At 38.9% G+C, this 235,643-nt stretch overlaps 8 protein-coding genes across 9 annotated transcripts; 5 read left to right on the top strand and 3 right to left on the bottom strand.

Moving 5' to 3' along the window:
- The first annotated feature begins 2,294 nt into the window (after window positions 1-2,294).
- Window positions 2,295-6,554, top strand: sfrp2l (secreted frizzled-related protein 2 like). Its single transcript, XM_015605433.3, has 4 exons — window positions 2,295-2,456; window positions 3,677-4,372; window positions 5,315-5,395; window positions 5,955-6,554. The coding sequence occupies exons 2-4, from the start codon at window positions 3,829-3,831 to the stop codon at window positions 6,266-6,268; spliced, it is 939 nt and encodes a 312-aa protein (XP_015460919.3). The 5' UTR covers window positions 2,295-2,456; window positions 3,677-3,828; the 3' UTR covers window positions 6,269-6,554.
- A 603-nt stretch (window positions 6,555-7,157) lies between these two features.
- On the top strand, window positions 7,158-12,666 carry tomt (transmembrane O-methyltransferase). Its single transcript, XM_007247683.4, has 4 exons — window positions 7,158-7,344; window positions 10,254-10,517; window positions 10,991-11,187; window positions 12,167-12,666. Exons 2-4 carry the CDS (start codon window positions 10,256-10,258, stop codon window positions 12,485-12,487), a joined length of 780 nt encoding a protein of 259 aa, XP_007247745.3. The 5' UTR covers window positions 7,158-7,344; window positions 10,254-10,255; the 3' UTR covers window positions 12,488-12,666.
- Window positions 12,667-15,310: 2,644 nt separating this feature from the next.
- On the bottom strand, window positions 15,311-19,574 carry anapc15 (anaphase promoting complex subunit 15). Of its 2 annotated transcripts, none has more exons than XM_022685423.2 (5): window positions 19,286-19,574; window positions 17,833-17,954; window positions 17,681-17,740; window positions 17,033-17,177; window positions 15,311-16,173 (listed from the first exon to the last, which is right to left on the bottom strand). In XM_022685423.2, the coding sequence occupies exons 2-5, from the start codon at window positions 17,950-17,952 to the stop codon at window positions 16,169-16,171; spliced, it is 330 nt and encodes a 109-aa protein (XP_022541144.1). In that variant the 5' UTR covers window positions 17,953-17,954; window positions 19,286-19,574; the 3' UTR covers window positions 15,311-16,168. The 2 variants fall into 2 exon arrangements, with proteins under 2 accessions (XP_022541144.1, XP_007247705.1); XM_007247643.4 differs by having other exon boundaries at window positions 17,040-17,177; window positions 19,286-19,568.
- A 1,049-nt stretch (window positions 19,575-20,623) lies between these two features.
- folr (folate receptor) lies at window positions 20,624-26,545 on the top strand. Its single transcript, XM_007247642.4, has 5 exons — window positions 20,624-20,903; window positions 23,236-23,362; window positions 24,713-24,901; window positions 25,495-25,630; window positions 26,157-26,545. The coding sequence occupies exons 1-5, from the start codon at window positions 20,875-20,877 to the stop codon at window positions 26,426-26,428; spliced, it is 753 nt and encodes a 250-aa protein (XP_007247704.3). The 5' UTR covers window positions 20,624-20,874; the 3' UTR covers window positions 26,429-26,545.
- A 1,465-nt stretch (window positions 26,546-28,010) lies between these two features.
- Window positions 28,011-83,345, top strand: inppl1a (inositol polyphosphate phosphatase-like 1a). Its single transcript, XM_049467456.1, has 27 exons — window positions 28,011-29,216; window positions 50,958-51,021; window positions 53,069-53,210; window positions 54,012-54,096; window positions 56,226-56,372; window positions 56,961-57,051; window positions 58,367-58,456; window positions 58,694-58,786; window positions 60,388-60,538; window positions 61,088-61,194; window positions 61,682-61,784; window positions 62,402-62,598; window positions 62,903-63,020; window positions 66,606-66,702; window positions 67,355-67,493; window positions 68,214-68,313; window positions 70,595-70,683; window positions 72,048-72,129; window positions 72,993-73,082; window positions 73,591-73,704; window positions 74,602-74,778; window positions 75,457-75,612; window positions 76,147-76,228; window positions 76,475-76,588; window positions 77,089-77,905; window positions 78,821-78,957; window positions 79,183-83,345. Exons 1-27 carry the CDS (start codon window positions 29,008-29,010, stop codon window positions 79,283-79,285), a joined length of 3,894 nt encoding a protein of 1,297 aa, XP_049323413.1. The 5' UTR covers window positions 28,011-29,007; the 3' UTR covers window positions 79,286-83,345.
- Window positions 83,346-85,937: 2,592 nt separating this feature from the next.
- On the bottom strand, window positions 85,938-91,467 carry phox2a (paired like homeobox 2A). Its single transcript, XM_007247645.4, has 3 exons — window positions 90,931-91,467; window positions 89,707-89,894; window positions 85,938-88,641 (listed from the first exon to the last, which is right to left on the bottom strand). Exons 1-3 carry the CDS (start codon window positions 91,142-91,144, stop codon window positions 88,177-88,179), a joined length of 867 nt encoding a protein of 288 aa, XP_007247707.1. The 5' UTR covers window positions 91,145-91,467; the 3' UTR covers window positions 85,938-88,176.
- Window positions 91,468-104,442: 12,975 nt separating this feature from the next.
- clpb (caseinolytic mitochondrial matrix peptidase chaperone subunit B) lies at window positions 104,443-170,126 on the bottom strand. Its single transcript, XM_007247646.4, has 17 exons — window positions 170,003-170,126; window positions 168,169-168,561; window positions 167,377-167,428; window positions 162,895-162,981; window positions 151,558-151,661; window positions 147,619-147,747; window positions 136,957-137,054; window positions 131,150-131,264; window positions 118,796-118,873; window positions 116,515-116,570; window positions 116,373-116,417; window positions 115,540-115,701; window positions 115,193-115,349; window positions 114,789-114,862; window positions 113,614-113,733; window positions 109,936-110,040; window positions 104,443-108,188 (listed from the first exon to the last, which is right to left on the bottom strand). Exons 2-17 carry the CDS (start codon window positions 168,551-168,553, stop codon window positions 107,967-107,969), a joined length of 1,989 nt encoding a protein of 662 aa, XP_007247708.3. The 5' UTR covers window positions 168,554-168,561; window positions 170,003-170,126; the 3' UTR covers window positions 104,443-107,966.
- A 7,494-nt stretch (window positions 170,127-177,620) lies between these two features.
- Window positions 177,621-231,420, top strand: stard10 (StAR-related lipid transfer (START) domain containing 10). Its single transcript, XM_007247647.4, has 6 exons — window positions 177,621-178,261; window positions 220,410-220,557; window positions 220,789-220,892; window positions 221,580-221,697; window positions 223,334-223,386; window positions 229,018-231,420. Exons 1-6 carry the CDS (start codon window positions 178,103-178,105, stop codon window positions 229,243-229,245), a joined length of 810 nt encoding a protein of 269 aa, XP_007247709.1. The 5' UTR covers window positions 177,621-178,102; the 3' UTR covers window positions 229,246-231,420.
- The last annotated feature ends 4,223 nt before the right edge of the window (window positions 231,421-235,643 follow it).

The raw sequence follows: 235,643 nt of genomic DNA, 5'->3' as shown, positions 1-235,643 counted from the left end.
TTAGACTGCAGTTCTTCTGTCTCTATAGGTTGTAACCAGTTTAGGCATTCAGCAGGCTTTAGAAGTTGGATCATGTATGTCGGGATCTATAAAGAAGACTGATATGAAGGGAGAGGTGTTGACAGGCTAGTGTGCTAAATACAGCTCTCAAAACACTCTCAAAACACACACACACACACACACACACACACACACACACACACACACACACACACAGGGTAGGGGCTTTTCACTGAAGCTAAGTGGTGATAACTGATATTGTGATAAAGATGTATGTCATATAAAGTATGAGTGTCCTTACCCTCAAAGATCACAGAAGAAGAATCCATTTCTAAGGGCAGTAATGTCAACATAAAAGCAAGCAGTGTATCACATGAACAGTGGTTTAGGGACAGGCTGTCCAATCAGAGAGCATGGCTTTACCTATACAGCAGATGTGGATCTAGGAATTTTCTGAGTAAGGGACTATCAGGGGAAATCTTCACCAATTATAGTTGATCCCAATTAATTATGAGACAAAAAGAAAAATGAACCAGTATCTTCCACTGGGTGTTAGAACAGCACTGAGAGTCACTCATGAGGCTCTACTGTACACCTTGCGCAAGGCACGTTGCACATTAAGAGGCAAGAAATTCAAGTAATTAACTCTTGATGATTTCAGCACAGCTGTTAACTGAAAGCTGGACATTCCAGGTGACTCTGCCTCATAAAGCTGAGTGAGAAAATCCAGCCATGATGTGCAAAACTGTCATTTAGGCAATAGGAGCTACTTTCAAAAATCTGAAATATCAATCATATTCTGGTTTCTTTAACACTTTTATGTTTACTAAATAATTTTATGTTTTTCTTCATAGTTTGGATGACTTTAGTATTAATCTACAGTGCAGATCATTTTAAAATAATTTAAAAAATAACCCCACTGAATTTAAAGGATATACATACATTGTATATGTACAGTATTGTACAGAAGTTTGTGCACCCCAGCATTAATGATTTTCATTATTGTGCATATAGTGTATATATTTCAATGCCCCAAAAAGTCTGGTGTTGGGCCTGATTCTGGACATTTGAAGAAGTTGTGAAAAAATTAATCTAAAAGGAATTCTAATGTATGCTTTATAGAGCTTGTTTCATTCTTAATAACTTTAGCAACTCAATCCCAAAACATAATTTTTGGCATTTATAAGTTATACTGGATTGTTTTTACTAATTTACTACTAATCAGCTTTCTGTCTTGAAAATGTGCTTGACAATAAAAGTGAAAAAATCATCAAGTCTGACCCTGGAGATTACAGATCAAACTAGTATTTTTTTTAGTTTTTAGTATCAAATGAAGGTATTTGTGTTTTCCAAATAGCTTAAAATCAGCCTGTCCTGCTGCCCAAAAAAAAAGCAAAACATTATGAGTAACCCTCTAAAAAACATTCTTTATTACAGTAATGGTTCTGTAGATGGTTCCTAATAGCACCATAAAGGGTTCCATTATTGTTATTACTGTTTTTTTTAATACAGCTTGTAGAATCCAGATGGCTTTTCTCCTTTATATGATAGTTGAAATCTTCAAAGAGATAAAAGACAAAGACACGCTGATTGATGCCATTGAAAAGAAATAATAGGGGATTTATAGCCCACAACAAAATCACCCAGGAAAGCATGTATAGGATCTAAAGGCCTAATTCACAGGATAATGCAATGTTGAGTGTCTGTATTGATGCATGTGGTAAACTGTAAAAATGAAAGTGCTGATAAAACTCAGATTTCAAGGCATCTTACTACACTAGATTTTTGAGGCCATACATTTTTGTAAAAAAAGTTTTGTACAACTCGATATTAGTTTTGCCAACTAGAAATCTTTAGTTCAGATAATTGATTTTTAATCTGTATAAAAACTAAGTCTCTTAAAAACCAAATTAAAAATTTACTCTATGTTTTAGGTTGGCTTAATTTAAGTTCTAGGAAATGTGTATTGTAAGTTCTGCGGACTATCCTTTAGGATCATCTAAGAAAAAAGTTGTGTAAATCACACTTTAGACTATATTAATCAAATTCATTTAATCTTATTTTAAAGTCATCCCTAAAAACAAGTTATTTTAAAGATTGGATAAGAGCCCTAATTAAAATGTTAACTTACTTGTTGTCTCTTGTGACAAATTTCAGTGATTTATTATAAACTAAATAACATTACCCAGCATTACCCAGTTAGAATGTGAGCCCTGAGGACGCTCCAGACCTTTAAACGCCCCTGTGATCACCCCTCCCCCATTTCCCACTACTTCCACACATTCCACAGTTTGTATACTTATACCCTCAGAGCGATGCCTCCTTAACAGCATGAGGAGGAACTGCTGAAGATCCCAGACCCAAATGGAGATACTCCCTCAAAGGAAGAACCTCAGTGTTCTCTTCTAGGCTGCTCTGGATTAATGTAGTTACAAATATTACACATTTACACAAATGTAAGTACTAACTTTCTCACTATCAAAAACCGTCTACGAAAAGTTTTCCTTCTGTATTAAGAAGTTTAGGCATTCTAAGGGGTTTCTTGGTTTATCATGGGTTTACAGCATATACAACCAATCAAAGGTGTGAAAAGTATTGACATTCATTACTAAAGTAAAAATGTAAAAATACTGGTTTCAAAAGTACTTTAAGTATACAAATAATGTAAGGGGAAAGTAAGGTGTCAAGAACAAAAGCTTAGGCCATGCCACTGGGTCCTGTAGTGCACTATATGTCCATTGAAAATGAATTCAATTATATTTTATTACAGTGCAAATCCATTGGTCCAGCCATCTGTTTGTGACCTCAGGCTCAGGCATACTTGGGTTCTGCAGCAGGACAATGATCCAAAGCACACAAACAAGTCCACCTCTGCATGGCTTAAAAAAAAAAAAAAACTAAATTAAGGTTTTGGAGTGGCCCAGTTAAAGTCTGATTGAGATGCTGTGGATGATCTTAAACAGGATGTTTATGCTGGAAAAGCCTCCAATGTGTCTGAATTAAAACAATTCTGTAAATAAGAGTGAAGCGAAAGTTCATCCACAGAGATATAAAAGACTCTTTGCCAGTTATCAGTAAAGGTTGATTGCCGTTGTTGTTGCTAAGGGTGGCACAACCAACTATTAGGTTTAGGGGTAAACACTTTTTCACACAGGGCTAAATTGGTTTACATAGTTTTTATTTTCTTTTTTTCTTTTCTTTTAATAAATAAAACTATTATTTAAAATATGTTTTTTATATTTGCTCAGGTTATATTTGTCTGATATTAAAGTTTGTTCGATTATCTGAAAAATATCATTATGACAAAAAAAGCAAAAACAAATAAATCTGTAGGGGGGGATACTTTTTCACAGCACTGTATATTAAAGAAGCTTAGTTGGACGTTTGGCTCGAGTTCTCTTTAGTCTCTGCACGGATCATCTTCATACTAGGCAACATACGAATGTGGGTGATGTGTAGGTGTGATGGATCATATAAACCAATAGGGTGTAAGAATGGTAAATTGCAAATACTTTTGTAAAGGCTTTTTTTAGGCTTCTAGACTACTAGAAGGCTACTTTAGGCTATTAATCTGTTGTTTACACTTTTTTATTTACTTAATAAGTAGCTTATTGGTATTTCTTGGTTTCTTCCACTCTTCAGTAATTGTGTTTTCTCTTGCTCTTTTTCCTCAAAGAACTTGAGCTCCCCCGAGTTCCCCACTTTGGCTGCCATTTGATTCCAAGTTCCTAGTGGTAAACTCATAAACTTTACGAGCTGACCAAGATCCAAGATCAGCAGAAGTTTCCACAGAGTACTCCACAACACAATGTGCCCCGGCTGGCCAGGATGGCTAATCCTTCACTTGCTCTCTTCACACTGGTGCTAACTTTTAGAGTCCTGGTTTCAAACGCAGAAGATGATGTCAGGATTGATGATGTTGCAGCGGATGTTGTTTCTGACTTTGTAACATCGGCCGAATTTGGCACCACACGCACGGTATGCAAACCTCTGCCGAGCACCATGGGCTTGTGCCACGGCATCGGGTACGAGTCCATGAGGCTGCCCAACCTCCTGGGTCACGACACCGTCAAGGAGGCGCAGCAGCAGGCAGGAGCATGGGTACCACTGCTGACCAAGCGCTGCCACAGCGACACCAGGAAGTTCCTATGTTCCCTCTTCGCACCCGCATGCTTGGTGGAGCTCACGGTGGCGGTGCCACCATGCCGAAGCCTCTGCGTGGCTGTGCGGGACGGCTGCCTGCCCGTGATGAGCGCCTTTGGGTTCCCGTGGCCAGAAGCCTTTAACTGCAGCCGCTTTCCTCACAAAGAGGAGCTGTGCATCCCTGGAGCTGAGGATGCTGGACATGTGGTCACTTCAGAAACGGACAAAGGTCAGAGACTAATGCATTTTATTATTTATTAAAAAATAAATAAAGACAAATACTGAATGGGAATATGTCCACACTTTTGACTGGTACTGTTCATATAAAAAAAATACATTTCTGGAACGAGGTGTGCCAAAAAAAACATCTGTAAACAAATGGTAAGCCTGTGGCACCCTTGCTGCCCATTTTGTTTCTACAAAACTGAAATTAACTACTAGATTATAAAGGTTTCAAATACATTAATCACCTGTCAGAATAAAAACATTTACTTTCTCAACATGTAGGTAAACTGTACATTTACATTATTTCACTCTTAAACTTAAAAGTAGGATAAGTAGGATTATATTTGTATATACTCTACTGTGATGCTCGGTAGAAAATAACAGACAGAAAATGGTGTCCGTAAGCTGATGTATCGGAACCGAGTCGCTGCGCTTTCCTCCGCGCTGTACTTCTACTCGACAATGCAACATCAACAGCAGTTTGAAAAGAGGGAGTGGATAATTTCATGTGTCGGAGGAGGAAATATATATAAAAGGAATATTCCACAGCCAACTGTCAGTGATATTATTATAACACAGTGGAAGAGACTGGGAGCCACAGCGACTCTGTGCTCTGTCAGTGTAAAATAACAGAGACGGGTCAGCGGATCTTTCTAAAGAGTTCACCAACTTTCTGCAGAGTCACTACAGAATCACTACACACCTCCAAACATCATGTAGCTTCAGATTAGATCAAGAACAGTAGAGTGTAGAGAGACTCATGGAATAAAGAGAGAGTTACATTACCAAGCACATTTATACTTTATAGTGTTTTTAATTAATTGTATGTTTTTATCATGTTATTATGTAACAATATTGTTGTAAGATACAACAATACAATACAACAAAACTCTTCGACACCTTTACAGTTTTTTGGGGTAATCAAGTGTTCCTCTCCTGTTCTCAGGTACTGTACTGTGTGATGCATGCAGCCTGGCTTCAGAAGCAGAAAGTGAGATCCAGAAGAACTTCTGCAGTAGTCAGTTTGGTAAGTGTTTTCTGTATCTGCAAAGAAGTATAAAGGTATACATACTAGGGTTTAAAATAATTTTGTAGAAGTAAAATATACTGGTTTAAAACTACTTAAAGTATAAAAAAAAAGTAATGTGAGGGGGAAAAAAAATGCCATTACGGACAAAAGCTTAGGCCACGCCACAGAATCCTATAGTGCACTTCCCCCCTCCCCAAAATAAATAAATAATAAAAAAAAAACATAATGACTAAAATGTTATATTAAAATGTTAATTTTGATTTGGGATGCACTAGGCTCTGTGTTTCAGGTGTATATATGCCCACTGAAAATGAATGTACTTTAGTACAATGTAAATATATTAAAGTAGATTAGTTATGATGTTAGTTATTATGAAGGAAACATAATTAGTAAAAAGTCTCAGTAATTAATGTTGAGTTAATAGTGAACTACAATAATGCAGTGTTAATGATGTACTATTCATTTGTTCCTGCTTTCTTAACCAATAGAACATTATTATAAAGTGCTACCAATCTTACATTATTGTCATGCATGTCTTTTGCTCCTCCCTCTTCAGCATTCAAGCTTCAGATTGGCTCCTCTTCTCTGGAGGGGTCGGACCTGCGCGTGGTGCCTCAGGGGCGGAGTCGTGTCCTGAGGTGGGAGGGCAGTGAGCAGGAGCAACAGGCTGCGATGGAGCAGAGCGCCCTCTGGCTGCCAGAAGCTGCAAACTGTTCCTGTCAGGCCCTGGAAGGGAAACCTGTGGGGTCCATGCTGGCTCTGGGGAACATGTATAAGGGGCGTATGGTTCTGGCCAGGCTGGTGAAGTGGTCTCGCGGTGAGAAAGAGCTGAAAAAGTTTATTAGAAAATTGACCAGACAATCATGCTAATGATTAAACTGTATAACTGTATAATGCTACAGCTAAAACCACCTTTATTGACTAAGTGGAAGATTTTTATTGTCCAGGCTGTTATAAGCTGTGGGTTCAGATTAAAGTTGCTAAATGCTACGTTTATTAGAAGGGGTGTCCACAAACATGTGGACATATGGTGTAAATCATACATTGATTATTTTTAATTCATTTTTTTTAAAGATATGTTCACATTTTATTTTTTTTATTTTTTTTACCTGCTACAGACATGTATTTGTTTTATTCAATAAAATGCTTTTGTATATCTGGGCATTCTTTTATTTATTTATTTATTTTTTCGAGAAGATGGTTTATAATGTGAGAGAGAGAAAAAGAGGAAAAAGTGTGATGATTAGATGCTAGAGAGATTTAAATAATTTTTTTTTAAAGAGTAAACAGATCCAGTCAAACTTTTGAACACATCTTACTATTACATTTATTTATTACCTTGTAGATTAATATTAAAATATTAGTATAACATATATAGTATAGTATAGAAATATTGGAGAGACAGAAAGAAGGAGCAACAGACAATAGGAATATAGCAAGTGAGAGATAGAGACAATGAAAAAGAGAGACAGACAGATGGAATGAGAGAGAGAGAGAGAAAGGAGTAAATGTAACTCAATCCTGCGCTCACTCCACACCTGTTACTGTGTGCACCACACACCACACAGAGCTGCTGCTGCTGGAGGAACTGCAGTGAGGGACTGCAGCTGGGCGGGGGAGGCGGGTTGGGGGTGTCAGCAGGGGGTTTGGGGGAGTAAAGGTGAGGTAAAGGTAAAGGTGAGGGTGTGTTGAGTCTGTTCCCGGCAGTGTGTACTCTCAGACAGCATGCAGTGTAAGAAGAGCACACCTTGCCAATCAATAATTTAAAGTGTGAAGCTGATTGGCTACCAATTGACCAGTCATCCTCCCCACCTGTCATACACACACACACACACACAAACTCGCACACAAACTGAGGAACCAAGGAACCTTCGCTGCTGCTCCTGCTGGTCTTTTTCACGATCAGCCTCTTGATCTTTAAAGCTTCCCTTCTACAGCATTCACAGGTACAGTTTTTTTTAGATCGATTCTTCAGGTTGGATGTGTTGAGATGTAAGTGTAGCCTATTTCACTGATCTCAGTGCAGTTTAAAGCAACAGCATCTTATATATATATATAAAAAAAACTTCTATGGCATGATGTTGCCATCAGGCAACAAACCACCTTTTGGTTATTACATAATCCCTTTAATTTTCATAATGTTCCGTTTTTTTTTTTTTTTTTAAATATAATGTAACAAGATATGTCTCCATCCAATGAAATTTGGGGATAGAAGTTGATTTGAAAATTTACTTTGAAGAAGATGGTAGTAATCCTTTTAGGAGTTAAAGCCACGTGGAATTCAATACCACCAGTTACTAAATTGATAGACTTTTAATTTTATTTTTTTACATGTTTACGTTTAAATGACTATCAATGAAAATGAAAACTGGACTATTAAAATGTGCATGGGGGTTGCGCTCTCATTTCGAGGGGATGTATCAGCTACACCAGAAGCACAGTGTTACAGATACAGGCCACTAACGTCAGGTATCATTTACAACAACCATCAGAAATAGAAAAATAATATAATGTAAGATGCTGTATGATTGTTGGAGTCTATGATTGGTTTGAGTATTTCTATAACTGCTGCTCTCGGATCAATGTTGTAAAGAATTGTCATACTGGTTAGAGCTGACAGAAAGGCTACAGTAACACATACAACCACATAATAACTAGAAAATGTGAACGGATGTTTGCATAAATTCATAGAGCTGGTCTGCTGTGTGTGAACAGTCCAGGCTGATGGAAGTGGATTAATGACACTTTGGGATCACTGATACTAATCAAGCATTATATGAGTACCACAGTATACTCAGGTACTGTTGCTGACCCTGTTTATCCGTTAATGGCCAAAAAACAAGTTATATTTACCTACTTTGTAAGCCTGATTCTTGTGTAAAGCCATAAATAATATGGCTATTGGTCAAGCCATTTTACATATATAGCCTAATGATAAATCTCCCATGCCTGGGTTTACATTTTTTGGAACTCTGCAAATTACAGTCAGTATATTCATTTCTTGATAAAGAGGAGCTGGCTGTTCTTAGAACAGTTCTTATAAAGTTCACTATTCTAGTTCACTGATCTAAGTACATGTTAAATGCACCTCAGTGGGAATTACAGTCTTTATATTGTGTAATAATACAGAATACAGTAATTCTGTACACCTGGTGAGGGCTCAGAGGGCCTGACTGACCTGGCTGCACTGCATGTCCCCACTGGTCTTAGGTAACGCTGTCTCTGGTTACTCTGGTTCTTACAACACCACTCTGGAGAGAGACATGGACTAAAGTCAAGCATGGTGATGAAACAAATAGTACTGGTACACTTTAACCATATACTTTTGGTACATTTGTTAAACTGAAATCTAGATTATTTATTCAGTAAAATGTATATTTACACGTTGTTGATCTAAAACTGTCATCATTTGGGGAGCTACAAGTGCTATAAGTGTCCTTTAGGACATCTCCAAGTGTATTTTTGGATATCCCCAAATCTCCTTTTGGGATTTACAAACTGTCCCTTTGGGCATCTCCAGGTGTCCCTTTGGGTATCTCCATGTGTCCTTTGGGTATTTCCAAGTGTCCTTTTTGGGTATCCCCAAGTGTCAGTTTGGGCATTCCATGTGTCAGTTTTGGCATCTCCACATGTCCTTTTGGGTATCTCCAAGTGTCCTTTTGGGCATCCCCAAGTGTCCTTTTGGGCATCTCCAAGTGTCCTTTCAGGCATCTCCAAGTGTCCTTTCGGGTATCTCCAAGTATTCTTTTGGGCATCTCCAAGTATCCTTTTGGCTATCCTCAAGTGTCCTTTTTGGGCATCTCCAACTGTCCCTTTGGGTATCTCCAAGTGTCCCTTTGGGTGTCTCCAAGTGTCACTTTGGGCATCTCCAAGTGTCCCTTTGGGCGTCTCCAAGTGTCAATTTGGGCATCTCCAAGTGTCACTTTGGGCATCTCCAAGTGTCACTTTGGGCATCTCCAACTGTCTTTTTGGGTATCTTTAAGTATGCTTTTGGGCATCTTCAAGTGTTACTTTGGGCATTTCCAAATGTCCTTTTGGGTGTCTCCAAATGTCCTTTTGGGTGTCTCCAAATGTCCTTTTGGGAATCTCCAAGTGTCCTTTTGGGCATCTCCAAGTGTCCTTTTGGGCATCTACAAGTGTCCTTCTGGATATCTCCAAGTGTCCTTTTGGTCATCTCTAAGTTTCCTTTTGGGTATCTCCAAGTGTCCTTTTGGGCATCTCCAAATGTCTTTTTGGGAGTCTCCAATTATCCATTTGGGCATCTACAAGTGTCCCTTTGGGTATCTCTTTATGTCTCCAAGTGTCTTTTGGGCATCTCCAAGTGTCCTTTTGGGCATCTCCAAGTGTCCTTTTGGGCATCTCAAAGTGTCCTTTTGGGCATCTCCAAGTGCCCTTTTGAGCATCTCCAAGTTTCTTTTGGGCATCTCCAAGTGTCCTTTTGGGCATCTCCAAGTGTCCTTTGGGCATCTTTAAGTATGCTTTTGGGCATCTCCAAGTGTCACTTTGGGCATCTTTAAGTATCCTTTTGGGCATCTCCAAATCTCACTTTGGGTATCTTTTAGTATGCTTTTGGGCATCTCCAAGTGTCACTTTGGGCATCTTCAAATGTCCTTTTGGGCGTCTCCAAGTGTCACTTTGGGCATCTCCAAATGTCCTTTTGGGCGTCTCCAAGTGTCACTTTGGGCATCTCCAATTGTCCTTTTGGGCGTCTCCAAGTATCCTTTTGGGAATCTCCAAGCGTCACTTTGGGCACCTCTAAATGTACTTTTGGGCATCTCCAAGTTTCAGATTGAGCAGAACACTGTTAAATGTGTAAATTGTAAGTTTATTAACTCTCAGGTCTTATGGTCCACAGATATGGTCTCTCCAGCCATTGCTCTGGCCTTCCTACCACTGTTGCTGACGCTGATCATCCGGTACCGGTACTACTTTGTGCTGCTGTACCGGGCTGTGTTGGTCCGCTGGGTGCAGGATTTGGTAACTGGGATCAGCAGGGAGGAGCGGGTATACCAGTACATTCTGACACATGCCACTCCAGGTGATCCAGAAAGCGTCCTGGACAGCTTTGATGACTGGTGCAACAAAGTGGAGTTCATCAGCCATATAGGACCTAAGAAAGGTAAGAACACATAATAACCCTCCAAGGCCTTCAGATCAGTGTCTCCTTATTTACAGAGATTAGGAAGTACTATCTTACTTATATTCCATATACATAACTATTACTACTGAATTTCCCAGCAACAGAGGATGTTGTAATAGCATTTAACAACAGAGAGTGCATGGTCAACTCTACTCGTTCAGACTCCAGCTGCTGATTATAAAGCAGCATGACTGAGGAATTGAACCAGTGACCCAGTTGCATTGGTTATCAGTGATGCTGCATCAGCGGCAGTTGGACAAGAGGCGGAGTCTGGATTCACTTGTATTGGCTCCTCCTAGTTTTGGGGGCATTAATATTTTTGAAGGAATCCTAAAGAGTGGAAGTGTTTCCAGATTAGAAACAGAATAGGATCCAATAATATAAATAAATAATATATTGAAATATTAACAGCGCAGAATGCAAATTCCACCTGGTCTCACTTGTGTTCTCAGGTATGATCCTGGACAGGCTGCTGAAGGAGCACTGTCCACTGACGGTGCTGGAGCTGGGGACTCACTGTGGCTACACCGCAGTGCGCATCGCCCGCTCACTCCCTATTGGAGCACGACTCTTCTCTGTGGAGATGGACGAGGGGAATGCCCGGGTCGCCGAGAAGATCATCCGCCTCTCAGGGTTCGACGATGACGCGGTGAGGGACATGCCAGAATGTTCAAATATGTCCAGATGTATAGAATAGAATATAGCTAAAATACCATACCAACCACTAATGCACATCGTAGAAACACCGTAACGTAACACCTAAAATACCATAGCAACCACTAATGCACATCGTAGCAACACCATAACATCTAAAATACCATAGCAACCACTACTGCACAATGTAGCAACTCCATAACACCTGAAATACCACAGTAGCCACCATTTAGTACACCCAGCAACACCCAAACCACCTAAAATACCATAACAAACACTAATGCACATTGTAGCAACACCATAACATTTAAAATACCATAGCTACCACTACTGCATATTTTAGCAACACCATAACCCCTAAAATACCATATTAACCACAAAAGCACATCCTAGAAACACCATAACACCCAAAACACATAGCAACCATGAATGCACATTATAGCAACACCATAACACATAAAATACCATAGCAACCACTAATGCACATCGTAACAACACCGTATCACCTGAAATACCCTAGCACCATTTTTAACCACCTAGCAACATCTAAACGACCTAACCACCTAAAACACCATAGCAGCCATATTTACCACTTACCAACAATGTGCCACCTAAACAACCTCACCACTTAAAGTGTGACCCATGAAATCTACATTTACATTTAATAAACTTTATGTACCACATCTTCATCTCAATTTTACCAATGCATTTTTGTGTTTCACATACTGTATTTAAGTTAGGTTGTTTGAAGATTTCTATTGTTTGATGATCAGTTATGCTAGCAGCCCTGTGCTAATCAGCTAGCATGCTTATGTAAATTCTGTTGTGTAAAACATGACATTTTTTTTTCTCAAAAATTTAATCAGAACCTGCAAAAAATAATGAATAAAAGTTTCGATCAGTTTTGAAGAAATGCATCTATAGTCACAGCGATTATACACCGATAGTATCATCGTTCTTGTTGTTCTCTGCAGGTGGAGCTGATCGTGCGGCCGTCGGATGAGGTGATCCCCAGGCTGCGGGAGGATTACGGCGTGGAGCGGCTGGACTTCGTCTTCATGGACCACTGGAAGCGCTGCTACCTGCCTGACCTGCAGATGCTGGAGGGCAGTGGTCTGCTGGGCGAGGGCTCCGTCATCCTCGCCGACAACGTCATCTTCCCCGGAGCTCCTAACTTCCTGCGTCACGCTCGCCGCTCCGGCCTGTACGAGCACCGCGTGCACCGCGCCACCCTCGAGTACATCCGGGGCATCCGGGATGGCATGGCCGAGCTCATATACAGAGGAGCAAAGTGACGGACCAGAACCACACAAAAATTCAACTAGACTTCATCAGTTTCATTTTAAATTCTTGTTATTTTTTATTCATTCTTGTGACTGTTGTACCTTTTGTTTGTTCTCGGCCAAAAGTAAATAAATGAACAGAACAGGAAGAGGACATAGTTAAACTAATCAATCGAAGTATAACTGTGTCCATAAAGTGCTGTAAAATATAATAAAATATATTGAACACTATTTGCGATGGTATGGACATTGGTTCATAAATATGTGGTAATTAATTAAATTAAGAATAGAATTAGCATTACACAAAATGATCAAACTGACTTTCTATCACATATTACAGGTACACAATGGCTGCGTCCAGAAACCCCAAAAGTGTCTCCTTTTTCCTACCGATCCTCCTCCTCTCCTCTGTGACCCGGAAACTGATTTCGTGACGCCATCTTGCCGCCTGTCCGAATACCGTAGGAGACGAAAGAAGCCGCTTAAAATCCACCTGTAGTAGGCTTCCAACGGAGGTTACATCAGTGTATCCTACTCCGGAAGACTTTTAAGGATTTTTAATGACATCACTGCATCCACGCCCACAGAGCACGCGAAAATGGGGAAGGCAACGCCCAAATATACGTCATAAACATATTAATTAACTAGGTTCCTTATCTAATTAAACAGCCAGTAAAGCAGTAATATAATTTATAGTTTAGATAAACCGTATGCTCAGTAAAACTATATTTATGACCCTATGTGTATCATGTTATACATATAAAAACATATATTATTTATAATATATATATATATATATATATATATATATAATTTTAATGAATTCATTTATTTACTTATTTATTTTAACTTAGGGACTGATGAGGAACTGAATCCCTCATAAGGCTGAGGTCAGACAGGGCTGCCAGAGTCACTGGTCAGAGATGCGGCCAAAAATGCGGCTGGGAGTAAACAGGATTTTATTGGAATATCTGAATTTTTAGCTGTGTGTGATAGTAATGTTCTGAAACGTGCTGAAAGTGAGCGTTGTGATTGGCTCAGTTCAACGGTAGTCAACATCCTATCTAAAAGGGATCAGCTGTCCCATTTCCCCAATTACAGCTCCTTCCCTCCATTCCTTCTCCTCCTCTCCTCGATTCCTCCACCTTCTTCCGGGGTAGGAGAGGAGGAGTAGGAAAGGAGGAGTAGGAGAGGAGGAGTAGCAAAAGTTTCTGGACGCAGCCATACTCAAACGGGAAAAGGTTTGTGATCATTTCCAAGCTTTCCCCTGAGAAAACACTTCATGATCAATTTACATGCTGCTATCCCATGACTTTTGGCATGTCAGTGTGTAGGTAGTGTAAATCCTGGCGGGTTCAGCGCTTTGTGATTAATGCGAGGTTTGACTATAAACGTTATATTTCTTTTTACAAAAAGCTGTAAATCAGTATTCTTAATGTTTGGATTCTGATAAATGATAAATGTCCTGTTATTAGAGATGTCACCTACCTGATACCAGGTATCTGTATCAGGCTGAGATCAGTGGAAAAGGATGGCTCGGATATTGAGGGGAAAAAGAGAATGAACCCAATCCTGTAACAAATCTAGGTTGAAACTGCACACACACACATATACACACACACATCGTCTAGTTTTAAAAGCTGACTTGAAATCCTTTAAAATCTCTAAAATATTCTGATTTAACCCAGATTTAAATCATTTTACAAACAGTTTCAATCTAAAGTGTGGACACACTTTTTCATGCAATATTTGCTTTATTGATTGTATTTTCTACATTGTAGATTAATATAAATACATCAAAACGATTAAGGGACACATATGGAATTCTGTAGTAAACAGTAAAAAAGTGTTAGTTCTCCACATTAATCCCCTGATCTAAACCTGATGAACTGAGATGGTGATTTGAGGTGATTTAATTGGGATGAGCTGGAGCTTCACAGTGTGAAGGAAAAGCAGCAACTATTGTTCAGCACCTCCAGGAACTCCTTCCTTTAAGATGCTGAGAAAACTATTCCAGGTGACTCTCCCTCATGAAGACACTGAGATTAAAATACCAAGAGTGTGCAGATCTGTCCTCAAGGATAAATGTGCTACTTAGAATCTAAAGTATAAAACACAATTCTGCTTCATTTTGTTGACTTTAATTTTTTACTTCTCTTGGAACGATTGCACCTCCTGATGGGCACTGGAGGTAAATACACAAACCTGTCACGTGACTGTAAACCAATCCAACCTTTGTGCACCGTGGGGCAATGGTCTGCAGTTATGGTCCTAGAGGACCTGACACATTTCATTGTTTATCCTGCTTTGTGTTGTGTTGAGGGCTGGAAACCACTCAAATGTGCAGAGCAGAGCCAGGAACCACTGGATTCTCTAGACTGCAATGATACTACTCCAGTGGTTTATAGTGAAACTGCTAAGAAGCCTTTGGCCAAATAGGTTTTTCATTTTTTCAGCATTAGCAGCAGTTTAGTGTTCTAGTGCAGCTATTCTCAACTGGTGGACCGGAACCCAAAAGTGGGTCGCAGACAGCTTGTAAAAAATGAATACATAAAAAAATGATTAATGCTCATTTGACGTTGTACTTGTCTTTTATATTGGGGGAAAAAAGATTTTAAAGATAGTGTCTTTAAAAAAATGCTCTGAGATTCTATAAATATTAGTGCAAAAAAACATTTATATCACTGTCTATCATGCAGTACTTTTGGTAATCTCACCTTTGATAAGTGGTGTTCATGCGGCATTTCAAGCCTGTCAATTTTTAAGCATTTTTAAGAAATCTGCAAATTGCAAAAGTTTAGGAACCCTTGTTCGAAAGAACTTTAAAAACAAACGTTTTGACGCAGGTTTTTATTTATTTACAAACACTCTGACTCTTTATACAAGTAAAAATACACTACTGTACAAGAAATGAATCCATGAATCCTGTAATACTCAGGTTAGCTTCCGCAGCTTTTAATACTTTATGTCCATTAAACACACACACACACACACACACACACACACACACACACACACACACACACACACACACACACACACACACACACACACACACACACACACACACACACACACACACACACACACACACACTTTTCAGTAGTCTCTATTGCCTAGCATGTGACACACAATCAAAGAAACAATGCCTTCAAAAGACGGGACTCTGGAGTGAGAGTGTTGAAAGTTTTAAAGCGAGTTTAGGAGGCTGCCTGTCCTTGAGAGAAGTTACAACCTGATAGTTACAAGGCAATAGACTACACATGAGAGCTTTGGTGTGTGATTGTGTGTGTGTGAGAGCGAGAGACACGTCCCTGAACAATGCAAAGCATTCTCTGCGGATTCTCATAAAAAGGCAAGTTATGGCTAGAAGAGGCACCTGGAGCTGTTCAAGTCCTGCAGGACTCGAGGTTTGGCCTACGCCAGTCCCACACACTACAGACTAAAGACCACTCCAAATGCATAAACACACATCATACATCGTTCAGAGGCTTTAAATACAAAAAATCAATCAATCAGACCAAAAAAAAAAAAAGATTCTCCAACACAGTGCACATGCAGACTCCAGGCCGAGCAGATGAACTTCTCTTTCTCCCACAGAGCCGTGAAGATCTCTAACGAGCAATCAGGAGGTAGAAGTTTATTTGTATTCAGATCATCCACTGGTCCTGATCCTGATCTGCTCCCTCCATATCAACCTGGACAAGAAACAGCATTCAAATCAGTCTATGCTTAATCACTCACTAGTTAAGAACATGTAAAAACGTTGCTGATGTAATGTGAATACACATTTTTTGCATTTTCATAATTTGCAAGAATAAATAATATTCTTAAAAACATTTTTTTCCTGCATAATTTTATGATGACAATTATGATGACCTCTCACTGATCTCAGACTGCAAGAGTTTAGAAGGACAGCCTCCTGACCTCCAAAATAGATCATCTGAAATAGCTAAATTACAGACTTCACCTTTACTTTTACAAGAATTTTTGTTACATAAGGAAAATAACTAGCGGTGTCAAGCGTTTAAAAAAATTAATCTGATTTATCACAACAATATTTTGTGATTACTGCAATTAATCGCACTTATTCTTCTTAAGACGCAAATTTTTATAGTGGATATTTAAATGCAAATAAAAAATGAATGTAAGAAATATAACAAGAAATTAAATATATTTATATTATTGGTGTCAATTAAAATACTAGTAGATAGTATATTTGAGGGGAGATAAACCCAACGTGGTAAAAAAAAATGCATGTCAAGTTAGGTAGAGGAAACTTTTTTTTACTTCATTGCGAACATCTCATCTTGATTGTAAGGATTTCTGAATTAGAATTTAATTTGCTGAGTATAAAAGAGCATTTTCACACCTGTAGTTGGTTTCTATGGTTCGGATCAGTTGATGAGTTTGTTTACTTGGAGCGTTTTCTCCCTCTGTTTGGTTTGGTTTCACACAGTGTGGGCATTTGCACATCTGTGTTAGCTAAATGAGTGCTGAATTAGGCAGACCCTAACCCAGTCTGCCATGTGGGCCATAATAACTGTAAGCACTGACCTCTTACCTCATTTATCTCGCCGTCATCTGGAAATTCATTATAAATGTTCATGTCATCCATATCCTGCATATCTTCATCTTCCTCCGAGTCCTCCTCACTGTCCTCCTCGTCTTCATCATCCTCCTCTTCTTCCTCGTCAAACGTCTACAAAAGAAGTCAAAAGAGAATGGACTGAAATTAACTGAAATGCACTTTCTGTGTTAAATATGTAACCCCTTAGTGATACCATAGTTGCCTGAATTGAACCTGCCTATGAATAATAGGTGTGCCATATTGTAAAGTATTTAATAATATGATCATTATGATAAAAAATCCATACTGTGATAATAGCAATATTCAGTTTTAATGCAGTGTTTTTTTGTATCTGTTTTGCTAATTTATTTTTTTATGTTTATAGTGTACATGCACTAAATATTTCCTGATTTACTGTGGTATTTTTTTTATTTTACTACTGAATGTTTAAAAGATATAGTAGCATGTATAGTATAGTTCATGTCTTTGATATTAATCTGCAATGTACAAAATGCAATAAATAAAGAAATAAAGTAAAACATTAAATAAGAAGATGTGTCCAAACATTAGTCTGGTACTGTGTATACCCTACCCCTTCCCTAATATTAATATGTCCTTAACTATAGTCAGTTTACCTCAAAGATGGGTCTCCCAATGGGCAGCAGGTTAGTGTCCTTCTCAGCAATGCTCTGCAACTGGAGAACAGAATAAAAATCAACATGACTGCTAAAAGTGCCTCACTGAATTCAGAGCTTTAATTAAAATGATTAGGGAACAAATAGCTTGCCCAGGTCTGGTGCTGCTGCTCTTGCTGGTGAAGTTCCGTTTCATCCACACACGGACGATCCAAATTAAACCACAGAGACTCCGTCATTCGAGGAAACAGCGAGGGGAAAAGCGTGGACATGACTGAACACAGGAGATTTGGGAAGAAATATGATGAAATTGGGAGCTGTAGTTCACAGCCTAATAAACAATCCACCACCACTCTCTATACACCATCCATGAACTGTGCTACTGTCTAATGCACTTACTAAAAAGTCCTCAGAAGAGAACATTTTGGACCAAACTAACAGCAGATGTGTTTTAGAAACAAGTCCTGAAGCTAAAACAGAATTAGTACATTTGGAGAACAATGTGTGCAGAATTCCATGAAAAGAACACTGTGCCAACTGTTAACCAAGGGGGTGGGTTGATTATACTTTGGGTTTGCATTGCAGCCAGTGCCATAATTCAGTGATAGAATGAACTCTTTTTACTCTTGTTTCACTACACCAAAAGTTCATTTCACATCGAAGTTTACCTAAAAACATTAACTGTTTTCTGTCTTTAAAAATCTATATTTTTAATATGTAAATTGGGATTATATAAATAAACCCTGTGATTTTAGCTGACTCCCCCTCAGCTCAAATTTGAAAAACGCTAAAAAATGGTAGGCATAGTTTAGGTGATGTATGGGTTTAGGGGTGAGGCAGGAGGAAGAGCTGATTGAACAGAGCTATATGCCTCTGATAGTGATGAGGAGCAGAAGGTTGGACGTCACCAGGGGCCCTATATTATTGATTGACACATTATCCTCGACTAAAACACAGTTGAATCTATGAGGGTGCTGCAGAAGCGGAAATTACCATAATAAAAGTGTTTTTTAAGGGAGCACTAAACCCTAAACCATATTTTTTAAATTATAAACTGTGTTCCTTTTACATAAACATTTCCTAAACTTTTAAAAACCATTTTATTGTGGCCATTTTTGCCTTTGCAGCAGCCTCTCAGGTTCAACTGTGCTATAGGTGAGGATGATGATTCTTTGTACTTAGCTATGCAGATACTCACAATCAATAATACCACCCGCCTGGTAAATGAAAAAGATAAAAAAGAAAATATGGTTTAGAGTTTAGTGCTATTTAAAGAGCCACAACAATATCAGAAAACTGTGTGTTTTCTGATGATTATTTTAGGAAGGTGTCGATTAAATATATATTAAACTTAAACTACAACACATTAACCTTAAATACTCAGATAAAATACTTATGATATAGCTTATAAGATCAGATAAGAAAACAGAGGCTTTAACTGACATTAGAGCCTCCCAGCATTAACATTAGCTAGTTTAGCTAAAGCTAAAAGTAAACAGAGGGTAAATAAGCGGCTGTATTTAATGTCAGAGCTCCTCCACCCCTGGCCTGAGTCGTTTTAACGCGTTATTACGGTGTTTAAACCTGGTCATTAAGAGTATTTACCTGCAAGACGAGCTTCTCCTCACAGCTGAAAAACACAAAACCCCACAAAGCTGAGCTCCACACCGCGCTCTCGCTAAACTCTCCCCCCGTAAAACGAGTTCCGAGCCACGGGTTCCTCCTCCCGTGGCTCCGCGGCGGGGTTCTGCTGATCTGGGATCAGTTTAAAATATATTTATCTAATCTTCTCCACCGGGGCTTCAGTAAACGGGTCTGATCAGGGATCTGTGTATAGTAACTCCAGCGTTAGCTATATTTACTCACAATCCAGCGTCCTTTTCTAACCCCACCCGTATTCAGACAGGTGTCACTTCGCCCCGCCCTCATGCGCAGCGGTGGCTTTGATTTGTTCGTCCAAGCTAGAAGTTTGTCAGGATTGGCCAGCTGTTTTTAAAGAACCGGGAACAGCCAATCACGGCGCAGAAGGGCGGGCCTTGTCGTAATACATATAAGATTCATATTATTAATACAATTTATTATATTATGATTTAACACATGAATCATGAAGTATATATTTAAAAGTGTCAATCAAACAATTTAACCGAATAACTAATAAACAGTTGGTCTTCCTTCCTGAGGTGGCCCTGATGAGTGCCAGTTTCATCATAATGTTTTGGATGGTCTTTGCGATTGCACTTTCAAAGATAGACAGACCTTCATTTCTTAAAGTATTTTCCTTTTTTTAACCATTATATGGATTAGAACATTACTTAAATAGGGCTAGTCACTGTATATTCTACCTCTTCACAAACACATTAGCTGCGTAAGGAACTGCTCCCTATTACAGAAATAGTGCACAATATAGTGTGTTTTCTTCATATGTGTAATGAAAACCCACTGAATTTAAGTAATGTTCAAACTTGTGACTGGTGCTGTGCATTAGTCTAAATTTTGACATGGTATTATTTATGTGTAATAAACCCTCAGGGGTCACAAAAATTCATAAATGCATAATAATCAAGCAGCAGTTTAATACAGTATAATACTGGAATTTAAAGAAAGTGTAGAGTTCACTTTTTTGGTGCTGCTTTACGATATCATTCTGCAAGTTTGATAAACTTTTATTTTACTAGCTTCTTCACACTTTGTGCTCAAATGAAATGTAATTAAAAACAACACAAGCTGATAAACCTGTGGAAGACTATTCAGGTGACCAATAAACCTTTAAGAAAGAAAAAATAAAGTAATAAAAAGAGGAAGTGTGCATGCGCCACAACGGCAAAGGCTCCACCTTTTAAGGTGGAACTGAAATTTCCACATAGAGCCATATAAAAATTGTGTTTTTAGGTGATTCATACCACGTGCTCTTCTCGAGTGTTCTCAGAAAGCTGATTAAAGCAAAATTACGTAGCTAACTTCTCTGATAACACGGGTCAGGTTGACACTCATAAAACAAACCTTATTATGAGGATCATAAACTACTAGACTGGGTGGGTGATTAGAGGAAAGCTTTCTGAGACTCCTCCTCATGCTTCTATCTCTTTCTCTCTAGCGTAGCTTTCTTCAAGCAGCAGACTGGAAAACACCAGGCCATTAAAAAAATCTTAATTAGTGTTTTGTTTAATTAATTAAAGCATAAATTCACAGCACACATGGATCACCAGTCACCATTACCAACAAGGTAAGAGCTTTGGTAGTTTGACAGTAATAACCTGATGTTTTTAAGCTCATTTTGCAACAAAACAAAATAGAAAACAGGAATTAATAACACTGTGTACAAATTTGACATATATGGTTTGTTCCCATGTGTTAAGTGTGTTTTTATAAATATTTGCACCTTACTGAATAGACAAAAACTATTATTTCCTGTGGTCAGCACAGTAATATTTAAATTGTATTGGTACAAATATTTAGGGCTGAGAGTAACTTGACTTTGATAAGCTTCTGAAACTGTGAGAACTTACATATTATATAATTTTAAAAGCTTTTAAACTCAAATGAAAGGCATTTAATTTATTAATTTAAACTCAGAGCTCTGTCTGTAACACCAGCATCAGTTCATCAACCAAAAAACTGAAGCATATAGAGATGTTTTCTTTGCCTTACATAATACATAATTATACCTGCCAAAATTTAAAAGAATGTGTAAAAAATGTAAATATGTACAATGTTAAAAAAATATATATATAATATATAAAAGAATGTACAGTGTAAAAAATGTATATACAAAACAAGTGTAAAAAATGTACAAATATAAAAAGCAAGAAAATGGACACATCTTCTTATATAGTATTTTATATATTCTTTATATAATTTATTTTTTACATTGTAGATTAGTTTTGTTTGGCATCTGATGATTGGGTTTGAGGATGGAGGCCCTGTGGTGAGCGCTTCAGTCTTGCCTTTGCTGTAAAGCAATGCACTATCCTCACTGCATGCTCTATTACACCAGCAAGGGGGGATTTCAATAATATAGTAATTAATTATGGGATGCAAACCAGTTATAAATACATTTTACTGCTCAGTTTTAATTTGATGTTTTTTTTTTATTTTGGAGAAAATACTGTCCAAACTGATGCTGCTATAAGAATATAAGAACATGTTTACAGGTATGCTCAGTGTTTGGAACTGTTAACATCATGAAATAACCTGGTTACATTTTAGCCTGGGTTAGACTGTGCCCCCGGCTTTGGAAACAGTGATAATGAAAACTGAATGAACCTTTTACCTGCTTAAATTGTTCTTCTATTTAATTAAAAACCTACATTGTGTGGATATGGCTCTATATAGCACCGCATAGGGCTCAGTTACAATTTTCGATGCTATCTAGATCCAGTTATGATCACTGATAAATTGGCAACATAATATAAAGTACTATACATGTAATTATTTCCATTTAAAATGCCTTATTGTCCTGGGCTAGGCTTCTCAAGAATTTTTTTTTTCGGATTGACTGACCTTTTTTTTTCTTTTCATAAAGCAAGTTGTTCTTGCCATAAGCACAGAGCTATTCACTATATACCAACTTTACCTCTTCACAACTCTACCTCTTCACAACAACTGTTGCTCTTAAACACATTAGAAGGAGCAAGAAATTTAAGTCATTAACGCTTGACGAGGCATACCTGTTAAAGAGACACTAAATTCTAAACCATTTTTTCTCCATTAATAGCCAAAATGTGTTCTTTGAAGTAAAGAAACATACCAGTACTGCTTAAAAATTTTAGAAACCTTTCCTAACCTTTATAAACACTTTTATTATGGTCATTTCTACCTCTGCAGCGCTCTCTCAGGTTCAACTGTGCTATAAGAGATGATGATATGTCTTTGTACTTTGATACGCCGACACATCACAATATGCAGATCAGACAATTAATAATACCACCCCCCTGGTGACGTCCAACCATCTGGGTCTCACCGATATCAGAGGCACACAGATGCTGCTGCAGCTCTGCCCAATCTGCTTTCCCTCCTGCCCCGCCCCTAAACCCATACATCATCCAGAACCCCTCTGAAATCAGCTTTTGCCATTTTTTAGGCATTTCAGAAGATTATTAAAATGACTGAGAAAATCCAGCCAAGATGTGCAAATCTGTCATCTAAGCAAGAGGAGCTACTTTTTGAAGAATCTGACATAATTTTAATGACTTTATTGTTTATCTACAATACAGAAAATGTTAAACTAAGAAAAAAAACATTTAAAAATGTAAGGTGTGTCCAAAGTTTGACTGGTTTGATTCGTAATTATCATGTAATAAATGATAATGTGGATAAGATAATCTTGGTATCGGACTGGAACTGTAAGTTCTTGGGCTTCCTCCAGGAAATATTTTGAAATCATCTACCAAGACCTAACACACACACACACACTCACACACTGTATATTGTTCTTTGTTAATTTGTAGTTATTCTTATGTTGGTGTCTAAATAAAGAGCATTTACTATGATTTTGGTTAAATATTATGTTTGATTTTTTATACACTCTGTCTTACCCTCTTCCCTATCTCTGGAAGGTTGCTGGCAGTGGCCTTGCTGATAGCCCTGCCGCTGGGTGCTCTCAGTCTGGATAAGCTGAACATGTGCATGAATGGCAAACACCAAAAAACTGAACCCGGACCAGAAGGCGAGCTCTATAAACAGGTACCAAAAGAAAACACACTATACAGCTATACTTGAGGGTTATTCCAGCCGACTGCAGCATATAATGTCTGAAAGCTGCCTCACCGTGTTTAGTTCTGGTTCTAGATACTAATGTTAACAGATCTGCAGATCTTTACTGAGGCTGGTACTCTCCAGCATATCAGAGATGTATGCTGGTTCGAACCTGTTTAGTGCTTTATAGACAAGGAGCAGCATTTTAAGCTCTATTCTTCAGCTGATCGGGAGCCAGTGTAAAGACCCGAGCACTGACAGTGTGTGTGTGTGTGTGTGTGTGTGTGCGCGTGTCATATACTCATTCCTCTTTGGTCAGAGTCTGAGAAGGTAATGATTATTCTTCTATCTGCTACTATCGCAGTTAAGCAGATTGTGCTAACTCATCAAATATTTAACCCCAAATGCAAGTTTACTCATGTCATCAAATAATTACATTACCAGTCAAAAGTTTGGACACATCACTTCTCATTCAGTGTGTTTTTCTTTTTTTTAAATGATTTTTTACATTGTAAATATAATATTAAAGACTATATTAAAGCTATACAGGAACACATGCTGTATTATATTAATCAGAATCTGTTTAATACTTTAGATTCTTCTAAGTAGCACATTTATCTTTGAGGACTAAACTGCACACTCTTGGTATTTTAATCTCAGTGTCTTCATGAGGGAGAGTCACCTGGAATAGTTTTCTCAGCATCTTGAAGGAGTTCCTGGAGGTGCTGAACAATAGTTGCTGCTTTTCCTTTACACTGTGACGCTCCAGCTCATCCCAAATCACCATCTCAGTTGATCAGGTTTAGATCAGGGGATTGTGGAGGACAACTACTTTTTTACTGTTTACTATGTAATTTCATGTGTCTTTTAATTGTTATATAGATATATGCCTTGTGTAATTTCACTGATGATTTGGTCTAACAAACAGGCTTAAGTCAAAATAAAAGAGGTTTGTCTTTCCCAAAATATGTCCTCTAAAGGTGTCCTGTGGTATCTGAGAGTAAGACATTAGCAGTAGATCCTTTTACCCCTTTAAGTTGTGAGGTGTGGAACAGATACAGAGCAGCACTATTTTAGCCTTATTTTCAATCTATAGGTGAACCGTGCACCGCACAGCAAGATTTATGGTGTGTCAGTGTGTTATTGCTACTGTAACATTAAAAAATAAGAAAGTACACCTGTACAATTTTTGACTGTTACTGTATGTTTCGAAAATATTGTGGAAGGAACCTCAGGTCAACTTCATTGTTGAGAGGAATACAATAATACTCATGTCTCTATCTCCCTCTCTCTTTATTTCTGTCTTTCTTTCTCTCTTCCTTTTTCTCTCTCTCTCAGTGTGTTCCTTGGCGTGAGAACGCATGCTGCACTGCCAACACATCAGCTGAAGCACATGAGGACAACTCCTACCTTTACAACTTCAACTGGAACCACTGTGGAGTCATGAGTCCCAAGTGCAAGAGTCACTTTGTCCAGGACACATGTTTCTACGAGTGCTCCCCCCACCTGGGACCCTGGATACAACTGGTAAGACACGTGACTGACTGAAAATTCAGGCTCAGCTTTAGTGGTTAGCATGCTTGACTTTCAGTACTTGTGTGCTTGCGTCAAGTCCCTATCTAGGTGCTATCAGTGCTCTCTCTGTGTCTGCATGCGGCCCTTATAGACTCTAACAGTCTAAAACCATGGGGATCAGGTTAATTATTTAGTCTAAATTCCTCTAGTGTGTGTGTGTCCTGGGTCAATGTTATCTTTTCTGCTTAAGTGTGCACTGTGTGTGAATGTTGATTGTAGCGCATCCTTGGGTAAAAGGACGAGGCGTCAAGTAATGAAGTACAAATTCACTTAATTAGAAATGTTGGTTATCTATACTTAACTGAAGTAATATCCAAAGACCTAAACTTTTTGATCCTGAGTCTAGTGCTCTCCCGTTTCTCCGCTCCAGAGTACTAATCACATTCACCTGTTTACAGTTGCTCTGTTTAATTGGCCATTGCTGAGTATTACTCCAATAAATTGTCTCTTTTAACTCTAGAGCTTATAATTTGTAATCTGTTCCACAGGGGCCATGTACAGATGTGCATGAGTGTGTTCTAAATGAAATATATCTGTATTTACAGGCAGACAGCTCTTGGCGTAAGGAGCGTATAATTGATGTTCCTCTGTGTTTGGAGGACTGTGAGAGCTGGTACAATGACTGCAAATATGACTTTACCTGCAAAGATAACTGGCACAAAGGATGGGACTGGAGCTCAGGTGTGTGTCACAATAACTGAGCTTATAATGAAAAATTCCATCAAACCACTAATGTGATTAAAACATTTTCATCACTAGGTCCGGTTGCACTCATTTTTCCCAGGACCTCTGCCTCACTCTACCTGACTCTTCTTCACTCTATTACGCTCTATCCCCTCACTTCACCACCCTCTACTTTGCCCTATCTCCTTACTCTACCTTTCTTTGCCTCATTCTACCTTCTCACTCTATCTTTCTCTACCTCACTCTGCCACGCTCTGCTTTTATCTAACTTCTTACTCCAACCTTGCACTACCTCAATCCATAATTGCTTCTGTGGTGATGGAGAAGATGAAACTGGAACTTCACATGAAGCATTGATCTTTCTTTGGCTGTTGAATATATGTCATATTGAAATGATTATGTGAATAGCCTACAAAAACTTTGTATTTGGGACCCATCCTCTGCTGTGTGAATGTAACAATTAGCATGTGCATCACTGATGGGTACTGACAAGCCTTACCTGAGCCTGTTTCCATCTGTGCAGGTACAAACCACTGCCCCACAGGTGCTGAATGCCGCCTATGGTCCGATGTCTTTCCAGACGCTAAGAGCATGTGTGAGAATATCTGGACCAACTCCTACAAGTACACCACTCTCTCCAAGGACAGCGGTCGCTGCATGCAGATGTGGTTCACTGGATCCAACCCCAACAAGAAGGTTGCAGAATATTACCTCAACCAATCCCCCAAAACAGCAGCCACGGCCACAAGCCTCACACTCATGCTTACCATCGTTCTGTCTGTTTTCCTGCACTGAGATCAATAAAATAGAAACAGGAATGACTGCAAAATACGAGTCATTTGTTTATTATGTCTGAATTAGTCTCTCTCTGTTTAACTCTTTCAGAACTGAATTAGGTCTGTATCCAGTGACAAACAATATATGTAAGAATACTGTTTTTTGACTGTAATTAAAAAATAAATAAATATTATTTGTATTTATTTTGTTAATTGCAATGGAATACCGGTAATTTGTTTAACATTGTTATTTTTATTTGTTATAACTTTTATTTCAATCATTTTATTTTACAAGGCATTCCTAAGCAGTAAAATAAACTCATTACATAAATGTTCACTCTGCCTCTCAGTGTGCAGATGTTTATTTTTCCAATGCAGTGGGTGGGGCTAAGCTGCTTTCTGATTAGCAGATAAATGTATATTCTGATACATTATATAAATTATTTATTTTATTGTTGATGATTATGGCTTACGGCCAATGAAAACCCAAAAATAAGTGTGTCAGAAAATTAGAATATTGTATAACACCAATTGGTACTTTAATCAGTGTGGACACTGTGCCAAGTCCTGCTGGAAAATGAGACAAACAGTCTAAGCTGCTTGAGGTCTAGTGTGAAGTTTTCACAATCAGTGATGGTTTGGAGAGTCATCTCATCTGCTGGTGTTGGTTCACTGTGTTATAAGAAGTTCTTTAAACATACCATGTATACAAAGTGACATACATAAAATGAGTTTTTCAACATATAGGCTCTTTTATTGTCTTATGTCTGCTTACAAAACGTAAAAGTACCAGCTGGATGAATCCAGTTTTACTATTAAATTTAGTATTAACTGAACAGAGAGAAGACTACTGGTGATTGTGATGGTGAGCTACTGCACGGTGAACTACGTGATGACAACAACAAACTTATCACACACATCATAACCTTAATATACGGCCATTAAGAGTTGTATCTTAACATTACAACAGTAAAATACAACTATAACTGCAGCAGAAAGCTTCAGAGAGAGATTGCAGTGCATTATAAGGCTAGAAATCCACCCACTGCTCTATATGTTATTTTAATACAATTTATATAAAAATTCAACATATAATACCATATAAAAATAAATTATATAAGTATTTTTAATATATCTAGTATACATACACATTTTTATGGATATTTCATACGTTATAAACTTATGTCCAGTCGGTGGCAGTATTGTTCAGCCTTTACTCTGCCCTTTACTGTTTTTTTTTTGTGATGAACCACTTTTTTAATGGCCCCTGATAGCAAAGAGCATTGAATCAACGTTCATTGTTTGCTTGCTTTATATATTTTATTGATGGAAAAAAAGCTGTTTTAGCCTAGTGAGCATCTAGAGAACCTCGTGTAGGTTATAGCTATTTTCCTGGGTTTTAAAAGTTCCCAGAGTTTCTTCTCGTTGTTTGTCAAAGCTGGAGTTAGGGATAGACAGCTTAACTAGTTAGGTTAGCTATCTACTACTATCCCATACTGAGCTGTAATGTAAGAGTCAGTTAACTAGTTAACCCAGATAGGAGAGCTCCTCAAGTTTAAGTAGCTAAATGTTAGCTAACATTAGAGGCAAATCATGATGGTTGGAAGGTAACGTTTGGTAGATAGTTAACTAAGGAGTTAAGGAGGATTTCCAAGCTTCTCGGCTTCTTTTCTAATGGTAGAGACTTCGAGCAGGATCTCTAATAAGAGGAATAAGAAAGAGGCTCTGTTTGTTAACATCTCGTCTTAGCCACTAAAAAGCTTCTCAAGCTCCTGAGTTGTTTTTTATTTTTCAGCTCCTCCAGTTTGTGCTACTCCTTCTTGGGCGACCAAAAACAAGGAAACTAAAAACACAAACAACTTCTTTTTTCATTTTTCGTGGAGATATCCGAGGTGCTGGTCCTACTCTCTCTGTTCTGTGTGGGTTTTTTGGCTTGTGTGTTGCAACAGCAGCTGTTTTAGCCTAGTGGGCATCTAGAGAACCTCATGTAAAGCGACTTTTCCTGGCTTTCAGAAGTTCCCAGAGTTTCTTCTCGTTTGTTTGTCATAGTTGGAGTTGGGGAAAGCCAGTTTAACTAGTAAACTAGGTTAACTAATCCATACTGAGCTGTAATGTTAGAGTTAGTTAACTAGTTAGATGGGAGAGCTCCTCAAGTTTGAGTAGCTAAATGTTAGCTAGTTAGCTAACATTAGAGGCAAACCATGATGGTTGGAAGGCTGGTAGTTAACTAAGGAGTTAAGGAGGATTTCCAGGCTTCTCAGCTTCTATTCTAATGGGAGAGACTTCGAGGAGGATCTCTAAGAGGAAGAAGAAAGTTTGGAAGCTCTGTTTGTTAGCCTCTTAGCTACTAACAAGCTTCTCAAGCTCCTGGATTGTTTGTTGATTTTTCAACTCCTCCAGTTTGCAGTTGGTGCTACTCCTTCTTGGGCGACTAAAAACAAGGAAACTAAAAGCAAAAACAACCTATTCTTCCATTTTCGTGGAGATATCCGAGGTGCTGGTCCTGCTCTCTCTCTCTCTGTTCCGTGTGTTTTTTGGGTGTTTCTGCCTGTTTGAGAGAGAAAAGAGAGACTCCAAAACCCGAGCCCTGCTGCCACAATGGCAGGCGGCGGTGGCGGTAGCGGCGGCAGCGGCGGCGGGGGTGGAGGTGCCTTGTCCCCGCTGGGAGCGGCGGCTCCTCCGCTGTGGTATCACCGGGATTTGAGTCGAGCCGCGGCCGAGGAGCTGCTCGCCAGAGCCGGGAGAGATGGCAGCTTTCTGGTCCGGGACAGCGAGAGTGTCAGCGGGGCCTATGCGCTCTGTGTGCTGTGAGTATTCTGGGATTAAATCTGATTTTATTAACGATTTGAAACCTTTTAAACTCTGGAAAGGGTGTGTACTAACTGTGTAAGAATTATGGAGGAAAGTTAGTTCAATGTTTACATAGTAGTTTGATCAACAGTACCAGTCAACAGTTGGGACACACCTTAAATTCAATGTTTTTAAAATTATTTTTTAAATGTTCAGTATTATGGATTAACCCTAAAGACATCCAAACTATGAAGAAAAAACATGAAATTATTTTGTAAACAAAAAAGGGTCAAACGAACCAGAATATGTTTGATATATGTTTTATATTTTAAATGAATCAAAGTGGCACCTCTTGCTTAGATGACAGCTTTGCACATCTTGCTTGGATTTTATGAGGTAGTCACCTGGAATGGCTTTCAGGTAACAGCTGTGCTGAACTTGAATTTCTTGTCTCTTAATGTGTTTGAGCGCATCAGTTGTAAAGTTGTGAAGAGGTAGAGTTGGTATACAGTGAATAGCTCTAATTGAGTAATGTTCTAATACATATTATGGCAAGAATTACTCAAAACACTTTAAAAGTATCCTCAAGTGCAGTCACTTAAAAGACTATCAAAAACATCATGATGGAACTGGCTCTCATCAGGACTGCCCCAGGAAGAGAAGGAGTTTCCCCTGTTGCACAGGATAAGTTCATCAGAGTTGCCAGTCCCAGAAACTTAAGTTAACACAGTATTTTGGTTTGTTTAAAACTTGATTCCATGTGTGTTCCTTCCTTGTCTGAATGTCTTCACTGTTTATTTACATTTACAATGAGAAGGTGTGTCCAAACTTTTGACTGCTACTGTTTATTGCGATATTAAGAAAAACAGGAATTTTACTAATGATCTGACCTTTCATGATATTAATCTGAGCTTCAATAATTGAAGTTAAATAAACGTTATGGGTGAATATAAGCAGCAAAAAGCTTTGTAAAATAAATATTTTGATATTAGACAAACATTGTGCATTCTGTGATGTGACTATTGCACAAGCAAAGATTATAGTAAAGAAAAACGAATACTTATGTTCAACATGTACGTAAAGTAAATAAAAACTATAAAATACCAATATAAAATAATTTATTTAACTACAAAAATGCAAATAACGCAAATAAATATATTTATTTATTTATTCATGTATCAATTAATATGCATAAGACTGTTGCACTTTTTGTGGGATTTCCTTGACTCAGCAGACTGCAGAGGGTTATGTTGTTTCACGAGATGAGTGATTTCAAGACATAGTGAAATAAATGCGGGTAACCTTTGTGATAGTTGCAGTATTACAGTGCGCTCAGTTTTTGTATTTTGTATAAAATATGGCAATTTGGACAAATGGACCAGCAGGGGTTGGGGTATATGCTGTGTTCTTATGTTGGTGATTAATTTTGCCATAAACATAAATATATTAAATGACATTATAATTGGTGATATTATACTTGATAGTACTTTTTAATGCATGGTAATTTCATCTGAGTATGGATTCATCAGTATGCTGGAAACATTCCTTTGAGATTCTAGTCCATGTTCTCATGAATGCATCACACAGTTCCTGCAGATTTTTTAGTGGAACACTCATGCTGTGAATCACATCCCAAAGATGCTCTGCTTGGTTCAGATCTGGTGACTGGAAAGAACCAGCACTGAAAAACACAGATCTAGTGCTGGACCACATGACCAAAAATGTATATCACTTTATTTTCAAGATTTTTATATTATTTTTTATATAATCAGAAATCCCTAGTATTCAACTGTCTGTGAGCATGTGCTTACTGCAGTTTTAGCTTTCTGTTCTAGGCTGACAGTAGTCTTTGCTAAAGCCGGCATACTTTATTCTGTTGTTGTAGCCCGTCTTCCTTAAGGTTGGACATTGGTGGTGTTTATTTTAAGATGCTTTTCTGCTCACCAAAATGTTATATACTTTACATATTTATAATTGTAGGTGTTTCAGAGTTACAGGAGTCATTCTCTCAGCTACAACCAGTCTTACCTTTCTCTGTTGACCTCTCACACCAAGGGTTGTCTCTCTGTAGAATATATAAGCCAATGTTTATTTATTTGTAGTCACTAATTTAGCATTTTTGACACCAAACATTGCAAAGGATTCCAACTGTGCTTTATTCTAATACGTGAGTCTGTGTAAGCAGAAAATATGCAAGGGATGGAGAACTGGTGTATTTAGGCTTTTGTTTACGCACAGTGAGGCGTTAAGGCTAATCTTGGACTATGCTGCATTATAAATGGAGATTCTCCATTTAAGGGAAAATGTAGCCCAGGCCTAGGCCCAAAAATATTTTTTTCCCTCTTCTTAAAAGAGAAACAGGGTTGTTGTGGAACACTCAAAGGACGCAGCAGTTACAAAGGAAGTGAAAGCTAAGCTTATCTTCTTGCATATTTAGATCATGAGGATCTAAACAAGTAAGTGGTTTCAAAAACCAATGCATGAGCTTTAACCTGTTTCTAGCCAGAGGTTGGGGCTGTGTACTACAATAGAGAAAATATGCATTTTGGGCACTATCAACCTGATTTCTCTCTTAATACCAAACACGTATGTGTAAAGTAAGTTTTGGGTTGGAAGCTTATATTTCTAGCTATCAGCTCCAACCCGTTTGAAGAGTCTGAAAGTTTCAGATTTTGTTGATATTTCTAATTTCTTCTGAAGACACATTCATGAGGATCCTATTTGTGCAGAGTCTTCAGATTAATTTCTTGTAGGTCTTTTGCAGATGGAGAGAGTATTTGACTTGCATTTCTTCTGATCCAGTTTGCAAGTATTTCTAAAGGTTTTTATAGTCATCCAGACCTAAGAGGAGCTTGTGGCTGCTGCGTGTTGGAATAAGATGATGAGTCTTTGTGTGTGTTTGGGGTGAACTTGAGGTGAAGGAGAATTGGGAAGATCTTTATAGGGCATCCATTGAGATGGAGTTTTAGAGTTCCATGTGCAACAAGTCCAGTTGTGAAATGTCCACCTCCACATGTAATGTAGCGTTAGATTATCTTATGAGCAGTAGAGTGGAAAGAGTTTTATGGAATGGAGCATTTCCATGGCCGAGCAGCTCCATCCAAGCCTTACATCACCAAACGCAGCAATGCAGGCCAACGCAGGATATTTTGGAAATAAAGTATATATATATATATCTTGGTCAGTAAAAGATGACCTATGACAAGAACTTCGGTATATAAATTATACATTTGAAATTTGCATCACTGGTCCTTTCCTTACACTGGCTGTGAACAAGTCATAGCTCTAAATAGCAAAATAAAGGCCTGAAACTTTGGTTAAAGTTAGATAAGAGCTCAAATCCCTTTGCATACCTCAACATTTGCATGTGTCTCCTTCTATTTTTATGCTTTGTATAATTGTACATAATCTTGCATTGCAGTAATCTAGTAAACTCCTAGCTGGATTTGCTGCAGCTCCACTTTATTATCCCAGTTCACCTTTTGCCTCCTATTGCTGACCTGCGGTCTATATAAGGCATGTAGCCTATGCACATACACACCCCACTCTGTTTTGTATTAGTAGACACTCTATAGAGCTATTGTACCTTTCATAGATACTATCCCACCTCGTCTATCTGAGATCATTTCACTCTGTTGAGTCTCTCCTGTCAGACTGTGTGCGTGATCTTTGCTTTTCTTTTTCTTTTCCATCGTTGGAGACGCACACGTTTGGACATGCATGAGCCAGAGGAGGTACATTTCTGGGATTCAGGGCTCATAAAAAAGTGCTCCCACATACAAAAACACCAACACGTGGCACTCTGAAGGATTTGTTTCTTAAAGGGACAGTCTGTAGATTTAAGTCTCTGCTGTGAATGTGTAGTTGCACAGACCATATAAAGTAAATACTTTTTAAACATGCATTGTGGTGTGGTTTTGCTAATTTAATTGCTATTTTAGTACATGCTTTACTGCATCTTGACAGCTAAACTTTTAGAACTCCAGACAGATTTTGCAGGGCATTTTGGTAGTACTGATATAAAATTTCAAAGCACATTATAGTAGACACATTCACTCAGACAGGATGTTGCTATTTTCAGGAAATTAGCCTACTACTTTAATAGGTCTTCAACTGAGATGTAAATATTAGCAGGCGCTGTTACTTTGAAATGTCTCTGGCAACCTTAGACATTGGGGTAGTTTAGACTTCTAATGGATAGATTTTAGACATACTTGGGGCAGGATCTTTTAGTGGACCTGGCGACCCTGGCTGCAGCTGGCGGTAACTTGCTGTCTGCTTTATCTCTTTATCACTTCAGAGACAACAGAAGCTCTATATGTGGGATTTAAACCCTGAGAATATGTTTAATGTATAGTGAGCTGATGTACAGAGTAAGGGTGTTGTCTTGTCCCTTGTCAGGTGGTTTTACATTTTTGGAGACTGAGAGTGAGCCGAGTGTGTGAGCACATTACCCCTCCCATGGGTTGGAGTCCACTCTATCATACATTAATGACGTGCCAACAATGAAATCCTGTTTACAAATTCTCATAGTCAACATTGGTCGATAATGTTGACTAATTATTGCAGCCCTAGGGTGGTTTCCTTTCAGAGCATTTCTTTGGTTTGGTTTGATGCATGATTGACCAGGTGAAGATGGAGTTTGCAGTTCTGATATCTCTGTTATCTTATCTTAAGAGTGGGACAAAATGTTGATATTGCAATATATCTTAATGTTTTGTTGGTTATTCATTATTGATATGTGGTGTGAAATATCAATATTTTTATTGAAACAGAGGGACCTATCTTACACCTTATGAAATGCATGATGCTTATTGCTGTCTTAAATCCCTGCCAACAGTCTATTTTTACGCTTTTCACCTGCATAGTTTAAATGGCAACTGTGCTTTTGAATATAACTGCGCTGGTTGGTTTAGTGGTCTGGAAATGAGGTGTATTTAGTTAAGTTTCTGTTCTATTGCTATCTATGCAACAAAAACACAGGTGCTCCACTGACTGAATACAACCTAGACAGATGTCAACAGTCAGATGTTCATTGCTATCTTGGCAGTGAATTGTCAACACTGGCGCATGTACACCCCTGCTGTTACACAGAATGGGAATGCATCTGGCTCTTAAAGGGGATGGAAAGTGATGCACTGATTGGTTTATGTGCCCTAAATGAAGCTGTAAGATTGGTGGCTCACCTATAGATTGCTAAATTTTCTATTTATCTCCCTAAACTTTTTTATAATCCGTATGTTGATTATTAAAATGTATCGATTTAAAATTTCCATCTTGAATAATTGTTAATACACTGAAATACTTTCTCACTAAATATCAGGACATTTTACATTTATCCAAATGTCTTCTGGTCATTTAAAGTGAATTTAAATCCCATGTTCTGCTCTTTCTTTCATTTTCAAGTGATATAGAAAGCATAGGAACATGAAATTTACACATCTCTGACCTAATCGACTAATCGGAAAAATATTCGTCAGATTAGAAGACTCTCAAATTAGTCATTAGTTGTAGAAGTGCAGTGGTTAATTATTCTGTTACTTTTACTTTAAAATAAACAAATCTTAAGAACTGCTGCTTTAAAATTGGGAGGCTGATCTAAAAGGAAAACAGGCTTGTGAAGAATATATTTGTGAATCTGTAGACATGTGTTTGTGTGTGTCTGTCTGGGGGTTTCCCTCTGGTCTCTGGCTGAGGAGAGGCACCTCAGCGCTGGTTATTTTAAGAAGATGGTGGCTGTACACAGTGTGTGCGTACTCGCTGTCTGCCTGAGTGTGTGTCATGGGCTAAATAAAGAGAGGTGGTAGTGCCATGCCAGCTCATCTGCTTTTGTTGCCAATCCTCTGGCTAACAGCAGTCCCAAGCTGAGATTTAGTGGTTTGCTTGCAGTGCCTGTGAGAACCAAGCTCGTTTTTATCCTGCTGGCTGTGAAAAAATAATTTTCTATGTAGTATTTATTATGAGGAATGAAAAAAAACAGACGTTCTACTTGTTTATACACTCATTGTGCATGTTATACCATGTAGAAGCACTTTGTGGTTCTAGAATTACAGACTGTATGACGGTATCTCTTATTCTGCATATTTTATAATTATTATCCTCCTTTCACCCTGTTCTTTAACGCTGACACCGATTAGCATTGTGGTGGTGGTGTATGAGGTGTTAGTGTGTGTTGTGCTGGTACAGTGAGTGAATCAGACACTTCAGCAGTGCTGCTGGAGTTTTTAAACACTGTTCACTCACTTTCCTCCACTCTATTAAACACTAGGGCTGCAAATTATGACTATTTTAGTAGCCGACTAATATGACAAATATTTTTTGTTTTTTTTTATTGGTGAGTTAATCACGATTATTTTAATACACCCTCCTCTTGTGTTTCCCTTTGCTTAGGCTCCCGATCCACTGCATGTTTTGCTGTATCTTGACTGCTAATCAGATTTGGACCGATTTTACAAGACATTTTAATATTTAACGCACCAATATAAAATTGCAAAGCATATTCTAGGTGACACTAAGGATTCATTGGTTAACCGCTTACAATTGGTAAACAGCTATGAAAATAAACTAAAATGAAATGCAGCATTTACACACTTACACGCAGCACATTCACACTCTCATTATAATAACACAGAAGCTCAGATAACTTTGTAACTATAAAAAGTAGAAGTCTTTTCTTTAGAGAAATTACAGATGAAACCAAAGAGTGCTGTTTCCTGCTCCTGCAAAAAACTCTTAAACTGGAGAAAACTGGTACAGGAAGAAGTCTGGCTGACCCACATGGCAACAGCGCCTTTAGGTCAGCTTGATAAGATGATAAGATAAAAACAGAGCATTTTTCTAAAACCTTTGACTGGGAGTGTACCTGATACTAGAGCGACCATCCCTATATTCACATGGTTTATTTGCTATTTTCTTTAGCGCATCTGCTTCTGAATACACAACTAAAGTCTCTCATTCAGTGGTCAGTTTGAATGTTAGACTTTAATCCAGCAGCTCTTGTTTAAAGGCTTGTTTGTGTGCACGGCAGGCACTATGATATATGAGCAGAGAGGCAGTGTACCAATAAAACACCTGTTGTGATTTATGAACACACTCTGTGCACTTATTTCCTTGGGCCATGTTTGGAATATTCTGAAATACTAGAATACTTCAGTGAGATAAAGGTCGAGCTCTCTATTATCTCCAGTGGGATCTGAGCAGAAGCTGTTTTGTTTATAGAAGATGAACAAGATGTTCAAATGTGCACACACAGTTTGTCTTGTCCATTTAGAGAAGTAGTGCCAAAAGAATAGAACTGCCTCAAGAAGATGATCATGAATCAATTAGCACCGTGTTTAGGCCCTTGCAGACTAATTTGGCTCAGGCTCAGTTTTAAATAATTTTAATGTGAAACTTAAATATATATTAAATAAATAATTGTTAAAATTATAAACCAGCATTATTCCACCAAATATTGATTTTCTTTTAACTCTTAAAACTTTATGAATATGAACTTGTTTTCTTTGCATTATTTGAGGTCTGAAAGCTCTGCATCTTTTTTGTTATCTTAGCCATTTCTAATTTTCTGCAAATAAAAATTCCATTTGGAATTTGGGAGAAATGTCACATTTCAGTCCACGTTTTAAGTAAAGCCCTACAAACATGGTGTTCTATCTAATTTTATTTGTGATTAAAAATATGTTTCTGAAATGGTAATCTGGCCGTTTCCAGTATTTTGGCCTGTCCAGCTGTGAAATAAAGCTGGTTTCCAAATGAACTTACTTGTCTGTAAGGACACCTTTTGAAAGTGCCTACAATGCTTACACAATTGCTAAGCTTGATCTTTGGGCAATGGACATTTTAATTGGGGAAATGTTGGCACCCAGATACACTGTGTAAAGAGGACAGGCCAGTGGTGGAAATATCCTACAGGCAAGCCCTGAGTCCAGGCACTAATTTGGACATCAGTTTAACACGTACTACCTAACAAAAGGCCCAGGTACTCCCCTTCTTGGAGCTAATTTCCCAAGATGGCTACAGGATGATGTGCCCTTCCACACTGCACCCATTTTTCAGGCATGGTTTGAGGAATATGATGAAGAGTTTAGGGTGTTGCCCAGCATCTAATCTGTGGGATGTGTTGGAGCAAGTCCAATCTATGTCAGCTCCACCTCGCAACATACAGGACTTAAAGGATCTGCCATAGTCCTGCTGCTAGATCCCACAGCTACCATGTTCATACACTGATTGCGGTGGTCAGGTGAATCAAATTTACGTAAAACAGGCTTAATTTATTTTTGTTTAGCCAAATAGTGGGTTTATAGTGTAGGAACCATGCTTTTGCAGGTTGTGGAGGTTTTGTTGGTTAAATGGAGGGTCAACCAATCTCTTAACCTCATGAAGATCCAAGATAACAGAAAGAATCTCTATTGAGTAGTTGCGATGGAAGAATAATCGGAATGTCTGTAAATGAAGTGTTTACTAAATGCAAGGGGACAAACGAGGAGGCGGGATGTCATATCTGTCTACATGAACGAACCAGTTCTGCAAGAGACTCGAAATACTGATCAACCATGAGAGCTGAGTAGAAAAAAGCTTTGCATGCCAGCTTGAGGAGGCTTGGCTCTAGTTGTGGTGTGCAGTGTTTGGGTTATGTAAATTCTGAAATTCTGTGCTGAATAAAGCCATGTTCGCTTCAGGGTTTGAGTACTTTCATGTAGGGATTCATTAAAATAAAAATTTTGGGCTGAAACTAAAGAAAATTTAATATTGACTACTTAATATAGAAAACTGAGCTGAGATGCTAACAGCCAGCCTTGGCATTGTTGGGGAGGTTAGTAGTGATGCTAACTTTTATTCTGAGCTGGATTACTTGCTGATTGTTGACAGCAGGTCCATTGCACCTTGTTGGTTAGAAAGGATAAAATAAACTGTTTGAAAAGACTTCTAGATTATGTAGCTTATTCTGATCTTGAGTTATGAGGCTCAGAATGCTAGCATGCGGTTACCTTGTACAGGGCGGTATCTGGCATTCAGCTTTTTACTTATTTGGCTTACCATACCTAGGTAAGTTTTAATGAATTGTTCAAAAGGATAAGGTTTATTAGATGTTAGTGTTAAACTTTCTTTGCATACTTTTATTTTTATTTGTTAGTCCAACAGATGTTTTTTGGTGTTTTTTTTCTTTCCTTGATATTGAAAAAAGTTTTGAAACCTAAAATTTAGTTTTTCATTATTTATGTATGTTCTGCATGGTAGATTTAATACAGAATCATGCAAACTATAAAAAAGGTTTGAACCAGAATATTTTATATTTTAGATTCTTTAAAGCAGTTCAGTCAGTCTGAAACATTTCAAGAACTTTGAAAGTTTCCCTTAAGTGCAGTCGCAAAGACAATCAGAAATGTTATAATGAAATTTTGGTTTGTTTAACACTTTTAGTTTATTACATGAATCCTTATGTGTTCCTTCATAGTCTGGAAGACTTAAGTATTAATAAGCATAGCAACAGCAGTTATTTGATCAGTTGCAGTAATTGCCATTGATTGGGGCAATTAACAGAGCTGGTACATTTTAATATGTACAGTTACGGTGTACTCTGTGGGAGTTCGCTCTCAGGCTGTGTGAACGACTCTGAGTCATCAGATTACTCAACAAACACTCATCAGGACTGTCTGAGTTTTGTTAGCGTTCACAGTGGGCTAGTCTGTGTCATTATCTACACCTCGTGATTCTCTAGCGTATATATATATATTCCCTAATGTTTTCCCTGCTATAAATCTCACCTCAGGATTAGGGCTGTCATGGTTAGTCACACTGTGTGTTTGGACAGTTACTTCTCAGTTGGTGGATAAGAAAAGAGATGAATAGAGAACTGAACTATTAAACCCAAAAATTTCAGTTGATTTTTTGGCATATTATGAGAACTGATCAGTTATGCAAAACATAAAATAAATAACAATATGAATTTGTCAAATTTATTTATAATCATTATGCCAAAACAGACGTGGCTAATGATCCTTCTGGGCACTATAGATACACTCTGTCTCTGACTATTTTTCGCTGCAGTCAGGTTTTACTATCTCCTGTTATACACAGGGTTCGCATGTCATGAAAACCTGAAAAATGCATGGAATTTGAAAATATACATTTTCATGCCTAGAAAAGTTAAAATGTTGAACCGTTTATCAACTAAGAAAAACTGTTTTTTAAAAATCATTTAATGTTTGGGTAAATCCATCACGTCACTATGCCTTAGTTTCAGCTGCACTATAACTAGCTTCATGAGATGCTAAAAGTCCTTGTGGGATCAGTGATTTTAAAATATGTTTCTGAAACAGTAATCATTTGGTTTAAAGTATTTTGGCCTCTCCTAATTTAAACAGTTGGAATAAGCACTCTGTTGCTTTGCAAAGATTTCTGCCAAGTGAACTCACTTGCCTATAAGGACTTTGTTTAAATACAACCCACTTGAGGTGATTATAGGACGGACAGTTATGGCAGTGGCAGGTATATCATAGCCCAAAACTGATCAAATATTTAACAGTGTCAGCATGCACACCTGCTGTGGAGATCTGTGCAGGTGCAGCAGCCATAACAAGCTGAAAAATGCACTATAGGATCTGTAATGAAGTCAAATTCAACTTTGAATAACTTACAGTAAATTATGCAGATAAAAGATGTTTATCTGCAAGGCTTTTAGGTTTTATGCCAGCAAGTAAACTAAATGACTGCAAGGTACTGTTTATGCCATATACCAACATCCCCTACACACACTCTTTGCTGGCTTTCATGGAAGTGGCCTATTTACATTGCACTACCTGGTGCCATTATCTGTCAATACATGAGTAACTTCCTGCAACACCAGAGTGTTTACATAGCATGCTTTTATATGTCACCTGCCTGGTTGCTTTGCTCAAATCTTGTTCTTTTGCTTTCTTTGGCTTTGCTGATTTACAAACCTATCATTCCCTCTGCGATGAATGGCAGTAAATGTGTTATAATATTATTAATTAAGATCTGTAAACTGTGTATAAATCTGTCATCTTAGATGTTGTATTGGACCAGTAATTTATTTACACTAATTAGTATGTCTCATTGCAGAATTTAACATGTAATATCAGTTTTCAAAACAAATCAAAATAACAGCAGGTGCATGGGTAAGTGGGTAAGACATAAGTAGACATAAAAATATCTTGTGATATTTTGTTTTTCTGCAATATATAATGTAATTTTTGGGGTCAATCTGAACAAATAATTTGGATTTCTCCCTCAAATATTCTCTGTTTTATCATGATTTAATCATTGACTTGTCAATATTCTTTATAACAGTTTAAAAAAATGATTTCAGAATTATGCTACTGCAACAAAACAAATGAAGTGTTTTGATTAGTATAAATATAAGTTTTATACATTAAGGAGAACGAAAATTATAGATTATGAAAAAATCATGGTGGGTACAGTGTGACTGTATGTAAGTAAAGTAAGACTGTAATTTGTTAGTATAGATTTGTATAGATAAGAATTGTGTTTAAAATAGGGATTTTAAGTCACAGAATCTGTCAAACATGGTGGAGGGAGTGTTATGGCATGGCCACATACTATATGGCTACCTGTTGAACTGGGTGAGTGGTGTTTATTGATAATACAATCTCTGGTAAAAGTATCATAAATTGTGAAGTGCATAGAACTAGATTGAATAAAATTCTTTAAAACTGATAGAAAGGGACTTGACTGTACAGATACTGCAACTTATAAAAACCAAGAGCTTGTTAAGGCAAGTGGCCAATTGATTATGCCCCTGGTGTGCATGAATGGAAACTATGTATGTGGTACAAACATTTGTTATGATAACAAACATGTATAACACAAAACACATATAGGCACTCCTTTTTTTTTTTTGCTTTTTCCAGAAATGTATTGTTTTGGAAGAGTGCCATAGTAGTTACTTTTAATATAATTTTAAGTGGAAATGAATCCCATACCACTCCTTACATTTTAAAATTTGTGTCCTTGACACTCTTTCCATTTCTGCTTGTTTTTATATCAGCTCTTCATCATTCTCCCTTGTTTAAATCTCTCCATCCAGAAAGAGTGAATCTGATTGTGGTTAAATGAGAAATAGAAACGTATATCGTTCCGACACCCTATTGGTTTATACAAACCATCACACCTGTACACGTCGCGCCCCCTCCACACACACTGCAGCAAGAACATAGCAGATGTTTGTAGCCTAGTATGAAGATGATCTGTGCAGAGACTCAAGAGAACTCCAGACAAACGTCCAACTAAGCTTCTTTAATATATTTACATTCTACTACAATACATTTATTTTCAATGAGCATATATGCAGCTGAAACAGGGAGCCTAGTGCATCCCACATGTATCAACATTTACATTTTAATATAACATTATAGTCATTATGGCTGTTAGAAAAATGTGTTTTGGGGAGGGGGGTAGTGCACTATAGGACTCTGTGGTTCGGCCTAAACTATTGTCCTTAATGGCACCTTACATTACTTTTTACTTTTATATATTAAGTAGTTTTACATCCAGTATTTTTACACTTTTACTTGAGTAAAAGTATCAAAACACTAGTATCTCTATACTTTCACTTACAGAGTAATGAATGGAGATACTTTTGGAAAGCCAGATCAGGTCCCAGTGAAAACAAAACCCACTGTCTACAAACCCACCCAGAACTCATGCCCAGCTAAAACCCATCTAGCCCTCGTCCCACCCATGTGAGCCCCACATAGGCTTGTTGACTGGTTAGTTCATCATTCCTGGCGTGCCCTCATCTCGAGAGATTCCAGACATGAATTCCTTGGATTTGCATGTAACACGAGAACAGCAGCACTGATGCAAATTGACTTTTCCAGCAGAGATGGATTTCTCTGTGACCAGATGAAAATGGAACAGTGGGGAAAATTTTGTATTTGATATGCTGCTTTTTTTGCAAGTTTTCCCACCTACAGAGAATGGAGAGGTCTGTAATTTGTATCATAGGTAAACTTAAACTGTATGAGACAGAATCTAAAAGAAGTCCAGAAAATCACATTATTATTTTTACATTTTTACATAGTTCATTAGTATTTTATTGCATGAAATAAGTATTTGATCACCTGCCAACCAGCTAAAATTCTCAGCAAAGCTAATCAACCTTTTCGTTTAAGATGTGACGGTGTGCGAGCAGGTCATTTATGGGAACAGCAGTATTATTCTATTTTGTATTCTGTTTATTTTTGTTGTATAGCTTAACATGGTTGTGTGTCCTTGTGTGCGTGTAATTAGCACACGTACGTGCAATGCACCTATGTTGCCAAGATAGCAATGAATGTCTGGCTGTTGACTGTAGTCAAGGTTTAAATCAGTCATTGGTGCACCTGTGTTTTTCAATTGCCAAGATAGCAATACACCAGAAATTCACCTGAACACACTTCACTTCCAGAACACCATTCATCAGTACACAAGCACTGTTGCTATTTAAATGACACATTTGGAAGATGTGAAAATAGACTGTTGATTGGGTTAAAGATAGGGCCCTATGAGGTCTACACTTAACCACAGCTATTAAAATTAATACAGTTGGAAAAAAAAATCTGCATATTCAGGTCCTGTAAAACATGATTAACGTTTACGACTGTCGCAACTTTGGCCTCCTTAGCATGACACTGCAGAACGACCACAGTATATTAATGCTAAACTAGTTGCATCGCACATGAGCGTTCTAGTCATAACAGCACCTCGGATCTGCAGAGGAAAACACATGCAAACCACAGATCTCCGTTCCATCCTCACACACTGCTGTAGAGAGTAACTGCTGACAGCATTACCGTCTGTGTAGCGAACTTTACTACATGGATTTAACTAGGCCAAGTGTGTGAGCACACACACACACACACACACACACACACACACACACACATATACAAACTACACACTGCTACAATCCTGTTAAGACCATTGTGGTTTAGTATAGGTGTGGGCAACAAGGCTAAAATATATAACAGTCTTGTGGACATGTTACATCAAATTCTTTATTTTACTTAAATATTTTATCAAGGCTGTCATGAGTTTGGATTATTTACTTTTTTATTATTATGATGTGCTTTAAATGAAATGTTTCTAGTCTGTTAATTTAAATAAAGTTTTTCTCTAAGGCTGATTTGATTATATGTGAAACATTTTCAGGTTTGGTTGTATTTTTAGGTGAAGCATTACTTTAAGGCTGCTGCAGGTTTCTTTTTAAAGTTCTCCTTTAAAGCTGTGCCACTTTTGGGTGAAGTATTTCTATAAGGCTGTCATGGTTTTGGATTATATTATTTTAAGGCTGTTACAGGTTTTAAATGAAGTCTTTCTTGGCTGATGATTTTAAGGGTTTTTTCCAAGACTGATTTGTTTTTATGTATGCTTGTAATGCTTTTTTTTGGTTGTTACAGTTTTGAATTGAATATCTGGGTGAAATATAGAAGTTATGTAAGTTGTAAATTACTTAAGTAGTTTATTTGCAAGTTTAGAAGTAACTAGATTGCAGTTCCTACAGAAACTGCGAGTGTGATTGCAGAGCTGGCTGGTATCTGCTATGGTGTTGCTAAGGTGTTGCTAAGTGGTTGCTAAGGTGTTGCTATCGTATCCAGGGTGGTTGCTAAGGTGTTGCTAAGTGGTTGCTAGGTGGTTGCTAAGGTGTTGCTAGGTGGTTGCTAAGGTGTTGCAATGGTATCCGGGGTGGTTGCTAAGGTGTTGCTAGGTGGTTGCTAGGCGGTTGCTAAGGTGTTGCTATGGTATCCGGGGTGGTTGCTAAGGTGTTGCTAGGTGGTTGCTAAGGTGTTGCTATGGTATCCGGGGTGGTTGCTAAGGTGTTGCTAGGTGGTTGCTACGGTGTTGCTAGGCGGTTGCTAAGGTGTTGCTATGGTATCCAGGGTGGTTGCTAAGGTGTTGCTAGGTGGTTGCTAGGTGGTTGCTAGGGTGTTGCTAGGCGGTTGCTAAGGAGTTGCTATGGTATCCGGGGTGGTTGCTAAGGTGTTGCTAGGTGGTTGCTAGGTGGTTGCTAGGGTGTTGCTAGGCGGTTGCTAAGGTGTTGCTATGGTATCCGGGGTGGTTGCTAAGGTGTTGCTAGGTGGTTGCTAGGGGGTTGCTAAGGTGTTGCTAGGCGGTTGCTAAGGTGTTGCTATGGTATCCGGGGTGGTTGCTAAGGTGTTGCTAGGTGGTTGCTAGGGTGTTGCTAGGCGGTTGCTAAGGTGTTGCTATGGTATCCGGGGTGGTTGCTAAGGTGTTGCTAGGTGGTTGCTAGGTTGTTGCTAGGCGGTTGCTAAGGTGTTGCTATGGTATCCGGGGTGGTTGCTAAGGTGTTGCTAGGTGGTTGCTAGGGTGTTGCTAGGCGGTTGCTAAGGTGTTGCTATGGTATCCGGGGTGGTTGCTAAGGTGTTGCTAGGTGGTTGCTAGGGTGTTGCTAGGCGGTTGCTAAGGTGTTGCTATGGTATCTGGGGTGGTTGCTAAGGTGTTGCTAGATGGTTGCTAGGTGGTTGCTATGGTGTTGCTAGGCGGTTGCTAAGGTGTTGCTATGGTATCCAGGGTGGTTGCTATGGTGTTGCTAAGTGGTTGGTAGGTCACTACTAAGCAGTTGCTAGGTGGTTGCTAAGGTGTTGCTATGGTATCCGGGGTGGTTGCTATGGTGTTTCTAGGTGGTTGCTAGGTGATGTATATGCATCACCTAGCAACGTGCAAATACATCAATCAGCTATGCACGCTAGGTTGCTCTGGCCGTTCGGGGGTGTCCAAACTTTTGACCCGTGGCTCCATTACACACAGTACTGGGGGGCCGGGGTGTCCAAACTTTTGACCCATGGCTCCATTACACACAGTACTGGGGGGCCGGGGTGTCCAAACTTTTGACCTAACGCTGATTTATCCCATAGCTGCTCCATACACTCACAGTACTGGAGTTCTAGCTACCTGTCCTTCGATCTAGCTGCCGTCCTCCGATTGGCCCCATTCATTCCAATGGGGCCACTTCGTACGACAATCGTACGAAATCCGTACGTCGTAACTTTTCGTAACGCATATTTTCGGAAAGAGCTCAATAAGTTCTACAGGTCCTCAATTGGTTTCATCTTCGTATTTCAAAAATTGCGACGTCCACGGGCGTGCAAAGTTCTGCCCATTCATTTTCAATGGGCAAAAAAACGCGTACTTACGAAGTTTTTACGAAAAACGTAAGTCCCATCGGAAAGCTGTATACAAGCCCACCATTCCCGATATGGACGCACGTTTTCTCTTTTGAACGAAGTCGATATTTCGAAAACTGCGGCACTAGTTAACCGGACAAAAAACAGGTGGAACTAGATTGCAGTTCCTGCAGAAACTGCGAGTGTGATTGCAGTGCTGGCTGGTATCTGCTAAGGTGTTGCTAGGTGGTTGCTAAGGTGTTGCTAGGTGGTTGCTAAGGTGTTGCTATGGTATCCGGGGTGGTTGCTAAGATGTTGCTAGGTGGTTGCTAGGTGGTTGCTAAGGTATTGCTAGGCGGTTGCTAAGGTGTTGCTATGGTATCAGGGGTGGTTGCTAAGGTGTTGCTAGGTGGTTGCTAGGTGGTTGCTAGGCGGTTGCTAAGGTGTTGCTATGGTATCCGGGGTGGTTGCTAAGGTGTTGCTAGGTGGTTGCTAGGTGGTTGCTAAGGTGTTGCTATGGTATCCGGGGTGGTTGCTAAGGTGTTGCTAAGTGGTTGCTAGGTGGTTGCTAAGGTGTTGCTAGGCGGTTGCTAAGGTGTTGCTATGGTATCCAGGGTGGTTGCTAAGGTGTTGCTAGGTGGTTGCTAGGGTGTTGCTAGGCGGTTGCTAAGGTGTTGCTATGGTATCCGGGGTGGTTGCTAAGGTGTTGCTAGGTGGTTGCTAGGGTGTTGCTCGGCGGTTGCTAAGGTGTTGCTATGGTATCCGGGGTGGTTGCTAAGGTGTTGCTAAGTGGTTGCTAGGTGGTTGCTAAGGTGTTGCTAGGCGGTTGCTAAGGTGTTGCTATGGTATCCGGGGTGGTTGCTAACGTGTTGCTAGGTGGTTGCTAGGCGGTTGCTAGGTGGTTGCTAGGCGGTTGCTAAGGTGTTGCTATGGTATCCGGGGTGGTTGCTAAGGTGTTGCTAGGTGGTTGCTAGGTGGTTGCTAGGGTGTTGCTAGGCGGTTGCTAAGGTGTTGCTATGGTATCCGGGGTGGTTGCTAAGGTGTTGCTAGGTGGTTGCTAGGTGGTTGCTAGGGTGTTGCTAGGCGGTTGCTAAGGTGTTGCTATGGTATCCGGGGTGGTTGCTAAGGTGTTGCTAGGTGGTTGCTAAGGTGTTGCTAGGCGGTTGCTAAGGTGTTGCTATGGTATCCGGGGTGGTTGCTAAGGTGTTGCTAGGTGGTTGCTAGGCGGTTGCTAAGGTGTTGCTATGGTATCCGGGGTGGTTGCTAAGGTGTTGCTAAGTGGTTGCTATGCGGTTGCTAAGGTGTTGCTAGGCGGTTGCTAAGGTGTTGCTATGGTATCCGGGGAGGTTGCTAAGGTGTTGCTAGGTGGTTGCTAGGTGGCTGCTAAGGTGTTGCTAGGCGGTTGCTAAGGTGTTGCTATGGTATCTGTGGTGGTTGCTATGGTGTTTCTAGGTGGTTGCTAGGTGATTTATATGCATAAATTAGATTAAATGGTTCATCAATCAGCTATGCACGCTAGGTTGCTCTGGCCGTTCGGGGGTGTCCAAACTTTTGACCCGTGGCTCCATTACACACAGTACTGGGGGGGCCGGGGTGTCCAAACTTTTGACCCGTGGCTCCATTACACACAGTACTGGGGGGCCGGGGTGTCCAAACTTTTGACCTAATGCTGTTTTATCCCATAGCTGCTCCATACACTCACAGTACTGGAGTTCTAGCTACCTGTCCTTCGATCTAGCTGCCGTCCTCCGATTGGCCCCATTCATTCCAATGGGGCCACTTCGTACGACAATCGTACGAAATCCGTACGACGTAACTTTTCGTAACGCATATTTTCGGAAAGAGCTCAATAAGTTCTACAGGTCCTCAATTGGTTTCATCTTCGTATTTCAAAAATTGCGACGTCCACGGGCGTGCAAAGTTCTGCCCATTCATTTTCAATGGGCAAAAAAACGCGTACTTACGAAGTTTTTACGAAAAACGTAAGTCCGATCGGAAAGCTGTATACAAGCACACCATTCCCGATATGGACGCACGTTTTCTCTTTTGAACGAAGTCGATATTTCGAAAACTGCGGCACTAGTTAACCGGACAAAAAACAGGTGGAACTAGATTGCAGTTCCTACAGAAACTGCGAGTGTGATTGCAGTGCTGGCCGGGGTACCCAAACTTTTGACCCGTGGCTCCATTACACACAGTACTGGAGTTCTAGCTGCCGTCCTTCGATCTAGCTGCCATCCTCCGATGGCCCCATTCATTCCTATGGGGCCACTTCGTACGACAATCGTACGAAATTCGTATGTCGTAACGTTTCGTGACGCACATTTTCGGAAAGAGCTCAATAAGTTCTACAGGTCCTCAATTGGTTTCATCTTCGTATCTCAAAAATTGTGACGTACACGGCCGTGCAAAGTTCTGCCCATTCATTTTCAATGGGCAAAAAATCGCACACTTACGAAGTTTTTACGAAAAACGTAAGTCCGATCGGAAAGCTGTATACAAGCCCACCATTCCCGATAAGGACGCACGTTTTGTCTTTTGAACGAAGTCGATATCTCGAAAACTGCGGCACTAGTTAACCGGACAAAAAACAGGTGGAATAATAATAATAATAAGAAGAAGAAGAAGAATAAGACTTAAGAAGAACAATACTGTGATTGCATACTGCAATCACACTAATAATAATAATAAGAAACAGACTTAAGAAGATCAATACTGTGATTGCATACTGCAATCACACTAATAAGAAGAATAAGACTTAAGAAGAACAATACTGTGATTGCATTACTGCAATCACACTAATAATAAGAAGAATAAGACTTAAGAAGATCAATACTGTGATTGCATTACTGCAATCACACTAATAAGAAGAATAAGACTTAAGAAGAACAATACTGTGATTGCATTACTGCAATCACACTAATTAGAAGTATCCCCTTAAGTCTGTTACAGTTTTTAATTAAATGTCTCTTTTAGGCTGTTACAGTTTTATGTAAAGTATTGCTTTAGGTATTGCAGTATTGCAGTTTTGAATGATTTCTCCCTAGGCTGTTAAATTAAATAAAGTGTTCCTCCTAAGGATAATTTATTTTCGGTAATGTATGCCTGTGACTGTGTTAAATGAACTGTTTTTTAAATTTGTATCATTTTTAGGTAAAGTTTTCCTTTAAGGCTGTTACAGTTTTGGAAGTGTTATTTAGTTAGTTGTAGTGTATCATGAAGTATTTGGATCAAATATAGTAATCATATAAGTTGCAGATCAATTTACGTGTGTGCAGGTTTCTTAATATTTAGAAGTATTTTTTTAAAGCTGTTGTGGATTAAATATTTTAATAAATTATAGTATTTCTTAAGGAGCACTATATGTTTTAGTAATTTAAGGCGGTGCAGGTTTAAATACAGTGTTTCTGAAAGGCTGCTACAGTTGTAGGTGATGTTAGTCCTGTAAGGCTAATGTGTGCTGTGTGTTTTATGGGATGTCCATGCTGCTGGCTGCTCTTGGCCTGCTGTTTTGGTTGTCATAGTGATGTGCCCTGTGGCACAGACGCCTGATTAATTATGGAGCAGAGGGCAGCTGGACAAGGGGTGTGTGTGTATTCATGCACATGTGCATTCAAATGTGATGCACCAGTAAAAGCATAATTTATTATTTTTAATACATTTTTTTTTTGTTTTTGTTTTTTAGTCAGTTTTATCAGTTAAGACCCAACACAAAACTCAGAAAAGAAAAGATGGTAAGGATTATTGGTTATATTTTGGCTCACACACTAACTGCACAAACCAGTAGCTAAAGTTACTCTCAGAAATATCTATAAAATAATAAACACAATTTCAGGTTACTGCTGTTTCATTCGGCCTATTTGTGCTGAAGTTATATGAAGTGTTTCAGCCTGATTTGTTTAATGAACAAAGCACACTACAAGCCATGAGTTGATGTGTTATGGTTGGTTTTGTTTGTGTTTTTCTGGAAATATTTGTTTGAATATGTTGTGTGCTTGACTGGTTTTCCTTGGCAAGTTATTTCTCAGAGCATCTTACAAACTCTACCAGTCATAGGGCCCTATTTTATCGATCTACGTGCAAAAGGCATGTACTAATTCTCATAATTAATCATTGTTGTCTTTTAGGCATAATGTAAAAAAAAAACAATCAGTGTGCCAGTTCTAATTTTTTTAAAAGGCAGGTGTGCTCTGACTTTGGCGCATTTGTATAGTAACAGAGCGGCGCTTTTGTGTGTCTCAGCAGAGGATACTGATCTGCATGTTCACACCGTGACTGTATGCCAGCAGCTCCTTTATGGGAACAGCAATGTTATTTTATTCTTTATTCTGTTTATTGTAGAGGTAGTAGTCGGGTTTGCGCTCTGTAGTTCGTCCGTGTGTGTGTTAAATGAGCGGGGGTGTGCCCGTGCAGGACGCACCTATAGGAATGGACTCTGAAGATTGACTGTTGTCTAGGTTCATTTCAGTCAGTGGAGCACCTGTGTTTTTCACCTGAAATTTACCTGAACACACCTCACTTCCAGACCACCACGCCCATCATTGTAGAGTTTGTTCCTAAACTTTAATGCTATTTTAACAACACAGGCGCAAGGCGTTAAAAAATACTGGTAACAGGCAGTAAGATAGCAAACAGCATGGCCACGTGCTTTGCGCAGGGTGTACAATAAGGCCCATGGAATCTTTTTGGTTGGTGGTCTTAAGCTTTTAGTGGCAGCTGAAAAAGATGATCTAAAGCTACAGTAAATATGAAGTCCTTCATTCTCCTGGGAATGGGAGATGAGTGAGTGAGCGGTGGTGAGTTATTAAGGTGTCTGACAGCACATACAGCATAGTTGTTCTGATGATGGTTGATCAGTATCACTCAGCACTGTCCGGTTCACTGGTAACGTTTGGAGTTAGAACACAGTTGTGTGTGTGTTTTAAAATTTATGCAGATTTATTTTCACTGGATCCATCAGTTGTACAGATGGTTAGTGTGGTCAGTGTGAGACTGTGAACAGTAGGTTAGTGTGATCAGAGTCGCACATGTCATTAATTTAACTCCTCTGGGCTTTCCATTAACAACCAGTCTGCACATACACACGCACACACACACAAACACATACACACAGACAGACCAGTAAAGTTTTGACTACCAAATGCATGTACCACAGTGTGTGTGTGGGTGTGTATGTGAGAGCAAGGGAACGCACAATAGCCAGACCCATATCCAAGAGTGACTGACATCAACAGGTTTATCCACACAGACACAATATCTCGCACTTTCTGTCTGTCTCTCTCTCTCCCCCCCTCTTGCTCTTTGACATAAGATGTGGAAATAAGAATAAGAAATAAGATGTGGTATGTAGAGTTACAGAGGGCAGTAATGTGAGGGGGTCAGTTTAAGCTCTGGTGGTCATTAAATTCTGACCTGCTTTTATGTGTGATGAGAAACTGATCAATTCTCTCTCTCTCTCTCTCTCTCTCTCTCTCTCTCTGTCTTTCTCTTTTTATCTCCCATATTTAGTGATAACACTCTCGCTTCCATGGTCCCTCTATATATGTCCCACTAGATCTTTTAAATAGTAGAATAATCAGTATTTTCATTCTCATTCTCTCTGTCTTTCTCTAGGTATCAGAAGCATGTTCATACCTACAGGATTCTACCAGATGAGGAGAATTTTCTGGCAGTCCAGGTGAGTGTGCAAGGGTATGACTGCGAGTGTGCGAGGGTAAGTGTGTGAGTATTCATGTGAGGATCCAAAGGTATGAGGGCGAGTGCACAAGGAGTGTGTGAAGTGTGTGGGAGTGAGTGTGAGTATGCGAGAAGTATGTGAAGGTATGAGGGTAAGGGTGCATAAAGTGTGTCAGGGTAAGTGTGCGAGGGTATAAGAGTGAGAGGATGTGAGAGGATGTGAGGGCGCATGTGCAAGGAGGTATAAGGGTCAGTGCGAGTAGTATTGTGAGGGAGAGTGTGCAAGTAGTGAAGGGAAGTGTGCAATAAGTGTGTCAGGGCAAGTGCTCGAGAGGGTATGAGGTTTAGTGCACAAGGGTATGAAGGTACATGTGCAAGGGTAAGTGTACAAGAGAACTACTGCTAGCTTGTGAGAGGAAGTGTGTGAGTATTACTGTGAGGATCCCGAGGGTATGTGTGCCAAGAGTATGAGGGCGAGTGCACAAGGTGTGTGGGAGTGAATATGCGAGAAGTGTGTGAGGTTATGAGGGTTGGAGTGGGAAAAGTGTGTCAGGGTAGGTGTGCGAGGGTATAAGGGTGAGAGTATGCACGAAAGTAGGGTCAGTGTGAGTAGTATTGTGTGAGTGAGGGTGAGTGTGCAAGTAGTGAATGCGGGTAAGTGTGCGAGAAGTGTGTCAGGGCGAGTGCACGAGAGGGTATGAGGGTTAGTGTGAGGGTGAATGCGCGAGAAGGTATATGTGTCAGAGTGCGAGAGGGTATGAGGGTCAGTGTGTGAGAAGTGTGTGTGAGGGTGAGTGCGCGAGGGTGAGGGTGGCTAAAGACAGACAGGAGACTCTTTGTTCTCCTGCAGTGGCAGCTCTGAACAGCTGGGAACACTGATCCTCCCACCACATATCCATAACACACACACACACACACACACACCCCTATTTCTGCAGCACATGCACACACACTCAGAGCTATCACACACACACACACACATTAGCAGCACTTGAGAAAGATGCAGTGCGCTGGTTTCATGTGACTTCATCACCCGTTAATACTGGTTATGCAAGTAAGAGATGCAGGATCATCAGAGCCAGAACCACCAGACTCAAGAACATCTGCACCACCCACAACCTGATTAACACACCCCTGACCACCAACCATTCCCTGTTTTCTACATGTACACATACCTGTTTACCTGGCTGCTACGCTAGTACACTAAGCTACCATCCACATACTTCCTATGTGCACCTTGTGTACATGATGTGGTGCTCATACAACTACAACCTGGACTTCTTCATACACTATGAGCACTATTTTAGTGATCTGTAGGTGAGCCGTGCACCGTGCAGCATACAACTTTTAATGTGTTTCAGTGAGTCTTTGCTATCATAACGACAGGAAAAGTACAACTTGCTCATCTTTAAATGTGCAAAAGACATACTAATTCTGTTTATTCATCATGGGTGTGTTTTGAGTGCGTCTCTCTTCATTTTCTTTATGATTTTTTTACATTGTTAATGTAATATTGAAGACTGTTCTAAACAAACCAGAATATGTTTTGTAGTTCTTATATAGTATAATTCTTCTAAGTAGCACGTTTAGTTTTAAGAACCGATCTGCACACTCTTGGTATTTTAATCTCAGTGTCTTCATGAGAGAGAGTCACCTGGAATAGTTTTCTCAGCATCTTAAAAGAGTTCCTGGAGGTGCTGAACAATAGTTGCTGCTTTAGCTCCAGCTCATCCCAATTAAATCATGTATTTAATCTAAAATGTAGAAAATAAGTTAAATAAAGAAAAACATTAAATGAAAAGGTGTGTCCTAACTTTTGACTGGTACTGTACAGCCTTAGCCTTAGTCCTTGCAATGCTTTGTTTATTAACTTAGCTTAATTAAATCCTGGGTTAGTGTGTGATTATATATATATTTTTTGTCATAAACCTTCTCATGCTATTTCCAGCTTATTTGTATTAGCAGTGCTAAACCATATTGATTAGACTATTACATATTTATGGGTTGTTCTTTGAACATTTTGTGTGTCTGTGTATGTTTGTGTGTAGACATCTCAGGGTGTGCAGCCGAAGAGGTTTAAGACACTTCCGGAGTTAATCCAGCTTTACCTTCAGCCCAGCCAGGGGCTCGTCACTACACTGCTGCTGCCGGTGGAGAGAGAGGAGAGTGCTGAGGAGAGAGACTACTCTGGTACTCACACACACACACACACACACACCTGTATCCTGTGGAGAGAAAAGCACGTAAAATCCTGTGTCTCATTAAAAATGTGCACATTCTAGATTTAACCCTTTACCATTATGGCCCCACCAGCATCTAGAAGTACTCCATTGCTTAGGTTTATACAATCTATTGAAGCTGGACAGTATATCAGTATATTATTGTATTGTGATTAGTGGTGTCAATTGATTGATTTAAAAAAATCATTACACTGTACATTTAAGAGCCCTTTAAAAAAACATATCTGATAATTTAAGTTATTTTACTGGTAAATTAAATTTGCAGCTGCACTTTCGAATGGAGTGTTTTCAATGGGACGTGCAGCGCAGAGAGCAGTGAATAATGCACATACTGGGCTCAGTGTGTAAACAGCATGGAGCAGCAGAGGCAGCGTTTGTTCATAGCAGTATGTTATCTGGCTAATATATCAGATTAAACTGATAAACTGCACCTTATCAGAAGTTTAGCTCAAATAAAAGAAGTGTATTTGATAGCTGTGTCGGATTGTGACCAGATTACAAATTTAATAATCATAATCATGAATAAGATTACGATTATTATTTCCTGGGTTTGTTTAGAAGACTCCCTTTAACATATATGTATAGTTCTTTACATCAGTATTCCAAAACACTATAAGGCCTATTCAGATGAGTTGAGTCTCTTAGTGGTTTAGAGATAAGGGAAATTTGACAAAGTCCCTGTCTGAAAGTTAATGTTGTGACGGACATGCAGTAGAAATACATGAGAAATGTGTTTATGTCTCTGTTACAGATGGAGAGGATGACAAACCCCCACTCCCTCCTCGTACAGGCTCCGGTGGCTCCTCCTACACCAACACAGACACATCTGCTGAGATGTAAGCCCCTCCCACATTGTGTCTGCTTCTCACAGACAAGTTGCTAACTTCAGCACGCAGGGTCAAATAAAGAGCCCCTTAGAATCCAGACTGTTCAGCCATACTAGCTTCTTCCTCAAGCTCTTCATCATTGGTCAGTTTCTTACCACACAGCTGCACATCGGTTATTGTCTGGTTTTCTAAAATACTCCTAATCCATCATTCACAACCCTACTCTGACTTCTTTAATTTTGGTTGAACAGGAAAAAACATAAAACTCTTAGCCATTTAGCCTTTTCCTTAGTTTATAAAGTAATGAATAAATAGCAGTTAACAGGAATAGTAGATGTCAAGCTATGAGATCTAGACCAAACTACGCACTTTAGAATTGACTGCCCAGCCATTGCCTGTCCTGTGTCCAAACACAGCCCGATTTAAATCTGACATTTTATTTAGTAAGTAGAGTGTTAAAACTGAGCTTTTTAAAACCATTTTCAAGCAGTTTGAATAGGCGAAATCTGTTGAGAATGTTGTAAATTAACATTGCAACACTGAAGAAGCATAGACCTCTCTTATGAACAATGATCTACAGGACTAAACATCGGTAAATTAGGCTACAAGAATGATGTCTGAATGACTTTCCTCTACTCTAATAAAATTAACAAGGTTTAAGAATATAAAACACTTTCTGAAATAAACAAGCCATTCACTATTCAGCATATAGCCTGCATCCATAAACACACAAAAAACATCAATAAGGCAATGCACTGCAAGTCAAGTGGAGTAGTACACATGTGCTCAGTGTTATAAAACAGTTTGATTTGTTACTATATTTCTATATTGTGATTATCACGCCATAGCTTTGTATAAAGTAAACTGTTGAAAATATTGTATCGTGTATACCCAGCATTAGTTACAGAAATATAAGCAATCGCATATTTTATATCCAAAATGGCAAATAGTGATACATAGCCACAAGATCTGTTCCATGCTAAAATTACACCATCTGTAAACATGCTGAAGGTTTTGCCATGATCCTCCTTGACATTCCTTTGATCCTAAGCATCTTGAAAAATCTGTGGATACCCATCTAAAGAGTTGTCTCTCTTCAGGATGCCCATACTTTAGATTCAAGCCCTTTTTACGTCAAAGTGTGGAAAAGGCCATCTTTTCCTCACTTTGCTCTTCACAGTGTTCACCACTCTGTGAGAGAAACTTTAACCCACTAACCAGAACTGCTGATGTGGCCGTCAGCGAATGGATTTTGGGGTTGCCAGTCAGCATGAGAGTCGGTAGACCTCTGTAGAAGCACAGAGCTTTTAGACATGGTCAGCATTTGTGGCCTGACCGTGCCTTTAATAACTGCCCTTGCTACTGTATTTTCCATATCAGGCTAGTTCTGTCTGCACTTTAGCATGTTTGGTTAAAAATGTCCAGGTCCAGTGTTGCTTCGAACTGAAGAACAAACGTTGTCCATCCAAACTGTTCAGTCGGTCTGACTCGCTTTACTTTTTACTGCCTTCATGCTTATGCAATTTGCTGCTTTGTCAGTTGCTCTGTGAATACGCTGCATGTCCAAAATCACGTGGACGCCTGACCTTCACAACTATGTGGACTAAATTATGGGCACTGATATGCTATGATATACTATTTTCCATTGTTTAGTTTAATGTATCCTTTTTGTGGTTATTTTAATATTTCTCTTCATAATAAAAGCCCCTTAGACAGATTATTAGATGTATTAATGAAGAGATGTAAAGTATAGACAACAAAGAATATATATATATTTTTTGTTTTATTTGCATTTAACTATTTTACGTTTTACCGCCTGATTTTGTTTTATGAAGTAGTTTCTTTTATGCAGGTTATAATTTTAACCTAAAGGCACTGATTAAGCTCTTGTGGAGTACACTTGAGAGTTTGGTTGCATCGCCTGTTATCAAAAATGAAAGATTAATTCACCTCTGAAACCAGTTAGCAATGCCAGTTAGCCGTTAGCCATTGTGGCTAATCTGTTGTCTTGGGCTTCCTAATAAAAGGCTCCTGGCAAGATTGTAATAATGCAAAAATGTATAATAAAAACTAAAAGATTTTGCCTGGTTTCTCTCTCTCTCCGTCTCTCTTTCTCTCTCTTTCTCTTTCTCGCTCAGTGCTCCAGTAGGTAATGGGTTGAGCACTATCTCTCATGAGTATCTAAAGGGCAGCTATGCCTTAGACCTGGAGGCAGTGAAGCAGGGAGCCAGCAACCTGCCACACCTCAACAAAACACTGGTGTCGTCCTGCAAGCGCCTTCACGGGTACTTACACACACACACACACACACACACACATTTATTAGCACCCAGGCTACACTCATGCCAACCCAGAAGGCTATAATATCCAATCTAGCATTTTGTTTCAAATATGAAATATAATCAAGAGTAAGATGGATGATTACAAGCCATCAAACCAAGCTGAATTGCTGGAACATTTGCACCAGAAGTGGCATAAAGTTATCCAAAAGCAGTGGGTATAACTGGTGGAGAATAACATAATGCCAAGATGCATGAAAACTGTGAATAAAAACCATAGTCTGCTGTGTGCTATTCGAGAACACACAAAGTCAAGTGGATGGTTTTGGGAGAGTTTTCCACTGTTTTGTTATAAGTTGGAAAAAAGTAATAATTATTAGATACTGCAGTATACAATATTACCATTATACCACCCAGCCCTATTTTGTACATGACAGATCGAGCATGAACCTGCTGTTTACACCTGGCCACTTCCTGTGACTGGTATCTGCATTCTCTCTGCCATCAAGTTCTGCATGTTTGATCTCTCTCTCTCTGTCTTTCTCTCTCTCTCTCTCTCTCTCTCTCTCTCTCTCTCTGTCTGTCTGTCTGTAGCGAGGTGGATAAGGTCCTATCTGGCCTGGAGATCCTTTCAAAGGTCTTTGATCAGCAGAGTGCCTCCATGGTGTCCAGAATGATTCAGCAGGTATGTAGCGTCTCATTTATTATTACGCTGGTTAGAATTCCGGTCATGCAGCTTGCCATCAGCTTCCAGAGTCCCGAGACAGCACAATTGGCCTTGCTCTCTCTGGGTGGGTGGATGGCACTCTTTCACCTCATCACTCCTAGGGTGATGTCGATCAGCACAAGGCATCTGTGAGCTAATGTATCGGAAGCGAGTTGCTGCGCTTTTCATTGACAAAAACATAAGATAAAGAGAAGATATTAATAAAATAAAAAACAGTACAAATTAAACCAAAATCAACTTTTACATAGTAGTTGTGCTTTGTTGATTTAAACCACCGGACTGAAATCATGTTAATAATGTATCATTTAGGCTTTTTGTATTATCATCACCACCAGCAGCCACATATAACCACACACAAATAATACATACTTAAATAAACATAGTACATATTGCCTATAGGAACAGCCATTAAAAAAAGGAAATCTAAGTTTTGTGCTGGTGCAAAAGTTAGCCCCACCAGTTTGATCTAGGCAAAAAGTTAGTCTCAAGCCCTCACACACACACACACACACACTCAAATGGAAAGCAGACTGTCTGAGAGTAAACTGAACTTCCCTGCCCTGCTGGGCTGAGAAACAGTAACTGCTAACGTCAACTCGGAGGAGCCAAGTTTATATTTAGAACTGTTAGCTCATACTTCTTGTGTGTGTGTGTGGTAAGATCAAACTGCCATTTAAGTGTTTTCTTTTTTCTTTGTTTTTGTGAAAAAGACAAAGGAGCTCTTCCTAATAACTTCCCACCAGGAACTCTGTAGATTACCACAAAATGTGTCTGTGTGTATACATACACACTTTGGCAGTGAATTGAGGATGGGGAGGGACCACATCCTATTCTTCCTTCAGTAAAAGAAATTGATTGTGTGTGTGTGTGTGTGTGTGTGTGTGTGTGTGTGTGTGTGTGTGTGTGTGTGTGTGTGTGTGTGTGTGTGTGTGTGTGTGTGTGTGTGTGTGTGTGTGTGTGTGTGTGTGTGTGTGTGTGTGTGTGTGTGTGTGTGTGTGTGTGTGTGGTGGGAGGATAGGGGTGCCATGCAATATGAAACATGATCAATGAAGCTGGGTAATGGGTTGTATCTGCTAATGGTAGATGGTAATGGAGAGAGAGAGAGATGTGGTATTAAAGCTCACAACTCATTACATTCATGGTACCTGATGTAGCTGTGTTTTATTGATTTATTTCTTTATTGACATTGAAACTTTATCTCTCTCTCCATCTCTCTGTCTCTCTCTCTCTCTCTCTCTCTCTCTGTATCTCTCTCTGTCTGTCTCTATCTTAGTCTGTCAGTCAGGGTGGAGATCAGGAGCTGGAACATCTGGTCACTAAACTGGCCATTCTCAAAGACCTGCTGTCCTCCATAGAGAAAAAGGTATGTGTACACACACACATAGTTTCTCTCTCGCTCACACCACACAGCCATCTGTGTAGGTCACTGTTTACACATAGATAAGATAAGGGTATATGAGTAGTGTATTGGTTGCAGCATTAATCTGTATATCTTTACCTTTCTGTATCTGTCTGTCTCTTTCTTTCTGTCTCTCTCTTTTTCTCTCTCTCTTTCATTTTCTCTCTCTTCCTCTCTATCTCTTTCTCTCTCTCTCTCTAGGCTCTGAAAGCTCTGCAGGACATGAGTGTGGCTGTCCCCTCCATCCCCCCATCCACACGCCACAGCAAGGCCATTCCTGTCCAGGCTTTCGAGGCAAGACACACACACACACACACACACAAAGACACACACATTTATTTTTACACCTGGTCAGGACACAGGGTCATGCATATGTTATACTGGCATGCAAACCATTGGAAACCCCTGGTCAAAATGTCTGTATGTTACAGTGAATAGGTACGCAAGTTAAAGATGCATAAATCATCAAAAGTTTAAATTGTAAATGAAATGAGCATTCATGCTTATTCATGTTTTTTATTTATGTTGTGATGAAGTGGTCACATGACTTGTCGAGGCTGGGTATACCCTATTAGAATCCCTCGCCCCGCCTCCAGACAAAAGAGCAGCAGCCACCAGTTTCAATGCTTTATTTTTTTTTAAGCAGCATTTTTCTACAGGGACAAGTTAATTGTCCAAGATAACAAACAGAAAACAGTTAAATGGTGAGCATCACTAGAACTAAACTAAACCAATAAGAAAAATAAAAGTTTTAATAATAAAACAATTCCTAGCCTAGCCAATTTCTTTATATCTAAAAAAGGAGAAAAAAGGGACCAAAGAAACAGAGCCTTATCCCAAAAACTGTTTATCAGGCTTGTACAATAAAGTATGTACATAAAGTATGACCAGAAAGATCTTATAACCACATGGCAATATACACAAACACGAATACTATAGGGGGTTTGTGTGGCTGGTGTAGGAATGAAAAAGATGACATCTGCGCAGCCAAAACAGGCAGGTTTCCAGTGACCCGTCTCAAAAAAGAAAAAGAAACATAGAAACAATAATCCCCAAAACCCACCTAATATCTCTGTCTGTAACACTGTACATATTTTAATGGTTTATGAATTGCTAAATTTGTTGGAACAGAGTTGTAGAAGTTTGAAATGTTTTGGTCTATCCCCCATTCATAGAGATTGTAACCTGGTTTTGTGTGCATTTGTAAATTACAGCACGACAGTGTAGCAGAGTTGCTTCCTGAGCAAACAGACTTTTATATTATTACTTTCACCTCAATAACCAACAGCTCTAAACATATTCATACATACAAAACGACACATTTAATCCAATCTGCCCATTCATATTCATATAGCACCGCCCAGTAAAAACAAGACAAGACAATTTTATTGTCAGAGTTCTCTGAAATGTACCTTACATCCCACAAAATCTCTATTACAAGTAAAGTATCCTCACTATCCCACATCCCATTATACAAACAAACAAAAAAATTTACACACACCCAAATTAATGTTTAATTTGGGTGTGTGTACATTTTTTGTTTGTTTGTTTAATGTGATGTGTATGATAGTGAGGATACTTTACTTATCCTCACACACAATGTGTTCTATCCATTGACACCCTTAATTAAGCAGCATAAATAATTTTCTGCAAGATCTAGCATACTATGGATTGTCTCATGCAGTAACACCTGCACAAATTCTTCTTTATCAAGACAAGACGAGAATTAAACATGTATGATAAAACAGTTCTTGTTCTGTCCATTTATTGTGTGTGCTCATGTATTATATTGTAACAATACAAATGCCTGCAGTGTATTAGCCTAAGATTAATAGGTTACCATTGAAGTTTCTTAATGTCTTTTTTGAGTGATTATGCTAGTGTGTGTCAAACAGGTAAAGCTGGACGTGTACCTGGCTGATCTAACGAAGATCGGGAAGAGCCAGAAACACACGCTCAGTGTAGATGTAGAGGGAGGAAAGCTGGTGGTGATGAAGAAGATGAAGGACTCTCAGGAGGACTGGACCACCTTTACCCACGACAAGAGTGAGCACATTCATACACTGATTAACACGTGTGATAGTGATGCAGTATTGCACAACATTTTTGGTTATCTGAACTGATTTCAAAAGTTTGGATATATTTATATTTATACATATTTATGTTCTGAATTGTAGATAAATACTAAAGTTGTCCAAACTATTAAGAAAAACATATGGAATTAATTAATAAACCAGAATATGTTTTATATTTAACATTCTTTCACAGATTAGCACCTCTTGCTTAGATCACATCTTGGCTGGATTTTCTCAGTAGTCTTTGAGATAGAGTCACCTAGAATAGCTTTTATTTAACAGCTGTGCTGAACTTGTCAAGAGTTCATTACTTGAATTTCTTGTCTCTTAATGTTAGTTTGAGAGCATCAGTTGTAAAGTTGTGAAGATGTAGAGTTGGTATACAGTGATACAGGAATGTTCTAATCCATATTATGGCAAAAACTACTTAACTAGGTAAACTACTTAACTAGGTAAAGAAAAAATGACTTTATGGAATAAAGATCAGTGTTTTTTGTGTGTTTTGTCTTTTTGTGCGCAGTTCGGCAGCTGATAAAGTCCCAGAGGATGCCCAATAAGTTGGGCATTGTTTTTGAGAAGGAAAAGGACAAGAGCCAGAGGAAAGACTTCATCTTTGCGAGTGCTAAAGTGAGATGCTCACACACACAAAAACACACACACAATAGTGCCAAAGCAGTGGAACATATCCACGATCCAAGGTGCTCCAACCCATTGCTTTATTTATCCAGTATCAGGACATTATATCATCAATACAATTATGGCTGGACTAAAAAAAAAAAACCTCAAGCAATGTTTTTTAATGTAGTAAAAGAGTGGTATCAGCTATTTGGGACAAAATCCATGTAAATACCTATTTTATATATAAGCCATAATCATCATCATCATTAATAAAATAAATAAACGCTTAAAATAGAATGTGTGTAATACATCTATATGAGTTTCACATTTCAGTGATATTCTAATGTTTTGAGATGCACTAGTATTGGATAAGCAGTTGTCCACAACCTTTTAAGTTTTAAGTTAAGTTGAGCATCAGAAATGCACACACATGAAGTGTTCACATTCACACAGACTCTTCAGTATCCTAATTTCTCCCTCTCTCCCGCTTATATAGAAAAGGGAAGCTTTCTGCCAACTCCTGCAGCTGATGAAGAACAAGCATTCCAACCAGGACGAGCCTGATATGATCTCTATATTCATAGGGACGTGGAACATGGGTAAGAACCACACAAATATAGCACAAAAATAAGGACATTTGTGTTGGGTAGATGTGGTATTTCTTTGCTGTATCATTTATTTTTTTGTAATAAATCTTATACTGTTGGAAAGCCTGTTAATTTCTTTTTTTTTTTTTTTTTTTTAAATGGAGCCACATTTGTATGGATCTTGCATTTGTGGGATTAGAAGCAGAGCTGATTTTTGGGAAAATTAAAGGATTCTAAGTATGTCTTATAGTCTGAAGAATACGGTACTCAGCTCTGCTGCTCATTTCACAAATGCAGGTTTCTTATAAATGTGGCAACATTTAAATGTGGCAACATAAAAATGTGGCAACCAATTAACAAGCTTTTTAATGGTATAAGATTCATTGTCATTAGACATTGATGCAACAAATAATACCAAACAAAACCAAAATTCCACAGCAGTTAGCCCTTTGTTTTTGTCTCACTGTGTCACAATGCATCAGAAATTATCTTCTCCTAGGATTAAGAATGTTGGATCTCAGTTACCAGGGGATTAATTCATAAACTTGTCACCAATTGTTTTTATTTTGTTTTATTTTATTCTGAAACGTACTTAATTTACTCTCTGCTGCTTTTCTACGTTCCTGTAGGCAGTGTTCCTTCTCCAAAGATGTTGAGCTCATGGCTTTTATCACGAGGTTTGGGGAAAACGCTGGACGAGATGACGGTCACAATTCCTCACGACATCTATGTGTTCGGAACCCAAGAGAACTCTGTCTGTGATAAAGAATGGGTGGAGAACCTGCGAGCTGCTCTGAAAGACTACACTGAGATCGACTACAAGCCGGTGAGAGAGAAGATCCTGAGAAGTATCAAACTAAACTTCTGTTAAGAGTAGTAGGTCCACAGTTTGGGTGTGTGTGTGTTTGTGGTCTGTGTTTATGGTGTGCGTGTATGTTGTTTTAATGACCTCTGGTTCTTGGTTTGAGTTTAGCTTTTTTACAGTTAGATTATTTTTCTTCTTCCACTGTGGACAGCAGTGTTTCTCATCATGCGGTCAGACGTTTCCACATAAACTACAGTCAGCAGCACAAAGCCTGTTTTTGCATTTGTGTATGTAATGAGTCTCTGTGTGTTCCTCTGGGTTCTAGGTGGCTGTGCAGACTCTGTGGAATATAAAAATTGTGGTTCTGGTAAAACCGGAACATGAGAACCGTATCAGTCACGTCGGGATGTCCAGCGTCAAAACAGGAATAGCCAATACACTGGGTGAGTACTTTTTATCCACCCAAGCTTTTCAGAAAACACAAAAAAATTATATATGATGGTTATGGCTGTTTAAAAATGAGAAATTGTTTAAGTTTAATATCAGTTTGTTATATAGTCGAGCAGCAAAACCAACCAGAAACCTTAATCTTAATTCAACATTTAGAAAATATTGATTAAAAAAACAGAAAACAGTTAACAATTTAACAGTCATAAACTGTAGATCGTTTATGGACCATCTATTTTGCTAACTAAATGCAAAATTAAAACCTCAATAAAACTAAATTACAAGACATACAATATTTAATAAACAACTATACAATATGTTAGCCTATAACCTTTATTAGTAAGAAGTATCCAGCAGTCTAAAGAGCTCCACTATGATCAGGAGATGGCTGGTTCGTTTAATCATCGTTTGATGATTAGAGTACATTCTGTGGACACTTCAAGGAAACCCTTGTATTGTTTAGTTAGAGCCTGTAGGTCAGTTTCAATTAGACCCTATCTGTTCCTTTATTAGTGGTTTGTTTCTGACCACAGAGCGTTTTGGGTGATGGAAGGGTGTTAAAACCACATACACACTGCTGTGCCTCATACAAATGTATTAATGTCACAAGCAAACATATACAGGAAGTAGTGTCACTGTAGTGCTGCTGAGAATGGTCCAAATTAACCTAACACCAATATTGGCCCTATGTGGTCAAAAACTGACAATGATGAACGTTAAAGTAGATTTAAGTAGATGAACAGTAAGTAAAATGACAACAAATGGCATTCCGATTAGAACACTTCATATGTTCTTAGTATTACCTTCGACATGAAAATATAAATATGTAAGAACACAGTTTGTTCTGACGCCCAATCTGATTGGCTGTGAGACACTGTAGGAGGGCCAGTATTGCATGATAATGGCACTCTGACTGAAGAGCTTTAAGTCTTTTTTTTACAGCACATACACATGTAACCTACCAATGATCCTAGCACCTTCAAGACAAAAACAACAGCCATAACAAAGCAGCATTGGCATAATTTAACAAGTAAAAGACTCACAAAATTACTTATATTTACAAATAGTGCCTTTACTGTATGTCATTTGTTACTGTAATAAAACCAGAAATGGAAAATGGAAGGCTAAATACTAATTACTTGCAAAGCTTGCCAAACTGCATGTACATACATTTGAAAACAGACATCCGGATGGGGTTTAAAACAAAGCAATACTGTTTCTAGGTAGGAGTGTAGATGGGTAGGTTGGGTACATTTTGTGGTTTGAGACATTAGACACTAAATTAGGTCAGCCAATCAGGCAGCATGATCCGAAGCATGATCTATTTAAGGTAGATCAGATAATTTGAGTACAGAGTGGCTGAAAACTAAGCAGTTCAGTTTCACATAAAACTCAGTAAAATATGAGTAAAGGGCAGAATCTGATTTTGATATTTAAACAACTGGCACAACAAATCGTCTTAAAATCATCTTAAAATCGAAACTAGTTTTGTAGCTAGTTATTTAACCCTAACTGATGCAGTGTGTAGCTTCTCATTTGTTAAACAACCATGTGAAAAGACACATTCTGTGGTCGTGGAAAAGATGTTAATCTGTTTCAGAAGGGTCAAATTATTGGGATGCATTAATATCGCAGAGAAAATAGGAAGGATTGTGGGTAAAACAAATCTTGCTTGAGTGTAATCAGTGAAAACATCACTAGAACTCTGGGATATGTTTAATAGTGAAAGTAAGAGCTTTACCACACGCACAATACAGTGAAGGGAATTCAAGGAATTGGATCTAAACAGCTGTGTAGCTTTAGGAAAAGCACTTATCAGTGAGCATAACTAGCAAAAAAACGACTTCAATTTGCTACGGAGCATAAAGATTGGACTCAGGATCTTGTGGAAAAATTAATTCAACTCTGAACAGAAATAAATGTTGAGATGTTGCAGATGATTGTGGGACCAATGCCACAGCAAATTATTACTGAAGTAAAGCTGCTGTGTCAGAGCAGAACTCCAGTAAAGACACTTCACAGTGATGAGCTGTGACTAAATTAGAATATTTCACACTGTCTAAGTGTGTTCTGCATAGAACACACACACACACACACACCTCACGCTTGGGTGTATGCACACGTGCAGAGGAGGATATCCTGACATTCTTGAGATGTCGGGCAGTGGTGTGTGTTTTGTGTCATTTTTGTGTCCACTATTATAAGCTGTTTATGAAAAGAGAATACTTTCACTTATATACGATAAGTTGCATTTACATTTAGGGTATATAGCAGAGGCCCTTATTCAGAGTGACTTGCAAAAGGGCTCCATTGTTTACTTCGAAAATATCTAGAGCTAGTTTGTAGAGATTAGAATCAAGAGATGCATTAAATCAAATTTATTTATATAGCACTTCTTACAACCGATGTTGAGGCACACTGCTACTGCCGCTCAGCCAATCAGCTCTCCCTCCTGCCCCGCCTCTAAACCCATACATCAACCAGTGCCCCTCCAAAACTACCCCTCCCAACCTCCTAAGTGCCCCTTTAAAGGCTAAGCACCAGCTAAAAGACCTCCCTAATAATTTCTTTAAAAGATTCTTTTAGGTTCTAAAAATATAAATGTGAATTAAAAATGACAATCACATACTTAATTTACTTTAAAATCAATGAATTTAAGTAAATTGATTGGAAAACCTGAATCGCTATCGAAATTCCAGTAAGATGCAGACTAACATCACTGGTGGAAAACAAACAAACATCGTTTCACAGTAAAAAGTAATCTGCGTACAGATTTTGCTCTTTAAATTTTTTTCCGCTAGTGACCCCTCCAGGGCTCCGTACCACTGCGCTTATCAGCATAGATGGATTTGGGTTCATTGTGGTTTAACTCTTCCCTTATCTTTTTCTAAATCTTTGAAATAAGATCTATAACTAAATGGGACTCGTTACATGACACGTTTTCACTTCCTGCTTATTTAGAACTTCAGTCCTGTTTTGTGTAAAAATGAATTGCATGCTCAGGGGAATTCAGGTCACTCGGCCATTCAGGACCATTTATCATCCTGAAAAATGCCCAACACCCCCGCTGATTTAGTCGTACTGCCAAGTTTAGAACCATCAGCTGCTTATACTGTAAATCAGCTGACTTTATTTACTAGTGATGAAGATTTTTTTTTTTTTTTTTATAATTTTATTTCAAATTTTCTCCTGAATTTACACGTCCAATTACCCAACCCACTCATTAGGACTCCCCCTATCACTAGTGATGCCCCAACACACCAGGAGGGTGAAGACTAGCACATGCTTCCCTCGATACATGTGAAGTCAGCCACCACTTCTTTTCGAGCTGCTCGGAGGACAGTGCTTTTTCGAGTGGCTCGGTTCCGGTACGTCAGCTCACAGACGCCCTGTGCTGTGGGCATCACCCTATGTGTGGGGAACAGGGCCAATTTTGCTCCCTCTGAGGTTCGAACCTCTCGCTCATAGTGGCAGCGCTTTAGACTGCTGGACCACTTGGCGCCCCGTGATGAAGATCTTATAGTAAAGTATTTAATATATGTCATATCATTTTTATCATTTTTGTTCTTTTTTTTTTTTAGGCAATAAGGGGGCAGTGGGCGTGTCCTTCATGTTTAATGGGACATCATTTGGCTTTGTTAACTGCCACCTGACATCCGGAAACGAGAAAATCCATAGGTAAGATCAAATGTGGTGCTTGAGTGTTGGGCTGGGATGCAAAGACTGCTTTTTAATGGAGTTGTGAATCCGTGAATCTGGATTAGAAGTATAAACATACACTATTCCAACACCCTATTGGTTTATTTGATCCATCACACCTGCACACGTCACGCGCACAACTCCAGCATGAACATAGCAGATGTATGTAGCCTAGTATGAAGATGATCCGCGCAGAGACTCAAGAAAACTCCAGACAAACGTCCATCTAAGCTTTAACTTTAATATATTTACATTCTACTAAAATACATTAATTTACAATAGCAATATATGCAGCTAAAACAGGGAGCCTAGTGCATCCCAAATGTATCAACATTAACATTTTAATATAACATTATAGTCATTATGGCTTTAAGAAAAATGTGTTTTTGGGAGGGGTGTTTGCGCACTATAGGACACTGTGGTGCTGCCTAAGCTTTTGTTCTTAATGGCATTTTTTACCCTTAAATTACTTTTGCTTTTAAGTAGTTCTAAAACCAGTACTTTTACACTTTTACTTAAAGAGTAAAAAGCTTGAGTTGATACTTCAACTTCTACAGAAGTTTTTTAAACCCTAGGACCTGTGGTTTGGAATAAATGAATGATTTTAACCTCTAATGGTTTGATCTGGTAGGCGGAACCAGAACTACCTGGACATCCTACGGCAGCTTTCACTGGGCGATAAGCAGCTGAGCTCGTTCGACATTTCCCTGCGATTTACACACCTCTTCTGGTTCGGCGACCTCAACTACAGACTGGATATGGATATACAGGTAGATTCATTTACGTTCACACAAACACACACACTGTTCCAGCCTTAAGGTCCTATTTGTTGTCTGTTTATTTTTAATTCATTTTTTGACAACATTAACTTTATTGGTTTTGACAAACTTAAATGTTTACAACACCGTTTAGAAATAGAAACACATCCGAACACAAATCCCATTAACTGAAAGAAAGAAAGAAAGAAAGAAAGAAAGAAAGACAGACAGACAGAGACAAGAGAAAGAGAGGATGAGAAAGAAAGAAAAAGAGAGACAGAAAGACAAAGAAAGAAAAGAAAAAGAAAGAACAAGAGAAAAGAAAGAAAGATAGAAAGAAAAAAAGAGAACAAAAAATAAAAAGTTGCTCTGATTCTTGTAAGGTTATTATTGTTATCATTGTTTTCTTGCATTACTTCTGTGCATTAAGTAAAACTAATATATATTTTCAAGGGTTTTAAGGATATTAAACCATACAGAAAGTTACTCATATGATATCAGATATCAGCATTTTTTTCAAAGATGAAGTTGTAGTTAATTCTATACCTGGTGTCTTTGGTATTAAAAAGTTTTTTTTTTTTTTTTTTTTTTTTTTTTTTTTGAGAATTTAACAATGGCTCAGCTGGATAAAGATATGCATATTATTTTAGTGACTCTCACTTTTTTCTTTTTTTTTTTGTTCTCTCCCCTCCACTGACACACACACACACACACACACACGGATGCATGCAGGAAATCCTAAACTACATAAACAGGAAGGAGTTTGAGCCGCTGCTGAAAGTGGACCAGCTAAATCTGGAGAGAGAGAAGAACAAGGTCTTCCTTCGCTTCGGTATGACTTCAGACTCACAGTTCTCTATTCTTTAAAAGTTGTCAGCACCTGGTATTAATACACATACTATTAAAATATATGCGTTTGCATGTGCAACTAAACAAACATTCATCATGAAAACCTGAATCTCCAGAACTTTTCAAAGTACCGTTCGGCATGAATTTCCACACAATGGAAATTAAACACTGCTGTATTTAAATTTTTTAAAGGTTTGTGAATTGGTATTTTAATATGAAAATTGTTTCCCAAACTATGATTAATTAAAGTGCTGTCTGTAAAAGGGAATGAATAATTTGGTATGCTATTCTTTTTACCACTATAAAGTGGCGTTTAACGGTCTTGAAATTAAAGTAATATTGTTTATTCCTATAATTTCTGGGACAATATATAACGTCCACAAAAAATGTTTTAGTCACAGGCCTGTGGTCCTCTGACCTTTTGTAAATAATGTGTGGAGTGTGGCATGGTGCATTCTCCTGCTGCCATTAGAGAATATCTGCGTGCATCGCTCTGTCAAACTGACATTCACGTGAATTCCTTAACCCAGGACTTTCCACCACAACACTGCTCAGACCATCACACTCCCCCTGCTGGCTAGCCTTTTTCTCAGAGTGCATCCTGCTACATTACATTCTACAGGGTAACTGACTTCACGTCTACGTCGCCTGTCTGTTTTAGTGGATGGCACAGGCGCTTTTCTGAAAAGAAAAGGGACGGGCATTATTTATTTTAATCATAAGAAGTTTCCTTTACTGGGATAAACTGGATCAATTGAACATTTTTATTTTCACAGTCCGATTCTGATATTTTAATATTGACTGAATCCTGGATAAAGCTAACTGACAGACTCTGAAGTAATTTACAAGAAATTACAATCTCTGCAGAACAGACAGGAAAGCAAGGGGTGTGGCTTTTTATGGTAAATGCAATATTCAAGTAAAACATTTAAATACACTATTCAAAAAAAATGTTTTGAATTGATAGCTTCACTAGTCTGTGTTGTATGCAGTAACTTTATATCAGCTGATATTGGGGGTATTTGATATTAAGAAATTAAACCGCTGACAGTTCTCACGCGACTCTGCTGATCGTATCAAAATGTCTTTGCAAGTCTGGAGGTGTGAAGCAATGGAAACCTGATGGGTTTCAGTTTTAGTTTTGAGGCCAGATACTCGTAAGTTTGGATAAAAACCCTGTTTTAAAGAGTTTCGGGGTTAAATACAATCGAAAATCACTTAGAGAGTCTGTTTAAAAAATGTAACAAGACTTAATTTTTTAACAAATCTAAAAATGTTAGACATGTTTTGCTGTATTTTTTGTATTAAACAAGTATCAATCAGCCGAAAATATACATGCATTATTTATAGCTAATAATGAAAGTAGTACTACTGCTACTACTAAAATGAAGAGTGAAAATTATATGTGGTTTATACCATGTTTTTGCGTTTGTGACAATCAATATGCATAATTTTGTAAATGTAGGTTGAAATGCTAAATGTGCTAAAAGTAAATGTATTTATTCTTTTTACAATATTTGCAGACACTTTTATTCAAATAATCAATAAATGTGTCCAATTTCCAAACACTGGATACATAGTTTTCTGCCCCACCCACTGCTTCCCAAACTTTAAGCTCACAGTGGCAAGCAACGCTAATCAGTGAAGACATACGTTTTATGTTTCTACTACGCTTATGGTGGTGGTTATGATGTTGCCTAGTTCTAGTGAGCAACCTTAATGAAGCTGTTTGATTACTTGTTCAGCATAAAAATAGCCACCTTACCTGTATCCATGGCTGCAACACACTGTGTTCGGTTGTTTTCTATGCCTGGCAGTCCGGGGTGTGGAAATGTGGGACTGGGGGATTGGCAACGGCCAAATTCAAATACTACAGGCCACATAGATTAACTGTGATGTGCCAAGAAAATACTGGCTGAAGCTCTGCTGACGAGAGCAGACAGTGCATAAACTCAACATGTTTCCTTAATAGCTGATGATACATCCTGATCCTGTTATGAGGTATCACAGAAAATATAATCCTTAATGGTAAATGAGTCCAAAATTACTGAAGCTGTGTTGTATTATTTTATTAAAACAAATGTCGAGTTTATTATTTATTAGATCTCAAACTAGGTCTGCTAGGTTACTCAACACTGTTACTTTAACACTTAATGACAAATCACAAGTCCACTTTCTCTGTTCTGGCAGTGCTCCTTGACCCCAGTTTCTGGTTTCACTGTGTCACTTCCTGTCTGTTTTTCTTGTCTTGCTGCTTTCTTTAGCTGAGGAGGAGATTACATACCCCCCCACTTACCGCTATGAGAGAGGCTCACGGGACACGTACGTCTGGCAGAAGCAGAAAGCCACAGGGGTAGGTCTGAAAAAAATCTGTATACAGCCTCTGAAAAAAGAGGCCACTTCAATTTCTGAATCAGTTTCTCTGATTTGGCTGTGTATATGTATATATTGGAGTAAAATGAACATCGTTGTTTTATTCTATAAACTACGACAACATTTCTCCCAAATTCCAAATAAAAATATTTTCATTTAGAGCATTTATTTGCAGAAAATTAGAAATTTATTTTACTTTACACATCGACACCTTCCTAAAACAATTGCCTTACTCATTTTTTTTTTCAGGAAACACAAAGAACCTATGACAGTTTTATGGTTGTTTAAATATATGGTTGTTTAAAAGCCCTTTCTGTTCAGTAAAATAAGTCATTTGCATTGTGAAAACTATGAAGGCTTTGGAGACTCCTACAGGACACTTGGAGAAGCTGTCTGTTCACTCTCTCTATACTCCACTTAATAATTTCAGATCAGTAACAGAAATCAACCCCAATTGTTTTGCTTTTTAAAAAACCTTTAAGAGTTTTATTGTTTTTTTCCTCATTTATTTAGTTTTTTTTCTCTCAGATGTTGTTATATATACAATTTACATTAAAAAAATGACTTGGGAGATTACTTTAGAAGGCTGGTGATAAAAAAACTCTGCTGTTTGAATCTACTGAATATAACAGTAGGCTGATATGGGGCTTTCCTTGGTCAGCCACATTATTCAGCAGACCACCCACCTCCATCATCAAAGCTGTTTTACTGCTCCCATCTGAAGAAGCTTAGCACAGTTTTTTGCTGCAAGTGTTTGTTGCTGTTTTATAACGTTTTTCTGCCTATTCAGCTCCTCTGCTTCTGATCCTGATCCAAATTAGACAAGCCTTTTTTACTCAGGTGTCTGAAATTTGCTTCCTGGTTTTAGCTAGGAGGCTAATGTAGTTGAAACATAATAGCTGTTGCATGTACAAATTACAGAATGTGAGAAACAAAAAGCCACAAAAAAGCCACTGACCTAATCATGCACTGATAGAGCTGCTGGGTGATATGGTACAAATATTATATCACAGTATTTAATGATTATCTTATGACATACAGTACTTATCCTGTTTTGACTTACATGAGTTGCAGATTCTTAAACACTTCTATTTAAATACTTTTTCATGTATAGTACGGTGATTTATATACAATTTTTGCTGCACTCCATCCAATGTAATATATTTTTTATGTTTATACTGTAATAAAATGTACATTTGGGTCCGTGTACCTTTTATATATCCTCGATATGCTTATTGTCAATTCAATAAGAAAATTTATCACAATACATTAAAATATCAACATATTGCCTAACTCTAATTAGATAAATAAAAAGGTTAAACATTACTGCTCTTTGTTTTTCAGATGCGGACAAACGTGCCATCATGGTGTGACCGGATCCTATGGAAATCTTACCCAGAAACCCATATTGTGTGCAACTCCTATGGTAAAACATCAGTCTAAACAGCAGCATTCATTGCACCAGTCAAGTACGGTTTTGTTGTTTTCTATTAAAACAGCATCGCTTATTAATAATGGAGGCATACACAGCATTGTAAACAATGATGCCACAACACAAGGAGGGTGAAGACTAGCACATGCCTCCTCCAACACATGTGAAGTCAGCCAGCACCTCTTTTTGAACTGCTGCTGATCTAGCATTGCTGCATCACAGCGCAGAGACGCCTTGTTCTGATTAACATCACCCTAGGAGTGATGAGGGCAAAGAGCGCCATCTACCCACCCAGAGAGAGCAAGGCCAGTTGTGCTCTCTCAGGCCTCTGGGAGCTGATGGCAAGCTGCATGACCAGGATTCGAACAAGCGACCTCCCGATCATAGTGGCAGCTCTTTGCCTGCTGGACCACTGCTTTTAACACATCCTTGCCATAAACATAGTCATTTTGTGTGTTTAATTCTGCAGTGTTTTATTGGTTTATTTTTTTGACTGTTTTGTTTTCGGTCACATCCCAACTGTGAGGTTTTATTATTATATATTGTTTCATTTTATACCAAAATGCATGGAAAAGAAAAAAACTAAATAAAGCCTAACAAATTCCACTTCTCTATTTGTGCTTGCATTTAAGGTTTGACCTCACTGTTAGGAGTTACTCAGTGTTAAAGTATTGTTTGTTTTTACTGTACTTTTACTGAAGTTCTTTTTTTGGGAAGCTGCGTTTACTCTTATGTCATCATGTGACTGTTGTAACATTATGGCTTTTGGCCACTCTGCCCACATCTGTTTACTCAACAGTGCTGGTGACTTAACCTCTAATTAAGCCCATTCTGTTTCTTTAACGTTTCTCCTTCAGGCTGCACAGATGACATTGTCACCAGTGACCACTCCCCCGTGTTCGCCACGTTCGAGGTGGGCGTGACGTCACAGTTTGTGTCTAAAAAAGGTGAGATCAGCACCTGCAGATGTCCACAATCAGTAATAAATGAGAGTGAGCATGTGAAATGGGTATAGGAGCATGGTATTAGTAGGAGTCTAGCAACGACGAGTCTTATTCTGTAGCTGATCAGTGAATATATATGTTTCAGTGTCCAAAATGCTTGTTTTTACTACACTAATGATGTTAATAAATGATCTAGCTATAATGAGCAACCTTGAATGAAGCTCAGTGATTACCTGTTCAGCACAAAAATAGCTAGCTTGTCCAGTTCCATTGCAGCAGCACAGTGTTTGCATGCTTTTGTGTTCTATACCTGGCAGCCCTGAGTGTGGAAATGGGACTGGGGGAATAGTTAGGTGGTGGGCAGATTCTTTAGCCACATCCCACACAGATTACCGTGACATACAGCAAAGTTCAAATAAGAAAATACTGCCTGAAGCTCTGTTGACAAGAGGTGTTTAATGTTACTGTATTTCCAAGTCATGGTTGTTCTCTTTCTTTCATTCTCTTTTAGGTTTGCCGAAGTCTTCAGAGCAGGCGTATATAGAGTTTGAGAGCATTGAGGCCATAGTAAAGACTGCCAGCAGAACCAAGTTCTTCATAGAGTTTTACTCCACCTGTCTGGAAGGTAGGATATGGTTCACACTTTTATAAGGTACCCTGTATGTTTAAGTCTTTTTTAGTCACCTGGTTCTTCTGAAATCAGGAGTATTAAAACAGCGTTATGAGAGAATTGGCATGTATTGTTTTTGGGCTGCCCTTATAGTCAATTATTGGTAACCATGCTTTGAGACAGGGATAGGGTTTACATATGCATTTAACAAGCTGAGCAATGTGTCTCAAAAAATTTGAATATTGTTGAAAATTTCTGAATTTCAGTAATTTACTTAAAAATGTGAAACTCATATTATATAGATGTATTACACACACAGTGATCTATTTTAAGCATTTATTTCTTTTATTGTTGATGATTATGGCTTACAGACGATAAAAACCAAAAATCAGTATCTCAAAAAATCCAACTTTGGTAGTGTGGGCAGTGTGCCAAGCTGGAAAATGAATGCTATAATAGTTGTCACCAGAAGGAATCATGAAGTGCTGTAAAATCACTGACTTTGGACTTGATATAACACAGTGCACAATGACATGGCTCTCCAAACCAACACTGATGCTTCCCTCTGGTGGCAACTTTTATAGAGACGCGGATTTCAAAAAGTATTAAACATACTGATTTGTTTAACACTTTTTGTTTACAGAATCATTTCTGTACAGTCTTTAATATTATAGAGAACACATTGAATGAGAAGAGCTATGTCCAAACTTTTGACTGGTACTGTATAGTAAACTGATCTTTTCATCCCTATAAAGGTCCCTATTAAGGTTTTTTTTTTATATAAATCTACACTAGATTCAGCTACACTCATAACGTCAGTGTAAAACTAAAAACTGATTGACTTATTAGAAACCTCACGATAACTGTGGGCTTGTTTTTCTTGTTTTCTCTTTCTCTCTAATTTCCGTATAGAGTTTAAGAAGAGCTATGAGAACGACTCCCAGAGCAGTGATAATATAAACTTCCTGCGGGTGGGCTGGTCTTCAAAACAGCTCACCACTCTGAAGCCCATCCTCTCTGATATCGAGTATCTGCAGGACCAGCACCTGCTGCTTACCGTCAAGTCTCTGGATGGATACGAGTCTTACGGTAAGAGTTCTAGAAAAAAAAATCAAGTACAGGGTGAGGTCTGATATTTAGCTAATAAGTTAAAAAGGCACTAAAAACTAAATCAAAGTTTTTATCATTAATAGCTGAAATGTGTTCCTCTGAGGTTCTGAAACATATCAATCCTGCTTAAAATTTCCATAAACATTTCCTAACCTTCAAAAAATGCTGCTGTCATTTCCGCCTCTGCAGCAATTAATTTGGTACGACTCACCTTATGCAAATCAGTCAATCAGTAATATTCAAATATATATATATATATATATATATATATATATATATATATATATATATATATATATATATATATATATATATATATATAAACTATAAACATATAAAGGGAAAAAACAACTAAATACTTAATAAGGGAATTTTAATGTAGTGATGATGACAATAAGGATGAGTAAGATATTTTAGACAAAAATAAAAGAAATAAATAAAGTGTGCACAGTAATAGTTAAATTCAGTTAATTATAAGCCGTGTTTAGTATGACTAGCCATATTGTGTTATGGAGGATACTGAATTCCATGCACATGTGCTGCAATCATTTTAGAACTGTTTAGGTGTGCACTAATACTGTGAACTAATACTAGTGAACTAATGCTAATAAAATGCTGTATAACTCATGTATAGTGTCTGTGTCCATGTTTGTGTAGGAGAATGTGTGTTGGCCTTGAAGTCGATGATTGGCAGCACAGCACAGCAGTTTCACACGTACCTCTCTCATCGGGGAGAAGAGACTGGAAACATCCGCGGCTCCATGAGGGTCAGGGTGCCCTCCGAAAGAATGGGAACCAGAGAGAGGCTCTATGGTATGTCCCGTGTGGGTGTGTTTAACAGGCTTAAATCTTAAGATTGCTTGTTTTGTTTGTTTCCTTTAAATTGAAAGTAGTAGTGTTGTGAGTGGGGAGAAAACAAAATATTATAATAAATGGCATCAGTATGCTTCTGCTATCAGTCCTGCTACGGCAAATACTGTATATTAATTCTAAAAACAAAGTGATCGGGTAGGTTTCTGGACCTGCTTTTTCTAGCTGTGACAGCTTTTGCTGGTTACCTGCAGAACAATGGTGCTGCTAATGCTTCTGACACAAGAGCTTCTGAAAACACTGAGATATCAGAACTTTAGCAAAACCAGTCTTTATCTGTCCATTCATGCATCGCTAAACCAAATAAATGCAGAATTAGAATGTAGAACCTTTAAAATCACTAGATTTATCCACTCTGAACTCTGCATCACAATGCATAGTTTAAAAGTCATTTCTACCCTACTCAGTGGTATTCCCCAGTATGTAAACTGTTATTATTCAGTGTATTTTACTGTATATTGATCTTTTATCTTCCAGAGTGGATCAGTGTGGATAAGGATGAGACTGGAGGTCCAAAAGGGAAAACAATGCCCCCTAGAGCCGGACATGATTATGTCAAGTGAGAAATTTTCTTACACACACAATTGAACAATTAATTTTGTACTCTTTTATATACCTTATTCATGTGTAATTAATGAAATATTCATGATTTTGGGTCGTGGACTTTATCAGAACTACAGTAGAGCACTTCCTAGCCAGTCAGATTATGTGCTCAGAACTGATTGTTCTGTAAAGCAGAATTATTAGTAGTATTAATATCGATGAAGACTATGACTGTGATGAGATGTATTTGGTGTTTCTTCAGGCCCTCTCTGAGTAGAAAAGATTTAAGTAAAGTTTCAGAAGAGGGAGACCGAAATGCTTCAGGACGGTCAGCGTTCACACACGGTTCCACCAAAGAGGACAACACACAGACAAGGTACATGCTCACTGATAACTCCAATTAAAAATTCAGATTTATTCAGTATTTCAACAGATACTGTATATTGTGTCCTTGAGTTGAAGTTTATCGGCTAATTACAAAGCAAAAATCAGATAAATCAGATATTTTTGTTCATTATCTAATTATCTGACAAGTTCTTGTAAATGTATTGACCAGACTACTGACAATCTCCCATCTTTTACCGTAATCAGATTATGAAGCTCATGTAAACACACTCAGTTGTTGGACCCTATGTTACTCAAAAGCACTGCACTGTTAAAATAGCAATCCTCCCATGTCAGTGTGCACCTGACTTGATACTTAACGGCTAAAACACACCCATAATTAATTAAGAGAATTAGTACATGCCTTTTGCTTGTTTCAAGCAGCGCTAGGTGTACTTTTCCAGTCATTACGATAGCAAAGACACAAACACTCCTTAAATCAATGGCTTGCCTCTTGATTGCTAAACTAGGGCTCGTTTTATGTGGTTGCAGGTCGAAGCAGGAGGCCAGCGATGGAGACGCCACTGCTTGCAAAAACAGCTTCAATAACCCTGCTTACTACATCCTGGAGGGCGTTCCCAACCAGTCTGCTGCCCTGGCCACAGACCTTCTCCCAGCCTCCAACCACCCGCCTGCATCAGGAAAATCCTCTGCACCCGCAGCCAGCACCCCGGGAAAGGGTAAACCTCCAAGCGGAAGCTCCATCCACACCCGCAGGCAGACGAGCGGGCGGCCCGTACGCCCCATCAGCGAGGAAGGGTCATCCGAGGACGACGGAAACCCCGGGTTGCATGGCGGCAGCTCATTGAACCGCCCACCCCCTGATTTCCCGCCTCCTCCACTCCCTAAAAGTGCTCTGGAGATGCCAGACTCCTCCTTTTTCCCGTCCGCAAAAGAGAGCAAACCCCGGCTGCACCCGGACCTGGCCGACATCAAGATTCCACCTCCGGCCTCCATCTCCTCAAAACCTCTCTCATCCCCTGGCTTTGCCCCTCCTGCAGGAGGGGGCGGAGCTTTCTGCATGGACCCTCCACCATCAGTACTGAACCCAGGCTCCTCCCCTTTCAGGAGAGGAGGCGGCGGTGGCGGCACCTCAGGAATGGATGATCAGTCATGCTCAGTGCTGCATCTGGCCAAGAAGCTGAGCGAGGTTGAGTACCCAGCCGGGCAGGACCGGGGACCCGGGGGAGGGATGCTGAAAGGTGGCCCCGCCTCTCACTTGCGAGGGCTTGGCCTGAGTGACGCCTGCCGCACTTTCCCACCTCGAAATATTCAGGAGGAGAGCATTGCTGAAGATCTGCCAGAGGAGGTGAGAAAGATGGAGGAGTGAGAGCTAGAGCTTTAGCTGTGGGTGGGCCAACATCCAGTCAGTTCTGACCAATCAAAGAGATGGGCAATGTAATGTTTTATAAGTTCAATGTAATAGAAAATGTAAATTATTTGTAAACTAGGGGTGGGGGAATTTTCAGTTCTTAGATGCATCTTGATTTGTGAATTGATTCACAAACGACAATTTTGCTTTAATAAATGATGCTGACTATTATTATTTTATTATTATAATTTTGTACTAATTTTGTGTGTTTTTTTTTCAAGCAAATAGAAATAGTTTGAAAGAGCCTATTTAATAACAGGATTCATTCTGGATCAATACAGATACTTTACTTTAAAAGTAGTGGATAGTCATGCGACAAGGAACAATAAATCCTGTATAGAAGAAAAAGATGCATCAAGATTCTCAATAATCATTTTATAAACATCACAGACTCTGAATCGTAATTGAATCCAATCGTAAGTTGCTTAGAGATTCCCACCCCTAGTGTAAACCTTCATTATTATTAAATAACTTTATTATTTGATTTTCCCCCAGTTAGTGGCGTATAGAAGAAATGTGTTTTCATTCCTTCATTTCTCTTTCATTTCTGCACCTCACAATCTACATTCAGAGGATTTAGTGAAAATAAATAGAAAATATAAATTTTTACTCAGTAAGGATTAATTTGTGGTCAAATGTAAAGGGAAATTGACAATTTCAAAATTGAAAAAATGAATGAAAATTTTATTTTGTTAATAAACCAAATGGGGAAAAATATTTTTATCAAATTTTGCCTCAATCAATTTCAATTGATAAAAAATTAAAGTGATCAGTGTTACACTGACCAAAGATCAACTTCACCATCGTTTTGCAAACAATATAACCAAATCCAGTGTCTCTTTCTGTCTGTAGGGCATGTGGCAGGGTGGGAGCAGTAGCAGCAGTCTCTCTGTGGAGTCCAGCATTGGTGAGTGGCTGCAGAGGCTGGGATTGGAGCGCTACGAGGAGGGGCTGCTACGAAACGGTTGGGATGACCTCGAGTTCCTCAGGTAAAGTCCCATAAACATGTATGTTTATGTGTGTAAATGTTTTGTTGTTTTGTATATTTTTGTCTATTATAGGACCCCTTGTAATGAGATGTTGCATCTCAAGGGTCTTACTATTTTATTTTTATTTTATTATGGGATTAATAAAATGTCTCACTCTGTCTGTCTGTCTGTCTATGCAATAAACTCAAATTATGATTTTCTTCTAATTAAAATCTCTATATGCAGTGACATCACAGAGGAGGACCTAGAGGAGGCAGGGGTTCTAGACCCCGCCCACAAGAAGATCCTATTGGCCAGCCTGAGACAACAGCAGCAGCAGCAAAAGTGAGCTGAGCCAAGACAATCCTATCCATCCAGGTCTGGAATGGACCACGCCAGTCCGACCTGGTCAGACCGTGCCTTCTAAAGAAACCTTGCACTGCTAATTGGAGATACTGTTCTGAACGATGTCGTAAGTTATCTTAGATGTTGTAGATAATGACGTTTATTTAAACAAATACGAATAAGCACTCCCTCACTACAAACCTCTCCCCACATCCTGAGAAAGTCTTGCTTCCTGAAGGAGAGGAAAGGAAGATACGCCGGAGTGCATCTGAGAACTATGCGTGCACAGGATTCGTTCATTCACATTCCTGGCCTTTTTCTGTGGCAGGCGATTGGCTCGTTCAGTGTGTTTAATAGCATTATGTTCGTTATTGAGGATGTGCATGTTTTAGTCGTTTTAAAAGGGAAAAGGAATGGAATAAGCCAAAATCAGTACAGACTGGTTAAAACTAGTTTTGAAAGTTTCTAAAAGTCATTGTTTTGTGTGTGTTTATGTATGTTTGTGTGTGTGAGAGAGGGACGATGTGAATGTGGACACGAGGGAAAGCTGTATCAATTTACACTCATGCGTTCATAGAAAGTCTAGAGTCAGCATGTCTCTTTTGATAGAGATCGAGTTCCTGTAGGACAGATCGTCACTAAATACTATTAGATAAACATAAGATTTAGCCTGAAACCTGTTAAGGAAGGTGCCTCAAATGTTTTTTTTTTTTTTGAGAACCTATCACTTTAAAAAATAGAGAAAACTTAACATTTACATTCTATCAGGGCAGAAGTAATGTTCATAATAGAGCAGGACAAACGTAATCTCGGGTGAGTGTTTTTTTTTTTTAAGATTTTTAAATAATTCTTCATACTTTACACATCTCCACTACAAATAGAATATCAACCAAAAGTTTAGACACTGTAGATTAATACTAAAATCATCCAAACCATGAAGAAAACCATATAGAATTCTTCATTAAACAAAAAAGTGTTAAACAAACCAGAATATGTTTTATATTTTACATTATTCAAAGTAGTCACCTGGAATTATTTTCAGTTAACAGCTGTGCTGAACTCGTCAAGAGTTAATTACTTGAATTTCTTGTCACTTAATGTGTTTGAGAGCATCAGTTGTAAAGTTGTGAAGAGGTAGAGTTACAGGTATACAGTGAGTAGCTCTATTTAAGTAATGTTCTAATTCTAATCCATATTATGCCAAGAACTACTAAACTTATTAAAAAAAAAGTAAAGGTCAATCAATTTGAAACTTTTTAAGAACCTTAAAAGAAGTACCCTAATTCTGTTCAGCACAGAAGACGAGGGAGAACAATGAAACTGTGCCCCAGTCTTTTTTAAATATAGTCACTATTCAATGAAAAAACAGTATCTTTTTACATTGACTTCCACTGAAAGTTTTTTTTTCCTCTCTCCTGTAAAGTTGCTGTTTTGGAGATACTTGTTCTTCATTGGACAGTGACAAATAAAATAAAAGCAGATTTCAGTAAAATTGTCAAATATAAAGGAGATGCTGAAGTTTTAGTTTGTTGTTTTCAATCATTTGAAAGCAAAACTGAGTTTTAGAGGGTTGTGAAGTATGTAGAATTCTAGTGTGAAGGGTTCACCCAGTAAAAAAGGTTGAGAAACTTTATTTTATGGCATCACTTAAAGAACCATTTGAAGAATGTTCAGATTGTTATTGTTCAGATTGCACAGGCTAATTTTGGAGCACGTCAGACCATTCTTCAACAAAAACCCCAACTTCCCAAATGCTGGAGAGATGTGGGGAATCTACCTACAGTATATGTGAAGTTTGTGAGTTTTCTAAATGAACCTCTTAAACGCAAACTTTCTCTCAATGCTGTTTTCCAAGCACTAATCATTTGGTCCAATCATTATTATAGTCCACATTCTCTAGTACCTGAACGGTTCTTCAGAAACCAGTTAATGTAACAAATTCCAGTTTTATCCTTTATCCTTTAGATTTGGAGGCTGGTTCTGCTAACAGTCACTTAAAGTCAGTAATCATCCATATTCTTTTTAATGTTTTTAATTATTTGTTTATTTTTCATAAGTATTGTACGATTAAGGGTGTTTACACATCTGTGTATCTGTTTTTGTTTTTTTCTCATCCTGGAGTTGTGTGGGCAGGTTTGAATATTGGGGGTGTTTTCAGTACTGTAAATCGGAAAACGAACCAAACCAAGGGGTTAATATTAAGGGTCACAATTTTTAGTTCATTTAAAATTAATTCTGGTTTTTGTTCAGCTTTGCTGCAGTTCGTTTGAGCAGATGTGCATCCAGTAATCACATTCAGCTGAAAGGAGTTGGCCTTGGTTTGCTTCCAAACCAACAACAGAGTGGTTAATTTGTGCTGAAAGTAGGATCCAGCCTTATTTCAACCCGTCTATCAAATATACTCTGTGTGTTTGAGCCAAACGGCTGTTCAGGTGCAGTTTAACTTGATTTAATAGCCAGATAATTACTACTACAGCTATTACTTAATACCATCTCTGCCTCTTGTTCATGCTAAACTGCTCTAAAATACATGCAAGTTCAGAACATAGAAACTTTTTTTCTGTGTTTACTTTCTTAGCCTTGCCCCAGACAGCTCTAACCAATAAGAGAAGACTGCAACAACTCCACCACAAAGTCTTAGATGAGAAGTTACAGAGTTGGGTCTCAAAGGGCGTGAAAGACCCCAATGCTCTGCTGAATCAATAACCAAACCTGTTCCAAACCTGCTGTAACATCATAAAAGCACCTGTATACAGGTATAATATGTAGAGTATGTGTCCTATTAATTTGATCCAACTATGGTGATAGACACTTGAATTAATGAGTTAATGAACACCCCATTCTGTCGTGACTAAAGTGGCCACCAGGGGATGCTGTAGGACTGTTTAAAGGGAACTGTCAACCCAAGATCATCAGTGCTGAGAGAACCCTTAAAAGTGTACCTAGCTTGTAGCATTGTTGCACTTGCAGTTTACCCTATGAAAAACAAAACCAAGGGGAAAAGATACTTCAAGTTTACAAACTGATTCAAAACCAGTAGAAATTACTTTAGGTGTGAAAACATCCCCATATATACAGACGCCTAAACTACATCAGCAGGTTTTAAGAGGTTTACATATGTGTGTGAGCATGTATTCACCCAAACATTTTATCAGTGATTACTGACTTCTAGTCACTATCAAATAGTGTCTAGAAGTGACTACCCTCCTCATATACTCCTTATGTTTCAGCTTAACAGCTGTTCAGGTGCAGTTTAACCTGATTTATCACCCAGAAAATTACTACAGCTGTTAACTAATACTGTTACTGCCTATCCTCAATACAACTATGGTAATAGACACTTGGGTTAATGAGTTAATGAACACCCCATTCTGTAGTGACTGAAGTGGTCAGCAGAGGATGCTGTAGGACTGTTTAAAAAGAACTACCAACCCAAACTCATCAGTGCTAGGAGATCCCTTAAAAGTGCAACAAGTCTGAAACGGGCCTGAAATGAGTCTAGTGCATTACTAAGGTTTGTTTAAAAGAAGAATACATAGAATTTAGAATTTACTCTTTCCTGTGATTAAGTGTAACCTGTTTTTTTGTTTAGGGAAATGCCTGGTTTTACAATATGATTAAATATGATGAGTTACAAATCAACACAGCACCCACACACATGGAAACACAGCCAAGTAACTTTTATTTTAAAAACCTGTTTCTTATTCCACATGTACTGCCAAACAATGACGCTAGACATGACCATGTTCTTATTAAACTGTATGTTTGTGTCTCATCATCATTGATCTAATATTATTATTATTATTATTATTATTATTATTATTGCTCTGTCTGTAAATTGTCCTGCTTGTTTTGTGTGTCATGTTTTAAAGTTTTAAACCATTTCCTCTTGGCTCAGATTTTTCTGTGGTTGATCCTCCATGTCGACTATTTTTACTGATAACATTGTTTTGTTAATATTTTGTTTTAAGTTAATATTTGTGAATGCCCACTAAATAATTTTCATTGTCTATTTGTTGTTCTTTTTGTTCTTTTCAGGTGAATAAAAACTAACAGCTGATTGTCCCTGCCTCCTGTTTATGTAATTAGTTGATGTGAGCAATTCAGAAAGTTGCAAAGTCATAAAACTGTTTTGTAATTAGGGGTATGATGATCTGATAGTGGATAAAAAACATTGGATTGATTAAAGCATCTAGTAAATGCTTAACCCTAGAAGCTTACATGTATTCTAGGCATCATAACCTACAGATATAAAGCACTTATGATACAAATCTGCAGGACTTCCAAGTATAAGCGACTAAATTACACCACTCCCAGTAGTCCAGTATCAGGGCTGTATGGCTCAGACAAGCTGCTTTTTTTTTTTTTTTTTCTTATTAATGACTTTATTACTGCTTATCACTTCACCTGTCAAACATCTAATTCTTCTCTTCACTGCTGAAACTGAAGAGACTCAGTCCAATCATGTTAAGCTGAGCTAAAGGCTAAAGCTGTTGCCATGTGGATCAGCCAGACGTGACTCTTCCTGTAGCAGTTTTCTCCAGTTTCTAAGAGTCTTTTGAAGGTGAAGGTTTATCGATGGCTTTATCTGTAATTTCTGTAAAGAAAAGAATTCTACTTTTATAGTTAGAGTTTTCTTTTTTAGTTATTATGATGAAAGTGTGAATGTGTAAGTGTGTAAATGCTGCAGTAGAGAGTGCAGTAACTCCATCTGTTCCAGCACTGCTTTACTACAGACAACGGCTTTGGAAACAGTTTATTTCTATTGCTGCTATACAGCTGTAAGCTGTTTTGTTTTAAACAATATATGATTTTTTTCAGTTTTTTAGAATATACTTTGACAATATACTATTTTTTAAAATAATGCTGTAATACTATTTTTTATGTTCTGGTTTATTTGTTTTCCTTAAAGGCCCTGTCAGTTAACTGCAAAAAATATTGTACACTGGATCGTCTACCATTTTCAGTTATTGACTTGAACTGTAGAGCTTAAATGGGAAAAATAAAGGGAGAAATTGGGGTGTTTTAAATTTTTAACCAGTAGTGTATAAATATTTGTATGTTTATTATTATTTATTTTGTAATAAAGTGTTTCTAACATGAAACACAGATAGCAAAAGTAAACGGAATTCACTGAAACAACGTTAATCTCAGTCGACGTCAGAACTGATTTATTTATATCTTTGTACACATTGATTTGACATTTAACGAAAGTTATTTTTTATATGTATGCTTTGAATTAGGGCTGGGAGGTTAATCTAATAAATTTGATTAACTCAATTATTGTTTTAATGCGATTTTTAAAATGGTATAATGGACATAGTAAATCCTTATATCATATAGAAGCTGCAGAGTAAATTTCAGTAATTTACTTTTGTCAGAAACCGGTAAAGAACGCTTTTATTTGGCAGTGATTTACATATTTTAAACTCTTGTTAGCTGAACTACAAAAGATTTAATATAAAAGCTGCATGTAATTAAGTTCAAAGGGTTCTGTTACTATAGTTAAAACTAAACCAAAAAACCTACATAAAAATGTATAATAATAAAATAGAAATACTTTAGTTTTTATGTAAGAGCTAAAAATCAGTGTAGAAAGGAGGATTTATTTACTAATACTGGTTCCGGTTGAGAGCGCGCACTGCGGGGTTGTTGCTGCCTCGCCGGCTCGTTCGCTTTATTTGTTTTTCTTTTCATTTTACTCAATTTCTTGGACTTTTGGCTGTTTTGCACACTGGAATAACCCGCTGGATTTCCCTGATCTAAGGGAGAGTTTAGACTGATCTTCCTTGGCTTTTCCTGGCTTTTCTTCTTTGACTACAGTCGCGGTGAGTGAATTTTATTCCTCGCTAAAGTCTATTAAATGTGATGTATTGAGCAGTTTTCTGGTTTAGTGCGATTGTCCTGGATAACCTGTTTTAGTGTTTTTTACTGTTTAATATATTGTGTACAATTGACATATAATACATACATACATTGTATTGGAAAATGTGACACTTGCTTGACTTTAAAACACATCATTTAGTTATTATGAACAAAGAAAAGGAAAAATATTTATAGACACACAAAAGGCTTCCAATCCATTTTTTTCGTCACATTTGTCGGATAAAATTCAATTTTTTTCCCTAAGATGATCACATATAATAATCTGCGTCTAAACTAAAAAGTTGCTATATTCGCGCTCTTCTGGATCCCATGAAATGTATTTAAGTTATGCCTTTTCCTCATTTTACTCTCATTAACTTAATCCTTCTGATTTTTTTGTTTCTTTCATTTCTTTGTTTTTTCTTTCTCTATATATGTAAACGTTCTTTAGGGTTTGGGAAAGGCGTTATATAAGTTGTTTTACTAAAAGGTAGTATAATAATTAGTGTAAGATTCTATGAGAAAATCTTAAATAAAGGTTCGTTTGCTTTTCCTTCAACATTAAAATATGTTAAGATTCAACTAAAAATCTAACATTAAAAATGAGTAAAGTAAAGAAAATTAGAGTTTTACGTAGTTGCTATTCTCGAAATGTATTTATTATTATTTTTTTTTTTCAGAAGAAAAGATCTGTAAAATCTCATGATAAATAGATATCCTAGTTTTTCACCTGTTGTGATTTGTGCTACTGAGACAGCTTTTCCAAATAAATTGAAAGAGTTGCAAGAGACAGCGCTTTAAATGTAGTTTATTTTGTACAGTATTACACAGTGCCATTAATGAATGTTAGGCCTACGACCGAAAAAAGAAAACACATCCTAACGTCGTAAGCTCAGACTTAACGGCCGCAATTTATTTCAATTAAGTACACCTTAGCGCCACGTTACCATAATAAAAGTCAGAAACTACGCAGTATTTATATTACTATATACAAAATAGTTTCATGTTCCAATATTTCAGCCTGACTGAAAAACAGAAAACAAAAACTTTCTCCCTTTTTTTCCTTTAAATAAATTAATGCTAATGGTTTTACTCTGCTTACACATTCACGCATTCATGGAGGGGTTACACATGAGGAAAGGAACTAAAAAAGGGAAAACAGGTAATTTACAGCCTCAGAAAGGTCATTAAAACTTTAGATTTTCCAAACGAAACAATTTACTGAAGATACGGTAAAACGTGGTAAAGTGGAAAGTAGCATTAGTTGGGATTTTCACAGCAGTTCAGTCCAATGAAATGAAATGTTAGTGATTCTAATGTCAAATGAAATTGATTGACCGCCTATTAGCATTATGCTAAACAGCAGCATGCTAATATCGTCTGTTTACAATTAACCACGATGCTAAAGTATTTTTGCTTTGCTGCTCCTTCAGTGCCAACCTTAACTTCCCTGCTTGCTGTGCTAATTGGATTCCAGTCTTTCTGTCTTTCTTTGTTTCTTTCTTTCCCAGGAAGGCTTTGTGTGAAAAAGGGAAGTTGTGCTTGCTGTTAACAATCGCCAATCCTTTCTGCAAACTGTCCTTTTAGAAATTCTGCACTTTTTGGCCTAAAACTGTGGGATGTATGTAGATAAACACTGATAGCTGAAAAGGGGATCTCGTTTTGGAAAGAAGGAGAAGTGGTAGTAAATATCATGAATTGATATTTATATATGAATTTCTATATTAATACAATTGTTCTTTAATTAAGTAGAAATGTGTAACTTTGTTTATTTTATGTTTTATCCCAGTCATTTTATAAATGAGTCTTGAGTGACAACAAGAAGCTGAGGCCATACTGTAAAGCTGCTTATAATCTTTTTTTTAATGAACTGCACCACACCGTTCCGCTGTTGAATTAACTGTTAAAGTGTTCAGGTCACTTGAGTACAGCTGACCTCCACTTAACTCTATTGTTGTTAGAACGAAAAACAGTACTTATTAATTGACCTCACAGTCAGTGCTATAGATGTTTATCCTAATCTAGAAGTGTTAATTCAGCGCTGTGGGTGTTCTTTCTAGTTGTGTTAACACTGTAGATGTAGTAGGAATGAGATCAAGACAATAATTGGTCATTCAATAGTCCTACATTGTTTTAGGTGTTAATTTAGTAATTTACATGTGAATTCATTAATGTAGATGTTGAAGAATATGAGATAATTCAGCTTTGTAGAAATTGAAAGGTAGCTCTCCGGTAGCAGCAGGGTTTAAAAGAACTGTTTGCAGATGCATTTTTTAAGACTAAATGTGTTAATTCAGTGCTTTAGATGTTCTTTACATAGTGCTTTGTTAGGCCAGCACTGTAGATGTTCAAGACTAGATGCAGTCATTCCATTCTGTAAGCGTTTGTTCAATTTAATTTAACACTCTAGATGTTTGTTTAAAGCTTGAGGTATTCATCAGTCAGTTCGAATGCAGGAGTTTACTCAACACTGTGGGTATTAGTTCTGCATTTAACTCTGAAAAAGTTACTGTCTCATTGTAGATGTTAAGAAATTAGTGGGACTTATGAGTGAGTTACTGGAAAAATATAATGTACAAAACTGTGTATTTTAGGTGTGCAGCCTTATGAGACACTAGTTATGCACCAATATGGGAATTTGAAATTCTTGGCTGATGCCAATATCCAATAGCCTATGTGACTTGAGAATTAAAAAAAAAGAAGTAAAATTAGACCAAAAAATCTGTATTTTCTTTAGCACTTTTCTGCAGATGCTGATGCAATTGTGTCTAATGGAGTAATAGAAGGGAAAGCAGGTCCAAGGATGTATGCAACGACTTTGGGAGATGGATGGATAGATGGAAGCTTTACAACTACGAAATGGGAACACACACACACACACATTCATACATACACAAACAGTCAGTGTAAGCGCCAGTCCAGTATGACAATAAATTAGAAGGGAGTCCAGCTCTAAGTGAAAATAAAGAGAGAGCAAGGCAGCAAGAAACAGTAAGAGGAACCACACGTTTAGAGAAGAGAAGCCAACGTCTAAAACAGGTTGGTCTTCAGAGCGCCTGGCTTTCTGTGGAAGGACGAGAGCACCCCTGCAAAGGGGCCGGCAGCCATACTGTCCGCAGGCTGCCACGTCTTCAGCAGCTCAGACCCCTGAGGGCCACTCGAGGTTAGGCCTCCTGTCCCGGGCCAGCTGGGAGACTTCAACCCCTGGTGGACGGACGGTGAGGTGGAAGTGCTGGCGAAGCCGGCCGAGGACACCGAAACCGGGCTGGGGCTGAGGCTTCCTGCCCCTGGACTGCCCATGTTGCCCGAGCTGGGCAGGGAGGCCGTGCTGTCCGGTGTTGGGCTACAGGTGGACTCTTTGGACTCGTCGTCTTCTGAAGAAGAGCGAGCTTCACCTGTCTTCTTGGTGTTCCCACCACTGCCAGAGTTTCCACCTTTGGAGTTGGCGGCACGCTCCTGCTTACGGAACTTGGCACGCCTGTTCTGGAACCACACCTGTGTAGGGTGGAGGTGACACCACCTGTTAGTTAGTTTAAGCTTTAGGTTTTACAAATCAGATTTAGAACAGTGTAGGTGGGGCAGATTTAAACCATCTTCTAGCAAGACTTATCTGTCAACAATGACAGAACAATGACTGCTCTGGAGTAACCAATAGGGTTTGTTAAAAAGACTAAATATACTAAATGCTCTTAGTCCAGGAACTGAACTAAATGTTAATGATGAAAAAGAACATTTCTATCACATATACCTGGGAAGTAAAATCATTATCATCATGTTGTAGATATATTTGCACAAATGTGAAAATATGCAGTATAAATTTGATATAGTTATGCTTTTAATACCCAGAAATTGTTCACAGGTTACATTTTTACAATTTAAAATTTACTTTTCTCTTCTCCTGTAGCCAGCTGCCAGCTCCTGGTCCACAGAATATCTCTACATTTTGAAACCAGTTGCTGACCTAAAGCCAATCCAGCAGTAAATCACATCTGTACTTTAAAAAAACTGAATTGTTTCCCATAAAAGAACAGTTTAACTGACAGCCCTGTTTTTTTCTGAACTGTTGTATCATTGTCTGTTTGCTGGCTTACTCTACATAGGTTTGTTGGATTTTTTTGTCAATCTTGTCTTCCTTTACTACATTTCTAGCGTGTCCTTAATATACTCTTGCCTCCAACCGTTTCTCTGCGTAAAAGTGGCATGTAATTTTTTATATAAAATAGCACGTTTCATAATACTTTAATATTAAAGAATAATGTGTATTATTATTATTATTATTATTATTATTATTATTATTATTAGTAGTAGTAGTAGTAGTAGTATTGTTATTATTATTATTTATTGAATTAATTAATTATACCAGATAATGTAATCAATTTATCATCATATAATCAAAAGCACAATTGCTGATTATTTTATAGACAGAAAAAAAAATCAAATCATGTTTCGATGCATGAACCAGCATAAAATTATTTTAACCATGTATTATTCATTGACATAAATTTACGTTGACTGTGTAAAATATATAAAAATATATTTTAATTTTCGTTAAAAACTCACCTGCACTCGCGCCTCTGTCAGATCAATCTTTAGCGCGAGCTCCTCGCGGGTGTAGATATCCGGATAGTGGGTTTCAGCGAATACGCGCTCGAGCTCCTTCAGCTGCGAGCTGGTGAATGTGGTCCGGATCCGCCGCTGCTTCCGTTTCTCATTGAGTCCGGAGGGATCCGAAAAGAACTTGTAGGGCACTGAGGGAACAAGAAAAGAGGGAGTGAGGAGGGTAATTTAACTAATAAAACTAATCTGGTTTAAAAGTAGACTAATTTTAATTAATATTACTACTAATTATACAAATCATTACAAATTGTACTGTGGAAAAACATTATCTATTATTTATTTTACTTTGTAAATATCTGAGTGATTAAAAACCAAAAATGTATAGTTCGTAAAATACATATTCTGTAATTCTGTAATAACAAAAAAATAACCGCATTAATTTTGTCATTGCAAACCATTCAATCTAGGATAGATCAATGTACTATTGTTTTGATTATAAGTAGTTATTAATTAAAATATGGTAGCCGTTAATTACGATTTAGTCTAATACATTTAATTATGTAAAAAAACATTAAAAATTGTTGCTCTTTTAATTGTGTGTACATTCCATGATGAAAGGACCGATAGATATTCTCCAAAAAATACATGTTTTTTATTTCCACTTAAGATTAAGAATGTTTGTTTCCAGCTGCTGAAAAATGTGAAAAACCGCTCCAATAATATGATTTTAACATGATTTTGTCCAGGGTGAAAGTTGATAAAGGGTAAATGTGTATAAAAGTAAAATGTAACGTACATTTGGCAATGGATTTTTTTTTACACAGGCGGAGTGCAATTATAAACGCTTGTTGTGCTAATTAAAAAGCAATGTGAAATTAAACTAATTTCTTCTGTATTTTTTATGTGAAAATGTAAACTAGTATGTGAGCCTGTGATGCTGAAAATGAACGAAATAAAACGTGTTTAGTCTGTACAATTTAAATATACGATCTTCAAAAAGGTTCATTTTATATTAATATTTATATTAGTTTTCAGTTACATCATAATCTCAAAAAATCTTTTAAACAAATATAATATATTATAGTTTCATATAATATAATATAATATAATATAATATAATATAATATAATATAATATAATATAATTAAAATAACCATATTCTGTTAATAACAAAGAACTGTTACCGCGGTTCTGTCTTTTATACGGAAATATCGTGAAGCGCCTTACCTGCGCTGTAGGGCGCGGGCTGGTGCTCCCTCAGCGCCCCGAGCGCGCAGCTGGCCGTGCCGAGGGTCGCGCAGCCCGGGGCGGCACCGAAGCTGCTCCGGATCGGGTTGTACTGGAAGGTGTTGGCCTGACTGCACGAGCTAAAGTCCGCGTAGGCCGAGGCCTCCATGGCGGCCATGCACGAGTCGTAGGTGTTCAGGTACGGGTAATCCATGATCGCTGCGTCTGCGCGCGGATGTTGCTTCTCGAGACTCCGCGCGACTCTTATGTGGCTCGCGCCTCTGTGCCGGGACCTTGTTGCGCGCGCGCTCTATCTCCTGCGTGGGGTCTCCTCCTGCACCTCCTCCTGCTGGTTGCGCGCGGCACATCCACACAAACAGTCACCGGCTCTTGGTCCCGTGCGCTGCACCCGTCCGTCCGTCACTCAGGTCTGCGCGCCTGCGAGCTCGAGATCCGCTGTGCTGTGCTCGCGCCGCGCGCTTATAATAAACTCGGCTGCGCGCGCGAGACAATGGCGAGGCGGCGGTCTCTTTGCATGACAATGTCAGTGAGCGCTCGCGCGCAGGTGGGGAGGGGTGGGTTGCGTAGGTGGGGGCGACTGGAGGGAGGAGAGTTAAAGACTCTAAACTCTCTCTCTCTCTCTCTTTTGTTTTCTTCTCTCTCTCCCTAGCTTTATTTTCTATTTATGTTTTGTTTAATTGCATTGTAATTGACAATTTTGCACTGTTTAATTTAGTATTCATTAGGGATAAGCCATAAGGCCCTAAAATAATATCACGATATTTCAGAGTATTTTTGCATAACGATAGGACATTCTTTGCGAAATGAAAAAAAAACCGCTGAATTAAAAATTATTATTTTAATAATACACTATGGCACATTTCCTATATTAGATTGTAACAGAAATCAATGATATATGGAGGACTGAAGTAGAATGAATACCACTGGACAGATATAATCGGTGTCTAGTAGATATTATTAAATGGTAAAAGAACGGTGTGAATTTTCCTTTAGCTAAAAACAGCTACCTTTTGGCCAACATGGTCATAAAATAATATGACGATATTTCTCGGTATTTTTTTAGATAAGATATTAAAATATTTTGGTGATATTGTTGCTTACAATATGATATGGCACACACATTTGTTTCGTTGTAATTAATTAGTTAATTAATTCAGTGTTTTACCCTATATCTGTTAGACTGGTCCGATTATTTTTTATGTTAATGTTCTCCCACCAGCGCTCTATTAAGTTTAGTGAACGAATAAGTCTTTATTTTATTTTAATTGTAACTATTTTTGTCCTTTTTGGTTATTTCTTAAAAGCTCTACGATGTTCTCATTTTAAATGTATTTATTTTATTTCATGGCTTGTCTATTATAAGCCCATGTTATTTACTTACTCGCGTAATTGTTTAGTAATAATGTCGTGACGTGTAAATCATATGTTTACTCGCTGCCCCTTTCTCTCTTTTAGCCCTCCTGACTCCGTGTCTCCCCCCGGTGTCAGGTGTATGTACCTGAGATATAAAAAAAATCTACACTGTTTGTCTGTATTTTGGATATTGGTGTTGGAAACCTTGAATGAATGCATTTATCTTCTACGGATTTATTCAAGTTAATTTATATACCGATTTTCACCACAAATGTTGCCACTAAAAAACTTTGCAGAGATCCAGCCATATCCCAACACTCATTACGTTGCACCCATCGCTGACACAGATGTGCAAATGCATACACATACCTTGTATAGTTCATGTAGAGAGATTTGGAGTATTGGACTGTGCTCTCTGGAACGATGGAGTTCCACCCAATACGTTTGGCGTAAGTTGGGAAGATGGTGATTGGTTTGGGTGGTGACCAGCCAACATTTTTACTCCACAAATGTCCAATTCAAAGAATGCAATCAAATTCCCACAGCAAGGAGGGCAAAGTCTAGTTAAGTTTATTTGCCTTTTACACGCAAATGCTGTGTTGTGTTGTGTTCTAGTTTTCGCGATTTAAAGAAAAATGTGTAAGAAAAATCTGTAATTAGAAATCAGACCTCAGTGAACTCGCGTGAGTCAGAGCTCAGTCTGCCGTTCTGCTCGAGCTCTATTAGATTAGTGCAGAGAGCATGCAGACATCTGTTCTGTGCCAAAAAAAACAGAAACGGATTTACTTTAAATATTTATTGGTTTCAGCTAAAAGTCACACTATTTGTGTATTTAATTTATAAGTTGTGTGGTTTACAAATATAAAACACAATAAAACATCTGGACAAATTTGTCAGATTTCTACATTTCTCTGAATTGAAGTGAATTTTACATTTGCGTTTCAGATTTTCGCGTTTACTCTATTTGTTTTTTGCGATCTTCCTGGATTCGAGCTCAAGCCGTTTTCTCTTAAACCGGATTATTTATCCTTATTTCTCCCTTGTCTGATTTTATGACGATAAGATATGGGATATGATGCTGTATGACGGTATTGTGATGTTTTATGATCGTGTCATGATGGGCTAAGACGGTGTAATGATTGTATATGATTGATTGTATTCTTGGTTTTGGTGGTGTTATGATGGTGTTAGAACGCTCTATGATGGTGCTGAGAGGCTATTTTTGCTGTGTTATGATAGACTATGATTCTGTATAATGGTATTTGATGGTATTGTAATGTAATATGATGGTGTTCTGAAGACTATGATGCTATATTTTAGTCTTTAATGTTATTATGATGCTGTATGATGGCGTTATGAATGACTATGATGCTGTATTGTGTGTGTGGGTGGCGATGATGTTATAATAGGCGAGGTTACTGGTATTTGTGATATTATGATGGGCTATAGTTCTATAGTATATAAGTATCTTTGATGGTGATGTTATAATGAGATATGATACTGGATGGTGGAAAAATGAAGGGTTGTGATTTGTATGCTGTTCTTTATAATGAATGGGGTATGATATTTGATGGTGTTGTGACGTTGCAGTGTTGTATAGTAATGTTTGCTTTGAATATGGTGTTGAGATGGGCTGTAATTCTGGATGATGGTTTTGATAGTTTTGATGATAAAAGCCTCTTGACTTGATGGTTGGTTTGATGTTTATGGTATTTGATCGTGTAATGGAAGGACATGATTCAGTATGATAATCGGTGATGGTACTGCTGACATAGGTGTATGATGCCCCTTATGTTTAGTTTTTAGTGCCCAGATGATTGTGTATTTCTACTCTCTCTAGCTGCCCCCCCTCTTCCAATTTACCCCGGTTGTCCCGGAGCGGTCTCGCGCTGCCCTGTCACGGTGCATTTGGGTAAATTTGAGCCGGATGGTGGCGAGCCTCCTCCCCTTCACTCCCCATCCATCAGCCGCTAAATTATACCCATCAACCAGCGCGTTTTATCCCCACCAGCAGACAGATTACATCCGCGAGACTGGGAGGGGAAGGAGCATGACGACGGCGCGACGATGATGATGAAGGCACGGATAATAGCAACAAGTGGCCATCGAGACGCCTTTTAAACGAGCTTTCAGCATCTGCTCCATTACATTACAGCTGTGTAACATCTCTATTCTCCCTTACAGTGCACTGCAAAACTCACCTGGAGAAACTGAACCAGAGGAGAAACGTAGTGTGTAAATTTCTCCATTTCCATTTTTAAACTATCACATGAGTTGTTCTAAACGAACTTTTTTTTATCTGTGGAGCATATCGGTTACATCCAATAGTATTGGAAAATAGGACGTCAATTAGATGAATAAACAAACAAACAAAAATCTTAAAATAAACAATGAAAGGGCTTTGCGTGATGCCACAGTAGAGTTGCTTTTGTAATTTTAATTATAATAACAGTGATTCTTCGAGCGATGCTATACAAAAACAACTACTTTTGGTTCCATAAGGAACCCTGTTTGTAACAGAGGGAGATTGATCTGCTATGGAACCCCCCAAAGGCCATTGGAAATAAATAAATTCAATAATGCATAAATAAACAAGGTGCCAAAAATGATGACCATGTTTGTAAGAGATGCATGTGTGAAAAATATTTATCAAGTTAAAAAAAAAATCAGTCAAAAACAAAAGTGGTTCTTCTTTTATGGCATCCCTATAAGAGACCTTGATATTACTTTCATTTTATTCATATTTTATGACATTTTAGAGCGTTTAGCAATAATAAAACATTCCCTAAATCCAGTAAAAATATAATAATAATAATAATAATAATAATAATAATAATAATAATAATAATAAGAAGAAGAAGAAGAAAAATAAAAAGAAGAGAAACGTACGAATGAAATAATAATTTATCATTACATGAATAACTAAACGTCTGAATACATAAATGTATAAGAGGAATATATGAATAAAAAAACACGTAATCTACACCTTGTCTAAGAAGGATACTGCGCTGTTTAAAACAAGACTAAATGTTTGTGAAACATTTTACATCCTTTTTAATATTTAATACAACAATAACAACAACAGTTCACAGTAGTTGGCTGCCTGCGTTAGCACTATTTTTTGTTTTATCATTGTCTACTTTTCATTGGCTGTGCTCACAGCAGTCCTATTGGCTAATGAAAACGACCAATGATTATTGATTATTTATAGCGCCATATATGGGCTATTTATATCATCCATATTTCCCAGTATCTCCCTCCATCTATCCATCACTCTGGCACCAGCCTTTCTCTCCTCTCATCAATCTTATACCCACCCACCTACCCTCCCCTACCCCTCCTCCTCCGCCCAGCCCTACCTCTCAGCTTCATTACTCCAATCTGCATGCACGAGCCTGAGCGGGACCCCCTCGCGACCCATCGGATGCCATTAATGTCAGACGGAACGGAGAAGCCAAACTAAAACGAAGCGCAATTGGATTAGGGACCCCCATCCTCCTCCTCCTCCCTCTTAGTTTTGGTCGGAAAATGCCCTTTTTGTGATGGCAAAGCAGAAATGGAGAAATATGGGCATGTTTTAAGGACTATGAGAAATTAATTGAGCCCCTTTAGACTGGAAAAAAGAATATGTTGGCCTTCTGCTCCATGGAAAAGGTATTTTATTAAAAACAGGCTGCAATCGATCACACAGTGCGCGCCAGTCGCTACGCAGTACAAACCATTTGTTGTTTTAGCTTAATAAAGTCTTAGAAATTTTGGCCCATTTGAAATTCCAATGGAAAGCGAACTATATCTGAACAATGGCGGGATTATTATAAGCGTTATTAAAATGATCAGAACCACCGGTTTCATAATAATGAAAATAATTTTTAATGATGTGATGTACTGAGGGGATTTAAATTAACCTTGAACCTGATGACCTGTATGTATAATTACATACCGAGGTATAAGGCATCGTCCGCAGTATCGATTAATCGCACCGTCCATCATTCTAGCACTATATAAACAGCGTTTTCTTACAGTAACCCGCCACTACACTTCTGTCAGTCACAGTGAATTACGGCCAGGCCCCGCCCCTTATTTGCCCAAGCTCCCTGGCAATAAGCTCGCCTTCATGTTTAATGGGCAATGAATTTTAAAGGTGCGGGGAAAGCCCCCCCGGGAGAGTTTAGACCCGGATTAGCGCCCATTTTAAAGACAAACAGAGGGACTTTGCACAGATTTAAAAGGCTGATGAGAGAGGGAGAGAGAGAGACAGAGAGAAGGAGCGGGAGAGATATATAGAGCGAGATACTTTGAAGGGTTTAAATCGCTTCCAAAAGTGAAACAGTTTGATCTCCTGCAAACTCACTTCTGACACAACACCCCCCCCCCCCTACACCCCTCTGTTCGGAGGTTAGGAGTGTGTAGTGTATGCAGTGTGTGTAGTGTGGTGTGTTTTGAGGTCGTGGGTAATTAATTTGTGAGATTCTGTGATTTAAAAAGTATATTCCTGCGCATTTTGGTATATTTATAAATAATAAATGTGAAAACGTGCTTAACCTTGTTATATTATTTATATGGAATTGTTTTCATATGAAACAGTTGTAAGGCATTGTAATGTTAGACTTCATGTTAAAGATAAAATAAATGGAAATATTTTAATATATTTAATTTTGTGAAACTACTTGGAATTGTTTTTTTTTTTTTTACATTAATTCCATAGAAGATGAAAAAAAAAGATTTTTCCTCCACCCGTTAATTTGACGTCTCGCATATGTATCTATCAGCATTTATTCTGTTTCATATGTGAAACGCACTAATCAAATTTCGAGGCGGATAACTGATGATAAACAAATTGCCACAAAAGGCTATTATAATATATATGGTTCCAAAACTCAGTATTATTATTAATAAATTATATTTAATTTTACAATTATTAATAAGGTCAATTATTATTAAGGCCAAACGTTGAATATGCAGGTGCTTCTATATCTTTAAAATGTCTTGTTAACTAAAAATCGCAAACTAAACATTTTTATCCCAGACATTTTGGTGCATTTCCAGTTATTATGAAATTTGGACACTATGTAAATAAAGCAAACTACAAGAAAACGGTGTCAAATATGGTAAACAAATTGACATGATTTTATACGTTCTAAACACATTTCTAAATAATATTTACTGTTATTTACAGTGACTGTCTTTTCTGAAATAAAGCTAAATACTTTAATAATTGTTAAATTGAAATCGACATGTGTGGTTCTATGTCTATCCTGCATTTCAGGCTTGCAACATATTTCAAAAAAGTGCACGGTAAAGCTTTTGGCACTTTGTGATGTTACAATTTCTACTTTACTTTTTTTTATTCTGTATCGATGATACCAAGTTGTTTGCGGGGTGCTTCATTCTTTTAGGAAATGTATCTTAGGTTTTGCAAAATCATGGGGCCGTCTTTGATTAATTTATTAACTCTTCTCATATATATATATATATATATATATATATATATATATATATATATATATATATATATGAATATATGTTTATATATATATATATATATATATATATATATATATATATATATATATATATATTGTCATAATTATCCAGTATTTCAGCAAAACACTGACTGCGCTATGTATAAAAACGTATAAAACCGTGTCTATGTATATGTAGTAAAATATATAAGGGTTTACAAAACCATTGCATAGCACCGTGTATACATACATACATACTGTATATTCCAGTTATTCCAGATAAAATATATTTTTAAGACCACACCTCCCCACCCCACCAGCGCACTCTCTCTCGCGCGCGCCACCCGGCCCCTCGCGCTAATCAGATGAGTCTGTGGCCCCGCGCCCCGGAGCCCCGCCCAGCTGCGGTTGTGGAGAGTTAATGAAATTAAACCCCTCCCCCCCGCTAAACTAATTACAGCAGCAATCTGCCACGCGAGCTGCTCCCGAGCCAGGGCTGAATTAGCCACAATGCATTCTTCTTTTTTTATTCTCTCAGAAAAGAGGAAAGACGACACGGGACGGATGGTCAGGTTTGTTTTTTGGGGGAGGAATCTTTTATTTTCCACTCTGTTCTGGTTTTAGAGAAAAGACTGCGCTGGGAGGCTCACGAGAGCATCAGATGTCCAACATTCAGTGGCCAGAAGACACGAGGTCATTATTAAATTAAATAATGACGTGTTTAAGATGTAAACAGAGTCATTCAGACTGAGCCAGGACTATGGTGGCGCTGTGATGGTGAATGGAATCAGACGTCTGGACATATATAGATCAGCCATAATATTAAAACCACTGATTGAATCGCTGAAGTGAATTACATCGATGATCTACTTTCTATAGCTAGTGTTGGGCCTGACATTTACATTTAACTTACATTAAATGTAATGTTACATTTAAAGCCCTATCCGGATGGGATTAGTTTTTCAGGGGGTCCTAGGGTAGTTTTCTCTTTTATAGGGGTCCTCTGTGATTTTATTCCCGTCTGAAACAACCATGGGCATGTTTTTTTTTTTTTGAGAAAACGTCCTTTGAGAAAATTACAGGCTGAATTACCTACTGTTTTTGCTGAACTCCGTGGTCCTCCAATAGTTTTAGGCCAGTCTGGACACACATCTCTGATTTTAGTCACCTCGCGTTTATTAAAATAGCTATTTGTACTGTAATTACACTTTGGGCGCGCATTTCCATGGAGATTTAGGTAAACACAACAGTGAGTGGAAATGGAGGAGCTACTGAACTTGATGTCATGTGACCGAGAAAGCCAAAAAACTCACTTGTCCTCCTGATTGTTCAATTGCAGTCTGGATGCAAGAGTTTTATCTTGAAGTGTGAAATATTTTTCACAGACGTCCCCCTGTGAAACTAATCCCATCTGGATAGGGCTTAAGACATTTTATCCAGAGCAACTTACAAGGTTATTCTACTACAAAGGAACGGCCAATGTAGTGTTGGGAGTCTTGCCCAAGGAGTGTTTTTGGTGTAGCACAGCAATCAGTCATCCAGCCGGGGAATTGAACCGCAGTCTCCCACACGATGTGGTGGTTAGCTTAGTGGCAGGTAATGGTGTTATCCACAGCCCACACCAACGTCATTATAAAAAAAATTTTGTGGATGATATATCGTCCCATAAATTATTGAAATAAACAGTATTGTTGTCAAGACCAGATCAGATTAGATGCCACTGATCCCACTGATGCCACCAAAGCATTCATATTTCTTATAAAAGAACAACATTTTAGTTAAAGGAGATCTGGTGTGAAATAGATAAAATAAAGCATTCCAGCCTGCTAGAGTTATTAAAGTGACGGTCTGTAAGTTTTTGGTGAGAATGTGTAATTACATGACTGTGCTTTAAAGTACTTGTATTTGGTGCAGTCTATTTTCAGAGTGGATGAATCTGGTGATTTAGTGAGGACTATTGTACTGTCTTGTATCTCTCCAGCTCTTTTCAGTTTTAATTTTGTGTTTTTTTGGTTCAACACTGCATGGATGAGCAGATAAAGACTGAGTTGCTGTTCTATCTCTATGTAGGCAGTAGCTCTTGTATCAGCATCATTAGCAGCAGCACGGTTGCTCAGGTAGCTTATATAGGCAGAAAAAAGGATGTATTTATAATACAGTTGTTTTAAGTGTAACCGAGAGAAAGGGAGGCAAGATACAAAGTTATAGATAGATGGATGGATAGATTGATTATTTCCTTTTTTAACTTGATGAATTTTATCTTTTCAGGGTTGATAAAGAAGGTATAGAACTTGTTTTCTTCTTATTACCCTCCTACAGATAAATATCCATGACCTAGATCTTTTCATGAACCCTTGCTGCTCATCTGCAGTAGTTCAGTCCTCCATCAGTCACAACATAAAAAATAATATTGCAGAATTCATGCAATGCTGTTGTTATTTATCAGGCAAAAATGTTTATCATAAGGAAAGAGTGTGTGTGTGTGTGTGTGTGTGTGTGTGACGGAGAGAGAGAGCTCTAGTCTTTTCAAACCTCCATGGAAATGAAAGTCTTTCTCAGTCTGAGAGTGTAAATGGATTTCCCTCACTCTTAAGAGGCTGAATGATATTCTGGCAGTAACACTTATCTGCCTTCAGCGCCGTCTCTTTCTCAAATTCACTCCAGCATGTCATCCAATATTCCTCCCGCTGTCTGTCTCTGCTCTCTCCACTCAGAGATCGCCTCTATAGCGTCTCCCACTCTCGATCTGTCACTAACTTCACTCTCCTGCACTAACTGATAGTCCAATACTCCTCTAATAACAAGCTGCTTCATGGGTATTAGATTGGCTATCAGCACAGTGAAGGAAACAGCAAGACATTAGACCTGATGTCCCATTTGTATAATTCACTCATTGACAAAAAAACACACCCTGGATTGTTGCAGAACTCGGCATGCAGTTATTTCTAAAGCCCTATCTGGACAGGATTAGTTTCTAAGTGGTAAAATGTGTACTGAAATAGAAAAAACAGTTGGACCAGTGATTTTTTAGGCTTTCTCCGTCTTGACATCAAGTTCAGTAGCTCCTCCATTTCCACTCGCTGTTGTGTTTACATGGATCTCTGTGATGCCCTTTTGGAGTAATTTCTCTCTTTTTGTGAATAAAAGCTCTTACTGTGATCCAGTATTGTTCCAAAGCCTTAGAAATTACTCGACTGATAAAGTCAATGTTTTCAATTTTTTTTTTGTTTACATTTCTTCAGATCAGGGCATAGTGTGTTGCTTTTTGAGATCTATTATCCTGCTTCTTGTTGTCAGACTGGTTCTATTGAAGTGATTTTATTGATTTTGAATGTCTGACGGTAATCAGGCCTGGTTGTGGATAGTATTAAAATTAAACTCCGCTTTCAAAAAATATATAGAGTTAATCACAATGAATTAATGGGTTGGCAATTAAGTATTTTTACATATGGCCAGTTTGGTTTAGATAGCTTTTTTCCCTTAATAAATTAAATAATAATTTAAAAACTGTCTTTCACTATGCACAAGGCTGCTGTTGCAAACATGGAGGGCTTTAAAGCTCTGAGTCTTGCAGAGTTAGCAGTGCAAACATATTTTCTGGAGGGATAGACTGATCTTAGTTCGGTGAATTCTAAACAAATGTTAATTATTGGACTCCCAACAGTAAAGTTTGGTTGAGGTGGGATCTTTGTTAAAATCAAATTTTGGGTAGTGTACTTCTTGGTGAGAGATTGTTGACTGCTAGACATGCCTGTATGATGCACTTAAATATGTTTTACCCAGTTGACCGACTTTGGGAGGAAATGCATCGCTCTGACAGCATCTGCAGTAGTGTAAAGCATGCTGATGATGGACTCTCTAGCAGTGCAAAAATTTTCTCTGGAGGGATAGACTATTCTGGAGTTTGGTGGATTCCAAAGTAATGTTAATTATTAGATGAATAAAAGTAAAGTTTGGTTGAGGTGGGATTATGGTCTGAGGCAATAGTTCTTTAGGGTTCTCAGAGTCTGCTTTTGGGTAGTGTATCTCTTGGTGAGAGACTGTTGACTGATGGTCATGTGTTTATGATGCATTCTGCCCAGCTGACAAGACTTCATTGGACAGAGAGAAGCAGGATTGCTGGTGTGATGATCTGAGGAGTCATCATTACATTCCAAAAAAAAAAATGGTGCGTTACTTCTTTTGTCGATACATTATACGCCCCAAATGATTGTACACACCCCTTCTACTGAATGCATTCGACTACTTTACGTTTCACCAATTGATGCACATGCCAGGCTTGTGTTGTTTCTGTAGAAAAGTGTTGCCAATGATTGATTGCCGGTTGGACTCTCTGGATGGATCAGATTAACGTGAACCTGTGGGCACTGTGCAGAGTGCCAGGTATAGACTAAAGGGGTATAGAGCCCCCAGCATTGAGCTGTGGATCAGTGGTAGAACTGTGTTCTCTGGAATGATGTCAGTGCTTCAGCACCTTTTGGATGAGTTGTGGACTTGGGGATGAGATAAAGTGGTGATCACCCAATTCCCTGACTTCACGAACACTCTTTATGCTGAATGCAATCAAATCCTCACAGCAGTGCACTGCAAAAATGGAAAAAGGAGATTGTTTCACACTGTACATCACCTCTACACTATGCCGGGCATTAGTATTATTATTGGACATTTAAACATGAACACTTTAGCACCAACAAACTCAGCAGCAGATGGACATTAATACACTTTTTCCATATTCATTTACTGTGCACTGCCACTTCATTTATGCCCTGTAAGTTTGGACATGTATTAATCTATAATACTTTATTCTGTAATGAACATTGCTACTGTATTGTTATTTATACTATTTTATTGTTCTTTACTGTGATTAGGTTGTTGCAATACGTACTTTTTCCCTCTGGGATTAATTAAGTGATCAATCTATCTATACCTCTCTATCTATCTAGCAGAAAATCTTTTCTTTCAGACAGTAGAGACAGCTACTCCAACAAAAGTGAGTGGTAAAACGTTTTGTGTTTATCTGGTTTTAGTCAATATGCAGAAATTGAATATATACGTACACACGCACAGATGTAGGAGGAGGCTAGCTGTGTGTGTGTGTGTGTGTGTGTGTGTGTGTGTCTGGGGGGTCCAGGCTGTCAGTCGAATGCCGGGGGGTCCCGCATGCCGCCTCTGGTTTTGCCATGCTAATTCCCTCCCCGCTGGAGGAGGCGGATGCTCTACATGTGTAAGGAGGGATGCTGTGAAACAGAGGAATGTCCCTCCATGCTTTGTTCCCATCCCATGACACATTCTTCTGTTTCTCTCCACATTTAAACCACACACACAGCCTCACACACACGTTTCACATTCCCTGACAAATTTCCGAAACACGTCTCTTTTAAGTCTGCAGACAGCAACCTGCCGAGGACGACGCATTCCAGCCCAAACGCAGCTGTAATTAAATACCACAGAAAACAAAACATACCAGAACAAGACAGACCTGATGGTCTCATTCATTAATTGATTGATGGCTTTAAATCTATGGCTTTTAAATTCCAAAAATAGAAATAAAATATATAAAATATATGAAAAAAATAAAAACATTTAATTTACGGTTTCTTACATTTAGTTTGACTTGTATTTGATTGCAGACCAATGAACTCAATATTATAGTTCTGTCTGTAGTTTTATCTGCTCAACTTGTCTGCTCATTTTATTTATTAATACTACAGGTGGGTGACATGGCCCTAAAGTAGCATCACAATATTTCAGGGTATTTTATCGATAATGATGGTCTTGGCGATATGACCAATTTAAAGAATGCATTACTCCAATACAATGAATATTACATTTTATTTGGCAAACTTCTTGCATACGATATGATATGGCACACCCCTAATTTTCAGAGAGCAGGTGGTTTTGCATTGACTTGTTGAAAAATGCATTAGTGTCGCTGGATTAAAAAGTGGTCCTGAGTAGGAAAGGGCCAAATATTGATATTGTGATATTTCGCATCGTTTTAGCTTGTGATGCATTATTGATATGTGGCGACAAATATGGATATTTATTTTAATTACAGTGCTGTTGTTTTTGCTTTTGATCATACTTTACATTTTTTCAGATTAACAAAAACACATTTTAATATCAGACAAAGAGACCCTAAATAAATATAAAAAAGCAGTTTTTACGTGATTATTTCATTTATTAAAGGAAAAAAATCTATCCTACATCCTGTGTGAAAGAGTATTTCCTTCTAAATCTAATAACATGGTTGTGCTACACTTGGCGGCAACAAGCACAGTCAAGTTTGTGAATTTTGGCAATTAGTCTTTCACATCTCTGAGGATGAATTACGTTTTTACGTTTTAGATTTTTTTTGCCTTAATAAATGATATATTCGTTTAAAAACTGATTTTTGTATGTATTCAGGATATATTTGTTTTAAAAATAATGAAAAAGTATGACAAAAAAACAAAAACAAATGCTTTATCAGTACACAGTCCAGAATGACTTGGTATATAATTTCCACTCAGAGTTAAAAAGGGATGTCTCATTTAGATATAAATATATATAATTATGCCTGCAAACAGATTAATAAGCTAGTACGATTCGCATCAACATGATGTTCACAGATTGGATCAATACAGAACAAATCTACGGCAGGTTAAACAGAGTATTGAATTTCCATTATCCTCCATTAGATTTCCATTTGCTTCATTACATTTTATTTATTCGTCAACACACATGAGAATTCTCCAGTGTACATATAACTACATGTGTAAACAGTGTATTAGCACTTACATTCTGCCATGTGAGAGTTCAGAATTTAGCATGTTTTACAATAAACATCTTCAAGTAAACAATCACAGCACTGACAAACAAACTGTGACTTCTTAAACGCTGTAATCTTCAATAAATATAAATATCTGTAATATTTTAGTAACAATTGGAAGTATTGCTACATAACACTGACATTGGCATGCTATACATTTCTTATTGTAAATGTTGTTTGATGTTTATGTCAATGTTATGTAGAATTCCAGTCATTTGTTACTGATTTTTCTATACTGTACTCTTTATTTCTCTATACATATGGCCCTACAGCACTATTGCTGTATTTCTATGGCACTTATCTTGACAGTCCTTAGCTGCCGTTTCATTCCAATGGCTCTAAATAATTGTAAATAAGTGACACGTATTTGTGATAAATTAGCTGAAATACTAGTGCATCTCAAAAAAATGGAATAGCATTGAAAAGTTACTTTATTTCAGTAATTCAGTTAAAAATATGATATATAGATATATAGATGTATTACACACCGAGTGATCTAATTTAAGCATTTCTTTTATTGTTGATGATTATGGTTTACAGCCAATGAAAACCCAAAAATCAGTGTCTCAGAAAATGTTATTATTATATAAGACCAATTAGTACTGTTGGCAGTGTGGGCAGTGTGCCAAGTCCTGCTGGAAAATGAAATCCACATCTACATAAAAGTTGTCAGCAGAGGGAAGCATGAAGTGCATTAAGATTTTCCAGGAAAACACTGCACTGACTTTGAACTTGATATAACACAGTGGACCAACACCAGCAGATGACATGTCTCTCCAAACCATCACTGACCATCAGTAAATTTAGCATTTTATTTGTAAATCAAGGGAGCAGAGTCTGGAGGAAGAGTGGAGAGACACACAGTCCAAACTGCTTGAGGTCTAGTGTGAAGTTTCTACAATCAGTGATGGTTTGGAGAAACATGTCATCTGCTGGTGTTGATTTCCAGCAGGACTTGGCACACTGCCCACACTGCCAAAAGTATCAATTGGTCTTATATAATATTTTAATTTTATTATAATGAGTTTTCATTAATGGCCATAAGCTGTAATCATCAAATTGTTTTTATTTTTTTAAATAGATCACTCTGTGTATAATACATCTATATAATATGAGTTTTACACTTTCAATGCTATTCTAATGTTTTGAGATCCACTAGAATGTTTTATTATTCCACATAACATGAATACAGATTAATGCAGCTTGACAAACACGACAAAACAAAACACGACAAAAAAAAGCTGCCTTCGTGTAGCTTCATGTACATTTTGGATCACTACAGATATTTGGTCACTATTCTATTCATTATTTACTCTTTTATTTCTACTAACGTTAACGGGATTGACCTGAGGAGTGATGCGATATGACCTTCCTGTGTGTAAATTTCAAGCTTTGTGTCTGTGAAGCTCATTATAACCTCATTACAAAACATGCTTTATACATTAATGTTTAAATTTGGCTGTGTGATGATGTAACAGACACAAAGTGACCAATACATGCACAACATTGTTTACTTTATACTGTATACATTGTGACTTTTCCTTTGGCTCAAGTTGTTATCTTTAACTTGCATGTAACTAGCTATAATTATACAATTTAGGAATGCAGCAAGAAAATGTATTAAAAAAATCAGTGTATATTGATATTGTGAATTGCAACATCCCTAATAACAAAATAATCAGCTATAATCATAACTAGCAAAATAAAGCTAACAACATTTTGGAATTTTATTATTTAATACTTTTAACTACACATGGCTGTAAGAAGCTTAAGCATAACAATAACACTTTCAGTGATTTGTCATGTGTATAGGATTTTATAAACACGTTCGTAACACATATTAAATTATCTCTATTTACAGCCATGAGCCAATGTGTTCTTAGATTTTTAGACATTACATGTGTACAAAATGTTACAGCATAACTATATGTATAACTATCCAATACATATCTAACATATGTCTGTAATATAATGTAATGTTTAGACTTGAATAAGAATAATTTGTTATAACTACAGCCCATAACTAGCTAGATGTGAGTAGCTGCAGATACACTATATGGACAAAGTAATGGGACACCTACACATTACCTTTTATGACCTTCTATTCTAAATCTATAGTCATTAATGTGTAGTCGGTTCCCCTTTGCCACTCCAAAACATATATTAGAGCACTTGGATGCCCCACTCTTATGCCTGTGAGGAAATAAATGTTACCAGCTACATTGTTTGAGTAGAATAAAATAGAATAGAATGTTTGCTAAGGCAGAATACATGACTTGGTGCTTGATTGTATTCAACTGTGGCAATGGAAACTAAGTGAAACCTTTGAATTCAGTGATTAAGAGGTGTTTCCCAATACTTCATATATTCTACAATATTACCACAGAATAGCACATTACTTATTGTAGCAATTAGGCATGTGACAGTTAGGTAAATAGCATAGCATTAATTAAATAAATAAAAAAAAGAATGAATTAAAAAAGAAGATAATTTAAGAATTTACACACAATGTTTTATACAAAATCAAATTATGAAGGTTCTTTTTTTTCCTTAAATAGTCAAAACTATTGCATAATGCTTCAAATATTACAATTATAGCTTGTAGGGATGTAGCAATACAGTGTACCATATTGTATTGAATTAAATCATAATGTTTCAATATGTATCGAATAGAGACACTGCTGTATGATATTGAATTTAGTGATGAACTGTAATGTGATAAACATTTAATTTATTCAATATAACTGTAGCTAGGTCTGTCATGATAATTATATTATTGGTTTATCGTGCAATAAATGGACGTGACCTCAATAATATTTGATAATCGTGATACTGTCTTGTGTTTTTGCTTGTTTTTTTCATGTGTATATATCTTATAACAGTGAACAGTATTTTAGCCAGTCATGGTAAATGACCATTGCTTTAATAACTGACTTCATAAACACACTGTATGCAGTGACTGCAGTATATGAAGAAAAATTGATATATTTACTAATCTATGATTAATTACAGATTTTGTGGTCTTTAAAAATATTGTTTAGCACGATAATTTATGTGACGATATATTGAATTTTATCGTGACAGGCCTAACTATAGCTATCATAAGGAAAACCAGTTACTAGCTAAATATAGGTACAACTATAACTTCCTTTATTTTTGTTGTAATTCTGCAATTTGACAGGAATTAGCTAGTTAGTGTTTCCATAAATACGATAAATACAATTTGCATTGATCATCTTTCATTACTTACACATCCACATGGCCTGTTAAAAGGGTAAAGCCCCTTTTATTAACACATCAGCTTTTTGAAGCCCACCACACAGCCCTGGCAACCATTGACCCAAATCACAGTGGTGGCACAGACCACGCCTCTCTAAGCATCAGTGGAATCAGTGGGTGAAGGCCATTTCCTCTGGGTTGAGTGGTGGGCGGATGTCCAGTTTACGGCTCTTGCTGTCTTCACCCACCAGCTCCAAACGGAGGGAAGGGGCTGCAGCTCCCTCCGTCTCCTCCTCCAGCTCCCCGTCCACAGTCAGGCGGAGGGTGCAGCCTTTAGGGAGGAGCTCCTGCTCGTAGGCAGCGGCTAACTGGTTCACCACCCGACGCTCCACCTGGATACAGGCAAGAGATTACAAAAATGATCAGAATAGAATGTAGCAGGTGCTGATATTTCCAAAAAATTATAATGTACTTAGGGCTGCACGATATTGGAAAAAATGTACATTGCAAATGTTCTTTTTTTCGACGATATATAACGCGATATTAAACAATGCAGGGCCCATGACATCACCAGCCCCGCCCTTACCCGCACGCTGTCTCGCGTCCAGACTGATCAAGAGCTGAGTCAGCGCTGAGCTCTCAAAACCCGCGAAACAACAGTAATCTGCCCTTTAATCAGGCATTTAAATTGCTTTTTAAAAGGTTGTTAAGAGCGTTTTACTGGGATTAAAAGCATGAATTCAGCTGTAACTGGAAATATCTGCGCTACAAAACTGTGCTGGGCTGAGGTGTACAGCTTTCAACAGGTACATTTACAAGCACATGCCCAACCATGTGGATGGAGGCCATGTGGTTACACTCAATTTGTAAAGTAAAGGAGTAAATATGAGGTAAATAATTCTGCTTGGATTCCTCTTATTTATCTATAAATTAGGGTAAATCTACAGTTACAGTAGATACAGAAATAACCAGCATAATCTGTTGAGCTCATACAGCCGTGTGACGACACAACGCTGGTTATTTTTCATCCTCTGTTGTTGCTGAATGGATGAAGGTCTGCTTTAACTTGCTGAAAATTGATCAGAAAGTCTGAACCACCTAGAAAAGTGTTCACACACTGCAAACAAACCTGGTCTATTGTTCTGTACCATGGTTCACAGTAGGGCTGGAACTCATGACTATTTTTTAGATTATTGGATTAATCATAATTATTTTTATTATGCCCTTTGTGTTTCCTGTTGGTGAGGCTCCTGATCCAATCCATGTTTTACTGCATCTTCAGAGCTAAACCTTTCAGGCCTTCTGCTGGACATTTTAATAGTTTGATGATACAATATAAAATTACAAAGTATATTATAAAAGACATTCACATAGGCTGGATAATGTTATTTTCAGGAAATTCTACTTAAATATGTCTTTAATTTAAATGAAAATATTAACAGACCGAATTACTGAAAGAAATGTTAGTACTTCATGTTTTTTAATAAATGTAAATTATTTTCTTTTATTATGAATATTTCTTTTTGTTGCCAGGTTTGAGGTTTTTCTGCCAAACTGGGGATGTAAAATTTAAGGTGTGCGTGTTTTTTTTTTTTTTTTTTTTTTTTTTTTAAATAGATTCTTTTATATTTATTGCGGCAACCAAAAAAATATAAAAGTTCAGTTGCTCTGGGTCAAGACCACCTCTTCTGGTAGGACCAAAATTTGGTCCTTTTGGTCTGAACTGTGGTTTGCAGCCCCTTTTACACCTGTAATTTTGATTCAGATCAAACAAGGCATATGTGAAAGTGCTGTTAAGAACAGAGAAAGTGCTGTAGTGGATGCTTACTACCCACATAAACAACTTTACAGCTCAGTCCTGTACCTGTCAACAGTCAAAAAGGCTGAATTTAGTTCGACACACACAATACTGTAGTGTCCACCACCATACCTCCCCCGTCTACAAACCAGTATCACTCTATACAGGCTTCAACTCAATCAGAAAACCATTAGCCTATTCTAAACCCTCCTTTCCAGAGCTCATCCTTCCTTCCTGACGCCCTGCTGAGTCTTTAGTGGCACACGAGGATGGCCGGAGAATGACAGTATTGATCACTTTATTGTTTATTGATGGCAGTATTGATTGGGCATAGGCTGTACCTCGTGTTTGATGGAGCGCGCTCCGTAGTGCAGGTTGTAGCCACGGGCCAGCAGGTCCAGCACAGGCCGCTCCCACAGCAGGGTGATGTTGTGCCTCTGCTTCGCCTGGGGGGCAAAAAGAACAAGAAGAAGAGGGGGAGGGGGGTAAAAATGAGAGACGAGGAAGGAAAGTGGGGTTTGTTTAAGTGAGACAAGACATTGTAGTCTATGGTTCAGAGGTGCGAGAGAAATATTGGCACTATATTTTAACATATTTCCACAATCAATAGGCAAAAAGCTTTGTTTTTGGTAAAACTGACTACATTTTATTAATCTCAAAATTCTCTATTATCTACAGAACATAATAAATAATACAGGCGATTAAGGCTGACATTGTCCCAAAATAATATCACAATATTTCAGGGTATTTTTGCAATAATACTTCTGGCATTTGTAATGTATATCATTCTACCGCAACAAAATGAATATTAAAGTTTACTATGAATACAACACTTTTATACAGTCAGTAGAAAAAAAACAACAAAAAAAATCTGTAAACATTTGTCTGTATAAACAGCTGCTTACCAAGACTTTGATTTTGTATAAAATAAAACCGTGTAAGAAAACTCACACAGAGCTCTTCAAAGAGCACTTACTCTCCTAACACCTCTAACTACAAACTAACTACTTCATTTTCCTAACCTCATTTTCTGCTCCCCCTCTTTTCCTCCTTTATCCCACTATTCCTCTGTTGCTAATGTACAGAATTATTTCTAAGTCGCTTCAGATAAAAGCGTCTGCTTATTTCAATGTAATATAAAACACACATTTGTGCATAAAATCTGATACTTGGTGTAAAAAAGGCCTGACGCAGTTCAGTGTTTCTGGAGTACTAACAAAACAGATTCTGAAATGTACAGGTATGTAATTTACCACAATAACAGCCCCATATTATCCTACTGCTGAATAACTACTTTCCTGTATCAGTGCAATTCAATGAACTGGTTGGGGCTGAACTGGCACATATAAACTGCCTCCCACTGTTTCCCCCGTTTCCCCCAGACACACTCAAATAAAGAGTGGGATCAAATAAAGGAAGAGATCAGAGCAGCCTTCACCAAAACAACGGCGCACTTTAAAAGATTTGTTTACCACACCAAAGTGTTATAATGTTATTATGATGCAAATAAATATTAACTTGTACGTTATAAAGGGTGCACTTCAAATGACTGAATAATATCATTAATACTGCCACAAACACACACAAACAGTCTTACACACACACACACTCTGAGGCGTCTAACCATGCTTTGGTGCCTGCAGGGCTAGCCTGACAGAAATGAAGTTTTATTAATATTTAAATATTTATGAATGGCCCACATGTTAACCTCCCTAACACAATTATGGTCGTCAAGCTGTTATTGATTCTCTGTGCTGTGTGTGTGTGTGTGTGCTGTGTGTGTGTGTTCTCTCAGATTCAGGCTTGTCGACAGCCTCATGAAAAATGGTTCTTTCTGCACGGTTCAGATTAACACACGTTTAACTATAATTTTCTCTCCATTCTTTGCTCACCATCAATCTCACATATATACAGTGGTGTGAAAAAGACTTGCCTTTTAGATTTCTTTAGTTTTTTTTGCCATACTTACATTTTTCAGATTATCAAACAAACTTTAATATTCAAATTATTAAACAAACTTTAATATCAAATTTAACCTAAGTAAATATAAAAATCACTTTTTAATAATGATTTCATTTATTAAGGGAAAAATTATCCAAACCAATCTACCCGTGTGAAAAAGTGTGGCCTGATTACTACCAGACCTGTAGAATCAAGAAATCACTTAAATAGAACCTGTCTAACAACATGAAGCAGATAAAAGATCTCAAAAATAATAGATGGAACCAGGAATTCTGATGTTTACCAGACAATCCTGAAAGAGAATATCCGACCACCTGTTCGTGACCTCAAACTCAAGCATACTTGGGTTCTGCAGCAGGACAGTGATCATAAGCATAAAAACAAGTCCACCTCTGAATGGCTTACAAAAAAAACTAAATAAAGGTTTTGAAGTGGCCTAGGTAAAGTCTGATTAACAGACTTTTAAACAGGACGTTTATGTTGGAAAATCCTTTAATGTGTCTGAATTAAAGCAATTCTGTAAAGAAGAGTGGACCAAAATTCCTCCACAGAAATGTGAAAGACTCGTTGCCGAGTTACTGGTAAAACTTAATTGCAGTTGTTACAACAAAATTAATAGATTTAGGGGGAAAACACTTTTTCACACAGGTGTAGATTGGTTTGGTCCCAGGACTGTTGGCATGCCCTATAGAAGCTAAAGAGCTCTGATCAGCACTGAGATGTGGTGATATATGTGTGTGTTTTATTCTGCGTTGAATATGGATGTGATTTTTTTTTTTTCTTCTGCAGTTAATTGCCTAATTTGTTATCATGGACCAGTCCAGCCAGAAGCCGTCAGTCCCTTTGACCACCACCCACTCTGCTCTGCTCTGCACTGCTCTTACCACTGTAGTGGTAATAATAATAATATCCTTCTATGACTATATGATTTACTATCATCTTAATCCATTGCTCTTTTTTATATAACCATAGCAACTTATATGTTTTTGTGCTTTCTGAAATACTTGAAAAAATGAATTATTGATGATTATTTTAAGAAAATGTTGATATAGTTCAGCCAATGGGAATTTGATACAACAAATGGGAATCTGATACAAATTAAAGCTGCCACACAACGACCTTCAACGTTGAAATATGGTTAAAGGAATGTCTGTTATTGTTTCAAGGTTGAAATTTGTCACCAATTCTTATTTATATTATTTGGGGCTATGTTCATGTTTTGTTCTCTTTTAACAATCAAGGTTGAAACAATGTTAAAACGACATTTAATGTTAAATCGCTGCACAAACATTGAAATTTTAACATTGAGTCAACATAATGACCTCAACCTTCTATCTTTTAAATAAGGATTTTATATTTCATCACCATACAATTTTAAAAAGCACTTGGATTGGAGGAATACAAAAAGTGGTTTTACTTTCATTTGCAATAACTGCTTTTTAATTTGTCACCAATTCCTATATATATTATCTGGGGCTATGTTCATGTTCTGTTTGTTTTATTGTGTTTTTGAGATCAAATGTTCAATCAGTGATGTAAATTTATTTGTAACAATCTGTTAACCATAGGATTTTCTACTCTTGCCAGTTGTAGTAATTGTGTTTTGTTTGTATTTGTTCCTACTTCTCAGAGATGTATATCCAGAGAGGGAGAGAAAGAATAAAAATAAAATTGTTCATTTTTCATCCTGGCATACAGTTTTTTCCACTTTCATACAATTTTATAGCATCCCGAATGTGAGCTATGATTTATTAAAGGTTGAATGTACGTCGTTGAAATAACTTTGCAATATCCAACGTTGATTCAATGTACACTTCATGAATCAAAACCAATATAAAAGTCCAGGACTGAAAGTTGTCTTGAATTTTTAGATTTTTTCCTGGGCGCAATTAAGCAGAGTTAAGACTTGCATATAAGATTTACATATTTATGCTATCCCATGACTTTTGGCATGTCAGTGTATTGCACTACAGTATTTTGGAATGTGTACTTGGATTGTAAACGCAGTAGCTAATAAACTGTATTATTTATCAAACAGAGAAAAGCGAGTTCTTTACCTTTTTGGCCCAGTAGTTGAGTTCTTTGCTGACCAGTTGAATAAGTTCAGAATGGCAGAAAGGCAGGAAGTAAACGATCTCGTTAATCCGTCCCAGAAACTCATCTCTTCTGAAATGGGCCTGATAGAAACACACATCACGCTTTTATTTATTTATGTTTCATTAATTTACATTGTAAAGTCATCCAGGCTATAAAGGAACACATAAGAAATCATGTAGTAAGTGTTAAACAAACCAAAATACTTTTATCTGAGAAGCTGTTAACTTGTGGTTTCTGAGGCTGATAACTCAGAGGAAGCGTTTGCTCTTCCTTTCCTGGGGCAGTCCTGATGAGAGCCAGTTTAATCATCATAACGTTTTTGATTGTATTTGTGACTGCACTTAAGGTTCTTGAAATGTTTCGGACTGACCTTCATTTCTAAAAGTATTTTTTTTCTTTACTTAGTTGAGTAGTTCTTGCCATAATATGGATTAGAACATTACTGTATACCTGTAACTCTACCTCTTCACAACTTTACAACTGATGCTCTCAAACACATTAAGAGACAAGGAATTCAAATAATTAACTCTTGATGAGTTCAGCACAGCTGTTAACTGAAAGCCTGAAATTCCAGGTGACTCCACCTCATAAAGCTGACTGAGAAAATCCAGCCAAGATGTGCTACTTCAAAGACATAATGTACTTTTTGTCTTTACTTAATAATTCAATGTGTTTTTCTTCATAGTTTGGACAAGTTTAGTTTTAATCTACAATGCAGGATATTTTAAAATAATGAAAAAACACTCAATTTCAGGTGTGTCCAAACTTTCATTAGTTTAGGACTGTCATGATAAACTGATGGAACTTAATTATCTGGTTCAAATGTTAAAAATGAAACGATTGCATATGATACGTATTAAACTTGTCAAATTGGTTTGTCTTACAGTATAAACAGTGGCTGAGGGATACAACCATGTAGATGTCTTTTTAAAAGCATCCTAGATTAATGTTCTTTGTTCTGGAATCTTTTAAATACTAATAATTTTATAACTAACCATTTTCAGTTTAGACCATGGTAGTTGTTTGAGCTTCTTTAAAAATGTATTTTACTTGTTTACTTATCTAAACTGATAATTGATGAGCAGTTATAATGTTTGAATATCTGAATCTGTCTGATAACAGTCTGGTAAATTACCTTCAGAATGGGTCGAATCACTTCATCTTTGAACCTTCTGGAGATGGTGATTTTGTCGCTTTGCTGAACGTCCTCTACAATAAACCAAAAATAAAACAACAAGCAGTTACTACAGTTTTCCATCCTCTGGTTTATCCGTAGCATTTATTAATTTATTTTAAAAAATAAACATTTTCACATATATTTGGGATTAGTAGCACCTTTCAAGTATAAAAGCTAAACTTTGTTTTTGCAAAAACGAAAAAAGACAATGTCCTCATATGGGAATAGTAGTTTATCTTACCATTTTAAAGTTATCCTGGCCATTTGGAATCAAAAGGACCCAATTAGTCCAAAAACACTGTAGCAGCTGTTAAGCATGGTGGTGGGAGCATCATGTTCTAACCAAACCAAAAAAATCTTACCCAGATTTTCCGCTAGCCGGTGCCGACTCTGTTCTTGGGCTTCCTGCCTCAGCTGCAGTGCATGATGGGCAATATCATCACTTGCCACGTTGGAGGTCATGATGAAGACGGCGTCCTTACACTCAATGGTCTTTCCCTTCCCGTCCGTCAGACGCCCCTGCACAGCAAAGACATTTCTAAACTCATTCTTTACGTGCACGTTATGTATGAAGGTGAGCATGAGGAAGAACCACAGTTAGGATGTAGGTACTGTAGGCAGGATGTAAGTATTATATCCTGTTCTGGACGTACTACTGGATGTTTTAGCACACTCAGCAGTATAGGAAGGGTAAGGACTGAATCTGTACCTCATCAAACAGCTGCAGCATGATGGTGAGAACGTCCGGGTGCGCTTTATCCACCTCATCAAACAGCACCACTGCGTTCGGGCACTGCTTCAACTGCTTAGTGAGCTGACCACCCTCCTCATGACCTACATAACCCGGGGGGGAGCCAATGAACTTAGCCACCTGAGAGAGATAGAGAGAGAACAGAATTAAGAGAGAAAGAGGCAGAAAGACCAGAGAAAGAAAATAATTATAAGAGAGCGAAAAAGGGGAAATTTAGGAAGGTAGCGGCAGAACAGAACAGAATTAAGAGAGAGAAAGATCAGTATTAAGAAGAAAGAAGCAGACAAAGAGAAAGAACAGAATTAAGAGAGGAAAGAGGCAGAAAGACAAAGGGAAAAGGACAGGATTAAGAAAGAGAAAGAACAAAAAAAGATAGAAAGAGGGTGAGACAGCAATGAAGGTGAGAGACAGATCAAACTAGTTAAAGATATTGAATGTAAGCTGACTTGAGCGGAGGCTGTCTGTCATTTCATAATGACACACAAACACTCTCTCTCCCTCTCTCTCTCTCTCTCCCTCTCTCTCTCTCTCACACACACACACACACACACCCCTATGGTACCATCCTGTATGTGTGTGAGAGAGAGTTAAGGCCCAAGGTCAGTGCATTAAAGCTCAGCTAAACGGCTTAAGAGTGACAGCTCAGGTGTGGGGGGTCACTAATAACAATGCCTTTAAAACAATGACATCACCTTTAAAACTGACACGGGCAGCGCTCCACACCAGGCCCACTGTCACACACTGCTAGTCATGATGCAACGTGTGTGTGTGTGTGTGTGTGTGTGCGTTACCTCATGCTTCTCCTGGAATTCGGACATGTCCATTCTGATGAAACCCTGCAGAATAAAGGAGGTGATCACATGACTCAGTATTAATATCAGTATTATATATTGATGTATTGGTGTATTGTTTGTGCTGTGGTTTAAAACAGACCTTCTTGATGTCTTTGTGCATGTAACGGGCCACCTGCTTAGCCAGCTCTGTTTTACCTGCAAACACAAGCTCTTCAGTCAATACAGCGTTTTTACTGTCTGAGTAAAATCATATTCTTACCAATTCATACAAAATCTTGTGTCGTGCATATTAGGAGCTCAAAATAAACCAATTCAGTTGTTCTGTAAAGCACTTTTTACAACCTGATGTCACAAATCAGCTTTTACACAAATGCAAAAATAAGACCAAAAACTGGAGCAAGAAACCTTGGGAGGAACAAAGACTCTGCTTCATCCTCTGGTTCATAAACTTACTTATAAATAGTACAAAATTAACACCACATTCATCTATTGTTGTTTTGCATATGTGCAATAATATAATCACTTATAGCTTGAGAAGAAAGGATATGTGCGAGCTGATTGAGTAGAACGAGGGATTTAAAAAAAAAAGAGGAAAACATGAGTACAGATTAGGTGCTGGATTAGAGTTTGAGGGTCTGTCCTAAATGAGGACATGCCGTTTGGTGGCATCAGAACTTGTGTACCTGCACCAAATGAGAAAGTAAAGTTTAGTGGCTGTTGGGCAGATGAAAGTCTAACAGCCTATTTTTATGCCTTTTATCTGATCAAAAAGACTGAAGCAGGCCGAACAATTTGGTGTTGAAAATGTGTCAATATCACGAAAAGTAAAGCTGTACTGCATCTTAAAATCACTTTGGTTCAAGTTTCTCAGACTGCCTTCATTGACCTTATAGTAAAGATGCATTGTGGAATTCCCAGTTTGTCCAGTAAGTGCATGTATTTTATTATGAAGCGATTTACATTTCCTTCAAATAAAAAAATTGAAGTTTAGCTGTATGTATCACTGAGACGAACAAAAGCTAATACAGCCCCTGAGCTATTGTAAAAAAAAAAAAAAAAAAAAAAATAAATTCTAAATAGTTATTTACAGCTGGCTGGTTAACAAATTAAATTACTTAGATCACTAGGTAGACCTTTCTTTACGCAATTTTTACCCTTAACGAAAAATCTGTTATTAAAGTCAACAGCACACCAAGGCCAGCGTAAACCATGTATTGGTTCCTCCCGTCAGCAACTGCAATCACAGCCCCACCCAGCCCAGGGCATGTTTGTGCTTTTTGTTTTTCTTTGAGCGTCCGACAGTCCGTCATCTCTCTCTCTTTCTCTTTCTCTCTCTCTCTCTCTCTCCAAATATCCTCTCCATCTCCTGTCCGTCCATCAATTCTCCCGCTGTATCTCTCTCACTGTGTAAAATATTCCTCTTATGAATTTTAATATACATATATGGTAAGCGGAGAGGGAGGTGGTGGTGATGGGGGGGCCGGGGGGCGGCTGTTGAATATTGATGCTGGTGGTCAGAGAAGCTGCAGGCAATAAAATGGCAATATGAGGGATTCAGCAATCTACATCAATCTCCTCAGGACCATCAAACAAACAAACAACTGTCATAGTGCATGAGTGTGTGTGCGTGTGCGTGGGGTGGGTATGTGACGTTGGGGAAGAGTGTGTGTGTGTGTGTGTGTGTGTGTGTGTGTGTGTGTGTGTGTGCGTGCGTGTGGTGGGTACGTGACGTTGGGGAAGAGTGTGTGTGTGTGTGTGAAGGACAAAATAAAAGGCCAAACATAAGATAGTCATAGTCACCTGTGAACTTTAAAGAAGAAAGAAAAAAAACTTTAAAGAGGCACTAAACCCTAAACCATATATTTTCCATTAATAGCTGAAATGTATTCCTCTAAAGTAATGAAACATTCCAGTCCTGCTTATTTGATTTTAAACATTTCTTAACCTTAAAAATAACTATTTTAGTGTGGTATATTCCACCTCTGAGGCACCCTGCTATTGTATACTTTGGTACGCAGACACATTACAATATGCAGATCAGTCAATCAATAATACCGCCCCCCCCCCCCCCTGGAGAGATACCTTCCAGCAGAGCTTAGCTCCAACCAATAATCAAGTCTAGTAATGGACTGATTTTATTACTTCTGACAATATTACAAAGTGGTAAACGCTTTACCGTCCCAACTTTTTCAGGCCTAAAATGCAGAAATGGATGTTTAATAATTAATTAAATGAAGTGTCAATATGAAATATTGTGGATTCACACTGTCTGCAATCAAATAAAAGTCTAAACAAATGGGAAACAAATTGTTTCCATATTGCATTTTCTATAATTGTCTCGGCTTTTTGTGATATGGAGTTGCTGATTCTGCTTGAGTGACAGAGTGAAAGTAAAGAGAGAGAGGACAAAGAAATCTTACCAATTCCAGAAGACCCAAGGAAGAGGAAGACCAGGGGATGCTCTTCATCATACCACCCATTCTCCTTTCTTCTGATAGCTGGAGCAACAAAACAAAGAGAAAAGAGAATATATTATTATTATTATTATTATTATTATTATTATTATATACTAGTATGTATTCAATATCAGTGCCATGATACTAGATGGTTGCTATAGTACCGTAGGTGGCCGCGTGGGTACTTCAAAAGCCATCCATAACATATTAGTAACCTCCTTAACACCTCAGCAACCCCCTGACATATCATACCACAGGCAACAGCCTAGTCACACCTCAGCAATCCCCTGGTATATCATAAAATAGCAATGGCCTAGCAATACCTCAGTAACCACCTGGCATGTCATACCATAGGCAACAGCCTAATAACACCTTAGTTACCACCTGACATACAATACCATTCCATAGGCAAAAGCATAGTAACACCTTAGTAACAACCTCTTATATCATACAATAGCAAAGGCCTAGTAAACCTCAGCAACCACCTGGTATATCATACAACAGCAATGGCCTACTAAACAAAGAGAGAGAGGAAAAGGAGAGTGAAGGGAAAGAGAAGCGAGGGAGAGACAGGACATTTTTCATGAACAGTTTTTTTGCGTGAGTCACTGATGAAGGCAGACCGGGCCAAAAAGCATGTTGAACACACGCAAACACACACGCACACACGCAAACACACACACACTTTCTTTCTTCTGTCATCCTCTCCGCTCCTCCCTCCCTCCTCCCACCATTAGCTCAACGCTAATTCCATTAGCCTGCTCCATGCTGCAGCCGGCAAATCACGTTAGCATGGATCCAGCAGAGGTGCCTCAGGAACAAGGGCTACGATAACACGCCGTCGCCACGGTGACCAGCCTTGTGCGTGTGCGTGCGCGCGTGTGTGTGTGTGAGAGAGAGAGGAAGGGATGGGTGGAGAAATAAATGTGAGTGAACAGATTGGGGTGGTTTTGGGGTAAAGGGGTTCAATAGGTTGGGGTTGTGTGTGTGTGTGTGTGTGTGTGTGTGTGTATGAAATGCAGCTGGAGCTTAAAGCTAAATACAGCTAAGAGGCACTTAGAGCTGAAACAGCAGCCAAGGAGAAATATCCATCATATCTCATCCTGCTTAGTTGTGTGTCTCTATGCTTGTTTGTGTGTGTGTGTGTGTGAACTACGATTTATTTTACTGTATGTCACTTTAAAAAATTAAAGCAAAAAAACGTTCCATAAAGCATCAAGAAATAGGTTCTTTAACTTTGACTTGAGCTTAAGACTGAGACTCACATCCCAGAAGCTTGACTTAAACACACGACTGAAAAATTAACAAAAACTCACATGACCAGAGATTTTAGGTTTTACTCAGATACACAAGCCAAAAAAAAAAACAAGACTCAATTCAGACTCATAACCCAGAGCCTTATCATTAACTCGCACTTCAGCTTAACAACTTAAGTCTTGATTTGGACTCATAACTCACAAAGACTTGAGGCTTGACTCAATTCATACCCCAAGGACTTGTCTTACCACCCACAAACTCAAGACTCACCTGGACCCACAACCCAAAGACCCAAGACTTAACTCAGACTTGCATTCTTAAGACTCAAGACTTCAGTCTTAAGTAGAGATTCAATATTATTTGGCTCTACTTGGACACATTTAGCAGAGACATGACTCTGACTTACACCTCAGAGGATTGAGACTTGATTGCCAAAGATCTAAGTTTAATCTTAGACTTATGGTTTAGCTTTAACTTGCACCTTGAGAAATTCAACGATTTTCACCCCACGACTCACCTCATTCCATGAGAAAAGTTTTTGAGAGACCTGACTCTTAAAAGATGTGAGGCTTGACTTAAACTCACAACCCAAAGATTCATAGCTAAACTCAAGGAACACCCAAAGACTCAAGACAAGAGGCATAGCTGGACTAAAGTACTATTCAGTCTTGCTCCCCAGTGACTTCAGAGTCAACCTGAAATGGAACTCCAAAGACTCAAGGCTTTACAAGGACTCATATCTCAGAAACTTGAGCCATACCCAGGGTCTTGTCTTGGGTTCAATTCCCAAAATCCCGCCTCAACTCACTACAAGAGATTTGAGACTTGACTTAGACTAACAGCCTTGAATCACAGACACTCAAAGGCTTAGCCAGACACTTGGATCCAAGTCTTGACTTGGATTCACATCCAAAACCTGACTTAACTCACTCCAAGAGATTTGAGACTTGACTTAGACTCACAGCACACAGAATCGTGACACTCTGATCCAAAGCTTGGATTCACATCCCAAAAATCCTAATCAACTTACTCCAAGAGACTTGAGACCTGACTGAGACCAGAGATTTGAGACTGGACTGATTCAGACTGGAATCCCAGACACTCAAGGCTTGGCCAGACCCACGGTTCCAAGTCTTGACTTGGATCCACATCCCAAAAAACAGACTCAACTCACTCCAAGAGACTTGAGACTTGACTGAGAACACAGATTCGAGATTAGACTGACTCAGTTTGAATTCCAGGAACTCAAAGACTTGACCAGACCATCGGCTCCAAATCTTGGCTTGGATTCACATCCCAAAAAAAAAAAAATAACTTAATCCAAGAGGTTTGAGACTGACCTGACTCACACTTGAATTCAGGACTCTCAAAGGCTTGGCCAGACACTTGGTTCAACATGCCAAAAGCCCAACTCAACTCAATCCAAGAGATCAGAGACTTGACTTAGACTCACAGCCCAAAGATTCAAGACTAGACTGACTCAGATTGAATCCCAGACACTCAAAGACTTGACCAGACCATCGGCTCCAAATCCTGGCTTGGATTCACATCCCAAAAACCCAACGCAACTTGATCCAAGAGACTCGAGACTGGCCTGACTCAGACTTGAATCCCAGACACTCGAGGCTTGAATCAGAGGATTGATTAATAAATGGCCTCTTTCAGCTTATTGCATTAATACACGCAATATGCAGAGGGTGCTTGACATCTGCATCCTTTCAGATCACAATTAAAATCTGGTTTCGGCGAAAGCACTCTATTTTCAGCCCCTAAACTCAGACTCACTCTAATGTCAGGTCATGTGTAGTGTATTCACTCAGAAAGCCAATTACAGTTCAGCATCTCAGCATCGAAGCCATTACAGCTGACAAAGAGCAGACAGACAGAGAGAGAGATGCTGAGATCACATTACAGGAACCTGTGTGTGTTCTGTGGGACTAGCACAGGAAATGAGAGGAGTGTACTGTATAAGTGTACGGGAGAGTGCAGTGTGTGTGTGTGTGTTTAGTGCTCTGTCATTCGTCATAAAGATGAATCTTGAATAGCCGACGGCCGTGTCTTCTCTCCTCTCCCTTGATAATGTACAACGGCCATATTTCAGCGATGCTCTAAGTGTGTGTGCGGCTCTGTGTGTGTGTGTGTGTGTGTGTGTGTGTGTGTGTGTGTGTGTGGCTCCCTTGGCCTTCCACAAGAGCCATATTTCAGGAGGGCCGCCTGTGACTGAGCCATTCTCTCTCAACTTTATTACACAGAGTGAGTGTGAGGGACACTCCCTGAGGAGACACACACACACACACTCAACCCCATCAACAATACAAACCTCTGAAAAACACAGCAGACGCAACAGAGAAGAGTATATAAGAGTAGAATTACAGCAAAACATTAGCATAGAAGAACAGTACCATAAAAGACAGTCATTACAGAATAATGTTACCCGGGAAGCACAGAAGAACGGTAGTATGGAAGGACATTTGTTAAAAAATAATGTTTCTTTAGAAAGAGAACATTACCTTCAAAGAACATTAATTTGGAAGTACTGGAGATCGATAAACACAGAAGAGCATTATTACCATGGAAGAACACTGACTTGAAAGAAACCAAAGTTCTACAAGCTGTAGTACTACCAAGGGCTGGGCAGTGAGACTGGCATGGTGATTGAAACATTTAGTCAAATGAGATCCTGATGTACAGTGACCTTTAAGTACTGGAATTAAAAAAAAAATGGGTTTGAAATTAAAAGATACATATGAGAAGTAAGATCTTATCTTTCGTTTCCAGATATTTACATCTGGATCTGATACACAGTTCAGAAGAACCATCAGTTTTTATTTTATTTTATTTGTAAATCAAGGGAGTCTGGAGTCTGGAGGAAGAGTGGAGAGACACACAGTCCAAACTGCTAGAGATCTAGTGTGAAGTTTCCACCAATCAGTGATGGTTTGGAGAGACATGTCATCTGCTGGTGTTGATCCACTGTGTTTTATCAAGTCTAAAGTCAGTGCAGTTTTGTTTTCCTGGAAAATCTTACAGCACTTCATGCTTCCCTCTGCTGACAACTTTTATAGAGGTGCAGATTTCATTTTCCAGCAGGACTGGCACACTGCCCACACTGCCAAAAATACCAATTGGTCTTTTTCTGAGACACTGATCTTTGTGTCTGGCTGTAAGCCATAATCATCAACAATAAAAGAAATAAAAGCTTAAAACAGATCACTCTCATGTGTGTAACACACCTATATAATATATGGGTTTCACATTTTGAACTGAATTACTAAAATAAAGTTTCCTTTTTAAAATGATATTCAAATTTTTTGAGATGCACCAGTATATACTACTACATCCAGTGGAAAGATGCTGTCTCTGACTTTACTTTATCTACAAGTTGGAGCTTGTAGATAAAGATTTAGGTAGGCGTGTGGTAGAGGGGAGGGCAGGGAGTGATTAAACAAAGTGTTTAAAAACTCCAGCAGCACTGCTGCATCCAATCCACTCACTGTACCATAAAAACTCCAGCAGCACTGCTGCATCTGATCCACTCACTGTATCATCAGCACAACACACACCAACACCTCATACACCACCACCATGCTAATCAGTGCTATTCAAAAGGCAATGCTGAGAATAATGATCCACCACCCAAATAATGATAGCTGCTCTGTGGTCGTCTTAGATCTTAGCACTGACCCCATTAAGAGCATTTACAGCAGTAACAGCAATCCCAAGACCATTCAGATTAGAAATGTCTAGTAATAGCAATCAAACTGAAGCATATGGGCCAAGAAATGGCACTTTTCTGAAACACCAGGTTTCAACCACAGGTTTCAGGGCAACACTGTCGCCAGGTGCCATCACAAAGAAGCCATTACATTTGAAGGGCCAGTTAAATGAAGACAAATGGGTTGAAGAAGCAAATGTTAGGTCAACCCAGAGCTTCTTCCTTTCCTTGCCCAAAACAATGCTCTCCCGGGGATAATGCATTACTGCATTAAGCTACATGCAGCACACCAATCACTAAAAAATGCCCTTGATGCGCAGTCCATTCTGCCGCACGGCTCCAGGTTCGTCTCCCGACTTTGCGTCTTCGCGAGCAATGATCCCAAAAGGACACGAATGCAATTTAGTAGAAGCAGTCATGAAGGGACGTGTGGGAGACTCTCTCTCCCTCTCTCTCTTTCATTCTCTCTCTCTGTGTCTCGCCCTGTTTTCTCGTTACGTCCTTCAACAGGACAACGTGCCGGAAGAGCATGACTCAAAGACATCAGGGACATTTGTCTACCTACACACTGTGCCGTAATTTCCAGGCTATAAGTTGCTACTTGTTTTACACACTTTGAACACTGTGGCATATTTGACAGTGTTTTTTATTGTTTACAGGCTTTTGGTTTAAATCCTACCTTGAAGATAGGACTTTTTCAGTAAATATGGGCAACTGCTATTCCTCGTCAGCTGATGTGAGGTGTGGTGTTCCACAAGGGTCAATTCTAGGGCACATCCTCCTTTCACTATACAGGCTACTATTAGGTCAAATTATTAGGAAGCACAATGTCAACTTTCACTTTTATGCTGATGACATATAGCTGTATCTTTCTATTAGTAGAATGCCTACTTTTTATGTACAGCACTTTGGTCAGTGTACGCTGTGTAACTTACTAATGAGCTTATTGCCGCCAAAACCAGCCAGTTCAATCAAAACAATGAAAATCTAAGCTTACCATAAATGAAAAAAAATGCGCTTTACTCACCCAAACTGTTCTCAATAAAACAAGTGTATAGATTAATCCAGAGCTCATCAGGACAGCAAAGTATTTGTAGCTACTTGACATCAGCATGAATCGTGTATTTAAACTGGCGCCCACAAGCTGAGTGGAAGGCTTGGATGGAAAGCGGCGAGTAATAATTTACCAAAACTGGCCGCACAGGAGGAGAAACTTTTGCTCAAGTCTGCCAGTGGATCCTGGCAGTGTGTAGCAGTGTCAAAATATCCACTACGAACACAGGGTTTAGAAAGACTGGACTGCTGTGTGATGAAGATAGCACAACCTCCGTAAAGCAAAACTCGCTCTCCCGACACGGAGGCATCCCACAATGGGGGAGCCGGAAACAAAGCGCAATATAGGCTAGGCTAATGGTAACAACTTTACCCTCACGACTTTAGCTGGTAGACTGTATTTTTTAAACCAGCCGTGTCGCATCACATGAAACTCAAGCGAACTCTGGTTCTTAAAAAAAAAATGTTCGGGCTTATAACAACCAGAGTATTTTTTAGCAAACCAAGGAATCGTCGAAACATCACATCATACGTCATGCGGTGAACAGAACTGGTAACAGTTCACGCTGAAGAACCTAGTTTTCTTTGGTTTTCTCTGCAAATGACTGTTTCTGGTTCCAGATCCTACTTTTGTTGGTGGAAATGGTTTAAAATTAGATTTGCAAACCAAAATAGTGCCAGTTCCACAACAGTGGAAAAATGCTAAAAGAGCAGCATCTTTTCAGAGGTCAAAGCTTTACTACTCTACAGACCTCACGTTGGTGAAGGTGTGGGTAGTAAGTCTTTAAAGCCCAATAGATGAAGTTCAGAATTGGGCAAAGCAATTGTAGGTGGCACCAGCAGCGGGCAAACCCTAACGTAGCCAGTTCTGAATATAGTACCTTCAGTAGTTCTTCTCTTTTGTAAGTACTTATGACCTGCAATTGCAATTTGCCCAACAAAGCACAGGCAATATATACACACAAGCATACGATGCAACATATGTGTATCGTGTGTGTGTGTGTGTGTGTGTGTGTGTGTGAGAGAGAGGGGGTTCTCTTTGTCTGCAAGGGCAAAGGGCTGGTAATGACATTAAGGAGGATAATCGCCTTCAATAACTTTTAGCCCCTGAGAGCTAAATCAAGATCAATCTACAGCTTCCTGTGCTACTGCTTCTGTGTGTGTGTGTGTGTGTGTGGTATAAATGCGTAGTATAAAATACTCTCTGTGATTGACATGACATTTGAAAGACATACAGTTTTTGGGTGCACAAATAACTGATAACAAAAGTATTCATGATAACAGAAACTAACCTCTGTGTGTGTGTGTGTATATATGTGTGTGTGTGTGTGTGTGAAGTGTCTGATATACAAACACACACACACACAGGCCCAGGTGATGTCAATGGGCCAGTAAAACTGGCTGATATTACATTTCCAGGTTTTATCAGCATTGGAGGAAATCTTTACTATAAAAGTCCCAATAAAGTCTCTTTACATTGTATTTAACCCTCAGATTTCCTTTTTTTCTTTCTATTTTTTGAAAAAAAAAAGTATCAAAATAGCTTTTAACCTCCTAAGGTGTTGCTGGAAAGCTTACCAGTTTATCTGGGCAGTATATTTGCAATACCAGAAGACAATCCGGTATGCATTTTTCACTGTTAAAGGTGCTGTGGAGCACTGTGTAGAACAGCGCCACTAAAGAATCATATACAACTAGCTATTTAACGCTAGCCAGTTAGAATAACAAGCTAACACACCGGAGTGACGGTAACTTAGCTCTGTGGAGCCAAACGCTCGTCTCACTCTGTCCTGCCTGAATAAAAATGAGAACAGCACTTTACCTGAGGAGCTCCTGCTGCTGTTTCCCACTGTATGAGTGTTTTTATATGAGTAAAACAGCAATGATTCACTCAGAAAGAGAGAAATGGAATTATCTTCTGTGTTCCAGACCAGCACGTATATTGTGCAGTGTGAAGCTGCTTAATCATTAAATGCAGACAATTTGATGCTGTACTTTTTTTAATTGGGTGTGAAGCTTGACGCTAATGCCTTTAGAAAGGTTTTGCCAATAGAATAGGACTCTCTGGAGCAAAAAAAATATTACCTACTGGCACCATGCCTAATGTCAGGTGTGAGCTAGAAGGTATAAATATATATGTTTTCAAATATAATTTTATTTAGATTTCTTTCCCATTTTCTCGGTTCTCGGCGACTCGGTTCTAATACATCAGCTCACAGATGCCTTGTTCTGAGCGATATCATCCTGTCCAAATACTTTTGTCGATGTAGTGTATCTATATATTTTTAGCTCCTTATAAAAAAAAAGTCCTGACAAAGTTTTTACATCAGCAGGACCCCCACCCATATCAACATACAATTACAGTTTAATCTGAGGTCCTTTTAGTTTTAAACATCAGTTTCATTACATTTACATCCATTTTATTCTTGTTCATTTCTCACTCTCTCGTGGTCTACTCTCTCTCTTTCTCTTCTTTGGTAACTGTGAAGTGTGTGTGCGTGTGCATGTGCATGTGTGTGTGTGTGTATAGTGTGTGTGTGTGTGTGTGTCTGTGTGTGTTGTCTGCAGCTAAAGCTGTAGGTCCAGGCTGATATATTCACTATATTAGTTCTAAAAGATCAATATTCTGCTGCTTTAACGGTCACTGTGCTGGGCCTCAAATTGCTTTCAGGACAATTTGCCACCGCAATAACTGCCCATTTATCAAATCAGTTTGAGGGAGGCTGCGAGCTTCCACCACCAACTCTCTCTCTCTCTTTCTACCTTTTTATCTCTCTCCCTCTCTCTCTCTCTGTCTGTCTCTTAAGTACAATGTTGAAGAAGCACAGAAACTTAAAAGCATACTTTCAGCAATTACACAAAATTACACAAACGACAGTATTAATAACAGTCATAGATGTACAGTAAATAAAATAGGACAATTCATTCATTTAGCAGTATGTAATTTGATTGTAAAGTGTTGCCTCAGCTTGGCAGAGCTTGGGAACACCCATAAGTGTATAAGGTGTAAGGTATTACACTGCTCAGGGTGCTCACAGCAAGACAATATATATTATGGACAATGGTACAAAGGGTTATGCAGGCATTTAACAACCCTCAATCCACAATGTCACGCATGTGCCAGAAATAAATTTACATTTAGGGTATTTAGCAGACGTCTTTATTCAGAATGACTTACAAAAGTGCTTCGTTGTTCACTTATCCAAAAATATATTCAGAGCTAGACTGTATGCATCCGAGTCAGATTTACAATATGGCTTAAGAATAACAACAACACCAAGGCTGCAAGCTTCTGCCGATGGAGTGACCAGTACACCCCATGCAGCATAGAAGGCTACTATTTGCAACCCAACACTCCCATTAATTCCTATAGTATAAAACCCACATCTTTACCCCATCCAACCCCTGTCAAATCCCAGGAACACCCCGCACCAGTTCCCTGTTACTGGGGTTTAATGGGGACGGGTAGGATGAAGGTGTGGGTGTTACAGGGGTTTGGAAAAGTGCAGGTGTGAGATGTAACTCACTGGGGTTTAATAGGAGCTGGGTGGGGTACACACACACACACACACACACGCACACGCATGCACGCACGCACGCACGCACTTGCTAAGTTAACCTATACCCCTCTGGTTTGTGTTGTTAACATGCAGTTAGTTAGAAGCCACTCATATTTTAAGAAACTACACACACGCACACACCTGAGTCCAATCGATCGATAAGCACAGTAATATACTGTATTTATTGGGTATGTGTGTTATTGTGCTCTAACTCATCTTTCTGCTCTGTCCTGGGAGCCGTACACACACACACACACACACACACACACACCTAGGTTTTTACACGTTACAGAAAAATCAAAGAAAATAAATAAATGATTAGGGAATAAAAATGAAACATACAACTCAGCCCAGATCATCAGAAAAGAGAGAGAGAGAGAGAGAGAGAGAGACAAGAAATCAGAGAATATGAAGAAAGAGATAAAAGATAGTAACAAAATATCTAATAAAACATATTTGTTAAAAACGACGACACAACATAATTTCACTACCGATATGAACAATAAAAAGGTAACAGTGGCAGCTTGCCAATCCCAAAACAGAGCTCTAAACTGAGCAGTTACTGCCCAAATATTACTAGCAAATAGAAATTCAGGGGAACTGTAGAGGACAAGATAAGACGGATAGAAATTTAGAATGCAGCATGTAAAACACAATCTTCATGGTATAATCATACAAAAAAAGATATTACCAGTGTCCAAATTACGAAACATGGCATTAGAAGTCACTATAAACATCTAGAGAAGACTGAGGAGTTTAGTACTAATGCTGTCAAATTAGAACTCTTTCAGCAAACAATCAGCAAACAAGGTGTGTTTAGAGAGAAAACAGGGTCTGTGAAGCATGGGGGGGGTGTATCAGGCTTTGGCATTGATTTGTTGCTGCCAGTGGCATTTGCCATACTGTACAAATGAAAGGATGGATGGATTCCACATAATACGCGCACAATGTTAGGTTAAAGGAGTTAAACTGGTGAGACAAAGGTTTCTACAAGAAAATAATGATCTAAAGCATCTCAAAAACACCATGAACAACCAGCAAAGATTTGAACTGAAGCTTATGATTGGTTATCACCGTCCTGGCCCTGAAGTATTATAGAGCATTTGATTTGGATAGTCATTAAACAAGCTTAGAACAACAGACCTTCTGCTCAGAACAGTGGGAGATAATTCCAAACTAGGAGAACGGATGGAGCTTGATCGTGTAAGTGTCTGCAGTCGTGTGTTTGTGATTTCTAATAAAAGGGTCGTTACTAACCACTGAGTCTGTCAGATACCAAACGTTTGCATTAGAGTGTTTATATAGAAAGAGAGAAAGAGAAAGAAGGCAGAAGGGAAGGCTGGAAGGAAAAAGGAAGAATCGTGATGTCAAGGAGATGGAGTGATGGAGGGGGAGAGAGAGCGAGCGAGAGAGAGAGAAAGAAAGAGAGAGAGAGCAATAGAGAGAAAGAAAGCGAGAGAGAGAGAGAGAGAGACACAGAGTTTTTTCTTTTCTGTAATTGAGTTATGTTGCAGCTCTCGGCTGAAGACCAAGACCAGCAGCAGCTGTGCATGGTGCACACACACACTCACACACACACACACACACACACTTCCACCTGTGTCCCTCCCAAGCGTGCCCATTAATCTAAATTAACCCATTAGCTACCTCCGCCTGACTAACCCCACCTTCAACCAGAGAGAGAGAGAGAGAGAGAGAGAGAGAGAGAGAGAGAGAATAAGAGCAAGAGAATGAGAGGCTGAAAAGGAAGAGACAAGGAGAGAGAGAGAAAGACTTTGAAGAAGAGAGACAGAGAGGGCAGAAGGGAAGGCTGGAAGGAGAAAGGAAGAATCCTTATGTCAAGGAGATGGAGTGACAAAGGGGGAGGGAGCGAGCGACGGAGAGAGATAGAAAGAGAAAGAGAGAGAAAAGGATATAATCTGAGAGAGAGAGAGAGAGAGAGAGAGAGAGAGAGAGAAAATGAGAGTGAGAATCTAAGAGGAAGAGGGAGAAGGACAGAGAAAGCGAGAAAGAAAGAGAAAAAAGAGAAAGAGAGTTTGAGAAAAAGAATAGAGTATCAAGAGGAAGAGTAAGAGAGTAAGAAAGAAAGAGAGAGAGAGTAAGAGCAAGAGAGAGAATGGGAGAAGAAAGGGTATAGTGAATAAGATACAAAAAAATACAGCTTGAGAAAAAGAGAGAGTCTGAGAGGAAGACAGAAAAATAGAGAGTAAGAGAATGAGAGAGAGAACGTAAGACTGAGGAAAAAAGAGGTAAAAAAACAGAGCTAGAGAAAGAGAATAGAGAATCGAGAGTGAGAGGGATAGGGAGAGGGAGAGAGAGAGCAAAAAAAGAGAGTGAGAGAAGAAAAGGTGCAGTGAATAAAAGACAAAGAAATACAGGTAAAGAGAGAGAATCTGAGAGGAAGAGAGACAAAAGTACAGTGAATGAAGTGAATGAAGTAGAGAGAGAGAGATTAACTGTCCTCCACACATCCATCTCCAGCAGCTCATCTGCTCCTACATCTTCCTACCGAACGAGTGCAGACTGACCTGCATGTGTTAGTCAGGATGATTTGTATACATTTTATGCGTAATGTGGTGAAAAAAACACTTTATTATGTTGTTGATTTAAAAAGTTTTAAAGGTTTGGTAGTAGAATGACTCCTCTTTATAAGTGTGGGGGGATGTAGAGTACAGGGTTGTGTATGTTTTGTACTGTGGTTAATTTCTCTCTTCCGTTATTACCCCTCCTCACCTGATGCCACCGTGTTAATGGCCCCCTCCTGGCCGATGATGTGCTCCTTCAGCCGGCGCTCCAGAGGAAACCTCCTCCTCTCCTCCGCCTCCCTCTTCTGCTTCTCCTCCACAAACTCAACAGAAAGAGAGAAAATAATAAGAATCAAAACATTCCTCGAAATAAATGTCTTTTTTTGTGACAAGAGTTGTGTGAACTAGGGGTGGGCAATATTACATCGCATACAATATATCGTGACACAGAAATATCAGGATATTAAAAATCCATATTGTGATAATAGAGATGTTCTGACTTAAAAGTAGTCTATTATTTACTGTGAAAATGTAGGTTTATTTATTGTATCATTGTTTTAGTTTGCAGTTTATATGCATGCACTAAAAATTCTGCAATATGATTTGCTGCATTATATTATTTTATGCTATATTATTTACTTTGCCACATTATGATTATACTGTTATACTATTATACTATATTCCTGAAATGAATGAATTATTTTAGTTTTCCTATATCGCCAAGTATATCGTTATCACAAAAATACCCTGAAATATTGTGATATTATTTTAGAGCCATATCGCCCTCCCCTAGTGTGAACACTACAAACTACAAAAATATCAGTGCAGTTTAACACTAGTTTAAATATTTATGCTTTTTCTGAACTGCCTGAACACTAAACATCTGATTATTAATATGCATAATCCCTAAAATATCTTACTTAAAACAAGCTGTGTTCAGATGAAAATCTTCTTCAGATAAAAATCTGATTTTAAAACTGTGTTAAAACTAAAAGAAAATAATTTTAGAGCAGTGTAAACACTAATAATCTGATTTTAAAGCTGTGTGAACATAATGACTTACTGTTTTGTGTTTGTAAACAGTAACAAATATTATTTTTTTTAGGAGAACTGCCTGAACAATAATCATATTCTTACAGTGTAAATACAACAAAAAAAAACTTTTTAGGAGCTGTGAACACACCTAACACAGATTTTTTTTCAGAAGTTTAAACTGCAAATTTAATTAATTAGAGGTATGTAATAATTGGACATACCATTTCTTCAGAGCACTCAAATTCAAAGACATGCAAAATATGTGTGGTTGGGTTTTTATTAGTAGTGTCAATCACTTATATACAATATTCTGTGATTAACTGGGATTAATCGCCCTTGTTCTTCTTAAGATGCAAGTTTTTATAGTAGATATTTAAATGTGAATTAAAAATGAATATAAAAAATGTAAAATGCAATTACATTTATATTAGTGGGGTCAAATAAAATACTAGTATATACTTGTATGTTTAAGGGGAAATAAAGCCAATGTGGGGCGCTGGAATAAAGAATGCATGATAAATTGGGTAGAGGAAACTTACTTTACTTTATTGTAAACATCTCAGCTTGGTTGGAAGGATTTCTGAATTAGAGCTTAATTAGCTGATTATAAAAGAGAGTTTTCACACCTGTAGTTGTGAAAGTTTCTATGGTCCGGATCAGTTAATGAGTTTGTTTATTTGTAGCGTTTCTTTCTCTGTTTGGTTTGGTTTCATACAGGCATAAACCTAAACGCACCAAAAACCACGCGAGCACATCGTCTCCTCTGATTGGTCAGAGCTGTCTGGCACGGGAGCAAGAAAGTAAATGTAGCGAGAAGATTCTGTGTTCAAGCGCATATGTCTGTGCAGTGTGAAGCTGCTTTAACACAGAACGCAAAAAAATGCCGCTGTTCTTTCAAATACAGTGTTTTCAATGGGACATCCAGCGCAGATGTGAGCAGTGAATGCTGCACATACAGAGCTGAGTGTGAAACAGCATGGAGCAGCAGCAGAGACAGCATTTGTTCATAGCAGTATATTATCAGGCTAATACTGTATATCAGATTAAACAGCACCGTATCAGCAGTTTAGCTCAATAAAAAAAAAGTATAGTATCTAATTCATCAGTTAATTAGGTAATACTTAATTAAGACACACTGAATACTATAAAAGTAACACACACTCTGTTCATTTACAGGTTTTTTTTTTGATACAACAACAGAGGCATTTCACACAAAACATTCTAAATTTCACACACAACGTTCTTTTAACATCTGTCGGAAGCTCCTGCTGATGTTTTATCAGACTGTGGTGTCCAGCTGTCTTTTCTATGCTGTGGTGTGCTGGGGAGGAAGCATGAAGAAGAGGGACGAGATGCGTCTGAACAAGTTGGTCAGGCGTGCGGGGTCCGTGGTTGGCGTGGAGCTGGACTCTGTGGTAACGGTGGCAGAGAGGAGGACACTGCACAAACTACTCTCCATCATGGATGATGATGGTCACCCATTACATTCCATCATCATGGATCATAGGAGCAGTTTCAGTGGCAGGTTCTTGTCACAGAGCTGCTCTACGGACAGACTGAGAAGATCGTTCGTCCCGAGAGCCATCAGACTCTTCAACTTCTCCCAGTGGAGCCGGAAGAGAGAAGACAGATGAGAAACAAGGCTCATATGTGCTTTCTTAATCTGAGCCGGAAGAGAGAAGACAGATGAGAAACAAGGCTCATATGTGCTTTCTTAATCACAGCCTTTTTTTTTTTTTTTTTTATCTGTACTGGAAAAACACCATACACATCTACACCCTGAGACTCTTTTGCCTCTTTACTGTAAATACTGTTTATTTGCACTCCTGGACACTTGTCACTTTACTGTACATCCTGTACACTTGCACTCCTGGACACTCTACTGTACATCCTGTACATTTGCACTCCGGGACACTTTACTGTACATCCTGTACTTTTGCACCCCTGGACACTACACTACGCACCTAACTTAAATATAATACTTGCACATGTTTATGTTTATGTTTAATAGTCATATCTACTAATACCTCCTATACTTAGTTTATTCTTTTACTGCACTACCTCATATCTACGACTGTTTACTTCCACACTTTCTATAGTTTTTTTGTATTTATATATATATTTTTTTAAGTCTCAATTTAGAATTTTATCCCTCAATAAGTGTATTGTACTACACCTATTGTTTGTTTGTACTGTGTATTCTATCTATCTATCTATCTATCTATCTATCTATCTATCTATCTATCTATCTATCTATCTATCTATCTATCTATCTATCTATCTATCTATCTATCTATCTATCTATCTATCTATCTATCTATCTATCTATCTATCTATCTATCTATCTATCTATCTATCTATCTATCTATCTATCTATCTAAAGCCATATCCACATTCTCCAGGTCTCAGGCAATGTGGCTCTCATTTACTGATTAACTGTAATCCATCTCTCTCTCACTCACTCACTCTCTCTCTGTCTCTCTCTCTCTGTCTCTCTCTCTCTGTCTGTCTCTCTCTGTCTGTCTCTCTCTCTCTCTCTCTCTCTCTCTCTCTCTCTCTCTCTCTCTCTCTCTCTCTCTCTCTCTCTCTCTCTCTCTCTCTCTCTCTCTCTCTCTCTCTCTCTCTCTCTCTCTCTATATCCAGCTCTCCATCCATCGCCTCTGCTGCTTCATTTTGAGCAATAAAGGATCAGCCCCAGAGCTCCGGGCGAGTCAGTGCATTACAGTCCTTTCACCCTGAGCGGGACCACCGCTATCATCTCTCTAACCTGCAGACCCCAAACCGCTCCTTTTCTCTTTCCCTCCCTCTCCTCCACTCCTCCCTCCATCCATCACCAGTCTGTTCACAGCACTGTGAAATCACCACGTTTACCACCATTCAGATCTAAATCAAATTAAATACAAAAAATCTGTTACTAATGATTCAGCGCATTATAAACTTAAAACTTTACACCAATCTCCTCATTTTTTTATTTGATTCAATAAATCAGGAAATTCTAATTTTACATAACAGGTTTAAAGTTTTAGAACACACCCACATCCTTTTTTCTCTTTATTTTTTGGCATTTTAAGCTCCTCAGGTTCAGTCAATAACCAGAAATCTCATTTTTTTTGCTTGTTTGATTTTGAGTATCTGCTGATACCAAGTTCCGAAATGATACTTTGGCGAAAAAAATAAAAATCTAGGTGGTCCCTTATGGTTTTTAAGTTGGCTTGGAAAAGGCCAATTTTATTTGTAATCTTCTTCTTCTCAATTTTTTTTTTGCATTGTTTTAAACACTACTCACAACAATTTTAATTATTACTAAAACAATGGTATCAGAACATAGTTGTATGTTCTTGAACCGGTTGCTGACTGCGATCTTTCTCAGCTGCTTGTTGTCGCGAGCAGAAGTTTTTCGGACGCCGGAACAGTTGGTGCGCTTGCTGCAGTTTTTCTTGAGAGCTTTGCAGACGGAAGACTGGCTGATGCCGAGCTGCTCAGCAATTTTAGTTCGGGTCAAGCCTTGTTGGCGAAGGGCTTGAATTTGAGCCACTATTCCGGTTGAGAGGTCGCGCTGCTTACCCATGATTGATTTTACAACTTAGAAATTCTACTCAACCCTGACTTTATACTGCACAGTGAACACTCTTCACAGAAAACAAAAATTTGAGCATTTATTCTAATTCAATGAAACAGTTTCTCCATTATTCTAATTCAATAAAACAACAGTGTCACAGTTAAATGGCCTAAATGGGCCTTTTGGAAAGCTCAGCTGAGCAAATTTTTTTCCAGGTAACGAGTTCTGTGATTAGTCTAACGAGTAGGACAGGTGCGGTGAACACCTGATTTGCTTTCTGCACAAAAAATGCATTCAAAGAATTTCATGATTGCACTATTTCAAATTATTCTAATTCGTTGACCAGCACCTGTAATGGGATTACCGTGCATTAGGCTGCTAATCCAGGCTAATCTGGATTAAGATATTTAGCCTCCTGCATCACACTCCCACAGGTAATGACAGAGTTAAACCACAATGAGCTCTACAGCAGTGTACGCTACCGGTCAAATTTAAAAAAAAACTCCTATTGTTTAGTTGTCTAGTAGCCATGCTTTTTTTTTTACTAAACGTGCTGTAGCCATGTGGATCAGCCAGGCGTCACTCTTCCTGTAGCAGTTTTCTCCAGTTTTCAAGAGTTTTATGAAACAGTACCTGCTCTCTGGCTTAATCTGTAATTTGTATAAAGAAAAGACTTCTACTTTTAACAGTTACAGAGTTCTCTGTGTTTCTGTGTGTTTTTCTAGTTATGATAAAGAAAGTGTGAATGTGTAAGTGTGTAAGTGTGTAAATGCTGCAGTAGAGAGTGCAGTAATAGCATCTGATCTAGTACTGCTTTTATACAGACAATTTTTTCAAATCCATTTCTAAAGCTCAGTTTATTTCCATTGCTACTTACCATCTATAAGCTGATAGCCAATTAATTGTTCGTTAAAAAATATGCCCTCTTTTATAAACCTTTTTAAAAAAGATTTTATTAGGTTTACTATATACTTTTACAATGTATTAACTTGTTTTAGTAGTTCTTAGTTATAAGTAATAGTTAAAGTGAATTACAACATAAAATAAGAAAATTGGAAAATACAAAAATCCAAGTAGATCAGCAGTTCTAGAAATACTTAGACCTGCCTCTTCTGACACCAACAATCACGCCACACTCAAACTCACTGACATTGTATTTTTTCCCCCATGTTCCCTCATTCTCATGTTGGTGTGAAACTGACCTAAATCTGCTGGACAGTCTCTGCATTATTTTATGATTTCCACTGTTTCCACATGATTGGCTGATTCCATAACTGCATAAATGAGTAGCTGTTCAGGTGTATATAATGGAATTGTAAGGTAGGTGGAGTTTTAATTTAATTTATGTTATTAAACAGTGTTAGAAAACTATGCAGCTTTATTTCATCATCAGTGTTAGCTGTTAACTGCAGTTCTCTTACCTTGCCCTCCCATTCCTTCAGGAGTGTGTGCATCTCTCCCTCCTTGGCGTAGGCCAGCGGAGTGTGTCCCAGCTCGTTCGTCTGCAAGGGGTCGGCACCTGCACGCAATGAAAGACCACAGGTCAGAGGTCAACATCGGGGCTATGAGTCAAGCTGGCAGCCCAGTTAGGGGGTCGCTGTGTTAAGAAACCCCCTGAAAGTGTGCCGAGAAAATAACACACACACACGCACACACACACACACACACACACATACAGACACATACAGACACACACACACTCCACACAGGGATTGATCCTACACTCAGGGGGACACTGAGACAATAAGCTCATGCCAGGAGACATCCGGATATCTATCTGCATACAAGTGGATACACGTGTGTGTGTGTGTGTGTGTGTCTCCTTTTGTGCACTTCATGATCCACATGAACAAATAAACTATATAAAGAAGAGACAGGCGGATGTATATGTAGAAAGAAAGACAAAGATGCAGACATACAAATGTTATATACAGATAGACAAATAGATAGAGAGACAGATATACAAAGAGAGAAATGGATAGATGAATGGATAGACAGACGGATGGATGGATGGATAGATAGACGGCTGCAGTACATACATAAATGGATGGATGGATGGATGGATGGATGGATGGATGGATGGACAGATGGAAGGATGGAAAGAATTGGATAGTCGGATGCACATACATTCATACATACATACATACATACACATAGACAGATAGATAGAGGGACACATACATTCATAGATAGATGGACAGACAGACAGACAGACAGACAGACAGACAGACAGACAGACAGACAGACAGACAGACAGACAGACAGACAGATAGATAGATAGATAGATAGATAGATAGATAGATAGATAGATAGATAGATAGATAGATAGATAGATAGAAGAATTTAGTGACATAAAGAGATACAGATATATTGATCGACAGACAGATGGAAATATATACAGATATAGGTAGTTATAGACAGATAAAGCGAAAGACTTGCAGACAAGCAGCAAGACAGACAAAGAGAAAAACATACACAGATAAATAGAGAAATGGATCAATAGATAGATAGGTATGTACAGATTTATACAGACACACTGTCAGATAGATAGATATACAGACAGTGTTTCTATTATTTGTGTGTTTGTGTTTGTGTGTTTAAGGAGGAACAAACTGTCATGTTTCTTTCCTCCCCCTAAATCACCCCCCCTCCCCAGTGCTGCACTGCTTACTCAGTTAAAGGCTGACAGGCCGCCGGACCGGCTATTGTTCACCCATTACAGCATGCGGGCACGCTGTGAGTGAGACAGCGGGGGGCAGTGAGACACCCGCTGCAGCAGCTCTTACCCCCCGAGTCAGGGGGCATTGTACCCTTTTACACTGACCTGCCCTGCGTGTCACACACACGTGTCGATACAGCAAAAATATCTAAGCCTATTCATATATATATATACACACACACACACACACAGAGAGAGAGAGAAGATAGACAGGAAAGCAAAACATGCATTGACAGGTTAAGAGACAGACAGACTGGTGCACAGACAGACTGACAGACAGCATGTCAGTGAGACAGACAGTTACATAGTTGAGCAGACACCGACAAACTGAAAGATTGACGGATAGACAGTAAGACAGACAGGTTGCCTGACATAGACAGTGAAAGATGGATAGGCAGGTGAACACACAGAGAGACAAATACACAGGCAGACAGACTGATAGACAGATAGACAGATTGATTGATAGACACAGGGGCAGGTGGGCAGATACTAAAATCAAAATACTCTGTGAAGCATTTAGGTGCTCTTATCTGGGGAGCTGTTAACTTGTGGTTTCTGAGTCTGGTAACTTGTCCTGTGCAACAGAGGAAACTCTTGCTCATCCTTTCCTGGGGCGGTCCTGATGAATGCCAGTTTCATCATCATAACATGACATATTCTTAAACTTCTTTATTTCTTCATAATTTATTTCTCTCATATTTTTTTCTTTATTTAGTTGAGTGGTTCTTGTCATAATATGGATTTGAAACATTCTCAAATAGAGCTATTTACTGTACACCAACTCTACCTCTTCACAACTGATGCTCTCAAAAAAAAAATCGAGTAATTGACTCTTGACGAGTTCAGCACAGCTGTTAATTGAAAGCCATTCCACCTTATAAATCTGACTGAGAAAATCCAGAAATTTCCTCTGCTGACAACTTTTATGGAAACGCAGATTTCATTTTCCAGCAGGACATGGCACCAATTGGTCTTATATAATATTAAATTTTCTTAGACTGATTTTTGGGTTTTTATTGGCTGTAAGCCATAATCAACAACAATAAAAGAAATAAACGCTTAAAAGAGAGTTTCACATTTTCGACTGAATTACTGAAATAAACTTTTCAATGATATTTTAATTTTTTGAGATGCACTAGTATTCTACTAAAACATAGATAGATTTACAGATTGACAGGCAGACAGAAACACAGACAGTAAGACAGTTTTATGGCCATGCCTGATCTGGGAGAGAGACATTCTTTTTAAGAAACTCTGAACAATCAAATTACCAGCCAAGCTAAACAGCCCAGTTAGCTGTTAGCATTTAGCTGTTAGCGTGCAGGCCCATGCTGTGCGCTCTGGCTAATCGCTGGTATTATTGATAAAACTCTAAACACGTCCAAGCGCAACATCCCGATCGATAGAGAACGGACATAAAAAAGGGAAAGTAATAAAGAGACGCTGTGGCCCTGTCCTCCCTTTACACCTTCCCTCGTTCCTCTCGCGCTTTCTCTCTCCCTCACAGATAATAAATAGCATCATTTAGAGCTCTAATATCACACACTCGCACACAGCCCCTCTGGGCACAGAGCGTTAAAGAGAGGCAATACTAATGATTAGCTGACCCTCAGAGAGACACACTCATACACGCGTGTTTAGCAGTCCGCTCTATATATCGAGAGACAGCAGAGATAACTGTTAAAATGTAAAACAATAATAATAATTAGTTAAACTATAGTTAAAACACTGTATGTACTGTATAATGAAGCCTCTGTCTCCTTACTGTGTCTGTATTGTTCCCCTGTCATTCTCCAGCTGGCTGGATGAGCTGTAGACTGGTAGCAGACTGGTGGAGGGGGTATGAGGGCTGTCCCCTAAGGGCCAGGGGTCAGGGGCCGGGGCTCAGATGATTAGTCACCTCCCACGGCCTACAGCCTGGAGCACTAACTTAGTTGTGCGCCATAATATTTGAGACGGGGGTTCATTAACAACAAAACAAACTCAAAACAAGAATAGACCTTTTTCACACTTCAAGGTGTTGGTTAATGTGGAAGCATAAATAGTTAACAATAGGTTAGTTAGTAAGTTAAGTGAATTCCGGATGTGTTGTGAGCAATGGCTGAGGCTACTATTAGTTCCTAAATAGACAAATAATTAATCAATAGCGCACCCACCAGAGTTTATACTCAATCAGGATTAATCTGTTCAACTCCATCTGAAAAGCCCTGATAATTAAATCTTAATTTAAACATTGAATCAACAAAAATAAGCGTAAAACTAAACCGGAGTTTAGTCGGCGAGTTCAGCTCTGTGATTAAAACTGGGATTAAAAATGCTAAATTCAACATCAGCATAAATTAATTCAGAATTTATTTAGATTATTATCAGTGAGGACTGTCAGCAGCTCTGGAATAACCTTCCCGAAAATGTTTGTGGCTCAAACATAGTCTCAATCTCTCAAACTTACTTGTTTAGTCTAGCTTTTGGTATATAATGTTTTTCCCTTTAGATAAAGCTGCAGATCCAGGGGTTCATAAACATATGGAATCATGGTAAACTCATATGCTGGTGCAAATGCCAGTGTTGCAGGGTGCCTCTGTGTCTATGAGAACCTGAGGTACATCTTTCGATATCGTTCCGGACAGGTGGGCAGTCAGTAACTGGGAGAATGGCAGAAATATGTCTATGTGTCCATGATTGAGTATAAACTCTGGTGGGTGCGCTATTGATTAATTATTTGTCCATTTAAGAACTAATAGTAGCCTCAGCCATTGGTCACAACACATCCGGAATTCACTTAACTAACTAACTAACTAACTAACTCTCTCCCTTTAGTTAGGCTCTTATTTTCAGATCTGCCGGTCATTAGTCATTAGATTATCACACTCTGATAAGGTTGCATATTTTCTGTTCTCCATAAATCCAGTCCAGACTAATTCCATATTTCTGCCATTCTCCCAGTTACTGACTGCCCACCTGTCCGGAACGATATCGAAAGATGTACCTCAGGTTCTCAGTTTATACCAACCGCCTTGGACTAGTTGCTATCTCTCTACTACCAATTACACTGAAGTTTATATAAACTCTAATTAGGAATTGTAAAATTACAAGTGAATGTGTTTTTAAACAAACAATGACTGAATTAAAAAGTAAAGGGACTCTGGACATCAAGCAACAAAATTTACAAAAATTGAACTATTTAATATTCTGAAATTGTTTATTAAACAAGCCTGATGCATTTTAGAAACATGTGTTTTTGTTTAATGGATGGATGAAGTTAAAACCAAACTTCTTTTTTTGATCCTTTAAAAGCAGAAGAATAATGTTTAAAGAATAAGCAGCAGAACGTTTCTTTTAAAGAACACCTCTCCAACTGTTAAGCATGGGGGTGGATGTATCATGCTTTAGGTTCGTTTTGCAGACAGTGGCACTTGCAACCTTTCACTGGTACAGGAAAAAATAGATTCGATCAATATTAAGAGAATATCAAGAGAATAAAATGAGTATAACTTCTGCAATACAATGTCGAAAACACAATTGACCACCTAAAAATTTGCAAGTTTGAAGTTTTGCCATGGCCATCACAGTCCTTCAACCAAAACATCATGTCTAGAAAATCTAGAAGCTTTTGGTGAAGAAGAATGGGCAAAAACTTCCCAAACATGACCTGAAAATCTCCTACATGTATGCCTTCATCCTCACTTTCTTTAACATGAATGTTTTAAATACTGGAGGACGTGACTACTCTGGCTTCAGCACCTCTGTGTGCCGGACGGGTGAGTGGAAGACCCTCCAGGAGCATGGTGATAAATGGAGGGCCAAGGCAGACGCTCATGTCCGGCCGCTCATAGGGGAAATAAGGTGCCTGACCAGCCCTGCGGTCAGACTTTGTGTGTGTGTGTGTGTGTGATGAGGATTGGAGAGAGATTGGAGAGTTTGCAGGTATGACAGGAGCCTATTTCTCATGTTTATTAAAGTGTCTCCAAATGACAGCAGAGCGACTCCAAAGCAGAAAAGAAAAACAAAACCCAAAACCTCTTAACTCCACTTCAACTCAGGAAGAGCTTGATGCTAAGCTGTCGATCTGAACGTACCATGTCTTGAAGATGAAACGTCCACATGGTGTATATAAACTGTATGAACATAAAAAAAGAGTCACTGAAAGGAGTTAAGACTCAATAAGAGAACCTCTTTATTACCAGGGAGAACCACCATTTAAGAAAAATAAAGACTCAGAAGGAGAGGCCCTCTAAGAACTTGGGGAAGAACAATTTGTGATGAACCAAACTCAAAAGGGAGAAACCTTCTAGGAGCATGAGGAAGTACCACTTTAAGTTTCAGAAGTTAAGATTCAGTGGAAGAACCACTGAGAGGAATCAAGACAAAAGGAAAAGGTCTGCAAGAACATGAGGAAGAACCACTGTCAGTGCTTTTTCACTGGCCTGAAACCAGCACCGTTCTGGTTTGCTAACCTAATTTTGATATGGTTTGATGCGCTTCCACAAACAAAAGTAGGTTCTGGTACCAGAAACATTCATTCTAGAGCTGCATGATATATCGTTTAAGCATTATCATCGCGATGTGTGTATGCACAATAGTCAAATCACAGGACATGCAATGTCACATGAGGCAATTAAATCAAACACGTCATGTTGCAAGGTTTTGATTCTTGACATAAAAAGTAGATACACAGCGCTGTCTCTGTGTCTGTATGAGTGACACGCTGCTGCTGCCTGAGAAGAGCGAGGGGGAGGGGGAGCGCAAGGGGGGGGGGAGGGGGAGCGCAGGGGGGGGGGGGGCAGAAGTAAATAGAGGTAACTGTATGGCCTCCATGAACATGTGCTTGTACACGCACGAGTCTGGCCATGTGGATGGAGGCCATGTGGTTACTTCGGTTACCATGCGTTTACCTCTTTTCACGTGCTTGTAAAAGCATGTCTCAAAAGCTGTGCACCTCAGTGTAGTACAGTTTTGTGCAGATATTTCCAGCTACAGCTGAATTCACGCTTTTAATCCCAGAAAAATGCTCTTATTTGCCTTTTAAAAAGCCATTTAAGTGCCTTATTAAAGGGTCGATTACTGTTGTTTTGCTGTTTTCCTCTGGTTTTAAGTGCTCGCCAATGACTCTCTTGAGCTCTTAATCAGTCCAAACGCGAGACAGAGTGCGGGTGAAGGCAGGGCTGGTGACGTCATGGGCCCTGCATTGTTTAATATTGCAGAAAAAAGAACATTTGCAATGTAAAATTATCCCAATATCGTGCAGCCCTAGTTCATTCGCAGCGGAAACCGAAGAATACCAGGTTCTTCAGCCTGAACCATGACCGTTTCTGTTCAGCGCCGCTGTGAGACATCCTCTGTTGATGATGTATGATGTGATGTTTTGACGGTTCCACTAAAACTGGTGGTAAAGCGGGCTGGTTCACTGAAAAGCACCACGGTTCTTATAAGCACGAACAGAACTGGTTCAAGAACCAGAGTTCTTTTTGTTGGAAAAGCGCTCTTAGATGACTCAAGACTCTCTTCTTTTGAATCATAAGGAATAACAAGTGAGAGTCACAAACACTCTTTTGCAAACATTTGATTCATCCTCATTGACTCAAAAAAAAAAATTAGTGTAAGACTGGAATTCTTCTGGGATGTTCAGGACAGATGAGGTGAATAAGTAGATGCAGGACAAGTTTGGGGGAAGGTTACACTCTGTACTTTTAACAGGTACTTTCAGAGAAAACGTTTTGTTCGCTGATGATGTCAGCTCCCTGACAGATGATTCCCGACATCTGACGCTGCTCTGTCTGCTGGGGCGTGGCCACCTGCCACAGAGACTTCTGGGTAATGGACTTTTTAAATCCATAATCAGATTTTTCTGTATTAAAAAAAGAACGATTTGCGTTCGCTCGTAAGTTCTGCTTTTTGTTTGAATGCAAAAATGCATCTGCTGCTTTAGGCCACTCATTTCATTTCTGGAGGCTGATCTCAAGGCAGTGTTGACACTTAAAGTGTGCTTCTAACAGCACTCTGCTTTTCATTCCTCCTCATTTCCCTCTCCCTGGCAGCGGATTTGCATTTTTGAATGCAGAGAAAAAAACAATATGATCCAGGACTCCCACGGAAATTTAATTACATCTGCTTGGACACAGAAACTGTCACGATTTGTGTGTGAATATGAATGTGTGTGTGTGTTTCTGTGCGCACGGGAAAGCATTTGCGTGATGAATTCTAAGCAAGGGGCATGCATTTGTAAAATTGATTAATAAATGTTTTGCTATCATGAAAAAAAAAACTTTTATTGTACCTTTAATGGAAGTGCATGTAACAATTTTATCTTTAAGTTATGTAAAATAAAAAAATAAGTAGATTACAAGGCTTTTGATGTGTTTAATGTGATGCAAGACTGCGCCAAGGTCCAGTTCTGACACTCGACAGGGGGTTGATTGAGAAATATATAAAGGACTTAAGTTAATGCAACTTGTCGTAACAATGGGAAAAGTACACCTTGTGTGGCTGGAAACACGCAAAAATGATGTACTAATTCTCCTAATGAATCAAAGGATGTGTTTTCGGCGTAGCATTAAATAAACCATTCAGTGTGTCAATTGCCATTCCCTTTAAGAGCTACAGTTGTGGTCAAAAGTTTACATACACTTGTAAAAAAACATAATGTTATGGCTGTCTTGAGTTTTCAATAAGTTCTACAACTCTTATTTTTCTGTGATAGAGTGATCGGAACACATACATGTTTGTCACAAAAAACAGTCATAAAATTTGGTTCTTTCATAAATTTATTATGGGTCTGCTGAAAATGTCACCAAATCTGCTGGGTCAAAAATATACATACAGCAACAAAATTTGTCAATTTTGGTGATGTAGCGAGTTGTGTCAATCAAATTAGCTTCATGTCATGGCCTCTTCACTTCTTGTAAGTGATTCTGATTGACTACAGCTGTTGACTTCTCATGAGCCCATTTAAATAGGGCTCATTTGACCCAGTGATTAGACTCAGCTACAAAAGCTACAATGGGAAAGTCAAAGGAACTCAGTGTGGATCTGAAAAAGCGAATTATTGACTTGAACAAGTCAGGGAAGTCACTTGGAGCCATTTCAAAGCAGCTACACGTCCCAAGAGCAACTGTGCAGACAATTATACGCAAGTATAAAGTGCATGGAACAGTTGTGTCACTGCCACGATCAGGAAGAAAACGCAAGCTATCACATGCTGCCGAGAGGAGATTGGTCAGGATGGTCAAGAGTCAACCAAGAATCACCAAGAAGCAGGTCTGCAAGGATTTGGAAGCTGATGGAACACAGGTGTCAGTCTCCACAGTCAAGCGTGTTTTACATCGCCATGGACTGAGAGGCTGCCGTGCAAGAAAGAAGCCCTTGCTCCAGAAAAGGCACCTTAAGACTCGGCTGAAGTTTGCTGCTGATCACATGGACAAAGATAAAACCTTCTGGAGGAAAGTTCTCTGGTCAGACGAAACAAAAATTGAGCTGTTTGGCCACAACACCCAGCAATATGTTTGGAGGAGAAAAGGTGAGGCCTTTAATCCCAGGAACACCATGCCTACTGTCAAGCATGGTGGTGGTAGTATTATGCTCTGGGGATGTTTTGCTGCCAGTGGAACTGGTTCTTTGCAGAAAGTAAATGGGATAATGAAGAAGGAGGATTACCTCCAAATTCTGCAGGAAAACTTAAAACCATCAGCCCGAAGGTTGGGTCTTGGGCGCAGTTGGGTGTTCCAACAAGACAATGACCCAAAACACACATCAAAAGTGGTAAAGGAATGGCTAAACCAGGCTAGAATTAAGGTTTTAGAATGGCCTTCCCAAAGTCCTGACTTAAACCCCATTGAGAACATGTGGACAGTGCTAAAGAAACGGGTTCATGCAAGAAAACCATCACATTTAGCTGAACTGCACCAATTCTGTCAAGAAGAGTGGTCAAACATTCGACCTGAAGCTTGCCAGGAGCTTGTGGATGGCTACCAAAAGCGCCTAGTTGCCGTGAAAATGGCCAAGGGACATGTAACCAAATACTAATGTTGCTGTATGTATATTTTTGACCCAGCAGATTTGGTGACATTTTCAGCAGACCCATAATAAATTTATGAAAGAACCAAATTTTATGACTGTTTTTTGTGACAAACATGTATGTGTTCCGATCACTCTATCACAGAAAAATAAGAGTTGTAGAACTTATTGAAAACTCAAGACAGCCATAACATTATGTTTTTTTACAAGTGTATGTAAACTTTTGACCACAACTGTAGGTGAGCTCTGACTTTGGCAGATTGCAATTTTACCTGTGCAGCACCTCTTAGCACATGTGACATACCTGTGTTGCCAAGATAGCAATGAACATCTGACAATTGACATATGTCTAAGTTTTAATCGGTCAGTGGTGCACCCGTGTTTTCCATTGCAAAGATAGCAATATGCCAGAAATTTACCTGAACACACCTAATTTCCAGACCACTACACCCATCAGTGTAGATATATTCACAAGCACTAAAAACAGTGAAAACAGATTGTTGGTGGGGTGTAAGATAGCAATTTGACCCTGGTCAAAGCAGCTCAGGTATTCACGATGCACATTAATCCCATATCATTTATTATTATTATTTTTTTTTTTTACCTATTTTGACAAGATCATACAGGGTCATAATCTTTTACATATATATGTATATTACACATAGTTGTAATGACACACACACATAAACACTCTCTGCAGCTTCGTCCCCTTTCACCAGGCAAGGTAGCTCCTTAAACAAGCAGCCTGGGTTGCCTGAGGCAGTTACGCTCAGGTTGACCCCTCACCCCAGGAGTGGTCGAGTCTTGACCCTCTTTCAGAGTGTGTCAGGAAGTGTGTGTGTGTGTGTGTGTGTGTGTAATGGGATTTATTATATGAGCCCAAAGGGGTAATAACAATAAAGTTATTAAACAATTAAATCAACATTTATTATTGAATTGAATAAAATTTTAATTACACCCTGTGCAAAGTGAATCACGATGCTCATTGCCATCCTACACCCCACCAACAGTCTATTATATACAACAATCAGACTATTTCTGTGCTGATGAGTGTGTTGGTCTGGAAGTGAGGTGCGTTCAGGTAAATTTCTGGTGTATTGCTATCTTGGCAACATAAAACATAGGTGCACCACTGACTAAATACAACCAAGACAGACACCAATAGTCAGACGTTCATTGCTATCTTGGCAGTGAATTGTCAACAGTCGAAAGCCCAACACACATACACACCCGCTTGTTATGCACAGAGGGACACAGAGCATTGCACAAACCCAACTTTCACATCAACAATAAACAGGATGAACGAGTATAAACGAGTGGTCAGTGTGGGGTCGGTTCTCTGGGTGTGTCTCACCTGCTTCCAGCAGCATGCGGACAGTGCGAGGGTCATCTGCCAGAACAGCGTAATGCAGCGAACTACAGCCACGAAAACTCGCGCGACTACTGAGCCTGCTGCTGAACTCGTCCTCCCTACTGACCAACACTGAGAGAAAGAGAGAGAGAGATGGTTAACACATACATATGTAAGGCTATTCCATGGGGTACCCCATACATGAAGTATTAGTAAAAAGTTTGGACACACCTTCTCATTTATTGTTTATAAGTTTCATATAGTAAATTAATACACATGAAGGAACACATGGAATCATGTAGTAACTTAAGTGTTAAACAAACCAATTTATTGGTTTCTGAGGCTGGTCACTGTAATGTACTTATCCTGTGTAACAGAGGAAACTCTTGCTCCTCCTTTTCTGTGGCGGTCCTGATGAGAGCCAGTTCCATCATAATGTATTTGACTGTCTCTGTGTCTGAACTTGAGGATACTTTTAAAGTTTTTAAAATGTTTGACTGACCTTCATTTCTAAGTTAGTAGTTAGTTGCATAGTTCTCGTCATAATATGGATTAGAACATCACTTAAATAGAGCTATTCCCTGTATACCAACTCTACCTCTTCACAACTATACAATTGATGCTCTCAAACACATTAAGAGAAAAGAAATTCAAGCACTTAACTCTTGACTCTTGACTGAGAAAATGCCCAAATTATATTTATTTATATGGATTACTAATATGGATTACTATTTTACACATTTTAAACATGTAACACAGCATAACTCCAAATATAAGGATTATTTCCATTGCTTAAAGGCAAATCTAATATTTGTATTAAGTCTGGAACCCAAAAAATTCACCAAATGATATTCCTTCTTTGAGATGCTTTATCAGGCCTTCTCTGCTTGTTTGTGGGTCTGGGTTTGTGTTCTGCATCAGTTATGTCTTCAGTAAGTAAAAAGTTGCTATATGTGCTGTCTGTACTGTCTTTAATTGAATCTGAAACAGAGGCACACACCATACAGTAGGTGCCCATGCCATAACACTGCCTTCACCATGTTTAACAGATAAGGTGGTCCGTCTGACTGTGAATCACTGCTGTCCTTCTCTGGGTTCATGATAGTTTTAGTCAGTGAGATAGACAGAGAGAGAGAAAATGGGAATAAAGGGAAAGAAAGAGAGAGAGAGAGAGAGATGGGGACAGAGAGAAAGGGAGAGACAGAGAGAGAGAGATAAGGAGATGGAGAGAGAAAGAGAGAGAGATACGGGCATAGAGAGAAAGGGAGAGACAGAGAGAGAGAAAGAGAGATAGATAAGGGGATGGAGAGAGAAAGAGAGAGAGAGAGAGAGAGAGAGAGAGAAATTGACAAGGGGAGAGAGAGTGAGCAAAAGAGAGAAGACAAGGGGTGAGAGAGAGAAAGAAAGAGAGATATATTTAGTGAATAGAGAGAGAATGGGAGATGAGGATAAAGGTGAATTTGTGTGGGAGTTTAGAAGAAAACAGCAAACATTAAACACACACACACACACACTCCCTCTTTAGTTATAACTGACCTACTCTCTCTTTTTCTCTCTCTGTCTTTGTTTCTCTCTCACACTCACTTTATAGATCTCTCAGCAGCCAGCTCTCTCCCTCTCTCTCACACTCTCTTTTGCTCACTCTTAAACACAGTGTGGCCCACTTTACATACAAAACTGACATAAACTCACATACACACTTCCTCTCCACCCATACTTCTCCTTATTCCTTTCTTTCTTTTCCTTTATTCCATCCTCCCTCAGTCTCTCTCTCCCTCACTCTACCCCTCCTCTCTCTCTCTCGCTCTCTGCTGTCAGGCTGGTCGTCATTGGTAACTAATGTCTGAGAGCCGGATAATCACAGCTAACTCAATAAAGCGTCAGAGAGAGAGGAGCATACCATCCATCACACACACACACACACACACACACACACACACACACACACACACACACACAATCTTCCACCATCACACACAGAAAACAACATGCATGCACTCTCTCCCTCTCTCTCCCTCTCTCTCCCTCTCTCTCTTTCCCTCTCTTTCCCTCTCTCTCCCTCTCTCTCTTTCCCTCTCTCTCTTTCCCCCTCTCTCTTTCCCTCTCTCTCTTTCCCTCTCTCTCGTGAACGTTCTATCGCTAGCTCGCTCTCACTCACGCAAATGCGCACACGCGCACACACACACACACACACACACACACAATCTTCCACCATCACACACAGAAAACAACATGCATGCACTCTCTCCCTCTCTCTCTTTCCCTCTCTCTCTTTCCCTCTCTCTCTTTCCCTCTCTCTCTTTCCCTCTCTCTCTTTCCCTCTCTCTCTTTCCCTCTCTCTCCCTCTCTCTCTTTCCCTCTCTCTCGTGAACGTTCTATCGCTAGCTCGCTCTCACTCACGCAAATGCGCACACGCGCACACACACACACACACACACACACACACACACTTATGCCCATCCATCATGGTGCATCTGGGGAAGCCTCCTCCCAGACGGCCCAAAAAACTGCCAACAATACAAATGTGTGTAATATACATATCATATATAAATATGTCTCCTACTGCAGTGTGTGTGTGTGTGTTTGTGTGTGTGTGTGTGTGGGTTTGAGTGCTGGAGTTTTTTTTTTTTATGAAAAATAATAAAAAATAACATGCTGGAAAATAGAACGATTACACATATGCAAATAAGTGGAGCGTGTTTGGATACCCCATAATAATACTGTCCATGAGTAAATTGATATTTGCAATAACATGTACACACACATACACACTCCCGCTATATTTCTCTATGAGTGAGAGCAGAAGGATTAGTACATTTTTTAAATTGGGAGCTGCTCTGTTTTATGGAGGGTTTCTTCACTATTCAGACACAATGATAGTGATGATGATGATTATATTAGTTGGACTGTCATTGAGAAAGTGTTTCACAGTAAAAGGTAGTAAAAGTATGATTGTAAATGTATCGAAAAATATTGAAGACTATATTAAAGCTCTACAGGAACACATGCAGAATTATTCTGTAAACAAAATATGTTAAACAAACCAGCATGTGTTTTATACTTTAGATTCTTCTAAGTATCACATTTATCTTTGAGGACAGATCTGCACACTCTTGGTATTTTAATCTCAGTGTCTTCATGAGGGAGAGTCACCTGGAATAGTTTTCTCAGCATCTTGAAGGAAGGAGTTCCTGGAGGTGCTGAACAATAGTTGCTGCTTTTCCTTCACGCTGTGAAGCTCCAGCTCATCCCAAATCACCTCAAATCGCTATCTCAGTTCATCAGGTTTAGATCAGGTGGTTAATGTGGAGGACAAACCCTTTTTTATTGTTTACTACATAATTTCATATGCTTGCCTCTGCTGACAAATTTTATGGAGATGCAGATTTCATTTTCCAGCAGGACTTAGGTATTTGTCAGGGCTGTACAATATAAAAAAACTGCCATTGTGATATTTTGCTATTCTGCAATATTAAAAAGAATTTTCACCAGTTTTCCCCTGATTTTAATGATATAACATGTCAGAATATTTTTTATGCACTCAAATATAAAATATTTCGAATATCAGAGTAATTAATTCTAATTCTAAACTAAAACATTTCCCAGATTATTCAATATCGAATTAAATTAAAAATCGTACTGAATTGAGACCTTCTAAATCAGAATCGTGTGATATAACATAACAAGTCTGTTAATAACATAAGATGATCTGTCGAGCACAAGGGTAAAAACAAAGGATTACAACAGCGAGTAACTACTGCATTAAAATATGCCTAAACTGCACCAACTAAATCATTACCAATTATCATCAGGTCTTCTCTGAATAAGACCTTCAGAATTACTGATAAGATCATATGACCCCTATCAAAACCTTCCAACTACCTCACTCAAAAACAAATTCTAAGGAAGACACTGGAGAATGAGAACTTGGTCTTCACTTACCCTCCAAAGAGTGGACGCCTTTATCTCGCGCCGTGCCGTAAACACTACTGAACTCATCTCCAAGGTTTGGATCAGCACCAGACTCCAACAGGACCTTCACCACACTGTGAGAGAAACAGACATATAGAGACATCTGTTAAGATACGAACGTGCCAAAGTCAGTGGGCACCTGCCTCTTAAAAGGAATGACAAGCGGCACTGTGATTGTTTGATTAATTATGAGAAATAGTACATTTTGTGCATTTCGAGCTGTGCAATGTGTATTTTTTGCGCTCTCACGATACCAAAGACACGCCCTAAATCCAGCTGCATGATGTGCAATTGACTAGTGTGCTGTAGATCACTAAAATAGAGCCTTATGTCTTATTGACTTTAATCTATTTTAAGTTTATCTGTTCCAATATTTTTGCGCACAAGAAAAATGAGCGCACTGGATCTGAACTGTGTATCAGATCCAGATGTAAATACCTGATCTGAGATCGGCCTACAGCAGAAATAGGTGTAGATAATTATTACATATCTATACTTATATTACTTATTACTTATATACACTACCGTTCAAAAGTTTGGGGTCACATTGAAACGTCCTTATTTTTGAAGGAAAAGCACTGTACTTTTCAATGAAGATAACTTTAAACTAGTCCTAACTTTAAACAAATACACTCTGTACATTGCTAATGTGGTAAATGACTATTCTAGCTGCAAATGTCTGGTTTTGGTGCAATATCTACATAGGTGTATAGAGGCCCATTTCCAGCAACTATCACTCCAGTGTTCTAATGGTACAATGTGTTTGCCCATTGGCTCAGAAGGCTAACTGATGATTAGAAAACCCTTGTGCAATCATGTTCACACACCTGAAAACAGTCTAGCTCATTACAGAAGCTACAAAACTGACCTTCCTTTGAGCAGATTGAGTTTCTGGAGCATCACATTTGTGGGGTCAATTAAACGCTCAAAATGGCCAGAAAAAGAGAACTTTCATCTGAAACTCGATAGTCTATTCTTGTTCTTAGAAATGAAGGCTATTCCATGCGAGAAATTGCTAAGAAATTGAAGATTTCCTACAACGTTGTGTACTACTCCCTTCAGAGGACAGCACAAACAGGCTCTAACCAGAGTAGAAAAAGAAGTGGGAGGCCGCGTTGCACAACTAAGCAAGAAGATAAGTACATTAGAGTCTCTAGTTTGAGAAACAGACGCCTCACAGGTCCCCAACTGGCATCTTCATTAAATAGTACCCGCAAAACACCAGTGTCAACATCTACAGTAAAGAGGCGGCTGCGGGATTTTGGGCTTCAGGGCAGAGTGGCAAAGAAAAAGCCATATCTGAGACTGGTTAATAAAAGAAAAAGATTAAGATGGGCAAAAGAACACAGACATTGGACAGAGGAAGACTGGAAAAAAGTGTTGTGGACGGATGAATGGACCGTATGGTACACCAGAAGTGCCCATCCAACCAATCCAACTTGTGGGAGCTGCTTCTAGAAGCGTGGGGTGCAAATTCTCCAGCTTACCTCAACAAATTAACAGCTAGAATGCCAAAGGTGTGCAATGCTGTAATTGCTGCAAATGGAGGATTCTTTGATGAAAGCAAAGTTTGATGTAAAAACAATGTTATTTCAAATACAAATCATTATTTCTAACCTTGTCAATGTCTTGACTCTATTTTCTATTCATTTCACAACGTATGGTGGTGAATAAGTGTGACTTTTCATGGAAAACACAAAATTGTTTGAGTGACCCCAAACTTTTGAACGGTAGTGTATATATATATATTCTCATTTTTAACTCAGTATGTTATATCCTGTGAGCCAAGCTGAAAAACAAAGTGTAATTCCAGATTTCTCCTGGATGCTCTCAGTTAGCATGTGTATATATTCAGTTCCGTCAGCAGCTCACCTGATTTACCAAATTTACCAATTTACCAAACCAGTTGTTGATATAACGAGAACTAGAAATAACTCTATTAAACTGAGATGAGGAGAGATTAGGAGATGTTTTAAGGTAAACAGGGCTGTAAAAGCTCTGCTTTTTGTAAAATTGCTGTTAGTATTTATTGTAATGCTGGTGTTTTACTGAGCTAATAAACACTTACTTCACAGATAAGACACTTATTCTTTACTGAAATTCCCACAGGTGCCTAAAACATTTGAACAATACTGTATATTTTTATTTTTCTGAAACAAAGGCATTCAATGAGTTGGGTGTAAACGCATCTTCTACAGTATCTGCACCACATTAACAGGAATACAGTCAGCCATCAGTCTGTGTTACTCCTTCACTATCCTTCTCCAGTGGAAAACGCTCAACATCTTCGCAACAGTTCCCGACAGACCCACGGAAGGGAGGCTCCCTCTCCGTTGCTGTGGTGACGTCCGTCTCGCCTGTCCACCTTAGTACACACTTCCCATGCTCCGCTGCTCTTGTGGAGCAAACCACATACACAACACTTCCGGAAAACACTTCCCCACCCACCGCACCCACGGCAAAGGAGTCAGTGCAGCGTCAAAACAAACAGGTATCCCTTAGAGACGGCTTTGAGCTCGGGAGGCTAACACGCCCCACGCTTCAGGTACATCCGACTTCCCACATGTTCAACATATTTACCCAGTCAATGTCATTGTCACTGTGCACTTGACCGAGAGACCAGGGGCATGCACACATACACTGCCTTTCCTGTGGTAGACTGGGGTTCAATTCCCTTGCTGGCAAATAACACCATGCTAGACCAATACAAGTACATTGGGAAGACTCTTAAGTCCTAATGAAATGTGTTCAAATGTCTACATGACTTTAACCTAAACAGGCAGACACTTTGTTTTTGCCTGAAATCACTCAAAGTTTTGGTAAAACTTTACTTGAATGGTCAATTTTTTGGCCTTGTTGATGCTCAAATGACATTCAACTAACACTGAATTGAATGTCTATTAAATTTAACTTAACCCTATGTTGAATGTAAATGAGTCAAAATAGAACCTAACCTTACACCTTACCCTAACCTTAACCCTTTATCAACCATAGAATCGAACCCTACACCTAACCCTTACCCTAACCCTAACCTTAACCTAAACTTAAAATCTAACTCTAAACCCGATCCCAAAATATTAAGATAAGCGTTTGGATTAAAGTTGAATGTAGGGTTATATTCAATAGAGAATCAATTACTTTCACCTTTTAGTTAATTTGCATTTAATAAACATGCAGTTGAATGTTAGTTGAATGTCAATTAAGCATCAACGAGGCACTCAAATGGACCATCCAAGTAAAGTGTTACCAAAGTTTTTCCTTACAAAAGATTGCTAGAAACCTGGGTGTTGTGGGTGATGATCAGCTCTCCTTTACATACCATGTTTCCTCAATTGCTTGGTCTTGCTGCTTTGCGCTAAACATCATCAGACAAATTTGTACCTCATTTCTAAACCAACAGGCTACCCAACTCTTGATACAAGCAATGCCATACTAAGATTCCTCATGGCCTGTCTCATAAAACCACTTCAGATAGTCCAGAACACAGCAGTTCGCCTGGTCTTAAACCAACCAAAACAACGGGCACAGATCACCCCACTACTCATTGAGCTCCATTGAGCTCCACTGGCTACCCAAAGCCCTTATGATTGCCTACAAGGTGATAACAGAGCAGCTCCTGGCTACCTGCACTCGCTTCTAAAGATCTATGTTACCTCCCGGCTGCTGCTCTCCTATAGTGAACGTCACCTAGCTTTACCAAACATTCACACGAAGCAATCCAGACTGTTCTCATAGTTTATACATAGTTTCCCAATGGTGGAACAAACTACCTTATACTACTAGATCAGGAGCTTCCGGCACTACCTTCAAGAAACACCTAAAAGACAATGCTCTTCTTTCCTAACACCTCACTAACTGCTTCTAACCTCATTTCCTTCTCTATCCCACTATTCCCCCTTTGGTTTCCATTAAAAGATTTTACCTTGGACTTCTATGTCCTTTATTGCTAATTAATGTACATCATTAGTTTTTTTAAGTCGCTTTGGATAAACACTTACCTTAATTAAGTAGAAATGTTGGTTATCTATACTTTACTGGAGTAATTAATGTTAAGACGACTTTTTTTTTTTTTTTTACTTCTGCTCCTTACATTTTAAAAATAGCCTCGTTACTCCTATTTCAATTCAGCACGTTTTCATTTCAGATTCTCATCGTTCAAGAAAACCCCTATCCAGCTAAATCTCTCCATCCAGACAGAGTGAATCTGATTGTGGTTGGATGTAGAGAAGTATAAACATATACCATTCCGACTCCCTATTGGTTTATCCTGTGATCCATCACACCTGCACACGCCCCCCTCTAAGCTTAAACTTTAACATAATTACATTGTAGCTATTAGAATACATTCATTTTCAATGGGTATATATTCAGCTGAAACAGGGAGCCTATTGCATTCCAAATTTATCAACATTAACATTTGAATATAACATTTTAGTTATTATTGATTTTAGAAAAATGTGTTTTTTGGGGTGGGGGTAGAGCACTATAGGACCCTGTGGTCTGGCCTAAGCTTTTGTTCTTAATGGCTTTTTTTGGCATTTTAGGTAGTTTTAAAACCAGTACTTTTACACTTTTACTTAAAAAGTAAAAAGCTTGAGTGGATTTAACTTTAACTTTAACTTCTACAGAAGTATTTTAAACTGTAGTATCTAAACGTCTACCTACAGAGTAATGAATGAAGATACTTTTCACATCTTGGATGCAACATCACTACATAGAAATGCAGTTCTGATGGGAACATATGAGGGTTTCTGAAGCTCCTTTTGTCACTGTATGTGTGAGAGCGGGTCAGAGAGCAGCCTGACCCTGACTGAAGCTCAAACTCAAACACACCAAGACTGTGTGTGTGTGTGTGTGTGTGTGTGTGTGTGTGTGTGTGTGTGTGTGTGTGTGTGTGTGTGTACGCTTTATTCCATAAAATGCCAGCATACCCTGAAACCATACACTGCAAAAATCTAAATCTTAGTTAGTGAAATGATGTAATTTTAATCAGTCTTACTTAGAATTCTCACCTTATTTAAAGTAATGTAAACTTAAAATAAGCACAGAAATTCACTAGTCAAGCAATTCTTACAATACTTGTGACCAAATTTAAACATGCATTTATTGAATTTGGCTTGATTTAAGTTTTGCATATTTAAAAAAACTTAGTTTGAAAAATTAGCTTACCCCACTGGCAGATTTCTTTGCTTAATATAAGCATATTTTTGATGTCCATTACAAAAAAATAAGTATCTCCATTTTTGTCTTTTCTTTACTACCCACACACACACACACACACACACACCTGCTTCCTCCTTCTGCAGACTGTCTGTTGTTTACCAAACACACTTTAGAGAAAGCCAGCTTGTACTCTCTTCCGTTGTCAGATTGAGGGTCAATCACACTCACACTCTAACACACACACACACACACACACACCTGGACAGAGATGACCAGGTGTCCAGTGCCCTCTATCTAGATAAGAGACAGGTGGTTTAAGTACCATGGATGAAACTGTGTGTGTATGTGTTATTCTTAGACCAGTCTAATGGTTTTACACACACATTTACATGCATATTGTATATTTTAAGGAGGGATACTGAAAAATAAGGGTTAATTGCCATTTTAACAACATATTCTGCATCACTGATAAAATCTGATAAAAACCTCATGAACAGTTTGTATCGATTGGCTCAAAAATACATAAAAACGATTTGTTAAGGCTACTGCGCCTGCGCAGATCTCCACAGCAAGAGAGGCTTACACACAGGCAACAAGCTGATTTAAATTTTTTTCACCTGCAATAATCCACAATAAGCAGAATATATTAGCTTGTACATTTTAGAAACCTCACTGTAGTTGGCTGTGCCCCGTCTCAAAATCCAGCTTTCAGTTCATTATTCCTGGCTCTTCTTCTTCTTCACTACATACTTTCATTCAATAATGCATGCCCCATTCACACCTATTCTGATATAATAATGACAAAGATTTTAAAATTTAAAGCCAATTAGTTTCGCAAACAAGTGCTGTAGACTGACACGGTCAAGCTACAAGAAAACAAGTTCATATTCATAAAGTTTTTAAGCGTTCAGAAATCAGTATTTGGTGGAACAACCCTGGTTTTAATCCCAGTTTTCATGCATCTTGACATGTTCTCCTCCACTAGTCTTACACGCTGCTTTTGGATAACTTTATGCCACTCCTGGTGCAAGATTTTAAGCAGTTCAGCTTGGTTTTATGGCTTGTGATCATCCATGTTCCTCTTGATTATATTCCAGAGGTTTTCAATTTGGTAAAAAAAAAAAAGTCATAATTATTAAGTGGTCTCTTATTTTTTTTCAGAGCTGTATTTTTCAAAACACTCCTCAAATCAACATATACACATTTTTAACATTATGAATATTTTTGTGGCCAGTGACCTTAAATTGGGAAATGGATGTTTCTTTCTAAGGGATATCAAGGAAGCACAGTTATTTAAAGCTAACTTATGTAATACATATGTTTTTCCATGTCATCTATGAGGGTAAATGCAATTACATAAAGGCAAGACAAGCCTTCATTACAGCCACATTTACCAGCAAAACTCTAGAATAAAGCTGGGTACATTAGCTATAGGTTTCATAAACCTCACTGTAGCTGGCCGTGTCCTGTCTCCAACATTCCAGCCCTCAGTTCATCATTCCCGGCTCTTCCCGCTCCCCTCATTAGTAATACATGCCCCTTTCCCACCCATTCCGACTTAATCCCCTTCTATTCCCACCGACCCGCCCTCCCCTTTCTCTGCTAAAGGAGGGATAATCCCTCTCTCCTAAAGCCCCACTCCACCTCCTCTTCTCCTCCTCCTCTTCTCTCTTTCAGGAAGGAGGGAAGCTTTATCGCTCGTGTGTTTTTCTCTCTTTCCGCCTGGGAGAGGACGCCGTGCGCCGGCCGGCTGGAACGGTCAACAAGGGTTCCAGTCCATCGCTGGTTATTGTCCACGTGAATAGACAAACCCTCAGGGTCTGAAGGGGAGCTTGGGTGAAGAGCTCGCTCGCATGCACACACACACTCTCCCTCACACACACACACGGACATCAAAGCTAAGCAAACACACGTCCCTCTCTGACCAAATCCCAACCGTTAACTCTTTCAAAACGGTCAACACTGTAGCATTTCGAGGCTGGTGGTCAGACTCTGAAAAAGCAAAAGCTAAAGGTCACTCCAATTCACAGAAGGCACAGTTTTCACTCAGTAAAACAACCATTAAGGGTCTTATCGTACACCCTGCACAAGGTGCGTCACGATGCTTATTCCTATCTTGCGCCCAAACTGTTAAAATAGAGTCAAAGTTTAGGAATAAATCTAAACTGATTGGCGTAATGGTCTGGAATTGAGATATGTTCGGGTAAATGTCTGGCGTACTGCTATTTTGAAAGCAGAAAACACAGGTGCTCCACTGATGGTCAATAACCTAGACAACATACACGTATACCCTCGCTCATTAAACATACTCAAACCCAACTTTCACATCAAAAATAAACAGAATAAAAAATAAATTACCTTACTGTTCCCTTAAATGAGCTGCTGGCGTACCTTCACAGTGTAAACGAGCAGGTCAGTATCGGTCTCTGCTGAGACGCACAAAATCACCATGCTGTTAAGATAAGAACACGCCAAAGCTCACCTGGCTCTTAAAGAAAATAACAAGTAATACACTGAATTGGTTTATTTCACGTTACGCCCAAAACACACACACACACACACACTATTTAATTAATTGGCTAGATTTATAAGTTAGGTTTATGAGGTAGATTCACCTGAAATTTAGGCGTTCAGTTAACAGCTGTGCTGAACTCTCAACTAAGTAAATAAAAATATGACTTTGAGAAAAAAATTAAGGTAAGTTATTTAAAAAAAAGAGGAATTTCACAAACTTTGAATGTATCAAAAACATTATGATGAAAATGGCACTCATCTGAAACGCCCCCAGCAAAAGAAGAGCAGGGTTTCCCTGTGTTGCACAGAATAATTTCAAGCCATCAATTGATAATGTATCGCCAGTAAAAACGATAAGATTCCAAATTCAGTCAAATCAGTGCTGCATGTCCTTGTGTGTGTAACAATCATAAACACATAGTTTTATTAAACATACTTTTATTTATGTGCAACTGATGTAATTTCCATGTAAATCCTACAGATTCTGTTTCATTGTATTAAATTCATGCAAAAAAAATGTGTCCTAATGAATAAAAATCTTGTTTTGGCCAAAAATGTTATTCTAGTCAATGTAGTGTTCGATATCAACATTAACCTTTTAAAATGCCCAAAGAAACCGTATCACCATATCCCAACACTAGATATGTCAAAATCTGCACTATTAACACGTTCTTATCACTCCAGTGCAAACACTCACACACGTCCAGCCGAGGGACAAACACCTCTTAGTGTCACAGTAAAGATAACATCACTGCAATCTCCTTTTACCACCCAGAGGCTACATTAACCCTCATTACTGCTGCAAACTGGAACAATATATAGTACCAGTGAAAAGTCTGGACACACCTCCTGTTTTCTTTCTTTTTATGATTCTCTTACATTGTAAATTTAATATTGAAGAATATATTAAAGCTATGCAATACCTGCAATAGTTTTCTCAGCATCTTGAAGGAAGGAGTTCCTGGAGGTGCTGAACAATAGTTGCTGCTTTTCCTTCACGCTGTGAAGCTCCAGCTCATCCCAATTAAATCACCTCAAACCACCATCTCAGTTCATCAGGTTTAGATCAGGGGATTTATGTGGAGGGCTAACACTTTTTACTGTTTACTACAGAATTCCATAAGTGTCCCTTAATTGTTTTCATGTATTTAATATAAATCAACAATGTAAAATAAAAATAAATAAAACATTGAATGAGAAAAGGTGTGTCCAAACTGTGTCCATACTAATACCTATACCTAATTTACCATTTAGAATATGCAAAAGAGCTATTCATGTAATTGTGAGGGAAAAAAAGATTAAAAAGTGAGATAGAAAGAAAGTGTGTGAAAGAGAGAGAGAGAGAGAGAGAGAGAGAGACAGAATGAGAAGGCTGCTGGTTTCACTGCTAGTTTTACATGTATGAACACAAATAAATTCAAAAGTTGGAAACATTTGATTCCATTGTTACTTGCAGCAGTTTCTAAGGCCTTACAATGGAACCCTGTGGTACTCCACAAAACCTGATCTATACAAGTCTATACAACAGATTTAACTTATTAAATAATAACTAAATCATTTACATTTTAATCAATTTCTATGTTTGGAAAAATAGCCATTCAGTTCAACTCATTTCAGTTACATTGAACTCAATTTGGATTAATTTCAATAAAAAACTTCTGTCAACCTCAGTTAAAATCAATTGCTTTCCATTTAAATACATTCTTTTCACTTTTCAATTTACCTTAAATCAATTTGTTTCAATTCAATTCAGCTTAATTCAGTTCTGCTCAACCTGATTCAATAATATTTGTAAAGCTTATTGTATATGAAGGCAAAAGTTTTTAAAGCATTTTACTGCTTCTTTAAATGTGTATTACAAATAAACTTTGACATTTTCAAAGGCCTTACAAATGAAACCCTCTGGGACTGCACACACAAAATCCCCATATTGTATCACCTAGCTCTAGAAGAACGCATATCTACGTCTTCACTGTATCAGAGAGAGACCTTCCATACAAACACTAAATGTGAAGCATCACTCAGCTGAGAGAATTCTGCATGGAGGAGTGGGAAACTTTTTTTTTTTATTAGGGAACAGGAAAATTACAGTTTTGCTCATTGCTCATTTTAAACTTATGTTTAAAAGTAATTTCATTTAAAAAGTTGTAATAGTTTACTTGTATAAGTTTTAAACTCTGGTTATCTAAAACACTAAACAAAAGCTTTAGCTTTATAAATAACAACCAAATCATTATTCTGTAGGATTTAAGGTGTTATATCAGCACTTATGCAATTTGCAAGATCTTGTACTGCCAGCATAATGCAGGTTTTATTCTGCCAGCTTGCTTTAGTCTATATAAACTCGAGTCCTGAGCTCCACATTTAACACAAATTTACAACTCATTCATACTAATTTTCAACCGCACGTCTTGGGGACGGGGGTTAAGGCTAAGAGACGGGGCGGGTGGTTGTGGGTCAGTGTTTTAGCAGCGTCCCTCTTCTCTTTGAAGGTCTGGAGGTCTCCGCTGTGTTTGCCCAGTCAGAATGGCATCTGTTTCACTCCTGAGGGGCGACGGCCTGCACCCCTCCAGTCAAAAGAGGGGCCGTGGCCCTGGCTGCGATCCGCTTCCTAAATTGGATTCCGACGCCCCCCCCCCCCCCGTGCTCCTCTGGCTGTGTGTGTGAGTGTTTGGAGAGGCAGGGTTAATTGAATTTGGTAAAGGGTGGGAGGGGGCTCCTAGAAAGCCAGGCTTTCTCAGAATGGTGAAGGAGAACTGTTACTCTTCACTGAACCTCCTCAGAACTGTGAACAGGTTCTACTATAACATCTGGAACTGATCTCATTTCAGCAACCATTAACTAAATGTCCTAAATAATGATAATAGCTTTAAGTGATAAAGTAAAGTAACAGACATATATAATTTAATAGCTAATTTAATATCAGCTCTGATTACCAGTAGTTACTGTGGTTATGCCTGCGTGTGGCAAAAAAAAGAGCAAAAAACAGAGTGAGTGGCAGCGTTACTGATCAGTATGATGCTGTAAATGTATAAACTGTTTTATTGAGAGATAAAGTGTATAGCACAAAATAAATAAAAAAACTGATTAATGCAGACCTGGGCAAGATGATAATATTTTATAGATAATATTTTATTTAACGGTGGAAATACTAGCTATAAGAGAACAGAAAAAATTGCTCATTTGCTCATACGTTTTACAACGTATATTTAAACCTAGTTTCTTCAGTTTTAAATGTTTAGTTGTCATTGTGGGTCCTACCTTTTTCAACGACTATATGTGTATAACACAGAGGCCTAGTAATTTCACTATACAATAAAATAAAATAAAACTCCTTAAAATACCACCCCCACCAGTTAGTTTTTATTAATAATTTATTTAGTTGGTTAAAAACATGTTTTATTGACTTGTTATTTGTGTTTATTTAGTGTTTATTTGTTTGTGAAAGCTCAGTGTCTCATTCTAATGAGTGTATACTGAGTTACGCCTCGTTTGTTCATGTTTAGTGTGAATGGACCTCAGAGAGAGGCACTCACTCTGTAAGCTCATTACATTCATTAACACTCACTACTGTCTGCAGCTACACACACACACACACACACACACACACACACACACACACACTCTTACTTGTGTTGTCTGTTCATGGCAGCGACCATAAGCGCAGTCCAGCCCAGACGGTGGCGAGTGTTTGGATCAGTTCCAGCTGCCAACAACCTGATGAGAGGGAGAGAGAGTTATTGTTATATTTATTTATTCACTATAGATGTATATATCTTCACAGATTTATATATATTATAATTCCCATAGTTCCCATAGTTTTTGAGATAAACACTTTAACTCCAGATTGTTCAGTTAATTGTATATTAATAGTCAGTTAATCTGATACATTTGAAACATTTAAACAAAAATAACTTTAAAAGCATCCTAAAGACCATCAAAAACGTTATGATGAAACTGGCACTCATCAGGGACACAGAGAGAGAAGTCGAGTGTCGAGTAAATCAGAGATTAGTGTTTCTGCTGCCGTCTCTCTGAGGACAAGTGTGTGTGTGAGTGTGTGTGTGTGTTTACAGTAAATACAGCCTCCTGTTTTACCGCCTCATCTGTCCAGACGGTCCTAACTTAAAATACTTAACACATCTGGTGTTCACTAACTAACACACACACACACACACTTAAAACCATCTGCGCATAGGCCTCTGGGCTAAAGCTGAAACACTCATCCAACAACAGTGTAACACTCAATACCTCTGTATCCCCTCCCATACACACACACACACACTCTCTCTGTATCCATCACACACTCACACACACTCTCTCCAGTTTCACACACTCCACTGCCCGCATTGTTTAACAGTCTATGTCCAGCACACGGCCCACCAGACCGCTCTTAAGTGGGGGACAGGTGTGTGTGTGTGTTCGTTCGACAGTGATATATATCACCTGATGAGTGTGTATGTGTGTGTGTGTGTGTGTGTGTGTGTGTGTGTGTGTGTGTGTGTGTGTGTGTGTGTGAAAGAGAATGCAGATCATAACAGAGCGAAGGTCCGTCTGCCACATTTCCTCAGGTCTGAGCTCGAAATCTGAGCACATTTCCCTTACTGCTCTAATCATTATTATAATACAGAGTTATATTAATATTTTTTTAACTTTATTTTTCAATTTTTCTCCCAATTTTAAAACTACCCACAGGGAGGGGATACAAAAAAAAAACAATATAGATAACAATAAGATAAATACACAGGGATAGTATATGTAGAAACAAATGTATACAAATGTAAACAGTGTACAAATATATCAAGTTAATACAGAGTTTTATAATCTTATTCTACAATCAAACACTCATACAGGTGGGTAAGGTTAGGTAACCATTCGAGGTACATACATTTCGTATAACACCTGGGGCCCTATTTTAGGAATCTATAAGCAAATCATCAACCATGCAACATGCAGCTTAGTTTAGGGTGTGTTGGTGTGTTTTTTTTCCGTAACGATAGGAAAAGTACACCTTGCGTATCTGGAAATGCACAAAAGTCATGTACTAATTCTCTTAACCATGGTTGTGGTTAATTTTGGGCGTAATGTGAAATAAACCAATTAATTAAATCATGGTTGTGGTTAATTTTGGGCGTAATGTGAAATAAACCAATCAGCGTGTCACTTGCTCATCATTCCCTTTAAGAGCAAGGTACACTCTGACTTTGGTAGATTGCTATTTTAAAAGTGCAGTTAAACTGGACACATCCAACACTGTGTGTTGCACCTGTGTTTTCTGTTGCCAAGATAGCAATATACCAGAAATTTACATGAACACACCTCATTTCCAGACCACCACGCCCATCAGTGTAGATATAATTACAAGCACTGTTGCTATTCAAATGAAGCAGGCAGAAGGTGTAAAAATAGACTGTGGTTTAAGATAGCAATGAGCACTGCTTAGGGTCCCAAATGTCTTGTAAAATCTAGAAAATCTACAAATCCATTTTACAGATTACGAAATTGTATCTGGAAACTGCAGTGAAAAATCAGACACTAGACACAGTAGAACAGATGGTGTGTTGCCGTTGTACATCTTCTCCTACTTCTACTCCTACACACACACACACACACACACACACACACACACACACACACACAGAGAGAGAGGTTCAGGGTGAGCGGGTAATTTCTGAGAACTTGGGGTCAGTCCGTCCCTCTGTAGGCCAAGCTGGTTCTGTTTGTGTTTCAGCTCATCCTTCAGTGTGTGTGTGTGTGTGAGTGTGAGTGTGAGTGTGTGTGTGTGTATCCATATTGTGTTCGTATGGCAACAGTCCTCTTTTTATTACTTTTCCACTCCCCCTCTCTCTCTTTTTCTCTCTCTCTTTTTCTCTCTCTCTCTCTCTCTCTCTCTCTCTCTCTCTCTCTTTTCTGATGCCTCACTCGCCCCTCAATTTCTTTTTTGCTCAAAGCAGAGGAGGCTGTTTCTCTCACTCGTTACCTCCCTGTAGATCTTCTCAACCTGTAGGATGCTTTAATTATGAGAAAAATTAATTACCCCCTTTGTTACTTAGTCAACCAGATTTCCAATTATGAGCAAAAACTATTAGAAAATCAACGAAAACAACAGAATATCACATAAACTGTCAAACATGGTGGTGGTGGTAGTGTGGTGATGGTTTGAGGAGCCTTGGCTGCTTTAAATGCCTTGAAGTGACCTAGTCAAGCACTTGCATCATATTGAATAAATGAATGAATAAATTAATTAATTAATGAATTACGTTATACATATATAGCCCCTTTCTAGAAACCCAAGGATGCTTTACAATCATGTTTTACACACAATTTACAGCGCAGGCAGAATTCATACAAACATCTTAGGCTCTACAGGCTTCGCTTGCCTCTAGTAAGGTCTGTGTTCATAAACCCACCATTATAAAGGAACCATAAGATTAACTGTTAAATGCCGCAAATACATTCAGATATAAAGGGACATGAAAATAATAAGCTGCTGTAAGGATTTGGTATTTACAGATGTGTATAACCCAGTTCCAACCACACTGTATATAATAAAAAAAAAAAAATACAATAGCTGTGTTATGAAGTGTTATGATGCGGTGTCTTGCAGCTAGAAGCTGTTATATAGTTACGAATATTTTAAATGATGTAAAAAAGAAATACTTGCATCAGGTCCCATAAATATGTGTAAGGCATAAACCACTGCTGCCCTCTAGTGGGCAGAGCATTAGTCACATTTCACTTTTATATAAATGTATAGAGCTTAATGGCTAATAGGCGCAAACTCATTAGGATATGAAGGATATAGTAGAAGCTGGTGTTGCTGGTCCATAAAACAGAAATAAAATGGCCCAAACAAATCAGCCACTATCAGGACAGTAAAGAGATTTGGTTTATTTCATAATAATTTATTGTATATACTTTACGTATGACTTGGACTATAATTCCCTTCACTCTTTCTTTCTGTTTTTCATTCATTTTTCAGATTTTTCATTTACTATTAATTATTTTAAAGCAGGAAAAATTCTACAGAACTAGCATATTAATATTAATAATTGTATTGCAAACAAAAAATTGCTTTTTAAACATTTTGTCCCTGCAAGCAACTTTTTGCAATTTTAAGCAAAATGGCTATTAGCATAATCAGTATTATTGGTATTATTATAGTAGCAGCAAATACATGGCACAAGTAATGTGGTAACAATATGAACACAGTAGTACTGAGTAGTACTGATTACTGAGTACTGTAGGGCTTTGAAAAGTCGAGAACAGCAGGATAAATTAATATTATAGTTTAAAATCTGCATATTTCTGCCCAGAAAAAAAATATATTTAACCATCAGTAATGCACTATAACCTAATTCAAACAGTACATATAAAATTTTATTAACACTTTACAGTAAGGTCAAATTTATCAACAGTACTTACTAAAGAACATCTCAACTAATTATTAATTGACAATATAGTATAAGACATTATTAAATTATTACAAATGTTTAACTAATGTCTTAATTCATTATTAATATTTAGAGCATTTCTAAGTTTTAGACTTTAGAACTGTTTAATCATGTCTAAACTCATGGCAATTAATAATTAGTTGAGACATTAAATACCATTTAACAATATTTCGTAATTACTGTTATTGAATGTAAAGTGCTATATAAATTTTGTCACTGTAGTATACTGCAGTGTATAAGTCAAAACTCATACACTGTAGTATACTGCCACCTTTTGGCCAATTAGTGGAACTTCAACCACCTGAACACTGGGAGGATGGAGGAATGGATGGGTGTAAATAGACAAATACAAAGATGTGTGTACAACACTCAATCCAAAACGATAAAACATGTGTTATGGTCGCCTGAGAACAAGTCTGGTGGATGGACTGCTGAGCTGACCTTACTCACTTTATTGTGCTTTTCTTTGAATAGCATTAAATATGAGTCTAGTTTATGTAATAGACCTCTTGATCAGGGTGTGTAAATGAAAAAAAGAAACCAAGCCCATCAGAATTTCCACAGCAGGACAAAAGCCAAAGCTTAATGTTAAACCTCAGGAGACATTAACACTAAATGCCTGAGTCCATCCCATAATTCCCTGAGGTGAGTTATTTACCTTTCCACCTCCTGTGCACTGCTTGATCTGGCCGCATTCAAAAGAGAGTCACCTGTAGGGGACAAAACATAGCTATAGTTATAGTCTGACACAGACAAATAAGAATTATTATATTCTTATGAAATGTAATGCTGTTGACAGTTCCAGCCAAAAGTGTGAACACACCTTAAATTCAGTGTTTTTTTCATCAGAGTAAAATGTTCTGCATTGTAGACTAAACCAAGAAAAACATATGGAATTATTTAGTAAGCAAAAAAGTATTAAACCAGAAAATGTCTTATAGCATCAGTTGTAAAGTTGTGAATAGGTAGAGTTACAGGTATACAGTGAATAGCTCTATTTGAGTAATGTTCTAATCCACATTATGAGAAGAACTACTCAACTACGTAAAGAAAAAATACTTTAAGAAACGAAGGTCAGTCCATCTGAAACATTTTAAGAAATTATAAGAAGAATTCTCAAGTACAGTCGATGGTGCAAAGACAATCACTAACATTATGATGGAATTGGCACTCATCAGAAGTGCCCCAAAAAAGGAAGAGCAAGAGTTTCCAGCCTCAGAAATTGCAAGTTAACAGCACCCCAGATAAGAACACCTAAATCATATACAGAGCATTTTGTTTGTTTAACACTTTTAAGTTACTACATGCTTCCTTATGTGTTCCTTCATAGTCTGGAAAACTTCAATATTCATTTATATTGTAGGAAAGAGATAAAAACATTGAATAAGTAGATGTGTCCAAACTTGTGACCATAACAGAAGTATTAATATTCAGCATTAGAAGGTTTTACCTTTAGAGTCTTCGTCCTTCTTTAAGCACAAGGCCACGGCGGCGGCTGACAGGACCCCCGCTGTAGCTGCTGCCCCCCTACTTGCCCCGCTGCCGCTCTTGCCCCCTCCCTCCTCCTCCCAGTACTTATTGGTGCGCCCTGCTGAGGCCAGTGCTGCCCACGAGCTCCTCCGGTTCTGCAGGCTGGCACGCCACCTGTTGGCCAGCTGGTGGTACTGTACTCTGGGGGTCACACTGACGGAGGCGGCTGCAGGGCCCCGGGCTGTTTCCAGCTCCCGGGTGCAGATCCTGGAGGCCTCGCCGGGGCTCGTGTGGAGAACACGGCACGGAGACAGACTGCGAGAGCGTCTCAGCAGCAGCCGCTTCGGCACCGAGGACAGCAGCATCCTGAACTCTGCAGTAAACACAATCAGGAGCAGATATTACAAAGTTAGTATATTACAGTTTTCTTATAGTTTACTTTTTTTTATCTCTCCTCAAAGACATACGTGTGTGTTTATTAGTTTAGGAATATTTCCGTTACAATAACAAGTTTTTTCAGATTAGATCTGGGCGTATACCGGTTAGGAAATTAAAAATTAATACCGGTTTTAATTTAAATTAATACTGGTAGAGGCACTGTGGAGCACTGTGTAGAAGAGCTCTGTCAAAGAAGCATACAGGAACAGGTTTATCTGAGGAGCTCCTTCTGCTGTTTCTCACTGTATGAGTGTTTTATCCGAGTAAAACAGAAAAGCAACAGCAAACAGCATTAATTCACTCAGAAATATTGCACAATTGATCCACAGCTCTGGGAAAAGTTACTCTCGTCCCCAGAAAATCCTCAGTGCGGAGGAAACTTCACACTAGACCTCACGCAGCTTGGACTGTGTGTCTCTACACTCTTCCTCCAGACTCTGGTACCTTGATTTACAAATAAAATGCTAAATTTACTGATGGTCAGTGATGGTTTGGAGAGACATGTCATCTGCTGGTGTTGGTCCACTGTGTTATATCAAGTCCAAAGTCTGGACAGAGTTTTTCAAGAAAAACTTGCAGCACTTCATGCTTCTCTTTGCTGACAACTTTTATAGAGATGCAGATTTCATTTTCCAGCAGAACTTGGCACACTGCCCACACGGCCAAAAGTGTCTTATATAATATTCTATTTTTTTAAAAACATTGCTCTTTTAGGTTTTAATACAGTAAAAGAAATTAACGCTTAAAATAGATCACCCTGTGTGAAATACATCTATATAATATGTAATACATCTATATGTGAATTACTAAAATAAAGCAACTTTTTAATGATATTCTAGTTGTATTGTTTTGTGTTTTTTTTATTGAATCTTAGTTCAACCTAATGTTTATTATTTTTCTATTGCTATAATTATTTGTATATTGACTATATTTGTGTTTTACAGTATCCACTGTATCTACAGCCCTGTCCCACTCCTCATCTTTCCAATAAACAAAACGGTGTTCACAAAATAAACAGGTACAAAACAAACAAACAAACACAAAATAGATACAAACAAACAAACAGGTACAAAATAAATACCTGGGGGCAAAACTAAATGCCATTGAGACTGAGCTTAAATTGAGAACAGCATACCTTAATTATATTTTATTAATCTGAAATATTTCAACAAATATTAATACAACGATTGGGCTATATTTTATATAATAAACTAGTTTATATTAGCTAATAATAATAAAGGCAAACTCATAAGAGAACATTAAGAGCTCGCATATGGAGGACAGCACATGTTTATTAGACTAATAATAATAAAAGACAGAAATAAAGATCAGATATCAGCAGGCAGCAGCACACAGAGCTGATATATAATACTCACAGTAATACAGGGCGGTCTGTGGGTCTGTTCAGGGCTGAGTTTAGTATTTATCGGCTTTAATGTCAGGAGAAAGTCAGTCCGGAGAAGACGCAGCAAAACAAACCGCAGCGGCGCATATTACGCGTCATCGCTGCGCACTGCATCATGGGAAATGTAGTTTTTGTCCATAAAAACGTTTCCTACGGCAAAGAACACTAAATAAACTATTTTTTTTTATTTTTAAAGTTGATAATGTTGAAGAAATGTCATTTTTAGTTATGTATTTTAAATATTATTTGTTTTATTTTATGTTGTTTATGTTGTTTTTTTTGCAATTGTTTCTCTTTTTGGATGGTCATATTTTAAGCGTAATTTTTCACCAATATAGTGTTTCCTGGGTGCTAGTGTCTATTTAGAGCAGGGGTGTCCAAACTTTTTTTGTTGGGGGCCAGAAGGAGAAATATATTTGAAGTCACGGGTCACAGACTCAAACAAATATATATATAGTGTGGCTCATTGTAACATTATGTAAAAGAAAAAATAGGTAAAAAAAAAAAAAAAAAGATTAGGTGTTGTATGGTGTTGGCTAATAACCAGAAATGTGGTTTGTTACCTGAGGGCAACACTAAATATTTACCATTGACAATGAGTACAAATTAAAAACAGCAAACTTTATTTATGTTTATATTTTATTAATATGAAATATTTACTTAGCATTGTTTTAGTTATTTCTATTTGTATGTTAATTGGATTAAATTGGTATTTTATCGTGCTGTATGAACACCAGGTGGTGCTGTAAGCTGCAAAACCTGCCCTCCTGTTGCTGCAGCCCTCTGTTGACATGCATCAGCTGTAGGCCTTTACTGGATCTGGTGTATTTATTTAATGTGGAGGTTGTGCTGAATGGTGTTTGACGAATTGATCAAAAGCTCTGCAGCAGTGCTCTTATTTTAAGAACCAGATTACATTCTGTGATATATATATATTGCTGCAGCTTTAAGCTTAACGAACGTTATGTACTCAACAGCCCTTACTTTCTTTTATAGTTTTATTGAATCAGTGGCAAATAATCAGCTTAAAATCAGTCATGCTGCAAAGGGCAGCATCTGCTGCATTAAAGGAGACTAGAAGTGTTTTATATTTCACTGTGCTGGCGTGGTTTGGCAGCTTGTGTGTAAAAGGCTTCCTAAAATAGTGAATGAAGGAAAGGAAGTGGTTGAAAAGGCCGAAAAACAAACCATAGCTTGGCTGCAGTTTCAACAGCAGTGGGTTCTGCAAGATTTAAGATGCTCTTCACGCAGAGTTTAAAAGCTGCATCCATCTCTCTGATGTTTGGAGGGCCCTAAACTTTTAAGTGAAGTAGTTTAATTTGATTATTAAAAGTGAATAAAATGGTATTTGTGTTCATGTAATGATATACAGTGGTGTCAAAAAGTGTTTTTTGCATGTTTGTCACTCTTAAATGTTAAAATTAAGGTTTTCATTATTAAAGGAGAATTTTTTTTACCTGTGTTAAAATATAAGTTAATTGTGGTTTATCACACCCGAGTTTAATGCTGCCTTCAAATCATGTCAGAAATATCAAATTTACGAGATAAGATAAGAGCATTGAACGCCACCACAAACTCGTTTTTACCAGTGGGAAACTCTGATTGTTAGATAAGCCCAGAGTTTCCCAGTTGGGGGCGTGTCATCAGTAACAAGAGGTCATGGCAGTAAAAAGCGGTAAAGACTTTGAGTTTATTAAGTTTTAAGTTGTACAGGTTTAAAACGTAAAAGTCTAATATGATTTACAGTTCTAATACGATAAAAACATCACTTACTTAATGGGTGTCTCATTCACTTCATTCTCTTGCAATAGGGCAAAATAAACCTCCTGTTTTTTATGATAATTGACCAAAAGTACAAACAAAAGCATTTTCCTAATGACATTCATTTTCACCCGACCAAAAACACTTGAACATTTGAGGCCTGATTTCTTCCACACCTCAATCAAGAGATCACTTGACCTGTCTGACAAAGCAAAGTAAACCAAAAGATACTCAAAAGCTAGATGCCATGCCCATATCGAAAGAAATTCAGGAACAAATGAGAATGAAAGTAATTATCAAGATCTATCAGTCTAGAAAAGGTTATAAAGTCATTTTTAAAGCTTTGGGAATCCAGCTAACCATAGTGAGAGCCATTATTCACAAATTGTAAAAACATGGAACAGTGGTGAACCTTCCCAGGAGTGTCCGGCTGTCTAAACTTACCCCAAGAGATCAGCGACGACTCATCCAATAGGTCATAAAAGACCCCACAACAACATCCTAAGAACTGCAAGCCTCACTTGCCTCAGTTAAAGTCTTTTTAAAAAAAACTAAAATCCATGAATGCTGCTGTCTACCAGAAAATCCTGAAGGAGAATGTCCAGCCATCAGTTTGTGACCTTAAGCTGAACCAAACTTTGGTTCTGCAGCAGGACAATGATCCAAAACACAGCAGCAAGTCCACCTCTGAATGGCTAAAGAAAAACAAAATTAAGACTTTAGAGTGGCCTAGTCAAAGTCCTGACCTGAATCCAATTGAGATGCTATGGAATGACCTTAAAAATGTGGTTCATATTAAGAAAACCCTTCAATGTGGTAAAATTACAACAATTTTGTAAAGAAGAGTGGAACAAAATTCCTCCACAGACTAGTCTCACTTGCGGTTATTGACTTCTCAGCAGAGGACACTGACCTGCTCGTTCACACTGTGGAAGTGCCCAAGCAGCTCATTTATGGGAATGGCAATGTTATTTTATTGTGTATTCTATTAATTGTTGGTTTAAATGTTAGGTTTGTGAATTGCTGTGTCAATTGAGTGTATGGCCATTGGGCACGTGCGGTGCAGTGGTGTTGCTAAGATAGCAATAAACATTTGAATGTTGATGTCTGTCTAGGTCGTATTCAGTCAGTGGAGCACCTGTGTTTTTTAGATAGCAATACCCCAGAAATTTACCTGAACACACCTCATACATTTCCAGACCACCACGCCCATCAGTGTATTCACAAGCACTTTTTAAACAATGCAGGCAGAAGGCGTGAAAACAGACTTATGGCAGGGTGCAGGATAGCAATGCGCATCATGACGCGCTTTGGGCAGGATGTGAGATAGGGCTCTCTGTCTGCAGTGAAATTAGTGACATTAGACAAATAATACTTAAATTAATTTGATTTGGAATTTGAAACACAAGAAGCAATTGAAATATAGCAAATGTGGTAGCTATTAAAAGTCTTTCTGTTCGTCGTAAACATCCTGCAGTTCAAGACCTCAACAGCTTGAAGTGGCCTTGATGTTTGTGTGCAGATTGTGGTGAGATAAATTACCACTAGTTTGTTCCTTATAAAGAAACTTTCACACTTAATGCATCAACCTTCGTCTGTGCTGCTGAACACAATTGCAATGTCCTTCTTGAGGTAAATAAGATTATTATTAGAGAACCTTCCACTTTATGAGCTCACATGTGTTTATACCATTGGTCAGTTTCTGACCACAGAGTGGCTGTTTAGAGGTTATTTGCATGGGAGACCATTCTCAGCATCACAGTGAATACTGACACTGGTTTTAGAGACAATCATCCAGTAAAGAGTGACCAGAAACTGATCACTAATAGGCAGCTAAAAGAGAGCCTCTACAATGTTATGTCCTGGTGCCTTAAAGAGTAATATTTGTGTAGTGAGGGGCCAAATATAAATTAGGGTGACAATATTTAATTTTTTTGAAATGAGGACACTGGGGATACATAAACATCCACCCTGATTAGAATGTTATACTAGTGCAATAAAAAATAATTAATATCATTGAAAAGTTACTTTTTTCAGTAATTCATTTCAACACCAAATGTGAATCTCATATATTATATAGATGTATTACACACAGAGTGATCTAATTTCTTTTATTGTTGATGATTATTGCTTACAGCTAATGTCTCAGAAAATTTGAATATTATATAAGACCAAATGGTACCTTTAGGCAGTGTGGGCAGTGTGCCAAATCCTGCTGGAAAATAAAATCTGCATCTCCATAAAAGGATTTTCTGAGAAAACACTGCACTGACTTTGGACTTTAAAAATATAACACAGTGCACCAACACCAGCAGATGACATCGCTCTCCAAACCACTGTTTGAGCTATGATATTCTATAGATTGTGCTGTTGTGGTCTTCTGATTAGCACTGCTTGCTGTTTGGCTTCTCAAAACTCTTTGGCCTGAAGAAAGCATGACACAAGTAAAGCTGTGGATTTAAGCAATGCTTCATTAAAGGGCTGACACCATCATCAGCTCAAATTTGAAAAAAAGGTAGGTGAAATGGTAGGGGTAGTTTAGGAGGGGCACTGGGTGATGTATGGGTTTGGGGGCAGAACAGAAGGGAGACGCACATGGTTGAACAACAGCAGGGGGGTTGTATTATTGATTGACTGATCTGCATGTTGTGAGTTTCTGGGTACCAAAGTACACGGACACATCATCCAAGCCTATAACACAGTTGAACCTGTGAGGAGGGCATTGCACAGGCAGAAATGTCCACAATAACAGTGTTTTTAACATTTTAGGAAATGTTTAGAAAAATGTTAAGCAGGACTGGTATGTTATGGTCATTACTTCAAAGAAACACATTTCAGCTCTTAATGGAAAAAAATGGTTTGGGGCTTAGTGGCTCTTTAAAAAAGCTAAAGTTCCTAATAAAGTAGGTGACATTATATTCACTATATAAGGATCAAGTACAGAATGTGTGGGAGAAAATTGTCTTTGAGCGTCTGGGACCCAACTGAACCGTTAGGATAGTAACCACCAAGGCCTCCGTCTCAAATGACAACAAGGCCACAGAGATAAAAATGGTTTAAATTCACACAAAGAGAAGGAAACACACACACACACACACACACTCTCTCTTTCTCTATCACACTCTCTATTGGCTCTCAGTAGTGACAGAGCACTTGAAATTTCTTGAAAACAAAAGCCGCCACCGCTTGCGCCTCTGTGTGTGTGGGAGTGATGCAGTCGCACCATATCCACAGATTTCAAAAGCTGTCATCTTCTCCATTTTTCTTCCACACAATCAGTGGCTCAGTGTTTTGTTTAGTCAAACTGCAGCCTTTCACCCTCCCCTCTTTACACTGTGGTCAACATGAAGTTCTGGAATCATCATTCTACAAAAACTGGCCAGCACATTTTTTGCAGCATCAGTTGTATCAGCATCAGTGGTATCAGCATCAGTGATCGATGTTTTTCTAATGCTTCTAAATGAGATCGGTTATGTGACCAAAGTACTAGAAAACACTAGGTATGGAGATTCTGTACTCGTTATACCCATGATATACACTATGTCCAAATATATATCAATTTATGTTTACATAGCCCTCACTATATACAGCTCAAGCTCCAACATATTCCAGCAAATTTTGATTTCTGGACTTTTGCTGAGATAAAACAGTAATGTTATTTCTAAATTAATAGAAACTTGTTTTCTTTGCATTGTTTAAAGTCTGCAAGGGGCATTAATACCTTTAATTTTAGCTGACTCCACACTCTGCTCAAATTTAACAGGATAAAAATGTTAGGGGTAGTTTGGGAGAGGTACTTGGTGATGTATGGGTTTAGAGGCGGTGGCAGGAGGGAGAGCTGATTGGCTGAGCTGCAACAGCAGCAGTGTGCCTCTGATGGCAGTGAGAAGCAGATGGTTGAAGGTCAGCAGGGGGGCGGTATTAAGATTGATTGATTACTAAAGTACACGGACACATCATCGTCGCCTATAGCACAGTTAAACCTGTGAGGGCGCTGCAGAGGCAGACATGGACACAATTAAAGTGTTTTTTAAATGTTAGGAAATGTTTATAAAATTTTATGCAGGACTCGTATGTTTCATTACTTCAAAGGAACAGATTTAATCTATTAATGAAAAAATATTTGGTTTAGGGGGGTTTAGTGACTCTTTAAAGGTCACCTTCCGTCGTTTTTTCTTTCATTTTAAAATGTCTAGTTGTGGTCTCTAGTATGAATGAATGACATGTGAGCCGTTTTTGTAAAAAAAAAGTGCTCAGATGTCTCTCGTATAGCTCTTTTTTAATGGACTGTTTTAGGGGTGTGTCCAAAATGACCGGATTCCAGCTTTGCTCATGAATATTCATACATGCAAACAGCATGCAAATATCTCTCCTCTGATTGGCTAGGAGCACTGCGACGCCCCTCCACCGCACTGCCTCCCACCTGCTAACTGATGAGCGGTGATGTTGCGTCGCTTCAGCTCCGCCTCTGGGAGTTTCTCGAGCCAAGGTGGGCTGGTCTGTGAGTTTCTGCCTACGTAGGCAGAAAGATAATTCAAAATTCACCCGTTTTTCGGAGGGGGGGAGGGGGGATTTCTTTGCTTAGCTCCTGCAGACAATGGGGGCTGCAAAACAGTTTAATGTGCAGGTGTACACATTCAACTTGGAGAGACCTACTGTATTCCACAAAAAAACAAGAAAAATCGGATTTTCGCGGAAGGTGACATTTAAAGCCCTGCACCTTTTTCATTTTTTTTTCATGTTTTTTAGTGGTTTATAGAATTAAACGCAGGTATTCTTTCTGATCTACCGTGTGTAGGAGCAATGGACTGTTTGGGACTCAGCTTCAGGGTTAGCCAAGCTGCTCTGCTGTTCCCATGCTCCATCGCTTCGATCCGCTCAGAAAAGAGAGAGAGAAAACGGTAAAAGCAGAAAAATCAATAAATGGAAAAGAGAGAGGTAAACGACTGAATCACAGACAGGTCTTACTATTCAGTCCTTTCATATTCTGTCTCTTTTCATATTCTCTCTCCCACCTTCTTTTTAGTCTATGATTGTTTCTCTCTTCTTTTATCTTTCTTTCAGTATTTCTTGTTTTAATTCATGTTCTCTATATCTTCTCTCCTTTCTTGTTCTTCACTTCACTGGTCCCTCTTGTTTCTTTAAGCATTTCTTCTTTCTTTTTCTCTCCCATTTTCTTTCTTCCTCTCTGGTTCTCAATCTGTCAGTCCACCCCTGTCTCTTTATCTATCCCACTTTCTTATTTCTTCCATCCCTCCACTCTTTCTGACTCTTCCTCTCTCTCCCTCTCTCTTTATTTATTTTGTCTTTATTCCTCCTTCTGTGCGTTTTCATTCTCTATTTCTTTCTTTTTGCTCCTGTTTTCGGTTTGTTTTGACATACTTTCACTCTTCCTCTATTTCTTTTTTCTTTCTTGTTTATTTAGCTTTTTCTCTCGCTCCCTTTCTCTCTATATTTAACCCTTTCTCTCATACAGTTTTTGCTCTTTTTTGTTATTTCAGTCTTTTTTTCTCTATTTTACCCATTTGCTCCTCCTCTCTTTTGCTCTCATCTTCTGTTTTTTCTCTGTCTTGATTCTTGACTTTTTATTTGATCACTTTGTCATACTGTATCTTTTCCAACTTTTCCTCCCTCCTGCTCTCTTTTACCCTCTCATCTTTTTCTCTTCTCTGAATCTTTATTTTTCTCTTTTCTCGCTTCTATTCCTATTGATCTATCCATCCCTTTCTCTCTCCCTCCCTGTGTGTGTGTGTGTGTGTGTGGTGAGGTGGGCGGCTCCGCACGAGCTGTCAATCACCCCTGGTCGTCGCCGTGGTTCCGCGTGCGCGCGCGCCTGCGCGTGTCTCACCGCTGCTCTCCGCCTCCTCCTGCAGACACGACGCTCTCCGGTGCTCCGGCCCGCCCGCGCGCTGACCCCTCCCCCCTCTCTCTCCGCTCCGCTCTGCGCTCGGTACCGGTTACCGGGCAGCTGCTGGCTGAGCTCGCGGGCGCTCGCGCTTCTCTAACAGACTCGCTTTAAAGGGAAATCACCTGAGAAGCGTCCACGCGCCTTTCCGTGCGTCACGAGACTCCGCTTTACCAGCCGGTAACAACACAACTACTAAAAGTTCGGGTTCAGCTCCGGTTCTTTCTCCAGCTCCGCGGACTGAACGCTGCACGGAACCGTATCAGAACCGCGCGGGACTTTTGAGTTTAATTCCCCACAGGCTCGTGCCTGCGTGCTTTATTATTCTAGCTCTCGGGTGCGCGCACCGCTCTCTCTCTCTCGCTGTAGCAGGCCGGGAGCGCGCCGCTCGTGCTGGCCATCATCATGTCCGGGGACGAGGTTCTGATCCCGGACGACAAGGCGTTCATCAGCTTCAAGATCGAGTGCTGCTCGGACGAGGGATGGAGCCTCACCTACAACAAGACAGGAATCACCGTGCTGATTCAGATCCTGGAGGAGGAGAAGTCACTACACAAGATTAAGGTAGGTGCAGTACAGCTCCTGGAGATCCACCAACCTGTGGAGCTCAGTGGCTGCATGGCCTCCAGTCATGCTCTTGTAGATCCACTTTATCATAAAGTTCAGTTGCTTAAAGCCTAATGTGTAGGATTACTTTGAATAGTGTGAACCTGGTGGGATTCCAATTCTTCTTCTGGAGATCCACTAACCTGTGGAGATCAATCTGAACCACAATTACTGGATTAATGTGGGTAGACTTACCTCCATGGTCTCCAGTCTTCCAGTCATGCTCTTGAAGATCAACTTTATCATAGAGTTTAGTTGTTTGAAGCCTAATCTGTAGGATTACTTTGGGTAGTGTGAACCCAGTAGGTAACATATTCTTCTCATCCTCCAGTCATATAAGTGTATAATCCTGAAGATTCACTTAATCAAAGAGTTGAGTTTGAACTCTAATTCAGTAGATTAGTTTAGATCCTGGAAATCCACAACCTGTGGAGCTTGGTGGGTGCATGGTTTCCAGTCATGCTTTTGTAGATTCACTTTATCATAGATTTCAGTTGCTTAAAGCCTAATGTGTAGGATTACTTTGGATAGTGTGAACCTGGTGGGTTTCCAATTCTTCTATTGGAGAATCACCAACCTGTGGAGCTCAATCTGAACCACAATTACTGGGATTAATGTGGGTAGAGTTACCTCCATGTTCTCTGGTTATCCAGTCATGCTCTTGAAGATCAACTTTATTGTAGAGTTTAGTTATTTGAAGGCTGATCTGTAAGATTACTGTGCATCTTGAAGATCCACTTACTCATAGGGTTGGTTTCCCATACATCGATTAGGCCCTGTTGTAGACTGTGCTTTACTTTCAATGGAGAATCTCTATTCAAAATGCTGTGTGGTCCAGGACTTGGCCTAATCCCTGTCTGGGAAACTGCCCAATGGTATTCAGTTTGAAGACTAATCAATATGATTACTTTGGATAGTGTGAACCCAGTCTCCTCATGGAGATCCACCAACCTGTAGCGTGTAGTTTGGACCACATTTCCTGATTTATTGAGTTTAGTTTGAACTCCTAATCCTTAAGATTACTTTGGATTGTGTTTGCCAAATGATCATCGATCCTTCCTCATTTAATCCACCAACCTGAGGACTTCTGTTTGAACCCACTAGAATTCTTGTATGCCAGTGGTCAGGTACCTGAAGAGGTAATTCTGTAATTTATAGGTTCCAATTAGTAGTGTGTGAGTTAAATATTTGACTTGTTCTGTTCATGGATATCCCACAACCTGTAGTTCAGGTTGAACCTTAATCCCAGGACATCTTGTGAGAATAGTCAGGGCTAAATGGGACCAATGGACATAAGTAAAAACTAACATATGGATACATAACCTCCATCCTGCTGCTAGAGATCAACCAACCTGAGTCCTGAATTTGAACTTTATAATGTATAGGTTTTGTGGGCTAAATGGTCATTAGTTCACTTACTGGTGGTCAACCAATCTGTAGAGTATATAACCATATAACCATATAACCATAAAGTCTAAAATTAATGTATGTACTTCTGTCTCAATGGTAACTAAACCTTGTCCTGGAGGTCTACTTGCTTTTAGAGTTTATTTAAAACCCTAAAAACCAAAATTAATGTGGATAGTTCTGGCTCAGTGGTCACTAATCCTTGTCTTGGAGGTCTACTTACCAGTACAGTTGAATACTGAACACAAATTCCCAAGAATAATGTAAGTATAGTGTAGACCTAATAGCCAACTGTTTAGAGCTTGTTTCCTTAATAGGCATGTATTAAATCTTGGCCTAAATCACAGTGAGTCACCACTGGGAATACTTTGCAACATAGGCTTAGGATTATTCTAGTTTAGGTCTATTAAACTAGCCGTGTGGGCATTTGCTTTGAACCACCTCCTTACGTGGCTGAGTTTAAAGAATAATCTCTATAATGAAGGTGAATGAATGGGCTAGTGTTCATTACTCCTTGTCCTGGAGATCCACCTCCCTGCTGAGGTCACCTGACCCATACTTCCTCAATGAACAGTCTCTTCAGGTGTGTTGGGTCTGGGTAGAGGTTGAGCTCTACAGTAAGTTTTTTTTTTTTCAACAGTCCCAGGTTATTTTACCAATTTTCACTTAAATAATAGAAATCGGAGGTTAATGTTTCACTAAATTATGATCTTCACAGTGTGACCCCTTGAGGCCTTGAGTGCTGGATAAATTTATATAGCTAGCAAATGCGAATTTGCAGGCTAAACATATAGCATGTTGTCTACGTCCAGTACCAGTCAAAGGTTTGGACACACATTCTCATTCCATGTTTTTGTTTTTCTTTTTTCCTACATTGTAAATGAATACTGAAGTCATACAGACTTCACATAAGGCACACATAAGGAATCATGTAGTAACTGTAAATGTGTAAGCAAACCAAAATACCCTGTAAAGCATATATTTCTGTGGGGTGCTTCAACTCTGAAAAATGTATTCTGTGCATCGGAAGTACCTCTGGCTCTTCCTTTCCTGGGGTGGTCCTGATGGGAGCCAGTTTCACCGTTGCATTTAATGGTCTTTGTGACTGCACTTGAGGATACTATCAAAGTTCTTGTAATGTTTTGGATTGACTCATTTTATTTCTTTTTTTTCTTTTTTTTTTTTTTAGTTGAGTAGTTCTTGATAATGTGAGCAAAGAAAATGACAGTTTCCAGATTAATTGTGTTCATTCATGTGTTAAGATCTTAAAAAGAGGCCAATTTTTTGGTGGTTTTCACCACATATAGCAACCTTTACTCACCTGGAATATCCAATAAACCAGCGTTTTATGTCCAAATGTTTGTGGATATTGTAGTAGTCTAATGGATACCTTCATCTAATTTTAAGTTGTACTTACTGCTGTTTGCAAACGCTTGGCCCAAAAGTTTGTTGGGCAATGAGCTTGGGGCTGAGTTTGTTGGGTGATTAGCTTGGGGGCTTGGTTGCTTGAGCACATGGGCCATGAGTTTGGTTGGGGGATAAGTTGGTTGGGCACTGAGTTTGTTGGATGGAAAGCTTGGGGCTGAGTTTTTTGGGCACCAGGTTGCTTGGGCGCATGGGTGATAAGTTTGGGGCTGAGTTGGTTGGGGGATAAGTAGGTCGGGCGCTGAGTTAGTTGGGTACTGAGTTTGTTGGCCGATGAGTCTGGGGCTGAGTTTGTTGGGCGCCTGGTTGTTTGGGTGAATGAGCGGTGAGTTTGGGGCTGGGTTGGTTTTGGGATATTATCCAACATCCTGACCTCACTAACTTCACTCATGTACCTGAATGCAATCAGATTCTCAAAGCAGGGCCCCAAAATGGCTGCCAGCCTAAAGATGGGAAACTTGGCCATGGCATCTGGCACAGTGGCCTGTGTAAACTCCTGTTATTGCTCTGTATTGAGTTGTTTTTATTTAGATTAGATAATGTTATCTGCTGTAATATAATGTAGCCGCAGTGCTACAGTCTTTCCAGACAAAAGAGAGTGTTGAGTTATATAACCGCGTCCGTGTTTACCTGCCGGCCTGCGTCCGGGTCTATGGGGATGTTGGAGGGCAGGTGTGTTGACATGGAGGTGTTTGCAGAGTGAGGGACGGAAAGGGAGCACGAAAGCAGAGTGAGAGAGCGAGAGAACGAGAGGTCATCTTCGCTTGTACAGGGTGTTTCCCAATCCTGGTTCCGGAGATCTCCTGCTGTGCAAATGCTAATGGAACCAAATGCTAAATTGTTCTTGATTTTAATTTATGTATTTATTCTAAATAAATACACATACACTGAATTTAAATGCATTTATTAAAATATATTATATATCAGAATACTCAAGCTGCAAAATCCAACATTTGTCACTTAAACAGCAACTGTGCTGCTTGTTGGTAATTCCAGACTAGAATATCTCCAAACAAACAACCTTTCATTTAAACCAAAACCCAATCTTATTATTGAGGAGACAGGCCAGTGTCTCCTGCTGTATGAATGGAATTTCCGCTAATACTAATCATGGCTCCCGTTAATGGATAAAGTCCCGCCCTTCAACATAAAGAGCCAATCAGCCTACTTCTTGTGCGAAGAGTGGAGGAAGGTCAGCATGCTGGTGGGGAATCCTGTCTAAACTGTGGAGATGTGCGCAGGTGCAGTAGCCATAACAAGCTAAAAATTAGGGTCTTTTTTTGTTCCTTTTTGAGCCAAACATTACTAACTGTTCAGGAGTTCTTATCAGATTATATTAGGGATATAAATTATGTTGTTCAAATGGTAATGGTAAATTGGTTTAGAATATTTTGGTCTCTACACATTCAAACTGATAGATCTGTATGATGGATTCATTACTAATATTTCAACAAAATGTATTGCTGTTTAGAGTTTTATACTAAAATATCTCCAAACAAACAACGTTTTAGTCAAAACAACAGGTATATTTTTGTTCACTGAGGCTGAAGCTGATGCTGGTTCATGGTAAACTGATTAACTGAAATATGGATTGGTAAGTGGATTGGCCTTGTTCGTCCAATATCAGATTCCAATAATAATAGAAGCAAAATTCAGATATAAAACCTGTCGATGGTGATGAATACCTTTAAAATAAGAGTAGAAATTATGTCCACAGCTGTGTGAAGTGAAATGTTCAGCTAAAGGTCAGCTAAGCGATGAGGCGTTGTTCTCCTGCTGTGAGGAATGTGTCTAATGTGAGGAAACTGGGCGGCTAAAGAACGCTGATCTGTGGGACGTTCAGGTGCATCTAAAAAAATTTTAATATCATTGAAAAGTTATTTTTTATCAGTAATTCAGTTCAAAATGTGAAACTCATATTATTATTATATAGATATATTACACACAGAGTGATCTATTTTAAGTGTTTATTTATTTTATTGTTAAAGATTATGGCTTACAGCCAATGAAAAAACAGTGTCTCAGGAAATAAATTAAAATTCCTGCAGGAAAATGAAATCTGCATCTCTATAAAAGTTGTCAGCAGAGGGAAGCATGAAGTTCTGTAAGATTTTCCAATTGTTAACACACTAAGATTACGTACAGCGCTAAAAAAAATTAAGACCACTTCAGCTTCTGAATCAGATTCTCAGATTTAGCTATTTATAGTTATATGTTTAAGTACAATTCACATTGTTGTTTTATTCTATAAACTACAGACATTTCTTCTAAATTCCAAACAAAAATATTGTCATTTAGAGCATTTATTTGCAGAAAATGAGAAATGGCTGAAAAAAAAAAAATATGCAGAGCTGCAGATCTCAGATAGTGCAAAGAAAACAAGTTCTTATTCATAACCTTTTAAGAGTCCAGAAATCAATATTTGGTGGAACAACCCTGGTTTTTAGTTACAGTTTTAATGCATCTTGGCATGTTTTCCTCCACCAGTCTTACACACTGCTTTTGGATAACTTTATGCAACTCCTGGTGCAAGAATTTAAGCAGTACAGCTTGGTTTGATGGCTTGTGATCATCGATTATCCTCCTGATTATATTCCATTATATTCAATTTGGTAAAATCAAAAAAAAATTTTAGGTGGTCTCTTATTTTGTTCCTGAGCTGTATAAATATACAGAATACAGTGTAACAGAGACATGAACCTTGGTGCAGTTTTTCACATTCTTTTGTTCCCCTGTTGCATAACCTGCAGTACAGTCGTGCCGCTGACTGTGCAGCTTGTTCAGGTGCTGCTCTGACGATCTGATTCCCACGCTGATCTGTAACCTGGTCTGTGAGAGTGTGGAGAGTAAATAAGGGGTTATGTGAGAAGGGGTGAACACACAACTACAAATCCCTTTGTGTCTCTGCTGAGAGCTGGCACTCAAAGGTCTTAAAGGTCTGTAATAAAATAAATCATTTAAGCTTTAGCTTTATTTTTAACCCTTTGTTTTAAACTACCTCTGATTCTCGACTGATGACTGAGTGATTAAATTAGCCTTATTTAAGGTGCTGCTACAGTGTCTTCCTGTATGGCTTTCAGTTGCGGCCTGCATCAGATTCAGAACGCTCAGAACGGACCAGCTCCTTCATACTTGATGGCAATGGTCAAAACCAGAGCAGCACCAAGAGCTCTTAGAGTTCGGCTCGATCCACCATCCCTCAAAAACCCACAGAAAACAGACATCTCGACTCTTCTCTGTTCTAGGACCAAGGTAGTGGAAAGAAATTCCACTTCCTTTAAACACCAACTGAACAGGCCTGTTGCAACAAAAGAGGCAACCCAAGCAATTGCCTGGGGCCCCAAGACAGTGACGGGTTATAAATTGAGTGCAACGACAAACTGTGTGATAGGCTGTTTAAATTCTGTGACTGTCAGCTCGGAAAAGTACAACAACACTGTTACCAAAATCCCCCTCAAGGGGGCTCCTAACAGTAGAATATAACCAGACTGGAACATGTTCAGCAGTTTCCATGCACACCAGCTGTTTACTGTCTTTAACACTAGAACGAATAAAGCTACTGACTAACTGACATTAGTTTCAGTTTTAATCAAGAACATAAAACACAAAGACTTAACCTATCCTTAATATTTGACAATATCTGATTAACTTTGCATGTCCTTACTCATCCTACGTTTATTTATCTGAAATTAGTTTTATATGGTTGCATTGCACTAGTAGTTTATTCATTATTCATCATTCACTATCCACTATTTACATCTCTAAAAGTTTGCACTGCTAAATTTTAAATCATTATATAACTATGTATTTGCACTGTCTGTATGGCTGACATCACTTTTTCTCACAATATGCACATCAACTGGTGTTCTGTCTGTCTGTCTGTCTGTGTGTCCGTCTGTCTGTTGCCACGCTCTGTCTGAACTCGCTGTAAAACAAGCGAGTGAAACAACATATTATAGTGTTTTTTTTTTTTGTTTTGTTTTTATACCATTTATTTTAACGTTATTAATTTTATTAACAAGACAGAGGCGCAAATATTCATTTGTAATGCTTATATCCAGATCATTTCTGCAGATGGGGGGTTTCTCTAGTATTGTGACAGACTGGAGACATGCGCCCTGCTGTACACAGCTGTCCCTGCAGTCCGGATAAGAGCCGTGTCATCAGCACACTCGAGTGGTTGAGCCGTAGCAGAAGTGACACGGATGTGCCCCTTCCCCCGAGGCTCAGTGCATGCTCTTTCCTCGTTCTGTTTGTAGGAGATTAGTTCCGTGTCGAGAAAGTCTAAAGAAATTCCACAGTCACTGAATGAGGAGCTCAGCTACAGGCATTCCTCCATTCATATACTTGCTCCCTCTTTTCCCTCTGTTTTGGCTGTGCTCATGATGAATTAACCCTTTTAAGTAGGGATACTCTGATACAATGTATTAAGTACTGATGCCTGATCATTATCTCAACTACTAAATACTAATTCTGATACCTGACTATCTGCCAAAACTGCATAGCAATTCCTGAACCTGCTGATCCTGATCTGCTCAGATTAGATACCAATAACAATGCTAATACTAAAATAAGCCGATACCTGATTCTCAAGTATTTGCTATTACTGAATACTTGATATTGATACCACAGCCTCATGTGACCGCCAGTACTGAGTGTAGCGGGCTCAGTGGTTTAATACCTGGTGCTAATTGAGATGTTGAAATATTTTTAATTGGGCGCCAGTTATTAAATTAATTTAATTAGATTAATTAATTAATTAATTAATTAATCAAATTAATTAATAACACAAGACATCTCAGGGTGTGGTTTCTACAGGTGACAGAAATTTTCATAACCAAGTTACCCAGAAAAACACACTGAAATGACAGGTTTTGTAAAATAAAAGTATTTATTAAATCACACAGATATGAGTAAATAATTAATTAAAAAGTCATAATGTAGCCATTAGATATCAAATCATAGTGTAGAATAATAAATGAAAAATAAAAGAACAAACACGTTATAATACTGGTATGAAAGGAATAAAGATTAATAGAACTATTAAGTGAATATTTCTAAATAAGGGTCTTAATGTAATGAGGTCGAACTAATCAAATGAGAACACTAAAATAAGTAGATAAGTAAGATATTTTACGGCCTACAAAGATCATCCCTTTCGCCAAATAACTAAAAATGAATCTATACTAAGAAAAGAGTTAAGGACAATAACCAAACTAGACTTGACCAACCAAAACACCAATTACTGAGAGAAATACCCAAACTGCCTTACTCTGAGACGTCTACAAAGGGGGGTCCCCATCGGTTCGGTCCGCTGTTTAAACCTCTTGTTCGGCTGACATCCTGCACCCCTAGAAGGTCCAGTGTGGACCCATCCGCAGGGTAAAGATGGTGCTCTGTGGGCCAGCGGCGCACCTGGTCGACACCCACTTCTAGTCTCTGCACAGGGAAAGCCTTCCCTGGAGCTGGCTCGGCTGGCGTACCCTCTCGGTGATCCGTCGGTTGGTCTAGTTGGTTTACTGAACTATATTAACTATCTTGGCAAGCAGGAGAACTCCGTAGATCATAAAATAGCTTAGTTATTTAAACTAGGATAACTAATACCATTATGCTTGAAGAAGATTAAATGCACTAGTCTAAGAAAACTAACCTAAGATGACTAACTAACAGTTTATCCTTTCTTCATCTCTAGGCCCTCTCTAACCTCTCTCCTCTAACTTCTCTCTTCTAACTGCTTCCTTCAACCCATCTTCTTCCACTCTCCTCAACTCCAAACTGAACTGGAAACTCTAACTGGAAACTGAACTGTGTCTGCCCAGTTTTACTATTAGTCTCTGTGGCCTGTTTGGCCCCTGAGCTATGATTGGCCCTGTGGCCCAAATGTCTGTGTTTTGATTGGTCTAGGAGCAATTTCAAACTTTGGTGGGGATTCACAAAGGGCCATAAAACCCCCCCTCGCTCACATGGTCAGCATGCTTCAGAATTTTTCTAATAGATCAAACCAAAAGAAAACTCAATTAAACAGTGGATCAAAATACATTTTTCAGCATATCAGTTTGTGAGGATAAATTCAGGAAACAACAATCTTACAATTGAATCACAATAAATGTAATATATATATATTTTGCCCACAAACAGTTTTGTAATACTCAAGATAATCTTAGGAATACAATGATGGATGGTACTCTGTCAGAAAGAGATCAAGAGTCATGTTATTATTTAAACCCAATTAAATCACTTAAAAGATAATACATGGTTAAACCACTGATAACCAAATAAAGCTAAATTATCAAATGCTAGTTAAACCTTGTTGATTCAGACTTGAATGTGTAGGAGAATTTAATCAGGACACATCCAAACACATATACCATATACCAGACACATATACCATTATCTAGTAAACATTCTATAAAACACCTTTTTTATATAGTCAATATATATGTATTTTAAGCAAAATCTTCTCAGTGAGAAATTCCTCTCCCTCTGCTGTGTTTAGATAAGCGGCTGTCGTCGGAATTTACGACCGTGGGGGAAGTTGGTGAAGTTGGTGTTGGGAATGTAATTTCCAAGCTAAGAGCATTCATTTTAACTTCATGAATCTTATTTCTAAGTGGTTGCAGAAAGCACAAACCCCTAAATTGGTATAATATATTTGGTGAATTTACAATTTCCAAGGCATTCATTAAGTTTTGAACCCTCTCTCAAGTCCCGTAGTCCCGTCCTTGTCCTGGTGATTGTGCTGTTGGCAAAACCACAATTGTGCACAGTTCCAGATGTTTAAACATTAACGGTCCTAAATCCAGATTTACGACTGACAGCGTCTGAAGGAATGTCAAAAAAGAATTTAAAAATGTTTACCCTGACTTGCATTTAGGGTTCTCGAGCGAGGCTGAGTGAAGAAATAGTCAGGAAATGTCATTTTGAAATTTAAGGCTGTTTGAAAAAGATAACTCCAAGGTTTTTTTAGAGTGTTCTGGGTTCGAAGTTTCCTTATAGGCCGTAAAGTGGGGGTAGTGTGTGTTTGTGTCCAAGCAATGAAGAAATCCTCTGGTTAATCCACTACATTCCCCCCCCATCGATCGATGGGCCACTGGACGTTGGGTCATCGGTCGATGTCAACGTGGATTTCTGTAGACAGAGCATGTTAGGGTACATCTTTCATGCAATTGGTGTCTTGTTGGTCATGCTTTCTTAAGACAATCTACTACAAGGTCGCTGACAGAGTTTTTGGTCTAATGGGTATACAATTTCTCTTTTGAGGTATCTGTCAGTTTTTTTTTTTTTGTAGCTATTGGCTTTTGGTTCTGAATAAAATAGTTAATTTAATGTGATAGTGTGGCAACAAGCATAGGAAAGGGTCACAAATAGTTTGCTAGCTATTTGTTCCTTTATAACTTTATCAAGACAACCTACCCATAAGGTATGCTTCAATAATTAGCCACTACTTAGTCAACAATTGAGAACAATATAGCGGAGCAAACGTAGTCAGAAGGGAAACAAAATATGTTTTGGGCACCTGAAGAGAGGAGAAAGAAAGAAAAAAAAATTGGCACCCCCCCTCTCCACGTATTTATTATACTGCTATGCTAATGGTTTGAAATGGTGATTCAAACACTAGGTTTAACAAAATATCCAATTTGTTGTGAGTTATGCTACTTGGATAGGTGAGTTCCAGACAGTGAATGTGTGGTACTTTCTCAATTTAACAATTGCGTCAGGTCAGAATATGGTGGACAATGAACACTCAGTGTGTCTAAGTATTTGGCCCAGTATTATGATTTAACCTAGGGCATTATCGGTCCCGACTTGTCCCATGGGGCTTTTGCATAGTTTAATTGGGTTACAGTGAACTTGTTTGAGAATCGGTTTAATAAAACACTGACGATGCGGGATTTGGTTCCAGATGCGAGGCAGTTTGTCTGCCCCTGCATGAGGACCAACCCAATGAGACCTGAGCTCGCGAATTGTTTTGCCGGTGCTGTGCTGGGACCTCACCAGTAGCTTGTCAGCAGTGTAACACAATGGTTGGTAGCCAAGTGTGCTTTTTCCCAGTTTTGGGTGTTTCCGCAGTTCACCCCTAGAATGGTGAGATATACCAACACCTGAGAAAGTGTGGTTCAGCGAAAAAGTTGTGGCCTGAGCCATTTCAGTAGGGTCTGGGGGACGTCCCCCCCATCTGGCAAATGCACCTGCCACAGTGATGAGATGTTTGTTCCTTCGAACAAATTTCATGAGTCTTTCGACCCAATCCATTTGTGGAATTGGCCATATACCCCACAGATCTTCTGAAGGTTGGGGCTGAAAACACACTAGCCTTTTTCCAACAAGTGGCAGATATGTCAATTGTGGGAATGCTTGGTGTGTTTCCCCCATCATTTTGTGGTCCACCCATGGGTGATCGAGGGCCTGGGCCAGGCTCTCCCCCCCATGACGCTGAGGCACCACGAATGAAGATGAAGCGTGTGTATCTGGGGCATAAACAAACAGGCCCTTGAGCATCCTGAAAGACGCACAGTAAGTGGCAAGTGGATCAAGTTGAAATGCCAGTGTTCTGAAAGAAGTGTTGTCACATGCATCAATTGTCATGTTAACTTTCCATTTGATTTGAGCATTCTGAAAAGCACATCCATCTGTGTAGATAGTGGGAATGTTTTTACATTCATAAGAATCCAAGGGACTGTGTTTGTGTGGAACCACTGGTGCAGGAACAAGAAGAGAACAATCCTTTTGGTGCACGAACAGAGGATCACAGTTAGTCCGTGGCAAGGAACCTGCAGGTGTTCTGTGAACAGCTGACTTGTCAGCCCATGGAACAAAGATTTCACCGTTGACCGTTGTGTTAAGAGTGAATGACTTTCCAGCTTTTGGGTTGTACTCATCTACAGCCGTAGAGGGAGTCAATGCCCATGAACAGGTGTTTTGTTTTAGAATCATGGTAGGGGATTCTGAGGATGGTGGTTTCAGAACCCTGACAGTGAGCTTCTCATTGATTCCCGTGGAATTTGAAGGTTCAATGAGCTTGTGTGGCTCAATGTTGCTAGCAACATGATAGCATTGAACTCTATCCTGTGCCTTAGGACAGGGCAGGGGTTCGCAAACCTGTGCCCAGATCCTACGATGCTGAAAGTCAATCAATGGTTTGAACCGGTCAAGGAGGTCTTTGCCAAAGAGCAATGGGACGTTCTCCAACGGAGAAATGTGAATTGGATGGGTGAGACTCATTGGACCGATGGCAACGTGCACCAGGGCTGCTGAATACAGAGTGATACCAGTGTGCGAATATGGTTGAAGGTGAAGAGCACACTTTTTCAGAGGTATCTCTTTGTTGTTTCGGCGGGCTTTCGCCCTCACCTGGTCAAAAAGTGAATTTGACATTAAAGAAATGTCTGACCCCGTGTCCAAAAGAGCTTCATACCCGAACACATCTTCCAGCCCGGTGGCTAGGTAGAATTTTGGTGTTGAACCTTTCTTGGTTAAGAAACCCAAGAATTGTTTAGGTGGTGGATCCTCCAGGCTGAGGAAAGAAGCTTCCTCAGTGTGGTTGTTTTCAGCGTCTGGCTGTACAACCAAGGCTGCATTGGGGTGGATGGATTTCGCACCCCCCCAAGCAGGTTGATCTGGAGCTTGGACAATTGGCAAGAATTCAGATTCAGCATTGTCCTGCTTGCGTATTTCGTTACGAAATTGTCTGAGCAGACTGCCGTCTTTAGTGCTCAGGTTAGTTGGATATGTCTCATGCTTGTGCCCTTTAGGTGGACACCAACGTTTGTGGTGCTTTGGGCTCTTTCTCCTGAGCGGAGATTGAAGTTTGCTGGAGCTCTGTGCTCGAGCGTGGTGCTGTGAGTGTTTGCCATTCCAACTGCGTTTTATCCTACCTTTCCTTCGATAGGAGGGCTTTTGGTCACTTTGCTCGGCCCAATGTAGGGACGAGCGACGCCAAGAGTGGAATACTCTCTGGTTTTTGTGGTTTAACTGGGTCTTAGGTGGCATTGGAGCCTTGTGTGCCCCTTTTTGCTTGACGTGGGAGGACTGCTCATTAATTATCAGGACGTCATTTGACTCTGATTTTTTATTAATGTTTTGTTGGAACTTAGCAAATCCTCTGAGAGCCAAATCACGCAGCTGCCGGCTTGTTAGCGTACGAGGGCAGGCTGCGACTCCAAAAGAGTGACTGGTGGAGGGATGGAGGTTTCTCACGAACAATGTTTTGAAAACTTCCTCTTCCTCCATTCCAGGCTCATTTCTATAGCCGAAATAAGCTAGCCTGAGGCGGTGATAGTACTGTAGGGGTGTTTCCTGGCGGCTCTGCTTAATTGCAAGAGCTGCAGCAAGGCCGGTTTGAACAAGGTGGTTGGAGAACTCATTCTCCAAAGCCTTGCAAAGAGTAGGATAATCTCTCTTAACCTGGGGTGGTTGGCGCTCAATGAAACGTCCAACTTCCCGACTAGAGGACACCTTAATGAGGTAGATTTTATCATCTACCGTGGCCTTGGGGAAACGGCGTAAGAAGAAGTCAATGTCGCGAAGATACTGGTGGACATCATTAGAACCGTCCGGTTCTGGTTCAAAGCGTGGGATGTTACGCGCAATTTTGTCCAAATCTCTATCAGAGGGTGCTTGAGGTTGCACCGAGGTCCCATGTGGCTGGGAACGCTGAGTGAACCTTGGTTCTACTGGCGCTTCAGCACCTTTAAGGGAGACTAGAGGGATTGTATTTGTGGATGGTTGTTGCTTAGGATCCGGAACCCCAGGGGTTCCTGATTTACCAGCTGGATTGATGGGGGAGTCTCCCTCCATCATCAGCTCAAATGTTAACACTGTTTGGTCTCGAGTTAATTTGACTGCATTGTTAGCATGTGCTAATTCAGTTTGTAGCTCAACCTGTCTTGCAATAGCATGTTTTAGTTTTTCCTGTGACTGAGCTGCAAGTTGGGTAGCTATGTTGGCTTCCTTTTGAAGCAGCTGCACTTCGGTTTTGAGGTCTCTTTGGTTCATTTCAGACTGTACAGTTTTGTTCTCTAGGTCTGCAACTCTATCATTTAAAGTCACAATCTCTGCTTGGAGATTTTGAATGGTTTTGGAGGAAGCAGCAAGTTGATCCTGTGACAACAGCAGTTGTTTCCACAGTATTAGGGAAATCGGATCCACTTGTTGCTTGCCCTCAAGGATTTTAGATACACACTCATTGAGGCTTTTGGCAATTAGTGCATGGAGACCCCCACTGTCCGTTTGTTGGACTGGGACGGTAAGTCCTGGGGGTAAACCAGCTGTAAGCTCTAAAAGAGCTTTTTCAGTGACACACATTTTGATTTACGTAAAGCACGTGGAATCAAACAATTTTGGTGACAAACAAGTTTATTTTATGTACGAGTTAATTAGCATTGTGCCTTTTCTAAGAAGAAAATCTGTTAAAAGGGGGCGACCTAAGGTTACAATTAGTAGATTAATTTTAAAAGAATAGTTAGATTTGTTGTCAGTGGTGCTAGTGAACAGTTTAATAACTGTAGGCCACTATATGCAGCAGGTCTAAATATGGGTATAGTTATTAACTATGTACAGGATGGGAGAATTTAACTATGTATTAAGCACAGGTGTGCTGGGTATATGGTTGAGTAACTGATAACTGGATACGTTTTTTTTTTTTTTTTTTTTTTTTTTAATGGTTAATTAATTAATTAATTTCAATTAGTTATTAATAATTGATCTTAATCAATCAATAATTAATCTTAATTTATTTGAAGATGGTTGAATTAAATTGAAAATAATTAATTAACAAAAATTTAATTAACTTTACTTAATCAAATTGATTAAAATGACCAGTTAATTATTTTATGTTGTGATTAGTTACTCAATGGAGATAGCTATTTAGCTTGGTTCAATGTAACATAAAGAGTAATGTTTGAGAGAGCAGACCTGAAACTTAAATTTAACTATTTAATATAAACCGATTAAATTAATGCAGTTATTTGTTTACTTATTTACAAACCATTTAACCCAACCACAATGCAAATTCCCTTTATTAACTTAACAAAAAGTTTGTTTGAAATTGGCACCCTCTGGCGACAGAAACTCTAAATGCACTCTACGGGATGATAGCAATTACACAAGTACAACACCAGGTGGCGACACAGCTATGTGGCTAAGTGGCTCCCTCTGGTGGTCAAACAAATGAAATGCACCTTTCTGCACTGTATGCAGTTACCCAAATCAAACACCAGATGGCGATGTGGCAGTGTACCCCCCCTAGTGGTGAGGGGTAGTAAAACACGCTTTGAGTTTGAGTGTAAATAGTCAGTCTGTCCACCAGATGGTGGCAGAGGCCGACTGGTGGGAGTGGTCACGCCCACTGATGATGCCACGTTAAGGACCGCCCCTTGGGTCTGGGACCTGGTCAGCAGATTTGACTGACTCAGTCGACTGTGAATAGCAGAGGAGAAGGACTCGGCTGTCCTAAAGTTTAACACAGCAGCAACACACTTCACAAGATGAGCAAAGAGGATTTACATCCTGGCGTGGTTAGTTTAATCACGCACACAATAGACTTCCTGCCACTCAGGGTGGTGTTACGTAAAAGTTAGCTACTCTTTTACGCACGTGGAAGTGTCCAGTACTGCAGGATTTTACGGATTTCGCGCAAAAACCGGCAGTTTTAACTGGAGCGCGGAGTCAATGAGCCGGAAATTCGCGACTCAAAGCTGCGCGAAGGCCTTATCAGATCAACACTGGCAAAATATGTCTATTTTACCGGAAACAGTTCGAACTTTATGTAAGTACACACGTATATACACGTATATACACCCGGGTTTAAGGTTGCCCACACACGGCGGTGTGTCAACCAAGCTTATTTTACAAATAAGAGTAATGTTTTCAAGAGCGCTCACGTACCACACACACAACTGTACACGTTATACAGACACACAGGGGACCGTGCGGGCGACGCACACACAGCGGGGGACTGTGCGCGTGACACAGACAGGGGACTGGCCAGTCCTGAATTGTAAACAAAAACACGTGTGTTTCTAACACGCTGGGTTTATGCAGTTAACTCCAGCTAGGCCAGCTAGCCAGCAGCTAACGCATTTAATAATAACAACAAAATACACTTTATTCTGCAACTTACAGCGCTATTTTCTGGAACTGGTTATGAAATGTGTATATATTCTGGTCTCGCGGCGGAGAACCAATAAGAATATAATCCTGCCCCACGTTGGCGAGCCAATTATGTAGCGGGCTCAGTGGTTTAATACCTGGTGCTAATTGAGATGTTGAAATATTTTTAATTGGGCGCCAGTTATTAAATTAATTTAATTAGATTAATTAATTAATTAATTAATTAATCAAATTAATTAATAACACAAGACATCTCAGGGTGTGGTTTCTACAGGTGACAGAAATTTTCATAACCAAGTTACCCAGAAAAACACACTGAAATGACAGGTTTTGTAAAATAAAAGTATTTATTAAATCACACAGATATGAGTAAATAATTAATTAAAAAGTCATAATGTAGCCATTAGATATCAAATCATAGTGTAGAATAATAAATGAAAAATAAAAGAACAAACACGTTATAATACTGGTATGAAAGGAATAAAGATTAATAGAACTATTAAGTGAATATTTCTAAATAAGGGTCTTAATGTAATGAGGTCGAACTAATCAAATGAGAACACTAAAATAAGTAGATAAGTAAGATATTTTACGGCCTACAAAGATCATCCCTTTCGCCAAATAACTAAAAATGAATCTATACTAAGAAAAGAGTTAAGGACAATAACCAAACTAGACTTGACCAACCAAAACACCAATTACTGAGAGAAATACCCAAACTGCCTTACTCTGAGACGTCTACAAAGGGGGGTCCCCATCGGTTCGGTCCGCTGTTTAAACCTCTTGTTCGGCTGACATCCTGCACCCCTAGAAGGTCCAGTGTGGACCCATCCGCAGGGTAAAGATGGTGCTCTGTGGGCCAGCGGCGCACCTGGTCGACACCCACTTCTAGTCTCTGCACAGGGAAAGCCTTCCCTGGAGGTGGCTCGGCTGGCGTACCCTCTCGGTGATCCGTCGGTTGGTCTAGTTGGTTTACTGAACTATATTAACTATCTTGGCAAGCAGGAGAACTCCGTAGATCATAAAATAGCTTAGTTATTTAAACTAGGATAACTAATACCATTATGCTTGAAGAAGATTAAATGCACTAGTCTAAGAAAACTAACCTAAGATGACTAACTAACAGTTTATCCTTTCTTCATCTCTAGGCCCTCTCTAACCTCTCTCCTCTAACTTCTCTCTTCTAACTGCTTCCTTCAACCCATCTTCTTCCACTCTCCTCAACTCCAAACTGAACTGGAAACTCTAACTGGAAACTGAACTGTGTCTGCCCAGTTTTACTATTAGTCTCTGTGGCCTGTTTGGCCCCTGAGCTATGATTGGCCCTGTGGCCCAAATGTCTGTGTTTTGATTGGTCTAGGAGCAATTTCAAACTTTGGTGGGGATTCACAAAGGGCCATAAAACCCCCCCCTCGCTCACATGGTCAGCATGCTTCAGAATTTTTCTAATAGATCAAACCAAAAGAAAACTCAATTAAACAGTGGATCAAAATACATTTTTCAGCATATCAGTTTGTGAGGATAAATTCAGGAAACAACAATCTTACAATTGAATCACAATAAATGTAATATATATATATTTTGCCCACAAACAGTTTTGTAATACTCAAGATAATCTTAGGAATACAATGATGGATGGTACTCTGTCAGAAAGAGATCAAGAGTCATGTTATTATTTAAACCCAATTAAATCACTTAAAAGATAATACATGGTTAAACCACTGATAACCAAATAAAGCTAAATTATCAAATGCTAGTTAAACCTTGTTGATTCAGACTTGAATGTGTAGGAGAATTTAATCAGGACACATCCAAACACATATACCATATACCAGACACATATACCATTATCTAGTAAACATTCTATAAAACACCTTTTTTATATAGTCAATATATATGTATTTTAAGCAAAATCTTCTCAGTGAGAAATTCCTCTCCCTCTGCTGTGTTTAGATAAGCGGCTGTCGTCGGAATTTACGACCGTGGGGGAAGTTGGTGAAGTTGGTGTTGGGAATGTAATTTCCAAGCTAAGAGCATTCATTTTAACTTCATGAATCTTATTTCTAAGTGGTTGCAGAAAGCACAAACCCCTAAATTGGTATAATATATTTGGTGAATTTACAATTTCCAAGGCATTCATTAAGTTTTGAACCCTCTCTCAAGTCCCGTAGTCCCGTCCTTGTCCTGGTGATTGTGCTGTTGGCAAAACCACAATTGTGCACAGTTCCAGATGTTTAAACATTAACGGTCCTAAATCCAGATTTACGACTGACAGCGTCTGAAGGAATGTCAAAAAAGAATTTAAAAATGTTTACCCTGACTTGCATTTAGGGTTCTCGAGCGAGGCTGAGTGAAGAAATAGTCAGGAAATGTCATTTTGAAATTTAAGGCTGTTTGAAAAAGATAACTCCAAGGTTTTTTTAGAGTGTTCTGGGTTCGAAGTTTCCTTATAGGCCGTAAAGTGGGGGTAGTGTGTGTTTGTGTCCAAGCAATGAAGAAATCCTCTGGTTAATCCACTACATGAGCACTGGTATCTGGTCCTCAAATATTGATATCAGATTCTTAAGTATCTGTCTATACCAAGTATTGGTACCCGATTCTTTAGTATCTGCCGATACTGAGTACTGATATCCGATCCTCAAGTACCTGCCAATATTAAATACAGATACTTAAAAGTTAACTAACTGCTAGTACTTATAATGATGGATCCCTAGTGAAGTGGTTCATAATACTCTGCAATAATACTGATATGTTAATGTTGATATCCTGAAGTATCTGAAAGTTTTTTAGGTATATGCCAATTTTGAGTCACGATACCAATCATGGTATCATCTTCCAGTACTAAGTACTGATACCCTAAACTCCAGTAATTGCCAGTACTGAATACTGATACCCTACACTCAAGTAACTACCAGTACTGAGTACATATACCCAAAACTCAAGTAACTGCCAGTACTGAGTACAAGTACCTAAAACTCACGTAACTGCCAGTACTGAGTACATATACTCAAAACTCAAGTAACTGCCAGTACTGAGTACAAGTACCTAAAACTCACGTAACTGCCAGTACTGAGTACAAGTACCCAAAACTCAAGTAACTGCCAGTACTGAGTACATATACCCTAAACCCAAGTAACTAACAGTACTGAGTACATATACCCTAAACTAAAGGAACTGCCAGTACTGAGTACATGTACCCAAAACTCACGTAACTTCCAGTACTGAGTACATATACCCTAAACCAAAGTAACTGCCAGTACTGAGTACATATACCCTAAACCCATGCCAGTACTGAGTACATATACCCTAAACTAAAGGAACAGCCAGTTCTGAGTACATATAGCCTAAACCCAAGTAACTGCCAGTACTCGCTACAAATATCTAGTCCTTAAGTATCTGCCAGTACTGAGCTTCGATATCTACACAAGTGTTGGCCATTACTGAGTACTGACTCCCGGTGCTTAAGTATCTGCCAGTACTGAGCCTCGATACCTGATTAGTGACTGCCAGTTCTGATTACTGATACTCTAAACTCAAGTAACTGACAATACTTAGTACATATACTCAGGACTTAAGTAACTGCCAGTACTGATACCCAGTATCTGCCAGTATTTAGTCTCAAATAGGGTTGCAACGGTATGAGATTTTCACGGTATGATAACCGTCTCAGAAAATACCGCGGTATCACGGTTATCACGGTATCACCCTTAAAGAAATTACAACAAAGGTTTTTTGTTCAATTAACTATTTATTGTAGAAACCTGGAACAATTATAATTTTAATGTCTCCTTAAAAAAAAAAATAAGGTGTACACCATCAGGTGAAGGAAACCAGGTTTTTGCACTACTCTTAAGGGCATTAAGAGTGTATATAATATATATATACACACATACACACACACACGTTATACACATTACATGTACTCTAATAAGTAAAGGTCCTGTATTTAAAATATTCAGTACAATTATTTAAGTTTAAATTATTTATTATCTGATAAACTGAGCCTGGGTCAGTGTCTGATCAACAACTGTTGTAAACGTCCGTTTTACTGCCAAGTTGGTATATAACCAGATACTGCAGAAAGAGGGGATTTATTTCTGACATGATCCTCACAATAGAGATTTCTATTTTAAGGCTTTCACACCGAGTTTGGTTTTAGCATATGAAAAACAGGCACGTCAGAATTAGAAAATGAACGCATGTAAATGAATGGCGTCTTTCACATCCAGTCCGGCCAGGACCTTTACACGGACACGTGAATCCGTCGTAGCACGCACTTCACGCCTGTACCTGCGTGCCCAAATTTCGGATAACTCAGCGCTTTTGCGGGCGCTTACCGCATGGGTTGTGCACCACTACAAAGAGGTTTTATTTAGGTTCAGATTAAAACTAAACACATACTTTGCGCTGCACAGCGGGGTGGTGTTCTCGGAGATGGGAGAATAGGTTTGACGTATGTTCACCTTTAGCTGTGACTTTACGGCCACATTGATTATAAATCGGATAACCATCCTCGGGTGCGTTCGGCGGGTATCCGAAATAGTCCCACACTGCTGATTTTAGTTTAGTCTTTTTTTAGGCGGACGGAGATTTGTTTAGTCTGATGCACTTTCTGCTGTTCTCACCGCTGTGTGCTGAGTAGCTGAAGCGGAGCAGAGTTGCGCATGCGCGGGTGAGTTTGTCCGCTGGCATGCGTTTTACCGGTAATAAGCAAACACACACGGTATGATAACCATGCATTTTAATACCATGGTATACCGTGAAACCGGTTACCGCTGCAACCCTAGTCTCAAAACATAATCAAGTGTCAATTTTGAGTACTGAAGCCCAGTCCTTAAATATTTGCCAGTTCTGAGTACTGATACCCAGTCCTTAAGTATTTACCAGTACTGAGTACTGATACCCAGTCCTTAAGTACCTGCCAGTACTGAGCCTCAGTAACTGACCAAGTTTCTGCCTGTACTGAATACAGATACCTTATCCTTAAGTGTCTGTCAGTACTGATACCTGGTAATTAAATATCTTACAGTACTGAGTACGCCCCAAGCATTTGGCAGTTTTGGGTGTCAATATCTGGTCTTCACCACTCTGTCAATTCTTAGTTCCAATGCTCGATCCTCAAGAATATACAAATACTAAGTACTGATACCTGGTCCTACCCAACCTAACTACCCAATCCTAAAATTTGGTATTCCACTTGTAATACACATTTAATTTGGGTTAAATGAATGTACTTTCTCCTGATACAGCATTTATCTTGCTTGCCTGTAATTGTGTGTGTGTTTTCTACACACTTTGCTCAGTGTGGTGAGGATAGTAGTACAAGCACCTACTCATTACATCTAATGTATCTGTGTGTGTGTGTGTGTGTGTGTGTGTGTGTGTGTGTGTGTGTGTTCTTACTAATGAGAGCAGGTGGTACAGTTACAGACAGAGGAAAGGCCAGATAAGCAGAAACAGACAGAGAAAGGAAGACAGACGTGAATGTCTGCTCAATGTGAAAACTACAGCTCACTCTGCTGCACTGAGAGCTCTGCTCTGCTACAATCTTACAAGAGCCCTTTTACATCAAGTGGCAGTTAGCTATGCAAACACAGTGTTACACCCGGGACTGCACTACCTGTTTAAGATCCCCGTCTTGATTCACATGCAAATTAACTCGCTCCAAAAAGAAGAGCCAACCCATTCGCTGCTGCTGCTGGACTGTGGGGCTAACTGACGAGATCAGAACAGTTATAAAACATTATGATCAAACACTAAATGGCACCCTCTACAAGATGTCTGGAGGGGGTGTCTGAAGGTGAAGATGCATCAAGATAAAAATTGAAGAAGAAAAAAAAATCTGCAGGTTTCTTTTTATCACTAAATAAATTATATTATATATCAATACAATCTGGAACAATCCTATCGATATGATATATAGCAAAATCAATATATTGTCCCACCTCTATTGGATACTGATACCACATCCTCATGTGACTGTCAGTACTGTACTCTGTACTGTTACTGAATTCTTAAGTATCTGCTTATATGAAGTACTCTGTACTGTTACTGGATTCTTAAGTATCTGCTTATATGAAGTATGGAGACTTGAAAGTGTAAAAAAAAAAAAAAAAAAAAAAAAATGTTATTGTTTAGACCACTTTTTCTAATTCAGTTTTTGTTTACACAGAAATAGGCTGCAAGACTTTGTGTAAACAAGCAAATGCTATTGCTAAGTTCCCTACCTCTGTCTCTGCTAACGTTACTATCCTAGCCCTGTACAGCTTGTACATTTCTACTCCTCTACCTCTCTTTTATTCTATATTTGTCTTTTATTCTTGTGTTTGGTGTGTTTTTGAGAGAGACTAAAAAAGAGTGAGTGCGTGAGTGAGTAGTGGTGAGAATTGTAGGCGTTTTAGATTATGGTGCATTGAGTTTTTTCTGTGTGTGTGTATGTGCGTGTGTGTATGTGCGTGTGTGCGCACATTCTCTGCTGACCCGTGTTCTCCTCAGGGATGCAGCAGTACAGAACAATAACAGGCAAAGTGCTGAAACTGGAGAAACCGTTCGGCCGAAACTGGAGCTTCAGAGTATGATGAGAATGAGCTTTGGAAGAAACCAAAACACTGAACAGCAGCTTTACTTAACGAGCTTCATGCTGTTTTTTTATATATTTTTTTTTTATTTATTTTTTATCTGAGCATCGATAACTGCCTTGCTTGTATGAACCTTCACAGGGCAAAGTTGGTCAAACAGCACAGTACATAGAGTCTCATAAGTTCTGGAAATAGCTCCACCCTTTACTCAACCCTTCGGCTCAACCCTTTGTTAAAGCACCTAGCTGCAATTGAGTTCAACAACCCTCTGGGCTGAAGAGCTACTAGTCTGTAGCACTCCATCCCATTACACTTCATTTTACAAAACAGATTTTTTTTGTGGCCACCATGTAATGGCCTTTAGCCTGCTGCTTACCCTAGCTAGCACTGCTGGAGCAGCATTAGCATTAGCCGCTAACCGCAGCGCTTGCTCTTTGGCCGTTCAGCGGAGATTATTAGAAGCTCGTATGGTTTCTCAGTGTAGCATTGTTGGGCAAACTTTTTCTAGCGAGAACCGCAGCTAGTGCTAGCGGTTAACCACTAAGGCTAATGCTGCTGCACCCAGCCTTAGTGGAAATCTGGAAATCTAAGCTTACTGTTAATAAATAAATTAATAAATACTGTTAATACTCAGCCAAAAAAAGGTTTTCAGGAGAGAAATCTGTATAGATTAATATCCAGCACTTGTTTGAACGTTTTCTTTTTTTTTTTAAGAATTAGAGTTTTGTTTACTTAGCTTACTCAGTTAACTGTACTTTTGTTCTTTACTATTGTCAGATAATGGGGCTTTTAATCTGGTGCGTCTTATGTATGAAAAAAAGTCTAGAAAATAGACATTCATTGATGTTGTGCCTTATGATCCGGTGTGCCTTAAAGTGCGCTTATGCCCACTTATGTAATTTCTGACACCCTTCTGTCTTTAAACATGGACTGAAGTGGGGAGCAGACCTAATGACTAGCCCTCATGGTATAGCTGCCTGAATTTGATCTTAATTCTGGCTGATCGTTTTCAGTTCTGGCTACTAACAGGTTGGGATATTAATCATAATTATTACTCACCTTTTCTATCTGACACTCTTTCACTCTCTCTCTCTCTTTCTGTCTTTCTTTCTGCTTCCATGTATTTTGATATTGTGTGTTTTGGTTTGGATAAGTCTACTAAGAGCCCTGTGAAGTGTGTTGCCTTGTGACTGACATACATACACACACACATGCCTCACACTCCCTTTGCTGCAGTGCTGCATCCCTAGAGTGATCTGGACCAATCCATTCTGTACACACTGCCCCTCCCCCCTCCGAGCACTCTCTCTTGGTCTGACCCTGGTCCATTGTCTCTCGAGCGATGATAGGATAGCTGATAACGATCGCGGCCGTATTTCCCCGTGAGCGCTCAGTCGTTTTCTGAGGAAGCGTTCTGCTGAAACTGCGCCGATTAAAACCGCCCACAGGGTTCCTGCAGCTTCCCCAGATAACACTTCATTTACATACTCCTCGTTTCTGTAGATTAACTGCTCACCTGAGTTACAGCATTCTTTACGCTAAGCTCTTAAACAGCCTGCAAGCTGGGCTTCTCTGATCTGAGACAGACACCTTGACTGGTGACTGGTGAGATTAATGCAAGAAAAATGACTAGAGTAGAGCTTTGTGGTGAAGCGCTGGTAGGCCTGTCACAATAATTTTATGCGAACAGTATTTTGTCCCAGAAATTATTGAGATAAACGATATTGTTGGCATGTTTAGATGTTTAGATAGATGTTTAATTTGGCACTAATAAAATGATAACATATCATAACAAAGAAATTAACCCTTTATAGACAAAAAAACTTTCCATTCCTGTTCACACACCTAATTTTGGAACCTGAAAAGTTCCCAGCTGGAACCAAAGTAGGTTATAGTAGTGTATATATAAGTGCACACACATTGCGAAGTGCGGAGGCAGGGAAACCGTGGGTCTGTCCCACACCATGACTGCATATCCCGGTCTGCCCCAGCTGGCCCGCGTTGAACCCTGCCTCAGCCTACACTCGAGAGATATGAACCTAAGACACTAAAGTTAAGCAACTAGAGCCACACTAGGCCGTTATTATGTTTCTTTAAGTTTGTTTTCGGTGGTGTTGGAGGACATTTTTAAGTAAATTTACTCCCTGTGTCCGTGTCTGTCTGGAAGTAAACACAATGGAAGATATCACGATTATTAAAATAATTGAGGTCATGTCCATTTATTAAACGATACGTCAATAATCTAGTTATTGTGACAGGCTTTTTAACGTTGGTGTGAATTTCTACCTTAAAAAATTTGCTACGGGTTGATGAAGTTGAGTAAAAGTTGAATTTTATGGTCCTTGATTCAGTAAAGATCTTGACTGACTGTGGTAGAACTAGGTTTGCAATGTTAGGGCTGCAACTAATGATTGTAATTTTGGTTGTCAGCTAAACTGATGATTATTTTTCCTATTACTCTACTCTAATTACGCTTGTTAGAATAGGTATGTGGTCTATATAAACTAAATATGTTTACAAAGTTCTTTGCACAAAATCACTCTGATATAAAGAGATCTCCCAGCTCTATTCTTACCAGTTTCAGTCCCTTTCCGAATGAGCCGTTTAAGGGCTCTGTCACTTTTATGCAAATAAGATGTAATGAATAATACGCTGGCTGTTTACTACATGTTAGTGTTAGCTTGTGCTAAATAACAAAACGTGAACAAGCTAGTTTATGCTTAAATGTGATAGAAGCACATTAAAACTCATTATGTGAAAAAAACTAACATCTTCCTCATCTGCTGACTTGCCACTGACAGTGAGTACAGATCCCTCCCTCAGAAGAAGTCTACTGGCTTATTGCTGTGTACTGCCTGAGGTTCTCAAATAGCAGACTGAAATGATCAAAATGACACTCTCTCTGTTTTTCTTGCTGGGATTAGAATTTATAGTTGGATGTGGTTATTTCTTTTCTGGTTTTGCAAGTTTACTTCATGGTAAGAGATGATTCTTTAGCATGGGCGAAGCTTGACACCTGTAAAACCGAGGCAAGAGGTGTAAATGTTCTGGTTAGCAGCTCTCTGAACAAAGGCGTGGTGTCGATACTTAAAAACTCGAACAGTATGAAAGATACGATCTCAGTGTTTGCATTTTAAACCACAACTGTTAAGAGAGGCCATTGTTCTGTAGAAGCCTTTTAAAAACAGTCACTATATAAAAACGATAAGAATCTACAGCTCATCGCTGCCGTAACCATGAACCTGGTTGCTATCCGCTGGCATGCCAGATGTCATGGGACCACAGCTGAACCTCCCTATATTATATGACACTGTTCTTCAGTGGGAACAGCAGTGATCTTTCTTGTTGTTTGATTATTAATCAGTAATAGATTATTAACCATAACCACAAGAAGATATTTAGAGATGTACAGCGGCTCTCCACCACCCGCAAAGTGAACAAATGCTGATTTTTTTACTCATTTATTACTTTTAAATGTAAACTTTAAACCTGCCCAGATACACCAATACACGCTGTAACTGTCCCTTACTGTTATATTCCTCTTTGAAAAAGGTGAATAGGAATTGTTTTGGCAAGTTTCTCTTCCACCTTAAATCACACTAGTTCCGCCTTCAATGGGTCTGTTATTTTTTCACAGTAACACAAACCTGTTTGATGTTTTTACCTTAAACAGTGAAGCAGTTATAGGTGCCTGGACAAAACTCCTGCACCTTTTAAGGTGGCACAAAATCGCACAAAATGTCCCACTGTCAGACCTCACTCCAACTCCCATAAATCTCATCACCTTGCCATGAGCACACTGGCCAGTGACCGATTATACAGTACGTTCTGCTGTTCCATTACATTAGGCATGTCAGCAGTGGCGCAAAAAGGGAGTATGCAGCCTATGCGACACATAAAGACCCCCCACCCCCCCGGCTGATGATTTCAAAACATACGTTGCTTCCCCTACCGGGCGCAGATATTATGTTTGCATGAGACTTGGCTAACCGCTAGCATCCCCGACGCTAATGTAAACATCCCCGGATTCGTCACTGTGAGAGCGGACAGAGACAGCGCGCGGAGCGGCAAATCTAAGGGCGGTGGGCTCGCTATCCTCATTAACAACAGATGGTGTAATCCTGGCCATGTGACTGTTAAAGAGACTATCTGCTGCCGGGATGTTGAACTGCTCGCGGTGAGTTTAAGACCATATTACGTCCCGCGGGAGTTCTCACACGCCATTGTTGTTTGTGTGTACGTGCCCCCCCGAGCGGACGCGGAGGCTGCGTGTGACGTCATACACGCGACCATCGCTAGGCTCCAGACACAACACCCGGATGCTTTTGTCGCTCTCTCTGGTGACTTCAACCACATCACGCTGGACTCCACACTGACTTCTTTTACCCAGTATGTGGACTGTCCCACCAGAAAAAACAGGACAATTGACCTCCTGTATGCTAACATCAGTGATGCGTACACCGCCATCCCACTGCCCCCACTTGGAAAATCTGATCACAACCTGGTTTTCCTGAAGCCTCATTACAAACCCTGTGTGATGAGGCAACCAACCACAACACTCTCCTTCAGGAAGTGGTCTCAGGAGGCAGAGGAGACCCTGAAGAACTACTTTGCATCCACAGACTGGAGTGTGCTTCAGGACTCTCACGGTGAGGACATTGAGGGGGTAGCAGACTGCACAACTGACTATCTGAACTTTTGCATTGACATTGTGGTTCCTGTAAGAACTGTTCGCTGCTTTGCCAACAACAAGCCCTGGATTACAAGCGATGTAAAGGACCTCTTAAACAAAAAGAAGAGGGCCATTAAAGACAAGAACCAGGAGGAGTTGAAGAATATTCAGCGTGAACTCAAGTCCTGCTTAAAGGAGGCTAAGGAGACCTACAGGAAGAAGGTTGAGCAGAAGTTACAAGTTAACAACATGAAGGAAGTTTGGGACGGTATGAGGACAATCACAGGGTGCAAGCCAAAGAGTGATAGTGCAACAGCTGGTGGTGTGGAGAGAGCGAACAAACTCAATCTCTTCTATAACCGGTTTGATTGCCCTGTTTCATCCTCACCTGCTTCTGTCTGTCCTGCTATCTCAGCAACCTCAGCCTCTGCCCCACTGGACACCTCCCTACCTCTTCTGAGTGCTGCTCAGGTCTCCACCTCCCCCCTCCACCTCTCTGCAGACCAGGTCACAGGGGCGCTGAGGAGACTCCGCTCAGGGAAATCAGCTGGACCTGACGAGGTGAGCCCGAGACTTCTTAAGGCTTGCGCCTTTGAACTTGGGTTACCCTTGTCGAATATCTTCAACATGAGCCTGCAGTTGGGGAGGGTTCCTACGCTGTGGAAAACGTCATGCCTGGTCCCTGTTCCCAAGAAACCTCGCCCCAGTGAGCTCAATGACTTCAGGCCGGTAGCTTTGACCTCGCAAATTATGAAGACCATGGAACGACTGCTTCTCCCACTCCTCAGACCCCAGGTACAGCATGCACTGGACCCTCTCCAGTTTGCATATCGGGAGAAGATTGGTGTTGAGGATGCAGTCATCTACCTCCTCCACCGAACCTACTCTCATCTTGACAAGGGGAGTAGTGCTGTGAGAATCATGTTTTTTTATTTTAACACCATCCAGCCTCCACTCAGAGACAAGCTGGTGAAGATGAATGTGGGTCTTCACCTGGTGTCCTGGATCACAGACTACCTCACCTGCAGACCACAGTATGTGAGGCTCACTGACGGCACATCGGAGACTGTGGTCAGTAGCACTGGAGCACCACAGGGGACTGTGCTCTCCCCCTTCCTCTTCACTCTCTACACATCAGACTTCCAGTACAACTCTGAGATGTGCCACCTGCAGAAATTCTCAGATGACACTGCCATCGTACAAGAGACAGGTGGATGACTTTGTTGCTTGGTGCCGACTGAACCAACTGCAGTTGAACATATCCAAGACCAAGGAGATGGTGGTGGACTTCCGTAGGTCTGGACCACCCTTGCAGCCAGTCTCCATCGAGGGGGTTGATGTGGAGACAGTAAAGACCTACAAGTACCTTGGTCTGCAGCTGGACAACAAACTGGATTGGTCAACAAATACAGACACCCTGTACAGGAAGGGACAGAGCCGGCTCTATTTCTTGAGGAGACTGCGGTCCTTTAACATCTGTAAGAAGCTTCTGCAGATGTTCTACCAATCAATCGTGGCCAGCATTCTCTTCTACGCTGTGGTGTGCTGGGGAGGCAACATGAAGAGGAGAGATGCATCACGGCTGGACAAGCTGGTCAGGAGGGCCGGGGCAGTGGTTGGAATGGAGCTGGACTCTGTGGTTACAATAGCTGAGAGAAGGACTTTGGATAAACTGCTTTCTATCATGAACAATGATAGTCACCCACTTCACACCACCATCATGAAGCAGAGGAGTGTGTTCAGTGGCAGACTGCTGTCACAGAGCTGCACAACAGACTCAGAAAATCCTTCATTCCGAGAGCCATCAGACCCTTTAACTGCTCCCATCGGGGACGGGATGCTGCTGACGACTGAGTTTAATCCAGGCACACCACTTGGACATTATTCAACAACTTAATTATTTATATTAACACTTCCCCAACCTCGCTTACATTTAAGTATACCTTACTCATGATTGGGTATTCACATTTTCACATTCTCTTTTTAGAACTGTCTTGTAACGTATGCATACTTATATTATATTATATTTCTATGTCACATCAGTCACTTTTGTAATCGATGTCATTGCACTTTACTCTGTTAATTATTTAATTATTTATGACCATTAGCAACATCTACTGCACTGCTCCGTTTACAGATAGATCCTTACCTTGTATAGTTATTTATTTATATTTTTTTATAGCCTGATATATTTTCTATTCTTCTGTGTTTCGATTTGTCTGAGTATTTTTCTTATTGTATTGTGTTGTTGCTGCTGGATGATCCGTCCGTCCGTCCGTCCGTCCGTCCGTCCGTCCGTCCGCCCGCCCGCCCGCCCGCACTGATTTGTACTGTAGAGCTTGTGCAGAAGCAGCCATCTAGCAGGTGATGAGTCATAAATAATTATATAACATCGATCATATCACAAACTGTAGGTTCTCACCGAGAGAAGATGATGCTTTGCTTTAAAGAATGCTTTAAACTGAAAGAGCTCTTTCTAATTGAGCTCACCGACTGCAAAAACAGTAAATCAAGCTTTAGTGATAACTGATAATGAGTCTTTTACATCTCTGTAGAGGAATTTTGTTCCACTCTTCTTTACATAATTGTTTTAATTCAGCCACATTGGAGGGTTTTCTAGCATGAACAGCCTTTTAAAGATTATTTTACAGCACCTCAGTCAGACTTTGAAAAGTCCAGTGTAAAAACTTCAATTTAGCTATTAAGAGGTGGACTTGTTTGTGTGCTTTGGGTCATTGACCTGCTGCAGAACCCAAGTACACCTGAGTTTGAGGTCACGAACAGGTCTCCTTCAGGATTGTCTGGTAAACAGCAGAATTCCTGGCTCCATCTATTACAGCAAGTTGTCCAGACCCTGAAGCAGCAAAGCAGCCCCAGACCATCACTCTACCCCCACGTTTTATGTTGAGTTTTATGTTGAGTTTCACATCTGTTTATGTACACTCATCGGCCACTTTATTAGGTACACCTGTCCAACTTCTCATTAACACAAATGTCGAATCAGCCAATCACAAGGCAGCATGTAGACGTGGCCAAGACGATCTGCTGCAGTTCAAACCAATCATCAGAATGGGGAAGAAAGGTGATTTAAGTGACTTTGAAAATGGCATGGTTGTTGGTGGCAGACAGGCTGGTCTAAGTATCTCAGAAACTGCTGATCTACTGGGATTTTCCCACACAACCATCTCTAGGGTCATCAGTGGTCAGAAGAGAATGGCCAGACTGGTTCGTGCTGATAGAGCAAGGTCTGCAGAAGAGCATCTCTGAACGTACAACACGTCAAACCTTGAGGTGGATGGGCTACAACAGCAGAAGACCAAGACCACACCAGGTGCCACTTCTGTCAGCTAAGAACAGAAAACTGAGGGTACAATTTGCACAGGCTCACAAATATTGGACAATAGAAGATCGAAAAAACAATGCGCGGTCTGATGAATCTGGATTTCTGGTAGGGTCAGAATTTGGCATCAACCACGTAAAAGCGTCGCTCCATCCTGCCTGGTGTGGGGGATATTTTCACGCTTTGGGCCTATTAGTACCAATTGAGCATCGTGTCAACGCCACAGCCTATCTGTGTATTGTTGCTGACCATGTCCATCCCTTTATGAGCACAGTGTACCCATCTTCTGATGGCTACTTCCAGCAGGATAATGCTCCATTTCATAAAGCCTGAATCATCTCAGACTCGTTTCTTGAACTTGAATGGCCTCCACAGTCACCAGATCTCAATGCAATAGAGCAGCTTTGGGATGTGGTGGAACAGGAGATTAGCATCATGGATGTGCAGCCGACAAATCTGCAGTAACTGGGTGATGCTCTCATGTCAATATGGACCAGACTCTCAGAGGAATGTTTCCAGTAGCTTGTTGAATCTATGCAATGAAGGATTAAGGCAGTTCTGAATGCAAAAGGGGGTCCAATCCGAAACTAACAAGGTGTACCTAATAAAGTGGCCGGTGAGCGTATATGCTGTAATTTTTTTTTTGTCAATTGTCTGAGATGTTAGAGGCGTGTTTGCTGGATCTCAGTTCAGTTAGTATGGATGTGAGTAACGAGTATGATTATATTCAGTTCTTCTCGGGAATCAGCCCCCACACTCATCACTGTGTGGGTGGTTTGAAGGGATGTCAGATTCTCCTTAAGGACACCGGGCTTCCCCCAGCCCACATGCTGTCACTGGTGTGTGTGTGTGTGTGTGTGTGTGTGTGTGTGTGTACATACACACACATCTATCCTCCCACTCATGATGACTTTTGTCTGCTGGAGGAAACCCCACTCGCCCGCCTCGCTCTTCTATTCTGCCTGCTTGTGCTTTTCGCTCTCATTATCTTCTCAGTATAATAAGCATTTACAGATCCAACAAATGATTCAAATAACTAGAGCTGTACGATAATGCAAAATATTATCTGTCACAATATATTTCTTAAAGGGGACATATTATGCAAAACTCACTTTTTGCATGTTTGTTTTGTGTTTTCCACTCAACTGCCCCTATAAACTTCTGGCATGTATACATAGGTCCTCTGTGATTCAGCTGAAAGAGTTTGGTGACATCGCAATAAGAACGTTTGCATAGAACCACCATGGCACCACCCCTCACGCAATAACCCCTACCAGAGCCCCACGACTAGATTAGTCATTTCAGTCTGCTGGTTAATAACCTCAGGCAGTACATAGCAGGATAAGCCGGCAGACTTCATCTGAGGGTAGGATCTATACCAACTGTCTGTTGCAAGTCAGCAGATGTGGCAACAGCGAACTGTAAGAACTTTCGAATAATGAGTTAAGTTAAGCATGAACTAGCTTGTTTGTGTTTAGTCAATTAGCGCAAGCTAACACTAATGTATGGTAAACACTTGGATGGAGCATGGCCAGCAGCAGTTTATTTGCATGAAAGTGATAGAACTGGCCAGTGTGCTCATGGCAAGGCAACATGTATAATTATCAGGGTTCAAGGATTTATAGTGGGTGACGGATGGATTTTCGAGTGTAAACCCTCCCCTTGGAACGGAGTTATAAGAGGAAGGGTGAAATTCTCCTCCTAAGTATAGGGAGAACCTTTCAAGAACCTGATACAGATATAGCTATAGCAATGGAGCGCTAAAGTTCAGCAACCTAACTGCTGCTGATTAACTAATTAACTTGAGGGTTTATTGTTGGTCTTCAGAAAGGGAGTGGGTGGTGAAGCAATATATGATTATTCTTTATGCCTTCTTTTTTGCAAAAATTGGTTTTTATCTAATTTTATATTTCTATTGTAAGGTCGCTTGTGTCAATTCCATCCTACCAGTGATTCTTGTAGCCTTCTGTTTTGAGTGTTCCTCTGAAAAATCAGCCTAACAAGACTCAAGACACCCTACCCCTAGATGTGTGGATCACCAAATGGTAGGACCAAGTGGTAAAATGGGATTGGGCCTACAGCTCTCAGCCTACAGGACTTAATGTATCTGCTGTAGCATCTTGGACTCGGATACGATATATACCACCTTCTAAGGTCTTGTAGAGTCCATAGCTTATATATATATATATATATATATATATATATATATATATATATATATATATATATATATAGTAAGAGAGAGAATGCACTTTGCATTTATTAAATATGAATGCCCCACTTATCAAATTTTAACATGAAACCCAATACCAGAGAGAGCGTGGGGGAGGAAGATGGAAGCAGAATGAGCAGAATGGATGTGGCAAAAGTGAGTGATGGTGTGAAAGATATAATAGACTGGAGTCTTTATATAGTACGCTCAATTTGTAACAGCTGTGAGCTCATCATGTAATATTTGGCTTCTATTTGCACTGGAGATCACCCACATGTTTCCAGACAGATATCTAGGCTCATCTACAGGTTTTTTAATTACAGTAGAGTGTTTTGCATGTGTTTTACAGGTGTGTAAAAGGTTTTAACACACTGAACTTGTTCTTAAAGCAACGATTTGACAAGTGTAGGTAATTATTAGGTCATTAGTTATATTAATCTGCCCTAGCTGCTTGTAGAGCTGTGTGTTGGCAAGATCCTGGCAATGCAATGTAATAATTAACATAATTTATGTCATTTAGGCCTGTCACGATAATTCTGTTATCTATGTACTACACAAAAATAACCTCAATAATATTTGCATAATATTTCCTGATAATATCCATTGTGTTTTCTTTTGTGTTTAATTACATATGAATGAATAGGAACAATTAAACACATAAACAGCCCACCAAAAAATGAAGAGACCACTTTAAAATAATTAGTTTCTCTTATTTGACTATTTATAGATATATGTTTGAGTAAAATAAACGTTGTTGTTTTATTCTATAAACTACAGACAACATTTCTTCCAAATTCCAAATGAAAATATTGTCATTTAGAGCATTTATTTGCAGAAAATGAGAAATGGCTGAAATAACAAAAAAGATGTGTAGCTTTCACACCTCAAATAATGCAAAGTTCATATTCATAAAGTTTTAAGAGTTCAGAAATGAATATTTGGTGGAATAACAACATTCATGAGTCTTGGCATGTTGTCCTCCTCCAGTCTTACACACTGCTTTTGGGTGACCTTACACCACTCTTGGCACAAAATCTCGAACAGATCAGCTTTGTTTGGCTTTTAATCGCCCATCTTCCTCTTGATTACATTAAAGATCTTTTTTTAATTGAATGTCCGCTCTCCATATATTTTGTGGAATGTTTGTTGGGTAGTTTGACATTTCATGCTTTTTATGGAAGACACATACTAGACGTTATTTTTTATGAGACCTTAAGTTATTTAAATATCTTTAAGATTTATGGGGATTGTTTTTAGGCAGGTGCTATTTACATATATAATACATATATTATAAGTGTATATAATAAAAACAAACACTACACTATTTTCAAGTGTCATGATGTTACTAGATACATTTACATCATCTGCAGGTACTATCTGCAATAAGTGTGTGTAGTAATTTAACTCTATATACACTTATGAATAGTATGTATAGTATAGGAGTATGTTCAGGCATTGTTATAAAGTACAGTAATACAGTAATCTGTATTTTCTTACACCCCTCCCTGCTTGACCATATTTGGCCATACAGCTCAGCTTCTAAGGCTAGTTTGGAGCAGTAGTATTAACGTGAGTGTGCACTATTCTGAGTTTGCTCTCCTGGTGCTTGGTAAACATACAACACCTGACTGCTGGAGTTCTAATGAAAAACCTTATCGTCCAAAAACTCAAACACAGTTTGAGTTTGACAAGGTTTTTCCATGTCCGCAGTGCTGCCTGGTTAAGCTGAATAGTTCACTTAAGCAGTTAAATAACAGTTCACAATATAAGTTCACACACCTTAAATTCAGTGTTTTTTTTCTTCAATATTTAAAAATGTTCTGCATTGTAGATTAATACTAAAGTCATCCAAACTATAAAGAAAAAACAGGAAATTATTTAGTAAACAAAAAGGTGTTAAACCAGAATATGTTTTATATTTTAGATTGGGTGGATCTTGGCTGGATTTTCTCAGTCAGCTTTATGAGGTAGAGTCACCTGGAATTCAGGCTTTCAGTTAACAGCTGTGCTGAACTTGTATCAAAAAGAGCATCAGTTGTAAAGTTGTGAAGAGATAGAGTTGGTATACAGTGAATAGCTCTATTTGAGTAATGTTCTAATACATATTATGGCAAGAATTACTCAACTAAATAAAGAAAAAAATGACTAAGAAATGGAGGTCAGGCGATCTGAAAAATTTCAAGAACTTTCAGTTAAAATTTTAGTAAAAAGGCCTTCAAAAAACTTATAATGATGAAACTGGCACTCATTAGGAATGGCCAGTATTCCCTGTTTTACCTTTTTCCTTCACTTACGTCACTGTTTACAATCATAGTGTTGATTTTAGCTACTTCATTTTTTTTATTCTAATTATTTATCTCTATTTTTTGCTTTACATTTTAGCTTGTCCACGTATCCTTTTATTCGGAATTATTTTAATTATTATTAATTAAATCTTGTTTTTTGCTTGTTTTTCCATTTTTTTCTATTAATTATAATCCTAATTTATTCCTAAAAACTTTTTTTTGTTTTATTGTAATTATGCTTTTCCTTATTTTAGCTCACCTGAGTAAATACTTGATTTTAGTTTTAATTTAAATGTATTTTTTGAGTCCCTTTAAGTTGTAAATGCTTGGCTGCATTAAAAATGAGGGTTACCCTCAATGTGTTACCAAGTGAAAATAAAGTTTGATTAGTGACTGATTGATTGATTAACATTCCACGATCCACAGTGTCATGTGTGTAACGAGAATATACCATAGAAGGCTTTAAATTACCACCGACAGTGGAAGATGCCGTGCAGTGGGTGGTAATTATTGTGGCTGAAATTTTGTCCATGCGAACAGACTAACTACATTAAATGTAGGAGATTCCACACACATACTGCATGTACAGTGTTACAGTTACCAGTACACAATACTAGACTCATGTCCCATGACATTTGGCATGTCACTGTGTATATACCAATAATAAATGTGCACAAATGGAAAAACCCACACCACAGACACAAACATTTGCTCTCTCATAGGCATTGACATGGTTAAATACACTACTATAATCGACGTAGAGTCACACACAGCTGTGTTCATCGTGGAAACACACTTATACACTCGTGCACACACACACACACACACACACATACCATATGGTTCAACATCCCCAAAGAATTACCAGAAATAGCATCATTTTCCCATTCATTAAGTACTTCATGCGTACACCCACACAGATACACACACACACTGAGAACATAATGTGATGATAGAAAAGCATATTCAGTTCAGGCTGGGCGGGTTTGTTACTCAGTCCAGTGGATCTGAATATAATTATTTATTAGTTATGTTAATAACAAACACAGAACATTCAGAGAGACAGAATATCATATATTTATTCTGTGTTACTAAGGTACAGGGGGCTTGCGAAAAAGTGCAGGACCACCAGGTTCTGTAACAGTTTTTTCCCCTAAGCTATTAGACTGTTGAACTCCTTACACTCCTAACACATGATTTTAAGGAAACTCTGAGCCATATACCAACTGTGCACTAGATATCTACTCTTACTAACTCCATAAGTCACTTTATTTATATGTATTTATGCTGCTACCTTTGAGGTATGTAAATTTATGCAGATGTACATTATCTAATCTATCCATCATATACGTATATTTAATATTTATGCTGCTACGTTTCTACATTTCTATATGTTTAGATATATTTTTATATCTGATTCTGTGATACAATGTAGCAAAAAAAATTTTCTTTTTTTTTGTATATTCCGGGTGAGCCAATGCAACAAAATTTCATTCTGCGTACATGTGTGTATTATGAATGACAATAAAGGTTGTGTCTGTGCTGTCTAAGACTAAGTCTAAGCCTATGAACTTCTTGATGAAACTGGCTCTCATCAGGAATGCATTGAGTTTGAGTTCTTGGAGGAGCCCCCAGTTCTTTGCAGGAACCTAGAGATTCAAGTCAATTCTCGTTACGCTCATTTACCACACAGTCTAGCTGTAAACTGTGCTGCTGACACTGTACTGTTGTCTACCTAAAACTGATAAAATGTAATTTGGGTTTTAAGGAACTAAGAACAAAGCTAATATTTGCTAGCTTCCGTGTTTGGGTGAATTTGGCTAACTGATTCCTATTTGAACATTGCTCATATCCTCAATATTTTACCCAGAGAGCGTAGAGCAGGGGTCGGCAATGAAGTTTGGCCGTCTGCCAGATTCTTTCCAAGCCATTACGTGGTGGGCCACGAAAAAAAAAATGTTTTGGAAAATTAAGTGTAATGGGATGATTGAGTGCTACAGACTGGAAGCTCTCGAGCCCAGAGGGTTGTTGAACCCAATTACAGAACAGTTGATCTTAAAGCAGGTAAATACAGGAAGAAAGGAAAAAATAAATAAATAAACACACCGCTCCTCACGCAGGATTGAACCTGTGTCATCAGGGTCATGGTCCAAAACACTACCGGTGCCACAGCTAGTGAATTAGGAAACGACCGGGAAAAAAATCACTTATAAGAAGAAAAGGAGCCTGAGAACTGGCGGAAAAACAGAGAGACAGGGGAGGAATATAAACAAAAGGTCGTCAGAGAAGCATTTTATCTATTTATTTTTTCATTGTCGTTTATTAAAGCTCAAACAACCCCAGATGTTTCATGCTTGCGGGCCACCTATGGCCAACCCCTTCTCTAGAGGAATGTTAAATACCCTCTGCAGAACTTGTACGGAATTGGACTATCACTATCAGACCTCCTTCAAACTCGCCTCAATAATTTATGTTGCCTTGCCATGAGCACAGTGGCCAGTGTCCAGCCTCACTCATAAGATAGCACCTCACAGCCTACACAGATGTGCACATTCCCAAGCCGTCCCCTGAGGTAACACGTCATGACCAATTCACATACTGCTATTCCATGGCTTTTGGCACTTCAGCGTATTTGTTAACCACAACAGTAATATAAGTATATTACACTTTTTGTTACACTCTTGAGGTATTTGGAGTTTTTTTTGTGGTAAAATGTTAGTTTCTTCTCTCTCGCTCTGCATTCCCTTCTTCACTTCAGATTCTTCCACACCTCTTTCCCTCCCGATGTGCTGCCTAGACTCTCTCTCTCTCTCTCTCTCTCTGTCTCTCTCTCTCTCTCTCTCTCTCTCTCTCTCTCTCTCTCTCTCTCTCTCTCTCTCTCTCTCGTCATTTCTTTTACTTTTATTGCTCATTACCTCCCATGACAGTGTGACCCAAGAGATAATGATAGCAAATGAGTAACGGTGGCTGCAGGGAACGAGGGGCGGAGGGGAGGGGTGAGAAGATGGATAGGTGGGAATAACACCTTCTCTACAGCTCCTGTGAGATTACTGTACTCTACACCTTCACACCTTCTCAAACCACCTGCAAAAGGCGCTTCCACAGAGCAAGACAAACGTTAATAGGTCTAACACACACATATACAACTACCCACACATATAGACTTTAGAGAAAAGGACAATGGCGCAGTTGTAAAAAAAAATGCATGTAGTTATTTAAAACTAATCATGTGCTACATACAGAAAGTTCTGAACTTCCAAGTTTCTCCTTTATGGATTAAACCTCTTCCTCATTCTCTCCAAGGAAGGCCAAACAGTGAACCAGCTACAGGATCATGGGTACTCAAGGTACTCACTGATACAACTCACCTTACAACTTGGAGGAATTAAGGCTGTTGAAAACAGGCCTGATTACTGCCAGATAAGAGAACAAAGTCACTGATCATCTATCAGTCTGGAAAGGTTACAAAGTCATTTCTAAAGCTTTGGGACTCCAGTAAACCACAGTGAGAGTTATTATTCACAAATGGAGTAAACGTGGGCCTACCAAAATTACTCCAAAAGGGCATGAACAACTCATCCAGGAGGTCACAAAAGAACCCAGAACAACGTTTGAAGAACTGAAAATCTCTCTTGAGTGAGTGTTAATGATTTAATAATAAGAGACACTGGTCAAAATGGTATTCCAAGATAAAAAACACTGCCGACCAAAAAGAACCCCACATCCCATTTCACATTTACCAACAAGTATAATGATGATTGCCAGAAACTTGGGTAAATATTATTTGGACTGACGAGACAAAAGTGCACATAATTTCAGGAAAAGAACTTCAAACTGAAAGTCAAACATGGTGGTGGTAGTGTAATGGTCTGGGGCTGCTTCAGGACCTGAACAAATTGCTGTAATAGATGGAACCAGGAATTCAGCTTTTCTCTACCAGAGAATTTCAAAGGACAATATCCGGTTTGGGACCTTGAGCTCAAGCGTACTTTGGTTATGCAGCAGGACAAAGTTTTGAGGCACACCAGCAGGTCACTACCATGAGTGACAAAAATGCATATTACTCACTTAAGTAATATATCAGTTGTCAGCTGACTGTTTGCCAGTTTGGAAGGAAACAATCAGAAGATACAATTTTGGATTCAACTTTAGTTTTTTCCAAATAGGAAGGCGATGTGTGCGACACATGATTCTGGTATAGAATTACAAGTTTTAATTTAAGACAGTGATGTACAGATGCCAAATTAAGGATGACGTTTCCCGAGTAGTACATTTGAAGATATATTTACTTGATTAGGAATTTATTAACATTTATTAACTATCCTTCAGACTTATGCTGTATCTTAATGAGCTCCATAGCAAAGCTAAGCACAAGAGTGTGACATTTTTGAACTATGAGCAAATATAAACTCCTGCCTGAAAATACTGCTCTAAACATCACGACTGATCTATAACCGTTAGCAGAAACAGCCTCGCCCACCCACATGCAGCAGAGTGCCATGACCCATATTGAGTCTGGAATGGGGCTACAGAGCTTTGGAATTAGAAAAGTTTTTTTTGGTGTGTGTTTGATTGGTGAAACATCAAACCAGGACATTAAAGTAGATCTGTTCTCCACAGAGCACCTGTGTCCTGAGGCGAATAGAGGAAAAAGAGGAAAGAAAAAGCCGATAGAGGAAGTAGAGCGAAGGGATTGTTCTGTTTTAATGAAGTAGAAGTGGAAAAAAATGGCGAGAATAAAAGAAATGAAGACAAATGAACGCACCCACGCACATGAGCAGATCTGGACACCCACAGAGTGATAGATATCGGGAGCGAGAGCCGTGCTAGGCTCTGGGTCAAACAGCCATTGTGTACATCTGCTAAGATAAATCAGTGCTGGCTCCAGACACCAGGCTTAACTAACACTAATGCAGTTAAGAAGTCGTTTGGTGAGTCAGTTACAGACTGGTGGGGTGTGTGTACACACATCATGGCTGGAAAAAAAAAAATCATATTAGCTGAAACAAATCACCCACACACTCTCCAAAACTCCCTTCATCGTTTGTAATGCTCCCGACACTGAAGAGGGTAACGAGCACAGGGGAAATCCTGATACAATATCACAGTACGATGATATCATGATACTGTAATAATCTGTAATACTCGATATATCGCAGGACATTTCACACCACATATCAAAAATGTATTGAATGAAAACGATACAATATATTGTGATATCTATATTTATACCTCTAATTTATACAGTCCACAGTTTCCAAGATTATCCTTGATTGACAATCTACGATTTTCCGCAATTTTTTAAGCAATGCCAAATATACTTTTTGTTCACAAAATTCTTGCTGCTTAATACAAAGAAAACACTGTTCTCATTTTTTTTACATGAGAGTATCTACCAGATTAGCAATTCTGTAGAACTCATACCATTTGCAGTACCAGCCAAAAGTTTGGACACAACTTCTTAAATATTTTTCCTCCTACATTGTAAATGAATCATGTAGTAACTTAAAAGTGTTAAACAAACCAAAATACTCATTTAGGTGCTCTTATCTGGGGAGTTGTGAACTTGTGCTTTCTGAGGCTGGTAACTCTGATGAACTTGTCCTGTACAATAGAGGAAACTCTTGCATATCCTTTCCAGGGACGGTCCTGATGATGTTCATGGTCTTTGCTACTTGATTCATCATTATTGGCTTGTTAATCCAAAAGAAGCACCCCTTATAGGTGCATCACCTTGCTTAGAATGTTTGAGCTGTTAGGTACTTGGAGTTGTTTGCTTGTAATTGATAAGCATGTGTTTTTTGGGTATGCTGAGGGGTCCAGTAGACTAAAGCACTATGATTGGGAGATCGCTGGTTCGAATCCCGGTCATGCAGCTTGCCATCAGTTGCCGGAGCACAATTGGCCCTGGGTTGGGTAAATAGCGCTCTTTTCCCTCATCACTCCTAGGGTGATGTTGATTAGCACAAGGCGTCTGTGAGCTGATTTATCAGAACCAAGTCGTTTGCCCTGTGATGCTATTTGGCAGCAGTTCGAAAAGAGGCGGTGGCTGACTTCACATGTGTCAGAGGAGGCATGTGGTAGTCTTCACCCTCCTTGAGTTGTAGCATCATCAGTAAAGGGGGATATACAGCTGTGTGGCATGTGTGGGAAAATTAGCATTGCTAAATTGAGAGAAAATAGAAATCAAAAATTTTATAAATTTTAATAAAAAGTGGCAGGACCAAAGTTTTAGGCCAATTTCTACTTCTACGGTGACCCAACACTGTTGCTTAAGTGTGCCCCACCCTTTAGCCATAATCTGAAGTATACATTGCTAGAAATGTAACCACATCTGTTGGTCTGCTGAGCCCACAGCTCAACCAATATGTGATTGTTCTGCGGAACCTTAGTGTTCCCGCTTTTCCTATTCCTGTTTGACGCAAAGTTGCAGAAACACAAATGCAGAAGTTAAAATCAGCCTGTAGGTGATTGCATCTCTCAGGCAAAATATTAAGTTTTGAAGTAGATTTGTATGGGGGCCAGGAATTAACCTGGCTTATTTCTGTTATTATTCCTATAGCTTTCTTGTACAGAAGAAACCAAAGAAGGTACAAAACCACAGTCGTGGCAAAATGGGTTAATTGTTGTGTAGAAAAGTGTGTGTGTGAGAGAGGGAGCTGACCATGGTAAACTCATGTGACTGGCTTGTTCTACAGAACATTAAGGGAAAACATTGGCTTATCGAAACTCCTCTCTTAATAATTAACCCTCTCACATTCTCACTCTTTCCTTCTCTCACCTTCTGTTCTTCTACATTCTTTCTCATACAGCACACATTTAAACATTTAGAGACATTCAGCTCAATAGCTTTTTGTTTTTATTACTAAACTGACTTGTAATTTAACAGGATCTGTATGTTTGAAAAACTGAAAGCAAGCATGACCAGCTTGTTCCACCAGTATGAACAAGGCTTAATTCCAGTTTTCCCTCCTCTTTTTTCTTTTTTCATGCTTTTCCCACTGCTTTATCCTGTAGTTTGTGTAGTGATGCATTGTGGTTAATGTATTTCTCCTGATTTAATTTCTCTGTCCTCAGTGCCGGATGGTTTGTAAGGATGTTGCTGCAGAAACCATGTACGATGTTCTTCATGATATCGAGTACCGGAAGAAGTGGGACTCGAACGTGATCGAGACCTTTGACATCGGCAAACTGACCGTCAATGCAGACATCGGCTACTACTCCTGTAAGACCTGACTATCCAATCATTTTCGTCATCCTTAGTATGTTGAGTCCAAAATTTGCACTTGGATTTTTTGCACTTGCCCCATTATGTTAAAATGGCTAAAATGTAAGCTTACAGTTGTGGCAATTGACAGTGTAAAATCTCTTGAACCTGATTGGCCCTGACTTACCCAATTTATTTATATTGTTTGTTTTTTCTTTCTTTCTGAACTTGTTCCTCTCTGTTTTAAAGGGAAGTGCCCGAAACCCCTGAAGAATCGAGACGTCATCACCCTGCGCTCCTGGTTACCTATGGGCAAAGATTACATCATAATGAACTACTCTGTTAAACATCCAGTGAGTACCAATGTTTATGACCTCATGCAAAGCTTTTACCTCACCATATCACCTACAGATGTACTGACCACACTGACCACAATCCTCACAAAGAGGGTTAAACTGTGAGGAATGGCTGTAGTGTGGCCTAGTAGTCACAAGGTTTTTCTAATCTGGCTTTTCCATCCCCATTGATCCTGTACTCACTTCCTGCTGATCTGAAGCTAAGTGAAATGTGAAATATACAGTTACTGAAAAAGAGAGGTCAGGGCTGCTTCAAGGCATTTGGGGACCCCAATCAAAATGAAAACAAACGTTACTTATATGTATGTATGTATGTATGTATATATGTTGTTGTACATGCAGGCCTAATTCATCCAGTGTAAATTTGTTTCTTCTTCCTCTTCCTTTCTCTCTTTTCTTTTCTGGCTTCATGATAGTAAAGTTTCATATTTTGCCGGCTGCAGGAATGACGAACCTGGCTGGCTGACTACTGTCAGCAACTAGTTTAATGCGCCCCCTTGAGGGGGATTCTGATAACAGTGTTGTTCTACTTTTCTGCACAGAATTTAAAGCAGTATTCACACAGTTTATTATTGCATTCAATTGTCTAACCCGTCATTGTCTGACTGAGCCCTTTACTGCTGATTTAATCATCAGAATCTTTTCATAATGTTCAAAGTGTTAATTGTGTGTGTTTTTCTTTAGAAATACCCTCCTAAGAAGGACATGGTGCGGGCGGTCTCCATTCAGACGGGTTACCTCATCCAGAGCAACGGCCCTTCCAGCTGTACCTTAACGTACCTGGCACAGGTGGACCCTAGAGGTAATACACTCTAAACACTTACATAGCTACACTGCAAAAAAACAAATCTTTGCAAGTGAAATTTTCTAAATTTAAGGCAATAAATCTTATTTTCTTCTTATCTTCTTATTTTAGGGATATTATCTTAATCATTGTTACTTAGAATTTGTACCTTATTTTAAGTCATTTGAACTCTTTTTGGCCTTGGCAAATTTTTTTGTTTAATATACATTTATTTGTCTTAATTTGCATATATTTTGTCTAGATTTTGCCAATGGATTTTTTGCAGTGTATTTACACATTAACATAAAACAACTCAATCTCATTCACTTATTAAATGAATAAAGAAAATTAGAGATGCACAAATGTGAGCATCCTGGGCCAATGCCGATATCCAATATTACACGTGTGTACATATATTTGCCGATACTGATATACATTCTTATAATTTCCAGCGAGACTAGACACCCCGGAAATAACTTTTAAAACAAATGTAACATTTTATCTGCCTTACATTTTAGCTTTTAATCAACTATATACAAACAATATAATGATAGGTTTCTCCTGAGAAATTAGTTTTTACATTTTTTGCTTTCACATTTATTTAGCTAACTAGTCTTTGCTGTTCACAGCTTTAAACATTCTTCATTAAATTAGCAGGTTAATTAAAATCCAAATTCTAATATTTTTTTATTTTTATTAGTTTCAATAGATACAGGCCTGTTGCAACATGGCAAGCAAACCAATCAATTGCCTAGGGCCCCGAGCTGACCCCAGGACAACAAATTGATAATGAAAATTAGCATACTGAGCAACACCATTGAAAAAGCCTAGCAACCACCTAGCTACAACAAAGTGTCTAAACATGTTACAAAACCTAGCAGTTCCCTAAATTAAATCACAATAAACACCACTGCAACCACCTAATAACCATTTGGCACACCATTGGCAACTACCTAGCAGCTCAGTCTCATAGAAACCATTAAGCAACATAATACAAACCACTCAAATCTCCACTCAAATCTCCAACATGTTAAACCACCTAGCAACTCGCTACGTTAAACCACTAAGCAACACCACTGGAAACCCCCTAGCAACTACCTCTCAACCCCATGGAGTTTAAAACAAATGAATAACAGTTAAACTGTTGAACAGTTTCTGATTTTTCTGCAGTACCCCACCACACCCCAGTTCCCACACTAGTGATTTAACCTATTGTTTATGATATTGTCTCCATATTTAACTGAAGTGAAGCTAAAGCTGTGCACGCTGTCATGGTCTCGAAATCATAATTTTAATATTGTTATAAAATCAGCAAATCAACATCATGAACCATTCAGAATGTTTGCAATGTTTGTAGATGAACCGTGCTGATTCAAGTGTGAGTGAGTGTGTTAAAGCACCAGAGGTCCCATAATGCTGTTCAGATCCCCTTAATCTTCATCCATCTCTCCCTCTATTGCTTCTGATAAACATCTGTTTGATGCCACGAGAGACCCAAACAGGCCCCCAGGCTCTGAATGGCTGTACACACTCATCCAGATACATCAATCAAAATGTCTCTCTCTCTCTCTCTCTCTCTCACTCTCTCTCTCTCTCTCTCTCTCTCTCTCTCTCTCTCTCTCTCTCTCTCTCACTCACTCTCTTTCTCTCTCAGGTTCTCTACCTAAGTGGGTTGTGAATAAGTCTTCCCAGTTTCTGGCACCTAAAGTGAGTATTTCACACCTCTAACACCCTTTCAGCACATTAGCGACTGACTGGTGAAGAGAAAAGCATTGATTGATTTGTTACTTGCTCTAAATTCCCTAAGACTCGCCGCTAATTTGACTAAATAAAGTTACTGCTTCATTACTCCACCTGGTGGCGCTATAATGAAATGAGTATGGTAAACCTGTGGTGAAGAATATTGATTTGTTTTTGCTTATTTAGAAGTATTTGATCCTCTTCAGTAACATGGATGCAGTGAAGTATCATAGATAATTTTTTTAATACAACGATTATCACAATCACAATATCTCTGATTCCCGAACCTTTATCAGCACCTATCAAGGAAGGATTATGGTCACCCAAGGCTCAGCGATGCATGTGGAGGCTTTATCTCACAATTCACAGGACTTTCTGTTAATTCTGGTGTAATACGAAAAAGAGGAGAGGTTTGCTTGAGCATCAGAGTTTTGAACACCACACAGAAAGATCTCAGTGTTGAGGAGTTTAATTTAACATCCATTCACCAGCTTCCACAGAGGGGGAGCTGCGTCTGTGGTTAAAGGAGCTCAGTTTTAAAAACCCCCTAAACTCCAAACGTCTGCTCATACTGTACCATGTACTGGAAAGAAAACCAACACAAGAACATCCTGATGAATAGGAATGGACTGGTTCTGAATCTACAGTGAAGTGCAGGCACATCCTGCGTGAGTTGTCAGGTTTAGCCGGTACACGCTAATGTACTACCACACTCGTAGATAAGCTTTTAATCTAGCATCATCTCTGACAGCCTTACTACAGCACTAACACGTCTGCTTCACCAGAGCTTTCCTCCACAGAACAGTGAAAGCAGATATTTGGACGTTTTAAATTTGGCTCCTTCAACCACAGAAGCAGCTCCTCTTCTTTGAAAGTCATTGAATACGTTAGCTAACTAGCTAACCTAGCTATAGCTACATGTGGTGTCTCCACATATTCTCCCAAATAGCTGTTAACAACCTTAGTTTAATAGCCTGATAAACTGTTGGGATTCCATATCGTTGCTGTTCTATGAAAAACACATTAACACTTTTCTCCATTTCTGTTGATTTTTAGTTTACTACATAATTTGAACATGCAAACTGTCTCTTACACTGTACCAAAATTTCTTGATGAACAGACCAGTAGAAACTCTTCAAAATGACCTGAAATAAACTTCCACTGAAAGTTTACAAGGTTTTTTCTCTCTCCTGTAAAGTTGCTGTTTTGGAGTTAAGTGTTTTTCATTGGACAGCGACGATATATTGTATCTACTTTAGACTGCATTTACTTTAGCATCCTAGACCCAAACACTTTTTTGGGCTAGTTGGCATCTGATTAGTGTAAACAGATAGAATTATAATTTCACATGATGAAGTTTCTGAGAAAAATGATGTCCACATATGAGGACTTTATATTTATATATATAACACAGCAACGCAATTAGTAATGATGTGAAAAACATTTATTTTGTGCCTGAACACGGCAGCAAAGAGTGCAAAACAAACGTAGACACAACAGGTGTGTCCCTTTAAGCAATATGGCTCATTTGAAGTGCTGCTTCAATATAAAGACATAAAGTAAAAAACAAACAATTACTGTATTTACTGTTCATTTAAATTTCTGAACCAAATTGTAACGTGTAACTTCAACGTGTTAAACTCTTCTGCCGCCACTAGGTGACAGTATAATGGCCTCATATGAGGACACCAGGCCCTTGTAGAGCACATTTTTTTTGTTTTGTGGTCTAGACAACCCAAAATGTGATGTCCACACATGTGGACGCCAGATCCTAGGAGGTTAAACACAATACGACCATACATTTAATATGAACTGAACAGATATGCTAACACAACTCTTGAAAGTGGCCGTGGCAGAATAAGGTGCATACAATCTGCTGCTAAAGTTAGTCTTGGTGTCCCCTACAACAGAACACCTTTAGAGGTCTAGTGGAGCTGTTTTAGAGACTCTACAATATTGGGTATTTAATATTAGGTAGTAAAGTTATGGCAAATTGGTCTTGTCAATAGTAAGGGATGTTCTGGAATAGCCAGAGGGCACTATGCTCAATTGCAAGTGTCTTTAAGTGAGATTTAAAGCCCATTTACATTATGATGACAAACATTTGATTTGAACATCCCTATTATACAGTTTGTGATCTATAAAAATATTCACATTTTCACACACACATGCACTCATGCAAATACGTGATGCAGGCTTTCTCACATGTCTATTTATGGATGTGTGTGTGTGTTGATTCAGGTCAAAGGGTTGCTGAGGGAAAGTGTGAGTGACAGGCTGGGAGGAGGAGGGGATGGAATATGGAATAATGACAGAACTGGACGCTAAATATAAAACGCAGTGTGAGATTCTGGTCCCGTAGTCCAACGATTTGATGGGACACGTCAGGAACAAGCTTTCTGTTTTAGACATAAACGGTTTCCAGCATGCTTCACCACATCCTCTCTCAGTTTCAGCCACACACTTCCACACGCTCAGCACAGGGCACTGAACAATTAACCCTTTAAAAGTCAAGTTACTTTAATTACCTTCACTTGATTAAAGTGACAGCCTGTAAGTTTAGTGGATTTCTCTAGTGAGAATGCGTAAGTGCACCTATCATGTAGAAAAGTACTTTTAAAAAGTGCATTGTGGCGTCTTCTTTCAGAGCAGATAAATCAGGTCTCACTCTCTTCGTTTGCCAGCTTTCCTCAGTGCAAATTCTGCATTTCTTTGGTTTAACAATGTGTAAATGTATCAGCAGCATTAGCAGCACTACAGTTGCAAGGAGAACCTACCGGACACCCTTTTTGTTTTTTAAGAAGTACAAGTACATTCATTGAAAAGTTACTCTTATATTATATATATGTATTAGACACAGAGTGATCTATTTTAAGCGTTTATTTCTTTTGTTGTTGATTATGGCTTACAGGCAATATGAACCCAACAATCAAATTAGAATATTATATAAGACCAATTGGTACTTTTGGCAGTGCCAAGTCCTGCTGGAAAATGAAATCCACATCTCCATAAAAGTTGTCAGCAGAGGGAAGCATGAAGTGCTGTAAGCTTTTCTAAAAAAAAAAAAAAAAAAAAAAAAAAAAAGCACTGCACTGACTTTGGACTTGATGTTACACAGTGGATCAACACCAGCAGATGACATGTCTCTGCAAACCATCACTGATTGTGGAAACTTTACACTAGACCTCAAGCATCTTGGACTGTGCGTCTCTCCACCCTTCATCCAGAATCTGGTCCCTATCGTTTCCAATTGAAATGCAAAATTTACTGATGGTCAGTGATGGTTTGGAGAGTCATGTTATCTGCTGGTGTTGGTCCACTGTGTAACATCAAGTCCAAAATCTCACAGCACTCCATGGCTGTTCAGGTGCAGTTTAATCTGATTTATCACCCAGATAATTACTACAGCTATTAACTAATGCCGTCTTTACCTCATGCTAAGTTGCGTTAAAATATATGCCAGTCTAAAACACAGAACATTCTTTCTGCATTAACTTTCTTGCTCCACCCCAGACAGCTTTGACCAATAAGCAGAGAGCATTTGCTAACATAAAGTGTGTACGTTGGGATGCCTTTTGTTGTACTTGTGGTTTTCCTTGTGTAAAACCAAACCAAAGGGAATCAATCATTTGGATCGGAGGAACCACCTATAGGTGTGAAAACAGCCTAGAGTTAAACTGAATCAAAGTCTGATAAAACTGGATTAAAACAAACCGTTTGGCCTGAATAGAAATGCCAGGATGTTAGTAAGTGGGGAGATGAGTGTAATTCTAGAAAGAAAAGAAAGGCAAGACAAGACTGAAGAAAGAAGAGGGGGAGGGAAGTGTGTGTGCCTGATTGAATTAGGAATGTCTGCGTCTGGAAACTGTGTGTGTGTGTGTGTGTGTGTGTGTGTGTGTGTGTGTGTGTGTGTGTGTGTGTGTGTGTGTGTGTGTGTGTGTTTAATTCTAATTTAAGGGTGAATAGGTTTCATTCTTTGCTGGGTTGCTACTATTTTTAAAACTAGCATTAGATGTATTACTACTCTGTGTGCCTCTGCCTACACACACATACACACACACACACACAAAATGGGGGAGACTGTGTGTGATGGTTCTGCTCTCATTAAACTGAGATAATGAAGAGCCTGCAGTCACTGTCTGCAGATCTCAGAACTGCCTCTGGAAGCAGCATCAGTACAGCTGCTCTTGAGCTTCAGGACCTTCATCTAATGGGCTTAGATGGTAGAGCAGCTGCACACACACACACACGGCTAAGATCACTTGGTGTGTGCTGGAGGGATGTAAAGCATGCTGTCGCTGCTGGAGTCTGGAGCGTTAGAAATGTGGTCTGTGGAGTGATAAATATGGGTTTTGCAGGTGTCAGGAGAACAATGCCTATGCTAAGGTTTGGTGGAGGGGGGATCATGATCTAGAGCCTAGAACACAGAGAAAGGTCTGGACATTTAGGTATATACATGACCTAAGATTAGGTTTTTCCTTATATTGCATACATTTGTAACATCCTGTCATCACCACCTACGTGGGTTCTCTCTTTCTCTCTCTCTCTCTCTCTCTCTATATCTCGACATTTGGCGAGTTGTCTTTCCAGGTGTTGAGCTGAATTATGCACCCTGCCAGAATCGGACATCCTTTTCACTGTAGATAAACTAGACCACGGTTCAGTTGATTTGGACCAGAACTACTAAGTTTGACTGATTTAATTCATAGCACACAGCTGGTATACCATAGCAACCACCCAGGTGTTCAAAGCAACCACAAACACCATAGTAACCACCAAGCAACATCATAACAACTACCCAGGTGTCCAAAGTAACCATCTGGGTGTCCAAAGCAACTACCTAGCAACATTATAGCATTCTCCCAGTTTTCCAAAGTAATTACCAAGCAAATTACAAATCAACCAGCTAGCGAAACCACAGTTACCACCTGGGATGCCACAGTAACCACATAACACAAAAAACACCAAGGTGTCCAAAGCAATCACCTAGCAACACTATAGCAACCACCCAGCAACACTATAGCAACCACCCAGTTTTCCAAAGCAAACATCTAGCAACTTCATAGCAACCAGCTAGCAAAACCACAGTAACCACCTGGGATACCACAGCAACCACATAACACCAAAAAAATAAACACCCATGTGTCCAAAGCAATCACTTAGCAACACCTTAGCAACTACCTAGCAAAACCAAAGTAACCACTTGTAATCCCATAATAACCTAATTCAAACAGCATAGCAACCACCTAGCAGCCGCTTGGCAAAACAACTACACCCACATAACAACCCTCTGGATACCATAGCAACCAGGTAGTTGCCTGAAATTGGGGACTACTTTAGCTCCATGAGCATTCTGCGTTTGGTTTATTAAAAAAATGCACTTTTCATGTTTGTGTTATTCGAAGTGCATTAGAATTGTATTATTAATGTTATTGTTGTTATTATTATGGTAAATATTTCTGTGATTTAAAGAATCTCAGCAAACACTGCAGTTTCTCTTAAAGCATGAGTAGACGGATAAATCAGTGAGGGATGCTGACTTGTTTTCTCTCTCTCTCTCTCTCTCTCTCTCCCCCTCCCTCTCTCCCCCTCTCTAAGGCGATGAAGCATATCTGTAAGGCGTGTTTGAAGTACGCTGAGTGGAAGCAGAGGCATAACCCGGGCTATAAGCCGTGGCTGTACCCTGAGCAGAACCCCCTGTCCAGCATCCCTCTGTCCGAACTGTCCATCCAGCACGCCGACTCTCTGGAGAACATCGACGAGAGCTCTCTGAGTGAAGGCAAGGACGAGCGCGCCGAGCACAGCGACGACGACGCACCTAACTGACAAACACACACACACACACACACACACACACACACACACACACACCTGCTGTACGAGTTCTGATTGGGGTATATTTATGTTGCAGAGCAGTGAGGGGGGCACCAGCCAGTACACACAAACACACACACACACTTAGTCCACTTATTGTGTGACAAAATGAGAAACCTCATGTCTCAATCTTGTCTACATACACAGCCAATGTCACAATCTCTCTAATGACCCCAAGTTTAATATAAAAAAAAAACAACAAAAAAAAAACTTCTAATAGAAGTCTATTGGTCCTATCATCATTAAATTTTGACAGAATATAAAGAGCAAATGTCAGATTCAGACTATGTCATAAAATGTTTTTGCTTTCTGACATGATTTAATTTGATCTGGCAGATCTTTTTCAATAGAAATGCTCCAAAATGTCTTGAAATAAACCTTTTTACATTGACTTCCATTAAAAGTTATTTTTTTATTTTTAAAACATAAATAATTATACATAAATAAGTATAGATACATCCACTTAAGTTACAGATTACCTATTAAACTACCTGTCCAGTATGGTCAGTGTAAAGTTTATCAGTTCAGTTTTCTGAATGTTTGAGGGTAAATTAGAAAATGTGATGTACAATTAAATGTATTATTTTTTTATTTTTTTTATTTAGTATAATGAAGAAGAAATAAGTTTTCGTATATTTTTCCTATTTTTTATGCCTTTTGCAAACTGTATTTTAGGAAAAAACAATAAATAATCCAATTTACACAACGACCTACTTTTTGTACATGATGCAAAAATTTAAAATCATAAAATGTACAAAATTTCCCAAAATTCAGATTTTTCATTTCAGAAAAGAAAAATTGAAGAGCCATTTCTTCTTCATTATACTAAATAAAAAATAAATTAAACACTTTTTTTATTTTCTAATTTAGCTTCAGACAGTCCAAAAATTGAGCTGATCCATTTTACACTGACCCAGTCTCTACTACCACCTGGGATACCATAGCAACCACATAACACCAAAGAAACCACCCAGGTGTCCAAAGCAACCATCCAGGTTTCCAAAGCAACCACATTTCAACAGCATAGCAACCACCTAGCACTTATTTGTCAAAATAATTACACCCACATAACAGCCCCCTAGATACCATAGCAACCACCTAGTAACTGCTTGGAACTGCTTTTCTACCTTCTAATTTAGCTTCAAACTGTCAAAAAAATTGAGCTGATCAATGTTACACAGGTACAGTCTCTACTACATTTTTTCAGTTTTGGCCACAGAAGTCCAACTGATCAGATATTTAAGCAGTTTAGCTTTTGCCACTTTATTGGAAACCCTCACAGTTTTGCTCCACAGAAGTCCAACTGATCAGATATTTAAGCAGTTTAGCTTTTGCCACTTTATTGGAAACCCTCACAGTTTTGCTCCACCTTGCTGGTGTGCACATGGAGGCTCATCTGTTGAGGTATGTTGTTTGGATCACACAGTCTGCATTGGCTGGTCATTTGTGGATCTACTTCCCAGTCTAGCAGTGGCGCTTGCATGTGTACCAACTGCAGTACCCCACTGTGCCTCATATGGCCTACCAGTAAACCACACACATCAGTGTTTGTATCTGAGGTGGTTCACCACTCAGATAAGGTCTGGACACAACAGTCTTGTGATCAGAAACCAGTGTTCAGTGATGATTGTGATTTAAGGGGCCAGTAAATTGTAAAGGGTAACATCCCTGTCCAATGGAACCAATTCAAAATGATCTCTATTTTTGTCGATTTTTAGTTTACAACATAATTCAAACACACAAACTGTCCCTTACACTGTCAAAATTTCTTTGGTTCGTTGATTAATGGATGTATAGAAGTCAGGGGTTCTAATAAAGTGGCAACTGTGTATGTAGTGTATGTAAAGCAGTCAGAGAAGCACCGCTGGTACACACACATTCCCCCTTCATCAAAAATAAAGGCTCACAAATACACACAGATTCTTTGTTTGCTTTTGACACCACCACCACTGCCCACTTCTTGCCCTTCTAACAAAGATGCGCCTGTGACTACATTTCCCATGATTCTTTGTGCTCTGAACCCCCCTCTCCTGTCACGCAGTAGAGTGGATTATGTGAATGAATGAATGTAGTGAAATTTAAAGTGAAATAAAAACAAACCGGATCCATGTCCGGATTTTTTGGCAATCCGTAACGTATTTGTGTGTTTTTTTCTTTTTTTTTTTACATTAATTCACTGTGTAATGTAAATTTCATTTGTAAATCAAGGGAGCAGAGTCTGGAGGTCTAGTGTGAAGTTTCCACAATCAGTGATGGTTTGGAGAGACATGTCATCTGCTGGTGTTGATCCACTGTGTTATATTTAGTCCAAATCAGTGCAGTTTCAGTTTTCCCACAAAATCTTACAGCACTTCATGCTTCCCTCTTCTGACAACTTTTATTGAGATGTGGATTTCATTTTCCAGCAGGATTTGGCGCACTGCCAAACACTGCCAAAAGTATCAGTTGGTCTTCTGAGACACTGATTTTTGGGGTTTCATTGGCTGTACGCCATAATCAACAATAAAAGAAATAAACACATATATACTATATGAGTTTCACATTTTGAACTGAATTACTGACATGAAGTAACTTTTCAATGATATTCAATGAAATGTTTGAGATGCACTAGTATATCTAGATTCCATGGAACACTTCAAACACTTGCCATCAGCTGCCAGAGTCTGAGAGAGCACAACTGTCCTTGCTCTCTCTCGGTGTGTACAGTAGATGGCACTTTTTCCACTCATCACTCCTCCTCACAGAGTGAGCTGACTACTTGGCAACGCTGCATCAGCAGCAGTTTGAAAAGAGGCAAAGTCTGGCTTTACATGTATCAGAGGAGGCATGTGCTGGTCTTCATCCTCCTGGTGTTGGGGAATTGTTAGTGATAGGTGGAGTACAGCTGAGTGGGTGGGATAATCAGCATAGCTAATCGGCAGTGGGGAGAAAAGCGGGACAAAATAAAAAGAAATTATAATAAAAAATAAATGTATAAATTTAAAGGGGTCAGGTAATGTTGGCTAACCGCTATCCTTCAAAAAGAGAGAGAGAGAGAGAAAAGGGAAGACAGAGAGCAGCACGTGTTATTGTGAAACTGATTGCGTCACTTGCGTCAAAGGTGGCCTGCACACAGATAAGAACGTGTGTGTGTGTGTGTGTATATATTCTCGCTCTGTGACGACACCACTACTCCGGTGTCCTAATTCACAACCTGGCTACACACATCACGAGTCGTCATAGCAACCCCCTGCCTCTGCAGCAGCCTCCTGAACAGCACACAAATGACAGCTGCATTACTAATAAAGAGAGAGAGAGAGAGACTATGATTAGCATAGGTGTGATGTTTAAAGGTGCCAGATCTGCCTCACTTTAATACAAAGACTAATTAGGAAAATGTGCAAAAACATCAGTTTTTAATTGATCATGGTTGTGATGTCACAGCTATAAATGCATCTACTTGTCAGTGTTCAAATGCCCTCTCTAGGTGAAGAAAAGTGTGATAACGCTTTCTGTTCTCATCACTCATAGTGTAATGTTGGTCAGCACTGGCCTCTGTTAGCTGATGTGTCAGAGCTGGGTTGCTGTGTTTTCCTCAGAGTGTGCTGACTACCCAGTGATGCAGCATCAGCTGGTTTTCACCCTCCTAGTCCTAATGAATGGGCAGTGTAAAATTATTATTGGTAGTATGAATAAGCAAAAAATACTTAAAATGATTCAAAAGCATTACTTTTTTTATTTTTGTGCATTTCATTAAAAATTCTGGATGCCAAAGAAAGAAAACACCATTAACCCCCAAACCGCGACCCTGATGAAAAAAGGGGGTATTAACGATGGATGGATGGTTAGATAACAATTTATGTAAAGTAGGCCCCGTCGTCAGCCCAGGTATGCAGCATCTGGACCCTTGCAGATCCAACAGAGCCAACCACTGGGCATATGGCGGGACCAAAATGGAGGCGAAGGGGAGGAAGGGCGGATTGAGGGCAAACCTGAAACTTCTGAAATAAGGAGGACAGGTGGAAGCTGGTGATGGTAAGGTAAGGTGATGATGTAGGATTAGGGTCTCCTCGTAGAAACAGAATGTCTTATCCATGTGTTAGTGTATTACTGTATTAGTGCATTACTGTGTTAGTGTATTACTGTATTTGTGCATTACGGTGTTAGTGCATTACTGTGTTAGTGTATTAGTGCATTACTATATTAATGCATTACTGTATTTGTGCATTACGGTGTTAGTGCATTACTGTGTTAGTGTATTACTGTATTAGTACATTACTGTATTAGTGCATTACTGTGTTAGTGTATTACAGTGTTAGTGCATTATGGTGTTAGTGCATTACTGTGTTAGTGTATTACTGTATTAGTACATTACTGTATTTTGCATTACGGTGTTAGTGTATTAGTGCATTACTGTGTTAGTGCATTACTGTGTTAGTGTATTACTGTATTAGTACATTACTGTATTTGTGCATTACGGTGTTAGTGCATTACTGTGTTAGTGCATTACTGTGTTAGTGTATTACTGTATTAGTACATTACTGTATTTGTGCATTACGGTGTTAGTGCATTACTGTGTTAGTGTATTACTGTGTTAGTGCATTACTGTGTTAGTGTATTACTGTATTAGTGCATTACTGTGTTAGTGTATTAGTGCATTACTGTGTTAGTGCATTACTGTATTAGTACATTACTGTATTTGTGCATTACGGTGTTAGTGTATTAGTGCATTACTGTGTTAGTGTATTACTGTGTTAGTGCATTACTGTGTTAGTGTATTACTGTATTAGTGCATTACTGTGTTAGTGTATTAGTGCATTACTGTGTTAGTGCATTACTGTGTTAGTGTATTACTGTATTAGTACATTACTGTATTTGTGCATTACGGTGTTAGTGCATTACTGTGGTAGTTTATTAGTGCATTACTCTAATTACAGTCAGATACCTGGAGATACCAGAAACAGCTGGACTGATGTGAAGAGATCTGATGGAACACCCTGCAGGTGCTCTCACTGTCTGTGCTCTGTCCCACACACACACACACACACACACACACACACGTACACTGATGACGTCATGGTACATGCAGTGTTTGTGCAGCACAGCAGCCAGAGAGCCTAGAACAATCAACACACACCAAATCTCTCTCCTGTCCTTGCTCTCAATATTTCTCTGCATCTCTTCTCATTGTTCTCTTCCTTCTATCTCACTCTTAATTTCTCTCTTCTTCTCCTCTTTCTCTCTCATTCTTTGTCATGTATCTATTTCTCCCTCTCTCTCACTCGCCATCTTCTTTTTTCTCTCTGTCACCCTCACTCTTGAAACCTGTTTGTCTGTCTCTCTCTTTTCATCTTGTTCTTTTTCTCTCTTACCCTTACTTATTCTCTCTTAACCTCATCATCCTTCTCTTTCTTTCTGTTTCTCTCTCTTTTTATCCCCCAATTTTTTTCTGTCTCTCTCTCTCTCATCCTCTGACGTCACCAGTGTTTGCTGGAAATTAACTACTAGCTAAACCTGCTACCTGACACACACACACACACACACACACACACATACACACACACACAGCTGAATGTGCTATATTTGGCACTCTGTGAACAGCTTGTTTTGTGAATCTGAATAGAGATGATTCTGCCCTGTTCTGATGTCATATTCATTTAATACAGGAATACATAGTATTCCAACAGGCATCATTTAATATATTTTATCATTTCAAACAAAAAGTTTTCTTTGTTTACCCAGCCTAGCAACAAAAATTGAATGAATCAGATTATAATGTGTGTGTGTGTGTGTGTGTGAGTGTGTGCTTGCATGTATGTGTGTGAATTAGAGTAAAAGTCCAATGGAAGGATCGTGCTAAGTGATCATGTCCACCAGACCATGAAGGACAGAATCCAGCATGTGATTGATCCTACACACACACACACACACACACACACACACTCACATGCACACACACAAACACACTGCACTTTACCAGACTTGAACTGGAATTGTGGAATCAGAGTGTTTGCACAGCAAATTCTATTTTTTTGGAAAACAAAACTTTCCCTTTCAGACCCTGTAATGTATTTTCTTTATTTTAAAACATTTTGTTGCACATACTGTAACAATATTTGAGAGCTGTTGTCCATCAGCATAGACCATGCACCAGCCAATGAACTATGAATGAAGTTTATGAACCAATTAAACAGTAACTTGGCCTCAAAAACAGTAGTACTGCCACTAGCCACTGAGGCAAAGTAGCAGCTATTTTTTACTGTGTGATTTAGAACAATTTAATGTGATTTAGAACACTTTTTAATCATGTATTTTACTGTTTAAAACAGGTTTCCAATGCAATTCAAAATACAAAACAATTTATATTTTAT

Source organism: Astyanax mexicanus, chromosome 18 (assembly GCF_023375975.1).
Source record: "Astyanax mexicanus isolate ESR-SI-001 chromosome 18, AstMex3_surface, whole genome shotgun sequence".
In the NCBI taxonomy this organism is placed as follows: domain Eukaryota; kingdom Metazoa; phylum Chordata; class Actinopteri; order Characiformes; family Acestrorhamphidae; genus Astyanax; species Astyanax mexicanus.
This window is presented reverse-complemented; position numbering and strand designations above follow the sequence as displayed.

What these genes read in the sequence shown, in the direction of transcription:
- tomt (XM_007247683.4), top strand. Translation starts at nt 10,256, where the DNA reads ATGGTCTCTCCAGCCATTGCTCTGGCCTTCCTACCACTGTTGCTGACG. An exon ending in CCATATAGGACCTAAGAAAG is followed by an intron (nt 10,518 to 10,990) that starts GTAAGAACACAT and finishes TTGTGTTCTCAG; the next exon opens with GTATGATCCTGGACAGGCTG. An exon ending in CAGGGTTCGACGATGACGCG is followed by an intron (nt 11,188 to 12,166) that starts GTGAGGGACATG and finishes TGTTCTCTGCAG; the next exon opens with GTGGAGCTGATCGTGCGGCC.
- sfrp2l (XM_015605433.3), top strand. Translation starts at nt 3,829, where the DNA reads ATGGCTAATCCTTCACTTGCTCTCTTCACACTGGTGCTAACTTTTAGA. An exon ending in CACTTCAGAAACGGACAAAG is followed by an intron (nt 4,373 to 5,314) that starts GTCAGAGACTAA and finishes TCCTGTTCTCAG; the next exon opens with GTACTGTACTGTGTGATGCA. An exon ending in CTTCTGCAGTAGTCAGTTTG is followed by an intron (nt 5,396 to 5,954) that starts GTAAGTGTTTTC and finishes CTCCCTCTTCAG; the next exon opens with CATTCAAGCTTCAGATTGGC.
- folr (XM_007247642.4), top strand. Translation starts at nt 20,875, where the DNA reads ATGGATCACCAGTCACCATTACCAACAAG. An exon ending in CAGTCACCATTACCAACAAG is followed by an intron (nt 20,904 to 23,235) that starts GTAAGAGCTTTG and finishes TATCTCTGGAAG; the next exon opens with GTTGCTGGCAGTGGCCTTGC. An exon ending in AGGATGGGACTGGAGCTCAG is followed by an intron (nt 25,631 to 26,156) that starts GTGTGTGTCACA and finishes CCATCTGTGCAG; the next exon opens with GTACAAACCACTGCCCCACA.
- stard10 (XM_007247647.4), top strand. Translation starts at nt 178,103, where the DNA reads ATGTCCGGGGACGAGGTTCTGATCCCGGACGACAAGGCGTTCATCAGC. An exon ending in AGTCACTACACAAGATTAAG is followed by an intron (nt 178,262 to 220,409) that starts GTAGGTGCAGTA and finishes CTCTGTCCTCAG; the next exon opens with TGCCGGATGGTTTGTAAGGA. An exon ending in CCCAGTTTCTGGCACCTAAA is followed by an intron (nt 223,387 to 229,017) that starts GTGAGTATTTCA and finishes CCCCTCTCTAAG; the next exon opens with GCGATGAAGCATATCTGTAA.
- anapc15 (XM_007247643.4), bottom strand. Translation starts at nt 17,952, where the DNA reads ATGTCCACGCTTTTCCCCTCGCTGTTTCCTCGAATGACGGAGTCTCTG. An exon ending in AGCAGCAGCACCAGACCTGG is followed by an intron (nt 17,741 to 17,832) that starts GCAAGCTATTTG and finishes TCTGTTCTCCAG; the next exon opens with TTGCAGAGCATTGCTGAGAA. An exon ending in ATGACGGCGAGATAAATGAG is followed by an intron (nt 16,174 to 17,039) that starts GTAAGAGGTCAG and finishes TTTCTTGTCCAG; the next exon opens with GTTGATATGGAGGGAGCAGA.
- clpb (XM_007247646.4), bottom strand. Translation starts at nt 168,553, where the DNA reads ATGCTGCTGTCCTCGGTGCCGAAGCGGCTGCTGCTGAGACGCTCTCGC. An exon ending in TGCACAAAGACATCAAGAAG is followed by an intron (nt 116,418 to 116,514) that starts GTCTGTTTTAAA and finishes TTTATTCTGCAG; the next exon opens with GGTTTCATCAGAATGGACAT. An exon ending in AATTCCAGGAGAAGCATGAG is followed by an intron (nt 115,702 to 116,372) that starts GTAACGCACACA and finishes TATCTCTCTCAG; the next exon opens with GTGGCTAAGTTCATTGGCTC.
- phox2a (XM_007247645.4), bottom strand. Translation starts at nt 91,144, where the DNA reads ATGGATTACCCGTACCTGAACACCTACGACTCGTGCATGGCCGCCATG. An exon ending in GCCCGCGCCCTACAGCGCAG is followed by an intron (nt 89,895 to 90,930) that starts GTAAGGCGCTTC and finishes TTGTTCCCTCAG; the next exon opens with TGCCCTACAAGTTCTTTTCG. An exon ending in TGACAGAGGCGCGAGTGCAG is followed by an intron (nt 88,642 to 89,706) that starts GTGAGTTTTTAA and finishes CACCCTACACAG; the next exon opens with GTGTGGTTCCAGAACAGGCG.
- inppl1a (XM_049467456.1), top strand. Translation starts at nt 29,008, where the DNA reads ATGGCAGGCGGCGGTGGCGGTAGCGGCGGCAGCGGCGGCGGGGGTGGA. An exon ending in TGTCCAGAATGATTCAGCAG is followed by an intron (nt 57,052 to 58,366) that starts GTATGTAGCGTC and finishes TCTCTATCTTAG; the next exon opens with TCTGTCAGTCAGGGTGGAGA. An exon ending in AACCAGAGAGAGGCTCTATG is followed by an intron (nt 75,613 to 76,146) that starts GTATGTCCCGTG and finishes TTTATCTTCCAG; the next exon opens with AGTGGATCAGTGTGGATAAG.